General features: G+C 49.8%; 6 protein-coding genes across 10 annotated transcripts; 3 read left to right on the plus strand and 3 right to left on the minus strand.

Moving 5' to 3' along the window:
• Positions 1 to 455: 455 nt before the first annotated feature.
• On the plus strand, positions 456 to 33563 carry PLA2G4E (phospholipase A2 group IVE). The gene is made up of 20 exons (XM_054565116.1): positions 456 to 551; positions 5799 to 5871; positions 11396 to 11532; positions 13274 to 13405; positions 14396 to 14433; positions 16177 to 16219; positions 17002 to 17065; positions 17997 to 18157; positions 18257 to 18343; positions 18749 to 18786; positions 20639 to 20774; positions 21932 to 22068; positions 24325 to 24547; positions 26987 to 27101; positions 27631 to 27768; positions 28941 to 29048; positions 29632 to 29835; positions 30697 to 30863; positions 32093 to 32279; positions 33180 to 33563. The coding sequence occupies exons 1-20, from the start codon at positions 456 to 458 to the stop codon at positions 33539 to 33541; spliced, it is 2646 nt and encodes an 881-aa protein (XP_054421091.1). The 3' UTR covers positions 33542 to 33563.
• Positions 33564 to 41843: 8280 nt separating this feature from the next.
• On the plus strand, positions 41844 to 110726 carry EHD4 (EH domain containing 4). The gene is made up of 6 exons (XM_054565553.1): positions 41844 to 42137; positions 58238 to 58414; positions 66556 to 66653; positions 92875 to 93287; positions 102512 to 102676; positions 109736 to 110726. The coding sequence occupies exons 1-6, from the start codon at positions 41902 to 41904 to the stop codon at positions 110270 to 110272; spliced, it is 1626 nt and encodes a 541-aa protein (XP_054421528.1). The 5' UTR covers positions 41844 to 41901; the 3' UTR covers positions 110273 to 110726.
• A 6191-nt stretch (positions 110727 to 116917) lies between these two features.
• On the plus strand, positions 116918 to 163712 carry SPTBN5 (spectrin beta, non-erythrocytic 5). The gene is given in 68 exon segments (XM_054565117.1): positions 116918 to 117133; positions 117355 to 117522; positions 120109 to 120225; positions 121172 to 121329; positions 121872 to 122100; positions 122940 to 123571; positions 124828 to 124966; positions 125074 to 125306; positions 125558 to 125711; positions 125799 to 125999; positions 126079 to 126285; positions 128193 to 128384; positions 129091 to 129243; positions 131968 to 132098; positions 132337 to 132576; positions 132885 to 133160; positions 134226 to 134466; positions 134567 to 134706; positions 134887 to 134986; positions 135717 to 135887; positions 136389 to 136553; positions 137012 to 137226; positions 137631 to 137817; positions 138048 to 138248; positions 138471 to 138587; positions 139617 to 139774; positions 140182 to 140317; positions 140577 to 140722; positions 141443 to 141557; positions 141659 to 141769; positions 141967 to 142146; positions 143270 to 143473; positions 143649 to 143798; positions 144020 to 144124; positions 144524 to 144691; positions 145211 to 145360; positions 145504 to 145695; positions 145870 to 145965; positions 147468 to 147583; positions 147667 to 147781; positions 148483 to 148596; positions 148799 to 148920; positions 149152 to 149314; positions 149528 to 149716; positions 149978 to 150055; positions 150716 to 150888; positions 152679 to 152769; positions 152916 to 153062; positions 153659 to 153796; positions 153875 to 154131; positions 154303 to 154489; positions 154713 to 154925; positions 155340 to 155536; positions 155643 to 155847; positions 156098 to 156292; positions 157491 to 157646; positions 157876 to 158093; positions 158276 to 158465; positions 158709 to 158885; positions 159053 to 159157; positions 159468 to 159513; positions 159516 to 159622; positions 159625 to 159750; positions 160307 to 160398; positions 160550 to 160635; positions 161843 to 161936; positions 162189 to 162347; positions 163158 to 163712. Coding segments are annotated over 68 exon segments (11217 nt in total). The 3' UTR covers positions 163225 to 163712.
• A 514-nt stretch (positions 163713 to 164226) lies between these two features.
• PLA2G4B (phospholipase A2 group IVB) lies at positions 164227 to 173608 on the minus strand. Its single transcript, XM_054565118.1, has 20 exons — positions 173600 to 173608; positions 172352 to 172424; positions 171906 to 172042; positions 171647 to 171778; positions 171227 to 171267; positions 170993 to 171035; positions 170661 to 170715; positions 170213 to 170346; positions 169881 to 169964; positions 169568 to 169605; positions 168566 to 168701; positions 167664 to 167800; positions 167215 to 167437; positions 166951 to 167068; positions 166514 to 166651; positions 166238 to 166342; positions 165888 to 166067; positions 165375 to 165541; positions 164607 to 164793; positions 164227 to 164447 (listed from the first exon to the last, which is right to left on the minus strand). Exons 1-20 carry the CDS (start codon positions 173606 to 173608, stop codon positions 164227 to 164229), a joined length of 2358 nt encoding a protein of 785 aa, XP_054421093.1.
• A 1152-nt stretch (positions 173609 to 174760) lies between these two features.
• On the minus strand, positions 174761 to 182379 carry JMJD7 (jumonji domain containing 7). Its single transcript, XM_054565119.1, has 8 exons — positions 182309 to 182379; positions 177317 to 177470; positions 176989 to 177242; positions 176625 to 176681; positions 176061 to 176156; positions 175748 to 175824; positions 175364 to 175523; positions 174761 to 175249 (listed from the first exon to the last, which is right to left on the minus strand). Exons 1-8 carry the CDS (start codon positions 182370 to 182372, stop codon positions 175161 to 175163), a joined length of 951 nt encoding a protein of 316 aa, XP_054421094.1. The 5' UTR covers positions 182373 to 182379; the 3' UTR covers positions 174761 to 175160.
• Positions 182380 to 182603: 224 nt separating this feature from the next.
• On the minus strand, positions 182604 to 237838 carry MAPKBP1 (mitogen-activated protein kinase binding protein 1). 5 transcript variants are annotated; one of them, XM_054565556.1, is made up of 32 exons: positions 237759 to 237838; positions 237062 to 237282; positions 210876 to 210967; positions 199351 to 199413; positions 199063 to 199120; positions 198135 to 198305; positions 197598 to 197735; positions 197188 to 197370; positions 196937 to 196954; positions 196451 to 196611; positions 195495 to 195684; positions 194798 to 194944; positions 194400 to 194575; positions 193504 to 193595; positions 193127 to 193252; positions 192683 to 192753; positions 192398 to 192519; positions 192034 to 192109; positions 191811 to 191922; positions 191567 to 191630; positions 191184 to 191318; positions 190841 to 190977; positions 190580 to 190635; positions 189097 to 189333; positions 188498 to 188664; positions 188113 to 188258; positions 187794 to 187991; positions 187558 to 187642; positions 186976 to 187259; positions 186156 to 186752; positions 185639 to 185724; positions 182604 to 185012 (listed from the first exon to the last, which is right to left on the minus strand). In XM_054565556.1, the coding sequence occupies exons 2-32, from the start codon at positions 237176 to 237178 to the stop codon at positions 184785 to 184787; spliced, it is 4533 nt and encodes a 1510-aa protein (XP_054421531.1). In that variant the 5' UTR covers positions 237179 to 237282; positions 237759 to 237838; the 3' UTR covers positions 182604 to 184784. The 5 variants fall into 5 exon arrangements, with proteins under 5 accessions (XP_054421531.1, XP_054421529.1, XP_054421532.1 ...); XM_054565554.1 differs by having other exon boundaries at positions 188074 to 188258; XM_054565557.1 differs by lacking the exon at positions 196937 to 196954.
• Between the last annotated feature and the right edge of the window lie 4945 nt (positions 237839 to 242783).

Below are 242783 nucleotides of genomic sequence, written 5' to 3' on the forward strand. Positions count from 1 at the left end.
TGGTCCCTGCCTCCCATGAGGTCATGCCCACAGCTCCTCTGGCTCTAAGCCATGGGACTAAGTGGAGTTAAAAAAGCAGGCACCACCCCACCCCCCAGAGTGGCGTGTCTGAGCCAGGACCTCAGTAAGCTGAAGAGATGGGGTTTATTCTGACAGCGTGAGGGTCAGCACCCTCGTCTTGCCACCCTCTGTTCCCACAGCTGATTATTCTGAGCTTCGGGGGGCAGCAGACTGCTGACCTGAAGGTCATAGCCCCTGCTGGCTCCTGCATTTCTAGGATCCGAGGACCTGAGGATCCCTTGATAGTAAGAGACCTAGGCGTGGACTCCGTATCTGCTTACCTACCTTAGTCCCTCCCAGCACAATCCCAGCCAATGCCAGGTGTCATTCAGGGAAGCAGAGCTCTGAGTCAGTATAAATCCCCAGTCTCACCACCCAGCTGGAGAGCCACAGCAATGCTCCAGAAGCAGGTACCCGCCTGGAACTCCCACTATATACCAGACCCATACCAAGCAGAAGATGGCAGACCCTTGGGTACCTGCGCCTTGGAGGTGAGGAAGCTATGCTGGGTGGGTGGGGCCAGGGGCTGAGGGCAGGAGGCAGACACAGGGAGGCTGGGGGCACTGTGGACTCCAGAGACACGGAGCGCCTCTGCTGGGGCAGCCCCCACCTAGCACCTGGGGACGTGGTCTGGCCCAGTTGGCACTGCAGCTCTGGGGTGGATGGCCCAGCTGTGGGTACCCAGGAGCTTGACAAGATGCCATGGAGTGGCTCAGGGCCATGCTGGGGTCAGGCCAGCAGCCAGCTGGACAGTGCTCAGCACTGCCAAGAGTGGGCCCACGTTTGGCCTATCCTAACAGCGAGCAGGTATTTACCCTGGGGACATCTGAAACTGCTATGCTGTGTGAGTGTGTGGTGTGATGTCCGGTGGGGATCAGTGACACTGCCCACCTGTCACCGTTGGCCAAGAAGCCTCCCACCTGCGTCTGTGGTCAAGGCTCCTGGGTCTCTGCAGCTCCTCTCAGCCTGGCAGGAAGACCCCAGGTTCGTGGTCAGGTTGCCAGGGCTCTGGACCAGCTCTGCCTTGGCTTTCCTATCTTATCTCACTCTTCTAATTTGCTGTAGGCACGCCATGCCAAGGATTATCAGCAGCAACTTATTTCTCATTACCTTCCCCAGCCCACACTAAGTCTCTGAATGAGATGAGTGATGCCTTCGGTAGTGTCTTGTTCTTTTGGGGTGGGAGATGGAGACCCTGTTCAGTCTCCATGGAGCCCAGGAGGGGAGCTCTGTGCTGCATGGAGCCGGGGCCCCACTGCCCTGGCCAGAACAGACATGGCCTTCAGGGGGTACCCACATTCCCCACAGCCCTCAGGGAAACTTCGGTTAGCCGCTAAGTAGCCCTAACAAGCTCAGAGGTGCAAATATCCTGGTAACAGGGATATCCTAGAAGGATCAGTAGAAAGCCTTCACATTTGTGAACATCTGTGGTTTACAGAGCTAATAACTGGCTTGAGAGCACAGAGGATGAAAAGTGGATGTCAGCTGGGAAGGGAAAGTGTGAGTCCGAGAAGGCTTCGTGGAGGAGGTGGTCAGTACTTGCTCCTCCTTCTCCAGTCTTACCAAGTCTCCAAGAGCCTGGGCTGGGCTGTGGAATCCCTCCACAGAAGGAGCAGAGCTTACCTCAAAGTGGGGAGTGAAGCAACTGAGGACTGTGCCTGCCCTCTCAAGTCCTGGAAGGCCCGTGACTCAGAGCTGGGACTTTTTGCCCTGCCCCCTCACCTAACCTGGGCAGTAAAAAGGCCAGAGAGGCTCCTTGCAGGTGACCCCTGATTTGGGCTGTTGCTCAGACTACTTAAGGAATGTTCTGGAGTCCCACAGAGTTCCCACCCCAATGGCCTTCTATTAGGACAGGCCTGTGCATCCTGGAAGTTATCACCAGGCTGGTCTGACCTCTGACACAGGTGTCGAAAGGGACTGTTGGATCCACCCAGCTCTCTGGAAAGGAGATGGCATCACTAGCCAGGCCTGCCCTGAGAAGCCCTGGGGAGGGCAGTTCCCACAGGCTCCAGGGGAGCTATCTTCCCCCCATTAGTGCCCCAGCGCTTGTGGGCTGGTTTGGTTAGGGTACGCCTGACCTGAGGGTGGGCATCAGACCCACCACTTCTGAAACACAGTTGTCAGGCCCTATTCCCCACCCCCACCCTTACCTGGGAGCCTGACCCCGAGTGACTCTCTGTAACTAAATTTTGACTAATTTGTAGTGGTAGCTAGATTCTTGGGGTATAAGGAGAGTCCAAAATTGGGAGCTGAGGGTTTTACTCCTGCCTCTGCTATGAATTAGTCTAGGGCATGACCTGGAGCAAGATTTTAGCTGGTTTGGTTCATTCATAGTGAGGGCCAGTGTCCAGGTGCCTAGAAACACACTACACCTGAGTCCTGTCACTGGTCTGTGTGATCCTGTGTGAGATGCATTTTCTCTAAACTCAGTCTTCTCTGCAAAGCAGGCATAATAGTACCTTCTTCAGAGCATGGTTGGAGGGCTAGGTGAGAACAGATGCAATGCACCCAGTGTGGCATCAGGACCTGGCGCCCCAGGGGAGGGGAATGAATTTTGTCCTCCATCCTCTCTGCCGGAAGGTCTATCTATACAGCAATGGGATGGGAGTGGGTAATATTGGATTGTGAAACAGCCACTCCTGAGAATCAAGGGGCTACATCTTTTTCATACGAGCTAGCAAATGCCCCCTGTCCTAGGCGGTCTGGAGGGAAATGAAGGCCTGGCAAGATCAGCCCCGGGGACCAAGGCCGGGGAGGAAGATAGAAGGAATGTGTCGGCGGCCTGAGGAATGGTGTCCCAGAAAACTGCTCTCTACCCATCCTCCCCACACAGCTGCACTGTTAATATGTCTAAACGAGTTTTTGTACTGTTTGCGAGATAGTCCCTGCTTGGAGCTCGAGTGCCGTGAGTGCTCCCTCATCCTCACCCTAGGACCCTTCGACGCCGAATGCACCGCAGGATTCATGCCTGTCCCTGCTCCAGGGCGGCAGCCCAGCTGGCACGGGGCCTGACCATGCCCGTTGTTAGATATTTCAACCAGGGCATCCTGTTCTAGGGATGGGCTTGTCCAAGTCCCTGAAGTCCTTACTCTTAGCACACCGTAAGCGCCCATAAACTTGGGTTTCTTAATCTCGCTGGTTTCTGGTTCCCATCTGCAGAGTCACAGACACTCTGCTTTGTTCTTTTGCATTTCTCTGCTGTGTATCAATTACCTCTGGGGCTTATTTCTCCCCCCACTCTAATTGAGCGTATTATATCAGGAAAAGAATACTTATTTGAAGCCAGGGAGGTAATTTTTTTACAGTCCTGGCTCCTGAAATCACCTGGGCCCAGGCTCAAGTCCCACGTTCGCTCTGCCTCCCTCCCGGTGGGGCCCTCTGCACTCTGTCTCTCTGCTGGGAGACATAAGAGGTAGGGGGCTTTGAAATTGAGTCTCTCCCGCAAGTGCCTTGGCTAGAAGGTGTGATTGGAAGCTCAAGGTGGACTCTGGCTGTTTAAAAGAGAGACATCAGGGCCTCAGTAGAGCACGGCAAGTGGGGAAATGGCCAGCGTGTGGGGGTATTTGGAGACTTTGGGGAAATTCAAGGTAAAAAGAATCTGTCAGAAAAACAGATTCTAAGAATAGGTTCTAAGCACTAAAGGAAGAGGAGATGAGGGTCAGCAGCACCTGTCTGCGTGTGTGCCGAGGGCAGCTTTCAAGCGAGATGGCGGTATAGCCGTGGATTTGAACATACACTTACAAATTAGAACTGGATTCAGACTTGGGTTCCTCTGGTTCGAGCTGAGTACCTGAGGTCAAAGGACTTAGGCTCACATTCCCCATCTGTAAAGTGAGGCTAATAATAGCTGCTCCATGGGGTGTTGTAAGGTTTGAGCAAGACAAAATGCAGAGGTTATATACACAACACTTAGCAAAGGGCAGGCACTCAGCAGGTGGTAGCTGATGTGGTTATTGCAGCTGAGTCAGAGTAGAAAGAAATGGTCAGCGGTCATTGGGAGTTATCAGGGTAGATGACAACAGAGAGTTTTTCCTAGAAGGTAGGGAGACTGCAGGTGAGGGCCTGCAGGAAACTTCCGAGGCTCTCTCACTTCCAGAGAAGATACAAGAGAGCCGGGCAGGGTCAAGGACAGCCCATCCCGGAGGCAGGAGAAGGGTAGTGGTGGCCAAGAGCACCAGGGATGTGGGTTTGGAGCCCTTCGACACTATGAAATGCCCCCGAGAACTGACCCCTGCCTGGCTGAAGCCTTGGGCAGCTTCCACTTGGAGCCCTCTAGTTGCTGTCTGAGAAAGTGGGTCAGTGGGAGCAGGCTTTGCCGGAGTTCTTCGCCTGTATGAAAGCTGACTCCTCCTTCCTCACCAGATCAGGCCCTGACACCACTTTGCCCAGGAAGGGAGTGAGAAGTAGGGACCCCAATGTGCCCAGAGGGGGTCTGGCCCAAGGCCACAGACATGTCTCTAGAACCAGAGGAGAAATGGTTTATATGGCCTCTGGCCCAAGTTCAAAGCTCAAAACAATCCTGTCAGAGCAAGTCGTTGACCATGAAGATATTCAATATTTTGGAGTTCATCTCACAAAAGCAATCCTTAAACTATATATGACTGTTAGATTGGCTTTTATTCTGATTTTGAGACAAGTGTTGGGAAGAGAAGAGGAAAAGACCCTAAAATTGACTTATATAACTATCTCAGGGACTGAGTAATAGTCATCATTCTACCGCTATTGGTTAGAATTAAGCCCCAGAAGAGGGTGGAAGGACAGACATCAAAATGATAGCAGCTTTCGTACCAAGTAAAAAAAAAAAAATTTAACCATATGTGATGATGGATGTTAACTAATCTTATTGTGGTGATCATATCATAACATATATAGATATATATCTACATCTCAAATCAGTATGTTGTACACCTAAAACTATTTCAGTGTTATATGTCAGTTATGTCTCAATTAAAAGAAAAGATATCAACACCTCTATTATAAAGGTCTTATGAGGATTAGAAACTAAAAGAAGTGTCTGACAAATAGTAAGTGTTCAACAGATGCTAACTATTACAAATATTATTTTCTCTGATACTGGCCAAGGCAAATGAGCTATCTGTGGACAGTCTGAGCTGAAAATGAAAATAATAATAACATTAAAAAAATTTAATGATGATAATGATCATTTTTGAGTGGTAATATTAGAGGGATTCTTTTTTTCTTCATGCTTTTGTTTTTCCCGAATTCCAATATTATTTTAAATAGAGAAGAATTGCACCCTCTTAAAAAGGTATAAAGTGATTTTAGCAACAGAGTGTACTATGTGGGGTATCAACATTCTAGTTCAGAGACCTCCACAAATACAGTCACTTGGTGAGTTGGGGGTTCCAGTGGCATCTGCCGTGGGCATGGGCTGGGAGTGGATGATAAAAAAGACTTACCTAAGCCTGACTAAAGCTTTCAAAGAAAGGGCTTCAGATCCCAAGATTCAAACAGAAAAACATGAACAGAACAAAGATGAAGCTGTCCTTCTTCCAGGGTGTGCTGGCTCAGAGTGGGGAAAGGGAAAAAACCCTCACTTCGGTGCCTGGGGTCCCCTGGGGACCAGAGAGTCCCCCAGGGCCCAGAAATGTGGATTGACTGCGGGGAGCCTTCTTGAGTCTTGGCAGTGCGAGCCTGTGGCCAGCTTGAGCTGCTCTCTGTCAAGGCCACCTGCCATCGTTGCCTGAACATGAGTCTACTGTCTTCTCACTCCACAGGAGGGGAGGTCTACATGCTACCTGCTAACAGTGAGGGTCATCCGGATGAAAAATGTCCGACAGGCTGACAGGGGTGAGTACTTCCCTCTCACTTCCCTCCTTCTCTGCCTATGTGGCCTGGCTGGAGACATGGTCAGGTGCGTCTGTGTGTGCCCATGTGTGTGTATGCCTGCCTGTGTGCATGTGTTCTACATTCAGGCTGTATTTCAGACTTCGGGTTTATATCAATGGTCCGGCCGCTCCTACTAGCTGTAACCGTGGCGCTGTCAGCCCCTGCATCTGCCTGCACCCAAGAGCGCTGTCCACCTCACTCCCTCCTCCCTGTGCCCCCTCCCTAGTGTCCGTTTCCAGGAGCACCAGCTTCTCCCACGCCAGGCACTCCTTGCTTCTGCATGAGTTTAGGGGCTGTTTGGGGTGAAAGGGAAGGAGAGACCCTCAGGCACCAGGGGGCCAGCTGGCAGCCTATTCCCAGTGTTCCTTCTCAGGACCTGGATCCCATACTAGGTTCTAGGGTCTCTCAGAATCCCCATGGCACCCCGTTCTGCAGTTCAGCCCCCTGATGTGGTTTGACTCACCAGGGCTGTTCATACGATATTTTCTTGAAGCCTTAACTTTACCATCCTACCAGCCCCCTGCAGCATTCCTAGGTCATCGGGGCCCAGGGAGGTCTCTGGCTTCAGGAAGAAATGGCAGCGTCTGGGTGGAAAGGGTGCTCCCCCCATAACTGTCTTTGGGGTGGCATTTCAAGAGGTGAGGAGAACCAATAGCCCCTCCCTATGCTTCCTTCATCTCCCCCCGACACCATCCGAGAGAAAGCTTGGACCTCAAGGAGGAGAAAACTCAGTGTCAAGGCCCCACCACTGAGGGGGTGTCCCCCTACTCACTGCTGAACACAGAAGATTGATCCAACAGCCACCAGGGCTTGCCAGAGCTTTGTTAAACTCGCACTGCTCTGAGGTCCAACTCAGAGGGGCAGGGAATACACAGAGCCGTGACACCAGTACACTTTTTAACAAGGGGCGCCATATCTGCTGAAAGTGGTTATAGAAGAGCCATAGAGTATGGCTTTCTAATCTTGTCACTACAGAACTTAAGACCCAGAGGAGAACACTGAAAACTGCAAAGAGCTAAGACAGGCTGCACAGGGGCCCTAGGTCTGAGAGGGGCAGGGTGTGAGCATCCAGAGGCCCAGTCTGGGGGCAGGGAGCATCCTGAAGGAGAGAGGGGACTGTATCCCTAGAGCACCCGCTGGGGGCCAGCCTCGGGCCAGCCTCGGGCCGTGTGTCCAAACACCATTCAATCCTGAGGGTACACCAACAACCTGAGGGTAGCTCTGTGAGGCCCATTTTGCACAGGAGGGTTAAGGAAAGTGTTTGATTCCAGGTCTGGAGAGCTGGAGAGTAGAAGGGAGAAGGCAGGAGAAGGAGGCTGGGGCCAGTGGTAGAGGGTGAGGAAGCCAGGCAGCGGAAAGATCAGGCTCTAAATGATGGGCACCTGAGCCCTCGAGGAAGGGGTTGCATGACTTCCCCAGGCTCCTACACAGATTGTGCTGGAGCACAGGTGGGAAGAGGCTGAGAAACTTGCAGTGCAGGAATGAGTGTGGAGGCTGGCAGAGGGAGGGCCCTGGAGCCCCAGATAAAGCAAAGGGATCAGGCAGGATTCAGACCAAGTTCCCCGGATGGTGAGTGTCCAGAGCCCATTCCAGCAGCAGCACTTCTAGCCAGTGTCCAGCTCGGGCCTAGCACTGCCAAAGGGGCCAGCAGAGGGCAGGAATTGATCCTCAGGCTTCTCAAGGCCCTCCAGCCCACCAGTGAGTATCGGAGGACTGTGGAAGTGTCCCACGGGCCTGGGGCCTGGCCACCTCATTTACCTTTATTGCCCATGCTACACTTCCCCTCATACCCCTCAGGGACAGCTCTCACACCCGCAGCTGCATGCACCTGCCTCCACTCCTCTCCAGGCACGTTTGCCCCTGCCCTGCAAGCCACCCAGTATGCATATACCTGCATGCACATGATCAGAGATCGGGGGCTGGGGAAGCAGACAGCCAGAAAAACGGGCTGAGGTCTGGCTCTACCACCCCTTTCCCCCCTTCCTCACAAGTGCCTTGGCACACGGGCTGCCTTTTGAGGGTACCTGGTCCCCTCTGAGCACCCTTAGCTGTGTTTTCTTCATTTCCCTTAAGAAACAGTGTTGGGGGCATGCGTGATGTCTGGGGGAGCCAGCCCAGTCATGTTGCGTCTGGACCTCACAGTCGTCACCAGCCTGGCTCTGTTATTGCCTTACCTGGTAAGGTTGGAGACTACCTTGATATCTTCCAGGTTCTGGGCTACCCTCACCCCAAATTGTTCCCCTCTGGCTTGTATCAAAAGCATGTTCCTTTCTGGTTCAGCCTCTAATGCCTGTCTGAGTTTCCAAGAGTCCAAGGAGCCTGAAAAAGAAGAGATTGAGGGATGAGATTCAGGAACAACCTCCCTCACCAGAAGGCGTGCCACACAGATGTGGGCCAGCACTGGGAGGAAGTCAGCCCAGAAACCTCCCAGCTGTCAAATGTTTTTATTCCTTTTGGGAAAATAAATTAAAATGCAAACCAGCCCCCAAAGGGGGTGAGGCAGGTGTCTCTGGAGGTATTAAGGAGACAGTGTTCTCAACATCTATAGAGATTATTGAGTCATTTTGGCCACCCTCGTTCCAGGAAAGGATATATGTCATTCAGATGACCAAGCCCTCTGTCATTCCAAAAGGAACAAGGATTAGAACCTATCTATACCTAGGAAATCCCCTGTACCCTGAAATTCCCAGAACTGGGTCACTGTTGCTTAACCATTCTTCATTGCAAACACGATGGTCACTGTCCTTGCAGTCAGCTAATGACACCTGTGCCTTATTGCCATCCGGATTTCCTCCATCATCCCACCCTCCCCCAGATTACCTCTTCTTTGGGCTGTATTCTCCTTCTTCCCAACTTATGAGGAGAGGTGGGAATAGCTCTCTGCAAAAGGACTGAAAAACAAATTAACACTTGAAGTGAGGGTACCTGATCAGCTCTGGCCTTTCAGGGCAAAAATATTGAGATTTATTTAATGCATTTAATGGGATAATTTTAGGCATGGACTGATGATAGGAAAGGGATTTTAGAGGGAAAATGACCTTTATAGGGTCATATATACCACGCTAAACAAATGGGTGTAGAGTGTAGAGTTGCTGCCTGCAGGCTTCTAGCGTACAGGAGGCAGACTCAAGAAGAGTGTTACAGGCCCAGAAAGAAGGGTAAGTGTCCAAAAAGAGACACAAGAGACATCCAGGATGACTGAGCAGGCCTCTCAGTCTCCCTAAGGGCAGAGAGGTTAGTCATGCCAATTTGCTTACCTGTATCTGCAGTGACTCAGCCAGAATTTCTGGGGCTACTGATACAGCCCAATAACAGGAAGTCTGGCTTTTACATTCATTCATCCATTCACTCAACAATTACCTACTAAGCGCTGACACATGGTCTTTTGGGCCTGCCAATGTTCAGGGTCCCCTGTTAGCCAGTGCTCTGCCAGGAGAAGAGGAGAGCGCTCTGGGCTAAGAGGAGCACTTGGCTCAGACTTGGGGGCTCAGGGAAGGTTTCCAGAGGAAGTTTCTCCTGAAACCTAAACGGCTAGCCAAGGGAAAAGTTAGGTGAAAGCAGGAGAAGGGTATTCTAGGCAGAAGGAATGACAAAATGGCATGGCACCTTCTGAGACCTATAAGTAATTGGGTTTGGCTGGAGTCTTGAGCGCAAGTGTAAGCACGGTGTGCCTGCATGTGTGCATACATATGTGTGTGTTTGGGGGCAGGGCAGGGGCTGGGGAGCAGGGAGGGTGGAAAGATATGGCTGAGGCTGGGGAAGCTGGGTAGGGCAGCCGTGTCAAGTGGGTGGGACTCCTTCCTGAGAGCAGATGGGAGCCCCTAAAGAATCTTCAACTGGGGAGTGACATGGTCAGATCTAAAAAGATCCCTCTGGTTTCTCTTGAGAGATAAGATTAGAGTGGGGCCCATCAGAAGACAAGGTACCCAGTGGGAAAGAGGCAGCAGAGATGAAGGAGGCTGCACCAAGGCAGTGCCAGTGCCAGTAAGGTGTGAGTGGCCTGGAGAGATCAAAGGAGCTAAGTCAACTCAGTGGAGGAGTCAAGGACAATACTTTGTGTCTGGTCCGGACACCTGCGTTGACAATGAAGAAGTAGCAGATTGGGCATGGAGCGGATGATGGGGACAATGAGGTCATTTTTCTTCATTCTGTTGGGTGTTGGTCATTCTTTGTGTCTGGATTAAATGATGATTATGACATGTAAAGGACAGTGTCATCTCAACTTTATTTAGTGGGAAGAGGGCTGTGAATGCCAATTCCCTGAATGGTAACCCCTCAAAGATTAACCAGACATTGGGGAAAAATCAGAAGCTAGGGATACTTCTTATGCAGTCCATGGTTATTAACTCTGATAAAGTTTTCAGTGTAGTGACAATGTAGGAACAAGTCAGTCCAGGGATACACATCTGGTTTCACTCTCATAGGACATTATTAATAGCAACTGTGAACTAGTTTGGATCAGTTCTACCAGTACAGAACTCTCATGGCCACAACAGCTTTACCATCCAGAGAACTCTCTGACACTGGAAACTATTGCCTTTTTTCATTTTCTGTGTATGTGGTATGAACCCTGGGAATTAGACCAGCAGATTGCCAGGGGAGTGACAAGGCACCCCTTCTTCCCAGGTAGAATGGAAGGAGGGAGCCAGGCTGGGTTGCCATTTTTCACCCAATGACTCCTGGTGCTCCAACCAAAAGACCTCGGAGGCCTTCTTCCACTTTGGGAAGACCTACTGGGGTCGAAGCTTCTGTTCCTTCTCCAGAGCACAGCCGGCATCAGCACACTTGGGTTATCTATTGCAAATGGAAGAAAAAAAAAGCCTGTGGCTTCCCATGTGATGGTTTCTTAAGCCATACATCTCATGCTGCAAGATCAGTGTAGGAATGAAGAACGCAGCCGTGCAGCTGAGATATTTAGTCTTATATAGATGGTGATTTATTTTCCTAGACCCGCCGAATAACTTCTTCCCAAATACTTTCCCACTGGGGCCCTCTGGGCTGATCACAGTAAACTGAGTCCCTTCTCATCCTTGCTTCTCCTTAGCCCAGAGGAAGAGCTGAGCCCTACTTTTGTTTCCTTGGTACCTTGGATTAACGCAAGAGGTAAACTGGACCCTTTGGGGCTGGTCCTCCAGAACTTTCCCTGGCAGAGAGATAACTATGCACCATACCCTTGTCCCAAACCAGAGAGCCAGGGTGCCTCTGATAAGACCCAGAGGCCATATGTGTCCATGAGAACAGTCAGTGAGACCTGGGTCCCCCTCTGTGAAACCTCTAGCCTACAATCTATGACCTTCTCTGGGCTCTGGGACAAAAGTCTCTGGAGAGTCAGACTTATGAGTCAGGAGGGGACCTGAAACTGAGACAAGGCCTTCTTGCTCTGGAAGTGACTTGCCTGAAGTTCCCTTCTGACTCCATACACTATCCAATCCGGATCTGGACTGACAACTTGCTCTTTCCTCCCATGCTTGTCTCCATTGGATAGTGAGCCAGACAGATTGCTATGTGAGCCTCTGGCTGCCCACCGCCTCTCATGAGAAGCTGAAGACTAGGACCATCTCCAACTGCCCAAACCCAGAATGGGATGAAAGCTTCAACTTCCAGATCCAGGGCCAAGTGAAGGTGAGATGTGGAAGACTGCACCTGTCTGCCCTGCCTGCATTTCTATTCCCCTCCTTGCAAGCTTGTCCTTCTCTTTGTTCATATGTCCTTCTTATGCCCATTTGTCTTTCTTTCTACCTACTTCTTGTCCTCCTATTGACCTATCATCTCTCTCACCCACTCCTTTCAGCTTGTCTCATATTTGCCCCTCTCTGAGACTGCTTATCCTTCTACCTTCTTTCTTGCCTCTCTTGTCCTTCTACCTAATGGTTTCTGGAACTAGGTTTCTCCTACACCCAAATAGAGTGTATTTCCGGCACCTTCCAGAACATATTCCAAGCAGGAGAATGCACTGAACAGAAGAGCCATTCTATTCACTAGGTCCAAAGCCGGTCTAATTCCATCCAGAGAGCTTTCTCTACCTTAAATTCTTTTTAGATTGTTTTATTATTTCTAATTCCTTGGGTGTGTGTTCTTTCATTTGTTAATCTATTTCATGGTGTTGGTCTTACTCAGATATATGGTGACTCTAAGTCAAGTTCGCATCTCCTTGCAGGAGAATTCTCCCTTGAGCATGCTGAGTTGTGACCGCCTCAGCAGAGTGCTCCTGATGAGAGACCTGGCCTCAGCATGTGGCCACTCTCTGACACTGGAAACTATTGCCTTTTTTTCATTTTCTGTATATGTGGTTCGAACCCTGGGAATGAGGCCTGGGAACCTGGCCTCAGCATGGAGGCATCAACCAGTCTTGGGACCCTTGAGACCTGGGAGCTATCCAGCTTGCTGGTTTCGTATTTTAGACATGCTTCTCCATTTCTGTTTCATGACAAGTACTTTTTATATTTAATGCATTAAAAATACCTATCATATATATGGTTCCTGTGAAAGAAGGGGACTTTGATGTGGGCTCAATCAGCCATCTTGAAATCAGAATTGGGGCTTCCTTTATCTAAAAACCTAGGGGGCTACTGGGTTGGTTCTAGGACATACCTGGGTTTCCAGTAATTATAAGGTCAATAGATCTCATTCAGTTGTGAAAGCTGAGAACCACCTCATGTGTACCAAATAAGGACCAAAGAGGCCAACTCAGTTCTAACCACATCTCCCAGGATCCTTAAAACAAGAGGCCTCAGAGGTTAACCCATGTCACCTGATACCATTGACCTCAGAGTTCAGTCAGATGACAGAGTAGGTGCTCAACTTTGACATCCTGCCTTGGGCCCATCCATGAGTCCTCATTAGGAGTTGATGAGCCAAAGGATGGAGTTCCAACACCTGACCCAACCCCATGAAGTATCAGAATGTCTATAATCTTTGGCACGTCACTCCCCTGGAGCATTAGATGTCGGCTCTCCTGATCTGGGTTTTCTAACACCACAGGAGCTGTCTTCAGCTCCTGAGTCCCCAGTGCTGAACACATTCCGTATCCTGGCAGGAGTCTTGCTTGCTCTGCCCTTCCATCCTTCCCCCAGGTAAAATGAAATGTCATGCTTCACAGGCCCCTGCCAAGCTTGCAGAATTCTCTAACAGGGGAGTCAGGGCAGAGGGGCAGGAAGGCTTCAGAGAGTTAGAAAGAGTGGAGTAGACCCCTTCCTCTCTAAATTCATTTCCCTACATATACCTCTCACACCTGAGCAGGGCCTTTTGTGCTGGTTTCTGTTCCTCAGACCCACCTCCGTGATAGGACTGAGGTCAATGGGAACAAGTCAATGGGTCCATGCAAACATTTTAACCAGACTTGTGCCCCTGTCTTCTCTCCTAGAATGTGCTAGAGCTGAGCGTCTGTGATGAAGACACAGCGACACCAGATGACCATCTCTTGACAGTGTTCTATGACCTCACCAAGCTCTGCTTCAGGAAGAAAACCCATGTGAAGTTCCCTCTCAGCCCAGAGGTGGGTGCTGCTGCCAAGCCCATCCACCTCCTGCCTCATGAAGAGCTGCTGGTTGTTCTCATGACGACTTTCCAAGGGGTCCTCTCTGTGTAACAACCAAGTCAGGGGAAGATAACAGCTGATCCAAATCCCAGTGCTATTGCTTACCAGCTTTATGACCTTCTGGAAATTATTTAATTCCTATGAGTCCTTCTTCCTCCTCATTACAATGGTGATATTAGTACTTACCACAGAGAGACATTGTGAGACTTAAGTGGGAAACTGTGACTGAGGCACCTAGCTCTGTTCACAGTATAAAGTGGACATGGAGTAAGTGTTGATTCCTTTTCCTCCTTTCCTTTCCTCAGCATCCTGTTGCTGGGATAGCCCCAGGGGACAGGGGACAGATGACAGTGAAGGAGGGCAAATATGCAAATCAGAGAAAGTCAGAACTGGAAAGGACCCGGATGTTAAATAATAGATTCAATCATTCAACAAATACTTGAATGCCCACTACAGAGCAGGCACTGCTGGAGGCACTGGGAACGTCAAGTTCCGAGCATCCCTGCCCTTTCCTGGATTACATTTAAGTGGGGGAAATTAAGGTCCAGTGAGTAACAACTTGCCTGAAGTTACACAGTAGGAGGTATAAAGGAACAGGCAAGGAAGAGGCCCCTACACTTCAGTGTTGAACTTTCTGGGGCAATATCGCAGCTCTCCCTGGCACCCTGCACAGCCCTTCGGGAAGGCAGGAGAGCAATGTGAAGTAGAGAAATGGAGGTAAAAGGTAGAAAGGAAAAGATTCTGGAACAGAAGAGTTTGAATGCTGGGGCTGGGGGTCATCTCTGTACCCTGACCCTCCCCTTAGTTGTCAGTGATGTTCTTGATGTCAAAGAACAGCTGTCCCCACTCCATACTGGCAGGACAGTTTCATGGGAAGGATGGGCAGGTTCGCAGAGGCTCCTGGGGCAGCGCACAGCTCACAGATGCCCTCCCTTCCTCTTCCTACAGGGTGAGGAGCTGGAGGTGGAGTTCCTGCTGGATAAGAGGTGAGTAAGCCCCAGCCCCTAAGTGCTCCCCAAGGGTCCTGATCCTTCAAGTTGCATTTCAGCCTGGCCTGGATTTTTGCTGTGTTTCCCTCTTCCATTCCCTCTGGCACTCACCTCAGACCCTTTGCTGTGTATTAGAATCACTGGGAGCTTTTAGATACTGCAGGTGGTGGGCCCCATCCCTGCTCATCCTGTTCTACTGACATCAGTATTGCTTTAAAGATCTACTCTGGCCAAGCCCCTGCCTTAGCTCCCCTGCATTCCTGAGAGTGGCCTCTGGGAAGAATTCCTGCCACCACAGTGATCGGGGCTTGTTGAGGCCAGGCTGAGAAAGAGGTCACGACCAAGAGGTCTCCTCCTTGACCCAGAACTGTTAGAACAAACTCCCCCAGATCTTGGCCCAAAGCAGAGGCTGGCCCCTGTGCTTCTCTGCAGCCAACCCTGGGACCCAGTCAGGGGGAGGCGCTGACCCAACACGTGAAGTTATTTCCCATCATGTTCAATTAGAAGAATGACCCAGGGTCCTGGAAGTGTGACTGTACTGGGGACTCAAGTGGAATTCGGTCAAGAGCTGGAGGATGAGAAGGACAAGGGGACAGAGAGGGAAGGTAGAGAAGGGGTGGTGCAGGAGGGCAGCAGGTCCCCTGCCCAGGGAGACAAGTCTGCCCCCAGGACAGCTGGCTGTGCCCCTCTTCATAGCCCTGGCAGAGCTGAGCCCCCTGGATTTCTGATCAGGCAGGGGAAGCGGATGAGAGGAATGAGCTAGAACAAGAGGACACATTCCACTAAGAGAGGCCTCTGCCTAAGGCTCTTGGAACTACAGTAGGTCTTCAGAGAATGTCTCAACGTCATTTGTCATTTCATTATCATGATGAGATGATATAGAAAACTAACTCTTGTTTATTTCAATTAGCTTATGTTAAAACTGGTGTTGTTACATGTCATTTCACCACAATTCCAAGAACCTAAAGAGGACATTAAGTGAGGAATTACTTATTTGAGGTGCCTCACTTCCCATCAACCGCTGATTAATAACTTAAAAATCAACTTTGTTTCAAGTTAAAGAAAATCTGGGCTCTCTTTTCCAGATCTGAATTTGACAGGAATTTTAGGGCAGGGGGGCATCCTTGGCTGAATTAGAAAGAGGCTTGTAGAATGAAATATGTCAAAATTGGTACTGAGTTGATCAAGAGACAGAGTCAACCTGCGCTTAAGTGTACTGCTGAGTGTGAGCTTGGAGACTTACATGCGGGGCCTGTCACACGAGGACGGTTCTTGCTCACCGGGTCCCTTTCTGCCTGGGTCAGAACTGTTTGTTAAGCATGTAGATTAAACAAAGTACAGAATGGAGAATGGGTTAGTTTCTCTACCAGAACTATTTACATCTGCTCTAGGTGGTGGTCTGGCCTTTTCTTGCTGCCTGTTTATTCTCATAGCTCTGTGTTTTATCTGGTTGGACATAAGAAGAGTTATTCTTTAAGGGAAATGAAGGGGGTAATCTTTTTCTACTCCTTCTAACCTATAAATCTCTTTTTTTTTTTTTCCTGGAAATTCTATTGTAAATGTATGCCAGGTTTTTCCTTGACAACCTACAAACCTAAGGTTTCTTAAGCCAGTATTTTTCATGAGGACCAGCAAGGCTCTACTATCTCATTATTGACCCTATTTAGACTTTGTGTCACTTTTGTGAGAGATCAGTCAAGAACGACATAACTGACCAGGAGTTCTCGCTTTGTTTTGCAGGCCCTCTCCCCCTGAGGCCCTCATCACCAATGGCGTGCTGGTGGTAATTGTCTTCCCAGGTTCCTATGATTCCAGGGGTCAAATGTGGCTGTTGCTCTCAGGAGAACAGACTGTGGGAGAGAACCCTGGGCCCAGCTTGGGCCCTGTCCCAGAATCCACTAGGAGTGAAACTAAGTGAAGCCAGCCCAGAGGGGCAAGGGCCGAGGGGGAGCCGCAGCTGGGCTCCTACCTCTGAGGAGGGGGTAGTTGGGCCCAGCATCCGGCATCCCACGCCACAACACCTCCTTCCTGGGAACTTCCCCAATAAAAACACCCGCTAGGAGGCAGCTTTCTCCCAGAATCTCAGTCCCATGTTCCCCAGCCCCACTCTCTCCGTAAGCACAAATTCAGTTCTAAAAAGATTTTCACAATTCAGCTGTTCATACAGCCATTTTAATTAGATGTATCTAATACCCCAGGATTCAACATCTCTCCCCAAAAATCAGCCTTTGGGAGTTTGTGGTGAAGGAATTTGGCCTACCTATGCTTCTTGAGAAGACTATTTCACTGGAGTTACTCACTTTCAAAGCTCAAAGTGGAAGTTCCCTTAGGTTCCACCCCAAAACTGCCACTGAGAATGTGACCCCTGGCAAATGGTGACCACACACCCTAGATTTTTCAGTAGAGTTTCATTTTCAAATATTCGATCTCTGAATAAGAAGGTGACAGGACTTGATTGGGTTCAGAAAGTGCAGTCTGCCCACTCAGGCTCCTTCCCGGGTCAGGTCCCTCAGAGCAGGGGATGGCTGGTGTGTGCTTGGAATGACCCTCGCTTCTTTGTTGCAGGCTCGACAGGTGTCCTGCCTGGAGGTTCATGCGGAATCCAGAAGGCAGAGGAAGAACAGGAAAAGTGGGTCCCTTGGCTGCCTCTGCCTGCTGCGGAGCAGGGAGAGGGCTGCTTCCCGACCATGACCGCCCCAGGCCTGCCTGCTCCAGGGCTGCCCGGGGCTCAGCCGGGGAACTAAGAACCTGGCAGGAAATGCTTCAGGATCACATCACCCGCACGGGCTGTGAACTGCCGTCTCCCCATCCCCTGTCCCTCTGCAAGGGGCGTGCTCTTCCAGGCATCTAGAGGACCCTCAGAGCTGCCCAGGCCCGATGAGCACCGTGGGTCAGGGGTCGATGGGACAGTGCTGTCCACACTGGTCTGCACCGTGTCCCGGACACACCAGGGGTTTGCTTGGGCTGGGTCAACGGTCAGCAGCAAGGTGGGTGGGCACTGGCAACACTCAGGGCCTCTCTAGCGGTGCCCCTTCCTCAGCCAGATGATAAGTCACAGAGAGTCTTAGCATCTGGTACCTGGCAGGGACCTAAGAGAGCCACAAACACGAGACTCCCCTGTCCACTACTCCACCCCAAGCCACCCATGCAAGGACTTCCAGGCCTGTCCCAAGAGAGGGCAGCAGCATAGCCCCACAGGCATGGGTGGGGAAGGCAGGAAGAGGCCACTCCCCCCAACTGGTGATGTGCAGAGCGCCGCTTTTAGTGCAGTAGGAGGTGATTTGAGGATCCTCCTGGACAAACAGAGCCTAAGGGGACTCAGCATCTCTGAGGGCCTTTTGTCAGCATCACATGCAAGCCTTATTAAAATGCAGATTCCTGCGGTGGCTCTGTCCTTCAGAATGAGACTCTCTGGGGCATTTTAATCAGTGCCCCAGGTAACTCAAAACGCCTGTCCTGGGCACCTCCAGCTATGCTTTTTATGGGACCAAGTTGGGATGGGGGAAGTGAGAGGCTTTGGGGGGCATGGGGAGTCTCAGCCCTCTTGTCCCTTCTTCCAGGGAAGGACCTCCTGGTAACAGTGACAGAGTCCTTCGAGCAAACTCAGCGCATCTCGCAATGCCTGGAACCCTGCTGCCCAAACCCTGCCTCCTTCCACTACCCCAAGTATTTCCAGTCCCAGTTGCACGCGGACATGCCCCGAAAACAATGGAGCTGCGGGGTACGAGGCGGCATCTGGGGGTGGCATGGGGGACTGGGGCAGGCGGGCTGCCAGAGGAGCCCCTCACCCCCACTTACAAAACCACCCCTTCCCTTCCAGCTTTGCTGCTGTGGCGCACACAAGAATGGCCCTATCAGTCAGCCCCTGGATTGCCTCACTGATGGCCAGGCGATGACCATTCCTGTGGTGAGGACTTGGGCCTGGGAAGGGGCCCGCTGAGCAGCTTGGCCTGGAGCTCCTGTGGCAAGGGGATGGGGAGACCCTGGGGGGCACATGGGAGGAGGTGACTCATGGGTCTCTCGGGCAGGAAAGAGGAGCCATGTGGGGTAAGAGATGCTGAGCTGCAGTGTGGAGCCAAAGAGAATGTGTGGAAGCCAAGTTAAGGATGATGGGGAGGGTAATATCCAGAAGAGGGAGTGGGGATGGAGCATGTGTGTGCACGCCTGTGTGCATGTGAGCATACATGTGTGCACATGTGTGTGCTGAATCAGGTCAGGGAGTCAGCAGTGTGATGAGTCTACATATCTTTGGTTGGGATCACTTGGCTCTGAATTGTCATCCCTGACAAGCTTTTCATCTTTCGCATCCCAGGGAGAGAACTGTGAATTACATATGAAGTCAACACCATGGTAAAGTACCTCTTTCTGTCTGTCTCTCTGATTTGTTCATCTTAGGGGGTGTGAGGTGGTATCTTGGTGTCATTTTGATGTGCATTAGCCTGATGGCTAATGATGTTGAACATCTTTTTGTGGGCTTATTGGCCATTTGTGTATGTCCTTTGGAGACATGTTTATCCAAATTCTTTGCCCATTTTTAAAGCAGGTTATTTGCCTTCTATTTTAAGGTGTAAGAATTCTTTGAATATCCTTATTGCAAATACCTTGTCACATATATGATTTGTAAATATTTTCTTTGATTTTGCTGGTTATCTTTTTACCTTCTTGATGGTATCCTTTGAAGCACAGAGATTTTAATTTTTGGTGAATTCCAGTTTATATTTTTTCTTGCATTTCTTATTCTTTTTGGCATCATATTGAAGAAATTATTATCTATCCAAAGTCATAAAAATTTACTCTCATGTTTTCTTCCAAAAGTTTTATGGTTTCTCTCATATTTAGATCTATGATTGATTCTGAGGTAATTTTTATATACAGTGTGACATAGGGACTCAACTTCATTCTTTGCATGTGGATATCCAGTTGTCGCACATTTTTTGTTGTTACTGAAAAGCTTGTTCTTTCTTCTTTGAATTGTTTTGGTGCCCTTGTCAAAAATCAAGTGATCATAATTTTCATTTCCAATTTGATTAGCTCTCTGCCTATAGACAAGTTATCTAACCTCTCTGCATCTCAGTTTTTCTCATCTATAAATTGAAGCAATACCAAGAATACTGACCATTGTTGGTTGCTTTGAGGATCCAGTGAGCTGTTATAGATAACACGTATCAAGAATTCACTGATCTGTTTGACAAGTGGGACACTCAGCAAATATCAACTGATGTTATTATTATCATTGTTATATTACCCATTCCTTGCTGGGGTCAAGGAAAGAGTTACTTCCTCACAGCTGTGTCTACAGGTCTATGGTGGGCATGCAAAAATATGATGGAAGAGCTCCCAGGCCCTGCCATCAAGGAGGTGTGACCTTGTTCGTGACTCAGGTCATTAACTAAGACTCAGGTTGAAAACTGTCAAGGTCCATTCACCTGGAGTCACTAAGGGACTGGGCCTTGGAGGATGCAAGGGATGTAGGAGGTCAGGGAGAGGAAGCTTCCAGAGAAGGCAAGGACCTGTGCAAAGGCTCAGAACCAAAAGTGCTTCTGAGCTTTGAGAGCTGGGGAGCCCTTCCAGGAAGTAGCTGGATCACGTAGGGTCTTGGATGCCAGGCTGGGAGCCTGGACTTGTTCAGGGCAGGGATGTGATACAAAACAGGCAAGTGCTGGCCGTGCTGCAGCAGCTCCTGCCCTACCTGCCTTGCAGACCTGGCAGATGACACGGTGAGATCAGGGAGGTGACGGGTTTTTGTCAACTGCACAAACACACAGGATGATGATTATTCCTGGAGCAGGGAGAGCTTAAGGAAGAACGTGAGCTCCATAAGAACAGGGCCGTGTTTATCCATCTCAGAAAAGCCCTTACTATAGAGCCTTGTCCTGAGAGAATGCCAGAAGGATCTCAGTGCCCCTTGTCAGCCATATCTGCCCTCAGTCGACAAAAGGTGACTTCCTGGATTTTGCAGATCTCGCTGAGGAGGCAGATGGTTCAATGAGCCCCTAATTTTGTTGAGGACCTGCTTACAGTGCACCAGCTAAGGTTTTGGGGACTTTACATTTGTTATCTCATTAAGTCCTAAAGACAGTGCTGGAAGCTAAGCATGATTAGACCCCTTTTACAGATGAGAAAGCAGAGACCCTAAAGCCACATATTCTCCATAGAAGTGGAGTCTATAGGCCTGCTCAGCCAAGGTCCTCTGTCCCCACAGCCCCCAGACGCTAGACGTGCGGTTGGGCTACAGTTTGTGCCCGGAAGAGCTAGAGTTCCTGCAGAAGCGGAAGGTGGTGGTGGCCGAGGCGCTGAAGCGGGTGTTGCAGCTGGAGGAGGACTTGCAGATGGACGAGGTGGGTGCACAGAGGTCGGCCGGCCCGATCTCAGGGTCTGCTCGGAACTTGTCCTGCCAACACTACACCCTGACGTCTGCCCCAGCCCTTCCCTGCCCAGGCCAGCCTCAGCGCTGCCTTTCCTGGTTGCTCTTAGTGCTAAGGTTTCAGGTAAGGGCTGTGTTGGGTATGATTCCACCGTGTTCCCCAGGGGAGGGGAGAGCAGAGTAGAGAGAGAAAGGAAGGAGCACTAAGAGATCCTGAGGTGACAAAACGGCCTCCTCTGCCAGCCAGGAAAACGTGTGAATCTCTAGCTCCTCTCATACTGCATACCTCCACCCAGAGGACCCTGGGCCCTTCATCCTTCAACTTTCCCTTCCCCCAATGTATGCACACATATAAACACACCCAGAAAGAACAGCAGGCGGCAGCTGAAGAAAAGCAGCTTCCACTTGCATGGCCAGCTTCTTCCCATGGAGCAGACAGTGGTGTCTTTGTTAGAGCCTCTGTCACCTCCCAGTGTTTACTGAGCCCACATTCCCCTGCAGTAGGTCAGCCCTCAAAGCAGCCTGCGGCCAAGGCTGACCATAGGTGTGGATGGACGCCTCATGCCTGAGGAGGGCTTGTGCCAGAGTGTTAGCCAAATGAAAACAGAGTGAGTCTTGGCAAAGAGCCCCCTCCTCCCTAACAAACCAAGGGAACACATAGTAAACCCATGTCAAGTCAGAGGTGACAACCCTGCCTCTTCCCCCTTCGGGAATTCACTTCTCCCTGCTCTTACACATAGGGTGTTCACTGGGTGCAGACCATGCACCATGCCTGGTGCCCTGACATCAAATCCCTTTCTAGACAATAATCAGCTTGCAGCCTTTAAGGAACTGTATGTAAGCTGGGTTATTAAGCAAGACACCCAGCCCCTTGCACCTCCGTTTCATCATGCGTTAACTGAGGGCTAGACTAACAGTGCTAAGAACTTTCCCAGCCACGAGTTCCTGATTTACCAAGCCGGTCAGTGTAAGGCTTCAGAGCCCTTTACTGACACTAGCTATTGGGCTTGGAGCGAAGGTCACTCGGTGCCCCACTCTCTGCTCTGCGTAGCCAGCTCTCCCTCCTCCTTCTCAGCTCCCATCTGTCTCCCCAAGGCTTCTCCACACAGCATTGCCTCTCTGTACTCCCAGGTACCGCTCATAGCCATCATGGCCACCGGGGGTGGAACAAGATCCATGACCGCCATGTATGGCCACCTGCTGGGGCTGCAGAAGCTGAACCTCCTGAACTGTGCCAGCTACATTACAGGCCTGTCAGGGGCCACCTGGTAAGGGACAGGGGGCCACTCTCTGGTGGAGCCCAGAGCAAATGGCAAAAGGATGGGCCTGGAGTCTCTGGTAAAGTTCCCTTCACCCCTTGTTAGAATGACTCATGAATCCTGGGCAGCCCCACCACTTACAGCTGTGAGAGCTTGGGCATGCGGCTCAACTTCTCTGAGCCTCGATAACGGGGGTAATAATAGTACTGATCTCATGAGGCTGATGGAGAGGCTCTCCCTGTGCTGGATACATGAGAAATGCTGTACACATCATACATATTGGTCATTACTGACATTACTGTTTCCCTGGGGCTGCGCAGGGACTCGGGAGCATGGTGGCCAACTATGAGTGCACTCCTGGTCCCACCGGTCCCATCCTGCTGGGGAGACGCAGTCTCTCCTAGCGTGGGGAGGTGCCAAGTCTCCTAGGATAGGTGGAGCTGGCCCAGAGGCCCTGGCTGCCCACAGTCCAGCTCACCACCCATGCCCGCCCACCCCCTCTGCCCTGCAGTCTCCCACCTCCTCAGTCTGCTGATGAGCAAGGAGAGTGAGAACTTGGCTCCCTGAGGTGAGACCAGCATGAGCTCAGCGGCTCCACAGGAGCCGCAGTGCCTAGGTCCCACGGTCCTTGTAGGACCCCCCAGAAATGTTTTCTTTTCAGATCAGAAGGAAAAAAAAATGAACTTTTAGGTTGAAGAAAATATTTTAGTAAAGAGTAGTGCTGTATTTGTCATTATACAACAGGAATAAAAGAAAATTGCTAATGTTTTTATGGTGAAAGGGGCCCCCAAAGTTATACTGCAGGGCTGGTCCAGGGTGGCCGGGGCCCTCTGACCACCTGAAGCCTCTCTCTCAGCCAGACCTGTGTCTCGTTCTGTCTGGGGCTGGTGGGCCTCTGTGCCCTCCAGGTCCCAAGCCGCGCCCCCATCCTGGAGGCACTCAGGGTGTCTTTCATTTGGGTGAGCGGATGCAAAGCACCCGAGGAAGATTAAGGGCTCCGGGGGCGTCAGGGGCCCTGAGTCTCCGCCCAGGTGGGACATAGAAGGCATAGCTGGCAATTAGCAGTGTTGCCTCTGTACCAAGCACTTGGGTGAATGTTTCTGATGGACCATTTCATTTATTTTTCATAAGAAAACTATGAGGGAGATGGTCAGTTTGCTCATTTTATAGCTGGAGAAACAAAGGGATTGCCCAGGGCCACTCAGCTAGTGAGTGGTATCGCTGGTATTTGAACCCAGGCTGTGAGAATCCAAGGCCCAGGTTTTTCAGCTCCCTGTCAAATGGCTGCCCATGAGTAGTAAGTAAAGAAGATAACCTCCTTCTATGGCAGAGGATACCGGGCCTAGGAAAGAACTGGGAAGGATTCTTTTCAAACCAATTGTTTGTAATAGTTTTGAAAATTTTTTTAAAGTATAAAAGTAACCAAGTGAAACTTATGGAGATCAAGGTGCTTTTTGTTGAAGAAATCTCCTGACCAACCACCACCTTCCCTGACCAGAAACAAGCCCTATAAAGGAAGAGGCTACTGTGCAGACAGCTGTAGAGCTGCAGGCAGGGCCCACTGTGGGTGGGGTCCCACGTGCTGTCCTGACAGACAGAAAGCTGGGTCCAGGCCCAGAAGAGTCATATAGGGACAGAGACCCAGGGCCAAGGGGATGCCATTCTTTGGTGTCCTCCTCCCCACTGCCCACATGTAAGTGAAGAAGGGGAAACAAACATTTAGCCAGCATGATAACCACGGGAATTGCTGTGGCAGAGTGGAAACAGTCCAGGATGTAGAATCGGCCAAGCCTGGGTCCAAACGATGGCTCCACCACTCCTCAGCCCAGCAGCTACTTTGTGCCAGGTAGTACTCTAACCATGCTGCATTGCATTAACTGATGTCATCTTCACAATAACTCTGTGAGATAAAAGGTACAATTATCGTAACTCTCCCCTTTCCACAGATGGGGAAACTGAAGTGAAGAGTGGTTAAGTAACTTGCCCCAGATGACGTAGCTAGTGAGTGGTAGAATCTGGATTTGAACACAGGAAGATCTGGATCCAGAATCCTCACTCTTAAGCAACATGCTATAATACCTGGCACGCAACAGGCAATCAAGTGGTAGCAATTGTGACTATGAGTAATAACATTCACCCCCTTTCCTCCAGGCTCCTCTCCCGGCAGGCTAGGGTTTTCCATGAGCTGCCCACTTTCTCTCCTGCTGAGATCTGGGGTTGACCAGAGCGGACTCAGCTCTACCCGCCATGCTTGTCTTTCTCTAGGACCATGGCTACCTTGTACAGTGACCCTGACTGGTCTTCCAAAAACCTGGAGGCTGCCATCCTCGAGGCCCGGAGGCATGTGGTCAAGGACAAGATGCCCGCCCTGTTCCCAGACCAGCTCCTCAGATACCGGGAGGAGCTCCAGCAGCGCAGCAAGGACGGCTATAAGGTCACCTTTACAGACTTCTGGGGCCTGCTGATCGAGGCCTGTCTGGGGGATGAGGTAGGTACCCGGCTGCCCCTGGACCACACCCTGACCTGCCTGCTGTCCACCCCTTCCTCATGCGGGTGTCAGGACTTAGATCGCAGCAGGAGGGAGTAGGTCAGATCTGCAGGTGGGTCCTTGCACTGTAGAAGGTGTGAGGTGCCCGAATGTGTGAAGGAGAAAGGTCGTGGGACTGTCTTCCCACATCCCTTTAGAGTATGACTGAGGCCCACTTGCTGGGGGTGGCTTAGGTGCAACCCTGCAGAAAGCTAGCCTGTCCTCTGAGAGCCATATCAAGACACCTAAGAGAAGAAATGGGGTGGCGGGGAGCTGGAAAAGGCTGGGAGTCCTCAGACTGTGATGCAAGTCTGACCCCTAGTGGAGGAGAGGGGGGGAGAAAGGCTGGGTGGAAGCATCTTAAACTTCTGTGTGTGGTCTGGAAGGTTCAGCAAGGCCTTTGAGAGTCCTCCAGCCCAGTTGGCCATCAGGGAAGCACCCGACACCCCAGGATGGGCCTGCCCCACTCAGTCATGGGCTAGGAGCCGCCCATGGGAAGTGTGGCCTCAGCACAAACAGCATGGACTTCAGAGCTTGGCAGCTGGGACCCTCACTCAATAACACTCTCGGTAGTTAGAGGTCATCAGGGCTCCTTCTCAAAGTCATCACACAGAGAGGATGGGCCCAACGAGGTTCCTTCCTGCTCTGAGATTCAATGACCTGAGCAATATGGGCCACGCTGTGTTGAGACCCAGCTGTTGTGAGTGCCATTTGGGACATGCTGGAGGAGTAGGACCCCGTGGGATGCTGTGGCCCTGGATATCCAGGGGAGCCCAGCTAACGCCTGGATCCTTCAGGCTTCACGGGCTCCAGGGATGACCAACTTTGGTTGCTATTTGGCCCCAAAGCAGAACTTCTGTTCAGGCCTGTGGCTCTCTGCCCCATTCCCAAAGGTGTCTAAGCAGTTCTGATTTCAAATTAGAATTTTCCAGAAAAAGGAGGGACAGCAAACTATTTTCTAGTAGGTCTTCTCTTCCAGAAAACCCAGACAATTTGAGCAACCAAGGATGGCCCAAACCACATCTTCAACATGCATTCATTCCTTCATTCAATCTTTCAACAAATTAAGTACCTCCTGCATTCCAGGAATGATGCTAGATCATGCAGATTCAGACATGAGGCACTCACAGCTTTTAATGGATCCCACCCCAATCTGCCCCCTTTGATAACCCACCGTCTAACCTGTCCTCATGATGAAGCAGGGCAGGCGGAGACTGAAGGTTCTGGCTTTGGATTCGGGCAGGATGGGGTTTAAATTCTGATCTTGTCCTGTACTATTCCTTAAATGGGAATTACATCAGCAAGTGCTACTTGGTATTTCTAATAAGAGTTAGTGTCCCATGTGATGAGGAGAAAAGCACCAGGGCTTCCACATCAGAAGTCTGAGCATTGCCTCTGGGGTCCGGTGTGGGGAGGGGCCAGGGTTACCAGGAAAGTAAGTCTAGGATTAACATTAGGAGTCCTCTGCTCTTCCACTCTGGCCAAAAGTCAGAGCTCCTTTCCCTTGGGTCCCCTTGACAATGAGTGTGGACTGGCTCTGCCATGAGTCTGCAACTTCCTATGCTTCCAGGACAGGCATCCTGTTTGTCTTTCAAGGGAGCCCCAAGAGTTGTTTGGCCCACATGTGTTTACCATCCCACACAGGTTATGTGGCCTTCACATGCTTGGGTAATCATGGACAGTCGCCCGGTAGGCAGCTGCTTGGCCTGGGATCAGCACCTGGCCTCTAAGACCTCGATTGGCCTTTGTACACTGGCTGGTTCACTTTGGAGGGTGGCCTGTGACCACAGCTGACCTGCAGGGCTCCCACTCTGAGTACACAGCCCAGTTCTCTGGGAACTTAAAGGGAACTTGGCTGCTATCTGGGGCCCAAGTTTGTAAGCCTTTTGCTAAAAGAAAGAAAAAGGAAGGAAAGGAGGGAGGGCGGAAGGGAGGGAGGGGATGGGAGGGAGGGAAAAAGGAGAGAAGAAGCTTTCCCCCTCCCAAATACATTTTCTGCAACATGCAAAGCAGATAAGAGAAACAGAGCTGCTCCAGTTTGAGTGGGTGGAAGACGATGGAGATGAAGAGGGGCAGCGGTTGCCTCTCCCACCCCTGCCTCTTCATTCTCTGATTCCCAAGACATGGGGAGAACCCCCTGGGACTTTGAGGGACAGCCCTAAACCACAGATCCGGCCCACTCCCTGCCCCCCTCCCCTCCCCATCCTCATGTCGGGGGTGGTGAATAGTCCAAGGATGAGTGTACCTTCTACCAGTTCATTTTAAGAGCAGGTTTAACAGCCATCAGCCGGGCACTACACAGCAGCCTGGCGGGCTCAGGAGGTCTAGCCTGCCCTTATTCAGCACTGCCCTGGGGCTGCCTGTCTGCTTGTTTTCCTTAACCATTTTGTTTCCCCACAGAGAAATGAATGCAAACTGTCAGAGCAGCGCGCTGCTTTGAGCCAGGGCCAGAACCCCCTGCCCATCTACCTCACCATCAATGTGAAGGATGATGTAAGCAACCAGGATTTCAGAGGTAACACTGACGACTAGCAATTCACAAGAGAGTCCTTTTTCAGCAGGCAAAGACAATCTGCACCCAGCACACCCAGGGCCCCACACCTTTGCCACATCAAAAGGTGCTCCTGACAGCTGAAGAAATCGACTTTGCTGCCCTGGGTCATGGATAGTGGGGGAGTGGGAACAGAAGCAGGGTTGCCTGGCTTCTCAGGGTGGCCGTTTGATGGGAAAGGGGGAAATAAAGGCCATGAGGGAAAGGATCCTAGATATTTCTTAAGCTGCCCAGAGGGAGTGACTCTAGAGACCTACTTTGCTCTACTTTGGGGGGCAGTTTTTGTCCCTATTTATCTGGTTTTAAGGAGTAAATGAGCCATGCAGGTTGTCTTGCCCTCAGAAGCTAGACATGGCGCCCCCATGTGTCCTGCGGGGGAACTGCGGCCTCACTGGGTCTTCCCAAAGCGGGGCTCAGTTTCCGACCGCCAGGAGGGAGGGTGTGGCTGTACTACCTGAGACTGACTCTACACCCTGTCCTGCTGCTTGTGCAGAGTGGTGCGAGTTTTCCCCGTACGAGGTGGGCCTGCAGAAGTATGGGGCCTTCGTCCCCACCGAGCTCTTCGGCTCTGAGTTCTTCATGGGACGGCTGATGCGGAGGATCCCAGAGTCTCGGATGTGCTACATGCTAGGTGACTCCTGGCTGGGAGAGTTCCCTGGGAACCCTGCACCATGTTGGGCAGGCCCCTGCCTTTGAGTTAGAGAATGACAGGGAGGCTAAATCTACTGCCCCAGGAATTGTCCCATGTGAGGCTGGGAATGGCAGGCTAAGATGCAAGCTTCTTGGAACTCCTACCCTTTTCTGCTCTGGCTCTGGGCAGTAACCTGCCTGCTTCCAGGGGCCAGACTATCTCCTCCAAGACGCCAGAGGGGACCACAGGGTGAAGACAGAGTCACTGAGAAGCCTGGCCCAGCTCCCAACCCTGTGCCCCCTGGTCCTCCAGAGCCAGGAGCACGGTGTGCGGGGGCCTGTCTGCAATGTCCTCTCATTTAGTTCTCCCCTTCAGAGTCTGAACTTCACCTACCAAAGGGCAACCTCAGAAAACAGACCCACTTTTACACCCTCACCACAGTTATGCTCTTATTTAAACTATTTGTCTCCAGACCCCTCTTTTCCATTTATCCCAATCCACCTGGGCCCAGAAGTCCAAATCAAGCCCCGTATCTTTTGTGAAGCCTGCCCAGAAGCCCCCAGCCCATGGTGGCCTCTCCTTCCTCTAAGCACCTATGCTATTGAGCACATGGTTCAGAGATCTGCATTTAAGAGAAGTGACTTTGGCTTGAACTCTCTGAGCCTCATTTTTCTCATTTGTAAATTGAACTTCAGAGTAAAACCTATCTTATGAGGATCCGAAAGGGTCAACATACATGAAAGTTTTCATGGGTATTATTATTAATGTGTTGCATTTTAAAGTCATGATAATAAGAGATAGCATTACACTTATCAAGTGCTCGTCATGTGCCAGGCACTGTCCTAAACTATTGTATTCACTGATACAAGAGTGGGCATTTGGACTTGAACTTGAAGCCTGCTCCTGTCAGAATTAGGTCTCTGCTGGGGCTGTGCTTTATGTGCCTTCACATCCTCTCCCAGCTCTGAGAAGAGGGTGGAGAAGAGCTAAGAGCTGGGATTATCAGTCATCTGGGTTGAGCTACACCCGTGGGAAGAGGGATATCAAAGTCTACCCTACCCTCTGAGCAGCCTGATGTGGAGAGGGAGGCAAGGCCAAAGCAGAACCAGTCAGTGTTTGGGTGGGTCTGGGGGCTCTTGGACAGAGATGCTCAGAGCTCACCCTGTCCCTAGGTTTATGGAGCAGCATCTTCTCTGTGAACCTGCTTGATGTCTGGAATTTTGTCCGATCCTCAGAAGAGTTTTTCCACAGGTGGACAAGGGAGAAAGTGCAAGACATCGGTGGGTGACACTCTGGCTTTCCCTCCTGGCCGGGTGACAGCGGGGGGCGGGAATGGAGAGTGGCGGATCACACACCGAGGACTAGTCCACCTGCCGTGGGTTTTAGTACCATCTCTGTGGCCCACAAACATGGAAGGCAGCTAGCGCTAGAGGGTCTTCCCTGCCTGGGGGACAGGCTGATTGTAGGTGAAGACACATGTGCGAGGCCCAGCCACAAGCCCCCAGGGGCCAGCTCTAGGTGGTCTGGGGAGTGGATCCACTGTGTAGTAAGCTTGGAAGAGCTGTGCAGTGCCCAGGAGAGCGGAAGAGTTGTAGGGATCTATGAGCACAGTTAAAGGCTGCTCATCTAGACCATCCTCTCTGGGATCTGTCCTTACTTGTCACCTCCCTGCCCCCACTAGGCCCTGTTCTATGTCTCTCTCATGGGTGCTCCAGCTCCAATGCCAGGGCATTGAGAGCTAGGCTAGGAAGATGTGGATGACAAATCTCACCCCTGGGTGCTGGGCTACCGTACAGGGCTCCCCCTGAGCGGTCTGGGACCCCAACTCTTGTGACCTGCTCTCCACCCCCGTCTTCCCCGCAGAAGATGAACCGCTCCTTCCTGAAATCCCCAAATGTGATGCCAATGCCCTGGACACCTCTGTGGTGACCCCAGCGTCGTGGCTGTCCAATACATTCCGCAACGTCCTCACCTATCGATCCTTTGCGTCTGAGTTCCACAACTTCCTGTTGGGGCTGCAGCTGCACACCGACTACCTCCAGAATGGCCAGTTCTCCAAGTGGAAAGGTACCCCTACCTGGCTGCTACTTGAGGCCTGCCTCTGTTTGGAGGAAGAAAAAGTAGATATCGAGGCTGCAATGGAAATAGTGTGGCAGACTCCCCCCATGGTATATTCCTGGGTGAAGCCTGGAACAGTGGGCAGAGCAGTATACATATTTAATTCATCAAATCTGTACAACAACTCTATTCAAAATCTGTACAAAAATCTTGACAGGTAGAAGTTGGCCCATTTTACAGATGAGGAAATATGGGCCCTAACTTTCTGCAGTTGTGCCCTGGGGGCACCTTTTCGTGTGAATGGTGCCACCTTGAGTTGGGGAGGGATGGCCCAGCTCAAGATCGCCCAAGTGGGAAGTAGCAGAGCCAAGCCTTAGACTTTGGTCTTGCAGCTTCCACTCAGCGCCCCCTCCCCACCATGTTAAGGCTCTGAGGTTGATTTTGTACTACCTTTGGTATTTTATCTGGCCACAGCCTGCAAATGGCTGCTTGGGCCTGGCCTAATAACTCTTGTCCTCACTGTCTGGGCGGCAAGGGCAACTGGCTCTGGGTCCCAAGTTTGTACAAGTTTATAGGATAATCTTACGTCCCTTTTTTTACCCCACAAGTCCTGTGGCTGAGTCGAAGTGGGTTTTCTGAGCATATTCCTTAAAAGCCTTGTTAAAACCCCAAGACAGTACGCTTCTTTATCAGCCCACCCAGAAGGGGCACTGACTCACGTGGGTATCCTGGACAGAAGTTGGGGGCTGGAGGTCCAGGGTGAGGTGAGTGAGCTCTGGGCAGGGCGCTCCATCCTTGCCAGGTACCTCTGACCACCTGCTGAGATCAGGGCGCCAGGGTATGATGGTAACTGCAAGCCTTGGATTTCAGACACTGTGCTTGACAGCTTCCCGAACCAGCTGACACAGTCCATGAACCACTTGTGTCTGCTGGACACCGCATTCTTCATCAACTCCAGCTACCCACCCCTCCTCAGGGAGGAGAGAAAAGCCGACCTCATCATTCACCTCAATTATAGTGCCGGGTCCCAGACAAAGGCAAGTGTGGTAGTAAAAGGCTCTCCTCTTCTGAGACAGGCCACTGAATGAGTACCATAAACTGGGAAATGGGAGCACATGCGCCCCCTACAGGCTCCAATATTTAGCATCAGAGAAACTCAAGCAACAATGCATGCCAGGAGGAGGGGAGCCATCCAAACCTCAGGGGGCAGCCAGCTGGTCTTCACATGCCGTGGGGCCTGGGGGGTTGGGAAGACTTGCTGAGCTAATTCCAATTCTTGATTCTGAATGTTTACCATATTTGGCAATTCTTCAGCTGCAAAAAATGGGTCTTTAAAAAAAGAAATAATAACCCTAATAGAGCCCAGTCAATTCTAAAGTTTCATATCACTCCAAGAGCTTGTAATGTCCAATTCCAAAATAGTCAGACTGTCCCCCTCTCCCAAGGAATAAGACCCTTCATGTAATTATACTAAAGAACAGAACCAGGACCAAAGGTTTTTTTTAATTTACTTTTGAAATGTTTTGGCCTTTTAAGGAAAAGAAGCTGATTTCTGGTCTACTTTAATACAATCCAATCCTGAAGCCAGTAAAAGTGTAGACAGATGATAGGATGACAGCGATAATGACCTACGTTTGTAAATGAGTGGGTGACAGCGTCCTTTGGTACACGTGATCTCATGGATCCTTATAGCAGCCAGCTCTTTGAGGTAGATGGCACAACTGCAGTTATTCCCATGTTGTAGCTGAGGAGACTGGGGCACAGAGAGGGTAAACGGCTTGCTTAAGGTCACACAGCTAGAGAGCATGAAGCAGGGAGCAGACTAAGGGGATTTGGACCCTCTAAGTCCACCGCTCCTTCTGTTACATTATGTTTATAAAGATACCCTCTCAGAGTCCTTTGCAGCCCTGTGACACTTTGTCACTTCCCAAGCCCAGGCAGGTACCCCAGGAGCCTGCCAGCCCCAGCTGTCCGTGGCTCAGCTCCTGTCACTCTCAGCTCCCCACATCTCCCCAGGTCCGGGTTTGGGTGAAGCTTCATCAAAAGGGCTTCTGTCCATTTTGCATGGAGAAGGAACTTGCAGTTGGACACACACCAGTCCTACTGCCTCAGGCCCTTAGTCCTGACCTGACTTTGTTCTAAAAATAGCACAAATAGGCCAAGCAGTTGCTAACTGTGGAAATTAGGAAGCTGGATCTCAGATCTGTGTTTCTTATACACCCCCACCCCTGCTAATACTCAAACATGTCCTCCTATGATATTCTAGCCAATGAAACAAACCTGTGAGTACTGCTCAGTGCAGAATATCCCCTTCCCCGAATATAACTTGCAAGAGGAGGGGAATAATCATCTCAAGGAATGCTGCCTGATGGAGAACTCCCAGGAACCTGATGCCCCTATTGTGCTTTTCTTCCCACTCATCAATGACACCTTCCAAAAGTACAAGGCGCCAGGTAAGCCGCCTCTGAGCTCTGTTCCCACTGCCCACTAACTAGCCTTGGACTGAGAGCTCCAATCTTTATTTTTTTGCGGGGGGGGGGGGGGTAGAGTGAACTTTATTGATGGTGCATCAATCAAGGCAGTGCTCCCTAATCCCCTCCCCTCTTCAGGGGGTCTAGGATGGAAACAAGATCAAGAGATTCTCAGTGTGTTGGGGGATCGATTTGGGGCAAGGACTCCTCAGCAGCTGAGGGTCTCTCTTCCTGTCGCTGGGGCTGGTGGTTCAGGGGGCTCTTACTCTTTGGAGACCATATGAACCACAAGGTCAACTACCCTGTTGCTGTAGCCAAATTCATTGTCATACCAGGAAATGAGCTTGACAAAGTGGTCATTGAGGGCAATGCCAGCCCCAGCATCGAAGGTGGAGGAGTGGGTGTCACTGTTAAAGTCGCAGGAGACAACCTGGTCTTCAGTGTAGCCCAGGATGCCCTTGAGGGAGAGCTCCAATCTTTAAACTTGCGCTGTCTTCTCATATCATGAATCGGAAGCCTGGCTTAGCTCCAGTCTGAGTCAGCCTTGATTTGGCAAGAAAGAAAAGACCCCCACACCTTCATGTGCTGGGAGTGTCAAACTTTACTCTCAAACTCAGTCATTCAACATTTATTGGTGTGCAGCTATGCTCCTGACACTGTGCTGGTGCTAGGGCAATCCTGAGATGGGCAAGCTGCGTCCCTGCCCTAGCAGCTTGGAGAGGTGTATGTGTGTGTGCGTGTGCGAGTGTGCGTGCATGTGCACATTTTCATGCAAGCGTGTACACCTGTGCATGCAGAGGCAGGCAGGGGAGAGGTAGGGCACAAGTCAAAGGACAACCTAACATAATAAGAGTCTATAGAGAGTCATTCTGCTTCCTCCAGGTGTGGAGCGAAGCCCTGAGGAGCTGGAAAAGGGCCAGGTTAATATTTATGGCCCCAAAACTCCCTATGCCACCAAGGAGCTGACATACACAGAGGAAGACTTTGACAAGTTGGTGAAGCTCTGTGAGTACAACATCCTGAATAACAAGGACAAGCTCCTTCAGGCCTTGCGGATGGCGGTGGAGAAGAAAAAACTACTGAAGAACCAGTGTCCATTAGTCCCGGGGAGCTTCACCGATCCTGTGTCTGCTTCTACCATCCCAGACGCGGAACCCAGCTACGCTGACCAGCCTGCACAGCCGGCTCTGCTCTCTGGCAATAGGTGCAGGCAGGCTGGCCTGGGCTCTCTATCAAAAAAATAAAAAGTAAAAAAAGTTGAGGGAGACACACAGAGAGAGAAAGAGACCATAGGAAAATAACAAGGCATGCACTGGGGTTTTATACACACTGCAATTTAAAAAGTTCTTTCCCTGTAGGGAAAGGAGTCCAATAGCCACAGGCTCCCACACATGCCGACAGAACAGAGAATAAAAGCGACGCCTGAGGAGGAGGCTGGTTCCCCAGAAACCTCAGACTCAGAGCCAGAGCTCAGAGCCCTCCCCTTTCTGCTCCTCTCAGCCTCCTAGCATGGAGGACCTTGGGGAATTGTACTCTGGGTTCTCTGGGAAAACACTTTTTAAATTTTAAGGCAATTATATTCTTGTGAATTTTATAGGCAATTATATTTTATTTTTGTGAATCAGGATATTAATAACATGATACTAGAAAATCTAGATGGAGCACTGGAGACATCTGGTCTCTTCAACAACAAAGCCAAACAGGTGGCAGGGTTTCAACAGCTCCTCTTTAGCCACTCAGAGCGCCAGGTCTGGTGACTCCCATGATCCGGAGCAGGCAGCCCCATCTGAGCATTCAGCTCCAACGAAATGTCAGACAAAGCCCAAGTGTGCAACTCAGATTCATGGAACAAGAAACTGTGATGCAGCTCAGGGGTGTCTAGGCAGATAAGCGGATCCAGGCATCAGGTGGGCGATGCTGCCCAGGGCTGTCCACTCCGAGAAGCGGGCGCAGGCTGACCGACCTGCTCCAGGAGCACTTCTCATCTTTCTTTGCACCCTCCCCTCTGTTTTCCAGATGGGATTATTTATTTCTAAATGGGATTCGTCTTATTTATCACGTAAACACCATGGCCAGCACATCCCAGCTCTTGGCAAGTCACCCCGAGAGAATGAAACTAGGAAGGAGCTACCCAGGAAGGACTAGGTTAACCCTGAAGAAAAAGGCATCCTCAGAGATGGTTTCCAGATGAATTGCTGGGAAAGCCCTGGGACACAGAAGCCAAATCAAAGTACCCAGGTCCCTCATCAGGCTGAAACTTAAAAATGTGTAACCTGAGCCACTGAGATGCCCATGCCATGGACGGTGTGACCAGAAAGGCATGTAGTCTGCATGAAGCTCACGAAACCTGGAAGACATGTTGCTCTTTCTGGGCCACAATGCTCCTAAGCAGTCCTTTGGTTGTTTAGGAGACAAGTGGTGACAGGTTCCAATTTACATCTGTGCTACTTCAAGTGTGGTGGGGAACTGGTTAGGAATTTGGAATCTCAGACCCCAATCCCTGCCATACTGAATCAATCTACCTTTTAAGGAGATTTCCACCTCCTCTCTGATGCCCAGATGCCCATGCCCCAGGTGATGCCTGCGCATTTTAAAGTTTGAAAGGTATGGACTTATGCCATACTTTCCCATAAGCCTAAAAAGCATAAACAATTGACTCCCCTGAGCCATTGACAAACTAGGAAACTGGTCCCCATCTAGATATTGCTCTCCTGGGAGGCCACCCTTTCCCCTCACCAGAGCTGCCTCCACTTTGACACCTTTTCCTTCCGTTTGCAACAAATGGGATCTCCTTAAATTATCAAAGTGAGCCACACAGCAAGATCTGTTTGTTGTAAGGTCAAAGCAACCCTGCCTTGGATTCAACGAAGTATGTAGAGTGAGATTTCTAAAACCATTGTATTATTTGAGCACAAAATAAAATGGCCATGTGGGTAAATGCTGACTTGTCTGCTTTTATATCTTATGCTGTAAAATGTGCATTCTCCTGCTCCCGTTCCTGCCTGGCCACTGCCAGAGGTATCAGGAGGACATCTCGGTCCCATCCCTCCTCTCCCAGACAGCTTTCTTTTCTCCTCCACGAGTCCCTGCCTTCTTGTGGTGGGGTGCTCCTCTTTTTATGAAGCCTTGTCAGCAACCAGTAGGGCACCCATTCTTGCTGACCCATGCTGTTTGAAACTCCAATGGTTTTCAGGAAGTGCTGGTGGGGAGGAAGGAAGGGCAGCCAGCACCAGCTAAGCAATTACTTAGTGCCCAGTGATCAAGTCAGTAACAGCCTCTGCCTTCCAGGAACTTAGAGTTGGGTTGAGGGGGAAAAAAAACATGGAAAGATTTTTATATGGATGTGAGAAGTTTAACAGTGACTAAGCTTCTAAAACAATGCCAGTGATGTTACAGAGCAGGAAAATGAGTAAGGGCTGCACAAGGGATAAGGACAAAGTGTCATCAGTCCTGAGAGGGGCAAGGGCACAGTGTCTTGGAGAAGACAGGGGGACTCCTTTCCCAGGTTCCTTGCTCTCTGCCTGTAACAGGATTAAATAGAAAAATTAAATAAAATTCCTCTCTCCCCCAGTATGCCTGCTCCTTGTCTCCTTTTTCCTTCCCAGGAGGGCGGCCAGCATACCATACTGCCATGCAACCCAGTCACCCTGGCCCATAGCAGATGTGTTCTGCTTCTGTGTCCCCATGAGATAACTTTATCCTGCGGTCACCAATGTTCTTCCAATTTCCAGATACCCTGCATCAAATGGCACTGGCCCTTTACAGGCCTTATCTTACTTGATGTCAGCAGTTCACACTGCTGACCACTCCCTCCTTCCTGCAACCCTCCCTTCCCATGATTTCCTGCCAACAGCAGTGCAATTCAGTTCTGCTTGCAAATTTTTATTGCCTTCCCACGTGCCAGTCACCGTTGTAGGTACTAGGACAAAAAAAAAAAAGGATTAACAATTGACCCCACACTTCAAAGAGCTTCCTTCTGGTCCCATATAGGCGGTCCACATGGAAACAGAGCCTTACAATACAAAGGAAAAGTTCCACATTAGCTGTGTATGCAGGGGGCATCATTAGGGGCTGCTGACCCAGCCCTAGAAGGAAGGGTCTAGGTTTGCTGGACACCGTCTGTCCTGGATTTCTTCCCACTTTCAAGCCCTTTCCCTGGTTCCACCTCCCTTGTTCTCCTTTAAATGCTGGTATTCCTTGAGATTTTCTCCTTAGCTCTCCTCTCTTGTCACTCTATACTCTCCCAAAGCAATCTCATATACACCCAGGACTTCAACTACTGCTTTTGTTTTAAACACTCTGAAACCTTTAGCTCTAGCCAAACTGATTTCCTAAGTTCTTGATGCATGTATTCCAATTCTATATTAGTTAGCATTACTTCCACTACACAACACAGATGATCTAAAATTATAAGACAGTAGTTTATTTCTTATCGGAGACCCCGGCTCCTTTCAGCTCTTGTTTCTGCCATCCTCAAGTTTGTCAGAATTCTGGTTCATTATGGCTGCTGGAGCTCTATCCATCATGCCCACATTCCAGGCAGCAGGGAGAATAAAGGGGTCCAAACTTTTACTGACGTTGAAGACACCAAAGTAGTCCTGGTCTGCCTAGCTCTGGACTTCTGTTCTGTGGAAGAAAACTAAACTTTTATCCTAGTAAGGTAATAAAAATTACCAGCTGTTCCAGTTATCTATGGCTGAGTGACAAAACCCCCAAAAGTATAATGGCAAGAACAAAAAAACTGCCATTTGATTATGCCTGCAGTTTCTGTGGGTCAGAAATTTCAAAAAGGTACAGCAAGGACAACTCTTATCTGCTCCATGTGCGGGGCCTCAGCTCAAATGACTTGACCTGCTGGGCAGGACTCAGATGGTTAAGGTCTGGAATATCTTCAGGATGAGGCTGAAGGATCGACTTCTGGGATGGCTACTTCATTCACATATCTGGTGCCTGGGCAGGAAAGCCTGGGGAGGATGAAGGACAGGAGGGACTTGATTGGCTGTCTGTCACAGTACCTTCATGTGGTCTCCCCAGCATGGTGGTCTCGGAATTGTCAGTCTTCTTAAACGGCAGCTCAGGGCTCCAAGAGAGGATGTTACAGTGGCCGCCGCATGGAGTGTTATGACCCAGCCTTAGAAGTCCCACAGCATCACTTCCACTGTACTCTGTCGGCAGAAGGATTCACAAGCCAGCCTAGATTTAAAGGTAGGGGACGAAGATCCCATTTCTTGATAGGAGTGTGTCAACAAAATGTATAGTCGAGTTTTAAATCCCAAATATTGCAGTTATTATACTGCAATAATTGAATCCTTAAAATTGACCTTGCTCCTCTTCCACTAAGTGAATGTCACATTTTGGGTTCTATTACTGCAAATTCCATTTCCAGTAACAAATTCCATGTTAGTTAGGAGTTACTTTAATCTTGAGCAGAATATGTTCCTTGACTTTCCCCTCTAATCAGAGAGGGAAGAGGAAAGTCAAGGAACATATAGCAAGGACTCATGGACAAAACCAAAGGGGAAGGATTGAGGGACAGAGAGGGGGAGGGGGCAAGGGAAAGTGGTGGGGGGAAGGCAGAGACAAATGCATTTGAAAAAATAAATAAATTTAATATAAAAATAAATAAATCCTGAGATAATTAACAAGAAAAAAAAGGAGAGAAATAAACTATTAGTATAAAAAAAAGTCTTGAGCAGAGACCTGACAAATAGTGACTTAAATACATTCATGAAAAAGAAGCCCATGGGGACGCAGTCCAAAGCTGGTGTGGCACTTCATTGATTCGTCAGGCCCCTCCAGCTCTCTGATTTACCATCCCTTGTGTAGTCCTTGCCCTTGTGGTCCAGGATGAGCCCCGGAGTTCCAACAATTATATCCATATCCCAGACTACAAGAAGGAAGATTGAACTCCTTTCTCTCTAAAGGTGACTTCCTGCAAGTCCCACACTTTCTTCAGGTAACATATCAGCAACTAGGACTTGGTCTCATGATGACATTTAAGAGCAGGGAGACTAGAAAATTTTGTTTTTACCTCGTTTGCAATGTGCCCAACTAAAAATGAGACTTTATTATTGAAGAAGGACAATTTATACAAAATCGGCAGTCTTGCTGCAAGTACTTACTAGACATCTCCATCTGCATGTCCTAAAAGGTACATCTCCAAGTGGCAGCAGTAATCTGGATAAACAGCCACAGAAAAAGGAGAAGCGTGTCTGAGAGTGAAGGGGGCTCTTTCCAGGCAAAAGTACCTCCTCTAATCTCCTTATTACCTGTCTCTCAGGTCTTTAGCCACTCTGGAATTTAAAGTTATCAGAGTAAGATGCTAGACATGATCTACAGCAAAACTGTGACCATCAAATTACCAAGAAGAAGGAGGAAAAAATACTTCCACAAATATTACAATTATAATTTTCATATAGCAAAGAAAGTTGTAAGTCTTATTATCAAGTTACTTATTTTAAGAATTATTCAATACAACACATTTTCAGGCAGCAATATCACTCCCTACAGAACTGTCTTTAACAAGATTTAACCTGAAAAACAATTGAATTCAGATTTTAAAAGTGACTGAGATCAATTGCCCTAGCAGGTGTGGCTCAGTGGATTGAGTGCCAGCCTGTGAACCAAAGGGTAGGTGGTTCGGTTCCCAGTGTAGGACCCATGCCTGGGTTGCTGGCCAGGTACCCAGCAGGAGGTGCGTGAAATGCAACCACACATTGATGTTTCTCTTCCTCTCTTTCTCCCCCTCTTCCCCTCTCTAAAAATAAATAAATAAAATGTTTTTTTAAAAAAGTGACTGAGATTGACATTGTTTAGTCTGAAGAAAGAAGACTAAAAGACTATCACAACTTGCAAATGGATGCAAGATTACTGTCCTGGGGAGCATCAATAGCTCCCCCACTCCACAGAGGACAGACAATAACAAGAAAGCTGACACACTGTGGCTGTAAGAAGACAGAAAAGAAAAAAAAAGACATAATGGTGTGTCTTCCTTCTTTTTTAGGATTTAAGGTCAATACAATTTTCTCTTAAATATTTTTTTCTGATTATAAATCAAGAACATGATTATTGTGTAAATTTCAAAAATTCAAAAGCACATAAAAAAGGAAACTAAAATCATTTATCATTCCAACTCAGAGATCATTACTAATGAGGGTGTTTCTCCTTCTAATCTTTTCATTGGATACTTTAAATTATTTTTTACAAAAGCACAAAAATTCTATACATTCGCTTTTTTAAAAATTTTGTTAAAAATACTTAACAAAATATACCATCTTAATCATTTTTAAGTGTACAGTCCAGTATTGTTAATTATATTCACATTGTGCAACAGATTTCCAGAATTTTTTCATTCTGCAAAATTGAAACTCTATACCTACCCATTAAACCCAAGTTCCCATTTCACACTCCTCCCAGCCCCTAGCAACAACCATTTTATTTTCTGTTTTTATAAATTTGACTACTTTAGGTACTTCAAGTAAGTGGAATCACACACTATTTGTCTTTTTGTGACTGGCTTATTTCATTTAATGTTCTCAAGGTTTTAGATTGTAGCATGTGATGGGATTTCCTTATTTTTTAAAGCTGAATAATATTTCATAGTAGGATACCACATTTTGTTTTTCCATTCACACATCAATGGACACTTGGGCTTCTTTTACCCCTTGACTATTGTGAATAGTGCTGCTATGAATGTGGGTGTACAATACCTCTTAGAGACCTTCCTTTCAATTCTTTTGGATATATACCCAAAAGTGGGATTGCTAGATTATATGGTAGTTTTAATTTTTTGAGGAATCACCATATGCTATGTTTTCCATAGCAATTGTATCTATTCACTTTTAAACTTATTTGGTTAAGAACAAAATACACAATTTCTGGATCATATGGTAAGAGTATTTTTATATGGGTTTGTTTTTTATGTATGTTTTAAAATGCATTAAATATTTTTCATTTTTGTTGACAAATCTACCAACCTTTTCTTTCATAATTTATTTGGCTTTGTTTAGAAAGGCTTTTGTCTCCTAAAATTTTATAAATCTACACTGTATCTTCTTCTAGTAGGTTTCATTTTATTTTTACATTTCAATCTTTATATTAACATGAGGCCAACATCTAGTAGTATTTTTTTCTTGGCTTTCTTCCATTCTTCTTTTTTTTCTTCCATTCTAAGCTTCCTCTAAGTATTTCATCCACACAACTCTACAGGAGCTTCCATTTTACAAAGAAGGAAACTAAGGCAGAGTGGTAATATTGCATTTAAGGTCACATAGCCATTAACTTATATAATCAGGATTCGACCCCAGGTTTTGATGCGAAGTCCTGTTGTATTTTCACCACAGCCTTGGTTCTCAAACTATGGTTCATGGACAAGCAGCACTGGCAATACCTGGAAGCTGGTTAGAAATGGGGAGTTTGGGGTCCCACCCCATAACCACTGAATCAGAATCTGCATTTCTATCAAGTTTGAGAAGTACTGTTGTGCATCATATTTCCCCAAATGTAGGATATATCAGAATCACCTGGCGCCTTTGTTGAGCTCCATTCCTACTCAATATTTTAAGTCAGCAAATCTTGTGTGAGGACCACAAATCCACATTTTAACAAGCATCCCAGGTTATTCTTATGCAGGTGGCTCCGTGGGTCACAGTTGAGAAATGCTCTAAAACAACTAAGAAATTTTTTTTTTAATTGTAACCTATGACCCCACAGTGATGGCTGATTATTTCTTCCAATCTCAATTTAGGTAAGTGGGGTTTTTTTTTACCTGAAAAAAAGACAGCTGGGAGGTAACATTAACTCTTTTACATGTCAAATGTGGAAATGGGTAATCAGTGAGGATGACTAAATCTTCAACTTTACAGAAAGTCAAATAAAGACAGCTAAGGGTACATGGCCTTCAATCGATCCAGGGTTTAGTGGAGGCAGCTTGTTGAAAAGGAACTTGTACCTATGTAGATTGAAGTCTACTTCCCCTACTTCAAATTTTGTCTATTATGTCCGTGAGTCAAAGTCTTCACCAATAAAATGAAGGTAACAATAACCTGCCAGCGGGTAGAAGAAACCTGCCTGTCAACTTCGTGAACTTTTGTCTCTAGTATCGACGTCTACGGGGCGGGGAAGAGGGAGCGTTCCAGGAGACTAAGCAGCCTCCAGAGGTTCCTTCCCCACCCTCCACCCTCCGCCCCGAGCTCAGATTTGCCCGGAAGACGATCCCACCTGGCCAGAAGCGGAGACCCGGGTACTAGAGAGACCCCTCGTCTATTGGGTGTGCGTCACCCAGCCTGAGAGACACCCTCTCCCCTCCACAGTTCTCCAGACTGACTCCGTCATCAATAATTCATTAAGAACCTCCTCTCCATTGGCTGACACCTCCACACGCGCTGGCAGCGGCCCAATGAGGAAGGGCTTGAGAGAGCTCGTTTGAATAGTGCGAGAGCTCGTGACGTAGCGATTGGAGATTGGTTGCAACGACGTGAGGCGGGGCCAGCTCGAGTGGCGGAGAGCACAGCTGGGACAGCTCAGTGCTAGCTAGGGAGGGTCGAACGAGGAGTTGGGTGGGAGCGCGAGGCTCGGACGGGTAGACGCGCGGACCGACGGCAGGATGTTCAGCTGGATGGGGAAGCAGGCGGGTGGGCGCGAGCGCGCGGGCGGCGCGGACGCCGTGCAAACGGTGACGGGCGGCCTGCGTTCGCTCTACCTGCGCAAGGTGCTACCACTGGAGGAGGCGTACCGCTTTCACGAGTTCCACTCGCCCGCGTTGGAAGACGCCGACTTCGAGAACAAGCCTATGATCCTTCTGGTGGGCCAGTACAGCACGGGCAAGACCACTTTCATCAGGTAACCCGCCCCGCCCCTCCTCATTCCTGCCCGGACCCTTGCTCCTCACCACCGAGGTGGAAGCGGTCTTCTGCACGTGTACGAGTGTAATCTCTAGCCTCCCGCCACCATCAGGCTTCCTACAGCGACCACTTCCTCTTTCACAGAACTCCCCTCGCCTCCAGCGTCGAAGTGACCTCAGGTTCCCCGTCCGAGCGTGGTGAGCCCAGCCCCACCCCGGGGCGCGGCCGCCCGAGTAGGGGCTCGCTCTCCTCGCGCGGGCAAGAGGGTCCCCGGAACCCCTTCTCTGCGTTCTTCGAGCCCGCCTTCCTTGCTCTTGAAAAGGCACTGGTCTGACCGGCTTTTTATCCTGTCACCCTGGCCTGGGAACCCGGGAGAGAGAGGCTATAATAAGCATGTTCTTGATGAGTGAGTGAGGCCTAGGGCTGGAAATGGGGACAGCGGTGTGGGGTATCAGAATGGGCTGGTGAGTCATAGTTGGAGAGTTAAGTCTGTAGCACAGTGCCCGGCGCACAACTTTTGAATGAATGAATGAATGAATGAATGGCAACAATAGAGAGTATTGCCAGTGCCCCCTGCCCTTGAGGTGGCAGGCCACCCCACCGCAGTGGTGGGGGTAGGGGTCGAGAGGCCACCTTCATTCAACTCTTGCACAGCCTCACCTTTATCCTACCATAGGAAGTAAGCTGTGTGTAGCAAACCACACCCAATGGAACCAAGGGGGAGTGTCATATTACTTCTTAGTTTCCATTTCTTAGATGGGTCATACCCTCCTGGCTCACCCTTGACAACTGAAAATATTTGTCATGCCCGCTGTGCCTCCAAAAGCAAACAAATCCTGTGCATGCCCTAAGTTTCAAATAATATAGCTTCCTCGGAAGTGACTTTTGATGGGGAATAATTGACATTGAGACAGGTTTTTGAAGAGGCCATTTTACTTCTAAAGCTGCTGGCATATTAAGACTTACCATTTGTTGGTTAGAAAATTTGTTTTCCTGGGTTAAACCCTGTGTCAATTAAAACAAAGAGACTGGTCATTTAAAGGTTTGGTCCAGGGTTTTGGAAATTATAACAATCTCTTCATCATTGATGTTCAACAGGTGTTCAGAAAACTGTATCTATATTTGGATACATGCCATTTCTATTAAGTAGTGGCCTCTTTTTCTCCACTCCAGTGACCTAAATAGTTCCTACAAATAGAGTAGTTGTCACTACAGGAAATATGTTCAGTCCAGGCCTTCAGATACTCTATGAATGAATTTAGCAGAGCAAATATACTATATTGAAATACATTTACAGACCAGAGATTTTCAGTCGGTGTGCTGTGGCACCCTGGTGTGCCACAAGAATTTTTAAAACATGCAGTACCTATGTAGTCAGGGGCACTGACCTCTTTTCCCTTAGATTGTCCAATTACAAAATTACAACAGCCAACCCAACAATAGCTGTCTGGTGTGAATGAATCAAAATTATACCTATTTTTTGTCAGACTGGCCAAAAAAGATTATGTTTTCTGCTGTGCCACAGAATTTTAGTAATTAGTTTATGTATGCCATGAGATGGAAAAGATTGAAAATCACTGCTCTAGACAGTAACTTAAATGTGAAGGAAAACTGAAGAAAATAATTTTAAAATTGCTTTTTTTGGTGCCTATTAATATGTTGAAAATAATAGTAAATATGTTACCTCAAACACTCAAAGTGAATCATAGAAATATTATGGTAACTGATACCTTGAAAGATGACAGAATACACTTAAGGCCTCAGTAATAAGTTTTTAAGTATATGGGATAATGAAGCATTATGACCAATTCATACAAGAGTAGGAGGTAGACCTTTTGAAATATACAGATAAAAAATGAGGAGGTAGCATTGTTATAATTATAGTAATCTCAGACATTAGTCGTGGCATGCTCATAGCACCCCGGGCAGTTCCCCCTGTCTGTCTTTGCCACGGGGGCTTTATTAGGCCTGTGTGATTAGGGAGCGCTTGCTGGCACTGTACGAACCTGGATGTGATGTGGCTCATGCTCTGCTCCCATAGCCTGGACAATAAGCAAGCCTGAGACAGGAGAACACAATTTACAGGAACTGAATTGACCTCTCTCTCTCTCTCTCTCTTTTTTTTTTTTTCAGTTTACTGATTCATTATACTATTTCTCACTCTTCTCTGCTTCATTATTTGGCAGGAATTTTGTAGTATAGCTAAGCATAGTTTTAAGAATTTTGAGATCTGATTCATGGAGACTTCATCCAAGTGGACCACTTCTCAGTAGGCACTGAGCCATGTGCAACCCAAGGGTAAGGGAGGAGTTATCATATCAGAAACTCACTTGCTCGTGAGACCTCCCCTGGCCTAAGTGACTTTGACATTGGGTAGCAGGCACAGAGTGGACCTGTGAACTTAGAAGGAAATCGGGGCAGACAGGAAGCTTGGTGAGGCACCAGGGACCTGAATTTCGTTTCAGACTGGTGCTAGGAGGAAGAGATTTGGTTCCTGGGAGGAAAGTCCCAATCAAAGGGCAGCTACATGCCCTGGCTGGTGTGGCTCAGTTGGTTGGAGTGTTACCAAAGGGTCTTGGGTTCGATTCCCACTTGGGGCGCATACCTAAGTGACAAGTACAGTCCCTGGTCGGGGCGCATGCAAGAGGCAACCAAATGATGTTTCTCACTCTCTCCCTCTTCATCTCTCTCTGGAATCAATAAATATATTTAAAAACAAAAGGGCAGCTACACTCTAGAGATCTATACTGTAACTGGGGAGCAGAAGGATTGGCCTAGGGTGCTGACCATCCTGGATCGTGCCTGAGGCTGGTCAGTGTCTCTTGTATGTTTGTAGCCATTGATCACTAGAAGCTCATAATTGGCTGTGGGGGTGTGTACATTATTATAGATTCTATCCATTTGGCTTTCTGCACATCCCAAGAAGTCACTGGTAACAGCCTGCACTGATACTGAGGGATACTTACCTCATTGTAAAGCCACTCAGCAAGGCCTTGGGTGTGCATTCCACACCATTTTTAATGGAACTTTACCCTTCCTTCTTTTTTTTCCCATAACTGGGAAAAACTAGGAGCCCCACTAAAACATGGTGAGCCAGGACCTTCATCAGGAGTAAGGAAATTAAGTGTGTGGCTTGTTATAACTCCTGGATTGGGGTGGATAAAGAGCCAAAGTGTCAATAAAATATGCTCACTTCCACATGGGAGACCTCTGTGAGAGACCCAAGTGCAAGGAAGAGGACAGTTGGAAGGAGAGGCTTGGTGGACTCTCCTCACATGGATCACAAAACTGGCCCAGAAAAGGACTTCATATGTGATGAAGATATTTGTCAAAGTCTCTTCGGGATAGAAGCAGAACAGCTGATAAACCTATTGTCTCACTGATGGTTTTATTTACTGTAAGCCAGAGAACATAATGAGAGGAACTGTTGGTGTTCTACCTCTGACCAGCAAGAAAGAATTGGCCAGAGAAGATAAAGAAATGAGCACAGGGAAAATGGCCATCACATCTTAGGCTCTGTAACAGGCAGGGAAGGGTAGATGTTGGGCTCAGCCAGGCTTGTGTCTAAAACCCAAGGAAAACAGATTCCAGAGATTTTCCCCAGAAAATCCCTGGGCTCAGGTGCTATGAAGGAAGACATTTCCACTGAGAGGATATGAGATTCACTGAAAATCAATTCAAACCACACAGTCACCACTTCTGATTTTTAAAAGCCCCATTTTCTCTCTTCCTTCTACACCCTGTCTATTTCTCCCAGAAAACTTTCTAAGGGAAAAAGAGGCAAGTCACTCAAGAAACTGGATAGGTTTTAAAAGGTCAGGGACCAAGGCAATTAGGCAAGAAAAAGAAATAGAAGTCATATAGATTGGAAGGAAGTAAAATTATCTGTATTCACAGAGGACATCATCTTAGAAAATCATGAAAATTTAGGAAAATCCTAAAAAAATCTTTTAAAACTCATAAATGAGTTCAGCGAAGTGTCAGGACACAAAATCACTATAGAAAATTCTCTGTATTTCTATACACTAGCAATGAACAATTTGAAAATGAAATTAAGGATACAATTCCATTTATAATAGCACCTAAAATAATAAAATACTTAGGAATAAATTTAACAAAAGTAGTGTAAAACTTACACATTTAAAACTATAAACCTTTGTTGAAAGAAATTAAAGAAAATCTTTAAAAAATTGAAAGATATCCTATGTTGATGGTTTGGAAGACTTAATATTTTTAGAATGGCAATACTACTCAAAGTGATCTATAGATTCAATACAGTCCTGATCAAAATTCCAACTTTTTTCTTTACAGAAATTGACAAGCTGATCCTAAAATTCACTTGGAAATGTGTGAGATCCAGAATAGCCAAAACAATCTTGACAAAGAGTAAAGCAGAGTTCTCATATGTACTGATTTCAAATTTATTTTAAAACTACAGTAAACAAGGGTGTGGTGCTGGCATAATGATAGACATATATATCAATTGAGTAGAAGTGAGAGTCTAAAAATAAACTCATACGTCTATGGTAAATTTGTTTTTATAAGAATTCCAAGACAATTCAATGGGGGAAAGAATATTCTTTTCAACAAATGATGATGGGACAATTAGATATCAACATTGCAAAAGGAATAGAGAATAATTGCTAATGGAGACTGGGTTTACTTTCGGGGTGATGAAAATGTAATGAAATTAGATAGTGGTATTAGTTGTATAACTTTGTGAATATACTAAAAATCACATAATTATACCCTTGGAAAGGGTGAATATTATGGTATATGAATTTTATCTCAATAAAAATATGAAACAATTCAATCTTCCAATACTAAGCATTCTATAATTTATTTAACTTTCCTAATTCTGCATTTTGTGCCAGTCAAGAAATTTCTGCAAAAAAAAAAAAAAAAAAAATCTAAAAAGGAAAGAAAAGAAATTTCTGCACCTCTGGGCAATAATTTAAAATAAAAATAAATGCCAGAAAGAAAACAAAACAAAAAAAGAAGTGGAGGCCCTGTTGGGTAGCTCAGTTGGTTAGAGCATCGTCTGATTTCCAGTCAGGGCACATCCGAGAAGCAACCAATGAATGCGTAAATAAGTGGAACAACAAACCAATGTCTCTCTCTTCCCCCTTTCTCTCTTTCTCTAAAAATCAACTTAAAAGAAAAAGTAATGGAAATAGCTCAAAAAATAGAAGAATAAAAGGAACTAAGGAGCAGACATGAGAAAAAAGAGTCACAACCACACAATCCCTATATGGCTTTTTCCCTATACATTTTTATCAATGTATAAACATTCATTCTTCACAACATTCAAGTTACTAAAATCAAGATACGATGTTTTCCTATAAAATGCTTGATAAAGTAATTAATTCTATTTTAAGACTTTAAGTATTATTTAAATGTAATGTTAATAGGGAAGAGGGGGGCCCGGGTTCTATATGCAAGGATGGAAACAAAATTTATGGATAGTATGAAGCATTAAGAAGCTGTAGTGAGTGGGCTGAGAAGGCAGAAATGCCTCTCACAACTAAAAATGCCTTTTTAGGCATGTTTAGAACAAGAAAAAGAATCAGGAAGTGATAGACCCACTGCTCAGGATTCTTGGTGTAACATGAACAGAAAGCAGAACTACTCAGCTGTTGTTTTACTTCCTCCTTTTCCCTCAAAGCAAATGATCTAGAGATGGTAGAGGGAGCCCTGCCATGTCTGAGAGGGAGTCCCACCCAAGGATGGGGCACTTTCAGGGGCCTGCACTGGCAAGGCCCAGTAAATACCTGGATAGATAGATGAGAGGGTGATATAGGGAAAACTTATAGTTGTGATCAAAGAATTGTGGCTGGTGGGCTTTTTTTTTTTTTTTTAAGAAATTAGGAAGAAATGAAAAAGTATCAGAAAATTGGAAGCAGTCAAGTGTCCCAGTTTTCAAAAAAAAAAAAAGGGGGGGGGAGAAATAGACTGTGTTTAAGAACAAAGCTCTACTTCATTTCTTTTGACTCCATTATTAAAGAGAAGTGAAGACACTCACAGGAGGCAGCCTGATTCACCCATAAAAAAGATCCCACCAGAGAAGCACTGGCTCCGTTTGGTGGGTCTTGCCCTCATTCAGGCACCAGAGCCCTTGAAAATCAGTCTCCTGTGACAAATATCATGCCTTTTGCCAACCTGAGACATTGAACTATTTAATTTTTATAGAAGAATAGACTGTATTTACAATATATAAGATCATACCTATATACCCCGTGTTCATTTATTCAAATAACATTGATTTCAGGAGTGGGCCTGGCTATCACAGAACTTAGAGTTTCATGGAGAATATGGAAAAGAATCCACAAGCCATTAGGGTTCCGGGTGACGACACTAGAAGCACAGGGTGGGATAGGGGCATAGGAAGGACCCTTCATTCAGGTTTGAAGGTTGGAAAAGTCCTCCCTGAGGATACAACCTAAAAGCTGAGCGCTGAAAAATGAGCCAGAATTAGCTGCCCAAAGGTAGACCAGGAGGTGAGGCTGAGAAAGTGTCAGTGAGAGGCCCAGGGTTCTGGGATAACCAGGAGTTATCCACCAAGATGGGACCTGAGAGGAGGAAGAGTGGAGGCATAATTGTGAGTTTAGGTTTAAACCTATATTTAAGTGATATAGAGTCCATGATGGATCAGACATATGGGTCTGGATTGGGAGGAAGAGGGGCTTGTGGAGACACTTGGGAAAAAGTCACCAGGGAGGTAGAGTCATGTCAGGGAAGGAGTGTGGCTCTGAACCATCTTAGGGATCTTATGGTTGCAAGTGACAGAAATTTAACTATGAAAAGCTTAAGTAAGAGTGGAATGTACCACTAACCAAGGAATGCAGAGGGTCTCTAGATGCTAGCAAAGCACCTTCAGATACACTTGCTATGTATGGTGAATTTCCAGGTGTATGCATTCTACCTCCTGACGATGAAAACAAGAAAAACTCAGTTCTCCAGCCTGCTTTGCAGGTAGGGAACATGGTAAAAGAGCAAATCCACCCTTTCTGGGATCACCTTATCTTCCAGTGTATTTGATTTACTCCTTTACTTTGTTTGAAATATATCCAATCACTTTCTGGAAAACACTAATGAAAGAATGCTGAAGCAGCAGCAAATGTTTCTCTTGTTGACTTCCACAGAAGTTATGTTTTGTGGTGCGACTCAAGTGAAAAGGTACACATTTTCTCATGAAATTGGTAAGACCAGGTGTGTTGGCCTCAGGCCTGGCCTGGGACCCCAAGTGGCATGGTCAGCTGAGGACTCTGTGTCTCAGCTCTGCTGCCTCCCTCATGTTGGCCGCCTCCTCAGTCAGCTGCCCCTCGTGGAGTGGGCAGGCGGCTATCTCCAATCCCAGAACCGCGCACTCTCATTCTGTCAGCTCCGTGGGAAGTAACCCCCGTAGGAAGAACAAGAATCTCTTCCCCCAACAGCTTCAGCAAAAATCTCAGGTTTAAGTCTCAGTCGTTCAACTTTGGCTCTATGCCCATCCCTGAGCCAATCCCTAGAGTCAAGAGGAATATAATCAATGCCTGGAGGGGAGTAGTCAACCCCCAAACTGTGTGGATTCATTGGGGAGAGGTGGCTCCTCAGGGTGCTGTTTTCAAAAAGAGGGATCGACTCTGGTCAGGTGAAAAAGCAGACCGCCCCCCCCGCGCCCCCCCCCCCCACAAAAGCCAGAAAAGGAGAGAAGGGGGCGTGTCAGCAACGTCAGCTGCTTCTGGGGAAAGGATTAAAATGGAACCAGTGGATTAGCCATCAGGAGCCAGGGTGACCTTGGCAAGGGCCGAGTCAGTAAGTGGTGGTGATGGAACCCAGGTGGGGGTGGGCTGAGGAATGAGTGGGAGGTGGAGCACCAAATATAGAAAACTCAGCAGCTGGGCACTGAAGGGGAGGAGTGGTGCCCTGGTCACGGACATTCCGGAGGCTTGGTTCAAGATGAGCATGAGTTAAGTGTTAGGGGAAGGGGCCACAGAGGGGCAGCAGCTGGTGCTTCAGAAACCTAAGAAGAGGCAGAACTAGGAGCAAAGATTCTGAGGAGGGCTGTGGGGGCTCCATGCAGTTTGGTGTGGCATCGGTGGCAGCAGTCAGTTCAGTGAGACAGGGCAGATTGGCCTCTTGTCCACTCATTACACCGTCTGCCTGACAAAGGGCAGCGGTGCCGAAGGATTGGGAGAAATGGGGGGGAGGGTTTTTTTTTTTAATAACAGAATTCTCTTCTATAATTCACATCTAGAAGCTTACTTCTAAAAGACATTCAATATACTTTTCAAAACCTTAGAAAATTATGACCGAGAAAGCTCTGGTTCCTGGACCTGGCCGTGGGGCAGAATCACCAGGAAGTCATCTGAACAGATTCCACGGCCTCCCAGTTGCGAATATCACTGCAAGTGAGGCTCAGAAATCCGTTTTTGTTTTTGTTTTTGTTTTTTAAAAGCACCTCTCAAAGTGATTCTTAATTAGCCTCCTCCAGGAAACATTTGGAAACCATTGAGAGATGAAGGTTCACTTGAAATCATGACAATTGAGTTATCAAGCCTGAAAAGGGTCAGCCTCAAAGGCTCACTTTGGTGGACCTTCCATGGAGTGGTCCAAGCACCATCTGTTCACATTTTTACCTAGATAAAGACATAAAAACCATGCTTACAAAACTGGGTTATGCGATAAATGCAATTTAATAAACAGCCTTTTTCGCTTACTACAATATGACAAACTTTCTTGTGTCATTGAGTAATCTTCAAAAACAACTTCAATGAGTGCATCATTCTATTGTACAGCTTGGCACATTGTTTCTATTATATGCTTTTATGTACATTCTTGGCTATAAATCTTTGTATTTCCAAGTTTTTTTAGAATAGCAGTCTGGGCATGAATTTCTACATCAAAAGGTATAAGTATTTTTCAAGAAAAAAAATATATATATATACCCCCTCACCCAAGGATATATTTATTGATTTTAGAGAGAAAAGAAATTGGAGAGGGAGAGAGAGAGAAAAGAGAAACAACAATGTGAGAGAAAAACATTGATTGGTTGCCTCTGCATGCACCTGGAATTGGGGATCAAACCTGCAACTTTTTGGTGTACTGGACAATGCTCCAACTAACTGAGCCACCCAGCCAGGACAAAATCAATGTATTTCTGATTTTATAATACATATGTATACATATTTCTTTTCAGAAAAATTATTCCAAATTAGCCTCCCACTAGGGGAACCTAGTAAAACTAAGTTATTACTATTAAAAAACAAATATGATAGGAAAAAAATTCTTCTAATTTGATTTTTTTGCTCGTAAAGTTGTAAACTGTATGGTCACCATCTGTATTTATTTGTGAATAGTCTGTGAACTTTGCCCAGTTTTCATTTGAGTATTCTTTATCTTGCAGATGTTTAAATATTTTGCTCAATCATGGCTATCAACCCATTGTCATAATTATTATGTTTTTAGTTTGACTTTGCCTTTTTAATGTTTTATGATAATTTTGACATGCAAATATACTTAACATTTGTGGTCAAGTCTAACACATTTTTGCTCTTGTTTTTACTTTTCTATTGAATTTATGGGGTGACACTGGTTAATAAAATTGTAGAGGTTTCAGGTGTACAACTCTATAATACATCATCTGTATATTGTATTTTGTGTTCACCACCTCAAGTCAAGTCTCCTTCCACTTTCTTCCTCTTTTATGAAGTTTTTTATCGCTCTTCTGCATAGAAAATCCTTGATTACCCTATAGGCTTTTAAAAATATTTAACTCTTTAATCCTCTTGGAAGTAAAATCTGTTTCAAAGGTATTCATTTTTTTGGTTTTTAATTAAATATTTAACAATATTTATTGAATAATCCTACCTTTTCCCAAGTCACATGAGTTCTCTTCCAATGCTAACTTATTAAATATTGGAATCTTTGGGGACCTTTCTCTTGCATCTTACTGTTCTGTTGGTAGATTCTTATAACCACCCTGTACTGTCTTAAGTCACTTTCAATGTTTTAAATAACTTTATTATCATTCTAAAACATTATTTAGTAAATGGCAGCACAGACTCTTTTGATCTTATTTCTCTTTGTTTTCCAAATACTATCAATCATCATTTCCTGTTATTCCTTCAGAGGAACTTTAAAATTACTTCATTAGATTCTTCCCAGAAATTCCCATCGGGATCTGTTTGTATTGGAACTGCATTACATCTTGCCACTTGCTCTTCCCAAGCAGGAACTCAGCAATGCTTTTACTCAGACCTTCTTTTATATCTCAGAGGAGTGGTTGATTTACTCGTACAAGTTGTAAATCCTCATATCAATGTTGTTCTTAGGTATTTTGTATTCTGTTGCTTTGTGAATCAGGTTTTTTCCTTTATATTTTTCTAGATGGGTATCGCTCGAATGTTAAGATAGCTACTGATCTTTTTGCATTTTCATTTTGTATATGTTCATTTAATTCAAGTTATTTTGACAGCTATTCATTAAATTCTCTTGGGTTTTCTAGATAGGCAGGTATATCAGTTACCTTCGTGATTGTTTCCTCTCCTGTTTCATATTTTATTTTATTGGGAAGTGAGTGTTCATATCAAGCTTCTAATTTTAATAACAATGCCTTGGTTATTTCATTTTAAGATACGATGTTTGCTATTGGTTTAATGTTTTACAAATTAATCACATTAAGAAATTATTTTTCCATTGCTAATTTTAAAATAATCTTATTTGAAAAAATTAGGATAGATGTTGAGTTTTATTAAATGCCTCTTTACTTTCCCCTTTAACCTGTGTTCTGTGGAATGCAGTCCTGGGAGATTGTAAACAGGTGTTCAAAGGTGTTCTCTAGTCAAGTAACTTTGGGAAATGCTGTGTTCTATAGCCTCCTCATGAAGCTTACAGTACTCCCAGATCAACCTAAAGTCTATTATAAGATTCATAAATTACAAATCATAACATAGAAAACACTTAATAGATTTTGATTATATGAGCAAAGGAATGGATGACAGGAAAAATAAACAAGGTTGTAAGAAATTGGAAAGCATGTTGCCTTTGAGTCCAGTAAACTTCCTTTTCTATTCTTGTTTTTCCTTTCCCATTCTTCCACCCTCCTTCCAGAACAGCATGGAAGGCGGAGGAGAGCAGCTACAGGGAACATCAGAGTTTAGACATCTTCAAGCACATCTCAGCCCCGTGTGGTTTACATTCCATTCATAGCGGGAGAAATAGAGATGCGAAAGGCTTTACCCAGCAAATTTCCAGTTTTTTGGTCCAAACAGGTTAATAATGTTCCCTTAGTAGGGCAGCAGTTTCAAATGTAATATATTCTAAATAAACATTCCTGGTAATAATATGTCAATGTTTCAACTAAGGGAAAAACAAAAATAAAAGGTTTCACATTTAAAGAAGACCTACTTTTAAAATGGAAGTAAAGCTCATTCTGACTTACTGTTTCAATAACTCAAAGAATATTAAAATTTTAAAGTAGATGAAATATTTGTTCAAGAATATTTATCTCAGCTTTGTTTATAATGGTAAGAAATGGGAAGCTATTAAATGCCCAACAGTTAGGAAATGGTGAACTAAATTGATACATATTCACTTTAGAACAGTATGCAGCCATTAAAAAATTGTTTACAAAGAATTTTTAATGGTATAGGGAAAAACTAAGGATGAAAATATAGATACAAAATTATTTAAGCACTTTGATCCCTATTCATTAAAAAATATATTTGCAGAAAAATGGATAGAAATATTTGAAAATGTTAAAAGTGGTCATTATCTTGTACTAATGTGGTCTTGTGCAAGCTACTTCCCATAAGCAAAGTTATCTCTAAGCTGAGGATACGAATACCTGCTCCAACAACAGTGAGGGTGAAGTGATAAAATGTGTGAAAGGCCTTATAAACTGTACAACATGGTTTCTTAATAATCTGTTGTTTGGTGGTGTCTAGAAGTAGAGTTGTTGGTTGCACTAACTTACATATTCTGGATCATTTTATAAGACGTTTGTGATAGTAAACGTTTGGTTCTCCTCCTATTTCCATTTCTTGGTATTAAACATGAGGATAAACAAAGGGAACTGCTTTAAAAACATCATTTCCAGCCCTGGCTGGGTGGTTCAGTTGGTTAAGTGTCCTCCCATACGCCAAAAGGTTGCAGGTTCCATCCCTGGTCAGGGTGCATATGGGAGACAACCAATTGATGTTTCTCTCTCTCTCATTCCCCCCTCCCTCTCTCCCTCTTTGCCTTCCTCTCTCTCTAAAATCAATAAATATATCCTTGGGTGAGGATTGAAAGAAACAAAACAAAATATCATTTCCAGGTTTCCGAAAAATTGGAGTCGAAGGACTAACCCGTTCTATTCATTCTCTCTCCTAGTGAAACAGGGGGTCAAGTATTAGCAATAAACACATGTAACACTCTCTAACACATATTACAAACTGAAGTTATTTAAACTTATAGCCACGTGTTTAAAAATAAGAAAATAAAACTGCTTCACCACTGAACTCAAAAGTACTGTATTTCTTTCACATCTATATGGTTTAAAACCTTGTTTATACCCAAAGGAATAAAATGATTATTGGGGTTAGTTTAATGCACTTAAAAAAAAATATTCCAGGCCATATCAATGAATTGAACCTGCAAAGCCTAAGCACAGATGCCAGTGTCTGCACAACCTTTTTTTAAAATTTTCATTTATCATTACACAAGCTATTTCTCTGGATTGTGGCTTGAGAATTTTAAATTAATGCTCATAGTACACCCCAAATATATGTGCCATGTTACTTTTTAGAGTGCTTGCTTAATTACTGAATACTAGTAACCAGCCTTATATTTGTATATTTGTTGTGATTCATAGAATGTGTTCTGTAAGCCCTCCTATTGCAGACTGACTGAGCCTCTCAAGCTCTGATTTAGGGTAGGGGTAGTGTTCTCAAAGGACTAGTAAGAAATCTTATGTTCTAATTCACAAGTCCCCAACCTTTTTGGCACCAGGAACCGATTTCATGGAAGACAGTTTTCCCACGGATTAGGGTGGAGTTGGGGGAGACAGGAGGCAGAGCTCAGGTGATAATGTGAGTGGTGTCCACAGACAGAAGGGAGGGAGGTTGGGAACCCCTGTTATAATTAACCACTTAATCTATTTGAGACATAGTTTTCTCATCTTAAAATGGGGATAAAAATAGTACTTACCCCATAAGGTACTTGGGATGGAATAAGTTGAAGAATGCATACTCAGGGGAGACAAAATTTGCAGCTGGAATTTTGGAATAATGTGCCTCTTATAGTTTGATTATTCATTTGTATTTTAGTCATTCTAAAGCCCATCTTTGAGAAAATGGTGCCTGGGTATGTTGAGGGACTTTTCATCTCTTGAAGATTTTTTCTTGTCACAATCACATTTTTTTTTCTATGAAGTTAAAAAATAATTCTAGCCTAAGCAGTGGAAGAAAAAAGACACTGTCCACATATACCCTTGCATGAAAGCAGTTCCTTGGGCCTCAGCTGAACCTGGCAGCCAGTGTGCCCAGGAGCTGTTTGGATGAGGCTGAACCATGGCCTTCAGCAGACAGGCAAAGAGTTGCCGGGTCTCCTGTTCCCCCACCACCTCCTCCTCCCAGCTGCTTGGAATCCAAATGTCTGTCCCTTTTTACATTGATGGTTTGGCTCGAGTTCTGGGAGCAATCACCGCTGGAATTGGCAGTCTCTTTGAGAACACAGGAAAAGGAGAACAAGGTGGAGCCAGGGACAAAACCCAGTCTAACGCACAGGATGCCTGTGTAGGGGGCCAGCAGCTCTGAACCGTGGTGGGCTCTTTTCCGTAGGCTTCCTGTGGCCTCTTGTTCCTTTGAATTCTTGTTATCACAGATAACACCTCAAAGTCCTTAGAACTCATGGCTCTGAGAAAGCTTCTGAGGTGTCAAAAAAATAACACAGTTGATTAGCTCGTGTGTGGGCTGTGTGGGTAATGGTTTTTGTACATCACACGTCAGGATCTGCTCAGACTCTTTCTTTCAAGGTTGCTGCTTTTGAACCTCATTTTACCTCATTCTCACTTGGCTCGTGTCAGATCCTCTGTCTCACTGCATGTGACATGCGCATGCTTGCCCAGCAGTGTGATATAAGAGTATCTGAGTTTCACTGTCACCCATTGTGAAAACTCTTCTGGGCAATCAGCTGAGCATGTCATATATTAACTCATGTATCTGACAGGGACCAGATAGATACTACTGAGGGGACCAGAAGCTGGGGATGTGTGGGACCCCAAGGCTGTGGGGCTGAGCCTAGAGCCAAAGCCTCGACGTGGGAGGGAAGAGCTCCAGGCTCCAGTCCTGCAGGGCCAGAGGCAGGTTTGACCAGCAACAAGTCACGTTCCTGCCCTCATCCCCAGTCTCTTCACATGTACAGACATGGGGTTGAACCAAATGATTCCAAACAGGCTTCGAGGCTTTAAAGTTCTGAGTGTGGAATGTGCCCTGCAGGAAATGACAGCCTATCAGAAGAGAGGAAATAGGCCCACCAATAACACCAATACTAAGTATTTTATGAAGATTTCACAAGAGAAGCTGAGGCAGGGGGTGTCCAAAAAAGGAAAAAAAGGAAGAAAGAAAGGTCCCTGATGGAGGCAAGGTAGTAGAAATCGTGAGACATGATTCCCCACCAGACAGGGGAAATGAAGTGAGGGAAGATGGAGGTAGGATTTTCGGGCCTAGAAGAGGCTGATCAAAATGGGAAGAGCCCTGGCAGGGTGGTTCAGTTGTCCTGTAACCAAAAGGTTGAGGGTTCGATTCCTGGTCAGGGGACATACCTCCTCCCTCTCTGAAATCAGGAAACATATCCTCAGGTGAGAATTTTAAAAAAGAAAAGAAAAAGGGAAGGAAAGGAAAGGTCCATTGTAGGGGAGGAACAAGAGCCCAGACTGCAAGGGGTGGTTTGTGAGGGTCCCTGAAAGAAAGTTATCTGGGAAGGACTGAGCCATTAGAGTGGTACTTGGGAGGAAGAATCTGATCTTCAAGGACAAATAGGGGAAAGGGAGGCTAGGAGGCCACTGGAAAGTATGGAGTGACCAGGACATAGCCAGTCCTATGCCCTGTATCGCATCATTCGGTCTCCTCAGCCCACTTAATGAGAATCCTGAAGGACATTTGCTAGGGCCACTGTGTACAATTGTGCAGGTTAAACTACATGAGGACCCCTGGGCAAAGGGGCATGTGGGGGGTAAAATCCAGCTGGAGTCCTCCTTGCTAAGCTGTGAATCCTGGCACAAGGTGTCCTGCCTAGCAAAAGGACACCCTTTTCCACTTTGCACAAAGGGCTAGTGATGGCCCTGGTGATATCTAGCCTGGGCCCCACTCCTTCACCTCCATCTTCCATGGCAGCCTCTGTTGCTACTGAATTATTTGTAAATTGTCTTCCGTGGCTACAGCCTCCAGCAGCCCAAGGGAGCTATAAAGGCACAGGGAGGATGTGCCAGCTTCATAGACTGTGAGTGACAAGGAAGGAGATTGTTCATTATTTCATTCACGACATTAAGTGCCCTCAGCGGGCAGGCACAGTGGTGGGTGCTGGGTGCTGGGGAGATGCATCTGCCACAGACATGGGCCCACCTCCAAGGAACAACAAGCAAAAAAGCATCTTATCCATGGTGGGCACCAGGGTCGTCACAGGCACAGAGGGTCCGGGGCCCACAGAGGAGGTGTCCCCAACATGCTTGAGGGACAGGGACACTTTCCTAAAGGAAGTGGGCCTGAGCGGGGTCTTCCAGGATACATAGGAGCCGACTGGGTACACTTCTCTGGGGCGGTGTCTGTTGCACCCATGGAACTGTGAATGAGAATTTCTGTGCTGAGCAAAGACCACTTTTAGAAGGAGACCCAGCCAGTCTGCAAGACGTCTGACCTTATTCACTAGGCTTCTTACACTGGGGGGAAAAACAGGTCGGTAGATGTTAAGCTTTGAAAAATTACTATTAGCAAAAGAGTAAATCATTCTCCTTTTATTGGGGGGAGGAGTATATTTCTAGATTTTTAAATGATTTTGTTAAAGATTGGTAAACCCAGGAAGCATTCTGACCTTTTGCGTTGTGACAACATGTTGTTTCTTTTCGTCCCTGCTGCCCAGGTACTTACTGGAGCAAGATTTTCCTGGCATGAGGATTGGTCCAGAGCCCACCACTGATTCCTTCATCGCTGTGATGTATGGGGAGACCGAGGGCAGCACCCCAGGGAATGCTTTGGTCGTGGACCCCAAAAAGCCGTTTCGAAAACTTAGTCGCTTTGGAAATGCTTTCCTAAATCGGTAAGGACTAGCAAACTGCCATCTTTGGTCAGGTTATTTAAAACTTTTCTTTGAATTCTTGCCGATTACATGTAAAGGTTCAGAAACAGAACAGAGCATGTCTGTTCTAGAAGAGAGCCGTTATACAGAACATGCTTGTGGTATTCAAATATTTGAAAGATTTTCATAGGAAATGATCATTTACATCTATTCTGGGTGGCTTCAGAAGGTAGAGCTAAGGCCCTGGATTGGACATTGTAAGGCCACACAGTATAAGGAATACATTTCTAGTGGTTTGAGCTGCACAGAAATGGTTTATGTTGCATTGTGAAGTGCGAGCTCCCCATCGCTGGCAGTGTTAAGTTGTGGCTGGATGCTACCGCTCAGGCATAGTGTGCCAGGGCCTCCTGTGCACAGCTTAGCTCAAAGGACCCCTGAGGTACACCTGACCCCCAGATTTAGTCTGTTGGTTTTTGCAGGACAGGTCACCTCACCTCCCTGGCTGTCCCTTAGGCTTCTCGCCCCCATGCTTTGAGCTGCCTCTTTTTTATTAGAGCAGAGCAGGGTAAACAGAGCCAAAGCAACACACAAAAAAGTTAGTGTTCGTACATGGGCATTATTTTATGGATGTGAAGTTGTAAGGTAGCTGAAGTCATGTCTTCATTGGAGATTCATTTCATTTGTGCTACCCCGTAACCTTTCACCATTGAAGCGGGAGTGGGGGGCTGGGGAGGGGGTGGTGAGGGCAGAGAGAAAACCAGGAAGTTCTCCCAGATGCAGCTCCGCCCTTTCACATATGATCTGGTCTTTCTTCCCTCCCCCTCCCCTTCTTTCCCACTCCTAGCCTTTTATTTAAAATACACTTCTTTTTCTTGTCCTGTTGTTCCCTTCTCCCCTCATCCCCTCTCTTATGAGTTTATTGGTTTAGACTGGCTGGTGTAAGGGCATGGGCTGTGGGAGGTTCAGGGACAGGTTGGGGTCATCTAAATCCCTGTAGGGAGAGATGGGACTAGAGCTGAAAAGAGACTTGAACTCCCATTTCTCCTTTTTAGATTTTTTTTTTTTAAATAAGAGTGTATCCTCCCAGCTAACTGCTGTCCTCCCAGAGGCTAAGGCATCTCATTGCGCAATTCCAGGGGGCACCGTTTACAAGGACTGTGGAATGAACGATGTGCCCGGGTGCTGTGTGGTGGCTCTGCTCACAGGGGCCCAGCCAACCTCCACAGGCGCCTTCTGTGAAACCCTGAGCTCTCTTGGGATCCATATTCTCTTGTTAGGGCATTTTTAGGCTCCCATTGCAGATCACAGAAAGCATGCCAGTGGCAAGGAGGGAGCATGGCAGTGGGATAAATGGAAAGGTGCTGATGATACAGATGGAGCCACAGAGAAATTTCATTTTGTTGCTGACAGCGATTTGCAGTTTCTTCCTCAACTCCTGAGCACTGTTGGTTGGCAGCAGAGCATCTCCTTGTGGGAGAAATAAGGGTGTTCCCCTGGTAGAGGAACAACAGAGTCTCAGGAAGGAGTGGGAAAGAGTGACCCACACTGGAGGGGAAGTAGGACCAGAAGCTCCGCCATCGGGGCCTCCCAGGAAGCTATGGTCACGGGGCAAGCAGTAGCCAGGCTTCCTGTCCCAAGACTGGCCCTGAAAGGAAGTGCAGGGCACAGCACCCTTCTCCGTGGAAGGCTGCCTGGAGTCCTGTGGTTTTGTTCGCACTGCCCTTAGACTTACTCTCTTTTTGCCTGACAAAGCCTTAAAAAAGAAATGAGCTATAACTTTCTTCAAGTTCCCATTTTGTGAAGTCCATATTCACATGGGACAAACCAGAAGAGTGGCTTTTAGTTTGTTTAATTTTGACAGGTGATTTACTTTCCCAAGAGGATATTTTTTTTTTTCAGATCCCAAACATTTAGCAGATGAGGATGAAAACAAAGCATTTAGGAAAGATTTTGAATGGCAAAGTTCATTATCTCAGGATTGAAAACTTTCTGAAAACCCATGCATTATATAATCAAGTGTTGTTAATTGAATTCAGAATACATAGAAAAAATAATAGCAAGTAATTATATGGCATTTACTGTATCAGATATTCTTCTAACTGTATATTAGCTCTAAATCCTCACAAAAACCCTGTGACTAGGTGCTGATATTATCCGCAGCACAGGAGGAATTGCTGCATAGAGAGGTTGATTTAACTTCCACAGGGTCACCCAACTGGGTGGCAGCGCTAGGATTGGAACCCAGGCCATCTGGCTCAGAGTCCTGCTGGTGACCGCTGTACTGAGCTGCCCAACAATATAATGTTTAGACTAAGAATCATTGCCTTCTTCCCCCCATCTGACTTGTAAGGCCGTCTTTAATATAGCCCACCGACAATGACAAAAACACTGCTGTTTCACCCCAGCACTTATATAGAGTCAGTTAGTGTCGGGCGCGCAAATGTGTGGATGTAATTTTAGCATCCCTGTGGGAATATCAGCAGGTTCCCTCTAAAGGCAGGCAAACTTCTTCTTTACATATCATACTTTCTGGGAACGAGGTCAAAATACAATACTTAATAGAAAGAGGATTGTCTGCCTGCTGAGGGGAACTCCCCTTTCCCCACTGAGCAACCACCAGTCACCCATGGGATAGGTTCCATTATCCTGGCCCCTCATTATAGGGCGTTGGCTTGGGTGTCTACCTGCAGCAGCATCTTTAAAAGAGTATAGTACTTTCCAAGGTGGCACCCGATGACATCTGGGGGGTGACACCAGCCTCAAAGCATTGAGCAAACCAGTGGATCCTGAGTTTCAATCCTAAGAAAGTAACAGGGAGTCTACAGTGCATTTTTTAAAAATATTTATGTTATTCTTATTTGAGAGAGAAAGAGAGAAATATCAGTCGGCTGCCTCCTGAATGCACCCCCACTGAGGATCAAACCGCAATTCAGGAATGTGCTCTGGCCAGGAATTGAACCCATGATCCCTCAGTCACAGGATGATGCTCTAACCAACTGAGCCACACTGGCCAGGGCTACAGTGCATTTTTAAGAAATGTAGACAAATTCCCAGAAAGGCAGCTTCAAATTGTAGAAATTCCATACTTGAACAAAAAAGCAGGAGTTGTGTCTAGAACAAAATGTTTCTGTGGAAATGACTTTAATGTGACATTCTACAACTTCACCGTGCTGCTTTACTTCCATGCGGAATTCCACAGGTGGGCCAGTCTTGGAGTTGTTACATGGGAATGTGGTTATTGAGGTTACAAAGTCTGTCATCAGGAGAGCGTTCCATGTCACAGGGGAAGAAATGGACGCACCAACAGCACCCTGGGGCCATGAGCCCTGGGAGACAGATACCAGTGTGTTTCGGTCGGTTCAACAAGGGTCAGGAATTGGCTTCTGACATTTCTCCCTCCAGCCTGCTTTTGAATTGGATATTATGCTTTTCCCTTAATCTACTTTTTCAAAAACGTTAGTCTTCTTTTTTTCAAATTCAGATAACTACAGACATTGTTTTTAGTTTAGCATAAAATATAATGTTAAATTGTAGTCTTCCAGAAATTCTTAATCTCATTTACTTCTTTATTGCCTCAATTTCTTTAAAAAATAACTTTAATCATTGGCCTTAGGGATTAAATTTGAAAACTTCCTTTTAAACTGAAGGAATCTGAACAGTACTTTTAGTGCGCCTGTCATTTTCGCCAGGCCTGATGATGGTGATGATTAAAAAAAAAATACTGTCTTATCTTGGTATAATAATTTAGCAATAATAGAATACATATGTGTATTTTTGGACTTACATTCTATTTGTTACCTCTGTGTTTGTAATTAAATGAGGCTTTATGAAATAGACTTTTTTTTAGATTATAAGTATTACATAGTCACTTAGTATCATTGGGAATTTTTTAAAAACTGACTTAATACAAGTACACAACATCAGTCCAGACACATGCTGTCTCCATCAGCAAATTCTTGATTCACCAGCAGACTTTTTAATCTGGATCATTAATTGGTGTGTGCGTGTGCGCTGTGCTTACCATAATAAACTCCCTGAAGCTCTCCCCATCAGTCTTTCACCTCGGGATCGTGTCAGCCCCAGGCCGTGGCCCGCTGTCCTTTGTGGGCAGCTGCCTGTGCAGTGCTGGACCTGGCCTCCTGCCAGCGCGGGCAGACCTCCTGCGCTGGCACTGGCTGGTATACGCTGCACCTGGCCTCCTCCTTCCCCCAGGACAGCGAGGCTTCATTTACAAAGGTACATATCGAGGTGGAACCACATGAAATTGCCAATATTCACCCATCTTTTACTTGTGAAAGTGGTAATTCCATAAGATCTAGGGGTAACCTTGAGCTTTTTATAGTGTAGATTTAAAATAAATTCCCCCTGGGCAGTGGAAGGTTAGATCTGCCATATGTAGTAGGACCATTAAAATTATTACAAGTCTTTGTATATTATATGCTATTTACTGTGTAAATAGGAAGTCGTGTAATCTTTCTGGTCTAATACACCAATAAAGTGAGCAGGTAAAGAAGATGCTTTTAAGTAGCTCCATACGCTCTCCAGTGAAGCTTAGGTTTATTTGAACCTAATGACAACCTGGGAGTCCTCAGAATTGCTCAGAGACCTACAGGAGGTCACAAGGTGGGTGAGCAAGGAAGATGACCAGAGCCTGGATCTTCCGCTTCCTGTTTCCTGCTCTGCTCTTCACCATCCGGTTGAGAACAAGTCACATACAGGCCTCTTTGGTGGGGAGTTCAGGACTATGGTATGCCACTCTTGTTTTAGGATGTTGCCTTCTGTGTGATAAAGGTACACAGCTGTGGTTCAAATGCATGAAATGGTAGGAGCAGCCTAGTCGTTGAGAACCTGGACTTTGGGGTCGGAACTGTTAGCTTAGCATCCCAGCAGCTCGTCACTTACCAGCCATGTGATGTGGCAAGTAGTGATCTGTGACTCCTCTGCGGCGCAGTCTCTGTAAAATAACACAGAGCTCTTTCTTCTGAGGTTGTGGTGAGGACTGAGTGAGTTAACTACTAGATATCACTCCTTGTTTGGAAATCAAAAGCAGTGTTAAGGTACTGCCTGGTTCTTTCAAAATGCTGATCCATGAACTGGGATGTCGGTGTTTGGAGGCAGTTTTAAGAACCCTAATCCCCTCACACCATGTTATACTGTTCTGCTGGGCTCCAGCTGCTGGCCTAGGACCTTACAACCCAGACCATTCCTTTACCTACTCACCCCCTGCTGCCCCTGAGCCTGCCTTTGTTGTGGGGGTGACAGGTAATAGGGGTCCAGAGTAGGGCTTGGCCCCTCCTGCCCTCCTTTTATCAGAAAATAAAAGGTATCTGGTCAGCCTTGGGTGAGGGAGACACTTTATAAAAGCTTGTGTGAGGCACCAGGGCTTAACTAGCACAGTCTGCATATTTCATATGAAATATAGAAAACAAGGCATGGATATTCTTCATGTTAGTCACTCCAGGAAGGAGAAGGAAATCCATCCTGGAGGAGGGAGTAGGAAATCCATCCCAGACAGCAAATCTGTGCTTGGAAACATTTCAGCAGACACACCTAAGTAGGGAAGGCCTGACCCATGGCTGACTGTGACCTACCCAGCAAATAACCTTGCTTTTTATCTTCTGTTCTTATAGCCTTAAAAGTAAGACAGGACAGGTTTGCTTTAAGAGCAGTGCATTCAGAGCTTTTTCTGATTACAGTTATTTAAGAAGATGTGTGTGGTTCTAACTCCAAGGGGTCTGTAAGCTGACTTGTGCTCTGTGCCCCTTCCATATGCGCTTTCTTCTTTGCACACAATCCCAGCCACTCCCTCCCTGGGTGTCCGTGGAGAGCTCCCTTTTCTTCCCCACCCCGCTCTACCCCTTCTTCCTTCTCTTCCCCTTCCTCCTTGAATTAGAGTGTTAGAGCCTTCTCAGCTGTCCCTGTCTCCCCTCCCTCTCCCCCTCTTTCTCCTCCTCTTTTCCTGCAGTTACCCCTCCTGGCCCCGCAGTCTGCTCCCTTGTTTGTTGTGTGGTAACTTCACTACATCTGACTGCATCTTGTTTCTTGGCTCCTACGTTTTGTTCTGCTGATGTGTCAGGAGCCAGGGGAGTTGTAAAACGTTGTCACTTTGCACAAGAAGGAGTGGGCAGTTTATATATTTTTTAATCTCATTGTTAACTTTACAATAGAATCCAGGGGTTTTATGTTTTGAAAATGTTGATATTAAGTGGTTTTGGAAAAAGGTCACCCTGTCCCAGGAATGCTTTTCCATATATGTGCAATTTTTTTCAGATTGCCAAATGTCTCTAGCTATCTGATAGAAAGGACAGAACTGTGATAAGAGACTGAGTCATTACTAACAAGAATCGCCATCCATCACAAACTTGCTCAGAACTCCATTCCTACCCCAATTCTAGAGTATTGAACGTGGTGTTTTTTAATTCTGTGAACTTTCAAAGAATGCTTGGCAAGCCCTGTGCACTTTACTCTCACAGATCTCTCTGAGTAGTGAACAGTGGGATAAATGTAAATGTGGCAGGTGCAGGAGGGGCAGGAAAAATCAGAAATGAGAGACTTCTCAAATTAACTTGACCCTTTATTTTTCACATTATGAGGTTTTTAACTTTAGCGGTTGAGTTCTACTCAGCTGACATCAGAACTATTAGGCCGCATTCTCAGGCCAGCCATGCGTTACTGGCATGACCTCGAGATGTCATAACTGCTTTGTGCTTCAACTTTCCTAGCTACAAAATGGTCATAATATCTTTCCTGCATCATCCTGAGCTGACTTGAAAATCTAGGGAAAAATATATGAGCACTTGTCCTGAGCACCTTCAAAGAAAGCTGTCTTGAAAGGTCAGTAGTTACAGCAAAAGCTCAGGACTGCCCCACCCCAGTCTCCAGCCTGCCTGCTGTGCTGTTCCCGGTGCACCACGAAGGCGGGGCAGGCCTCGCTGTCCTGCATTCCCAGCATATTTACTTTCTGAGTAATCCCACCAGTTCCACTGAATGGAAGAATTGAGCCTTCACCAAGAGTTTTCGAGCTTTCTGCCCACACAGATAGAGAAGTTAGCATTGATGTATACAGTTTCTACTTTAAAACATACACAGTGCCTAAAAAAGATCGGGCTCTGTTGCCTGGGGTGGAGAACAAAGCCTTTCCCTCTGTTCCTCTCGAGTTAGATAATATTAAAGCTAAAAAGACTCACCGGCTCCTGGCCCAGGTGTCTTCATTTACACATAAGGAAAGTGAGACCCAGAGGAGCGCAGTCCTTGTCCAGGGTCCCACAGCAATTTCTTGGCAAAGGCTGAACTGAACCTGAGCCCAGGCTGCTGATCCCCAGGCCGCAGTTTTCTTGCTTCTCCCCTCTACCTCTGTGAGGCCTAGGAGGGAGAGCAGAAGGAGAGAGAAGAGAAGTGATGGACAAGGAAGGAGGCTTGGGGAAGCTTGGCCAGGTCCCTCCCCCACTCTGCCCATTTGTCCACTTGTAGGGCACTCCTAGGACTCAGAAGCACCTGGAGGATTTGGGGGGTTGCCCACAGGTTCCTGCTGCACCCTGAGCCTGAAGCCACAGAAAGCACCAGGCTGGGTGATGAATTCTTATGGCATTAGACAGTGAAAACAGGCCCCAGTACCTCCAAGGTCACTTTAGGGATCAGGCAGGGGAGCTCGAGATGCTCCAGACCAATGGGGCAGTGACCCCGAAGGAGGCATGGGGTTCCCCGTGAGGAGAAGTCCGGGACACTTGGCCAAGGAGCGGCATGGAGGAGGTGCAGGTGAGGCCGCCAGGCTCTGGAGTCAGGCTCTCAGAGCTCAGGCTGAAGGCCCAGCTCTGAGCGACTCCGAGCAAGTTACTTAACCTCTCTGAGGTTAACAGTAATTTCTTCCTCTTGAGGTTAATACGAGGAACAAATGAGATGATGCTGTGAAATATTTAAGTGTCCAATAAGTGTTAGCAAAAATCACAGTGAGCAATAAGGGATCTGGTGGCACTTAGCAGCAGGTGCCAGAGCCCCTCCCATACCTGCCCCATGGACAGTAGCACCAGTGGAGGTCCCATCAACCCCCTGCAAGCCCCCACTTTACAGCAGATGACATCAGTAGCCTGGAAAGACCAAGGAGCTTCGTTGTTAAAACACTCTACAACGCAGTTTTTAATCCCACTTGGATCCCTTTCTTCCAGATTCATGTGCTCCCAGCTGCCCAATCAGGTCCTGAAGAGCATCAGCATCATCGACAGCCCTGGCATCCTGTCTGGGGAGAAGCAGCGCATCAGCCGAGGTCAGTGCCCACCCTGCCTCACTCCCGACCCCGGTGCTGGCCGAGGCGCTGTCTGCTGTTGGCAGCAGATTTCTGTCCCTATCTTATTCTCTCCATGCTCCTGGACACCCCCAGGATCCCCAGGCAGCCCCAGGGTCCAGAGCTGAAAAGGCCCCAAGAAATAGCCAAGAAGGCTGGCTAACCATTCACTTGGACACATATGACAAAAAAATAAAGGAGGCAAACTAATGACAACAAGGGAGAGGGACTTCCCAGCTGCTCTTCCTCCCTCCCCCGATGGCACATAACCCACCCATTTGCCTCCTCAGCATCCTTCCATCAAGGAAGCGGTTACTGGCGTGTCCTTGGCACCACCACATGTGCACTGAGGGTGCTGCAAAAACGAGTGCAGTTTCTGCCCTTGCGGAGCTTCTGTTCTATTAGGAAAGATAGATGTTAATCAAGTTTTCACGGAAATAAATGGAGAACGCAAGTTGGGATAAGCACTTTGAGATGGCGACTGTATCTAAGATACAAGGGGCCCTGGCCTGGCCATGGGGTGCTGGGAAGTCTCCCCAGAAGATGTGCATTTGAGCCAGAAACTGGAGGGTGACCAGGAATTACCTAAGGGCAGCTTGGGCAGGAAAAGAGATTGACTATAAGGTATGCAGAGGGGAGTGACGAAGAATATAAAATGATTGTGAAGAACAGTGACGCCTGGATGTCTTTAGCCTTCAGAAAACAGGGCTGAGGCAGTAACTGTTTCCAGACGCTTGCATTGTGGTTAAACAGATGGGCCTGTTCTCTCTCCCACCCTCTTGGAGAAATGGGACATCTGGGGCAGACCAGAGGACACAGTTTACTTAGAGAAAGGAAATTCATGACTGGGAGGGCACCGTGATGGATTGCTGTGGTCACCGACACAGGTCAAATTCCCTTCATCCGGGCCCTTGAAACAAAGGAGAGTTCCCCCAGGCTTTGCAGGGAGGGGGAGGATAGAGCAGAGGAATTGCTGCTGTCACTTTCCACTGGCAACTCCTCATCACCCCTTGAACGCTGGAACTGTGTTGCGAGTGCTGGCTTGCCAAGGTTGAGCAGTGAGCTGTCTGGGGTCACGGCCATAGGTTATGGTCATGCAGTAAGCTCCCTCAGTGCTTCTGAAGCAGAAGTGTAGTTACAGAGGCCGCAAAGAGCTAGACAGCAAGGGTCCCCTGACAAGGAAAACAAAGCGCTTCCTTGGTCTGCATGCCCTCCTTTCTCATGGCTGGCTGGCTGGCTGCAGCCTCTGTGGACTCGCCAAGCTCGAGCTCGGCCCTGCCTTGCTGCACCTTCAGCCATTCGGGCAGGGACCCCGCGGCCATTAGGCTGCCCTGAGGCCACGGAGAACATTGCACTTACCACAAAAGTCAAGTTAATGCTGTTCTTTTCTCATAAATATCTTTGTAGGCTTTATTTTCTGTTATAAAAGTAATATTTATTGTAAAGGATTCAAACAATGAGTAGGTTGTACAAAAGTCTACCTCTGTCACAAATAACAATCATTAATGGTTTTCTCTGGCTCATTAGGGACTTTTTTATATGCATATATATCACGTTTAACAGAAGTGGGATTACTATGCACGTTTTCTACAACTTGATTTTTGCCTAACAGTCTATCACGGACATCACTTCATGCCAGTTTATTTAAATTACTTTACTCCATTGAACAGCTGCTTAGGCTCCATCAAAGGGACTTGACATAGTTTATTTAACTAATTTGTGAATATTGCGATGTTTAATATTTTTTCTATAAATAGTGCTATACATAGGCATCTTTTTCATAGCTTTACACATCAGTGCCAATAGATTTTTTTTTTTTTTGAAGAGCCAATTTAAGACCATTAACTTGGCCCCATGAAAACTTCTCTGCAGATAAAATGTTTTGTTTTAAAAGGAAAATAAGCAAGCCCATGTTCCATGGCTTTTCCAAGCTGCCCACATTTCACCACTTCTACCTGTATGGCCAAAGTATGCTAGAGAAATATGTGGTCCTGGTAATAAATCTTTCTTTTTACCTCTAAGTTTTAAGACCTCTAGATTGTAACGTCAACCTTAACCATTTCTTTTCATTGGTTGCCTTTGGCCAATTCCAATCGCCCCTATTCTTCAGGAATTCTCCTTTGCTTAGTAATTATAAGTGTCTTTCAAACTGTAGCCCCTTTCCAGGGTGTAGCACGCATGATGCTTTCAGGATGCCTTGGAGATCAGTTCCTTTCAACACTTTATAATAATCTGACTCATGTCCTGGTCTGGCTTACTGTGATGTGTACTTACTCACATCCTATGCACAGAAATAGCATCCATGGTTCCAGTCAGTCGCCTGGTCCCCACCACCCTGACAGACGTAGCAGCTGCTAAGGAAGGACCGAGAGCTACAAACAGTGACAGCGCCACGCATGGGGCCAGGGTTCCCAGCTTAAGCCCAGTACCGTGTTTGGGCACAGTTGGTGGTTGGAGTTGCTCAGCTGACAGTTCCAACACGCTAACCCCAAGAACATATACTGTTTTAAAGTTGGTCCCCCTTAAACTATTTCAGTGTACATTTTCACACATGCTCATATCTCGTTGCATCCCTCCAGCTTCCTAAATCACAGCGCCACCTTTGTCAGCATTTACGTCAACATGGGATGAGGTAGGAGGTACATAACGTTTGAAACATCTGCGTTGACTTATTCAGCAAAACTGCGCCTCCCTTACGGGTGTTTTCTCTGTGAAAGAGGAAAGGTGGCAGCTGCTGTGCCCTTGTGCCCCTTCGTGCAGCCGGCCTGCTAACCCTCCGCAGGCAGTCTCATCAAGTAGGCCCCCCTTACACATTTAAGGCCCCTCCCTGGAGTGCGTATCCATGAGAGTGGTATGAGAACGGCCACCGTGTATTAAGCCTTTCTGTGTGCCTACCCTGTGCTCATCATTTAGGATTTGTATCTAAGTTACACATAATTATGCACAGACAGAAGCTGAGCCCTGGCCAAGGCAACCCTCCTCGTCCTCACTCCCCCTGGAAAGCAGAGCCTTCCAAGGATGGTGAGAATTCTTTCCCCTGCGGCTGGGCAGATGGGTGGCAGAGCTTGACATCTGGGGAGTGGACATCTGTTGACAAGGTGCCACTGTCGGAGAATAGGCTCAGAGGGCGAGTGCTTCAGGCAGTTGCTGAAAGGGGAGGCTGCCGTGTGGACCCAGTGCACCCTCCACCCTCCAGCCTCCAGAGCTGTGCAGCTGGGGCTGAGCACATGCTGGACGTGTGGTGCCGCGGCAGGAGGAGGTGGTGAGTGTGTGGTGACTGATGCGCATTCCCCAGGTGGACCTACTGACTGCTCCACACCCAGAGTTCTCCCCATTGGCGTGGGACAAGACAGGGGGCAGGTGGAGTGGTAGAGCATTGTGCTGCTCTGCTGGGGGTCGGGTGGGGAAGGAGGGACCTGAACTGGGAGCTGGTGTTCCGTCATCACCGGCAGCCCTCGGGAACCTCCAGGGCATTGCCCAGGCGCCCCAGAGCTCTGGAGACCAGATGGCCTGGTGAGGGCGTATCTCTAGGAAGGAGTGCTGATGCCTTAGTAGTGAAAGCAAAGATGGAGACCCTGAGCCCGGGCTCAGTCATGTGCCTCGCCTCACCTGCGGCTCATTCTTCCCTGTTCAGGCTTCTGTCTTATGACACGCTAAGGCTGGTTCCTTTGTATCCTGGGCTGAGTAGAGGAGGCGAGTGTGATTACAAAGAGGACATGGCCTCTCACAGACATTGCTCTTCTGTAGGCCAAAGTTTTAAGTGATGAAAAGAAACACCTGACATTTCTACATGATAGTTAATATTACGCAATATTAGCTTTGGGGTGAAACGCGGTAAACCAACTCTCGCATCAGATGTGACCTTTACCAGTAGAATGTGTCCTAGCACTGTCTTCTCATTAGCAGAATCTTAACAGTGACCCTAAACATCAGGTCACTGCACCCCTTGCTTCCCGAGTCTGTGCTCCAGAAAAGTCAGAATGCAGAGCCAGCATTTGGCGGGGAGTAAGTCTCCTGTTTGGGAGGTCTATAAATAAAACCCACTAGGGTAATTGATTTTGGAAAAATTTTTAGTATTCTACTCCATATAAAAACCCATTACCCTTCAGATGTTTCTTCATTTAATTACAGTTGGCATAAAATCTTCAGGAACAAAAGATTGAGCTTAGTTATCAAACTGTAGCTTTCTTGGCCAACGTAAAGAATTCCCATTAAGCAGGGATTAAAATGTTCTGATATAATAATAATTTTATTCTAATCAAGTAATAGCTACCTATAAGTCCTACAAACTTTTCTGGATTCTCTTCTTGTAGCCAATAAAAGAATATCTGGATTCTTAAGATTCTTTAGGTAATTTTCTCAAAAGTGGGTGTGTGAAATCTGATTGGCTCACTCTTGAGAAACGTGTTTTGCCTCTGAAGACAGCATCCAGATTTTTGACTCTTATGTAATAAGAAAAGAGCACATGTATTCACACCTCCTTGTTTTCATTCTCATTCTCCTTTTTTCCTGGCTCCTGGACTGTTTGGGTCCTGAAATACTGTTTATTTCGTGCTGAATGTAAACATCATCTAGGATTTATTTCTGGACCTGGCATGAACCCAAGTGTGTTCCCAGCTACTAGGTACAAACCTCTGGGCTCTGGCTCCATCATAGAGGCCTCGTCTGGCAAGGAGAACACGGTGAAAACCTCCGCTGTGGCACCTGGGGGGCTTCTCCGTGTATTTAGCACATTAGCATTTGGAAGCTGCTGTTTGAACAGCAAATAATTATTCTTGTGATTTCCTGGATATGAGGTTCTGTGTATTCTTCAACAGACTGGACTTCATAATAAAAATAGTGCAGCTTTTCCCTTTTAAAAACTCAACTCTAGAAGAAAAAAAACTCTTGATCTGAATTTTCTAACAGATGTGCCTGTTCTCCCAGGACCAACAGCTTGTCACATAAAAGGTAGAGGGTGTCTTCAGTGTTTAAGCTCTTCTCTCTGTAAGCCCTTTTCATTATAAGTCAATGAATAAAACAAAGATAGTGAAAAATAAAAGGGCAAAACATATATGGCTAGTAAAAACAATAAGTAATAGTCATACATGAAACAGAAAGGACCTCACTGCACTTCAAATAACATAACACACTATAACATCAATATCAAAACCATTGATTAATGTTTTAACATTTCCATACAGACAGCCTTAGGTCCTCCTGATTTTGGCAGCATTAAGTGTAGTCCTCAAAAATTAAAAAGACATCTGAATACTGATAGGTAAACACAAACAGGCAGTTTCAAAGGTCTGTCAGCACAGCTGAGGTGCCCAAACATAGTATCACCAACAAATTGGCAGACTTGGGAAATAGGGCATGGAAAAGCCAAGCTATAATTAATAATGGTGCAGCAATAATAGAGAAGGCAAAAACAAACCATAATCAGGGAAGTACAAACATACATGCATGGCATGTTTTTTTGAACTGGAAAGACAAAAGACTGGATTTTTAAGGCTGCCTGAGAAAGGTGAGAGAACATTTAGAGATGTCTAGAGAGGAGTGATTTTCCTCACCGGCTTTGGGAATAAGAAGGACTAGAGAAGAAAACAAAACAAACATCTTTTCTCCTAGAAGAATGAGAAGGCTTGGAGCAAGCTGTTAGCCAGGTTCAACAGCAGCCAAGACCCTTCTAAGAAGCAGTGGATTATAGAGACTTGAGAGGCCAACAGCTCCAAGGGCAGGGCAGCGGTGGCAGGTGGAGCCTGTCCTTGAGGTGGACCTCACGGCCAGGCTGTAGGTATAAGCGCTGAACTTGGAACAGTTCCTGAGAGAGGGCTGCGATGCCTGCCGGGTACCCCCGGAAAAAGGAAGGTCAGGCCTCACTTGGGAAGTATGATAAATAAGAGAAGAAATCATTGAACGGCAGGGCCTGTTGTGCGGTAGCGCTATCCCCTCCCTCATCCCGGTCACCATGCGGTTACAGATGCAGCTCAGGATAGTCCCAGCTTTTCAGCAGCACCACAGAGCTTTTCTCTAATCTACACTTATCAGTCTGTAAACCCAGAATCAAACAAATTGCTTTCCTCGGTCCAGTCAAGGGACTAAAGTCCCTGAAGGCTGTCCTACGTAGTGTGGGGAGGGCATGGACAATGGTTTGAACTTCCTGGGTTCCAGCCACTTACCATATGGTCTTGAAAAAGTTGCTAATCTTCTCTATAAAATGAAGGTAATAGTACTTATCACATAATATTGTAACTGAGTTAATACATAGGACACAGAAAATAATGCCCGGCCTAGTACATAGTAAGTGCTCAGTGAACATGAGCTATTATTATCTTCATTATCTCATTGTATGGTAGTGTTATGGTTGATGGCCAAAGAGTTTTCAAAGGCTGAATTTAATTAACCTTCATATTGGTTTATATTGGTTTCTGGTCTCATAAAATCTCTGTCTCACAGAGTAGGGGAAATTTTTGTCAAGTTATTTGAAATGTGAAGTTTGTTGTTCAGAGAATGAAAATGCTATTCTTGGATGTGTTTCTACTTTTTTTCCACATTATCTCGGTCATTTTATTGATGATTTGCTTTTCAATTTTGAAATCATATGTCTCACTGAAAGTAGAAAATAGATAACACTAATTGATTATTCAGTTTAAAAAATATTTCATGGAAAAAGAATTTAAGATAGCAATGTGATGTCTGCGAGCATTTGTTTGTGGTCTTTTTGGCACTTCTTTATTTTAGAAGTGATGGTATAAAAAAGCAATGGGTAATATTAGGGGCATGCTAGAAGCTATTCATTCAACACACATACATGTTGATAATCTACCAAGTGCCAAGCACTGTCCTGGATGCCAGGATTCAAACTGAGTGAGACACCGGCCCTGCCAGTGCTCACACGCTGTTGGTGTGGCTGGACCTGCAAACAAACCCTCTGACCCTGTACATTAATAAAGGTTCTGATCAAGAAACTCAGTGAACAAAGGGACCTCACCAGCCTCCCGCTGTGGGGGGCGGGCAGGTGGGAGGTGGGCAGAGTCAGCAAAGCTACTAAGAGAAAGGGCTGTTCTTTCCCTATTTTTTTTATTTGCATTTTCTCTTTCTCTCCCTCTCTCTCTTTAGAAAAAATTCAGTGACTTTTTTTTTTTTTGGATATTTAGACTTCTGCAGCCATTAGCACAATTTTAGAACATTTTCCTCACTCCAAAAAGAAAGATTGTATTCATTAGCAATCACCACCTATTCTCCTTCACCCCCCAGACCCTGGCAACCACTGTTGTACTTTCTATCTCTATGGATTTGACTATTCTGGACATTTCATATAAATGGAACCATACAATATGTGGTTTTTGTGTCTGGCTTCTTCCACTTACGACAATGCTTTCAAGGTTCACCCATGTAATAGCATGTATCAGTACTTCATTCCATTTTATGGTTGAATAGCATTCCCTTGTATGGCTCTACCACCTTTTACTTTTTCATTAGTTGATGGACATTTGGTTTGTTTCCACCCCTTGGGCTGTTATGAATAATGCTGCTGTAATCATTCATGTACAAATTTTTGTAAAAGCTTATGGTTTTAATTCTCTTGGATATACACCTAGGAGCAGAATTGCTAGATCATGTGGTAAGTCAATATTTAATATTTTGAGCAACTGCCAGATTGTTTTCCAAAATGACTCCATTGTTGTATATTTCCACCAAAAGTGCATTAGGGATTGGTTTCTCCCCCTCCTCATCAACACTGTTGTTTTGATTAAAGCTGTTTTTAGTAGGTATGAAGTGGTATTTTTTTTTTACGGTTTACATTTGCTTTTCGCTGATGACTGATGATGAACATCTTCTCCTGGACTTTGTTGGCCACATGTGCATCTTCTTTAGAAAAATGTGTTTGCAGATCCTTTTCCCAATTTTTATTGGATTATTTGTCTTTTTATTGTTGAATTTTAAGATTCTTTATACTATTTACTAGTCCAATATATGATTTGCAAATAATTTGCCTTATTTTCTAGGTTGTCTATCACTTTCTTCATAGTACTGTCTGAAACACAAAAGGTTTTAATTTTAATGACATATAATTTATCTATTTTAATTTTTGTCACTTGTGCCTAACCCAGCTCATGAAAATTTACTCCTATATTTTTTCTAAGAGGTTTATAGTTTGAGCACTTACATTTAGGTCATTGATTCATTTTAAGTTAATTTTTCTAGATGGTATGAAGTTAGAGTCTCACTTGATTCTTTTCATGTATATTCAGTTGTCCCAGCAGCATTCGTTGAAAAGACAACCCAGCTGACCCTTGAATAACATGGGAGTTAGGGGCACTGACTCCGTGGGCAGTCGAAAATCTGCATGAACTTTTGACTTTTCAAAAACTTAACTAGCAATAATAGCCTCCTATGGATCGGAAGCCTTACCAATAACATCACAGTCAATTCGCACATATTCTGTATACTATATGTCTTACATACTGTATTTTTACAATAAAGTAACTAGAGAAAAGAAAATCATAAAGACAAAAACATTTACAGTGCCGTATGTATTTATTGACAACAATCTGCATATAGCTGGATTCACATAGTTCAAACCCATGTCGTTTAAGCGTCACTTCAACTTTCACCATTGAATTTTCTTGGCCCATTTGCTAAAAATCAGTTGGTTATAAATGTGAAGGATTATTTCTAGACTCTCAGTTGTATTTCATTGATCTACATGTCTGACCCGATGAAGTGGGTCTTCTTGATCAGAGCCTCCAGGTAAATGTGAGCATTCAGACAGAGCAAGATGATAAAGCAACTCTCACTGCAGCACCAGTAGTCAGGGAAAGATGGCTGCGGCTGCCCTTGCTGTTGTTATTCTCTCCCAGAGGGCAGAAAGAGTGTGTACAAGAACCAGGGAAAATGTGTGAGCTCAGGGCCCTTTGGAGGAGTGTGAGTCGTGCTCAAGGGTGGAACTTGGGTACGTGGCGGGTGAGCACACATGTCAGGAGACTAGCTTTTGTCTTAAAGGCTGCATGGAATATTGAGGGGTACCAGGTAGTAGATGGCATGGTAGAGAATTCTGTAGAACAGATCATATGTCCACAGGCTTGGATGGATTATGAAGCCATTTTTATATTTAGAGCTTGAGCTGAATGACTTGTCTCTGAGCTTTGTTTGAATTTGGCAGCAACAGAAAAGTGCCCATCCGCAGGGGCTGGGGCTGACCGCTGATGATTTGTTGTCAGATCCTGTTTTCTGGCCAGTGCTAAGGCCAGTCTGAAGTTGGGTTGTGAGGTCCTGGACATCACTCGTTTCCTTGGCCTCCAGCAGGAAATCCTGGTTTCTTTTTGTTTGGGGGGAAGTTTGCTGACAAACACATTCAGGCTCCTTTTCCGCCAGTGCCCAGGAAATTCCACACACAAGTGCTGCTGCTTCTGCCCCTCATGTGAGTGCGTCATTACCGTGACTCAGATGGCATTTGCCAAGCCCCTGCAGCTATTTCTCATTACTGTTAATATTTTTAAATGTGTACTTGATCATGAGAAATGAATGACCTCTTCGACCCAAACTCTAAACCTACCTAGACTCTTAAATGAAAAACAAAATTTGGGGGAAGCTGAGAGAAGAGCAATTCTCTTACTTTCCATATAGAGCAGCTCATGATCATAAAACACTTCACAGACATTGGGAGACAGTGAAAAATCAGAGAAAATGTTTGCCCCTTACTCTTTTGAGTAATAATAGCTAATTAGTGCTTTCCGTATATTATTAACTCATTTGCTCTTCACCAAAGCTTTATGGAGTAGGAACTGTTATCCCATTTTATAGGAGAGAAGACTGAGACACAAAGAGGTTAAGTAATGTGCCCCCAGTCCTATAGCCAGTATGGTAGCTAGTCTCCAAACCTGCCTGCTGCTCCCACCATACCCACCCCCATGAACCACACCTCCCATTATTCATGCCCTGGTTAGTCTTCTCCCCTTGAATCTAGGATGGCCTCCTGACTTATTTTTTGGTCAGTAGAGCAGTAGAATTCAGCAGAAGTGATTCTTTATGACTCCCCAAGTTTAAATCATAAGAGGCCCTAAAGGTTCTACCTGGGTTTCTGGAGAAGCTAACTACCATCTAAAAAGTCCAATCACCCTGAGCCCACCAGACTGCGAGGGAAGCCCAAGCTAGTCTCACCGAGAGGCAGGAGGCTCAGGCGGCCTCCACCTGTTCCAGCCAACCCAGCTGAGATGTGAGGGAAGACGTCATGATGGATCACCACCTCAGTGGAGCCTTCAGCGGTCTCCAGCCTCAACCACCATCTGACTGACAGACCCTAGTCAAGAACCACCCAACAAGCCCGGTCAATCCCCAGACCACAGAAAACAGTAAATTGCTTAAGCCACGAAGTTTTAAGGTGACCGATAACCAAAGCAACTAGTAAGTGGCTGAGTGGGATTCAAACCAGACATCCTGGTTCCAGAGCATGTGCTGTTAACCACAAGAGACAAAGACACAAACCAGTGGTACCTGTCCCCCGCCAGCTCTCTATACCTCCCCGCCAAACACACACACAAAAGGCAGCACTGGGGAAAGCTACCGTGTGGGGCAAGTTTCCATGTAATTGATGCTTTGCCCCTACAAATACCAAAACTTCTGAGGGTTGTTTGTTAGCAGGTTTTTATGGCAATCTTTCGGAAAGACAGTACACACTGTCCTGCATTCTCATTGAAAGGATGGTGGGAAGGGGGAGAGTTTTGCTTACATTGAATGTCTGCCATACACCACACTCTGCTAGGCGCCCCCGGTCCATTCTTAAGCACATACTATTTCTCAGGTACCAGGCGCTTTCATTTTAACAGCAGGAAAATAGGCCCTGTCTCTGCCTTCCTCGAGTGTACACCAGAGGCCAATGGATGGGCCCAAATGCAAGTTGAAACAAAGACTTGAAGGAAATAATAGTTGAGTTCCACATCAGAGGCATGCCTGATTTATTATTATTTTTTTAACCCTTACCTGGGGATGTTTACGGATTTTAGAGAGGATGGGCGAGAGAGAGAGAGAGAGAGAGAGAGAGAGAGAGAGAGAGAGAGAGAGAGAGAGAGAGGCGCATTAGTGTGAGAAACATCGATTGGTTGCTTTCCATACACACCCCTGCTGGGGATGAAACCCGCAACCTAGGCATGTGCCCTAACCAGGATCTAAACCCACAGCCTTTTGATATAATAGACAGCATTCCAACCAACTGAGCCATCCAGTCAGGGCAGGGCATTCCTACTTTAGATGCATAGTGAGAAGAGGTCTCTGAGGAGGTGACATTTAGACTCAGACCCAAAGAATGAAGGGACGAGTCTGGCAGGGAGTTGGGGGAAGGGCATTGCCGGCAAAGGCCGGGGGTAGGTAAGACCCGGCAGATTCAGGGAAGGTTGGAGACACGACAGGCAGTGGGGTCGGGCAGGCCTGCTGATGTGAGCTGTTGACCCTAGGGAAGCATGTCAGTTTGATTCTGAGAGGAACAGGAAGCCATTAAACAATTATCTCATAACCTTTACTCGAATACCCAGAACTATCACTATGAACATCCAGGTATTCTTGTACTGAGCAAGGATAAAGCAAGCCCTGGGCCTGCTCCCTTTTTTTTTTCTGTGGGTTCATTTGGTTGGTTGATTTTGTCTCCCCTTGACACCAGGCTGTCACTGTCATTTCTTGTGTCATACACATTCTCAGGTCACCCTCTCCCTCAGCTCCCTTTCTGCCCTGGAGTCCATGAGGCTATGAATGATGAGTTATTCTAGGGAACAGCACACCACTTCCTGGCCTCAAGGATAAACAATTAGCACAGATTATTCCAGGGGACTCTGGGGTGGGCCCAGAAAGCTGACTGTCCAGAGTTCTGATCCAGGAGGCCCCCACTTTGAGGAATAGTGCTGGGATAGCGCTGAGCCTGCCCCTCCTGTGCACTCCGCTGCCTTCTAACCAAGTGAAAGAAAACATGATCACAAACTTGGAAAACACCAAAATGGACTCGAGTGATGGCCCTTGTCTCCATTTCACCAGTATGAATGCTCCCTCAGAAGACAGGATGGTGAGGCAAGTGAAAGAGGGGTGACTCTGGGCGGGGTGAGAGGCGGCCCAGCACAGGGCTGTGCCCTGTGGCTCACCCGCGGCCTCCCAGGTGAGGGCTTTGAAAGGGAGCACAGGTAACTACCTCACGGGGGACCAGGTGACTGCTATTTGCTTTAGCCTGGTAGGCGGGCAACCAAGAGTCCCAGCCTGATGCTGCTATCTTCTCTTGAGGCAAAGCACCCCAAACCACTCTAGACCTCTTTGGAAGCTAAGATATTTAGGAACTCATAAAGAAAAATAAAGAAGGAATTTTTAAAAGATTTGTCATTTGTATTTTCAAATGTTTAATAACGTCACTGTTATAATGGAGACATTGTTACACATCCTCTGTCCCAATTGTTATGTGGCAAAGCCCGCTCCCCCTTGATCATTGTGCGCCAGTAAAGGCTTCTGGGCAGGAGAGGCGCAGGATCGTGCTGAGAAACACTGGCCTGAGACGTTTTTCCATTTCCTTGGCTCCTCCACTTACCTACCAGCTGGAAGACCTGGCCAGGTTACTCCACCCATGAGCCTCAGTTTTCTCTATAAAACAGGAAGAGTACTTCCCTCCCAGGGTTGGATCTTGTGAGGATCTGAAAAATCTGTGTAAATGCCTGAGCACTCCACAGACGTGAGCTGTGAAGCGCGTGAAGAGCAAGGGGACCCGCAGTGTGGGCACAAGTCCGGTCTCAGGCACCAGTGCCGGGCAGGCAGGCATCCCCAGCAGGTGGATGCTGACACGCTGCATCCGGGTTTTCCATGGAAGCAGGGGAGGAGGTGGAGAGGGGCAGGCAAGCTGACGGTGGTCCCCGGAGGAAGCTGAGCTAAGCTCAAGTCCTGGCAACCCCCTTCACTATGGGACCCTCAATTTATACTTTTGCGAAGTAAGGGAACTCTCCCTCCCAGTGTTGTTAGAAGAGAAACAACGTGTATTAGTAACTGAGCACAAGAGTCCTGTTGAATAAGTGGCGGGGATGGTAGTCTTTGTTCATGTGGTGGATCGGGGGTGGTCCTGGCATAGCCTGACCAGCATCAACCAAGTGTTTCAGAGTTTTCCCGGGGAGGCAGATGGAGGCCGCGTCCTGAGATGCAGACAGACAAGGATTTGGCTCTTCCAGGGACCCAAAAAAGGAGGGCGAGGTAAAGGGGAAATCTGGACTTGACAGCAGAGCTGCAGACAGGAGGCCAGGGGAACACGGGCGAGGGCTGGAGCTGGGGGACGCCGCTGAAGAGAATGGCCCAGGGGTGCTCTCCGACGGCCCAGGGCCCCAGCTCCTGTCACCTTTCCGATTCTCTTTGCCAACATCTTCCCTCTCTTTTCTGGGGATACTTCTTACATGTGCCACCTTAGCAGTTTCCTCAAGAAACCTCCAATTCACCTGGATTCTTTTAGTCTCTCTCTCAAAACCACCTCCTGTCTGAATCCAAATCACAATGCAGAGCCCAAGTTGATTGAGCATTTCACCTTTCTCAGGTGTTCTTCAGGAGCACCGCTGCTTTGTGCAAATGTGTGTACAGGATTGGGACCAAAAATTCAAATTGCAGAATGTTAGATAGTGAAGACCATCTGTCCCACCCACACCCTCCTTTCCTGTCCCGGAGCAAACCCTGCCAGCAGTCTCTCGGGCTTCCTCCCAGAGTGGGATAGTCCTCTGCACGCGGCTCTGCACCCAGATGTTCCCGCTTAACAGAGAATCTTGGGGCACATCCATGTCAGACTTTAGAGCTTCCCCCTTCTTACTCCATCATAAAGATGTGCCAACATTTATAGCTGGTGTCCTTTAGGTGGATGATATTCTGGCTGTTTCTACTCTTTTGCTGTCACAAGCAGTGCTACAGTGCATGTAGACAGCTTCGCACAGTAATATGCAAATGTCGCTCTATGATACCCTCCTCGTAGTGGAATTGCTGAATCAAAAGGAACTGTGATCTTTGACTGTGTAGCCTATGCCAAAGTGCCCTCTGTAAAAGATGGATCTATTTACAATCCCACCAACGATGCCAAAGTGCCTGTTGCCACACATCCTTCCTCACTCGGCATTACCAATTTTTTTCCCCTTTATCGTTGCTCTATGTTTACTTTATTTCATGGGTGAATGGCATCTCATTATAATTGTAATTTTCATTTCTCATTATTAGTGTGGTTGAGCATCTTTTGATATTGACAAATCTTTCCCAAGTATTTCCTTTTTGGAGTTATTTGACCATTTTGGAACACTGTTGGTAACTACATGAACTCTTATTTAGTAAAATAAGTGAGTCATTTCTTTTTAATAAGGAACCCAGTGTGGACTCCCATGGTCCCCACTGACTCGCTGTGTCTTTCCATCTATGACATGAACCCAGAAATAACTAGCTCTGAGTAATAGTTTGGCTTTAGGAGCAAGTGAGCTGATCATTTAGTTGCTGGAGCTGGACTTCAGGACTGGCTGTGGTCCAGATGTTCACAGAACACTCACGCAACTCTGGGAATGTTTAAAAGGAGGAACAGGGCAGGGCAGGGTGTTCAAGGTCAGGGTCACTTACAAGCCCTTTGTTGATCCCAAAGTTGTCATCCTCTTGGTTTAACACTTCTCTTTAGAAAACTGTGGCTTGAAGAAGCATTGTCTTTTTGCCCTTCTGAACCACAGAATGACAAGATGCACTGAGGTCTTGTTTGTAAGCATTTGGCCTCATCGCACTTGGGCAGAGCCTGTGTACCATTGGCATTTTGCCTCAAGAAAATCCAGTGCAAGTACAAACTGGCTGATTTATAGACATATTGTCTGAGACTTTCTTGCCTGTGGTATACAAAGCCACTTGAAAATGAGGAATGGGAAATTTCCACATGCATGACACTCAATTCCTGGATTCTGTTAATTATACTAGAAGGTTGGCTCTAATGACCTCTTAAGCATCCTTGAAAGTCTGAAATTCTGACTTTTCTTCTGGTCATTTCTTTCAGTGGAGTTGTTTAGAATTTGATGTCAAGTGAATTAAACTTCAGGGCAACTAACTATCCCTATGGAAACATGAAGTACCTTCAGACCAGCCCAAAATATCATAGCACATGAGTCCAGTGGAATGAACGTAATAAAATGAAACTTGCTACTTGATAATTTTATCATTTAGATTTAATCATTGAGTATTCCTGTACCACTTAAACATTTTTACTTTCTTATGCTGGTACTGTAACTAGTTGATGTCTACTACACAGACATGAAATTGAGTTTCCTGAAAATATGAGGTTCCTTTTTTATTTTAGAAAAGCTTAATGTTCAGAACCACCATATATAACTTTAATTTAAGATCTGGAAAGCATCCTTACTGATCATTTGACCCATCAGATAGATGTCAAAACTAAGGTCCAGCAAAGTAAAATGGCTTACTGAGCCAGGACTTGCAGGTTTCTCTTGGTAGATTTTCACCAACTTCTGTCTCCAACAAAGAGCCTAAAATGCCTTGTAATGTTGCTGTTTGTTTCTAGGGTCCAGTTGTCTTTACGTGGACCTGCCTCTTAACCTTATTTTTAATCTGAGATGCAAAATGAGACATGAAACCCAATTTCCCCTTTTACTTAGTCACGTGAGCAGAGGCAGCAGCATTTATTGGGCTAAATATTCAAGCAGAGCCTTTCTCTGTTCCCCATCCACGGTGCGGGGTGAAGCTGTGATGCGTGGGGCCTTCAGGGTCACGTGCACACCACCTGCCTCATCGTTATCTTTACAACATCCTTCCAGAGGACGGAGAGCCAGGCTCTGGGCCAGCTTGTTAATTTTAAGAGAAAACAGGCACGGAAAAATTAATTCTCGGACTAAATTCCAAAGGTAGAAGGAGTAGGGAGAGGAGATAGAGGATAAACCCCAAGCCCCTCCTAGATTTCGTTTAAATCGTGTTGTATTCCGCAGCCAAATCGCCTGCAGGCCAGGCACGGTGAGGCAGGGAGCTCTGTAACGGCAAGGATTATTTGCTAATTACATTCTCCAAGTGAACACCTTTACCAACCGAACACCTTGGGTGAACGGACACTGAACCTCCACAAAAAGAAACAACATCAGGACACCTGTGCAGATGTGGAGGCCACAGTATTTGTCCTCTCTGGGCAGCCTTGTTGATCTGGGTGGGTGAGTATAGGATCAGCCCCGTCCCACCCTGCTCAGCTGTGTCTGGTCAGCTGGAAGGAAGGGGGAGGCAGCCGGAGAAGCCAGGGGAGGCAGCCGGGGTCCGCAGGAGCTAAGTGTCTGTGACTCGTTTGCACACAGCTTGTTCCCATTGCTCTGACAAGCACAGCTGATTGGGGCTGCCTCTTCATGTAGACACTACACCTCCCTCAGGGTGGCCATAGGCTGGAAAGCACTAGAAACCCAACCCCTACCACTGTAAACACCCCCTCAATATTGTTAGCCTAGTCGCATATGGACCGATAATTTTTGCAATATGCTTATTTTTTTCTTATTACAGGAATAGTATATATTCACTTAGAAAAACTATTTTTTAAAAAAAGATAAAAAATGAAAGTGATCTCTAATCCCACTATTCTGGTGTACATACGGTACAGTGCAGTGAATAAAGGCACAGGCTCCGGAGGAGCGTCCCTGGGCTTGAATACTGGCTCCCCGGGAGAAAGCTGTGTGACCTTGGGTAAGATAAATATTTAACCTCTCTGAGTCTCTGTATCCTTGCCTGAAAAATGGGGATAATAATAGTACCTGCCTCACAGGGTTATTGTGAGGATTATAGGAGATTCTGTTGATAGAAAGCCTTCAGAGCAGTGTAGGAATGTTGACAGAGCTCTGTAAATATTTGCTGCAAGCATTTATTTTTAGCTACTATTCTACACCAACCCCAGTAACATTTTCAGAAACAGCCTTTTCCATTTGCAAAGTAGACTCAGCCTGGAAACAATACAAGGACTCCTTGCACATGTTTAACCGAAGCAGCTGTTATTCTTAACTGAAGTGACTGTTTTTGAAAATATGTATTTAATACCTGAGTGATCCCAGTTATTTGATGTTTATTTTGAGCCAATTTGTACTCCCTATATTTATTAACAGCCTATTTTTGAAAAGAAACTTACTGTACTATTCACACAACTAAACCCTCTAACTTACTAAAAAAAAAAAAATCAGTTACACTTCTTATTCGAGTCAGTTCACTTCATTAAACCAAATTCTATTTTATTTTTAATTTGATTTTATTTTATTCACTTAACATGCAAATCTACCTTCTTAATTTTTTTAGTGTGCAATAGAGTATTGTTAACTATAGATACAATGTTGTACAACAGGTCTCTTGCTTAACGGAAACTTTGTGCCTGTTAGATAGTAATTCCCGATTTTCCAGGCCACTGCTCCCTGCATCCGCCGCTCCACTCTGTGAGTCTGAGTTGGACTATTGTAGATTCCTCACATAGAGGGAAGCATGCAGTATCTCTCCTTCTGTGACTGGCTTATTTCACTTAACATCATGTCTTCCAGCTTCATCCATGTTGTGGTATATCACAGAACTTTCCATTTTTTAAGGTTGAGTACTATTCCGTTGTATGTGTACACCCCATTTTCTTTATTCATTCATCTGCCAATGAATGTTTAGGTTCTTCCACACCTTGGCTATTGCGAATAGTACTGCAATGAACATGAGAATGCTAATATCTCTTCAAGATCCTGATTTAAATTCTTTGGGATAAATACCCAAATATGGATTGCTGGATCCCATGGTAGTTCTATTTTTAATTTCTCAGGGAATAAACAAAATTTACTGAAAGGCTACTATGTTCAGTAGCAGATACTAGGTGTACAGTGGTGAACAAAATGAGAAGCAGAATGTCTGCCTTCATAAAATTTCTGTCTTGTAATCACCAAATAAATACATCATTATAGCATGTAAGTGTTACAAAGGAAAAATTATGGATGCCATAATAATATGTAGGAGGGATATAAGGGGACAAATGGTAATGGGAAAAATACAATAAAAATAAATTTTGAAAAATATATATATATGTTGGAGATAGAAAAGAGGGGAGGACAATCCAGGCGGAAGGAAAGGTCTGGGCAAAGGTGCGGAGGCAGGGAAGTGCAGGATGCTTTGGGGAACGGCAAAGAGCATGGTGTAGCGTGGGTTTAGTAAGAGATTGAGAAAAGTCTGGAGAGGTAAGGTGGGGGCAAGTGGTGGAGAATTTGTTCTGTAAACATTTGTTCTAGACGTAATCAGGACACTCAGAGTTCTGGAGATTCCGAGTCCGAAGAAGGGGTGGGGGTCATCTGAGGGCTGGAGGGCGGGGACAGAGCCAGGGGTGAGAAAGGCAGCCGAGCGGCACTGCCAGCACTCACTCTCCTCTCGGTGCCTGTCTGAACAGGGCAGGCTGTGCTGGACAGTTGACTGGGTGCTGCAGGGACACAGAGATAGTCATGACACTTCGGGGACCTTAGGGAGAGAGGCAGTGTTACACAACAAATCTACACAGTAAGTGCCGGGGCAGAGGTATGAATGCCCCGGTATCAAACGTTCGCTGTAGCTCGGGAGGGGCAGGCCAGGGCCCCACCAAAGAGGAGCAGTCTGAGCAGAGTCTGGGGCCGAGCCCAGCTAGGCAAGTGGCCTGCCACCCCAAGAACGCGGCTAGGGGAGAGGCTGCGGAGAACCTGGCCTTGGCTTTGGCTGTCTTCATTATCTTGCATCCTTTTATGGACACACATCTTGTTTAAAACTCATGTAATTAGAAACTTGGCCTTGGGAATAAATCAAAGCAATTTTTTTCTGTTCTATTTAAAATATTCTGCCAATTTTGCTTCTTCTGGGCCCCCGCCCTGTATTTACCTGAGCCAGGCAGCCACTGTTCTAACCTCAGATGCCATTTCCTAGTGGGTCCCTTTGGCTGGGATGGAGACCAATTTCCATGGGGGCTGTGACGGGAAGCCCCTGATTGGGTGGAAGGGGCCCCCTTTCCTTCCTGCCCCCTCCCTTTTGTTCCCAGAACGTGGAGCCAAGAATGCCAAGCTGGGATCTTCCATGGAACAAATTCTCTTTCCCAGCTCCCAAAGCTATGTAGCTTTTGGTTCCTTTTGCAAAGATAGAAATTATATTTTTAAGCATTGGACTGATTATATCTCAATTTTGTTCCAGGCCCATAAAAGTTCCATTGGAAGGTCTTATAGAACTTAAATGTCTATAATTGAGTGAATAAATTTTTAAACTATATTGAACACCACGGGAACAGGTCTGTTACTATGTCAATTCCTGCACCCCCCCGCCCCCACAAACACACTGATACTCACCTACATACAAGATCTCTCTGGGAAAAGGCCAACCATTGTTAATATAATGAGAACAGTTTGTGCGACATCTATGTAACCTGGCAGCCAAGGAGAGTGGACTGGAATGTGCATGTGTGAACAATGTTGACTTCACTGTACTAGTCAGTGGGGACAGTAGACGTCATTGAGTGATCATGTGTACTGTGTGGCCATCGCATTCAAAATGACTGAGCGAGGAGAGCAATGAATCTGCATTAAATTTTGTGTTAAGCTTATACATGCCTCTGTGGAAATTATTCAGATGATTGAGAAGGCCACAGCTATGGGCAACTGATTACTGGCACCTTCATCACAACAATGCACCTACTCACACATCAAGTCTCCTACAGTGTTTTTTGGTGAAATATCAAATCACCCAGGTGACTCAGCCCCCCTACAGCCCAGATTTGGTGCCTTTCACTTTGTGGGACAATGCCCAACCCACTAGGCCAAACCAGTTAGAGCCAGAGATGTATATCTTTAAACAAGTTTAGCAGCTTTGGGTTCATTCTTTCTTTCCTCCCCTTTTTTGTTTTTCTTTCTTTTCTTAGTTATTTCTCTCTCTCTTTTTTTACCTGTTTAAGTCAATTTTATTGAAGTGTAGCATATAATAATACCCTCATTTTAATTGTATTCAAGTTTTGACAAATTTGCACACTCGTGTAATCAACATCATCAAGAAATAGAAACTTTCTGTCACTCTGAGAAGTTCCTTCTTTGTTCATGCCCTTTGGCAGTCAGTCTCAGCCCCACTCTAAACCACAGGCAACTGCTGATCTGTTCTCTGTCACTGGAGCTTAGCGTCACCTGTCCTAAAATTTAGATTAAATGGGGTCACACAGTATTTACTCTGTAGCGTCTGGCTTCTCTCACTCAGCATGATGTTTCTGAGATTCACCCTAGTTGCTGCATGTGCCGCTCATTTCGTTCATCGCTGAGTGGTATTCCCCTGTGCAGATGTACCACTATTTAGGGACATTTGGATTGTTTCCAGTTGGGGCCATTATGGGTAAAGCTAGCAGCCTCAGTTTTATAGATGTATGTCTCTCAGCAATAGTTTCAAGCACATCCTAGGCACTTAGTAATTATTAAGCAATCCATTTTTTTACTTTTGAATTTAGCATGTCTTGTTAAATCCCAAGATATTTAGCGTACTTCTATTTTCCAGAGAGACATGTTCCAAAAAATCATTTAAAGCCAGTTCTGAGAATTTTTAATACATTTCCACAGAAAACATTCTGTCCTTCAGGAAGCATTTGCTGAGATCTGCCCCTTGGTGAGCACTCTCCTGATGCTGGAGGGAACAGGGGGAGACGGGGTCTGCCCTCAGATATGCACGGCCCAGCTGGGGAGATGCCTGTGAGTTAACACAGCACAGTTCTCTGGGGGGCTATGAGACCCCTATAGAAGCCCAGGAGAGCCAGGGCGGCTCCTCAGGGGGCACAGTTTGTCTCTAAGACTGTGGTGTTCACTCAGAAGAGGGCATCAGCTAAACAGGGCATATCTGCACCAAAGACAGTCACCTCAAAATGCGAAGACACTGTGTGGGCCAAGCAAAGGAGCAGCCAGGGGCCATGTTCAATCTGAGGACCTCTGGTTTTCAACCTTGTTTCAGGCTGTAGTTCTGCCACAGACCTACCTCATGTTAACTGGACCCTGACCACCTTCTGTAACAGAATCTTTGGGAAAATTCACTGCTTTCCTCCTCCTGAGTACAGCGTATGCCCTGAGTTTTCCCAGCCAGCATGGGTATACACTGGATTTTCTTAAGCCAGGAAGCGTCCGTGATGGAATCATAGATTTATTTTAGGTGCAACCTGGGGTCTTTAAGACCAATTGGTAGAAGTCTGTCTGTTTCACAAGCAAGAAAAGAAGGGCCACTGGGTCTTTGTGAGTCCACTAGCTCTATTTATAAAATATGAGTGGTTCCCTGCTCAGTGGGTATCTTCTATTAGCTATATTCTGAGCACTGGTCCACTCAGTTGGCTCATGCATCGTTGCATTGTCACCTTTACACTAATTAATTTTGTTTCTTTCCATGGCTGCTGACTATACTTTGCCCAGCCAGGCATCCTTCAACAAATATTTATTGCACCTTGCACCCTGCACTGGGCACTGGATACAAAAATTTCAAAAATAACTAGTAGATAACATTTTGGTGAGCTTTCCAGGTGCCAAGATGATTCTAAATGCTTCACATATATTAACTCTGGGGCCCCATGAGGTATGTGGATACTATTATTAACTCTGTTTTCCAGATAAGGAAAGGAGGCATAGAGTAGGTTAAATAACTTGTCCCAGTCACAAAACTAGTAAGTCATGAAGCCAGGATTTGATCCCAGGCAGCCTGAGCCCAAAGCCCACACTGATAACCACTGTCTCGTGCAACCATGAGGAAGACGTGATGGTCCTTGCAGTTAAAGAATTTATGGTCTAATGAGAGAGCCCCGTACATGCATCTGATGGTAACACACTGTGTAATGTGGTGTGATGGGGCATGAGCAGAGGGCTCTGGGAGCTCAGGAGAGGGAACATTTAAGTCTACCTACAGCAGAGGAGAGAGCAGAAATAATAACACAGCTTAGGCTGATTGAAAGTTTACTAAGTCTCAAGACTATATTGAGCATGTTAAAAGCATTTTCTTATGAAATCACTCAATAACCTTATTTTACAGATGAGAAAATTGGGGCTTAAAGAAGTTAAGTAGTATGTAAGGGTTCAGTAGTATGTAAGTGGTATCAAGGGTTACCCACATGTTTTGAAGAATGAGGAGGATTCGGGCTGGACTTCCTGGTCCTAAACCAGAGAGGAACGACTTGCCAGGGCCAAGGCCCAGCATGAGCAACGATAGGGGAGCTTTCATGAATTTTAAAGTCCATCTTCAAATTAGCAGATTCATATTCCATTTTTTCTTCAATTCTATGATGTACCATCTAACCATCTATTGATAACTTTTTTATAATAAAAATAAACTACTTTAAATGTGTTTTGTTTTGCCAACTAACAGTAATATAGACATATCTGCCATCCATGCCTTAGTATTCACCCTAAGGCAGTGGTTCTCAAGCTCTACCAGGCAGCAGAATCGGCTGGGGAGCTTATAAAATGCAGCTCACCAAGCCCAACCCCAGAGATTTAGATTCTGGGGTTCTAGGGAGGGACTGGGTGTCTAAGTTTTAAGCAAGCCTCTTACTGGATTCTGATAAGACCACACTTTGAGAATCAGTGGTCACTAACTCCTTCCGAATCATTGTTTTCTTTCTGCCTTTATTCAAGCAGACTAAATATCATAAGTTAAATCATTTTGTAAAAATCAGTCAGAACCTCTTGGTAGATAGGTATTTGGTGCCCATCTTATATCATGAAGATGGAATAATTGAGCAGAACTATTCGGCCTTAAAAGAAGGAAATTCTGACACATGCTACAACATGGATGCGCCTTGAAGACATTATGTTGAAGTGAAGTTAAGCCAGTCACAGAAAAACAAATCCTGTACAGGGCTCCAGTTTGGGAAGATGAAAAGGGATCTGGGGGTGGTGATGATGGTTTCACAACCATGTGAATAAACTTAATGCCAATGAATAATAATAAAAACTGTGGTGGGGGCGGGGGACCTGAGTAAACCAGCCTTTCCCAGCTTTGATAATTCTCTGCTGTATTCTGGGACACAGGTGATTTCTTCACCTTTGATTGCATTGCCTGATGTCTGACAAGTGGTTCTTTTACACTTGCCCGTGACAAACACTGTTCTACTTACCTGTACTACTTAAATCTTATTAAGCTCTCATTCTTATTTTATTTTTTTTAACGATTTATTTATTTACTTTTAGAAAGAAGGGATGGGAAGAAGAGAGGGAGAGAAATAGCAATGTGTGGTTACCTCTTGTGTGCCCCCTACTGGCGACCTGGCCCACAACCCACGCATGTGCCCTGACTGGCAGTTGAACCAGTGACCTTTTGGTTGGTAGGCAGGCTCTCAATCCACTGAGCCACACCAGTCAGGGCTCATTGTTATTTTAAAACAAGAGAATATGCATGTGCAGCCGTTTCTCCAGAGAGGAGCAATGGATTCACTTATAGTAAACTTACATCTGGCAGCTCAGTGCCCAGTAGCTTTTCTGCTGCACCAAAGCATTGGAATGAAGTATTTTTAAAAGACTTTTAAAATATAAAACTATTAGGAACCCAAATTTAAGTTAAAGCTTACACACTTGTGGTTCTATCAAGACCAGCCCCTCAACCCAGGCAGCCCTCAGAGGAAGAGATGCGTGTCTGCATGGCTGGGTTTGCAGGTGCACCAGTGGCAGCAGTTGCTGGCGTGGCAAGTTTCCTTTGACACTGATTGTAAGAAGCATCCAGAATCCAGAAATATTTAAATATGAGAAAAGTTATTTACCAATCAGGGCTCTTGGTAGCAAACCAAAGAAGCTGATTCTGGCTGACTTAAGCGGAAAAAGAATATTCCAGAAGATAAGGTCATTCATAGAATTAATGAGAACGTTGGAGAACTGGGTTGAAAAACTAGGTCAGGAAGCCACCACCACTATGAATAAAGTCTCTTTCTCTCTGTGTCTGCACCACTCCCTCAGGAGTCTACAGCCTACTCTGGCGGAAGGTGACAATTGTCTGATTCTAGACCACCTGTATGTACCCCAACCTGCCAATGTGTGAGGTGAGGGACTGTCTGCCACGCCTGCAGCTTCTTTGGCCCATAAGGAACCCCCTACCCCAACAGGAAGGGTGTTCACCAAACCACAATTCGTGTCTATTTCGGTGTAAAACCGACACAGATTTTCTTTAACCTGTTTCTGAACCTTCAGCTACCTGATTTTTGTCACAAACGAGACTGAGTGAGAGGATGTTTGGGTCAGAGAGAGAAGTCAATCCTCACTATAGGAAAAGCAAGGACAGGCAGGTTCTTCTGGAGGGTGGTTCTAAGGTGTCTTCCTAGGGAACCCTCCTTCATCTGCTGGGGATCTACGACTGGGATCTGGGGATCTGGCCCACAAGTTGGTCTTGGATGACAGAACCACTCACTGTTACCTTGGGAGACAGCTTGTTCTGGCCTCACAGGGACAGAGCTCCGAGTGAAATCTTGACTCTGAATCTTCATGCCACCGTGTGACCCTTTCAATAGGCCTTTGCTTTTTCTCTGTTCTCAACCAGCTGCTGACAGCAATGAAAGTGACCTGGGGCCCCCTTTCCGAGAACTGCCTTTGTCCTGCTCACCCCTAGGGAATCAGGGAGTGGGGCAGAATAGAGAAGTGAACCACGTGCCCTGAGAGTACACCGACAGGCGTGGTGATGATAAATAATGCATTTGGGCGATAACTACTACTTTTGGGCGGTGGTTTTGTGGGCGAGGGTTGAGTAAAAGGCTCGGGGACTGGTGCACAGGGGGCTTCAGCATTGCTGAACATTTGCATTTCTTAACTAAAATGTGTCTGTGTCCAGTTTGCTTGTTCCACTCCTCCCCTTACACCTGCTCTTCAAATTTCATGGAAGCTTGAGTGCACGGACCCCCTTTATTTCTGTCTAGTGGACCACTGTCCTCTAGATGTGCTCTCATCCATCTTAGCTCCCTAGCTCCCAATATCCCTAGATGGGTGTTAATGTCTTTGTATTTGTGCTGCAGGATGTACCCACAGGCTCTTGTGTATTGCTTTGTTTTTTAGCATTTTACCTGAATGTTACCACACTGCCCGTATCCTTTTAAAATTGATTTTTTCACTCACGAGTTTTTCAGAGATTGGCCTATTTTGACAAGTGAAAATCTAGTTCGTCTGTTATATATAAATAAACTAGACTTAAATTTTTTAAAGAATCCGAAGCGAACAAGGCCAAGTGTCATAATTTATTAAAGTTACCTGGTGAGTATATCAACATTCATGTTATGATTATCTGGACTTTAGGTGTTTGGAAGTTTTCAAAATATAAAATAAGGGACACAAGGACTAAAGCAGGAGTCGAGGAAGGTGCCATCCAAGCTCTGATTCCACAGCTACCGGTAATCAGGCTGAGATTAAAAATAAACCTTGTCCAACTGGCCTCCCCTTGTTTGCTTTTCACGGGACTCTGCTCCCTGGGGAAATGCCTGAAGTCTTGACCGCAGGCTGAGCGGAGTGTTGACTTAACTGCATGATTTGAAGCATATTGGTATGTGGCCAAAACAAACTAAACAGAATTGGTGGTGAGCCTAGCCATTTTAAAGAAGAAATTGGCAAGAGATCATTTCATAGAATGGCTGTGAGACAAAATTTTTAAAAATATTTACAACATCCTTAAGATATAAATAGTCCAAATGATAAATATCGGTCACATTTGCAGCCAGCCTAACCTTTGACCTCCTTAACACTCTTAAAAACTTGGGTTTAGAGGAGACAGTTCTTCTTTTGCTGTGCTCACTGGGTGCCCAGTGGTGCTCCAAGTGGCTTCCAGGTTTTCTTCCTTCTCCATCTCTGATACTTTCAGAAAAGTGAGACTCTGATAGAAGTAAGAATGGCCTGTGGTTTTATAGAGCCACCGATTATCTTTTCCATTGATCCAAAGGACAGTGGTAGGTGAAATAAGAGACTTGTGAGGACTAAATGAAATTATAGATACAGAAGCAAACAATGCCCAAACTGACCGTGAGCCCCTTTCTATTCCCTGTTTCTTCCCACAGAGGGACTCCTAGGAACCCCAACATTAACTAGATCCATCCAATCCAGGGGACCCCGTTTGAAGTGATTTTCAGGTCACAAGGACCCCACAGCCTCCAGCTTGGAGACAGGCTCTCTCCCTGGCCACTGCTGGAAACCAGTGATTCCCAGGCCCTCTCGTTAAACCTGCCTCCCACACGCAGCAGTGGCTGTACTGACATGCTCCTCTCTCTACCTAGGGTACGACTTCTGCCAGGTCCTGCAGTGGTTCGCTGAGCGGGTTGACAGGATCATCCTGCTCTTTGATGCTCACAAACTGGACATCTCAGACGAGTTCTCAGAGGCCATCAAGGCCTTCCGAGGCCAGGATGACAAGATCCGCGTGGTGCTGAACAAGGCCGACCAAGTGGACACGCAGCAGCTGATGCGTGTCTATGGGGCCCTCATGTGGTCCCTGGGCAAGGTCATCAACACGCCCGAGGTGCTGCGCGTCTATATCGGCTCCTTCTGGGCACAGCCCCTGCAGAACACTGACAACCGCAGGCTCTTTGAGGCTGAGGCCCAGGACCTCTTCAGAGATATACAGAGCCTCCCCCAGAAGGCAGCAGTGCGCAAACTCAACGACCTCATCAAGCGAGCCAGACTGGCCAAGGTAAGCCAGCACATGCCCCGGGGCGGCGGACTCAGGCAGGGGACACGTCCCACACTCTCCTCTCTAAGAGAAAGCAGGTGGGACACGCCCCATGCCAGGAGACATAGGAAACAGAAACTGTCATAGGTTAGAAGAGAGCCTGTGTCCTTGAGATCAGTGTCCAGGTTTAGATTCTGGCTCCTAGCTCCCTGACCTTGGGCAAATGGCTTAACTTTCCAAACCCTGTTTTCTGATCTGTAAAATGAAGATAGGAAGAGCACGCCACATGGTGCTTGTGAGGATTCAGGGTAACAGGGCTTGCAAAGCACTTGGTACAGCACCTGGCACACGGCGAGGGAAGGGATCAGTGCACTTTCTACCTGGAAGCTACTGTTAAGTTAGGACAGAGATTTTCAACCTTTTTCACCTCATGGTGCATGTAAACTAATTACTAAAATTCTGTGGCACACCAAAAACTATATTTTTTGCCAATCAGACAAAAAAAAAATCAGTGTAATTTTGATTCATTCACACTGGATGGCTATTGTCGTGTTGGCTGTTGTTATATTTTTATTTGACAATCTAAGGGGAAAAAGGTAAGTACTCCTGAGTAAATAGTCAGGTGTTGCATGTTTTAAAAATTCTTGCAGCACATCGGTTGGAAAACACTGTTAGGACAATGGAAACATAACCAGCAGAACTGGGGAGAGGTGGTGTAGATGGGACTAGTGCCGTACTGAGAGGCCACCGCTAGTCACCCTGTGCCTGTGACATAGAACCTGAAGTCACTGCCTGGACCCAGAGGAACCCTAGAAGGAAGGTCGGCTCAGTCTAACCTAGCCAGCTTCCGGGTCATACCCTCCCTGTCCCCATTCTTGGCTGTGCCTGTGAGCGTGTGTACAGCGGCCCTGGCTCCCCCACCTGTCGCTGAGCCTCTGAGCAGCCCCAGGAGGGTGTGCCTGACGGGCTGAGTGGTAGCCTGACTGCCTGCAAGTAAGTAAAGTCAATTCTGTCACATCTCTGAGGAGAGAAAAGCATGAAGCCCCTCTAAGAAAAAGTATAGGAGAAATTCTTTTAAATATGTGTGCATTTCATAAAATCTTTGTCCTTAGTGCTGAAAATGCCTCCAGGGTTTTAGTCCCAGAGACCATCAGAAGCACCCAGGAGCATTAACCAATGTAAATTCCCAGACCCTACGCCAGAGCTTCTGATTCAGGGCAGGGAGGTGGAGGGAGGGCTGCACGCACGTGTGCGTGCATGTGTGTGTGTGTGTGTGTGTGTGTAAAGCTCCCTAGGTGATGAGCAACTGGGTTTCTGAACCAGACGTCTTTCCTGATTCCCCAATCTCCCTAATTTTACAAGGGCAAGGCACAGTAAGTGGTTTCTCCAGGGTCCCTAACCCATTAGTGACAACGCCAGGACCAACAGACAGCCCCCCTGTTCCTTATTCTAGCCTTCTGCTTTGGCCTCATCACTTCAGTCAACAGTCCACAGGCCTGCCTCTCCCGCGCCACTGGTACCCTGGTCCAGAGGCAAGGTCAGCTCATTCCCCTTGTCTTCTAGAGGCAAAGAACCTGTCCCCTCCCACATCCTCTGGCTGCACACAGGGTGGCTTCTGGTGTGGCTTTGGGGTATGCATACCTCCACTCCTTTGCCTCATTCAGCCGACAGTTGCTCAGAGCCGCCGGGCCAGGGCTGGAGAGCCGAGTCAGGTGGGGGAGGGTGGCAGCCAACCCGTTACAGAATAGCGAGCTGTGTGCTGCGGGGGTGAGGACACTGTCCTCTGAGGAGGGCCCTGGCCAGGGAAGGCAGGAGGGTTCACTGAGGGCGACCAGCCTTCTGACACCGCCTCATCTGATCGCTCCTCAGCAGCCTCTCTTCACGGCGGTGTGCTCGCACAGCAGCATCTCTCCTGGGTCAATGAAGGGCGTCCCTGGCTGCCGCGCCCCACGTACAGCAGTACCCCTGTCAGCTCCTGTCCTCTCCCCAGCTCCGTCCCTGTGCAGGCTCATGCCCTCCTCCCCTCTCGCTCAGCTAGTCTGTGGTCACTGGTTCTCCTGTGAGTCACTGCTATGGAGTCTTTCTTCCTGCTACAAGCGGCTTCCTTTCTGGAACTACAGCCACTTTTATTCCAGTTCTGCAAACCCAGTTTGTCAGTCCATGTACTTGCAGCTCCCCTGAAATGATTTGTCTCTCCTGCTTGCTCTGGGCCTAATGCTTAGTGGCAGGAAGCCTGATTCTGTCCATTTGGTGACCCGTTGGCATGTGGTATTTCTTTTCTGCAGCTGATACAGCTGAACTTAACCTTCAGGGCCCACATTGCCCAACATTGTCTTATAACCAAGGCTGGTAAATCATGTCATAGCCTTTGCAGATTTCAGAATCTTTTGGAATTACTCTTAAATGCACATGGACATATTTAATTCACTTATTGTTGAGATCCTAGTGACTGCAAACGCAGCTGTATTCAGTCATACAAAGGAAAAAAGAGCCGAGGGCTCACTCACTGGGAGTGCCATGGGCGTGGGACTTTCTGCCGTCCTTGAGCCTTGGGCCCTCCGAGTGGGCCAGCTCGGCCTGGGTCTGGAGAGGCCCAGCGTATGGCCCCGGACAGACACAGGAACAATGAAGGCCCTGTGTGGACAGGGGCAGGGGGCGGTCAACTTGCTGAGCTTACTTCTAGGAAAAAAGCTTGTCATTTTTGTTTTCTCCCTGAGAATTGTTCCTTTTCATTAAAAAATATGCTTGAAGTACAGAAGTTCCAGCCTGAGCTTCTCAGTGCCTGCGTGCTCCCAGGACAGCACCATGCTGTGCGGGGGCCAGGAGACAGCCTCGGGCGGGCAAGGGTAAGAAGGAGAACTCAGCACAGTGCCCTTCGATGCCATCACTTTACCATCTGCAGTGTCATGGCCATTTGTGAACTAGTTGTTGCTTAAATGGATAAGGAGCCTCCTGCATTTTTCTCTTTGCTGTATTTATTTCTTAAAAATGTTCTTTGATTTTGGTATATTAATCTTTATTTCTCTTGGCCCAGTTTTCCTTTTGCAAGTCAACCCTTTCTAAGGGCCTGCAGCATTCCAGAAGCATTATGGTTTGCATTACTGTGTTATTTTGTCTGATCCAGTCAATAACTGCACAGAGTTGGGCACTGTCTTCATTTCTCTCACAAGGGAACTGAAGCTCAGAAAGGTGGCACAAGGCTTCCCAGCCTGTAAGTCACAAAATTTAGAATCATACCTCAGTCGGTTTAACTGCTGGGCCTGGAAAGCGTTCGCCCGAAATCCAGGGTGGACGGCATCTATTGCTCCTTCCTATGTGTATCTTTGCTTTCCGCTTTAATCTGCCATTCTTTTTTTTCCATAAAATTCTCTATCCACAGAAACCATACAAAAGTTCAGAGGTTTATCGAGCTGACACTTCGAAAACCTGCAAAGGATGTGTTTTCAGATGTCGCCTAGGAGGTGTCAGATCTGAGTTGGGGTATGGAGTGTGTCTATTTATAGAACACCACAGTCAGGCAGATTCATGACCCATCCAGAAATAAAACAAGTGGGGTAACGTCCTGCCGGTGCTACATTAATCAAACTCTTGGTGTCATAAAGATGATACTTTAATAATATGACAAATGCCACTCTTACCAAAGAGCTCTTTAAATGTAATGATTTTCTGATTTTTTCTATTTATATATTTTTTCACAGCTCTCTATTTTAAATGACAGGAAACCTTTGGAGTGGGTTTTTAGTTAGCCTCAAAGAATGAATCTTCGGATGTCAGTAGACCTCACTCTTTGAAGAGTATTCACAGTCTAAGATGCCAGTCAGGGTTTGTTTCATGATTCTTTAAAGTAAACTATTTGGGGAAAGATCCAATAAGTAGTTTAGAAAATATAATTTAGTTGAATTCAGCTATAAATAAAATAACCAAATTAAAGAAATGGTAGTGTTTTATGGGATAAATACACAAAAGTAAAAATTGAGGCCAGTTCTCTCTCAGAGCTCACCCTTTTTAAACACATTGTCCAAGAATAGGAAAGGTTCCCTCCTATTTGGAGATCTTTGCTCAACAAAAAATGAGCCAACATTTTGAGGAAGAAACAACTAAAAATGAGAAGGAAAGGGAGAGGTCAGTGATTTTCAGGGTTCACTGTAGTTTTGTGGCATTTAATTTCATCTTCAAAACATGTTCCCTTCTTGGTCACGTGTACCGTGCGGAGCCCAGCTTTCTGGTGTCTGCACTGTCACTTCCTTCTGTGGAGAAATGAGGTTAAGGTGTGCACGGGTCTTTCCACAGTAGCTGATGAGGACGAGTCCGCCATGAGGCTTCTAAAAATAACTCAGTCGGCAGTCCTGAGCTGCTGTGGATGTGTGTGTCTGTGCTTGAGCCTGTGTAGGGAAGCCTGTTTATTTGAAGGTTGACCTCAGATGACTGAGTGGGTCCCCTCCAGTCCCCGTTAAGCTGTTCAGAATCCAGTGGCTGTCAGTGCCAGCTGTGACTTCAACAGACCAGCAAAACCTCACTCAAGTAGAAGCCTATCAGCTGCTTTTCTCTGCCTTGCACAGTCTCACACTCTGCTTCTCTTGGGTCTTTATGAACTGAATTTCTATATCATCATAAATCCACTTTAAAAATGCACTGATCCCCTGATGTTAAGTGCTCTTTGCAAGATTCCAGCTGGGCCTACAAAGATGCAGGTCTCCAACAGGCTGTTAGGCTTGCAGAGTGTAGAATCATATTTTCCCAGACTGACCCCCCCACCCCGAGCTGCTCCCCAGTATTCAGATTCCATGAGCATTTCCACTTCTACTCACCATGAGCACTGGATGCTTCTAGTACTCACAGCCAGGGTTGCCCTCCGAGTCTAGAGTGGACATGTCCAGTATCACTCTGAGTACATCCTTCCCAGTCCTAGGTATATAGAAACACTTGTCACAGGACACAATTGATGCAGTTGTGACAGAGTCGATATGTGAACTATCTGTCAATTCATGTTCATTTAAAGGGAGGACATCTCTTTCTGCTCATTGAGTTATTAGCCCAGAGAAAAAATTGACATTCCGGGCTTTTTCAGTTTAATACAACGGAATGGGCAAATTGGACAAGATAAGAATGTTTAAAAAGCGCCCAAGGTGCAAAGTCCTTCACTTGTGAATGAAGCACTTGGGACTTAAATTCATATGTTACTATTCAAATATGGAGAGGTTATTAATTAGTCAGTAAGGACTAAATAGCCATGAGTCTTCTGGCATTATCCTTCCAGCTACTGGTCTTTGACCATTAGTCAATAAAATGTGACATTTTTACTCCTCTGTCTAGTGGACATAGTGCATTCAAATCCATATCCTCTTGATTTTAACCCTCCCTGTGAGGTAAGGGTTGTAATTTCCAAATTGCAAATGAGCAAGCTGAGGCTGGGGATTAGACAACCCTCCTCAAGTTGCTCAGTGAGTGGGCAGAGGCGACAGGGCCTGACCCTCGCCTTCCAATTCCAGGTCTTGTCCTGCCTCCCCCTCTTCTCCCTCTGCTCCCTCTTCTCTTTCCCATTTCTCTTCTTCTCAATGAGTTTTCTCTCATTATGAAGAATAAAAGGTGTTAGACTGTTTCCACCTCCTTCCACAGGACCGTCGCCTCATCTGGCTCTCTATCCAGCATTTATTTGGAGAGACACCTTTGACGCATAAGGACTTTTGTTGACGTTGACATTGGGGATTTCAGGCATGCCAGCTGTGCTCTCTGTTTACCAGGAGTCCTTAGAAAATGACAAGGTGCCATCCTGCCAGAAGATTGCAGTCTTTACCCACATCGTGTTCACAGTGTTGTGTGTCATAGTGTATTCGTTCCTTGTGTGTGTAAGGGTAGAGTATGTGACCTTCCAAAGCTTCCCTAGCAGTTAGGAACAATCAGAAGCCAACCTCAAAGTTTTCCACAGTTTTCTATAGGATGCAGTTCATTTTGAATTTCAGATTTCCAGCAGCTTCAGTAAGGTTTTAATTTATTCTCACAGACAGCAATTCTGTAAGGACAGGGCTGAGGCAGTTGAATGGTAGTGTCTACACCCTCTAACTAGCTGTATGACCTTGAGTAAGTCATATGAATTTCCTGGAATCTGCTGTTCACCTAGACACAGGGGCTCCTTACCAGATTTAATATGCCATGATTCTAAGGATTATAATTTACCTTGTAACTTGATCAGCTTTTTTTTTTTTAAGATTTTATTTTATTATTTTTAGAGAGAAAGGAAGGGAAGGAGAAAGAGATGGGGAGAAATACCAGTGTGTGGTTGCCTCTCAAGTGCCCCCTACTGGGGACCTGGCCCTCAACCCAGGCATGTGCCCTGACTGGGAACTGAACCGATGACCCTTCAGTTTGCAGGCCGGCACTCAATCCACTGAGCAACACCAGCCAGGGCTGATAAGCTTCTTCGATGCGGAGCCCATTCTTGGAATATGACCCTGCATTATTGCCTCAGGATGCCCAGGGAAGGGCAGGAGAGGGGTGGCCATGCAGAGATGGCACAATTGGAAACTTCCACAAAACAGGCCAGTGGAGCTTCCTGGAAGTGGAGGCTGAGGTTGAGAGCATGAGTAGGTCACCTGAGGGTCATGACTCAGGCAGCAGCACGCAGGTGGGAGGAAGAGGAGGGAGTCAGGGATTGACACAAAAACTGCCCCAGTTATGACAGAACCCTGGAGGCCTGGTGTCCAAAGGTGTCTCGTTATTCAGCAGCTTCAGTCATCAGCCACTGAACACCATGAGGGCTGAGGTCAGGGAGCAGGTGCCAGGCGGTGGGTAGAGAGCTGTGGTAGGTGCACATCACCTGCAGTTCAGCCCAGGTACAGCAGACCCCTGGGTACCAGGAAGTGCTCAGGAACAGGGTACCAACCCTAGAAGGCCAGGGGCTGGGTAGGGAGTCAGCGTTCCCTGAGCGGGGGCCTGGAAACTCTGCGATGCACAACAGTAGATGGTGAGGAGGTCTTAGGGAACCCTGCAGGGGCCTGGCAGCTGCCCCAGGCCTGAGCTCGTCAGGGGTAGGGGCGGGGGAGGTGTTGGTGAGAAGCTGTTGTAGATGGGAGACTGAGCAGCCATGGAACTTCCTACTTGCGCTGGGGCTGGCTCCAGAGCGGGTCAGGTCTGGGCGTGGAAGGGAGCTGTATCCACAGGTTCAGTCCAGAGGCTCCAGGAGGGCTGAGGCCGAGGAAATGAGGCAAGGACCCCCGGTGAGCAGCTGGTTCTCCCTGATTAAATATGGCAGCCCCTCCAAGTCCTTCAGGGCCACCCAGAGCCCTCCCCAGCCACATCCATACGAAGTCAGGCCTCTCTCTCCAAGGCAAGGAAATGACTAGTCTTACCACTTATTCATCATATCCTCAGGAGTGTAGTTAAAGCCCATTACTCTAAATAAAGGATTCCCAAACTTTTGGTTTCTCTATCTCAAAGAATCATGTAAATGTTATAAATTGTTTTAATTTGAAAAATAAGTAGAGAGACAAGTTTACTAGTGACAGAAAGTTTAGAATCAACTCTCCCAAACTATATGTATAGCAAGAGCCAGGCAGCACAATGTGTGCTTATGTAAAAATGACCTTTATGGGAATGGAAAAGCTGGCACTGTCTGGTCCGAGCAAGCCAGTGTTTGCCCTCTGCACTTATTTTTGTGTTCAAGTCCTAGCAGAACGGCGTGGCTGTGCCCAGTGTGTATCTATGCACAGAGGCCCTCAGCTGAACTGTGGGATGTATCTGCGTAACCCCTTTATTTAATTTCCACTCTTCCACAAGATTATAGTACAAGTCTGTTTTCTTTAATAGGATTTTCCTTAGTTACATAGTCATTTTTGTTCTGTAATCACTGCTCTGTTTTTCATCCTTTCTTGTTTTAGTTATTCTCTTGACTTCTAAATCACCCTGTAGAATTCTCGATACACAAAGAGAACTTCTGTAACGAACACTTCTTAAGGTCCTAAAGTTGGAAAATCTGGAAGTGTGCGATGTTAAGGAAGGTGGTGACATAGGCCAAGCAGGACTTGCCGCCCCCTGGGTTCTAGTTGGGCCTGCTGCCCGCTTGTGATCAGGGTTTCTGGGGGTCCCTCCCCCTGAGAGAGCTTCTGCTGTCCATCCGGGGCCCAGGCAGCTCATCCCGTGCAAAAGTGACCTCAGTGCCACTGGTGGAGATCTCGGGCTTTCCACTGTTCACAGGAAGGTTACGGGAATTCTCATGTGACTGCTCACTGGGCACACGTTTCCGTGCAACCAGCCGCTGACATCAGCTCCAGTTTCATTTCCTGCTGTTCCTGGGCACTGGCCCCGGTGGAACTCCCTTTAGGTCTTCTGGTTAATCACCAGAACTAAGATCTTTCCCACCCCCACCCCGCCCATCCTGCTGACTCCCCACAGACACAGAAGAGGCACCACTGACCTGTCGCCACAGGACGACTCCAAGTCAGCCGCCCTTCCTCGGGGATGCGGCTTAGGACAGGGCTCCAGGGGAAATCTGTGCAACCCGGCCTTGCCACCACCCCTTACCCAGCCAGGCCTCATCAGCCTGCCTGGAAAGCCGGGAGCTGAAGGCATTATTCCTGCCTCTCTGCTCGGCCAGAATCATTATTAGCACAGTACTAGGGTAGCGGTGTCGTTCCACAGCCTCCATCAGCTCCTAGCTCCCCAAGCAGAGCCTTCCCCCACCCAAGCCTGCGCTGCTGCCTCGTACTCGGCACTGCCCAGGTGTGGCCCAGCGTGGTACCTCCACACCGCCATCCACGCGTGGCCCTCCCCTCCCCCACACATCCTACCTGTTCTTTAGGGCCCAACTCCAACATCGCCTCTTCCCTGGATCTGCCCTCCCACAGCCCTTATCTGCCACAGTCCACATCCCGAGGTCTTTTCCCAACTCTTTCCCCTCCCGACCCTTAATGGGAGGGGTTTTCTCTGCTCACTTTTCCCGAGTGCTCTCATCTACTCCTGTGGCCCTGGCACCACCCCTACTCCAGCCCTCTCCCAAGCTCTGGCCCTCCCTTCCAGCCACCCTGAGCCCGCTCCCCCTCTGTACCTCATAGACTTCGCATTCCCCATGTCCAGAGCCAGACCGATGATTCCCCCCATCCGCTCCCCCAGGCCTTGCCCTCCTCCTGTCCCGAGGGCCATGGCTCCGCAGGGGCGCCTGCTGTGTGTTTCCATGCATGTAAGATGCCACCTTGTTTATCCTTCTGGTGCACTTGTAAATGCCACATCCTCACTGACACATACCCCTACAGGTACACGCCTATATCATCAGCCACCTGAAGAAGGAGATGCCGAGTGTTTTTGGGAAGGAAAACAAGAAAAGAGAGCTCATCAGCCGGTTGCCAGAAATCTACATTCAGCTGCAGCGAGAATACCAGATTTCTGCAGGGGACTTCCCAGAGGTCAAGGCAATGCAGGTACAGAGCCCGTCACAGTGGCATGGACAGGGCGGACGGGCACCGCCACCTTGCCGGCTGGTCGCTGGGCAAGCATGGTTTCATGGTTTAGGACGGGGGAGGATGCAATGAAGTCATCTTCCTGATGGTGACCCGTGACAGCGGGCTGCAGTGAATAGGGCGGAAGTTGCCTGCCTCCTGGAACACTGAAACAAGAAGGGACACATTTCATGAAGTTAATTAAGCTCATGTGAAAAAAATTATATGAGCCATCCTCTCAGGCTCTGTTCCAGATCATTTTGATGTTGGGGTGATGCCTGCTTTTTGGAATCCCAGAACCTTAAGGGAATTAGAGCTGGGAGTGACCCTGGAGGCCCCCAGGCTGCCCCCGCAGGCCGGCCCTGCGCTGTGGGATTATGTGCTCAGGCAGCATCGGTGCTGCAGGCTCAGATCAGTCGGAGGCCGTGGACACGGCTAGACAACACTGGGACACAGTGCCCACTGAGGGCTTTGCCTAAATGTCCATGTAGGGCAGCCTTAGGCCAGATTTCAGGGTCTCCCTGAGTTATGTGTGGGCAGCCCCAGATGAGCCCAAGTGGGAGCTGCGTTCCGCCGCCCTGGCCTGACCAGTGTGCCCACCACCCCGCAGTGGTGTTGGATGAACACATCAATGCTGAGCACACCCTTCCGAGCGAGGCAGACAGGTCCTCGCGTTGGACAAGAAAATCATCCTCACACAGCCAGACTGACCACCTTCTTGCCCAGGGCAGGACCTGCCTACACTGGGGCCACAGGCCTCTGGGGGGCGAGCGATGCCCCCACAGGGCTGCAGCCGGTGACGTGAGCCGGGGAGGCCGGCCGGGCGGACAGGACCTGTGCCGCCCGCTCTGGCTACCTCTTATTTCCTCATGTTTGATAGAGAGGTGGGTTCCTAGAAGTGTGTCTCTATGAGGAAGAAATCAATTGTACAAGCAAAGTGAGAACTTGTGGGGGGCCATGGTGGGGGCAGACTGGAGGTTCGAGCCTCCCCCCCCCCCCCCAGGAAGGCCCTGTTCTGCCTGGTGGTCGCTGCCCTGCTGGAGTGCAGGCCTGGAAACCTCTAAAGTCCCCTGGTTTTCACATTTTGGCTCAACCTTTCAAAGAATACTACATAGGCCAAACAGGGCACGCCACACGCTGGCGGCGCCCGGAGCCGCAGGGGAAGACAGCACTGACGTGAGAGTGCAGTTTAAAGCACGCAGCCGGCCGGCTGGGCCCGTGAGCTGCCTGCCTGCCTCGGAAGGGGAGAGACAGACAGGGGGCAGGTACCAACAGGCAGCTGGAGGGGACATGTCCATTAATGTAAACTTCATATAAGTACCCCCTCTAAGAGGAGTGGGTTGTACTTACTGTTACAATGGCAGGGCCCAGGGCGAGTGTCTCTGGTATACGTGACCTGGTCAAAATGGCTTAGCCGGCTTCAGGATAAGTACAGAAACACCTGTGTTCTCTCATAAACGAGTGTTCCTGTGCTTAGGAGATGAATTGCTTTTCTTTTTTTTTTCCTAGTCACAAGTTGGCTAATTTGAGGAGCCTCTTGGAGCATCTTCCTGAGCAGATTCCACTTTAATGCCCTTGGTTTATGCCCTGCATTCCATGACCAAACTGGGGACACCTGTTTCCCGGCGTCCTTTAGAGATTTTCAAAGGGGAATTGGTTTCTCGAAGGAACTGAAAACCATGCCCAGCATGGCCTAGTGGGGCTCCGGTGGCTCATTAACCTGCTGAGGCTGCCACCGTGCCCTGCCCACAGGTCAGTGCTGTCCCCCAGACCTGAGGCACCACCGCGCCCACGCGGGGCTGCTACACGCCTTCCCCCAGGGCCTTCCCCCGCTTCCCCAGCGAGCTCCCCTGACATAGGGAGCACACTGTGACCAGAGCCACTGGTGACCACGTTAGCCTGGGCCTGGCCGGGTCAGAGGACACCAAAGGTGGGGCGGAAGGACAGCCCCTGGAGAAGAAAACAAGGGAGCCGTGTGCCCCCTCACTGTGGGCTCAGGAGCAGGCACAACCCTGTTTGCTGGATGACACTGGAAGCCCGGTGTCATCCACTGGAAACCCGGTGGGTCAGTCCCCACACCAGGTTCCTTAGCACATTCAGTGGACACCTGAGTGCCCTAGGACTGGGACCGAGGAGTTCCACCTGACAGATGCCCCGTTCGCCTGTGTTCACTCATTCACGCACCCCAGAAAGACTAATTAGGCCTACCGTGGTCTGGCAGTAGTCCAGGCCCCAGAATAAATCAATGAACAAAAAGAAACTAATGGCAAAAATCTCTGCCCCAATGGGGTATATGTTGTGGATTATGGTCTTTGCCACTATGACTGTGGTTGGCAATGAAGCTTTGGGCAGCAAAGCTTGTTGTTGGGACACGTGCTCCTTGGTACCGCAGAGCACTGCTGTGCTTCAGTCTCATTAATTAACGTACTCATTGCCTGTGACTTCGGGACTCCCTTCCTCATAAAGCTGAGCCTCCGCGGGGCAGCGGCCCTGTCCTCTTCCCTGCCGTATCCCCAGCACCTCAATGAATATGTTTTGAATGAGTTTGTTCTTAAGTTAGTATATATTTCTGTCAATGAAAGAAAGTCCAAGCCTATAGGAAAAAAAATTTTGAGAGTTTATTTGAGAAAAAAAAACTGAGGACCAGCCAGAAGCAAAATCTCAACAGATTGAGAAAATGCGCCAAAGAATGGCAGTTTTACAATTCTTTTTATACACTTAGAATCAAAGGAGAAAATGTAAGGAAGGTTCTATGAAATCCATTCTGGTAGACTAAGGAGACAGGAGAAAGCAAAGCGGGGCAATCTCTAGGACTGGATAAAAAGGAAAGTAGACACATATTTGTTTTCCATTAGTAGGTACAGGACACTGAACGTCCCAGTACATAGGGAAGGTCAGGGACAACGAGGTAACCATAGGAGTTGCTGGCAGCCCCCGCCTGGTGCAGGTGGCTGTGCCTCCTCCGAGGGGCGTACGAAGACAGTTACTGACGTTCTAAAGGCATATTATCCCAGCGCACAAAACGATGGACAGGGCTCCCGTAAGGCACAAAATTAACCTTTTCTTAAGGAATCTGCAGGCCCGGATTGTGACTACGCACTAGATGTCCTGTGAGTTCCTCTTGGCCACTGAGCTTGTCGGGTTTGCTACAGAGCCCCTCTCTTCCGTTCACATGCACATCCCAGCAGGCTCCAGGGCAGTGACTCCCTCAGACCCTGGTCCAGCCCTGATTCTGACTCTCACGGGCCTTAGAGACCAGCAGTTTCCAGAGCAAACCCCTGGGAACCAGAAGAGGCTTCTCCCTTGGGAAACTAGCAGGGCCCTGATCACACCGCTCCCGTCCCTTCAGGGGCTCCCCGGAGAACAAGACAGGCCCGGAGCCTGTAAGGTGTGCTCACAATCACCTGGTACTCCAGGCTGGTTTATTGTCACCCAGGAAGCGGGTGGGGGTGGGAGTCGGGGTCACGGTGTAGGTCAGGGCCTCTGTCATCCCTGAGTCTGTTGATCATCTGACTTCCTCTAAACACAGGCATTTGACCTCACTTCACCTGCATCTGGGATCGGGTCGGGTTAAACTTGGCAACGATTCATCATGATCTTTGCACCTCTCAGGGTCACTCGGAGAGCTCACCGGGGCCAGCTGTAAGTCTCTGTTCTCCCTGTGCTCTCACAGACCACACTGGCCTGGCTGACTCTTAGCCATAACGAGTTGAGTGTACTTTAAAGGCTTTTGCCTCGTGCCGGGAGATACCTGTGACCTGCTGGTAAAACTCCCTGTGTCCACCCTGTCCTTTTGGGATGGAGCCTGATTTGCCACACTGATGTGTCCATACTGGAAAACAAGGAGAACACTAGCAAGGCTCCCTTTAGTGCTGACTCGGTAGTCCTCCAAGGAGAATTTGGCCCCCATAGCTGAGGATTTGGCAGCATTTCAGCAGCAGAGGGCAGCAGAGCCACCCCCCAGCTGCCCAGACCCTCCCTGGATTTGAAAACTGCTTCTGGTGAATCTTTGGAGTCAGCAAGAGACAGCCCTTGGAGACTGGGCCCGTAATTGACCTTTGAGTTTTGGGATCCCGGGTTGGTGGCTTTTACAGATGCAATTGTTGATGAGTAAATCTTTAAATTCTCAGGGTATATTCATCCCATTGAAAAGATTTCTGTTTTGGAGCCGCCCTGGTGGAGGACAGGGAGGGCAGTGGTTTACTTTGTGCCCCGCACTCCCTGGTCAGGCCTGGGGCGTCGGGGAGCGCAGGAATGGGCATGCGGAGTGTATTTCCTCTGTGCCCTCCAGGGCGGAAATGACTGCAGCTGCTGCTTCCTGTCCACTCCTCCAAATATGTGGCCATTTCCCCTTGCCAGCTTTCCAGAGGTTGGCGGTCTGGACCCACGTCCCCTAGAGGAGAGTGGAAAGTTTGGGCGGACACCACAAGGGCCCTGTGTGTGCTCAGAGCCCAGGCTCGTTCATGAGGAAATCGGGTGCTTGTGCACCCAGGGGAAGCCAGCCTTGTTTACCCGGCAGCACTCGGATTTTTGTGTAGGCTGCCTGCTTTCCTCCTCCCACGCTTTCCCGTCTCAGTCCCCTTGGATGACTCAGCTGTTGGCAGCTGATGTTTGGTGCTGATGTTGGGGTGACATGCAGGTGTCCACAGTCTGTCCGTAAGGATGAAGGAATGCGTTCTAGAAACCCGGCCTGTACCGCCCGCTGCTCTAGGCCGAGGGCAGGCCACACACTGACGTCAGCCCAGCCCAGTGAGACTTGACAGCTGCCGAGTTTGTGGCTAACAAAGTATTGAAGGTGCCTCTCTGGACATGATGTCAGGCAGTTTAGCTTTCAGTTCTGTCCCCTCTGCCACCTAAAGCTAAAGGCTCTACTTCTAAATGAACAGCATAGAATGTCTGCCCTGCTGGTATGCCCTAGAGACCGCAATTTTGGTTCTCCATTGGAAACAACCTAAACATCATAAATGACAGTGGCTTATCTATAAATTTGGTATTATGTAACTATTAAGAATAAGGTTATGTATCAGGCCAATTCCTAGGTTCAGTGCAAGCCTGGCTAAGCATAGAAGGACTGCCCCAGAACAGAGCAATTCTGCAAAGACAGAGAGGTGGGATATTTTTTTGTTGGTTTTGGTTGGCTGGCTGGTTGGTTGGTTGGTCTTGGGGTTTTGTTTTTGTTTTTTTTTGTTTTAGCTCCTGACATTCAAGGAAATGACTGTCAAAACTCTAGCTGAACACAGACTGAGGAACAGATTTCAGTGAATACAGTCTTTGCAAAAAATAGTTTAGGAACATTACTAAAAAAGAATAAGTTTGTGTAAAAATTAATATGATGGAAAGATATAATACATTATTTCTTTTAAATGCAGGTTGTTAAACACTGTGGTCTTATTTCAGTTAAAATGTGTGTGTCTGTGTATGTTTTTATAAAAATGGCTATACCTCAAATATATTAGCAGGTTCTCCCTGGGTGACGGGATTGAAGTGATTTTTTATTTTTGTATACTGGTTTTTCCCCCCAAAATTTTAAAAATAAAAGTGTGATATTTATGATAACACAAAGCTTGCTTGCTTTCTAACTACCTACTATATCACTTGTACCCCAACAGTCAGGTCTAAAGGGGATGCAAAACCTCTCGAGGAGTCTCCCTGCCTCTTCCCCCGATAACTACACACCAGGCCCTCCAGAGTTGTCCCAGCTGCCATGCCTGGAATTTTTTTTTACAAAACTCTGTTGAAGACATTTTCCACTATATCTTTGAGGCCCCTCATAAAAAGACCTCAATATCTCTCACACTTCAGGACAAGAGAATGTTCGAGATGAACAGGTGGTTTCTCCCTTCAGACAAGGAGGGGGCGCGATCCTCCTCCCGCCGATCCCAGCCAGGGCAGCTGAGAAACAGCAGCTTTTCTTGTCTGATGTGCTCATTCCTGTCCTCTCCCTTTTAATTACTTGGCTTTTCCTTTTCTAATGACATCTATTTCGTGTTAACATTTTCACTATAAGCTAAGCCAACCCTTTTTGAAAGCAGACAAGAACAAAATACTTGTGTCCTTCCTCTACTAAAGCATAGGCTCCCTGAGAGACAGGCTCTGGCTGTGCATGTTTATATCTCTGGCCCCTAATACATGCCAGATGGGTGGATGGATGGATGGGTGGGTGGGTGGATAAGTGAGTAACCAAGGAGACCTGAGGTGGGAGGAACATTTCTACCCAGCCATTCTCAGAGCCTCTGTGGCATTGATGGTTGGCTCTAGTCCTGGCCGGACAATTGCCTTGTCTCTCTGGAACCTGTGCTCCCGCTGCTCTGCCTACTGATAGGCCAGTTCTCCTGGGAGGCGGGGCTGCAACCTGACCTGGCTTGACTGGTATCCTCAGCTTTGGCTGCATTCACACGCACCTTCCCCATCCCCGCTCTGCTCCCTCTTACCAGTTTCAACTTTTACCTGTTTATAACTTAAGTAACATTTGTAACATTTTCAAAGGTTGATTCAAAAACAACATCCTTAATTGTTTCACCTAAATAAGTCCCTCTGCCACAGCTTCATGTCATAGCACAAGGAACACTAGCCGAGGGGCAGGAGGCCTAGGCTCTTGTCTTGACTCCACCAGGACGCCCCAGGCGCTCCCTGTGAAGAACGGCTATTAATCTCATCCTTCTTTATTCCCAGCTCTGTTAAGATCGACTGAGGTATGTCGTAACAGAGAAAACAGTGACTCTCTAGAGGACTAAAAAAAGAAAAAGGCAGGGCGAGGGCATGTTGTCGTCTTAAAGCCCTAAGCGGTTGCTGCCAGTCATACAGCCACCAGCAGAGATGAGCTCCTGGAGCAAAAGGTGCATCCCATGCATCTATTTCTTGTTCCAAAAGCCACTCCTGTGTCTGGCAAGTGCTGGAAGAGAGAACTCTGGAACAGCCCCGAGTACAGAGTGGAGTGTCTGCTTCAAGGGGAAGTTCCTGTCCCTCAGCTACCCCCCCCCCCCCCCGTTATCCCCCTGAAGAGAGGGCATGTAACCAAGTCTGTGGTTTCTCCTTCTGCAGGAACAGCTCGAGAGCTATGACTTCACCAAATTCCACTCGCTGAAGCCCAAGCTGATCGAGGCTGTGGACAACATGCTGACCAACAAGATCTCGTCCCTGATGAGCCTCATCAGCCAGGAGGAGCTGAACATGCCCACACAGCTTGTGCAGGGCGGCGCCTTCGATGGCACCGCCGAGGGCCCCTTCAACCAGGGCTACGGGGAGGGCGCCAAGGAGGGCGCCGATGAGGAGGAATGGGTTGTGGCCAAAGACAAGCCCGTCTACGACGAGCTCTTCTATACACTGTCCCCTGTCAATGGCAAGATATCGGGCGTCAACGCCAAAAAGGAAATGGTGACCTCCAAGCTGCCCAACAGCGTCCTGGGCAAGATCTGGAAGCTGGCCGACTGTGACTGCGATGGCATGCTGGACGAGGAGGAGTTCGCGCTGGCCAAGCACCTCATCAAGATCAAGCTGGACGGCTACGAGCTGCCCAACAGCCTGCCCCCCCATCTGGTGCCCCCCTCTCACAGGAAGTCCTTTCAGAAGGCTGACTGAGGGGCAGGCCACCCACAGGGCAGGTGGTGTGGGGTGCGAATCCTGGGACTTGGGCCTGAGGCCCTTGCTGTCACTGACTCACTGAGTGACCCTGGGCAAGGCACCACCCTCTCTGTGCCTCAGTTTCCCCACCTGTAGAATGGACACCAGATGAGGTCCTTCCACCTCCCAAATTCCCTGAGTTTTTATTAAAATATTGGGGGTGGGGAGCAGATAAGGAGATTGTAGGGTGGAGAAGAAAGAGAAATTGACCAAAGAGTACTCAGAAGCCTGGAGAGACGCGAGTGTGGAGGCGGGCCGGCGGGAGCCCCCGGAGCTCGGGGTGGGAGCCGGGGGGTGGGTGCCGCTGCAGCAGGAGTCTGCCGGGCTCCCCTGGACCGCACATCACCGCGGGCCTGTTTGTCCCTCAGGGCAACCTGAGGGAGCAGAAAGGATGTTATTTATTTTGTTTCCTGCTATAGAATGCTATAGAATATATATATATATATATATATATATATATATATATACATATATATATATATAGCAGATAGGGTTTCTGTTCTCTCCAAACTCTTTACCAAAGAGAAGGTGATTGCTGCCCCAGGTTTGAAAGAGGGCAGCACGGAGTCTGCACGCGCCCCATGCCTCCCTCAGGCCCAAGCGGAGGGGCAGCCAGGCCGCAGAGAGCGTCCGTCCCAGCTCCCTGCTCACCGCCCCACCGCCCCGGGGTCTTCCCAGCAAAGTGGTATTTCATGAAGAATTGGGAATTAATAATTTATTAGTCCTGCCAAGATTTCTAGTATTCATTTCAAGTCATGTTGAAATCTGAAGATTAGCTTTTCTCACTGGTCTGTCCAATAATTTGTAGCGAAGTCTCTTTATTGTGCTTAAACTATAGTAAGGGAAAGAGGTAGTTCTCCCCAGTTGTCACTTACACTTGTTACCTGTCCCCAAGGCTCTTGGTCAATGGCAGGATTTAAACTCAGCAAAAGCATGTCCTGGTGAATGCAGCGTCCTGGGCCTGTGGACAGAGGGGAATGAGGATCCAGCCTGCCCTGAGCTGTCACGTAGAAGTCAGTCCACTAGCATTGGGCACTTTTTATTTTTTAAAAAAGGCATTTTAATGATGTCCAGTTTTGGTGCGGTTTTTTTCTTAAAGCATAAAAAACTTTATCTAGAAATACGATGGAATCTTTCGTATAAAACATTTTCTTCAAAAAAGCTGTGTGGTTCATATCACGAATGCCCCTCTACACTGGTTCCTGAGGGCTCTCTCCCAAGTCCCGGGTGTAGGCCCCTCAGAACCGTTCACTCCGATGCCTGCGTCAGAGGGGGTGGTCCGTGCTCACTCCCGCCCCATGGGCTCCAGCACTTTACCCGTGCGGTAAAGGAGAGGCGCACGACATAATGATGGCCGCCCGGCGTGGGGCCCTGCCGGCGCCAGAAATGAGTGAAATCAGAGCAGTCCCACCTGAGCCTTCCAAAAACCACTTTTTTTTTTTTTATGTTACCTGTGACATCAAGGTCAGAATTGTGGGCTCCAAAGAAATTTTTTACTTTAGAAAAGCGTGTATCCAGATGCCAGCCCTCACCCTCCCCTCTCTTGCTTTCTAAATACTTTTAAGGGAAATCAATGCATAGCATGGTTTTTATCCTTACTGAGCACTTTTAAATTAATTAGATATGGAGAAAGGAGACATTTACAACTCAGTCCTGGAACACGAGCAGGCGGTTCTGTGACGGCGGGAGGACTGCCCAAGTGTGTGAGCACAGTGGCGCCCACCGAAGGGCAAAACTGAGAGGCAAGGAGAGAGTTCATTTGTCCATAGGTTTAGCGATGCCAAACTTAGCTGATTTCCCATTCAGAATTATCTTGCTTCTTTAACTCTATTGAATTGTCATATATAAAGATAAATATATGCACATATATGTCACATGAATATGTATTTTTGACACTTGTCAACATGTACATATGTAGATATGGCCAAGTGTTGTCTATGTAGAGACATATAAGAAAACTGTTTTCAGGAGCCAATGACTGAGGTTTCTGGTTTCTCTGTGGAAGGAAACATGGTATTGGGATCCAACCCCTCGCCCCATGCCCTCAGCTGGTAGAACATCTGGCAGCCGAATCCTTTCCCTGCTGAGGAAAAAGGAAAAAAATCGGATGTTCACGTTTCTTAGTAAATTCTCTTACAACATGAAGTCATTGGAATTGATTGCAAAGAAAAACACTGGAAAACATAAGGGATGGCACCCAAGTGAGGACCCATGTCCTCCCAAGACTCCCACACAGTTCCTTTAGTCTGTGTCCAAAACACCCATTATCCCCACCCCAGCGTAGCAGGGCAGGGGGCAGCAAGATCTACCCTCCCACACCTACCCGACTGTCAAAGTACCCCCTCCCCACAGTGTTAACATGGTTGGGAGGGTGGAAGCAGGTAAACTCTAGCTCTAAAAATCTACCTTTCTGCTCTCCATGATTCCACAGAAGAAAATGTAGTTTCTACAAAGCACATGCTTGTCACATTACACAATCCTCTGGAGTTGAGGGGGAAAAATGAAAACTTGAGCTACCCATCCCGAAGCTGAGTTCCCAAATGTAAGCCTGCGAGTGAGGCTGAACCCCTCTGTAAAAACAGGCACTAAGACCCACCCAAACGCCCCAGCTCCACAGCGAAGGGCAGACGTCCAGCCTGCTTCAGCCTTCCCCAGCCCAGCATTGAAAATTGGTCCCTTTCTCCCCGTGCACTTGGTTAGGCCAAGGCAGGGTCCCTCCCCGTGGGGATAATCATTCAGTCGGTTGGCCTTCGCTTCTCCAGGGCTAGACTGGGTTCTCCTTGGAACACTTGCCAATATGCAGCAACGGCTTCTTTGGACTTGAGGCTATGGTTCCTCCCGCAGGATGGCGGGCCTTGAAGAGTTGAATTCTTATTCTATTATCATGGGACAAGGTGTCCAGGTGGGTCAGAGAGCATGAGAAGGGAAGCAAAATGCTCCTGTTCTCCCCGCAACCCCCGCCCCTGCACCACCTCACAGCAGGGGCTTTGGCAGAGCTCAGCCCGACCGCCTGGACCTCAGTCCTTCCCAGTGGCCTGCCGGCCCTCCCACGGAGCTGCCTCCCCGCCACACTGGGGAGGTCTTGTACCAGTCGTGCCTGGCATCCAGTACCCCGGACAAGTCGCCTTGACGATAAGGAGAGCATTTAACAGGCACTGTTCATTTCTGCCATGGAATGGGGCAGAAGAATAACATTTTTAGGGACAGATAACCACTGAGTATTCAGGTAAACATGGGCCTAATTTAAGAGTATGTCAGGTTATGTGTCAATCAGCCAATGCAGTTAATACACAACGCTTCTTTTTTTAATCTTTTTTTTTTTTTTTGTAATCTTGTTTAGAAGTGTCAACCAAAGAAGTCAGTCTACTGATTAATAAACTTCTGAAAAAAAAAATCACTACCTTTCCCTCCACTGGCTCTGGTTGCCCAGGGACTGCGTGCAGCCGTCTCTGAGGTAAAGCGGGGATCCCTGTCATCCATTCTGACGCCAGGCAGAGGAGTTAGGGGGTGGGGCGCCCTCTCTGCACACCATCCCTGTGACCCCCGACTTCCTGTGTCCTCTCTGGGTGGGAGACTCCCAAAATGGGGCTTCTTTATAAAGAAAGCAGCTCCATCCACTCGGGGCCAAGGCCGGGTGTGGGAGCAGGCCCCCAGGGGAAGCTACAGCCCCAACCGAGAGTGACCGAAGTCACAACTTAGAGGGGGCCTTGGAGGTGAGCCCTCCCGGGGATGGACCAGGGAGTCACTGAGCACTCTCAAAGGAGCAGTCCTGCCACGAGTCCCTCTCCCCATACAAAAAAGAAGGCGTAGTAGTGCTGGGGGGACCTGGCTGGCTGGGACTGCTCCTTCCTCTCGACGAACCTCACAGGTGTGGACCGCCCATAGCAGACTTCTGGGTATCCCCCCTGGCACTCTTCTACGTTTTGGTTTCCAGACCTAGAATCTCCTTTGCGGAGCACCCCCTATGTCCCCCCACCGCAGTCTGAGCCATGAGGTAGACCCCTACCCTCTCTTTCCAGGGTGGGCCCTGGTTGGCTTGAGCCACTTAGAGTATTTCATCCTGCTGGTCACAGAACTTGGCTCAGGAATGCACATGTAGTTCAATTCAAGTTGGTGAAAGCCGGGCCCCTCAGATTTCTGTTTCAACTCTTAGGAGACACGTTCTCTTCTCCAAACCATGCAAGGTAAAGGAGGAGCCTATTGGTACAACAATATGAGTGGCGTTGAAAGGGCACCCAGCACTGCTAGGGGCAGGGGGGTGAGGTGCAGAGGGAATCCAGACCTGGGGTGGCATCATTTGAGCTGCTGGATCAAATGTCCCCTAGAGTCCTCCTGCCACACTCTTCAGTTATGTGGGCCAATACATTTTCTTTATATTGTTTAAACCCATTTGACTTGAGCTTTCATTTACTTGCAAAGCAAATAACCCAAAACCAATAGGCATTCTCATGTCAGCAGGGGCTGCAATGTCACAGCTTGGTCCTCATATGCGGTGGCTTTACTGCAGCTGAGCTAAGGGGGGAGGAGAGTAGTTCCCCAGCCCCACTCAGCCACCTCCAGCACCGCAGCCTCTGCTGAGATCGGTGTGCAAAGCGTCACACAGCTGCCTCCCGCCCTCCAGCGGCCACACCACATCAGGCGCCCTCGACCAAGGGTCTTATTAGGAGGAGAAACAAGCTGAGGGTGGGGGGTACTTCCTAGAAGGAGCAGGATTTTAATGGGGGTGGATAGGAGAGGAGAAGGGACTTTCTAAGCTGAGAGCACAGCAGAAGCCCAGGTATGGGCAGGAAAGCTCTGTTTCTATACAGGCAAGAGGGCATCTTCACAGGTGTGAAGAGAGTTATGCTCTGGATGGTAATCAGGGGGCCACGAGCAGGCGGATGTGCCGGCAGGATGGTGGGTTGGGGACCCATGGGGAGCCCCTGCAGGGGCAGTGAGGGTAGACAGGGCAGGGTGCAGAGCAGGGGTGGACCATGGAGTACAGGGGGCACGCAGCAGCCACCGGTGACTGGCTGGATGGGGGCTGCAATGAAGAAGCAGCTGGGGCTCATCCCAAGTACCAGGAAGCCAGCCAGTGGCAAGAGGAACCTCGCGAGAAAGGACAACAGGGAAGGAAGCTCCTCCCATATGTAGGGAAGTTGCCCCACCCCCAGAGCCCCGACCGACCGAGTTCAGGCGTGAGTCATCCTCCCCAGCTCTCCTCAGGAGCAGGCCATGGCCACAGGCCTCTCGCTGGCCTTGCCTGCCAGGGACACCTCCCTGAGGAGCACCGTCTCTCCTTCCAGAGTCTCCGGGGGCTGCTGGGTGGATGAGCCACAGACACACACCCCAGCTCAGAGGCCGTACCCCGAGCTTAGCCAGACTGTCCTGGGAACCACCCAAGTTAGAAGTCACCCTCCCTCTGGCCCGCTGCCCACAGTGGCTCAGAGAGGGTGAGAGGAGCCGCCTGCTCGCTGGGCAGCCCCTGCCTCGGAGCCCCGCCCGGCCAACTCCATGGGCACTCAGGTGCTGGGGCCCCGCCCTGGAGCCCAGACAGTGAACACCCTGGCCCTGGAGGGGCCGCTGTTGTCTCCACGGCCTTTGCGGGTCCAAGTTACCCCTTCCAGGGGAGCCCTTTTCTGAAAGCAGCCCAAGCGTGAGGGAGCACTGCAGTCAGCCCTGGGCTAGGCTGAGTGCACCCCTGTCAGGGCTGTAAAGCGGAGCCCAGGGTCTGATGATTCCCCAGGAGAAGCCGGGAGGGGGCTCTGGCCAGCGCGTTCCCTCTCATCCCTCCCCTGTGGGTGCTCCCAAAGAGGCCCTGTGGGGTGCAGACAAGCAGCCCCCGACTGGGAAGTGGGTGCAGAAGCTTCTGACCAGAGGCCCTGCCCCCCAGTTCCTCTGCCCAGGCTACAGCGCCTCCACGGGGCTCCCAACCCAGGCCGACTGGAGGCCGCCCCATGCGTCTCCGTGTCTTGGGAGCCAGGACCCCCACCTGACATTGGGGGCATGATAAAGGAAGGGATCTCGGACCAATGGTCTGGAGCATTCTTGAGCCACCCCCTCCAGTCGGAGCCACGCCCAGGAGCAGGTGGGAGGATAATGCTGGCTGTGTGCTGTCCCCACTGTCCTGCTGGTTCAAGAGGAGGGCCATGGCGTCGCCCCAGCTCCAGCCTCAGCCTCTCCTGATAGCTCTCTCCCACCCTACACAGTTTCTGCTATTTTCTGTCTCCAGCCAGCCAGCCAGGTCTCCTCCACAGGCCCAGACATCGCCTAGGTGAGCAGTTTCCTGTTTTCCTTCCACCACCTTATTTATCCCTGTGGCCCAGGAGAGACGTCTGGTATCAGGGCTCTGAGAAGAATCTGGAAAGTGGGGTGGGCAAAAGGGGCCCTGGGCCATTCAAGTGCAGGACGCCAGCTAGGAGCCCCAGGGCCTCACCTGGCTACGCTCCAAGCTGCCCCCACCCCCATCAAATGCAGGGCAGTCTGGCAGGGAGGGCCCCCTTACCCCTGGCAGAGGCAAGCCTGCCCCACGGAGGAGCCATCGTACCCACACCCTTCCCCCAGCCTCCATGCCCCCAACATCTCCAGCTTAGGGCTCCTTGTTCCCAAAGGGCTCCGGGCCTGATGGCTCACCAGTCCCACAATCCCCAGCAGCGCCTTGCAGCCACAGGATACCTGAAGCAGGCCAGCCACAGGAACCCCGGGCGGCTCTCCCAGCCCAGGGCCGCCATGGACTCTGCCTATGAGATGGGCCACATTCGCAAGCTGCAGGCGCAGCACCTGCGGATGCAGGAAAAGACTTTCACCAACTGGATCAACAACATCTTCCAGCGTGGTCGGGTCAGTGCAGTTGGGGTGCCTGCAGTCCACCTCTACCATGCCTCCGGGGGGCTGGTGAGGAGGCCACTTGGCTGAGGCGTCTCCTGCCCCCACAGCCCCCCCCCCCAGCAGCACAGCTGAGACAAATCAATGCCCCTTCCTCCAGGCCGCTGCTCTGGGTCCTGGGGTGGGGCAGTCAGGTGAGGCTGAGCTGACCCCCGCCTTCCCCCGTTCCCTCCCAGGTGGCCCTCAAGATCCAGAACCTGTACACAGAGCTGGCCGACGGCACCCACCTACTACGGCTGCTAGAGCTCATCTCGGGTGAGGCCTTGCCACCCCCTAGCCGGGGCCACATGCGCGTGCACTTCCTAGAGAACAGCAGCCGGGCTCTGGCCTTCCTCAGGGCCAAGGTGGGTACTGAGGAGGGGGCTTCTGGGCGTGATGCTGGGTGAGCAGTAGGGACAGGCTGGATTCCTAGACCATCTCTCCTGGGCTGGCCACAGGAGCCTGAATCCAGAAGGCGTAGCTGGTGTGCAGAGGGCCAGCAAGCAAAGCCCTTCCTGGCACAGCATTTGCAGCGAAGAGAGTACCCAACCAGCTGGAACGAGAGCAGCCAGCACCCCTAGTGGGAGGGACTGAAACATGCCGCTGACTGTAACAAGAGAATCACAGGATTCTAAGCTGAGAGATTCAGTGCGCTCTCAACCTTCTCTTCTGATACACGAGGGAACTGTTCACCGGGCAAGACACATGGCCAGCTGGCCGGCAGAGCCCGTATGTAGGGCCGTGGGAGGCAGGCTGAGGGTCCCGGACACTGAGCTTCATAGTGGAGCAGGGAGGTTCGGGGTCTGCTTCGGAGAAGATGCACTGGATGGCAGAGAGGGGTCTCCGCAAACAGGATGGACCCTGAAAGAAATAAAGGTCAAAAAAAAAAGTCACAAAAGGGAGGCCGGTGCTCCAGGGACACAGCAGGACTCTCACAGCCAGTGTCACAGGGGGCTGTGCAGGGGTCATTTATACTGAGAAGCAGGAATTAGGGGGCCTCTGGCCTCAGATACTGAAGCTGAGAAGAGACTGTCAGAGAGGCTGTGAAGTCACTGAACAGAAAGCGGCTGGGCTGAGCCTGAGTGTGTCTGCCTGTCGCTTATGTCCTGGGCTGGAGGTTACAGTCAGCCCCCGGGAGCCTGGTGTGCTGGGAGGAGGCCAGGGAGGTAGAAACCAAAGCAAGCGGCAGGGGCACTGTGGTCCCCGCGCACGTGGAAGAGCAGAAAGCTGCCAACCCGGACCACCAGGCCCTCCTTGGCTCCAAGGACAATGGCCTGTGAGCAGCCACCTCCCCTTGGGGAGCCTGGGAGGGTGCGAGCCCCGCATCAGGCCCTGCAGCTCCCCTCAAGCTCAGATACACATCACGTCACTGACATGCAGCCTGTGCAGGCGACAGCCCCGTCTCCACTGTACGTTCCGAGAAGCCGTGGTCAAGCAAGAACAAGGGAGTTGCCCCAGATCGTGGTTAATAAGTAGCAGAATGTGCGATGCACTCATTTCTAAAGAATTCGATGTGCCGGGCGCCTCATGCCAGGTTTTGGGGACAAGACCTGACCACAGGGGCCTATGTCAGGGAAGACAGTTAGTTAAACCCCAAATCAGTGACGTGCTGGTAAATGTTTAACAACCAGCTCCCTGGAGGGAGTTTAAGACCCTGGTTTGTAGCATTTGTTGATTCTGAGGCATTGACACCCCCACCACGGCTGATTTCAAGCTAGCAGCATGACATTATAAAACACAAAGGGAGATCAGCCCTCCAAAGCTGGCCTGAGCAGACCAACACCCCAAAAATCAGACGCTCTTACTCTAAGCTGAGGGGAATGTAGAAGGGTTCAGATGTGCCAGGGAAGACAGCAGAGCATGGGGTGCACCCTTTAGACACCGGGACGCTATTACAAAGTGTGCCCACTGGGAGTACCCGGGATGCGACCCCTCCCACAGTGCCCACCTATCGACTACCCACTGTATGCCAGACACTCTACCGGGTGCTCAGGGCGACATCAGGGAACAAAACCAAGATCTCCTCCCAAGCAGAGTGAAGGGGTCAAGCATGTGTGTTTGGGCAGGAGGAGGAGTCCTAGGGTTTTTATTTTAAATAAGGTGGCCAGGGTAGGCCTCACGGAGAAAGTGGCATTTGAGTAAAGGAAGAAAGAGAGGTGACCATGTGGCTATCTGGGGGACTCACATTTTCAGACAGCAGGGAAAGCCAGTACAAAGGCCCTAAGCTCTGTGCTTACAATCTCGAGGAAATGCAAGAATCCCAGGAGCCTTGGCCTTGTGATCCAGGAGACAGCATGGAGCCAAAGGGTGAAGGGGTCCAGGTCATGTGTGGCTTTGATGTTTATTCTGTTCCTTTCTCCCCTTGATTCACTCCTCCACCTTGCCCAAGTGACAAGATCTAGGGCAGCAGGTTCCCAGCTTTAACGAGAAGTAGCTGAGGTGTTTGTCCAAATGCAAATTCCTGGGCCCTGGCCCAAGACAGTATGTCTGGTAGAGGTTGGGAATCTGAATTTCCAACAGGGATTGGAACAATGTCTGAGATTCATGTGTGAGCCAGGGGCCTGAGCTCTCCCTGGAGACTCCAAGAGGCCACCGAAGATGGAGGCAGACAGCTGTTGAGCCCATACATTGACTGTTATGACCCCTCATTTCCAACCCCCATAGCTGAACCAATGACCTTGACCCAGGCGTACCTATAGCCCTCGTATTGGGAGCACGCCCCTCCAGTGGTCCAGTGGTCCAGTTCACGAGATTGGGGCCAAAGCCCCAACCAATTAGAACACCTCTGCTTGCCTGGCCTTGTACCCTGCCTGCTTCTCCCTTGGAGACCCTGTGGGGCAGGACAGATCCCAGGCCCCTCCCCCTGGGTGGCCGGCTCCCTGGACAGGCAGTTACTGGAATCTTCCCTGGTGCACAGGCTTCACACTGAGCCCAGCCAACTGTGCCCACAGGTGCCAGTCCCCCTCATCGGGCCAGAGAACATCGTGGATGGAGACCAGACATTCATCCTGGGACTCATCTGGGTTATCATCCTGCGTTTCCAGATTTCCCACATCTCCCTGGACAGGGTATGTTTCGGCCCCGAGTGTCCAGTTACGCCGCCCAGCCCTGGCTTCACCTCTGGCACCTCAGGCCCGTCCACTGAGCAACTCCACTCAATTGTTACCCCCACAGCAGATCCTTGGCATCCACACAATTTATATTTACTCTTCAACCACAGGCAAAGCACTCGGAATGTCAGAGAGACTGTAAAATGCTGAAGTGAGAGCTAGATTCATGGGCTTCAGGCCTGATCCAGGACAAGTCTTTTCACTAGTGAGCAGCAAAATAAAGGAAATTATCAATAGGTGGAACATGCAGGGTGGGAGGGGACTAAAACCAGATATAGCTGGCCATTTCCCAGCTGGAAAAAGCAGCACCCAATCTGCCCTCAGGAAGCCGCATGAGGCATTGAGGTGGGAGACAGGTAGGCTCACACATCCTAGCTCGGATCCCTGGCAATGTTCCTGGGTCAAGTGAAACCCTCCCACCTGCCGAGGGACCCTGGGCAACTCCCTAATATCTCTTACTGCACCTTCTTGTGACATCCTTAGAATGTAAACACTGATAGTGCCTACCTCACAGGGCTGTGAGGGGCGGAGAGCTATGTACATGGCCCGAAGCCTGGCAGGCAGCCCACAGCGACCGGGAGTGGCGCTAATGAAGCCGGCTGGGGTTCCATGAGCCTTAGGGCCAGTTAGCAAAAAGCCAGGCCCATTAAGAGCGCTGGAGAAACGGGAACAACTGCTGTGGTCGTCACCAGGTACAACTCAAAAACAGCTGCTCAGAGGTGACAGCTTTCAGACACCCTGATTCTTCGGACACACAGTCAGCCCTCATGGGGAAGGGAGGAAGCAGAATCACAGCCACGCCAGCCTGCTGCCCGCTCCCCGCTCCCCCCACCCCACAGCTCCAGGCTCTGCTGCCTCCCTGTCTGTCACTACATGGTGACGACCTGCTGCCCTCTCCCTCCAGGAGGAGCTTGGTGCCAGTGCAGCCCTGTTGTCTGCCAAGGAAGCTCTGCTGGTCTGGTGCCAGCGGAAGACGGCCTGCTACGCCAACGTCAACATCACCGACTTCTCTCGTAGCTGGAGCGACGGGCTGGGCTTCAATGCCCTCATCCACGCCCACAGGTGTGCGTGAGGGAGAGGGACCCCAGCGCATTCCCAGCTCTGACCTGGCCTGGGGCAGGCCTCGGCCTTCTTCCCAGAGGCCTCCACCCACCGAGCCAACTGCCCCGGGGCTCAGGTCCTCAGCAAGCCCATTCTCCCATGCCCGTCTGGCCCCAGCACCCTGGGCACAGGTAGAGGACTGCTAGCCAAGGCCCTGGTCTGGGATTACCCCTTCCTCCTCTCCTAGGAATTCTGTGGAACTGGCCATGTTTGCTTTTGACCCCTTCCTGTCTCCATTTTGTGTCCCTGTCCCTGATTCTATTCTCAGTCCTCTCCCTGGGACAGACCTACCCTTCTGGAACTCCACGCCCCCCCGCCCCGAGGAGCCTGGACACTGCGCCAGATTAACCCTCCCTGTCTGTCAGAGCCCGAGAGCTTCAGCCAGGCTCTCAGGTGACCATCAGGGTCATGACCCATAGGAACTCATTTGCCTTTTTAACAAGTCCCCTTAAACCAAAGGAGTAAATGGCTCAGGTGAAGAGCCCTGTCTGCTCCCTGACCAGGCCAGACCTGCTTGACTACGGCTCCCTGCGTCCTGACCGCCCACTGCACAACCTCGACCTTGCTTTCCGCGTGGCTGAGCAGGAGCTGGGCATTGCTCAGCTGCTGGACCCCGAGGACGTGGCGGCCCTGCAGCCCGATGAGCGCTGCATCATGACCTACGTCTCCCTCTACTACCACCACTTCTCCCGCCTGCACCAGGGGCAGACTGTGCAGAGGAGGCTCGCCAAGGTTGGTGACAAAGGGAAGCTGGCATTGAGGAGAGGTGAGGGCCAGCTGGGGCTCTGGAGTCAGACGCACCTGAGTCTGAAGTTTGCTTCTGCAGCCTCCTACTTGTGTGGCCTTAGCCACGTCACCTAACTTTACTGTACTCCATCTGTAAAGTGGGGGCAACAATGCCTGGGTGACAGAAGGCTGCTGTCGAGGTTCAAGGGAGCATGAGCAAAGTGCCCACGTGGTGCCTGGCACTCAGGGAAAGCCTGGTGAGCAAGCTCCTGCCTATTCCCCCCCACCCCCACTCCCCCTCTTAGGCTGCTAAACCCCCAATGGGATTAAAAGGCTCAGAGGAATTCCCAGACTCTGCAAGGACAGGCACAGAAGCAGCTCTGCTGGGCCGAGTCCGTGTATTTGGGGGGCTCTCTTACTCTCTGGCCACGATGGCAGAGGCTGAGGCCTGGGAGGGCTGTTCTCGGGGTTGGTGCCTCGGCTGGGCATGGGCGACATGGTCCAGGCCACAGGCGCTGAACTGCTTTAGGGGTAGGAGGGCCTCAGGGGAGGGACTAAAGGCTCAGAAAAAAAACAGAACCCCCAGAGGTAAGGCCAAATGGGGTCCAATAAGATGGACGAAAGTAGGCCAGGGGTCCCACACTCCCAGCTCCGAGGTGCCATGTGGGCAGGCCCACTTCTCTAGAGATTGGGACGACCCCACTTCAGTGCTTCGTCAGCTGAGGAAAGGAGCTACCACCCACCCGGACAATCCTGGCTGGCACTTGGTGTCAAAAATGGGAGTGCCTGCATTCCAGGGCCTGTCCCAAAGTGTCATCCTGACTCCATCCCATGCCTCCCACCAGGTCCTGCTTCAGCTCCAGGAGACAGACAGACTGCAGACCCAGTACGAGCAGCAGGTGGCTGACCTGCTATGCTGGATTGCAGAGAAGCAGATGCAGCTAAAGGCACGGGATTTCCCAGACTCCCTACCTGCCATGCGCCAGCTACTGATGGCCTTTGCCTCCTTCCGCACCCAGGAGAAGCCACCTCGGCTGCAGCAGCAAGGGGCCACAGAGGCCCTGCTCTTCCGCCTGCAGACAGCACTCCGAGCCCAGAAACGCAGACCCTTCCTGCCTCGCGAGGGCCTGGGCCCTGCGGAGCTGTCCCAGCGCTGGGCGAGCCTGGAGCAGGCAGAGGCCTTGCAGAGCCAGGCCCTGCAGCAGAGACTCCTGCAACTAAACCGGCTAGAAACCCTGGCCCGGCGCTTCCAGCACAAGGCAGCCCTCCGGGAGAGCTTTCTGACAGACACGGAGCAGGTGATAGACCAGGCTGCAGCCCCACCCGCCAGCCCGGCCGCAATGGAGGTGGCCGTCCAGAGGCTGGGCATGCTGGAGGCCAGCATCCTGTCCCAGGAAGGGCGCTTCCAGGCATTGGCCGAGATCGCCGACATTCTCCAGCAGGAGCAGTACCACAGCTGGGCAGATGTGGCCGGCAGGTGAGACCCAGGCATATAAACCATCCTCAAAACAGTCTAAGGTCTTCCTACCTGTCACACTTCCATCATTACACATACCCATTCCCAGCCACAGAGGAGTGGCTTATGGATTCAGGGTTCCCTTTAAAAAGACCGAGCTCCCACTGATGCCCGAAGTTCCACTACTTATAATTCATCCCTCTTGGTAAAGCACCGTCCTCTCTATAGAGCACCTTATTTAATCCATTCACTAAACAAGCACTTACTGAATGTCTACTATTCCCAAGCACTGTTCTAGTTCCTGGAAATTTAGCAATGAAAGGGCATACAAAAATTCCTCCCCTCATGGAGCTAACACACTATTAAGGCATATAGGCAAATAAGAAAAATGTATAGTATGTGAGAAGATAAAAAAAATGAAGCAAGAGATGTGAGGTGCCAAGGGTTGGGGGGAGTTAGATTGGGTGGCCAGAGGAGGTTCACTTTTGAGCAAAGGCCAGAAAGAAGTGAGGGGCCAGCCATATTAGGAGAGAGGCTATACTGAGCAGAGGAGGTGGTGCAGTGTGTGCCTGGCATGTTTGAAAAACAGTATAGAGGCCAGTGTTGGCCGAAGTGAACAAGTAGGGGTTGAGGTCAGGGAGGTACAGGGTCAAGGGGTGGGGCAGAGACTGTGCTGGGCTCGGCAGGGCAGGCTGAGGACTTGGATTTTCCCTCTGAGAAAGATGGGAAATCATGGGAGGGCTTGAGCAGAGGAGGGACACATTGCAACTTCTGTTTCACAGGGATCACTCTGGATGCTTGTGACATCCAGACAGAAAGGGCAAAGGCAGAAGCAGGGAGCAGTTAGGAAGCGATGGAAATAATCCAGTCCAAGAAAGAGTGGAGGTGATGAGCAACGGCAGGATTCTGGGTATACTTTCAATCCCAGAGGATCTGAAGACAGGTCGGATGTGGGGTGTGAGAAAGTGAGTTATCAAGGTCTTAGCCCAGCATCTGGAAGGATGGAGTTGCTATCACCTGAGATGGAGACTGGAAAGAAGGCTTGCGGGGGAAGGGAGGCATGAAGGCCTGAACCTCCCAGGCACCTCCTGGCTTCTCTGTCTGTATCTCAGAGGCAGGGAAGCACTGCCCCTACCGCCCCAGGTAGGATGCTCTCAGCTCTCATCCATGGAGCGCAGGCTCCTCCTGGGCAGCCAAGCCCCCAACTAGCTGTGCACCCCAAGGAAGCTTTCCTGCCCCAGCCCCGTGAAGCCCACCCTTATTCTCATGTCCTTCAGGCAGTTGGAGATCACTCGGCGCTGGGAGAGGCTCCTTCAGCATCTCCAAGGGCAGAGGAAGCGGATGGCAGGCGTGCAGGCTGGGCTGAGCCTGCTGCAGGAGGTGGAGACTGCCTCCGGCCAGCTCCGGGAGCTGCAGGTGGGCCCTGGACCAGTAGGCCCCTAGGGAGCACAGCAGGTGTGCCAGCGCTGGCACTCCTGGGGACCCGGCAGTCAGGACTGCAATGCCCTCCTGTCCCTGGCCAGGTGCTGGCCAGCTCCACAGCCTGTGGGGAACGGCTTGCAGAGGTGGTGGAGCTGCTGCAGAGGCACGACCTGCTGGAGGCCCAGGTCTCGGCCCATGGAGCCCATGTGAGCCATCTGGCCCACCAGACCACAGAGCTGCACTCCCCTTCGGTCACTAGTGTGGAGGTACTTCAGGTCAAAGCCCAGGAGCTGACCCAGCTCTACCAGAACCTGGTGTCTCTTGTCAGAAACCGGTAAGAGCTTGCCCCGACTCCTCTACCTTTTCAGAACTTTTCTGTAACCCAAGTTAGCTCCTGCCCAGGTTAAAATACTGCTGGCCCGGCAACTTTTCCTACACTGACCGTCACCCCCAAGGCCTCTGTCTCCCCTGTTGAGTCACCCAGAAAAAACAAAACTGTCTTCCTAAGGGGGAGTGTCTGGGCCTAGTATGGAACCCCCTCCCAAGCCCACTCCCAGCCCCTCTGCGATCTTTGCTGTCCCTCAGTCGGGCCTTGCTGGAGCAGACCCTGCGCAGAGCGGAGTTCCTGCGAGACTGTGAGGAGGAGGAAGCCTGGTTGACGGAGTGCAGACGGCTGGTGGAAGATGTGGCCCTGGGCCAGAGACTCAGCCAGATCGTAACCTCTCTGCAGAAACACAAGGTGCCCGCTACCCTGGGTCCTGCTTGTCCCACCTCCCTGCCACCCCTCCCTTACCCTCGCCCAGCTACCTGCTCTATGTTCCTCCAGGCCCTGGAAGCCGAGATCCGCCACCACCAAGCTGTGTGCGCTGACCTCCAGTGGAGGGGACGGGACCTGAGCGCTCGCTGGCCTCCAGCGCGGCCGGATCCCCAGGAGCAGGCTGAGACAGTGCAGGACGCGTGGCAACAGCTCCGTGCCCTGGCGGCGCGGCGGGGCGCACAGCTGCAGGCAGCCCTGCTCATCCAACAGGTAGCAGAACCTTGGGCTGCAGGCGGCCGGGTGGGCTGTGCAGGGTGGTCCAGAGCTCAGCCCGCCCTCCTCCCCGCAGTACTTCGCAGACGCGGAGGCGGCGGCGTCGTGGCTGCAGGAGCAGCGATCCGCGCTGCAGGACGCATCCTGTGGGCTGGACCCAGCGAGCGCCCAGGCCCTGCTGCCGCGCCACCTTCGGCTGGAGCGTGCGCTGCGCGCCTTCGGGGCAGAGCTGCAGCAGCTGGACCAGCAGGCGCGGGCTGCTGCAGCCCGCGCATCGCTCACGGTGCGCACCTCCCCGCTGCCCCAGCCCAGAGTTACTGAAATCCTGTCCGCCCCAACTACAGTTTGGCTCTGCTCACTTTGCCCACCAGTTTCCAGGCAATAATCAGGTTCCTCCAGGAATGGCTCCAGGAATCTACTTTCCTAGCCACGCCTCAGGTGACCCTTCATCCTTACACCCTGTTGGGATCTCTCTCTCCTGCCTTGGACTTTGTAAGTTTGGAATGGCCTAATCACTATGCCAGGATGCTTTCTGAAAAACCCTCCCTCAGTTCCTGAGCCCCCAGTTTTTAAAACACACATGCCTGGCAGGACGGCAGGCCCAGGACCATCACGGTTTACAGCCCTGTTTCAAAAAGCTGTGTGTGTAGCTCCAGATGTGCAGATAGATCCTGGGCTCTCGGGCCCTGCACTCATGTTCGGCCCCTCCCTCTACCCTAATTCCTAAGGAAATTCTATGTGCTGGACCCCCTCTCTCTGCCCAGCCATGTCCCGTGCACCCTCCGAGCTGCAGCTCAGGTTCCTCGATGCCCGAGGTGGCCCGGCCGAGTAGTCAGCAGCTGACCGCAGTTTCGGTCCAGCCTGCACTGATCATTTATGCGGCACCTGACTTCCAGGTCTCAGGGCCTGTGCTTCTAACTTGGCTGGGGCTGGTCGCTCCCTTTTCCTTGCCATTTATTCGCTGGGTCACATAGCTAACATTTTTGAAAATAGATCCACAGTATGTGAGCAGTTGTCTGGTTAAGCCCCCTCACTTTACAGAGGAGGTAACCAAGGCTCAGAGATGCCAAATTAGTGCCCAAGGACATGTGGTTATCCCAGCAGGAGAGGCCTTCAACTTGCAGTCCAAGGTTGTTTCTACCCCGTCCCTCACCGTGTATTGATGTTGTTGCATTCTAGCACTTGCATCATACTAGCACATGCTGTTTTTCCACGTGGCCTAATTCTCCAGCCTGAGTTAATTGTTCGAATGAATCAATGGGTGGTGCCCCATCTTCTTTTGTGTCCTCTACTACTAGCCAGTGCTAGCATCAGTGAGGGGCTTAGGCCTGGTCTCTGGCATTTTGATACCCTTGCTTTGCTCCATAATGCCCGGGGGGTATGGAGGTAACCCCCTCTGCTGGGGGTGGGGAACCACTTCAGCAGCTCAGCACAGCCTTCCCTCTTCCACGCAGAGGGAGCCCCCAGACGACTGGAGCAGGGTTGATGGCAATGCAACTAGGAAACCCCAGGATGGGACCCAACTCTTAGCACCACCAGGCAGCGAGCACCCACGCCCCTCGATCCAGATGCATTTCATCTATGGAGGTACAAGGCCAAGACCCCACATGGGAGCCTTACCAAACCATCATAAATTTATTCTGTGTAGCTCTCTGGAGCACCCAACTACTGAAGGGAGGAAGTTAAGAGGAGGCTGCTTGGGGTTCAACTGAAAGAGGTGCATGAAGCTGCCCCAAATTCTGAGTCTTCCTTCTCTGGTTTCCTACTTCTCTTTGTTTTCTCCCCCTTTCCACTCTTTCTCTGTGCCTGTTCCTTTTCTTCAGCCTCCTCAACCCAGCCCTGAACAGCCAGCCTGGCTTCTGCTGCCCCATCTGACCCTTGCCCAGGGCTATAGGTGCAGAGGAACCAGATGCTCACCCACCCCCATGGGGAGGGCCGCAACCCCCAGAACTTTGCTTCCCCAGGGGCGCGCTTCACCTGGCTCCCGGGGGAGGCCCTGCGGCCAATGCACCCGACAGGCCCTGACACCTGGGAGCTAAAGGACTGGGGTGGCTGCCAGGCCCAGGTGCCCATCAGCCACGTCATGGAGCAGGAACCCCAGGTACAACCGCTGGCCCCGCCCCACCCAGCCTTCTGCTGCCTGCGAGGGAGCCCCATCTGGACACACTGCCCTCTGTCCTGTCGGCACAGGGGGCATCTGCCCTGAGCTCCCCAAAGGAAGGCCCAAGGAGCCCGGGGGCCTGGCGTGAGGTTTCTTGCCCCTCCGGCACCCAGAAGGTGGTCCTCCCAGCTGAGCCCAACCCTGTCCTTAACCCCAACGCCATACTCCAGACACAGGACCGCTTGAGCCAGGACTACGAGAGCCTGCGGGTCCTGGCAGAGGTAATGCTCCTTGTTCAAGAAATGTCCATGAAGCACCACCTCCTCTGTGCTAGACCCTGAGCCATGAGCGCAGAGACAGAGCAGTAGCTGGACATGCTCCCTGCTCTCAAGGGGTTGACATCATGGCAGAGAAGGTGTGAAACAAGTCATTAGATGGATGTCATAGGAGTATAAGAGACCGGAGCCCAGTTCGGGTGGAGGAGTCAGGGAAGGCGTCTCAGAAGGAAGGACTTTCAGGCTGAGACTTGAATGAAAGCTGAGGGCAGGTAACGCCAGGGGTTGGGCAGCAGAGAGCAGGGAGACAGTGTTCTAGGCAGGACCTATGCAAAGGCCGGAGAAAGGCCCAATGGAGGAGTAAGTCCAGGGTGCCTGGAGCCCAGAGGGGAGGCGGAATGGCAGGTTTCTAGAGGAGAGCCTTGGCGGGGGGGGCGGGTGCTGCCAGCCCCATGGGAGAAGTGTGGACTGTACCTATGAGCTAAAGGGCTTGAGTAGGACAAGATCAAAGGAGCACACTCTGCCAGCGCCCTTTACCTGCTAAGCTGCTGCCAGCTGCCTCCCCGGACCTATGACAGAGGGCGCTGAGCTGGGCAGCGGGGCAGGAACCCTCCGTGGTGCTGGCCTGGGATCTGCTGGGGGTGGGGGGACCCCCACCCCACTCTGAGTGCCCAGTGAGGGGCATTGACCCTCTGGACCTGCCTCTCCTCAGCGCCACAGGGCCCGGCTAGAGGAGGCAGTGGCTCTGTTTGGTTTCTACGGCTCCTGTGAGGGGCTCCAGTCCTGGCTGGAGAACCAGACAGCCCAGCTCCTCATGCTGCAGCCCCGGGCTGACAACTTGGAGATCATGCAGCTCAAGTTTGAGGTACAGTCCCCTCGGAGCCAAAAGGGAATTTCAGCTGCTTGGCCCTGGCCCCTCTCCTCACTGCTGTCCTCCCCCCTCGCCTTGTCCCTGCCTCCTCACTACTTGTTCCTGTGCCTCAGTTCTCCATGTTAACTATAGTCCTGCTTGGGAGGAGAGAGCTGGCTTTGAATTTTTTAAAGTGAGGTATAATTCACATACAACATTATATTAGTTTCAAGTGTACAACATAATGATTCAATATTTGTATATATTACAAAATGAAATGATCATCGCAATAAGTTTAATTAACATCTGCCACCATACATAAATATTTTTTCTTCTGATGAGAAATTTTAAGATTTACTCTCTTAGCTACTTTCAAATATGCAATACAGTGTTACTAACTGCAGTCACCACGCTATACATTCCATCTGCGTGACTTCTTTGTAACTGGAAGTTTGTGCCTTTTAACTCACTCAGCTTGCCCACCACTGCCCGCTGCCTCTGGCAACCACCGATCTGTTCTCTGTCTATGAGCTTGGTTTTTTTTATATTCCACATACAAATGAGATCGTATGGTATTTGTCTTTCTCTGTCGGACTTTTTCCACTTAGCATAACACCCTCAAGGACCATCCATGTTGTTGCAAATAGCAAGGTTCCCTAGTTTTTTTTATGGCTACTATTGCATTGTATATATACACCACATCTTCTTTATCTGTTCACCCATCGACGGACATCTAGATTGTTTCCATATCTTGTCTGTTCTAAGTGTTGCTACAGTGGACGTGGGGGTGCACATATCTTTTCCAGTTAGTGTTTTTATTTTCTTCACATAAATACCCAGAAGTAGAATTGCTGGATCATTTCATAGTTGTGTTTTTAATTTTTTCATACTGTTTTTCATAATGACTGCACCAATTTTTATTTCCACCAACAGCGCACAAGGGTTTCCTTTTCTCCACAACTTCTCCAGCACTTATTTCTTGTCTTTTTGATAATAGCTATTCTAACAAGTGTAAGGTGATAGCTTATTGTGGTTTTGATTTGCATTTCCCTGGTGATTAATGATGTTGAGCACCTTTTCAGGTACCTGTTTGCAATCTGTATGTCTTCTTTAAAAAAAAAAGTCTATTCAGATCCTATGCCCACTTTTTAATCAGGTTGTTTAGGGGTTCTTTTGTTTGTCTGGCTTTGTTTTTGCTATTGTGTTATATGAGTTCACGATATATTCTGGATATACCCTTATCAGATATATGATTTGCAAATATTTTTCTCCCATTCATTAGTTTGTCTTTTCCTTTTGTTGATGGTTCCCTTTGCTGTGTGGAAGCCTTTTAGTTTGATGTAGTCCTGCTTGTTTATTTTTTCTTTTGTTGCATTTGCTTTCAGTGTGAAATTTAAAAAAAAAAATCATTGCAGAAACCAGGGTCAAGAAGCTTACCACCTATGTTTTCTGCTAGGAGTTTTACAGTTTCAGGCCTTACCTTCAAGTCTTTAATCCATTTTGAGTTAAGTTTCAAGTATGGTGTAAGATAGCGGTCTGTTTTCATCCTTTTGCGTGTAGCTAGTCAGTTTTCCCAACACCATTTATTGTCCTTTCCTAATTGTATGTTCTTGCTTCCTTTGTTATATGTTAATTGATGACATAGGGTAGGTTTACTTCAGGGCTATTTTATTCTAATGATCTATGTGTCTGTTTTTATGTTAATACCATAGTATTTTGATTAGTATAGTTTTGTAATATGCTTTAGTTTGAAGTCAGAAAGCATGATGCCACCAGCTTTGCTCTTTGTCAAGATTGCTTTGGTTATTTAGGGTCTTTTGTGGTTCCATACAAATTATAGGATTGTTTGTTCTATTTCTGTGAAAATGGTGTTGGAAGTTTGATAAGGATTGCATTGAGTCTAGGGTGTTTTGGGTAGTATAGACATTTTACTATTAAATCTTTCAATCCATGAGCATTGAATGGATTGCCATTTATTTGTGTCTTCTCCAATTTCCTTCATCAGTGTCTTATAGTTTTCTTTTTTTTTTTTAAAGATTTATTTATTTTTAGAGAGGAGGAGGGAGAGAGAGAAACATCAATGTGTGGTTGCCTCTTGTGTGCCCCCTACTGGGGACCTGGTCCACAACCTAGGCATCAAATGATTGGGAATCAATCATTTAACTGGGATCAAATGATCCCAATTCCCAATTTGATTCCCAATTTCCCTGGGAATCAAATCTGCAACACTTTGGCTCACAGGCCAGCACTCAGTCCACTGAGCCACACCAGCCAGGGCATAGTTTTCAGTGCCTCTGCTTAAATTTATTCCTAGGTATTTTATTCTTTTTGATGCAATCATAAATGGAATTTTTCCTTTAATTTCTCTTTTGCTATTAGTGTATAGAAATGCAACAGATTTTCATGTATTAATTTTGTATCCTACAATTTCACTGAATTCATTGATTGGTTCTAACAATTGTGTGTGTGTGTGTGTGTGTGTGTGTAGTCTTCAGAGTTCTCTACATATCATGTAATCTACAAGCAGTGATAGTTTTAGTTCTTCCTTTCCAATTTGGATGCTTGTTCTTGAATTTTCAAAGGACCCTCCCAGCCCTTTAAGGACATAGATCCCTGTTCCTCCAGAGGGATGCAACTTGAACCCATCTGTGACAGAGCGTGTCTGAGGTCATTCATAGTCTTGAGGGGAGCATGGGAAGAGAATAAGCCCCCACAAGGCCTGGGTGATCCTTTCCCTAGAACTTCCTCGCTGCCCTGACTGTGGGAAGAGGTCACTGGGCTGAGGTCAGCAGCTCTGCTGAGAAACTGAAGCAGAGATATCCTGGAGACTCCCCCAAAATCCAGCAACAACAGGAGGAACTGAGCCAGAGGTGAGAATGAAGAGGGAGGGAGGGGTGGGGGGGCAGGCAGAAGGCAGCGCCCGGGCCTAGGTGCCTGCTCACCCGCTCCCCGAGATGCCGGAGGACAGACTGGATGTGTGAGAGCCAGGGAGGAGAGGGTGCAGGGACGGCCGGCCCGGCAGCTTCTATCATGTGAGCCTCTGGCCAAGACCCCGGAATGGACAGGGAGGTACCCCTGCGATGGAGACATCCTGCTCCCTCTGTCCAGGTGGGGGCAGCTGGAGGCCCTGAAGAAAGAGAAGGAAATGCAGCTGGCGCTCACCGCGGATGTGTGCAGTTTCCTGCAGGAGTGTGGACCTACACAGGCCCAGATACAAGACGTGATACTCCAGCTGGAAGCCCTGGAGCCAGGGCAGTCAGAGGACAGCCGCCGCACCCTGCAGCTGGCCCAGCAGAAGATGCCAGTGCTGGAGAGGACCGTCCATTCCTTGCAAACAATGGCCATAAAGTACAGCCTGGGTTTGGCACGGTGATGATGCTGTGGGAGGGAGGGAAGAACTGAGCCGGGTTATGGAACATGGAAGGAGACAGAAATTGGGGTGGGCGAGGATAGATGTACTCTCTGAAGGACAGGGGCAAAGGTGGGGGACCAGCGTGAGAAAACGCTCGTGGGGTCAGGAGAGCCACATGTGCTTGCTGCCCATAAGTCAAGAGTGAGGTGGGGGCTCAGAGTTGCCACCACCTTCCCTAGAGAAAACAGGCCTGGTTACCCAGCCCAGGGCAAGGCACTGACTGAGTGATGGGCCTGTCTCCCAGACTCAAGGAGCCGGGCCCCGCAGAGAGCCAGGCCCTGCGCGACCAGGTGGAGATGCTGCAGGGGCTACTGGAGCGGATGCAGCAGCAAGTGGCCCAGCAGGCCCAGGCCCAGGCCAGGGAGAGCTTCCTGCAGGAGAGCCGGCGCCTGCTGCAGTGGGCGGAGGACATCCAGGCTCAGCTGCGCAGTGAGGAGGAGGCAGTGGATGTGGCCTCAGCCCAGCGGCTGCTGGCGGAGCACTGCGACCTGTTGGAGGACATCCATCTGCAGCAAGAGAGGTCAGGAGAGAAGCGCAGACAGGGAGTGTTTCAGACTGGCCGAGGCCTGTGGGGATGGGCCACCAGAAGGGAGAGAGAGGAGATTGTGTGTCAGCCAGGGGACCGACCCAGGCTGATGTCCACCATGGTGCTTGAGGGAGGTCTTCAAGGAGGGAAGATGTAACCAAGAACCAGTCAGGCATCCTGCATACTCAGGGAAGGACCCAGGGCACAGTCCAAGCTGCCAGAAGATTCTATCCAGTCCAGGCTTGGCCATACGCCATCCTGGCAAGCACGATGGATTGATTTCAGACAGGGTGACCTAGCCTCTCAGCCGTTCTGGGTAACGCTGACCCCACTGTCCCCTGGAGGCACATGGCTCAGGAACCCCCGGGACTACAACACTCACCTCCTCGGTGTGGTGATGCCTCTCCTCCTGCAGAGACGACGGTTTGGGCCTGTCAGGACAGCGTTACTAAGTACAATCTGCAGGCTGTGCCTACTGAGGGCACCTGACACGTGGCCAGCCAGGCACTGAATCCATCCCATCCTCTGCTTGCCAGCCTCTACTACCCAGTCCAGGGCTGCATCAGCTCAGAGGAGTGGAGCCTTTTCCTAATTCATGCAAAGGTGTTACCTGTTCCCCAGGGGTGCACCTGTGGAAAAAAGGCACACCCAGCTGAGAGGGACACCTTTTCGCATTTCTTTGGACTCCACGTGGGCTTACCGTGGCCCTGCAATCAGGCGTGTGTGCAGTTGAGCAATTTTTTGTGCGATGCTGCCCCAGCCCATGTCCTTGCCTGGGCATCAGCCATCAGCGTGGCCAGACGGAGCCAGCATGTGACATGGCAGGGAGATGGGAGCTACTGGGTCCTAAGCACCATGCTGGGGCTCTCGCACTCAGCGTCAGTGGTGGGCCTGGGCACAGCTGCCCCACCGGCCAAGGGAACCACAGAGCTAACGGCCTCAGGCCCCCCGCAGCTACCCTCACATCAGAGCTCTGAAATGAATGGCCGGGGGTCGGAAGGGAAGGAGGGTCGGTGAGAGGAGGGGCAGGTTTGACCCTCTGCCTGTCGTGCTGGCCAGGATGCAGCAGCTGGAGTCTCAGGGCCAGCCCGTGGCAGCCTTGGACGCCCCAGACTCCCCAGAGGTGACCAGTGCTCTGAGGCTCCTGGGCCAGCAGAGCCAGGGCCTGCAGGCTGCCTGGGAGCAGAGACAGCAGTGGCTGCAGGAGGGGCTGGAGCTGCAGAAGTTCGGCCGAGAAGTGGATGGTTTCTCTGCCAGCTGTGCCAACTCCGAGGCCTTCCTGCAGCTGGGCAGTCTTGGGGTATGGAGCCGGGGACACGGGAGGCCCCTGGGCCAGCAGCGAGGGAGATGGGGCTGGCCCCCACCCTCCCGGGCATGACCCCAGGTCTCTGCACCCACAGGAAGATGTAAGGGAGGCCCAGCGCCTGCTGCAGCAGCACCAGGAGTTTGGGCAGCTCCTGGGCATCCTGGGCCCTCGGGCAGAGGCTCTGTGGTCGCGTGGCAAGAAGCTGGCGCAGAGCAAACACCCTGCTGCACACACGTGAGCATAGACCTATCTGGAAGCACATTTGTTGTCTCTGTCTACACAGCCTATTGCCCTGAGGCTGAGAGAGTGGGTGGAGAGAAGCAGCCTGGGCTGTGGGGGGCTGACCTTTGGTGTGGGCCTCAGGCATCGTGGAGTGCCCCCTACAGCTTCCCCCACCCCCCACATGCCCTCCAGAGTCAGAGAGCAGCTCCAGAGTGTGCAGGCCCAGTGGACCAGGGTCCAGGAGAAGAGTGATCAGAGGAGGAGGCAGCTGCTGGCTTCCCTCCAGCTCCAGGTGAGGGGGCACCCAGGCCCGGAGGCCTCCCCTAGAGCAATGCCTGCGTCCACTGCTGCACTAACAGCTGTGCGCCATGCAGAGCGCTTTCCAGTTTACAAGGCACTTGCCCACATGCTATGCCATTGACTTCCATAGCACCCCAGTGAGACAGGTATTATGATTGATTATTCCAGATGAGGGAAAACTGAGGCTGAGGACACACTGCTCAGAGGTGGGACTGGGTTCAAAGTCCTGAATAACTCCCTCACCCTTCCTCACCAGTTACTCCCCTTCCCCATCACTTCTGACCACACTCTAAGCTTTTGCATGGGATGTGGGCACCAGCTACAGACTGGCTCGGATAGATACCAGCTCCACCGCCCACAGGGGCTCAGAGCTGAGCCAGTCCACAGGCCTCCTGGAGCTTCAGGCTGTTTGGAGAGAGACGGACATGTGGGATCTCATGTGCCCTGGAGTAGTGGGCTCTCCTCCTCTCGGGGCAGCGGGCACTGTGGGGCACAGGTCCTGAATCCCCTGGCCTCTTCCTATTGTTTTCCCTGAGACATTTCTCCCCCAATCTCGGTTTTCCTGTCCCGACTTGGGAGCAGTAACCCCAGGCCCCACTTCCCCTGCACCCTAGGCTTGGCTTTGGGTCCCACGGAGGCCCCCCAGACCTCTATCATAGAGGGCCACGCACCAGCCCGCACCCTCTGTCTGGGAGACCCATGCTCTCTCGGTTCTTGGGCAGGAATGGAAGCAGAATGTGGCTGAACTGATGCTGTGGATGGAGGAGAAGGGGCCGATGGTGAGGGATGAGCCCTCCCTGGAGCCCAGCAACATCCTGCAGAAATTCAAGTGGCACGAAAAGGCTGAGCGCGAGCTGCTGGCCACCCGTGGGCACGTGGAGGGCCTGCAGCAGGTGGGGGCCTGGACGGAGGGTGCACGGCCTGCTTCTCTCTCTACTCCCTGCCCAGCTGTATGGCATGTTTTCATGGAACACGCTCACTGAAGAAAGAACCAACTTCAGTTAGCACGCAATAAGGATTGCACAGCTTCCTCTTTCACTTAGCTGGGCAACTCCTGGTCTGTGCCCCCAAACCAGCCCCAAAAGCTTCCGCCGTTCCTTCCCCCAGCTCCCTGGAGCAGCCTGGGGCCTGCCTCCTCCACCTGAACAAAGACCTCCCCTGCCACTGGCTGGACGCCTGCTCGCCTTGTGTGGCTTGTGGGCACCGGGGGAAGGCTCTCCCACCTCTGCCTGCAGATTTGGGGCCACACAAACTGCTCAAGCCCTGGCAGCCTGTGGAGTGGAGCTTGTAGCCAACCCCCCTCCCCCTACCTCTGCCATCTGGGTCCAGCCTGCGGTGGCTGATCATGGTACTGACAGCTCAGCAAGGCTCCCTGGGCCCTTGTGTCCATGCAGGTTGGGAGAAAGCTATTGAGCAGTGAGCCCTGGGCCCAGGAGGACGTGCAGGCCAGGCTTCGGGGCCTGAGTAGCAAATGGGAAGAGCTGAACCACAAAATGGCAGAGCATGGGGAGCAGCTCCGGCAGGCTAGGCAGCAGGACCAGCTCCGGGGGCTACTACAGGTCGGCTAAAGAGAGGGGCAGGGCGCAGGGGGAGGGAGGCGGATGCTGGGCGGGGCCGGGCACCGGCAGGACAGGGTGTGAAGAGGAGTCTGGGTGTTACGTTAACTCCGGGGCAGCCCTGGGACGTCCTGCACCCCTTGGTCACCTCTGCCCTATGGCAAGTTGAGCCTGGCTTGTCCCACCAGGAAGCCAATTCAGGATTGTCTCCTGTGTGTCCGGTGCATGGTTATTATAGTCTGAGTCCCACAAGGAGGAAGCAGCATGAAGGGACAGGGTGTTCACGAGGTTCTGGGGGATTGTTGGGCACTGCCGGTGAGGGATGGAACTGTCAGGCACAGAGGGCCCCGTAGGTCCTTGGTGAATATGGTGTACCCCAGCACTCAGTCTTAGAGCCCAAGAAGGGCCATTTGCTAGCCTGTATGCGGAGAGCCAAATGCGGCACCATAATCCCTCCCCAGGACGCCAAGGAGAAGGTAGAGCAGCTGGAGGGCACTCTGCCGGGTGCAGAGATGGGGCAGGGCCTGGGCTCCAGCAGGAGGCTGCAGAAACGGCACCGCCAGCTGGAGGGTGAGGGCCAGGCACTGGCCTGCCGGGTGGCTGCCCTCGTCTCCCAGGGCCACCAGATGGCCAATGCACAGCCCATCGTGGAGGAGGCCCAAAAGTGCCTCCAGAGGTACTCACCTGCTTGTTCCGCCTTCGCCCCACTGTGTGTCACCCTCCCACAAGGACATGAGGGCGGGTTTGCCCTGCGAGCCCAACAGGGTGGCCCCAGAGGGCCTGAAGGTTGTCCAAATCCCCGTCCCTTATGAGTGGAGTCCTTGCTGGGGTAGGAGGGTCAGAGACCCCAACTAGGCATGCCAAGCACCCCACAATCTCTAAAGTCAGGTGGGTCACCTGGGTGGGAGGTTGCGCCCCAGACCCTCTCCAGCTGCCTCCACTGCCCCCGCCATCAGAGAGGCTTCCCCACCCCCCCATACCTGCCTTGTTCTTCATGGGTCCCTGGCTGAGCCAAGGGAAGGATTGAAGGTTTGTCCTCACGCATTCCCAGCCTCTTTCTTCTCTTCTGCCTCCGCCCAGGTTAAAGTCCCTGCAAGGACATCTGGCTACCAGGCGCCTGCAGCTACAGGCCTCAGTTGAGTTTTACCAGTTCTACCACCTGACCACCGCGGAGCTCACGTGGATAGCTGAGCACATGCCCAGTGTAAGCTCTGCTGGCTCCACCAAGTGCTTGGGTGATGCCTGGAGCCTTTGCCACAAGCACAAGGTAACAGCCCCCTCGTTCCCCCAGGACCCACGATGTCCTGCCCCCGGGCCTCAGAAGCTCTGCTGCTACGCAGGCTGCCCTGATTTCCAAGTCTCTGTCCCTAGCTATTCTCTGCCTGGGAGTTTTGCCACAAATGGGACCTGGAGCCATGTCTAAGGCTCTGTTCTGGGCACCCTGCAGTTAAGGGGATCTGGAGACAACAGCCCCTTCCCTGTGCTATTCCATGGCAGAATCTCCAAGCGGAGGTGAAAGCCCACCAGGGCTGGGTGCTGCAGGTGTTGGCTTCCGGCCGAAGCCTAGCAGCCTCAGGGCACCCCCAGGCTCAGCACATTGGGGAGCAGTGCCGGGAGCTGGAAGGCCGCTGGGCGGAGCTGGAGCAGGCGTGCAAGGCACAAGCCCAGTGCCTGCAGCAGGCTGTCTCTCTCCAGCAGGTAGGACGCTGAGAGCACAGGGTCAGGGCAAGTGGCAAAGTCAGGCAGGCTCTGTGGCGAGTGCTGCTGGACCTGGGACTCTCTGGGAGAGGGGTCAGTGGTGAGAACCCTGAGCCAGGGGCTGGCTTGTCCCTGTATGGGCACAGACGCCTCCTTGTGCTGGCTGCTGGAGATGATAAAGAGTCCTAAGATCATCAAGGTGAGTTAGACTCTTCTTGGCAGTATTTTCTAGATGTGTCAGAGCTTGAGGACAGGGTGGCGGAGAAGTGGCCGCTGGTGAGCAGTCAGGACTACGGTGGAGATGAGGCGGCCACGAGCAGGCTCATCGAGAAGCACCAGGTACCATGTTCTGAGCATCCTCCGTGCAGTCTGGCCTCAGGTGATGGCAGGCCATGAAGAAAGGGTCTGTCACATGCCCAAGGGGCACTTCTACTTCTTGGAGGCACAGAGCCTTGCCCTTTCTTCCCGAGGACACTGCCAGTCCCCTCCCGACCACCCAGTCCTGCAAGGCCCCTGCAGTGCTCCCCTCTTGCAGCGGCAGCCTCTTTGAAGGACGCTTCCCCTCTTCAGTCTCTGTACCAGTCTATGCCCATGACCTCAGGGCTTCCCTGCCTTCTCTTCTCGCTTCCTCTCCTCCCCCGACACCTTTCTCCACTCTTGGGGTCACTTGTTCAAGCCCTCTCCTCATCTTCCACAGTGTTCTTCCTCCCACATGTTGAATATCCTCCTCTGAGTTAACCAAATGTGCTTCCTGAAACCTCCCTCCCTGCCACACCTGCTTCCCCCCGATGGAAGGGAGGGGTCCTGGACACCCGCTCCTTCTGGGGCTCTAAGGACCACAGAAGCCCCGAAGCCTGGACTGAAGTGATTCTGGTTGCTGTTGCCATTGAATTTTCCCCGTGTCAGTTCTTCCACATAGCTCTATGGTCAGTGTTTCAGTGTCCTGCGTGTGACCGAGGACTTTCTGTGAGCCATTCCTGGGGACGTGCCTATAGCCGTGCCTCAAGGAGACTCAGAGTCCCAGGCCTCCTGGGCACCTGGCTCATCACTCTCCATCTCTTACGCTGTGAGGTTGGGACCTAGCACAGTGCTTTCTATGCCCTCCCCGCCCTGGCCCAGGTTACCCAGCATTCACCCCTCCCTGCTAGATAGTGAGCCCTTTGAGGGCCCAGACCATGCCTTCACTGTTATGGAACAGTAAGGACTCCATCGTTATTGGGTAGGTGAGCGATGGGTGCCTGGGTGGGTAAGTGGATGCGAGGAGGAGGATGGGTGTGTCGTCAGTGGGTGACTGGATGGGGGTGGGTGCGTGTGTAGATGAGTAAGTCTCCCAATCTGAGCCTGGCACGGACCCTTGTGTGCCCACAGGCCCTGCAACAGGAACTAGCGCTTTGCTGGAGCACCATGGAGAAGCTTGACCAGACGGCCCAGATCCTCAGTGACCCTGAGGCCCCTGAGCAGCTGGGCGTGGTGCAGGAGAGGGTCTGGGAGCGGCTTCGGGCGCTGCAGGAGTTGGCAGCCACACGGTGAGGGGCACTATGCACCTTCTGAGTACAAGAGGCTTAGCCACGGTTGACTGTTCCTGTACCACAACCTTGAGCTGAAGGAACCCATGACCCCTTGCCCGTAGAGATGTGTCAAATAAGTCCTTGCTATGTGTTGCTTACGTCTTTCCATAAATTCCTCAGCGATGGCCCACTGGGAAGCAACGTGTACCCCCAGCTCCCAGCTCCCCCACACACCCGTGTCTCTTCCCCACAGCCACACGCTTGCCTGCCCTACACCAGTTTATGTTTACTTGTCCCTGAATCCAGAGCCACAGGCTTGAGCAGAGACCATACATAACCTCCTTCAGGTCACCCCTCTGGCTGGGCTAGCTGTCCCCAGGGGGATGGGCAGCCAACTTCTGAGGAACCACAAACTATCCCTACAGGGACCGGGAGCTAGAGGGGACCCTGAAGCTACATGAGTTCATGAGGGAAGCCGAGGAGCTGCAGAGCTGGCTGGCCAGCCAGACGCAGGAGGCCAGGGAAGGAGAGCACCTCGGAGAGGACCACGAGCATGTCCTGGTGAGAAGAGGGCTGGGGCAAGGAGGCGCCCGAGGCACAGCGCTGGGCGTGGGGGGCCGGCCTGGCTGGGCTGTGTGGGGAAGGGGGCCACGGGAGTTATGAGCCCTGGCTGAGGACAGGCCTCTGAGTAGAGTGGGCAGGTGCTGTGGCCACCCCACCCCCCATCGCTCAGACATCATGGAGATGCCTCTGTCCCAGGTGCTCGCTGCCTTGCCAGCTGCTGGGAGCCACTGTCTCTCAATCCCTTCCTTCTCCTTAGCGCCTCTGCATCAAGTTTGCAAAGTTTCGGCATCAAATGGAGATGGGCCACCAGCGGGTGGCAACCTGCCAGCAACTGGTGGCGATCCTGCTGGAATGTGGCCACAGCGCTGCCCCCAAGGCCCAGCAGACACAGCAGGATCTGCAGTGAGTGCCCAGCAGGCCAGGCCAGGGGCAGGCTGCTCCTGGAGAGTTAAGAGAGGGGGTAGCATGCTCTGAAGGCCACACAGCTCTGTCTGCCCACAAGGAGTCTACAGAGGGATTGGTTCCCAGGAAGCTGACCCTGCCACGGGTGAGGCTGGACATGTAGGTCCTGGAGCCCTGCCCAGACCTCGAGGCTCATGTTCCAAAACACCAGCTCCCACAACCTGGAGGAGTTGAGGGAGGGCTGCCTACATGCCACCCATTGGGTTCGGACCCGCCCCCAGCCTGTGTGTCATGAGGCAAGGTCATAGCCCTTAGCACAGAGTCCCGCCTGGCAGAGACCTGGGGGGCTCCCTGAGAGTTTGCAGAGTAAGTGAGGAATGGAGAGAAGAGGTTGCCCATGCCCTGGAGAGATTATAACCTGATTGACATATTGAGACTGGGACACGCAAGATGGAAGGGGTACTACAAAGCAGAGAAACCAATTAAGTGCTGAATGTGATAGCAGCAAAAGGCTGAATTCAGAGTAAAGCTGGAAAGACAGGCTCCAGGGAGGCAGGTTTGCAGACAGAGCCAGAGGCAGGAGGAGTGTTAAGAAGGGGAGCTTTGGGACAGTCCTGGATGTGCCCAGAGAGGAGGAGGGCCGGCTTGGGTAAGGCCGAGCAGATTGCAGGCTGGGTCACTGCCTGATGTGTTGCTTGGTCTCCCACGTGCCGGGGGCAGGGCTGCCTGGTTGGAGCTGCTGGAGCTGACCCGGGCCCGAGGCCAGCTGCTCCAAGATGCCGAGGTCACTCTCAAAGTTCACAGAGATTTGTTGGAAACCCTCACCCAGGTCCAGGTGTGAGCCCGGGGGAGGAAGGGGATTCTTTCTGGAAATGATCCACCCCAGGCTCAGTGTGCTACCCTCCATTCCTTATCTCCTTGGCCATCTCCTCTCAGGAGAAAACCACAAGCCTCCCCAGTGACGTGGCCCAGGACCTGCGTGGGCTGGAGGCCCAGCTGAAGAGACACGAGGGGCTAGAGTGTGAACTTGCAGGCACTGAGTGGCAGGTGAGCCCAGGTCTGGCTGCCTCTCCCACTCAGGCCTTCCCAGCTGTTCCTCTAGATTTCCCACACTCCCCCGGGGCCTCCAGCGGGCCCACTGTGCTTGGCAGAGCATGGCCCAAGGGTGGGTCTGTGTGATGAGCAGGCCTTCAGCCTCTAGGAGGACATGGCCCTTTCCTCCATATGTCCTACCCCGGCCCCAGCTGCAGGAACTGCTGGAGGCTGCAGGCATGGTGCAGAAGCTGGGTCCAGGGCCTCAGGCCCGGGCAGTGCAGCAGAGGCAGCAGGCTCTGGTGCAGGCCTGGGAGGCCCTGAAGCTATGCATGGAGCAGCGCAGGGCCCAGCTGGAGCAGGCATGCCTCCTGGCCCATTTCCACGCAGAGGTGAGGGCTCCTTCCTCTTGGGCGGTGTGTGTATACGTGGGCATGTGTGTGTTGTATGTGTTGTACCGTACATGTGTGTGCACTTCTGAGACCCTCCAGCTCCAGAGAGAAAAAGAATGTGGACACTTCTAGATGTCTCTTTGGCTGTTCAGAGAGCTGAGCACATGGGGCGTGGCGTGACTCCATAGGTGTGAGTCAACACCAGCCCAGGCGAGTGACAGGGCTGTGACAGGGGTCAAGGGTCCCAGCCAGAGTTGGGGAGTAAAAATGGTCCAGGGAAGTCCACAACTGGAGACCCAGATGTTCTAGACAATGACCTCTCGATCAACCAGCATCTATTTAACACCTGTGTATAGCTGGGAGCTGTGGGTGGAGAGAGACGGGTGATACAGAAGCTACTATGTAAGAGAGTCCCTGCCCGCATAGAGCCTGTCTAGCTGATATGAGCCTGATACCCAAGAGAGTCAGGTTGGGACAGTGGGCCCCAGCATGGGACACCCCAGGAGTCCCCATGGCCCAGTGCCTAGTAGACCAGAAAGCCCAAACCAAGACACTGCAAAAAAGCTTGGATTTAGGGATCCAATTCAACCACCTTCAAGAGGTTAACCCTTAACCCCAGGTTGTTAGCCTGTTTGCGTGTGCCTAGAGTTTACAGAACCCTTTCGCGCACCTCGTGCCATTTACCCTTCTTCACCTGTGCAATGAATCATTTGGACAAGGATCCAAGGCCCCTCCAGGCTCTAACACTGTGTTTGTGCATGACTCGGCAAATCATGGTTTGTGGTACGCTGGCAATCCAGGAGACAGGTGAGCAGCGAGCTGTCAAGGTGCCAGCGTGGGGATGAGCCCTGGTGAGGGTGACGAGGAGGCTGGGCTGGCATATAGGGAAGCCAAGGGGATCTGGGATCGGGGAGGGTTGGGATGGATGACAACAGAGGAACCAGGTGGCAAAGGGCCCCCGAGCCTCACCGGAGGCCGTGCCCCAGGACAGCTCAGGCTGCTGCGATGTGTGAGTGGATCCAGCCGGGCTGTAGTCAGGCTGCAGCCGTGCCTCAGAGCCCGGTTCTCTGCCACCTAGCCCAGCGCTTATCCAGCTCTCTCCCTCCATCTCCCTGGGATTCAGGTGCAAAACTACACATCCTGGGCGGACAGTGTGTGGCAGGAGCTGCAGGTAGAGGAGAGCTCCCAGGAGGCCAACAGTGGCCCCGTAAAGCTCAACGCCCACCAACAGCTTCGGGCAGAGCTAGAGGCCCAGGAGGAGCTACACCAGCGGGCTGCCCAGCTGGGCCAACAGGCACTTCAGGCTACAGGGACACCCACCAAGGAGGTGGGCTCCCTCTTCCAACTGTCCCCAGCGTACCCTGCCCTCACCTGAGCCTGACCCCCTTGTGCCCTGCCCTGCTATGCCCCACTGGCCTCCCCTCTGAGGCTTCCCTCAGGAACTGCTTCCCTCTCATCCGTACGGCTGCCCCCAGAGCAGACACCCGCGTGCCTGTCTCCAGGTCCAGGAAGGGCTGCGAGCCCTGCAGGACAAGCGGGAGCAGGTATTCCAGGCCTGGGAGCAGAAGCGAGCGAAGCTGCAGGCCATGCACCAGGAGCAGCTCTTCCTCAGAAAGTGTGACCACCTGGACAGGATCCTCACCGCCCAGGAGGCAGGCGCCCTCGGCCCCCAGCACACACCCTTGTGCCCCTCTCCTCGCGGTTCCCCCTCTCCCCGACTCACTTCCTTGCTTCCCGGGGGCTCTGGCTTTTTCCCTGATGTGGAGCACAGGGGCTGTGCCCCGCCTCCCCACCAACCGCTGCAAGCAGGGTGACGGGGCTCCGTCTGGACATTCCGTGATGGCCTCTCTTTCCATTCCATGGGCTGGTCCAGCTGACCCTGAAAACCAGTGTCCTGGGGAGCTCGGTGGAAGAGGTGGGGCAGTTGATCCGCAAACATGAGACCTTCCAGAAGGTGCTGACTGCCCAGGATGAGAAGGTGATGGGCTAGGGGAGTTCATCAGAGTCAGTGGGGGAAGGGGGAGTTAGGGAACTTTGGGATCCTAACTAGGGGGCACCGGGTGCTTGGTGAGCAACCAGAGGCGATGCTGATGTACAAGGTGGCCTGCGGGGCTAGGGGCACATGGTTGGGGCTGGCTGAACAGAGTTGACTGGCTGGCTCAAGAAGGGGGGCTTGGATGGGGTGAGCCACACTGCGGGGACAGGGAGTCCACTTGGCCCCATAGCACGTTGTCCCTGGCTTCTGGCTTGCTGGGGGGATCACAGCCCTAGGTCAGCCCTAAGCCACGCGGGTCTGAGGGGAGGGCCTCCCTGCAGGCCAGCTCCTGCTCCAGCCTCACCGGCATGGGAAACAGCAGTCTGTGTCCCCCGCATGCAGGAGGCAGCTCTGTGTGAGTGGGCAGAGACCCTCTGGGGCCCCAGAGTGCAGGACCGGCTCCACGCAGTGCTGGAGCGTCGGGCTCAAGTGAAGGAGCTGGCCAAGACCCGGAGACAGGCCCTGCACGCCTCCCTCCTGATGGCTGGCTTCACCGGGGTCATGACCCAGGTCAGAGGGCCAGCCCCAGCCCCGTGCCTTCCCTTTGGGCCATGTTTTACAGTTTACAGATGATCTTTACCTGGGCTCATTCAGCCTTCACCACAATCCTGAACAAGGACACTGAGGTTTGGAGAGATCAGTGGCTTTCCCAGAGGCCAGCCTAGAGCCTGGGATATTTGATTCTAAGACCCTCTCTGTGAACCCCACTGCATCCTCAGCTCTCGCAGGCCCAGGACAAAGAGAGGCGGGGAAGGGAGCAGAGCGGTCCAGGGCCTGGGAGCAGGCAAACCTCGTCTCCAACAGAAAGTCCTACCCAAGCCCCCTTTCTGTGGCTGAGGGGCCCAAGGGCCTGGGGCATGTCTTATTGGGCCAGAACTATTGGTTCTCACTTATCAGGCTCTGCCCAGTCCTGCCGCCCTTGGCGCCTGTGGTCAGCTACCTGGGCCCAGCTGAGGGTAGGCGGGTGGGACGTCTCTGTGGACAGAGGCAGTATCAACATCATGGGATTCATGTTGCCACCGCCACCAGGCCGAGGACTGGATCCAGGAGCGGGTCCAGCAGCTGGGAGAGCCACTGCCTCCTGGGGATCTAAAAGATAAGCTGAGGCACCTCCAGAGGCACCAGGCCTTCCAGGCTGAGGTCCAGGCCCATGAGGAGGTCATCATTTCTGTCGTCAAGGTAACAGCCAGCCCTGCCCCAAAGCTGGACTCCGGGGCGGCCAACAGGAGAGGCCTTAGGAAGGGGGGACAGGGGACTGCGATGGTGGGAAAGCAGGAAGAAGGGTGACAGGCAAGATCTTCTTGTGTCCCCTCCTTCCCCAGGAGGGCGAGACTCTCTTAGCCCAGAGCCACCCTCAGGCAGGAGAGGTCTCCCAGAGGCTGCGGGAGCTGCAGCAGCGCTGGGAGAGACTGAGGCAGGCGGTGGCCCTCCAGGGCCAGGCCCTGGAGGACATGCAGAGCTTCCTGGAGTTCATGCAGAGAGTGGACCTTTGCGAGGCCTGGATCCAGGACGTGGTGAGGCCCAGCTGGGTGGGGCTCGGGGGGACCCTGAGACTGAGAGATGGGGGAGCCCTGGCCTGTAGCCCCCGGTTCCCTGACAGGGGGAGCCCCCGCAGCTACGTGCCAGGGGGCTGGGCGCGCCAAGGCTGGTGCTCAGAGAACTACGCTCCCAATCCCCGGCCTCTGCAGGAGGTGATGGTGAACATCGGTGACCTGGGACAGGACCGTGAGCACTGCCTGCAGCTCCTCAAACGGCTCCGGGAGTTCCGAGGAGTCTGGGCAGGGGTGAGGGCCCTGCGGGGGGAGGTCAGCCAACACACCCCACCCCACCCCCCGGCTTTGGGAAATACAGCTCAGGGTGCTGACCGTGGGTGGGCTCTGGAGCCAGGTACGTGCTCAAGTGACAGCACCGCGCTTACTCTCTTTATGTGCTTCAGCAGGCTCCCGAGCCTTCGTCTCTTCACCTTTGAAATGGGTGTAACACCTCCCTCATAGGCAAGGGAGCATGTGCGTGGGGGAGCTTACATAAATCTGTACATGTAACAAAACTACACAGCCCTAAACCTCCCCCAACACACACACACACACACACACACACACACACGCAGGTGAGCTCATGTACAAACAGGTGAACTCTGAATGAAATCTGTAGTCTGGTTAACAGACCAATGACAGTTTCCTGGAGTTCATACCATACTATAGATATGTAATGACCAATCAGGGGAGGCCGGGGGAAGAGTACATGGGGCTCTTTTCGGCTATTGCACTTTTGCTATTTTCCATGCACCTATAATTACTTCAAAGTTGAAAATAAAGGAATGCAAGAATGCACCTGTGCCTAGATGAAGTAGATAATCAATAACCATCCGTCAGCATCTCAGCCTCTCCTCCTCACCTCCCCCTACACACACCTCCAAACATCTTTCTTTCATGTGATATAGAGGAAAGAAATTGGACAGATATATTCACAACCAAATATGCTAACCTCATCCCCCTGATGTAAGTATAGGTGATTTTTTTAAAGGGCTGCAGAGCCTTAAGCTAAGCTATCCTTTGCTAACAGTGGAGGTTCACAGCCACTGTACCAGATGCTGTAGTAGAAAGAGCACTAGACTCAGGAAGATGCTGGGCTTCAATCGCGACTGCCAGGAATTGACCCCATTAGCCTCGGAACTCTGCTCTGGCATCTGTAAGAGGAGGGAAATCCCTCCACTGCCCACCTCATCTGAGATACTTCACAGGGAAGTGCGTTGGCAATTTAACAGCCTCTGCAAAGACAAGGAGCTTTAACGAGGGGCAGGAAGCATGCGACCACATCTACCATCAGGGACCCTTCCCCATGCGCCCGTAAGCCCCACCCGGGTCTCCTCTACAGCAGCCTCAGTCCAGCGACTCCTCGGGGTGGGGACACCCTACCCCCGGAGGCCCAGACTCGCCATTTCATTTCACCCTTACTTTGCTTTTCTTATCCCAAAAAGCTGCATTTTAACTGTAAAAGCTCCTGTTAGTCAGTGCGTATGCACCCGCCCCCTCCCATCTGGTCCTGACTTGGGGAGCACAGTTTTTCTAGCCTTAACAATGGCTCTGAGGCCAGCAGGCTCCTAGTGCCTTTTGCTCATTGTGCCTGGGATGGGGAGGCCACCGCAGGGGAAGCCTCTGCCTTCACTCCCCAGATAAGCTGCCCCTTATGCTCTCTCGGGCCCAAGCGGACCCTCTAAGTGACAACTGCAGGGCAAAGAAGGGGCTCAGAGTGGGCAGTGCCAATGCCTCACCCTGCACCCCCACAGGACACAGTGGATGACACCCACATCCGGAGCATCAATGACTTGTCACTGCATCTCAAGACCCGGGACCCTGAGCAAGTCAGGACCATCTGCCAGAGGCGTCACCAGCTCAACAACAGGCCAGTCCCAAGATCAGGAAGCAGTGGGCCAGGAGCGGGGCCAGAGGACCACCTCAGACTCAGCCTCACATCCTGTCTTCCAGGTGGCACAGTTTCCGTGGCAACCTGCTCCAGTACCGGCGGCAGCTTGAAGGTGCCCTGGAGATACACACGTTGTCCTGTGAGCTGGATACTGTCACTGAGCGGATCAGGGAGAAGGTAAGTGGAAAAGAGCAAATGCCGCCCAGGGGTGATCGCTGCCCCTTTGCCACCTCTTCGCTTCAGCTGGGACACTGGGAGGTCCCACCCGAGGTCTGTCAGGGGGTCTGCCAGGGGCTTTCAGGACCATCCCTGGACGGCAGAAGTCCCCACTGCAGTCTTGGAGGCGCGCCCCCCTGGAGCCGGCCCCAGAGGCACCAGTGAGTGCGGAGACCAGATCCCCCCACCCTAGTGTTTCCTCTGTTGTCCCTGAGCAAACTCAGGCCCCATAGGATATGTGCACCAGGACTCTGTGAGCCACTGTGGAGAAACTTGGGCCAAACGCTGGCAGACGCAGAGGTGAAAGAGCCTGGGAAGCCCCGTGTGAAAGAGGCCGTTCCCACTTCTCCTGATTCCCACCTCAGCCAGGCCGAGCTATCCACGCTCAGTTCCCCCAAAGGAACGACGGTCACACAAGACCGTGCACATGGAAGCACCTCATAGACGGCAGCCCCTGCCTCAGAGGGAACTCCCGCCCCACATCCCTCCTCAGAACTTTTCCTCCTTTGCAAAAGGAAGGCGGCACGAGCCCCACTGAGGGCACTGGGAAGGGAGTCACACCGGGTGCTGGCTTTCTGCGTAGATTCCTGTTGCCAGCGCCCCCTCGGCAGTAGGGGAGCCGCTGGAGAAAGGCCAAGCCAATGTCTCCCCATTCCTCCCAGGCCGCCCAGGCCGAGGCCCTGGACTGCGGAAAGGATCTGGAGAGCGTGCAGAGGCTGCTGTGGAAGCACGAGAAGTTGGAGCAGGAAGTGGGCCTCATCCAGGCCCGGGTGGAGGTATGCAGCTGGGTGTGGGGTAGACCCAGGGCTCCTCCTCTGAGGACCCCCGGGAAGGCATGCAAAGGCCAAGGGGACTTCGGGACCCTGAGAGCCAACCGGTCCCACTCAGCTGCTACGCCTGCAGGGACATCCTGCAGCCAGCACTCCCCTGAGTGAAACCTGCCTCCCCGGCCGGCCCCTGACCCTGCTTGTCCCACAGTCCCTAGACAGTGAGGTGGGCCACCTCTGCCAGAGAAGTCCCCGGGCAGCCCACAGCCTCAGCTGCAAGCAGCAGGAGATGATGGACAGCTGGTGGCAGCTCCGGAGCAGGGCCCAGAAGTGGTATGAACCCTCGCTGCCCTTGCTGACCCACCCCTCTGTCCCCGTACTTCCCTTTGGCCCCAGTTTTCCCCTGAGAATCTTCCTCCATCCTTCAAATAACCGGCCAGTTGTCACCCCATAATCCCCAGCCCCTGGGCCCTTCTTTGGCTGAGGGGACTCAGGGACAGAAGGTCCTGGTGGGCACGGGGAAAAGAGGAGCTCAGAGGACTAGCTGCCAAACCCTGTGGGCAGGAGGGAGTCCCTGGATGCCTCACACCAAGCTCAGAAGCTGCAGGCAATGCTGCAGGACCTGCTGGTCTGGGCCCGGAGGTTGCGGGCTGAGATGGGCGCCCGAAGTGCCCCCCGCAGCCCCGCAGAGGCCCGGCGCCTGTTGGAGGAGCACCAGGAGCGAAGGGTGTGTGGCTGAGACCCTGGGCCTCTCCTGGGATCGCCCCTCCTATCTGCCCTCTCCCTTGCTGTGATCCCAACTTTCTCTCTGGTCCTTTCTCTGTCACCTGCCTCTTCCATCCCATCCCTCAGCTGTCTCCCACCCCTCCTTCCCCGACACGGGGCGTCCTCCAGCCTCAAAGGCCTCAGCCTCTGGGACCTGAGTCTAGTCCTGTTGCAGGCTGAGCTGGACTCCCGAACGGACAGTGTAAGCCTGGCCCTGAGCACAGGGCAGCGGCTGCTTCTAGCTGGGCACCTGTCCAACCCTGACCTCCGCCAGGCCCTGGCTGGCTTAGACCAGGAGCTGAACAGCCTGGAAGGGACCTGGCAGGAGCGCCAGCTTCAGCTGCAGCAGGCTTTGGAGCTACAGGTTGGCACCTCCATCCTGCCCCTACCCTCGGGGACCTGCACTAACCCCACCACCTCTGGTCAAAGCCAAAGCCAGAGAGGCTGCCTTGCCAGGGCCCCTTCCCACCACTCACCACCCAGCTTCCTGACAAGTCGTGCCTGCTGTGGACCCGTTTGGTTGAGCCAGGCCCCGGGGCCCTGGTGTCTCCACCAGGCCACCAACAGGTTCACGCCACCTGCAGTTACTCTGCTCACTTCCTCTTGCCGTTTCCTTTCCTCACAGTTGTTTCTGAGCTCTGTGGAGCAGATGGAAAGTTGGCTCTGCGGCCAGGAAGCGTGCTCCGCCAGCGAGGGTCTGGGGGTAGGTGCCTGGCAGGCGTGAGGGAGGGTTTACTCAAGCAGCGTTAAGAACCAAACCAGCCAGAGCCACCTGAGCTCCCCAGGCCAAGGGGCTCGCCCCACGTCAGCCACGTCAGTCAGTCACCGAGAAGTCACTTGCCCACCCGTGCGAGCCACTCGAGCACCTCGGGTGCCCTGGAGGTGGGCCCCACCGGGAATGTGGTGGGGGCTTAGCGGGTGTGTGGCCCCGACCCATTCTTGCCTCCTTCCCTCCACCTCCTCACTCCCTCACACCCAGAGGTTTGCTTTTACAACCACTGTCCCAAGCCCGCGTGGCCAGGGAGCACAGCCTGCGGGGAACCTCAGGGCCCCGGTGGCCATCCAGCCTGTGCCAGGGGAGCCTCCCTGGGAGTGCAGAGTGGGGGAGGCGCTCCTGCTCCGTGAAAAGTTGTGCCTGCGCTGGAAATTCTGGCACTTAGACCTCATCCTCCAGTGCCTTCCCTGGCTGGGGATCACGGTCCTAGAGCCAAATCCGGCCTTGCGGGGTTAGAGGACTGTGTTTGGGCAGAGCACTCAGCGTGAGGGCAAGTGTTTGGTAGGATGGATCCACGTAGGAAAGCAGGGAGCTTGGGGCCGGGTGCGGGCAGCCCATGGACAGTGTCGGCTTCCCTGCTCCCACCAGGACCCCTCGGCCAATGTGGAGACTCTCCTGTGGAAGCACGAGGTGCTGGAGCGGGGCCTGGAGGCACAGGCAGAAAAGATCAGCGCGCTAGAAGCCACAGCCCGCAGCCTGTGCCACAGTGGGTGCCCCGAGGCCCAGAGCACCCTAGGCCGGTGCCGGGCCATGCTCCTCAGGTACCTCCGGCACTGGGGTGGGGCGAAGTCACGGGTGGCCTGGTGTGGGCACGGGGCCTCCTGCCCTTCCGCTCCCGGCCCAGGGTCGTCGGGCTTTCCCAGGGGCTGCAGCCAGGTGCCAGGGCCCCCCCTCCCAGCCGTGCAGTGAGCCGGCCCACTACGGCGGTCAAGCAGCATGCGGTCACGTGGCTGAGATCAGGGGGAGTTTTACAAAGAAACACATGCTCAGAAACTAAGAGAAACGACCCAATGGACCGGCAGTATCGGCGCACCGTGTTAAGCATCAGGCCTCCAGAGCCCGACAGTGCTGCGTTCCCTGCCGCCCACTCATGGGGGGCCCTGGGGCGGATTCCTCACAGAGCCTGGGCCTGCAAGGGGGTAGCGATACCTGCCTTTTGGGGCTGTGTGAGGGTTGAAAAGATAGCCTTGATGTCCTAGCATGGTGCCGGTTGCTCAACTCGGACAGGGTGACAGACTGTTTTTTAATGTCCATTTAAGTGAAACCGACACAGTGTATTTCTAAGACACCAGGTTCCACCTATTTTCCTCATTAAAGCCCATCTGGTTCAGCTGCCTCATCCAGCGCCTCTTTGAGACTTTGAGATCAAGGCAGATCTGGGCCAAAACCTGGACCCCGGACTGGCAGAGCCCATGCTGCTTGTGACGGAGGCCCTGTGCTGGCGGGGGCAGGGGGAGCTCCTTGCGGGTGGACCGCTACCTGGGAACCCTGGCGCCTTTCACCGACAGAGGGCAAACGCTGGTTTGCTGGTCTCTGTCAGCACGCCCTCTGCCCAGTCACCTTAGATGGCTCCTGGCAGGCCCGGCTGCCCCCAGGACAGCGCCACCCTGACCCCTGCCCTCCCAGGCGTCCGCATTCTCTCGGCGCTTGTGTTCAGTCGAGCCCCCCCATCTACTCTGGAAACCCCAGCAGGGGGGCCAATGGGGGGCTCTGCTGATGGGAGGCGTGGGTGGACCCCGGGATGACGGGGGAGATTAGAACTTCTTTTCCTATTTTTTATTGATCTAATTTCTATTTTTGTGCATACGGCTATGTGCTTAATATATTGGTACAGAGGTACATATGTATATAAATCAATATGTGTCTAGATACATGTACACACACGAATACATATCTATTTGGGAAGCGGCTGCTCAAAAAATTCTTACTAATATCAGCTCATGACCAAAGGCTGTTTAGACACTGTACTAGTCTGCTCAGGCTGCTTGTAACAAAATACCCCAGACTGGGTGGCTTAAACAACAAAAATTTATTTCCTTACATTTCTGGAGGCTGGAAGTCCCAAACAAAGACATTGGCCAGGTTGGTTTCTCCTAAGGTCTCTGTCGCCGGCTTGCAGAGGCTGCCGCAGTCATCGCCGTACGTGTTTCTGTGTCTTACTCGTGTCATATTGGGACCCGCCCTAATGACCTCATTTTAATTTAACTCCCTCTTTAAAGGGCCTGCCTTCAAATAAAGTCACATTCTGAGGGACTGGGAGTTAGGACTTTAACATAAGAACCTGGGGAACAGAGCGGGTGGCGGGCACGGAGACACAGTTCAGCCCATAAGAGACACTAAGAAAGAGAGGAGATAGAACGTGTCTCAATTTCAAAGGAAGCCTGAGATTCAGGGTATATATTGATACCCAAGAAAGGGTATCAATGTCCTAGACTGGCAGGGCACCCAAATGCATACGCGTGTGCATGTGCATGCACCCTCTCCTCCCACCATGGCAGCTCCAGGTCCTGGTGGGCAGACCTGCGGGCACATGAGACCCTCCTTCTGGCAGGAAAGAGGCCCTCCTGCAGCGAGCCCGGACCCGTCGTCACCAGCTGCAGGAGCTCGGGCAGCTGCAGCCTTTCCTGCAGGACTCCTACGAGGTTTCCCCCCGGTTGGGGTGGGGAGGGGTTGCGGAGCGGGGAAGGAGTCACCCCACAGAGAGGCCGCCCTTCCTCAGGGCAGCCCAGAGGTTAGGGGAAAGGGGAGAGCCCTAGGCAGCAGTGCCTGGTCCTCCATGTGCATCTAGATGGCCACCTGGCTCAGAGAGAAGAACCTGGTGGCCCTGGAAGAGGGCTGGCGGGACCCCGCCACCCTGCAGGCACAGCTGCGGAAGCAAGAAGCTCTCCAGGCCGAGCTGCACGCAAGCGTGCGCCAGCAACAAAGGCTGCGGATGGTGAGCCCCGGGGGTCCAGCTGGGGACCATGGGACAGTCTGGTGGGCCAGAGCATGAGGTGACGCCACAGAGCCCTGGCAGTGGCTCTGCATCATAGCAATGGAAAGCCGATGTTCATTGAGTGCTTTCTGGGTGCAGGCATCGTGCTGAGCAGCAAAGGGCAAATGAGACACCACAGCTTCCCTGGGCATCCTCTCCACAAATGGTGCCTTTTCAGCAATTTTAAAGGTAGCATTTTGACAGGACAGTTTTTAAAACTGTTGGAAGTATATTAGAAGACACAGAGCACAGCCAGCAGTCCTGGAATCAAAGTGTAGCACCTTTTAAACTTACCCTCTCCTACCTGCAAAGTGCAGGCTCTGACCCCAGGCTGGCTCCCTCCGATATAAAGTGCCCTGCTAAGTATTGTAAGTGCTTGAGGTCATTTACACGAAATAACCATTATTATCTCAGTGACACGGATAAGGCTACTGAGTTCAGAGAGGTTAAGGAACTTGCCCAAGATCACACAGCCAGCACACAGAGATAGCAGCCATGGGATGGGTGGGGGCGTCAATGCAAGTGCCCCGGCCCCAGCGGTCCATGTGTGGCTGTAGGAGGGCCAGAGGCTGCGGCAGGGGGGCCACCCGGCTTCGGAGACCATCCAGGAGCGCTTGCAGGAGCTGGGGGACCTCTGGGACAAGCTACAGGCCAACTGCCAGAGGAAGGCAGCCAAGCTACAGGAGGCCTGTGAGGTGAGGCCGCGCTGCTACAGAGCAGGCTGCATGGGGCACCAGGCCGCTCCCCCTCACGCCCCTTCCGTTCTGCCCCAGGCCCTGTGCCTACGGAGGAGGGTGGAGGAACTAGAGAGCTGGCTGGAGCCTGTGGAAGTGGAGCTGAGGGCTCCCATCAGGGACCAGGACCAGCCTGGCCTGGAGGAGCTCCTGGGGGCTCAGGGAGAGCTGGAGGAAGCGGTGGGCCGGCAGGCCAGGCAGGCCCAGGCCCTGCTGGGCCAGGCCCGGGCCTTTACACAGAAAGGCTGCTGCCTCTCCCGAGATGTGGAGGAGCGGGCCCAGCGGCTGCTTCAGAGGTAGATCTGCCCTACCCACCTTCCTTGCCCTCCTTCATGCCCCCAGCTTGTCTTCTCAGGGCCTCCCCTGCCTTTGGTGAGCGGCACAGAGTGAGAGAGCACTGTCACTGTCTGCCCTAATACTGATGACCATGGTGCCTCCCGCCCCGGCCTCACCCTCTACTGCTGCAGGTTTGAGAGCCTGCGGGAGCCACTGCAGGAGCGCAGGGCCGCCCTGGAGGCCCAGAGCCTGCTCTGGCAGTTCTCCAGGGCTGCTGAGGAGGAGATGGCCTGGGTGCAGGAGAAGCTGCCCCTGGTAGACGCCCCGGACGATGGCCAGAGCCTGAGCACCCTGTGGCGCCTGCAGGAGAAGCACCAGGTGTGGGCCCACCCCGCCAACCCGCTAAGGAAATGGCACCAGAGCCCAACGGGGACTCAGGCCTCTGGGGGCTTCTGGGGTACCCTGGATCCTGTGTTAGTCACAAGGACAGGGGACTCCTTGGGGGCAAGTCTGTGGAATCCCAGGAGGCTTCAGGCACAACTCTGGGGTCTCCAGCAGAGTGCCCAGTGGCAGCCCAGTCCTGCTTCCCTCTACCCCACAGAACCTGGAGATTGAGATGAGCAGCCACGAGGCTCTGATCCAGGCAGTGGCAGGCACAGGGCACAAGCTGGTGCAGGCTGGGCACTTTGCTGCCCATGAGGCGGCTGCCCAGGTACAGCAGCTGCAGAATGCCATGGGCCGCCTGCGGGCAGGGGCCGCGCGGAGGCGGCAGCGGCTGCAGCAGGCTCAGGAAGCCCAGCAGTTCCTGACGGAGGTGAGGGCAGAGGTGCAGTGCGGAGGGCTGGGGTGGGCACGAGGACACCCATGGGGGGCTCCCGGCCCTGTGCGCCTCCTAGGTGGTCTCCAGTCCTCAAGGGCTCCCTTCTGCATGTTTCTAGGAAAACACCAGTGAGTTTGGTTTGGTTTGGTTTGGTTTTGCTATTTCTTCTAAATCAGCGGTTCTCAATCAATGCTTCACCTGGAATCTTTAGGAAATGCCGATACCCAGGCTCCATTCCAGTCCAAATCAGTCTTTTCAGGGTGAGAGCCAGGCAGAGGGTGTTTTTAAAGCTCTCAGGTGATTCTATTGTGCAACCAGACTGAGAGCCGCTCTCAGTCCGTGACCCTTAAGTGGGGAGCCCTGGAGGGCATCACCCCGGGAAAACTGCCCTCCTCTGTGTCGCCCCAGCTCCTGGAGGCAGAATCCTGGCTGGCGGAACAGGGCTGTGTCCTGGACATCGAGGACATGGGCCAGAGTGCCGAGGCCACACAGGCCTTTCTGCGGCGGCTGGAGGCCACCAGGAGAGACCTGGAGGGGTTCAGCGGGCGCATCCAGAGACATCAGCAGACAGCAGACCTCCTGGAGAGCAGACAGAACCCAGAAAGGTAGGCGGGAGGAGGGAAGAGCAGCGAGGGACACTGCGGACAGAGGCTCACAGGCTGGTCCCGCCTTTGAGGAAGGGCTCCAGCCGGGTTGTCCCTCGTGCCACAGCCCCAAGGTGCTGGCCCGGATGCAGGCCCTGAAGGAGGCGCACGCAGGGCTGCTGCAGAGAGCGGAGGACAGGGGGCAACGCCTGCGGGAGCAGCTGCAGCTCCACCAGCTGGAGCGAGAGGCCCTGCTCCTGGATGCCTGGCTGGCCAGCAAGGTGGCCACTGCTGAGTCTCAGGACTGCGGACAGGACCTGGAGGCCATCAAGGTGAGTCAGTCCTGAGCGAACTTGGCGGAGAGTGAATTGAGGCTGAGCAAGGTAAAGGAGGTGTGCGTCTGGGAGAGGCGAGGGGGTGAGCAGCAGGAAAATGGGGATCTCTGGGCTCGGGGAGACCTGTCAGCTCTAGAGCCTGGGCCCAGCACGTCAGGACCCTCAGATAGTGCGAAGCCCTTTGTGAGCTTCCGGAGCCGTGGGACAGCACATCCAGAGTGACCTGCCCAGCCCTACGCCCTTGCAGGTGCTGGAAGAGAAGTTCGATGCTTTCAGAGAGGAAGTCCAGAGACTGGGGCAGGCCAAGGTGCAGGCCCTGAGGGAGCTGGCAGGCAACCTGGAACGGGCAGCGCCCAGGTGCTGTCCCCAGATTCAAGCCCAGAGGAGTCGCATAGAGGCCGCTTGGGAGAGACTGGACAGGGCAATAAAAGCCCGCACAGAGGTAGGTGCCACAGGCCAGGGAGGGCCAAGAAGCGGGGCCATCTGTGCCGTTAGGGTGGGCCAGGAAGAGCAGGCTCACTAGGTGTGTGTGCAGGCGTGCGTGTGTGTGAGCATGCGGGCGAGTGTGCAGGCATGCGTGTGTGTGAGCATGCAGGCGAGTGTGTAGGCATGCATGTGTGTGTGTGTGTGTGTGTGCGCAGGCATACGTGTGTGAGCGTGCAGGGAGGTGGCTGCCTCTAACTCCCAGCGCCAAGCAGATCAGCAGACTCAAAGTCTTCCGCCTCCTGCCCTCTCCTTTGTTCCCCCTAGTGCAGTTCATAGCTCCAAGGAGAAACAGACAGCATGTCTGGCCAGCTTCTAAGCCCCACCATGCCCCCACCCCTGAACACAGGCTTCAGGGGTTTTTTTAATTAAATCATTTTTTATTGTAATTCTACTACAATTGTCCCAATTTTTCCCCTTTGCCCTCCCCTGCCCATCCCATTCCCCGCTCACACCATCAATTCCCACACCGTTGTCCATGTCCATGGGTCATTCACACATGTTCTTAGACCCTTCCCTTTAGGACACATGTCTTGTTGGTCCCTTCTCCTTGACCACACTCACTTCACTGGGCACGATCTCGCTGTCATGTGGCAGATGCCCCTTCACTCCACTCATTCACTCTTCTCACCTAAGTGTTCTGAGTGGATCTGGACGCCAAGGAAGTCTTCAGTGTCCCCCCACAGCCTAGCCCTGAGGCACAGCTGCTGGTTTCTACAAAAACAGCCCGGCTCCTTGCGCCCTGACAGGCCCCACAGCCCAGAGGTGCCACCTCCGAGGGCCTACGCCAGAGCAGCCCCCTGAGCCGGCCCTCTCCTCCCAGCCCGATGGATGCCCCCACACCAACCTCGTCCCTCGCATGGACTCATGCCCACCTGCTTCAGAGCCTCCATCTCTGCCTTCCTCAGGAGTTGGGCCCTGGAGGCCCCCCGCCCCACAGAATGCCCCTGAGGCCCTACCCACAACATCGGTAACATCACACGTTCATCGAGCAGCTGCTGTGTCTGGGATATTTTTTGTGCCTGGTGGTCATGAATGAGTCACCAAGCCCCATGGCCCTCCTTGTTTGCAGTGAGGTAGCCCAGGAGGCCATGGAGCCAGGGAGCAAGGACCTTGGGAATAAGCTCAACCACAGCAGGCCTTCCCTCCTCTTCCAGAGCCTGGCTGTGGCCCGGGAGGCCTGTGGCTTTGAGCAGGCGGTGGCTGAGCTCCGGGGCCAGATGCAGGAGAAGACCAACCTGATGTCAAGAGACACCTGTGACCACAGCCTGTCATCGGTACAGACCCTGCAGCAACAGCACAGGCGCCTGGAGGTGAGGGCCAACGCCCTGCGGACTTCCCGTCAGAGCCACTCCCTGAAGGTGGCGGGTAAGGGGACCGCAGAGGTGAGAGGTAGGACCCTCCCAGCCCAGGGACTGCTGTCCCAGGTTGCGGAGCAGAACAGAGGTGGCCTGGGAGAGTATGGGAAGCAGAGCAGGACTCCTCAGAGAGGTCCGCACAGGTGGCCAGGGAGTGAGGTCTGATCCTGTGTTCTGGTGGCAGAGGGAATTGGCAGCTATGGAGGAGCAGGTGGCACAGGTGCGGATGGAGGCCTGCCAGCTGGGCCTGCTACAACCTTCGGCTCAGGAAAGCCTGGCCCAGCAACTGGCCGAGGTGCAGGAGGCCTGGGCCACACTGGCTGCGAAGGCCTGGGAGCGGGGCCGGCAGCTGGCGCAGGCTGCCCAGGGCCACGCCTTCCTCGGACGCTGCCGGGAACTGCTGTAGGTGGCAACCTGCCCAGCTGCTGGCTCAGTGCTGCCCTGTTGGGGGGTGGGGGGTGGTCACCCTAGCTCTTCTGGGAACTGGACCCCACCTCCCCCTGCATGGCTCCTACCCTGCCCTCCACGCCGCCCCCAGGCTGCCCTCCCGGCCCTGACAGCAGCCTCCTCCGCCCGCCCCACAGAGCGTGGGCTCAGGAAACGCAGGCGCTCTTGTCCTCAGCGGAGCTGGCCGTGGACCTGGCAGGGGCCGAGCGGCTCCTGGAGCAGCAGGAGGAGCTGGGGCGAGAAATCAAGGAGCGCTGCCTTCAAGCCCAGAATGTGCAGCAGGAGGGGCGGCAGCTGGTAGACAGTGGCCACTTCATGTTCCTGGAGGTACAAGCACAGAGGCGGGCCTGGCACTGAGCTGGGCACAGAACCTGACGACCCAAGGCCGCGGAACCCCGAGCAGGAGTGAAGCCAGCGGGCGAGGAAGGCCAGACCGGGGCGGAGAGAGAGGGCCAGAAGGGGAGGGTCCAGCCCCTCAGCCTTCCCTCAACACTCCGGCTGGGCACAGCCGCCCACCCCTACCTGGGTGCCCTGCCCAACATCTCACACGAAGCACCCCCAACCCTCCAGGTGACAGAGTGTCTGCAGGAGCTGGAAAGGCGGCTGCGGGCCCTGGAGGAGGCCTGGGCCCTGCGCCGGGGACGCTGCGAGGAGAGCCGGGGCCTGCAGACACTGCAGCAGGGGCTGGAGCAGGCTGAGGCCTGGCTGGCCTCCCGGGAGGGCCTCCTGCTGGACCCCGACTGCGGGGTGAGCCGAGGCCCTGCCCTCTCGCCCGCTACACCAGCCAGAGGCTCCGGCCAAGGGCAGCCCCGCTGCTCCTGCTCTCACTGGCCCCCGGGCCGGCTGCGGAGGGTGAGGGGAAGGCTCTCGGCGCGGCCGGGAGCTGGGCCTCACCCCGGCTGGCTTCCCCCCAGCACTCCGTGTCGGAGGTGGAGCTGCTGCTCCACAGACACCAGGACTTAGAAAAGCTGCTGGCGGCCCAGGAGGAGAAGCTTGTCCAGCTGCAGTGGAAGACGGGGGTGAGCGAGGCTGGGGTGAGGGAACCCCAGCAGGCTGGCGGCGGGAGCCGTCCCAGCCTCAGCCTGAGAGTCAGGGTCTCCCCAGGGCACTGAGCCTCCATCTGACCCTTCAGCAAAACCCCATTCTTTCCCTTGACGGCTTCAGTATGCTGTCACCCCCATATCCTGGTAGGCAGGGGCGCCGTTGAGGGCAGGGGTGAGAGGGGAGTCTCCTGAGTTGGAGGGAAAGGGGCTCTGTCTGGGAGGGAAGGAGAGGCTGGGCCTGGAACCCCTGGTGCCCTGGCCTGGCTCACGTTGCTCCCCTCCCCAGATGGAACAGACGCTAGTGTAGCAGGTAAAGGGGCTAAAACCCGGAAGAGGGGCCGTGGGCTAACCTCCCCCCGGCACAGGTCCCTTGGAAGCTGGTGGCCAGGCGCACAGCTGGCTGACACAGGGGACCTAGGGCCAGGCGTCCCGGTCGGGCAGTGCACGCACCCTTAGCCACCACTGTCTCCCTGGGGCAGCAGCCAGGCAGGCAGCAGCGGCCCCCGTCGGTCGGCCACGGGGGTGAGGGCCACACCCTGGAGCCAGCGCTGAGGGCGGGGCCAGGGGCTGTGGACAGTAAGGTCGGAGAAAGGATCCCTACCCACCTGTGCACAGGGGACCTTGAACCCTGTGCTGGTCCTGATGCTTCCTGGGCCCCATTTTACACTTTCAGGACGTGAGGGGTAGGCAGTTGGGTGCCAGGACACCCCTCTGGAACCCGTCCACAGAACCACTCAAGGAGCTCAGAGGCGCTACGGGGGCCTGGCCCCTTGGCCTTGTGGACTCTGGGGGGCACTGCCCTGCCCCCCCCCCCGCATTCTTAGGGTAGTTTCTCCTCGGCGCCAACCCAGGTAGAGGGTAGGACTCCTCTTCTGGTCTCCCTGGTTTCCTCCTCCACCCGAGGAACCTCAGTCCTGGTGCTGCAGGTGCGACCTCACTGCAGCCCAGCTGGAGCCCCTGGGGCGGCTATAGGGGGGCCTCAGAGGGCAGCTGCCCGAGCCTGTGGCCGCAGGGGCGGATGGCGGTGGCGACGCTAGGAAGTGGAGGGGCGGGGAGCACAGAGGACAAAGGCCCACCGGGAAAAGCGGACAGTTGTGGTGACCCCCGCCTGTCATCTCTCCTCAGAACGTGGCTTCCACAGCCACCCTTGACCTCATGGGAGCCCCGTTTGAGAGGCCAAGGGACCGCCATGGCAGGAAACATACTTTCCCCTTAAGGTGAGGATGGCGTGGGGAGAGGGACACTGGCCCACTGGCCCCGAGATGCGCTGACTCAGCGGGCAGGGCCTCCCAAGAGCAGCCAAGGAGCCAGAGCCAGGGGTCCCCCCGCGGGAGGCAGGGAGCTTGACCCATGGCTGTCCGGGTGCAGGCTGAGCAGCGGGGAGGAGGTCCTGTTGGCAGCACCCTCTAAAGAGCAGGCTGAGAGCTGGCATGGAGCCCCCAGCGGCGCGGCAGGTAGGCTCCAGGGGAACGCTGGGCGTGGGGGGTCCGGGTGGGGGAACATTGGCTCCCTGGGCCTCAAGCTGGTGGTGTTTTAGTCATCCTCAGAAATTTCACATCTAGTACCCATATAGCCTTCAAGGTAAATGGGACTTACTGTCTTTTTGCAAAGAATTTAAGGCTCAGAGAAGGTACGCAGCTTGCCAAAAATCACACAGCTCATTAGTAGCAGAGGTGGGGCCAGGCTTGATTCTCAGGTGCCTCCTGGTCTCGTCCGCCTCCTTTGGAGTCTGCCGCCCTGACTCCCCTGAGCCCTTCCTGGATCTTTGTGGGCTCTTCCAGGCTCTGTTCTGTCTGATCCTGGGGCCTTCTCCATCCTTCAAGTCCTCACATGCCCTGAATGCACCTCCCTTGGCAGGAGGGGCGGGGCTGATGGGGACAGTGGCCAAGCCCAGCTCTACTAACCTGAGGGATGCCTAGAAAGCTCCCCCTCAGACCCTGCGCACGGAGGGAGTGCACTCAGGGCGCATCCTGAGGCTGCTGGGGCTCTACCAGGAGCCCCTCCCTGCTCCTCTCAGTCTCAGTTCCCGGCTCCGTTCCTCACTGTCTCAGTTCCCCTGGGGTCTCCCTGAGACTGTCCTTCGAGAATCCTCAAGGGATTCTGAGTTTCTTAGCCACCAACATTCAGCCTTCTAGGAGGTGGGACGCGCTGGGGGGTCCTGCCCCAGGGGGGCTGCGCAGCACCCCCACACGGACAATGCTTGGTGCTCAGGGAGCCTCCAGAAGCAGGAGCATCTTAGTCGGTCTGGGCTGCTGTAACAGAAATACCACAGACTGCGTAGGTTATAACCAAGACGTTTATTTCTCACAGTTCTGGCAGCTGGGAAGTCCAAGATCAAGGGACCGACAGACTGGGCTGGTGAGGGCTGGCCTCTGGTTGCAGGTGGTACCGTCCTACTGTGTCCTCACATGGTGGAAGGGGCCAGGGTGCTCTCTGGGGTCTTTATTTATAAGGGCTCCACCTCATGACCTAATCACCTCCCAAAAGCTCTTACTCCTCCTACTAGTATCACCTTGGGATTAAGACTTCAATATACCAATTTGGTGGGGAGGGGGAGATACATTCAGACTACAGCCGGGGGAGGGGGCGTGTGGTTACTCTGCCTGCAGCTGGCCGGGCATCCAGTGGGGTGCCGCCCGGTGTTCTTCCCTCGATCTGCAGCCCACAGTCTAAGCCCAGAGCTCAGAGCCAGACCTCTGGACGTCCTGGCTGAGTGCGCTGGTGAGGAGGTGCCCAGCACGGCCACTGCACTCAGGTAGGGCCCCGAGGTGTGCGGGCGGGCGGGCGGGCGGGCGGGCAGGCGGCCTGAGCCTCCACGGCCAGCACAGACGCTGCCCTCTTAGGCCTGAGGTCCTGAGACTCAGACCTACCCTGCTGGTGGATGGAGTGACCCCTGCGTCTGAGACCCGGGAAAGAGAAGGCCCCAGCGCCCACCCCACCTGGTGGAACCCCTGCTCACTCTCAGCAGTGACAGAGTTGGGGAGACAAGGCCCCCTTTCCCCCACAGTTTCCATGGCTGTCCCTCCCCCTCCCCGCTGAGGGAGACGCACGCGTGTGCTGGCGGCCACCCACAGCCCCCAGAGCTCCCGCAGGCAGCTGGCCCCGCAGAGGAAGCTGTGCCAGGCTCCCACCGCCTCTCCTGCTCAGGCCAGAGCCAAGGTGAGGGGCACCCAGGTTCCCTTCGCCCCTGCAAGCGAGCTCGCCTGGGCCACCTGGGCCACACACTGCTCATTCCTCGTTCCCCGCCTCCCCAGGACAGGGCAGTGCTGTGGGGCTGCCAGACCCCTGCTGCGCCCTAGCTCCTGTCCCTGCCCTCTGCCTCCTTCCCCTCCTGCTTTCACCAGTCCAGGGACCCCAGTCCTGCTCCAAGGAGAAAGAGCGGCCTTACTGTCCTAGAGGCCGGCAGTCAGGATGCCACCCAGACACGCACCCACAGACCCCAAGCCCCACACCCAGGTTCACACGCAAACGCAGTGTTGCACAGGCCCCTGAACATGGAGATGTACACACACGCAGAAACAAGGAGACCCACAGACACACAAAGAAATACATACACAGCCCTGCGGCAGGGGAGCCCTCACAGCCTGACGGGGGCGGCAGCCACACTTGTGGTCTCCGGCAAAGTGTGCGCTCACACTCCTGTGCGGCCCACGGGCTCCAGCTTATGATCCAGGTGATGTGTTGCTGAGTGAATGGCCTTGTCCTCCTGGACACGGTGGCTTCCCAGGCTACAGAGGCAGCCATTTCTTCTGCTCTGTGACTCCAGCCACGTGCCCAGGACAGGGACTGAGAGCTGCTGGGCCAGGGCACACAGATGCGGTAAGAACCAATCGCCTCCCACCTGCTTCACACGCCATGGTCGCTCCTCGTGTCCACTCCCCCCTGGGCGTTAGGCGGAGGCAGGCTGTTCCCAGGGAAGTCGGCAGCCTGGGGCCCCGGGCCCTAAATTCACTCTGCCTCCCTGCTCTCTCCACAGGCCCGAGCCCTGAAGCAAGCTCCGAGGGACCGCCAACCTCAGGGCTACAAGTGAGGACACCCTCTAGGGGACCAGGACAAGACTCAGCTACCCGGGCCCCACTGACTTCAGGAACAGGCAGTTCCTTGTGAAGAAACAGACGTCCCCACCCCCCACCAAGGTCAGAGCTTGGTGAATCTGCGCCACTAGTCTCTTCCTTTGGCTCACCTGGTCCCAGCTCTGGCCACCCCTCCTGTGGGACAGGAAGCAGCCCTTTGATTGAGACCCTGGCCACACCCCGAAGGTCCCTGACCAGGTGAGGACAGGGGTGCTAGCTACCACTACCTGCAAGCCGGCTCACCTGGGCAGGGCCGGGACTGCAACAGCGGACACCCCCGGCCGCCCCCCGTCCAGGCCTCACTGGCCTCCTGTCTACTTTGCTGGGAGCAGAGGACCCACATTTCAGGGGAAGCCCATGCTGACTCGTTAGCTCCGAGGGGCGGCTGGGGGGACATTTTGTTTCTTAAACCATTCCTTGCCCTTTGTACCCAAGAGCCTGGAATAAAATGTCCCTTCTTAGCAGCAATGACAGGCTCTCAAATAATGCCTCCCGTTTGTATGGGCCTCTGTGATGTATAAAGTGCTCTATTTTCTCCGTACAACTACTCAAGGCAGCAAGGAAGGGGGAGCAGACACAGGTCCCAGGGCTGAGCCCTCACACAAATATGGTGAGCGCTGCTCTGGGTGTCCCCCAGCTCTGCCCCTGGCGGGCACAGTCTCCGAACCTTCTCCTTGCTCAAATGGAGGCCATCTCTGGCCCCCATCGTGGGGCCCAGGCTCTAGGCCCTGTTTAGAAGGCTCATGTCCGTGACAGGTTGGCTGGTGGCTTCAGTGCCACATCTGGGTGGTGCTAGGCACACACCGTAGGGTAGCCCCCGACGGGGCCATCTGCACCCCCAGAGGCCTTGGAATACCTGGTGATGACGCTCTCTGCTCCAATATAACCAGAGAGGCCAGAAAGACTGGGGGTGAGCCTGCCAAAGACTCCAGGGCGGTGGGCCCCGCGGGAGCCGCAGGCCAGGTGCCGCCGTCACTGGGGACAGTGCTGCTTGCGCTGCCTCCGCCGCTGCACAGCCTCCCGCAAGGCCTCCAGGAGCCGCTCCCGGTTGTTGCAGATGTTGTAATGTGTCAGATGGAGCAGCTTGTCCACGTCCTCCTGGCTGTAGGTCACCTTCGAGTAGTGGTAGGGGGAGTTGGAGGAAGACAGGTTCACCTCCCCGGCCTTCTTCTCCTCAGCTGTCCGGGGGACGCCTAGTGGGGAGAGACAGCAGCCTGGGCACACGGGGAAGCGCCCTGGGGGTACAGGGGGTGGGGTCACCTTCAGAGAGGCATGCAGGATGGTGGCGGCAGGACGAGGGACAGGCCCAGGGCACCAGGAGGGTGAGGTGGGGGGCTGGGATGGCGACTCACCAGGGGCCGAGTGCTCCTGGAAGGAGTCGTTGACCAGGGGGAAGTGCAGGACAGCAGGGGCTTCAGGACAGTCAGGGTCCAGGAACAGGTGGCACTCCCGAGGCTGGCGCTGTTCCTCGGGGCTGGGAGAGATGGGCGGGAACGGGATCCCCTGCTCCTGGCAGAACCGGCCCAGGAGCTGCAGTTGCTGCAGGGCAGGAAGAAGTGGCATCAGAGGGATGGGCTCACGGGGCTCCCCAGTGTCCCCAACACCAGGCGGACCAAACGTGCAGGTCCACGCGCACACACGAGACTTAGTGCCCAAAGGCCAAATCAGAGAAGTGCACCCAGCAGGGCCAGGCCAGCCTTGCAAAGCTGCTCAAACCCGACAGCCCTCCGGCTGCAGCTCCACTGGGCTCAGCCGAGCGGGGCTGCTAACAATGCCCAGGTTCTGCAACTGGGAGGCTGAGTCCTTCACTGGACCTGCCCGGAAACCCAAGGCAGGGGCCCCAGAGGTCCAGGACCGAGGGGGTGTGTGGGTACAGCTGAATATAAAATACACTTAAACACATTGCCAGTTCGCCCATCACTCATCTCCTGAGCAGAACGAGTTCCCCTGGTTGTAGATTCTATGAATTCAGTTCCCCATTCACACAGTGTCACTGTCACAGCCCCAAGGGAAGGTGGAACGGATACTGGACTCCAAAGCAGATTGCCCTAGAGCATAAGCCAAAATGTCAGGCCAGGCTGGGGGTTCGCCACTGCTTCCCAAGCCTGCCCACAGCCCACCTGAAAGGCCCCATGGAGGTTGTAATCCAGCGACAGGATGAGGTCCACATCCCGCATGGGCCGTAGGAGGGGCGGGCAGCTGGTATTGATAAGGTAGCCGACATCCAGCAGGCAAAGGTGGGGCTCTGCAGGTGTCAGCTGGTTGGGGAGCCCGTCCAGTTTGGTGGCTGGAAAGGTTGGGGGGACAGGGTAGAGAAGCAGCTGTCACAGGTGCTCAGGGCACCAGCCCCTCAGGCCTAACGCAGCTCTGTGCTGCTGGTGGAAGGGGACTCTGCCCTCTAGCCCTGCCCTCACCCAAGCAGCACCCCCACTTCCTGAGGCCCTGAAGGTGGGCCCTGATCCCCCACATAAGGAGAGAAAGAGGGGCTCTTGCTCCAAGCAGCCCAGGGAACTGGGCTCAGAGGTCTTGGGGACAAGGGGTTACAGAATATGCGTGCCTGGACCAGGGACGCAAGGCCCAGGCAGCTGCGGGAAGACTTTGGAGATCTGAAACTGGAGGAGAAAAGTAGATACCTTTCCAGGTGGAGAAGTGAGGATGCTGGAAATAGTCCTTGTGGAAATGGAGGCCACGTAGAAAATTGTGGGTGGCCTGGGCGAGTGGCCGCCATGTCAGAAGATCAGTGAAAAATCCAGCTATCCTGTCGGTCACCGTGGGAGGCTCTTCTGTCTTCAGAAGGGGAACCTGCTCCTTGTCTGCACAGACATGAGGGAAAGAAGTGGGGCGTCTTTCAGGAAGTGGGTACCCCTGGGCCTTTATCCCAGCCTCTGTGGACTCTCAAAGGCCGCAGAGCCACCCCACCTGCCCCCGAAAACAGCCCCACCGGCTGCCCCGCTGCATCCTTATGAGGAGTCCAGCCACCTACCCAGGCTGGCCTGATGCTGCGCCCAGCGGTCCCAGAACTGGCCGGGTTCGGAGGCCCAATATAAGCTGTCCTGGAGATTGGCTGCATACAGGTTGCTCCATATACCTAAGGGGGCAGTCAGGCAACAGAGTCCCCCACCCTGTCACCACCTGATCCTTCCCCCAGGCCCATCCTGGACCGGAAAACATTTCAGTGACTGAACTGGGAGGCCCACCGCCTCTCCCAGGCCCACTCTCCCTCCTGCCCCAGCTTCTGCAGCCTTCCCAGCCCCCTCACCTTCAAGGAAGCAGATGCGAGACTCAGGAAGCCGCTTCATCAGGCGCCCCATGAAGAAGTCAGAGCCAAAGAGCTCGGAGGGGATGAAGGCACCATACTTGGGAAAGCCAACCTCGTAGGGGGAAAATTCGCACCACTCTGTGAGGAAGTCACACAGCCTTACCATGGCGCCCAGAGCCTGAGGACCCTCCGCACCAATACAGCCACCACGGGCTTCAGGTCAGGGCAGCCTAATGACCAGGGGCTCAGCTCTATTGCTGGCACTCTGGGCTTGAGACCTAAGGCCATTGCTCTCATCCCAAAGCCTGAATGACAGTCTCTGGAAAGCGTGGGGCCTCTCCCAGAAGACCTGGGTGTAACCTCCTCCTGCACGCCAGCCCGGCTCCCCCTCACCCTGCCAACCATGACAGCATGGATCTCAGACCCAGGCTGCTCACCTCCAAATTCAAAGGTGGTCAGGTTCTTCTCCTTGGTGTTGAGGGCACAGTAGATGGGCAGAGGATTCTGACCGCGACTCAGAGCTTCCCGCTGGTCCGAGAGTTTGTGGTCATGGGGCTGGGGACAGGGAGATGATTGGAACCTAAAGCCTTGGCTTCCTGGTGCCTGAGGCCCTTCTCACCGCTGCTGCCCAGGGCTGCTCCCATCACCAGACCCTGGCTTTGGCCGCCCCCTCTGCTCCCCAGGCTGCACCATCCCCATACCTCGTCATGCAGCAGGGCCTCGTTGATGAGGGCCCACAGGTTGGTGAAGCAAGTCGGGTGGCCCTGCTGGGCCCGCTCAGCCAGCTCCTGCCGGTACCGCTGCAGCTGGCTGGGGGCCAGCACGCCCAGCTTGTTCTTGGTCACCTGGGTCTTCAGCCGCTTGGTGGGGCCTGCCAGGTCCTTCTGAGACCACTCAGGGTCCTCATAGAGGTTGGCCAAAGCCCTGGGAAAAGCGAAAGCCAGTGGGACTGTCACTCAAGGACCCTATGGCATGCCTTGGGTTCTAAGGGTCCCCCTGCACATTTCTCCCTGGCACGTGCCAGGGTTCTCTCAGCCCTTCTGATTTGGTCAGAGAGGCCAATGCGGCCTAAGAGCCTTACCACCCGCATCCCCTGCACAACCCAACCAACCACTCCCTGGCTCATAAACGCAACCTGCCGCCAGCTCACCAGGTGGATCCCGAGGCCCCTGTGATATAGGACACGCAATCCAAGAGGCCCAGCTCCTTCAGGGCGGCCAGCTGCCCATACAGGGAAGTCATCGCTCTGATCCCACCACCGGTGGCCATAATAGCTACCACTGGGATCTGAAAGAGAGGACAGCCAGGTCACAGAAAGGCCTTAGGGAGGTGGAAGGCGAGCCCCAGGAAGGAGAGGTAGTAAGCCAAGGGCCCGCTCCGCTCACCCATAGCTAAGGCTGCTCAAAATCTAACCAGGTCACTTGAGATCAGTTCTAGTCAAGCCTGCAGAGGAGGGTCTAGTCAAAATCAGCCCCTTGAGGGTCAGGTTTGTCTTGTCTGGCTTTAATAACTCCAGGGAAAGTGGACCAGATAAGTTCTAGGCCTCGTCTCCTCACCTTCCTCTAGCACCTAAGTAGTCTGGTGACCGCCTTCTAGGAGCCACAGGCCCACCTCAAAAATCTCCCATGTAGGTACCCCACACCCTCTTGCAAGGAGAGGTCATCTCCCTAAAAGTTGCCCAAGCTGATCTGCACCTCCAGAGATAGCCCCAGGCCAGCAGGCAGCGCCCACGATGTATGTCCCACTGACCGGTCAGACCAGGCCATCTCTCAACCTGGACCAGGCCAAGGATCAATAAACAATGAGCGGAAAGCTAGCCCAGCAGGGCAGCGTGCAAGCTCCAAGAGTCTCAAGCAATGCTCAGAAGTTGGTGGGATCAGTGTCCTGATAACATCAAGAGAGGCAGCAGGGGCAGGTAAAGAGGAGGCGGGCCCAAGCCCAGCTTGGCACCAGCTCGGTTTGGTTAGGGAACATCCAGTTACAGCATTCAGCTCGGGGCTAGGGGCCCGAGCAAGCCCGAGGATGCCTGCCCCATCCAGCCCAGCCCCAGACCTCGTCCTCCTGCAGGTCTCCATCGAGCTGCAGGGCCTGCTTCAGCGCCTTGGCCACCACCTGCTTCCTCCTGCCCAGGAAGGCGCGCTCCTCCACACAGGGCCCGCAGCCCAGCCGCACGGCCAGCTCCCTCGGTCTGAGTGGAAAGAAGGGCCCATGAGGCAGCTCCCAGGTCTCGTCAGAAACAGAGAAGCTGTGTCTGCCTCCCTGAAAAGCCCAGTGCCATCTCTTCCCTCCTCTCCTCTCCCCGACCCTCACCCTCCTCCTGCGTCCTAGCAGAAGTGTGACGCATGGATGACATGGGGAAAGGGTGAACCCAGACCCAGGTGGGGACGCAGGTGGGGAACACAGCAAAGCGATTCACAGAACCAGGAACACTGGTGACTAAAGAGGCGCCTCCAGGGTCCAGGTATAGACAGGGACCCAACACCACAGATCCACTGCCACCTCTCAGTCCTCTCCCTCACCCACCCAAAAGGGACTGCTAGAGGGGACGGGAAGCAGTGATCCCACCTTGTCGTGGTGAGCAGCGAGACTCCCGGGCACGCGGAGGGCCCGGGCCGCAACTCCTCGTCCCATGAAGGTTAGCTAAGGTCCACCCACAACAGCTGCCAACCAAAGTGACACGATTGCTCTCCTCTCTTGGTTTCCTTGTCCTCTCTGTGCCTCAGAACACTCTCCTCACCTCCTACCTATTTCTCCAGCCAAATGTTTATCAAGGGCCTCCCAAGTGCCAGGCGCTGGTCTAGGCACACACCCACTCTGACTAAAGCAGAAACGCAAGTAAATTGTTAAAGAGCCTTTACCTGCTAAGCTTCCCTACACATCGTGCTACACCCTGGGCGCAGACCCTTGAGCACCTAAGAGAAGCCTGCAGGCGGTTGTGCTGTGAAGCCACCCCATCTCTCCCCTTCGCTCCTCCAGGCCGGGCGCCTGAGCCTCGGCCACCATCTCTGGCTGCTTTCCCCATGGCCTCTCTCAGTGCCCGGCCCGGCCTCTCACCCTTCTTCTTTTTTCAGCTCCACCCTCATCAGGGGCTCCTGAAAATCATGAATGTGCCAGTCACAAAGTGAATGTGGGCCACCAGCTCCTCTCATCCCAGCCCGAGCCACATCCCAGGGTGTCCCCGTGCTCCCTTGGGCCCCAGCCATCTCCACAGGGGCCAGGCCTGACGCCTGAAGGCAGGATGCTCAGAGCCTGCCCGGGCGCTGAGCCAGGGCATGGCCCGAAGACAGAAGCTGTTACTGAAGCAGGCCGGCCTCCAAGGCCTGGTGGCCGCCTGTGCGTCTGGCTTTCTTCCTCCTGTGACCAGTACCTGGGACGTGGGGAAGACGAGTCTCACTGTTTGGCCATAGGGCAGAGCTCTCAAGGGTACCTTCAGTTGCTCCTGGGAGGCATCCTGCAAGGGGGACAAAAGAAGAACTAAGACTCTCTACCTTTCCTTTCCATCAGGGACTTTGTCAGTTGCCCCTGGGAGTGACAGAGAAGCGGCAGGCAGGGGGACACGCGACCAGCGTCAGCCCCACACTCCTACCAGGGTGCGTGACTGTGCCAGGGAGTGAAGGGAGCAGAGGGACAGGCTGGGGGAGAGCTGAGGGGAGGGGGGGAGGCTCTGTGGGCCCCTCACGGGAGCACAAGGCACGCTACCTGCAGATGAACACTCAGCTCCTGTTCCCAACAGGCCGGGTAGTGGAAGCAGGAAGAGGCGGCAGTGCCCACTGAGGCCTCCTGTGGACCTTCATAGGACCCGGGAACCACAAGCTGAACTCTGCTCTCTGACTCTGGAAAAAGCAACCAGAGCAGAGAGTCTGGGCATAGGATCTAGGCCCACAGAGGCCGTTGCCTTGCCCGAGGGGCCTGGGAGCACTTCCCTCCCCGCACTGAGATGGGCGTCTGGCCCAGGATGAGGCTGGAGATGGACTGTCCCCTCTACAGCCCCTCTGAGGACTGAGGGGAAAAGCCCCAGCATGGATTTGCCCCCCAACCCCTCCTTCTGCCCGAGAGCTGAGGGCTTCTAGTGCAAGGTCCCCACCAGGTTCCCCTCAAAAAGGGGAAGACAAGAGTTGAGGGCTATCCCAGGGGGTCAGGGACTCACCCTTCTGGTCCCCAGTCTCTTCCAGTCGAACATGCAAGCAGGAGAGCTCCCGGGCCTGAGTCATTAAGAGAGGCCCTCAGGCGTGAACCCCTCCCCGTTAGAGGCCCCCACCCGCCCTGCATCCTGGTGCTTGTTCCTCTGCATTTTGTGACCTTGACCTGAGTCACCAAACACTTGCTTGAGGTTGTATCCTCTTGAGGAACTGAAATCCCAGGGTCCCCCAGCCCCGACTCAGCTTTGTCCCCGACCCCCATGGTGGGCCTGAAGCTCCGGGGGCGGGGGCGGGGGGAGAACGACAGACAGATGCCTTGAGGGAGGGGTTCTTAACTCACCACCAGGATGCCATTGCTGACGAGCTGCTCAGCACAGTCTGCCCTGAAAAGAGCCCCCAGTGACCCTAAGTGGGAGTCCAGGTCCCCCGGCGCTGACCCCGAGGAGGCCTGGGCACCCCTCCTCCTCCGCTGGATGTCTGCCAGGGCAGGGTGTCGGCTCTGGCTGCCCTGGGCCCTGCCCTCCTAAGAAGGAAGCACTCCCACCCGGGAATTGTCCCGTGGCCCCCAACTCACAGACTCTGCAGCCGAAATTCAACTTCCAGCTGCTCCTTGCCCTGGAAAGAGAAAGGAGCAAGTTAGAAATAGTGAGGGGGGAGAGAGAGAGAGAGAGAGAGAGGTGGGGAAAGGGAGAGAGGGAGGGGTGGGGAAGAGAGAGGGAGAGGGTAGATTCCAACGCAGACGCCAGCTGGGGCTGCCGGGCCCCTGGGGGTGGGAAGGCCACTGCCCACCCCCAGGCTGCACTGTCCGCCTTCGCCGGGCTGCCTCAAGAAAGCTGCCCTTGGCTTAGGCGTCAAACAGGAGGGTTGGGTATGGGGTTGCTTCTCAAGGGACTGCAGCTACTGGTTGACAGAGGCCTCTGAGATGCCAGGGAAGCAGTGTAAGCATCTCCCCTCCCCAGGGCGGGGCCCTCCCCTGCCCTGGATGCAGCCTTGCCTGAGGGTTCCGGGGGAAGATTTCGCGGCGGAATTCTCCAGCCCGCAAAGTCCCCACGTCAAATAGCACCGACAACACAGGGTCATCGCTGGTCAAAAAGTCCTGGTCGAAGACTTGGAGTTGTACAACGTTCTGGAAGGGGAATAGAGTAAGGGAGCTGTGGGGTGGCAGGGTGGAGTAGGAAGGTGACTGGGGCAGGGAACAAAGGGCTGGGAGGGGACGGGGGCAGTGAGAAGGTCCAGGCTGATTCCAGGCCCACCTTGAGCTGGCTGTGAATTCGGAAGCGAAAGCTCTGATTCCAGATGGGGCTTCTGCTGTTCTTAACGGTGCGTGTCTGCAGCCTGTGGCTGCAGGCCGTGGGCAGCCACAGAGTCACATAGCAGTCAGAGGGGGTCACTGTGGGAAGGAGGAAGGGGCACCTGGTGGTGGACAGCCAAGAGCCCTTCCCAGCCCAGCCACCCAAAGTCCATGTCCTTCCATTGCAGGACGCCAGGAAGACCTAGAGACCCAAGGAATGGGGCTGGGTCAGGCAGCAGGGAGAGCAGAGGCAGAGCCTCCGCCCTGACCCTCTGCCCAGCGCCTCCTCCCGGCACCCTCTCCTGGAGCTCCCCGCACACCCAGCCCTACTTGCATCTCTTCCGTCCGCCCCTGCCCTGCCTGCACTGCCCCTGAGTTTTTGTTGGCCGCCCTGGGCCCAGCACTCACCCAGGTCCTTGGAGGGCAGGCCACGGGCCTGCAGGACACGAATGGTGAGCAGGCAGGTCCCCGGTACCTTTGCCTGCAGGGGAGAGAGAAAGGGACAGGCATACTGCAGGCAGAGAGACCCAAAGGAGACAAGGGCCTAAGGGGAGGCAAGGGAGACCCCTTGAGACCTCATCCTGAACCACAAGGCCCAGCCCGGCCCAGCCACCATCCTGAAGGGAAGAGGCTGTGACGCCTGCTGATGACCGGCGATGCCTGCCAACACTTTCGCACCGCTCTGGGCCAGCTCCGGAACAAGTTCTTTTTGTTCATTAACTCATTTAATCACACAAACGCCCTATGTGTGGGGACCACTTATGACCAACCCCACAAGGAAACTGAGGCAGGAAGACTAAGTAGCCATTGGCTCAAGGTTCAGGGCCAGAACTGGACCAGGCTCTAGCTCCAGACTTGCACTCTCAGTCCCCATATTTACCTGCTTCCATTTGCTGGTATAGTCTTTCACCTGCATCCCTAGCACACCCTTAATAAGCAGTCCCGAGGCTGGCCTTGGGCGGTAGGGGCCAGGGAAGAGGTATGGCAGGGCCCAGCCTAGCCTTGGGCCTCCTGGTTGAGCTGCTCCCCACCTCTACACTCTCCACCCTGGCCAGGGAACAATTCTGGATAGAGGCTGTCTGCTATGGTAGAGACAGCAGTCACCGGGCCATACCGCCCACAAACTGTCAAGTCCTTCAGCTCCTACAAGGTCAGGCTAGCAATGGTCCTCAGGCGGCTCCATCCAAAACCATAACCCTGGATCTGAGGATGTGAACACTGGCAGGTGGCCAAGACAGGGAGAATCTGTGCCCACCAATCCTTCCTTTTGGCCTCCAGCCCCACCTCAGGAAGGGCCCTGGCAGAGTCCAGAGAGGAGCCAGGGGAGCTCATCTATCAGTGTCAGCCCTGGGTACCCCCCCGCCCCCAGCAACTGTGTCAGAAGGAGCACTGGAGCAGCCACTGCCTCCTGGGGCCCCAGGACAGCGGCTGGGAGCCTGAGTTACCAGGGCCCAGGTCCACAGTGCCAGGCAGCTCTGCTTGGAGCCTATCCGTAGGGGAGGAACCCAGGATGGTCCCTCATCCCAAGACCCTGCCTCTTCCCTGGCTGCTGCATACCACCCTGGTCCAAGAAACCCACACCTCTGCTAAGGAAGAGCATTAACCAGGCCCTGGGAAGGCCAGGGGTTAGAGTGGGGGCCCAGTTCTCTGTCTTACCAGAGCCATGAGGCTGAGAGTCCTCTGGAGCCAAGAATGACAGGCAGTGGCTGGAAAACTGAGGACTGTCAGCTGTGTAATCCAGGGCCAGGGATATCCCAGCTGGCTCCAAGCTCCTCCCTGGTCCCTCCCAACCGCCTCCGCTCTACCCAAGCCCCATACTTATTCCTGGACCAGTCACCTGTCCAGGAAATGAGGCATCTTAAACCTTTATGAAGCCACTGACCTCCCTGTGGTGGTGGCTTAACACCCCCATGCCCATTCTCTCCAGCCGTCACCATCTGTGCCCATCTGGCCCAACTGCTGCTTTCCCTCCTCACCCAGAGGAGGGGCCAGGAGAGCTCACGGTCAGAGGCTGAGCAGGGAGAAACTGAAGGTGGGGCCTGGAGGAAGCACTTAGGTCTGGGAAGCAGTGGGTGGGCCCAGAGCCACAGGCAAAGGAAGAGGAAGAGCCAGGTCCCTCACGGCAGGGCTTTTCCCAACCTCCCCACGCCCGGTAGGACAGGAATACCCAGTCTTGACTGAAATGGTTGGACAATCTGAGCGGAGTGCCCCAGGCCCCACAATGACCTGGCAGGGGTGTGGTTTGTTCTATGAAACAGCCCTTCAAAGGCAGCTGCCTCCATCCTCGGAGCCAGGTGCTGGGCGACCGTGAACGCGGCCTGTGGTTTGGCACTCGGGAAAGGGGGCTCTTGCATCTCCAGGGCTGGGTTGGCGGGAGGAGGGAGTCTGAGTGCGGAGACCCACTCCTTCCACGCAGGAACAGTCTCAGGAGGGGCAGGGGCTTCTGTTCCCTCCTACCTGTGCTTGCTGTGGGAGGAACAGGCGTGACCCTAAAGGCACCAGACCCCACCAGCTGCCCTAGAGCTGGAGGGAAGGAGAAAGAGCTAGGGAGAGCTTTTCGGGCCCCAAATCAATGAGGCCTGTGCCAAAGAATTACGAGGAGACAGGTCAGCCTGCTTGCTAAGAGGTGCTAAAAGAGCTGTCATGAACAGAGAAGTCTTGGCAGCAGAGAGCTCCTCAGGCCCAGGCCTGGGCCCAGCCCTCACCCCCAGTCAATGTCACCCTCAAAATTTTACCTGAACCTTCCAGCCCTCACCAGACCACATAAGGCAATTTCGAAAGGAAATACCAGCACACATGAATCACAGCTATCATTTATTGAACAATTCCTCCGGGCCAACCTCACGCTGTGCTTACAGATAGCATCTCCAAGTCCAGTGAGGTAGGAACAATCGTTGTCTGTTGTACAGACAGGACACCAATGCTCCGAGGCACTAACACACCCCAGGTCACGGAGGTGAAAGGCAGCGTGCACCTGGAGCCCGGCCGCTCCTGCAGCACAGAACGCTGCCTCGCCTGCGTGGGCCCACGCCCACACCCGTCCAGGGCCTCCTGTCCTCCAGGGCGCCTCCAGAGATCTGGCAAAGCTGGTCGCAAGCTGACCTGGGTGAGGAGCCAGCACACTCTGACTCCATGTTGCCTCCAGAATTCACCTAGCCCAGGAGGGATGCAACATCTTCCACGAATTGTCCTTGGCAATGATATTCACCAGGCTCCATCAGTCAAGGCCTGAGGCCTTAGTGAGGGAGTCAAGCAGCTGGAAGTAACTGTACCTGAGGTCATACTCCATGTCATACCAGAAATTCACTGCAGGGAGAATGAGACCTGAGCATGAGGGTCCCCCTTCTAACCCACAGCCTCCCTCACCCATCTGCCAGATGCCCTGCTGGTCCTTCCACCGGCGGATGGGCAGCTCCTTACCAGCAATGCAGGCATGGGACTGCTGGACATGGTGGAACCACAGAGCCGGCAGGTAGAGCATCTCGCCAGCCCGAACGGTGCAGCAAAGGGCCTGGGCCTGACTGTAACTGGGGTACCGAGCCAGATCTGGAGCCAATGGGTCCAGCGGGATCCAGGGCACCTGAGACACAGTGGATGCCAGGGGACAGGCCCGAAGCCCCAGGCCCTCCAAATCCGTCTCTTCCAAAGGTAAATCTCTCGGGCTTTGCCCTGCTCAGCACTGGGAGGCCCCAGACTTAAGGATTTTTCAGGGCACAGTGCCACCACCCCAGCTCTTGTACCAGCTCCTGAGAGCCCGGGTTCCTAAGCTTCCCTCTCTCTGGGGCCCAGGAACAAGACAGGCACCTTCTCCATGGCCTCCTCATCTATCATCTTAAAGGAGCCGTCTTCAGTTAGCTGGTAGGTTGCTGGTGTGTACATCTCTGAAACCAGGGGGAGAAAGGTGTGGGGACCCTCAAATGGCCTGCAGCTTGCCAGCCACCCCCACTTACTTGTTCCCTGGGTAGAGGGGCAAGAAGGTCAGGAGCCGTAGAGCAATGGAAACACGGTGTCCACAACTCAGGCCTAGGGCACCAGCCTGTCCAGGACCCTCGCTGCCCTCCCTCCACCTTGGGCTGCCTGCTCCCCAGAACCGCCCCCTGCAGGCCAAGTCCTCTACCATAAGGGATGAAGGGCCGGTCACTGGGTGGATGTAGCAGGAAGTGTTTCTCTCCAGAGACCACACAGTAGAGGTTCTCGTAGTGGTCCTTATGCACTGCCAACACAAAGAAGTCCCCACAGGCAGGGCACAGGAAGGGCCAACAGTCATGCTGGGGACCTGTGCCCCGAGACAGACTATAGTGTCAGAGGAGAGCGCACAGTGTCAGAGCAGATCTGAGAGGAAGCCTGGCAAGTTTCAGGCATCTCCCATCTCTGCCCTCCAGGGACTTGGCACTTGCCAGGTCCTGGGCTCATGTCCACCAAGAGGGAAATTCTAGCAAACAGGGCTCCCCTCAGTTCACCCCCTGACCAAACTGGCCTTTGGGAAGCTTTCTAGGGACCTAGAAGAAACAGTGCCCTCCACCCCCAGTACCACGGTTACCTTCCCCAACCTGAGCTGTCAGGGGAGGCCCTCTCTTGTGTCCAAGCCCAGAATCCCAGAAGGAATCCTAGGGGAAAGTCAGCCTAACTTTTGTCTGGGCCCAACCTTCCATTCTTGGTCTCCTCCCCACCTGATACCTACAAGATGTCACAGCAGCCGCCTCCCCCAGCCAGAAGTTCACAGCATCGGGCATCTTTCCTGTAGGTCAGAGGAAAGGTGTTAGGAGAGGGTGTCCCAAAGGCCAGGCTGGGAATAACCACCTTACAGTGATGCTGGGCCAGAACCTGGGTGGGGAGCAGAGGGGTCGCAGTAGGAGAGAAGGGAGAAAGGGCAGAGGTGGACCACTGGCGAGGGACGGCAATCTTTAGTAGTTCATTGACATAAAGTCGAGGCCTGGGAACTTGAGCACTTAGTACATAACACCTAAGCCTGTGAGGCCAAGAGTATGGGCAAGTCACCACTGAAGGGAGAGAAGTAAGCAAGGCCCCCAGCTCCACTCACTCACCAAGCGCCTCGGAGGCCCAGGGCACGTGGGGCTCCAGATCAGGCAGCAGCTGGGGCAGCTCCGTGGGCAGGTTGGAGCATTGCTTCTGCACATAGAGGACTCCTGGGTGCTGGGCTCGGCCCTCCAGCACATCCAGCACATCGCTCAGGGGCAGGCGGCGCTCGGCAGGCATCACAAAGCGGTCCCCTCGCACGGCATCCGCATAGCCATCTGGGGTCACAGCCACACTCACCTCTGTGGAGCCCACTGTGGCTCTGGAAGAATGGACATTCGGCTTCTGCCCAGATGCCACAAAGCACCGCCCACATCCCACTGGGGCAGCCCCAACCTGAGGTAGGGGAGCGACCACTTCTGGAGGGCCGGCCAGTGCTGCAGGGCGCTGCGGATGATGCAGGGCCTGTTGGGGCAGACCCAGTCCCGGTAGAAGTGAAGTGGAGTTGGGGGCTTGTCCAGGTAGGGCACAGCAAGAGGCACGCTGAGCTCTGAGAGAAAGATGGGAATGGGGGGCGAGGGAGAGCTGAAGCCAACAGCACCCAGTGGCTGCCCGTCTTCATAAGAGACGCCCTCCGTGGGCAGGCCACACTGTGTCCCTAGATGATGCTCATCGGTGACCATGGGATCACCAATGACAATCCCAGACAATCAGGAATTGAAGAACAAGGAGGGAAGTTTAAGAGAGAAAGCCCAGGACCCACAGGCACACTACTATGGGCCACAGAAGTCAACAGGGCCAGGGGCTGCTGCTCAGTCCATAACCCAAACCCCCCCATGGGACTATGTCTGGCCTGTACCATGGACTCCTCAGTTTTCCCACTCTGGAGTGGCTAACCTCCTGGCATCCATTAGGAACGGAAGCCACTGAATGACACTGGGAACTCCAGAATGAGTAGAGCTGAGGCCCCAAGGTTATGGGCTGGTGTGGGAGGGCTGAGGCCCTGGGAAGCACTCTCTAACAGTGACATTGACTGAGCACCTAGAATGTGCTCAGTACTTGGCTTGGTCAATATGGACGTATGGAAGGATGATCCAGTCATCCTCTCAGGAAGCCTACAACCAAACTGGGGAGCCAGACCACCTCACAAAACCATAGGAGGAAAAGTAGGGCTACAGCATCACCATCCTCAGACCCCCAGGCTGCCATGAGCACCCGCGCAGGGTGTGCAGTGTGCCGCCTGTGCAGGTGTCTACAGTGGCCCTGTGCCACCTTAATAAAAATCTTTTTCTGACTCTTCCTTCTCCCTCACTCCTATCATCCTATTCATTTTCTCCAAGTCCTATTGATTCTACCTCCTTTTTCTCTCAGGCTACCCCTCCTTTTTTTGTCTACTGGTATCCACGTTCACCTACCTCCTTTAGATCCTCAAATGTCACTTCAGTAAGTCTCCCCCTAACCCGCTCACCCACCCAGCCTCCCTTTTAAAAACTATAACCTCCCAAAAACCCTTATACCACTCCCTCTACTTTTCTCTCTCCCTATCATTTACCACCGTCTAACACACTATAGGCACTCAGTAAGTATTTGCTTAATGGTTGAATTCCAGTCTCCAGCATCTCTTGGTTGGACGGTTGCTGCAGTGAACTAACTGGTTTCCTTGGCTTAATTCCACTCCCTCTCAAAGCACCCCTCACACTGGCCCCCATCATCTTCCTAAAAGACAATGTCATCTTGTCACACCCCCAGTAGAAAAATCCTTTGATGACTTACCACTACTTGTTACGACATTCTGTCTGCCTTGGCATGCACTCAGGCCCAACCCACTTTTCCAGTCTGGTTTCCTCCTGTCTGGTGCCTACACCTTACCACACACTGCTGGGGCAGTACGAAACTTCCTACTGTTCACTCGGACTGGAATGCCTTTCTCCTGGCTTTTATAAAGGGTACAGGGCTTGGCTTTGTTATTTTCATCCTTGACATCTAGCCTGAATGTCTTAACCCCCAATGAGAGGTTACTGCGTCCTTCTCCAAGTGGCCACTGCATTCTTTCCACCTCCAAGGTCATGGTCCATCTCTCACAACCACGTCTCACCGGTAGTTTCTGCCTTGCAATCAGACAGAAAGTGAATGTCATTAGATCAAAGATTGGAACTGAGTGGGAAGGCAGACCCTGGTGGGCCCAGGAAAACTGAAAAGAGCTAGCATGCGTACAAGCCATTCTTCACTGGCACGAGGGTAAGATGGAACCTGCCAAGCAGGTGAGGGATTGGGGGGAAGAAATTGGCAGAAGGCCTTCTCAGTCACACCAGCCCATCAAAGCAGTCACATTGTGGGGGACGGGGATGTGGGGCTCAGTAAATCTCCCTATTATCCTCACTAGGACTTTTAAAGTACACCAAAACTGGTGGTTTTGTTTGTTTGTTTGTTTAACACTCTGTACTTTCTGCCGCTACTTCAGTTTTACTTTCTCACCATTTAACAGTTTTCCTTTAGAGAATGGCTACTGTTTTCTCCTGGAGCTTCAAAGTGAGGGAATTTCAAAAGGAATCCAAACAATTCCTTTGGCCCAACAATCCTTCTGCTAGAAATTTAGCCAACAAAAATACCCGCACTGTGCACGAAGACTCTGCTCCAGGCACACCGACCCCCTCGCTGCTCCTTGGACACACCAGGCAGGCGCCCACCTAAGGACGCGTGCCGTCCATGCCCGTTTCCCCGGTGCTCTTCTCTCATGGGTCTGCACAGCGCACTCTCCCCACCTCCCAGCCTGTGCTCAAATGTCTCCTTGTCAAGGAGGCCTACGCTGACCATATTATTTAAAATTGTAACCTAATTTTTTATCCATGTTTTGTTTGTAGAATTTTTTCCCTAAAAAAACCCAAAAACCATTAACCTTTTTTTAGATGTGTTGCAAATACTTTCCTATTCTATTACTTGTCCTTTAACTTTTTTTTATATGTATATTACTGTACAGTCTTAAATGTTTAATGTAGTCATATTGTCAATATTTTACTTCACGGTAAGAAAAATATTAGTTTATATTTCCTCCTAAAATTCCTTGGATTCTACATATTGGTTTTTAACTCACCTGAGTATTTCTTGTATAATGTGTGAAATAGGGCTCTATATTTGTTTTATTTCAAGTAATACTGGTCCATGCACCTTATTTGTTAAATAAGCCTTATTTTACCCATTGATTCAAAATATCAACTTAATCATACATTACATTGTTAGACAGATATATATGTTTGTCTCTAGAATGCTCATTATATTTCATTGATCTACTTGATTATTTCTGTGCTGGTGTCATGTTGGTTTAATTGCTGAGACTTTATAATGGTCTTAATTTTTTAATATTTTATAATTAACTGTGACATTTAAAAAAATAAATAAAGTCAATCTGCATTGAAGGAAGGAAGGAAGGGAGGGAAGGAAAGAGGGATGGAACTCCTACCTTTTGCGACAACATGGGTGGAACTGGAGAATATTAAGCTAAGTGCAATAAGGCAGCTGATGAAAGACAAATACCAAATGATCTCACCTATAAGTGGACTCTATTCAACAAAATAAACAAACAAACAAAATAAGGCACAGGCATGGAAACATGGAGCAGACTGAAAGTGACCAGAGGGGATGGAGAAAGAGGACAACGGTGGAAAGAAGAAGGGACTGGACAAAGAACACGTATGAATGACCCATGGACATGGACAACAGAGTGGGAATTGACTGTGGGAGCAGGAGGTGGGGCGGGATGGGTGGAGGGGGGTAAAGAGGGAAAAATTGAGACAACTCTAATAGAATAAACATGATTTATAAATTATAAAAAATAAAATAAATGAATAAAGTGTGAAAAGAAATAAAAATAAAATTGTAACCTAAAGGACTCATGGTCATGGAAAACACTGCTGATTGCTGGGGGGAGGGAGGTATAAGAGGACTAAACGGTAATGGGAAAAAAATGCAATAAAGATTAAATTAAAAAAAAACTGTAACCTGTCCTCCACCTGAAGGCATCCTGAGATCAATCATTCTGGTTTGTTTTTCTCCCCCATAGCACTTACCTTGTAACCCATTCCTTCTACTATATAATTTTCTTATTTAGTGTGTCTATGGTTCATTGTTTGTCTCCTCACTTACAATTGCAAGGTCTGCGAGGGCAGAGATTGGTATTGTTCCGTGATGTATCCTAACACACTGAACACAGCCTAGCACACTGAAGGGCTCAAGAATAGTCATAGGCTACATAAAAATGTTTTGGTCAATGACAGACCACAAATACAACAGTGGTCCTTTAAGTTTTCTGGTGATGCTGGCAGTCAAATATAAGTACATAAAGCACAGACAATTATAGTAGTAAGCTATACTATCTAGGTTTGTGTAAACATCATTCTATGATGCTTGCACAACGAAATTACCTCGCTTCACATGTGTCACATGGCTGTATTTGTTAAATGAATACCCAAAGTATTCGTTACAGCACTATTGAAAACAATAGATTGGGAATGACCTCAATGCCTAACAGCAGTGGGCTGATTATGTAAATTACAGCACTAGTACCCAGGTGTGAAAAAGGTTGCAGTACAGGGATATGGAATGATCTCCAAGATACATAACGCAGAAAAGTGTGTTTGGCAGGCTATCATTTGTATAAAAAGGGAGGTATGTGTGTGAATATAAACAGTATTTTTGGAAGAATGCAAACTGCGATATCGAATGGGAAGAAAGCTTACTGACGTTATAAAGCCATTGCTTTTTAAACCATGTGCCCATGTTCTATTTACTGGTGAGAAATCACGGAAAAATAGAGAGAAGGCAGGGAGGAATGAAGGAAAAGAGGAAGGAGGAAAATAAAAACTAAGCAGCGGGGAGCCTGGGATCACTTGTACAGCTGCCCCCAATTCTCCCCAAGCTCTGCATGGCTCCCCAGCTTGCAGAAGTCTGTTCTTAAATAGAGTTCCAGCAGGAGTTCAAAGAGGGAGAATACAACCATCTGAAACACTTCACGACAGGAAAAGGGTGGGAAGGGTAACAACAGGCTCCCAATTATTCAGCGCGGGGCTGGATGTGGGAAATAGGACAGCACCCAAATAGTCACCCCAGGAAGCCAGAAGGGCATGAATACACGCGAGGAGGGCTGTTGAGGACCCCCACCCGCGGGCTTGGAGGCGGAGGGTAGACATAAGAGTGGTCGGAGAGGAGGCATCAACCAGTCACGTGCACCAGAATGTGTGCTCCTCGTGGGTACGGCCTGGTGTCTGCGTTAAGGAGGCACCAGTGCCACACAATTCCGGAACCCGGCCACCGGCAAGCCCACAGCTCCTCCCGCGTCCTGAGACTGATCTGGAGCCAACGCCAGGACGCCACACCCTGAGCGTACCCACTCACCTCTTACGGCCGCCGGGAATTCTCGTAACTCCCTCCGCACGGCGTCCAAAGCCGCCTCCGCCATAACGCCAACACCGCCCCAAGGTCCCGCCCACCGTCCCGAGGTCCCGCCCGCCGCCCCGAGGTCCCGCCCGTCCCCGCTACTTGCGTCGCACTCGGGCAACCCGCACCACCCGAGGCTTTGTCCTGCCCCAACCTCTTAAAGTCCGCAACCTGGATTCAGCACCCCCACCACTTCTCCCCGCCGCCAGTGCCCCGCGGGATTCAGCCATCCACACGACAAGCGAGGAACGCCTTCTGTTGCCTGCCCCACTTGCTGTTGTCCCAGAGTTAACAAACGACTGTTTATTGACCAGTTCATACATCAGTACAAAGACATGTTAAAAACAGCCCCTCCCCCGTGAGACCTGGGGAGGAGTAAAGTGTCAGGGCCGGGACAAAATATAAAAAGTTATAAATAAGGGGTTTTCAAAACTGGGTCAGGGCAAATCTGGACAGGGCCAGCAGTTGCCGTTGGCCTCAGACATGCAGAAGGGAATGGGCGCTAGCCTGGCCACAAGACAAACCCCCTCGCTGGGTTCAGGGTAGGGAAAGGGCGGCCACCTTCTCACAAACTAGCTGGAGTTTGCTCCCTGCTTGTGAAGTGCTGGCTGGCTAAGATCACCAAGAACCCCACTCAGAGGGGTCGGCCTGAGCCCTATTCAGAGTGGGCATAGCTGGTGTGCTGGTTGGGGATGGGGGACCACCCTCAGCTGTCAGAGTTCTTGGGCCCAGAATTTTCCTGCAGATTGGCCATACAGGTGGTGATAGAGTGGCGGTGAAATAGGGTTCATCTGTTTAGGTGCACTCAGGCTGATCCAGAGCTAGGCACCCTTCAGTATCGAATTTCTTTCTAAGCCTCTGCCTATAAAACCAGCAGGGCCCAGAGGCCTGTCCTCAGAATGGGCTTTTGGGGCCTGGAGCTATATATATTAAAAGCTGCCCTGCCTTATCAGAGGCAGAGGGAAGCAGTAGGGCCCAAAGACACGTTCTTCACTCCAACTCTTCAAGAACTGCTTCACTACTTGGTCCTAGTCTACCTGCCCACTGTGACCTATCTCCTTCCCCTCACACTAAGTTTAGTGCCCTTCTAATTCTAATCTATCCCCTCACCTCCACTACTTACCTGTCCCTCCTACCTGTGTCTCTTGGCCCCTGCTGCAGTCCCATATGCCTCCCTCCCCTCAACCTCCAATATCCAGAGCAGCCAGGTGTCCATCACTGCCTTTGAGCACTACCCAAAATGGGTATACCTTATGGGCCATCTCGTATCACCTAGACTGTGGGCACTAAGAATCCAGAATTGGGGTTTAGTGTGTCCCATCTCTTTTCGTGCTTCTTGAGGGGCATTCCACATGAGCCAGGGTGGTGAAGCTGGGGCAGGACATGAGAGGAAACCAGGCACACATCGGTCAGCCAAGTACTCTAGCAATGAACACGCAACTGGGGTGTGTGTGTGTGTGTGCGCGTGTGTGTGGGTATGGGCTAAGCTCTTTAGAAGGTGAGCCAGCGCCCTGTAAACCATGAGGGAAACTCCAATACAGGCTTCTGACTGAGCATCACTCAGGATGCAGGGAGAAGATGGCCTCTAGGCTCCAACAGCCTACTGGGGACCAGGGTTGGAGGATAGGGAAGACCAAAGGGCTGAGGAAAGGAGCCAGGGCTTGATGTTTGCCTAGCAGAGGGCTTTACTGTCCCGCAGCAACATCCCACAGCTGGCTTTACAAGTTCTGCCAAAGACATAAAGGGGGCACAGGGAGAAAGACAATGCTAGGGCCCTCTTGGAGGGGGAATGGGAGTGGAATGTGGGGGCTTAGGCCTTGATACAAACTCAAGACTCCTGAAGGCTGGGAATGCCCTGGAGGGCCAGAGGGCTCGCCTTTCTGAACTGCCAGGAATTGGAGAAAATGGGTAACTCCTGCTCTGGCAGCCAGGGAAGTGCAGCTGGTGTGGGAGGGGAAGTGGAGGTAGAGGAGAGACTCTGCTCCGCTGTTGGCTGATGGGCACTGAATATCACATTATCGCTCACCTCTACCCACTAAATACCCTGTTTGTGTGCTCCACCGCAGGGAGCTGATCCCTGCAGTAATTTCAAATGGCTTCTAAGAAGACAGAGGGCCAGCCCTTCCTGATCTCCCCCAGAGGGGGCAGGCCGCCCTCCTACTCTTCACAGCACCAAGATGACAAAGACCCAGACCTAACCCCTGCATGAGCCACTGGAGGGGCTGTGGAGGCAGGAGTTCCAGGTAAGTGAGGCAACAGTCAGGGAAATAAATTAATAAATACAGGGGCCCCGTGAGGAACAGCTGGGAAAGCTGCTTCCCCTCTGAGCACTGATCGCTGTTATCCACTCCAAGCATCCCCACAGGTTTTAGTGAGTGGAGGAGGGGCTGGTTTGGAATAGGGGAAGCATTCACTTGAAACAGGTTTCTGGAATTCAGAGTCTGCGTTCCATACGCCGCTCCACAGCTCGAAGCAGCAGCTCTGAGTATTGCTCTAGTAGGGCCTGTGTTTGCTCAGCTCCCACGGCCCCAGGGCTCCCACCCGGGCTGGACAGCACTGTCCCAGCCAGGGCCTCTAGCTCCTGCCGCACTGAAGAGAAGGTATTTCTGAGGAGCTGGGTGATGCGACTTTGCTCCACTGAGGGTGTCTTGCAGCTAGCCACCTGCAACAGGAGCCAGAAAGTGGGTTGGAGAACAGTGAAGGGACCTGTCAACAAACCTATAAAAAGGAGGGGCCCCACCTAGGTAGCCTGCCCCCCGAAGAAGGGACTGCATGCCCAGCGGGGTATGGCTGGGAGTTCCACACTCCAAGATCAGCAAGTATGACCAAAGGCTATGGGATGGAGGCAGACTCTGGGGTGACCCAAAAGGAAGAGCCCTTCAGATTATGGCACCATCTGCATTTTGTTAGTAACGCCTCTTTCGAGGTGTGGCCCTGCTGAACTGCCCCCATGTCCAAAGTGGCCAAATGGTTTTTGAACATGAAAAGGGGTACTATTAGTAATTACAGTGGGACAAATGGCACAAACTGAGGTGGTCCTAAGCAAATTAGGACATGTGGGTGCTAGCTCTTGTCTAAGGAAGTCTCTAGCTCTTAGCCAGAAATAACTAATAGGCGCTTGGTTCAAATGGCCCAGCCTGGCCTCTAACTCCCTCACCTCCTCTGCCCAGGATGTTCTTGATTGCTCCACCCACCCATCAGTGGGAGAATCTTATCTTTATGTTCTGGATACTCAGGTAGCACTCCTGACATGCTCTGTCTCCCCACCTGTGGGTGCCCAATACGTACCAAATGGTAGAGCTGCACAGCTTGGTGCACATTGCCCTGGAGCTCTGCCACAAGCTGTTCGCACTGCTCCAAGCTTACTGCTGGTTCTGGGAGAGACAGATACAGCTCAGGCACAGCACAGCTGCCCTTTCAGGCCGCCCCACCCATGGCCACTCCAAGCAGGACAGGCCTACCCTCCAGCATCATACCACCCCCACCACCACTTGTCCTCAGTCCCTTCCTCTTGCCTCTTCCTTCCCAACGCCCTCCCGACACCACACAGAAAATAAGGTCCAGAGAAAAAGGGACAGCCCCAGAGGCCAGAAGGTACTGAGGGACAAGGGGGTCACAGGGAGATCATGAGGTTAGCAGGAGTGTCTCACCATCAGGGGTGTGACTTATGGACCGAGACGGGAGCAGACAGGACGAAAAACGCCAGAGGCTGGACGCACAGAAATGGGATGGAGCCAGAGAGCGGCCAACAGAGACGGGAGAGAGAGGATGGGGCAGGAGATGAAAGCTGGGGGGCTGTGCACACCTGCGGCCTGGCTTAGGGCTGCCCCTGGCCTGATGCACTCCATGGGGCTGGGAGTCTTCTCAGGGGGTGGGGGCTGCAAGTTCTCAGGGTCGTGGAGGTGGCTGCCGACTGACAGGTGCTGGGCACAAGGGCTGCTGGGCCCAGGCTGGACCTGGCACTCTGTCCTAGGTCTGGGAGAGGTACCCTCCCCTAAACAGGTTCGCCTTTCAGATGTACTGTGAGCCTTTCCTAGGCCCACTGGGGAGCCAGGCTGTTCTGCCTCACCAGGGGCCCTGCCCTTGGTAACAGGTGAGAATGTGGCCAGGGTGGGACGATCAGGTAGTGGCTTTGGAATGTCCAGGACCAGGTGAGCCCGGCTGGGCAGGGCCAGCTGCCTGAGAGGTGAGACCCGGATGGGGACAGGAGCTTGAGGTTCGGCTGCCAGGCCCAGGTTCTCCCCAACAGAGATGCTGCGGGATATCTTGGCCATCGAACTGGTGGTAGGGTTCTGGTAGGAGTGGGGCCGAGACAGACGACCATTAGCCTGGGGCAGGGAACGTTGGCCCTCCTGGGCTTCCATCTCCCGTAAGAGTAATGTGACTGGTGGAAATGCCCCACCTATTGAGGAGACAGAGATGATGCAGGTCAGGTAGTAAGGAAGGTATCCCAGGTGCCAAGGCTCAATTCCTGAAGAGCTGCTGTGCCCTGCACACACCCACTAAAGGACACCCAGTGGCAAGCACACTCACACACTAGGGCTACACTAGGCCCTCTTTCCCCCAGCACGCTCATGTGCTCCACACTCCCCACACCCTGGGGCTGAGCCCAGCAGGCTCCTCACCCTGTGATGGCAGACTCTGGACGGACTGGGCTTTCTGGAGTCCACCTAAGGGGTTGGCGGTGCCCACTCTCTTGGGGGTCCAACTGCTGTCCACATTGACCCGGCGTCGTGGCAACAGCACAGGAGCTGCCTGCTGGGGGCCAGAGTTCCCAGGGGTGGGCTCCACCTCTGGCGGTGCTCCTGGAGGGTTAGCACCACTGCCGCTCAGCTGCTCACCGGAAACCTGTGGCACCTGGACTGGTCTCGGTGTCAGTGCCAGGCTTGAGGAAGATGGGGATGGTTCCCTACAGCGAGAAAATGTGGAGGAAGGCCCAGAAGGGTTTCAGGGTTCTTTCTTGCCAAGATGGGGAGAAGCTCTTGCAGTACTAGGGAGGCATTAGGCCTCAAAAGGGCAAGTGCAAAACCAGCCAGGCTAGTGGTCCCCAGAACTTGGGGGTGCAAAATACTGTTGGGCGTGGGAAGCCTTGGAGAGAGGAGAGCCACATGCTGCCCCAGAGGCTGGACTGGCCCTGTCGGGAGCACTGGAAGGTCGGGGGAGCTGGAGCTCCCATGACAGAGCGAGGGCTTCTGTGGGGAGAGTACCTGAGTGGGGGCGTCAGCACTTGCAGAAGAAATCGTGAAGAGATGCTCTGAGACTCTGCCCTCTCCGGTACCCGGACTGGGCCCCCTGCCAGGGTGACAGAGATCAAGAAATGAAGCAACCTCTTGTTCTGGATTCGACCCTCTGGAGAAGGGAACCCCTGGGAATGGCCTCTCAGCCAGGCAAGGAGGGGAGCAGGGCAGACTGCAGTGACCACGTGCTGGCCCTCTGACCACACCTGGAGCAGCCCCATTGGCCAGAGTCTCAAAGTGCTGTTTTAGAAACTGCTCCTGGTCCGGGGTACGGGGGCTGCCTTCCTGTGGCTCATAGGGGCCAGTGCCTCCCTCCTCTTCCTCCTCTTCCTCATCACCCTCAGCTGGCTCTTCAAGGTCTGAGGAAATGCCATCCACACTCAGGGGCTCCGTGCTCTCAGAGTCTGGATGTGGAGGAGGGGGAGAGAAGCATCATGCTGCACCCGCCTGTCACCAGAGCCTCCACCCCTCCCTCAGCCCACTGACCTGTGCGATTCTGGCCCTCCCGCAGGGCTGCAGCCTCACCTTCGTTGGGGTGCTCAGGGCTGGAGAGGCGGCTGCTGCTATAATCCACAGAGCAGGCACTGTCAGGGCTGTGCTTCTCCGAGCCCCTGCTGCCTGGGTACACTCTTCCCAGGGCGCCTCGAGCTGGTGCCTGCACCTGGAACTCACTGCCAGGAAGGCCAGCAGCGGAAAAAAGAGGCTGTGAGCAGGGGCAAGCGGTAGCCCCACTGGACTCCTGCCTTCCTTCTCCCCCACCTGTGAGCAGGACCGGGGATGAGACAGCGGTGATAAGGCGGGCAAGCCCTGAGTACCCTGGGGCCAGCCCTCCGCTCACTGAAGAACACTCATGGGGAAGGGAAGACAGGGCTGCATGGCCCCAGGGGTCTGGTGGCGGCAGGACCCTTGCCTGGTATCCAAGGTGGGGCTGTCACTTGGCTCCGGGTAGACAATACCATCTTCGATGGGTGTAGGCTCCAGATCTTGGGGAAAGACCCCTTCCTCTTGGGACAACAGTCCGATAATGTGGGGGCAGGAACAGGGTTGGGAAGCCTGAGGCTGAGGGGGCTTTTCATTCTAGAAACACACATAGGGGCATTACTGGGGTTGCTGATGTGACAGAGGGTCTGGGAAAAGAGAAGAGGGTGGTCAAGGATTTGGTGCGCACCAACTCTGGGAAAAGACGAATATTCCATCTCTGAGGGCAGACGCCAGGAAGCCAGGCTGGGCCCCAACTAGCATTCCTGAGCATCTAGAAGAATTCTGTTAGCACTCTGGCTGCCAACCTCCAGCCACCACTTAATATCATCAGCTCTCCAAGGAACCCAGCCCAAGACAATCACTATACCACACAGCCTGGCTAGTCCCACCCTGAATCTGCAGTTCAGGCTACCCATGGACTGGGGCAGAGAAAGCGTAGCTGGACCAGTGCTCAGGCTGCAGCTACTGGCACAAGGCCGACTAAAGCTGCTTAGAGATCTCCAGGGAACTAGGAGAAAGCTGGCTCACCTGGATAGCATGTAAGGTCTCAGAGGCCTGCTGACCATGCTTCCCTGAACCAGATGGGATCATGGCCAGAGAGTCCCTGCTAGGGCCCTTAGGGCTTGGAGCCAGTGTCTCTAGCTGCCGCAGGTCCAGCATGGAGCGAACACTCAGCTCCACATCTGACTGAGCCCAGCGCCCCCTTCTTCTGGGTCCTTGGCTGGCTGCAGGAGCTGGGTCCAGGAATTCCACTGTCTCTTGTGCCTGGTGTGGGACAGGAGTGGGAGAGGAGTAAGAGTAACACTCACACAAGTACGTACTAATATCACCCCCGTATTTACAGATGGAAAAACTGAAGCACAGCGGGCTAAAGTAACTTGTCCAAGTCCCAAGGACAGTAAGTTACCTGCCTGTAGGTTATAGCTCAGGTAGTCTAGCTCCAGAGTTCACACTCTGAGCTTCACTCTATGTCCTGTCTTAGATGACCTTCTGATATTAGTCTTCACATGGTGTCATGGACACCTCAAAGCTTGGAGACTCAGCAAGTCCCCTACTCTGGAAACAGTCCCAACAAGGACCTCATGTCCATTCATAGTATCAAGAACCGACCAACAGCCCAGTCTTGAGACGCCTGACCTGGTCGGAAAGCACCAGAGACACCACACTATCATCCCATGTAACTGCCACTAACAGTGAAGGGTGCTGGCACTTGAAATCCTGACATGGGCCCTGGCTGGTGTGGCTCAGTGGATCGAGCGCCAGCCTGCGAACCAAAGGATCACTGGTTTGATTCCCAGTGCAGGGCACATGCCTGGGTGGCAGCCAGGTCCCCAGTAGGGGGTGCATGAGATGCACCCACACATTGATGTTTCTCTCCCTCCCTTACCTTCTCTAAAAATAAACAAACAAAATCTTTAAAAAAAAAAGAAAAGAAATCCTAACATGGGACAAGTCAGGACCGGGCTGCCTTGGGGCTTGCTCTGAAAGCCTTTATCCTTCTCCTGGCTATTGGGGTAGCCACTCAATTATTGGTCCTCTTAGGGCCTTTTCCCTCTAACTAACTGGAAGTTCTGAGCTTACCTCCTAACCTGGCATCATTAGAACTACAGTTTCTCCTTACTTCTGTTCTTTGGACCTTTGATTTTCTTGAACTTTACTTCTAACCATTTGGCTCAGACACCCTCTTTCTACCCCCCACCTCATCCTGCTCTTTGTTCACATTTACTCCCAGGCCCTAGGCAGCTGAACAAGTGGTGGACTTCCCCAAGTGTCACTAATCCTTGCAGGCCCCTCACCTGGCACACAGGAAAGAAACACCTGGGCATCATCATCCCTAACCTGGGACCAGCTCAGCTGCCTGAACTCCCCCCACAAGGCCCTTCCTTGGAAATGAAGGGGGGAGCATGTGGGCAGACCCCATGCCCAAATGCCTCGCCCCGCTCAGACGGCCCTGCTTTCACCTTCCTTCCCTTCTGTAACCTTGGAAGGGCATTTTAATGAGGTGACTCACCCGACTCATCTCCCAGTGGGACAGGCTTCGGGGCAGGGCTGGGTTGGGCACCGAGGCTAGACAGAGACCAGCAGTCAGAGAAAGTGTCTCCTGCCCACCAACCCCAGAGCCCTGGCCCCACACCAGCCCATACCCTACGTGGCCACAGTGACTCTCCAGTTTCCTCACCTCAACATTGCTCTTACCCCTGCAGTCCCAGAAAGCATATCTAGCCACTATACCGACTGTGACTATCTAGCCCCATGCCAGACTTCCACAGACCTGGCTGTTTCTTGGTACCCTTGGCAAGGATGGGCAGAGCTGGAAGTTCTTCTTCTTCAGTGCCCTCGTCTTCTCCCTCCTTGTCACTGTCTGATGAGAGAGCTGGTCCAGAAGAGAGCATTGATGGGGCCTCATGCCTGAGTCCAAGACAAGGAAGGACAGAGGGAGAAGAGACTCAGCGGGGGAAGAGGACATCATGGGTCTTCATGAGAGCAACAGATGTTAGGGGATACAGAGTTGCTAAGTGGCTGGTCCAGAGCAAGGTGGAGGAGCAGTAAGATGAAAACTAGCAATGTGGACTCCCACCCACTGCTTGCCCGTATCCCATACTCTATGTTCTTACCGATGGGGTCCAGCAGCTCTTTGGGGAGAGGACGGTCCTTGCTGCTTGGCCCCTCGCTGACGCTGGCGCAGCTCAGCCAGACGCTGCCTCATGCTGATGGTCATCTCAGAGCTCAGGCGCCACACAAATATGCAGCTGGGTAGAGCCACAGAGTTGTGAGAGAGGGGTAAGGTAAAGTGGGGGTGCCAACACCACTAGTTCCTCTTCTCTGTGGGCTGGCAAGGACATGAGAGCTACCCTCTAGGGACAAGTCAGGTCCAGCCAAAATATATCCCTGTTCAGCCCTACTTCCCAGAGACATCACTGAGGTGAAAAGAGGGGAGGGGGCTGGGTATGTGTGGCACTGAAAAAAATGTGTCTCAGGGAAGCTAGTTTCTGCTCACCTGTCCCCTGACACAGAGATGAGATGCTTGCAGTCATTACTAAATTTCATGCCAGTGACAATCTCTGTGAAGAAGAAAGAATATGGCCTATAAGCCTACCCTGAAATCCCAGCCAAGCTTCTGTTCCAATAGTGGTTGTCGGGGTTTGGTTGGAAAGGAGGGGCAGGCAGCTGTGATGGGTCCCAAAAAAACTAAAGGAAGAAAGAGTAAAGTTCCAGAGGTAGAGTATTGGGGCTACACTCACCTGAGTGGCCAAACATGGTGGCCACGCACTCGCCTGAGGAGAAGTCAAAAATGGAGAGGTTCTTATCAGAACAGCTGGTGGCAATGTAGATCCCTGAGGGGTCTGTCTGCACCTGAGGAGTGGGACACACAGCTGGAAGAAGATGGGAAGCGCCAGTTCCTCTCCACCTAGTGCCCTCATCCTCTTGTAGTCTGGCCCCGAGCCCATCCTGCTGGGCCCTTACCTTAATCAGAGTGCCATCCTCACCCTGTGACCCTTTAAACAGCTTCTTCTGTTTCCCACTGCTGATGTTAAAGATCCTGTAGAGAAACACACTCTCATTCAGATGAGGAGGAAGTCACAATCAAGCATATCCAGGTGGCAGAAATGCCAGAATTCACTCCCAGCCCCATTCTCTATGGGAACCACTCCCCAACACCAATGGGTCTACCACCTCTTGGGTGAGGCCGAGTACTCATTCTGTAGGCCGAAGGGGTCACAAAGTCCTGGACAAAAGGACTTGGGGACTGGGGTGTTTAGATCTGACCCCTCCCCAACTCCCAGGCATAAAGGAATGAGGTCAGATGGTCTGAAAAAGCAATGCCCACCGAATATTTCGGTCCTGGCAGCCAATAGCCGTGTACTTCCAGCTGGGCTCCACATCCATGTCATACAGGGTCGTCTTCCGTACCACGTGGTGTGTCCGCGTAAACTGTACTCCATCTCCAGACTGCAGGGGTAGAGCATGTGGGCAGACCCCAAGCCTAAATGTCTCACAAGGCCGAGAGAGCCCTGCTTTCTCCTCTCTTCACCTCTTGTAACCTCAGGTACAGGAATGGCAGAGAACCCCACCACCACCCGCTACTCCATTCGGGGAAACCCAGTCCCCTCACCTTTTGTGCAGTGCGGAAGTAGATGCTCTTGTCTGCTCCACAGCTGATCATGCGGACTTGCCCATCACTGGCTATGAAGAAGAGGGGCCTAGCTGTTCCCACTGCTCTCAGCCACACAGGGCCAGCCTTTCCTCTGCCATCCCTCCAGAGTTCCCCTCTATCAAGCATGCTACATGACTGGGACAACCAATTAAATCAGGATGCTTACCTCCAAACTTAGGTTTCCTTTATCCCTATCCTCAGCCAACCTGGTTGGCTCATGGTCCCCTGGACTGAGAGCCTACATTCCACTTGTCTTCCCATCTAGCCCTAGGCTTCCCAGCAGCTGTCCAACACTCCCCCAGGACAGGCAGAGAGGCGGGAGGCGGGTGGCTGTGGGGGGCGGGGGTAAGGGTGATATTGGTGGTAGGTGGCAGAAATGTGTCTCAATCGCCCTCTTCCCACCTGCAAACTTGACAGCAGTGATGGAGGACGAGTGCTCATCCAAGGTCTGCTGTAGGCTATACTCCCGTCCAGCATCCAGCACGTGGATCAGTCTGTCCCGGCTGGCTGATGCTAGCAGCTTCAGACCTGTGGTGAAAAGAACTCATCAGCCCACAAGTGCCCAGAACAGGCCCCTGTCTGAGCCTGGCAAAGAGGCCTGCAGTAACCGAGTCCCATGGTGCAGGGATAGAGCTGTCCTCCTTTAAATCTGCAAGGACACCAAATGATTCAAACAACTTTCAGTCCCTTACCCAAGAGCTAGTACAGAGGTGAGTGGCACCAGCAGGACTGGAGAAGCCCTGTGCCATTCTGGGCTAGGGACCAGGTATCCTCCTTACCTGTGTCTGGCTTAGAGTACTCCAAGCACAGAATTTCCGAATCATGGGCCTCCACCTTCAGCATCTCACTTAGGGACTGCAACTCGTGCACCCTGCAAAAATGAGGGGTGGGGGTAGAGGTCATTGCCAGGCTGCAGGAGGAAAGACTCACCCTGCTTTCTCTGCTACAACCTCTCCCCCAACCTTTTCCAAAATTCATTCTTATTTTTGAACTTTTAGACTTAGAGAAAAGTTGCAATGAGTACAGAAGACCTTCCCTATTTCCTTTGCCCAGCTTTCCCTAATGTTAACATGTTACATAACAACAGTTCAATTAAAAGAACCAGGAAATTTACACTTGTACAATACTATTAATAAAAGGCTTTATTTTAATTTCATCAGTTTTCCCACAATGTCCTTTCTCTGGATCCAGTATCCTATCCAATTTGCATTTAGTTGTTATTTCTCTTTAACCTCCTTCAGTCTTGAATAATTCTTCAGTCTTTTCTTACGTTTCATGACCTTGACACTTTTTGAAGAGTACTGATCAGTACAGGTACTCTGTGGTATGTACCTCAATTTGAGTTTCTCTGATGTTTTCTCTTGATTGGACTGAGTTTATGCATTGTTGGCAAGAATACCAAGATACAATACTATGTCCTTATTAGCATATCACATTATGGGCTTCATGATGTTGCTATGAAAACATTAAGCGGGATCACTTGGTTGAGATGGTTTCTGAGGGGTTTCTTCATTTCTTCAACAAGGGAAAGGTTAAGTTACCTTTCCCTTGTATATATAAGTATCTCCCCCAATCTTTTTGAGTCAAATTTTTCTAAAGCTCTGTCCTCAGGGATCTAACTTCCCCAGCCTGCACCATGAGAAGCAGTCAGTACCCACCCCAGGCCTATCATTACCTGAGTGTGCCCATACGGTCCCCCGAAGCTAGATGCTGTCCATTGGGGCTGATACACAGAGAACGGATGCCCACCCGGGGATCCATCAGGGACCCATCAGCTTTGTCTCCTCCGGGCAGTTCAGTGTCCAGTAGGGCCTGAGTGTTCCCATCCACATAGATGATCTTAATGAGGTCCTAGTAAAACAGGTACAGAGAATAAGTGGATAAGGCAGGCCTGACCCAGTATACCTGCAAGGGGAGAGGACTGCTGGACAAGATAAACCCTTAGCTTGCAGAGCCCAGTCAAATAAAAGCTGGAATATCAAAGTCTGGGGACCCAGTTCCTGAGAAGGTGTGAAGGCTGAGGGGATGGGGATACTAAGTATGGCATGGTGGCCCTAAGGCCTCAGGGCTCACATTGCTAAGGATATTGCGGTGCAGGGTGGAGCCGTGCACCCCGGAGCTCTCTGTGTTCCACAGGCGGATGGTGTTGTCTGAGGAACAAGTGATGAAGGAACTGGGGGGAAGGCAGGCTTGATTACTATCCTTCACTTCTGGGTAGACCTGAAGGGGTAGAGGGAACAAAGTCAGATCTCTAGTTAGGGAGCAGTCCTTTGTCTGCCCAGGAAGAGGCGAATGAGATTAAAGGGATAATGCTGGCCAAGACTTAGCCCAGTGTCTGCCCCATAGTAAGCAGGCCATAACTACTAGATATTCTTCATAATCACTAAGGGAAAGTCCCTGTACCTGGGACTCTTCTATGTCTCCCACTTAACATTATTTCACTTAATTCTTAGAACAATTAGATGAATCAGGTACATCACTTCACAGTTGAGGAAACTGAAGCTCAGTCAAGTTCATTAACTCATCCAAGATCACCCAGCCTAGGACAAGGCAAAGCTAAGAATGGACAGGGGCACATTGGAAGAAGCCTAAGATACATAAGCACTAAAGTTCAAGCTCAATCCTCAGGGCCTGAGGATAGGTGGATACACAGTGATGGTGTTAGAGAAACAAGAAGGCAGCAGGCACATAATGTCATATCCCCACTTTCCATCTTCACAATGGTATCCCAGCAAACCTGGCCAGTCTCAGGCCGTCCCAGCCCACCTACCTCCACACTCCAGACGCAGGAGGAATGATACAGAGCTGAGTACACCTTGCCCACTTTCTTGGGGTCCCTCACATCCCAAACATAAATGCTGTGATCATTGTATACACACGACAGCCACTGATTAGTGGGATCAAAGGTCAAGGCAATGGTGTCTGGATACCTGGCATTGGCCACTCCAGAGAAGAGGCGACTGTGGGAAAGAGGACAAACAAACTGGTGAGGGACGAGGTGATAAAATGAGGGATTGAAAAAAAATGAAAACAGATGGCAACCCACAAAGAAAGGAGCAGAGCGGGGGGAGCCTTGTCCAGACCCGAATGTTTGAAAGCAGCTGCTTAAGAAAGACAGAAGCAGCCCCTGACAGCCATCAGCTGGGGCCGACCTGGCACTAGCTGCTGGGCCATGGTGTTCTCCTGATGAACACAAACAATGCCACAGAACACCAACGTCAAACAAGGTAACTCTACGGCCATGACAGAGCAAAACAAATACAAGACTACTCTGTCATTGTGTCTGAGCAGAGATAAAAACAAGATCAACATGTAAACCACAAAAGTGACCAAATATCACCCTTTCCCATTTATCAGGATTGATTGCTGCTTCTTAACCAATTACAGCTGTAGTCCCACCTTTTAAATAAAATTATTAGGCTATCTAATTATAGAATTGCCCCTACTTCCTGACAGCATCCAACCAGGGCAAAATTTCAATCTCTTGAACCATTTCTAAAATCACCTCACGCAACACCCCAAATCTTACAATACTCCCCACTTAACATAGTCCCCACTTACTGAGATACTCCCCAGTTCTCCTTGGTTGCAAGAGCACCAATAAACCCAAATTTGTTTGTCCTCAGAGGTATTCATGGTTATCTTTGAGACACCCTTCACCTTGTTCAATGAAGGCTGGACAGAGCTTGATGCTCTGAATGGAGGCAGGGGGCCCACCTAGCTCACCTGGCCTCAGTGACACTGGCAATGTCTGTCCCCAAGGCATGGGGTCGGGGCAGGGTGCTGAGAAAGTGCAGGTTGGAGGGGTTGAAGAGGCGCACGGTGCCATCAGCACAGCCACAGAAGATGTAGTCTGGGCTCACAGAGATGCAGTAGGCCACGGTGGTCTGCAGGCAGAGGGGCTCAGGTCAGCATGGGCCACCTACCCAACCCCTCCTCAACAGTCACCTGCGAGGAGGAGAGACTAGCCAAGGCAGGGGCGAGGGAAAAGCAGTCCAGCTGCTCTGGCCTGAGCCCCTCAGCTGTTATCTAGATGCCCCTCCCTCCAGAAGCAGGTGGCCACAGGGCCCACAGCCATATGCAGTTTGGGGGATGGGAGTCAGGGACCCTCCTAAGGTATCAGAGGTTTTGGCAAAGAAAACAAAATAGGAAAATCCCAGCAAAGAGAAAGAAACAGCATGAGAAAGACAGGAGAGTCAAGGCATCACTTACTGTGAAGCTGTCTGTATTCTGAGCAGAAGAGGAAAGCAGGGGAAAGACAGACAGAAAGAGAGCAGAGAGGAGGCAGTTACACAGATCTCCATGGAGGGGAACTGGGCCAAGCTCTGGCTCCCTCAAGCCTCTTCTCCTGGGGCTCCCTCCTACATGCATGAGGGCCCAGCCCTGGGATGGAGCCATGGGCATCAGTTTTCCCCTGAGCCAAGACATGCACAGCACCAACCAACTGGGCCAAAGGTACTTACTCTCAGCTCCACCCACTTATCCAAAAGCCGCCGATCACTGAACTCGCACAGGAGCCCTGAGGATGTGATGCAGAAGGTGCTGTCCGCCTTCTTCCCTCGGCCACAGGCCACATCGGTGAACAAGTTGTTCCGCAGCTCCCCCAGCAGCCCTGAGCGGCCCAGCAGGGGCACAGTGGCATTCACCTGTGGAGACATACCACTGTTGCCCACCCATCTACCCCAGAGTCTGCCCCTGGAAACTAGGCCCCCTAGCTTTTGAGACTACTCCTCAGCCCAGAGAGCATCTGACTCATCCAGATCTTCTGTATGGCTGGGGAGCAAGCAGAGAAGGGCCCAAGTGGAGCGGGATCTCCTGGGATGGGGTGAGCAGGCCCTGGCCCTGGTGGCTACTTCCAGCCTCAGCGTCTCACCTTTGAGGTCTTACTGTCATCAAGGTACCAGAATTTGATATGCCGGTTGCCTGCAGTGACGAAGTAGCTGCAGTCTTCAGAGAAGGACACCGCTGTCACCCGACTGGACACCTTATTGGAGGCCACTACAATGTTTTTCTGGGAAAAAAGCCAAAGGAAGAATAAAGGTTCTGCTTCTTTGAGCTAAGAAGAAAGGCAGAGAGGAGAGGAGGGTTAGATCCTATTTGCACTTGGAAAAAAAAGTTTCTTTCCGGGATATACTGGCCAGAAAAAAAGAGGAGTGAGGAGAATCCCTTTCCAGAGGAGTTGAAAAGATTCATTTCCTCCAGAGTTCCTCAAAGGCATGAAACTAGTTCCTTTCTACCAATACATTTGGCTACATAGTTGCTCTTTCCTCCTATCATTTTCTAGAATGAGACTGAGATTAGTAGAATAGAATGAAGGGGGCCCAGTCAGTATCTTCCTGGCTCCCCAAACGGCTCTGAAAACCTCAGGAGACTGCCAGGCCAGCCCATGCAGCCCACCCATCCCACTCACCTTCCAGGCCCAGACGTTGACAATCATGTCATGCTGGTAGCCCACGGAGACGATGTACTTGGCGCTAGGGGAGAAGGCCACGCAAGCCACACCATACTTATGCTCCTGCAGCTCTGCCACCTGGCTACGCTCAGCCACGTCCCAAACCCGCACTGCTGGCATGTGCCCACTCTGCAGGAGGCAAGAACTGGAAGTGACGGCCAGAAGCATACAGACCCCACTAGCCTTTCAGAGTGGGGGCCCTCACCTCCCCAGCTCCTGAATACAACCTCTCTAATGACCTTTGGCCAAGAGTCAAGAGCAGAGTGCTACACAGGGCAACGGTAGAGAGGAAGCAATATATATCTCAGGACAACAATGATTATCAGGGAGAAAATGGCCCCATATTTTGTTCATTATCTCTGGGTGAGGGTCTGCACCTCCGTATTTGTTCAAAGCTCCTTGAGTGATCCTGATGGGGAGCCAGGGTTGAGAACCACTACCATTCCTGCCTATTTCTGCCCCAACTGCCTCCCTGTAAGACTGAAAAGCTAAGAGGTATTCCTCATACGCCCAGCAGGGGGCCTCCGGGGATAAGAAGTATTTTAAGGCAGTGGTTTTCAAAGTGTGCTTCCCAAACTAAGCCGAAGCAGCTTGAAGTATGAACTTGCTGGAAATGCAAATTGTGGAGCCCCACCCCAGACCTACAGAATCAAAAACTCTGGGGTTAGGCCCAGCACTGTGCACTTTAACAAGCCCTCCACGTAATTCTGATACACACTGAAGCTTAAGGACGACTGTTTTAAAGGTGTTAGCAAACACCAGGATTTGGCTTCTGTTTAGGAAGCCAAAGTGGCAGCAGCCCTAACTAGGCCTACAATTGTAGCTCTCTGCTGAGGACATACCGCCCACCCTCTTCAGAGAACTGCAGCCCCCTTTCCTCACTTACCTCTCCAGTGACCAAGTACTTGCCATCAGTGGAGAAGGCGAGGGCAGTGATGGTTTTTCTGCAAGAGATGAGGCTGGCTCAGAGGGACACTGGCAGCCTGGCCTAAGCCCGGCTCCCTCACAGTTCCCTCAAAAGGCAAGACCAGCAGACACAAGCAACACATGTGGCCCTTCTCTCTCTGGCCCAGGGGCCCAAAAAGGTGTCATTCCCAGGAATCAGACACCCCAGACTGTGCCATTGTCTCAGGCCCCAGAAGGAGGTACTCCCTGAGGATCCAGGCCCATTTACCTGGAACTGTTGAGGATGTGGTGTTGTTTATGTTTCCGGGGATTGAACAGCACGACCACACACCTAGAGGGATGAGTCAGACAAAAGACTTAGCACCAAACTACAGCTCCCCCAGGAGCTCCCAGGCCACCTGGGAATTCCAGTCACCCAACAGAAAGGCTCCACTTGCCACCGAGGGCAAGTGACTGCTTTCTCCTGCAAGCTGTTTTAGCTTCCTTTCCTTGCCCACAAGGGCCTATCTCTGCAGCCCCTTGAGGGTAAAAGCGGTCCTTGGAAACCTATCCCACCAGTCCCTAAACACCACCCCATCTCTGGTCATACCCACAAAGAGCAGCAGGGACACAGGCCTTCCCACCACCCACACAAACAGCCAACGGAGGGGTGCAGGAGGGAAGGGCACACGTGATTAGGCAATGCAGGCCAAGGGTGCACAGACCGTTTACAGGCTTGGATCCACATACGTCGAGCATTTATACTCCAACGGGAGGTAAGGCCTCTCACATGTGTACCCACGTGTGTACTTGGCAGAAGCTGGCCTTTCACACCCTCTACATGTCAGATGAGGAAGGGGTGGGAGGCAGAGGGCCAAAATTGCAAAATTGCAGAAAGACTAAGAGGAGGGGCAGAGAGAGCCTGAGAGGGCCTGAGGAAGCCTATTCAGTGTCTCAGAGTTCCCAGGCCCAGCCCTGAAAATCCATGGCCCCAAGGAGCCTTAGAAGACCCCTCCAGATTGCCAGAAAGCAATCAGACTCCACCTGCAGTCTCAGAGAAGGACGGCAGTACCCTCTCTATCTGGTGGCAAGACTGGATGGGATCTGGTTGAGTGACTTTCCAGGGGCAGTTCCAGAGAGGAGCCTAGATGGTAGGTGTCAGGGTAAAGGAGCCGGAAGCCGTAGCTAGGCAGCATACTCCTTTATAGAGTCCTTGGCTGTCAGCAGGCCTACGCCAGTAGATCCTGCCTCCATGTCATCAGCACTGTAACTAGCTGACAGGGGCGAGCGTGGGGCCTGCTGCACCAGGTAAGGGACAGGGAATGAATAGAAGGCTACTTCCCCCAGACTCAGGCTTATTTATTAGGAACCCCTTTGTGACCCCCATATCTGAACCTCACACTTGGTAGAAACTTGAAGCAAAGGTGGATAAAAAATGTCAGTGCTTAGTATCTTAGGCTCAATAAACCACTTCAATATGCAAATTCCACAGGCAATCTCTGGGGACACTGGGATCTCTGAGGTACACCAGATACACCCAGAACTGCAAGGCTGATCAACATCCTTGGAATTCCTGAGTCATATCCTTTTCTCCTCTAACCCGAGTGTTTTCTTTCTCCTTCTCTCCCCATCTCCTAATCTTTTTCTTGTTCCCCTTTCCTCATTCTTTTTGCCCTTTTCTTTTAACAGCAACGTGCAGTCTCCTGCTTCCCAACCAGTATGCCATATCAGAAGAGTTTAATTTTTTATTTTTTGAGGAAAAAAAAAATCACATCTTTATTTTTAATTAACCTTTAACAAACATTTAGCATTTCCTTCTATTTTTTTCAATTACAGTTGACAAACATTATATTAGTTTCAGTTGTACACCTCAGTGATTACTCACTGAGTGATTATTCCGCTCAGTGATTAAGCGGATTGATATTTCTCTCACACATTATATAACTTACTAAGTGATCATCCCAATAAATCTTGTACCCATCTGGCACCATATGTAATTATTAGAACATTATTGATTTTATTCCCTATGCTGTACTTTACATCCCCATGGGTATTCTGTAACTAGCAATTTGTAATTCTTAATCTCTTCACCTTTTTCACCCATTTTCCCCAACCCCCGTCCCCTCTGGCAACCATCAAAACATTCTCTGTATCTATGAGCCTGTTTCTGTTTTGCTTGTTCATTTTTTTTTTATTCAAGTGTTGATAGATACATATTTATTGCCATTTTACTGTTCATATTTTTATCTTTTTCTTCTTCCTACTTCCTTCTCCTTCTTCTTTTAAAGGAAGATGGATCAGGGTTTAGGGTTGGCCCAATCTGTTCACATGGGTCTTCTACTGTCTTTTTTTTTTTTTTTAAGGTTTTACTTATCTATTTTTAGAGAGAGGGGAAGGGAGAGAGAAAGAGAGGGAGAGAAACATCAATGTGTGGTTGCCTCTCGCATGCTCCCTACTGGGGACCCAGCCAACAACCCAGGCATGTTCCCTGACTGGGAATTGAACCAGTGACCCTTTGGTTTGCAGGCCACTGCTCAATCCACTGAGCCACACCAGCCAGGGCTTCTTCTTAAAGAAGACCCTTTAACATCTCATATAATACTGGTTTGGTGGTGATGAACTCCTTTAGCTTCTTCTTGTCTGGGAAGCTCTTTATCTGTTCTTTTAATCTAAATGATAGTTTTGCCAGGTAGAGTAATCTTGGTTGTAGGTCCTTGCTTTTCATTACTTTGAATATTTTTTTGCAAGTCCCTTCTGTCCTGCAGTTTCTGTTGAAAAGTCAGCTGTCAATGTTATGGGAGCTCCCTTGTAGGTAACTAATTGCTTTTCTTTTGCTGCTTTTAGGATTCTCTCTTTGGTCCTGACTGGTATGGTTCAGTGGGTTGGGCATCACCCCCTGGACCAAAAGATTGCCAGTTCAATTCCCAGTCAGGGCACACGCCTGGGTTGCAGGCCAGGTCCCCAGTTGGGGGCGTGCAAGAGGAAGCGGATTGATATTTCTCTCACACATCAGTGTTTCTCTCCCTTTCTTTCTCCTTCCCTTCCCCTCTCTCTAAAAAGAAAGAAAAGAAAATTTTTAAGATTCTCTCTTTGTCTTTAACCTTTTGCATTTTAATTATGATGTGTCTTGGTGTGGGATTCTTTGGGCTCATCTTGTTTGGGACTCTCTGTGCTTTCTGGACTTTTATGTCTATTTCCTCCACCAAGTTAGGGGAGTTTCCTGTCATTATTTTTTCACACTGGTTTTCAATTTCTTGCTCTTTCTTCTCCCACATTTTTTCACTCCCATAAATTTGCTATGCCTCCCCTACTACAGGGCCTTTAAAGAAGCCACTTCCCTTGTCTAGAACATTCTTCTCCCTCTTTTCCAACTAGTTAACACTTAGTCTTCTTTCAAATCTCAGGTTATATGGCTTTATATACGCTGTCATGGCACAGTGTATCAACCTTTTGTGACATTTACCACAGCTGCAGTTTTACATTTACTTTTGATAATCGCTTCCATTAGACTATGAGGATGGGAACTAGATCTGGTTCTGCTCACTGCTTTGTCTCCTGGGCTTAGCACAGTATGGTCCATTGCAGTTATTCAAGAGTTATTTATTGCAAAGGATGCATTCACTATTTATTGAAGGGAGGCAAAGTAGGCCTCCCTTCACCTACTACTAGTTTGGTCCCGTGGGTGATCAGTTCTCTTCCCTACTCCATGACTCACCTATCTTCTATGGAAGGAGGGACCGCAGACCTCTGGGGCCTCAGAGGCAGTGTGGGGCAATGGAGACATTGTGGGTTTGGAGTCAGAGACCAAGGTTTGAATCCTTGTTCTGCCATGTACACCTAGTGACCCTGGTTAAGTCACAAGCCTGTTTCCTTATCTATAAAAAAGCAGACATTTGAATTTAGCTCATAGGACCTCTGTGAAGATTAAATGATTTTTTTTTTCTTTTGACACACAGTAGGAGCCAAACAAATGGCATCTTACTATTACTACTGCTAGAACATGAAAATGAAGCTGAAAGGGGGCTCTTGGCTATGGGGAAAAAGGTGCTAAGGGGTTGTGTCAGGTTTTCCCTTTGGAGCAATGGATGTGAGTCCTGTTAGGAGCTGAGTAATGGTAAAAAAAACTTTTTTAAAAATATTTTTTAAATTTATTTTTAGAGAGAGGGGAAGGGAGGGAGAATGGGAGGGAGAAAAACATCGATGTGCAAGAAGATACATCAGTCAGTTGCCTCTTGCATGCCCCAACTAGGGGCCTGGCCCACGACCCAGGCATGTGCCCTGACTGGGAATCAAACCGGCAACCTTTTGGTTCACAAGCCAGCACTCAATCCACTCACTGAGCAACACCAACCAGGACAAGTAATGGTAAAAACTTTAAAGGAGGCTTTATTTCTTGTTCTGGGAAGGCAGCCAAGAAAGAAGAGTTGGGTTAAGGCTGGGGATAGAAAATATCTGCATCTCTGTTGACTTAGGAGATGATAAGTTTGGAAAGTAGCAAGGAAGGGATGGGGAAATATTGAGGGGAAAAACTACCTTAATTATGTAGGACAGCAGTACAGAAACATGGAAAAATAATGGAAGTGACACCTCCTAGCTAAGTTAAAAAGCATCACACAAGAGTTTCAATGAACTCTACATGTGAAGGCATCCACTTCTTAAGTAACTGATCTTCTGCTCTTTACACAGCCCAGTAAGAATTGCCACATTACCAGGCACTTTCTATGTAGCAGGCATTCTGCTAAGCAACTAGGATGTCTGGTCTTAGCCAATCCTTAGAACAACGTTGGGGCACTGGTACAGTTATCCCCACTTTAGAGTTGGAGAAACGAGTTCAGAGCAGTGAGGTAATTTCCTCAAGGCCATTCAACTAAATCGAAAGAGTCAGAATACTCTGGTAAGCAGTGCTCTAAGAAAAGCAGAGTGGAATAAGTGGGCGAAAGAAGGGAAAACTGAAGTTGCCCTGACTGGGTAGTTCAGTTAAGAGCATCATCCCAATACAACAAGGTTGTGGGTTTGATCCCCAGTCAGGACACATACAAGAATCAACCAATGAGTGCATATATAAGTGGAACAACAAAAATTGATATAGCTCTCTGTCTCTCTCTCCAAAATCAATAAATTTAAAAAAGAAGAAACACAGGGAGCACACTGCCCTAATGTTCAGGGTGCGGTGGGCAAAAGCCTCTGAGAAGAGAGAAAGAAGGCTAGGGCACTTTGAGGGAAAAAGATTTTAGGTGAAAAAGGTCCGCGGTTCGATTCCCAGTCAGGGCACGTGCCTGGATTGTGGGCCAGGTCCCCAGCAGGGGGTGCGGAGAGGCAACCGCACATTGATATTTCTCTCCCTTTCTCCTACCCTTCCCCTCGCTTTAAAAATAGTAAAATCTTTTTTTAAAAAAGGATTTAGGTGACAGAATTTTTAGATATCAGAACCAGGCACAATGAAAATTATAGCAATTACAGTTCAAAGTTCATAGATTTAAATATTTAGATTTTATACTTTGTTCAATGTGTGAAAAATGATATGATACCCACCCCCCCGCCTGCCGACCTGCCACCATCAAGAAGAGCCCAGCAAGTTTTCAGGTTAACTGACGTTAGCTGAACTTTCTTGCTATCTGTGCTGACCTGTTGGGGAGGCCCTCTGCCAGCTCCTCTCTCTAGCAATGGCTTCTAGTCTAAGTTGTTACAGGTTACCTAGTTTTCTGATCAGCTACAGATAAACCACAGCAGAAGGCTTCAGCTGAGAGCTGATCTGACTTGAACTGAGTCAATGCATATTCCAGCTAGTAACATTCCAAAATCCAGAACATGTAAGTGATGAGGACTCTATGGTAAGCTTTTGAGTTTTTCTTTAAACTTATCACCCCAAAGCAGCATCGTAACTTTCAAAGGCAATGCATCATACTGCTAAAAAAACCTTTCCAAGTAAGTGCACACAAATTCTGAGTTTTGTTGGACCACAACATTTTCTGTTTCTTCCTTCTCTAAAGTTAAACTCCATGGTGGAAGGAGAAGGCGGAGGGGGGGCGGGGGGTGTGAGTGTGTGAAAACACAAAGTAGAAAGAAAGATGACAGGCTATGAGGCAGTCCTTCTCTTCCCTAACATCCATCCCGGTCCCACCCACAGTGTAACCTGAAAAATTCTCAGCTGTGGCATGAAAGAGTTAAACAGAAGAGGGAAGCACACAGAAGTAGGCCCTTAAGCTGAAATTTTTACTTCTAATTATTCAAATTTGGAAATCTTCCAACACAAAGAGGAAGAAAGACACCAATCCATGGCCACAGTTGTAGGGACAATAATGCAGATGATGAAGTGAGGACAGAACTTGACAAAGACATCCAAGGTTCCCCTGCTGCCCAGCTTGTTGAGGTCCTCTCAAGAGAGCAGATCAAAACACTGCTGTGGGAGGCCCCTCAGTCTTCTTTGAGCAAGCTCCTTAGTCCGCTAGGGAGAGAAGGTGGGGCTCAGTTTGCATCAATATTTGGCGCCTGGCCTCCAAGTCCTTTGACCCAGCCCAGCACAGCACAGCAGGCAGTCATGTTCACGTGGCCCTTGCAGCAGTGCTGGCTGCAAATCTCAACACGACAAGGGCTGGGCTCCCGTAATTCAGAACCCCAGGGTGCAGGTGCAGGGAGACTGCTCACTCTCACAGGAAGACAGTGAGGCCTCAGGCCTCAGACGGGGAGTCACGTGGAGCACCAATACCAGGTACTGGGCCCACTGCCCAGGAACTTCTCTGAATCAGGAAAGGCCAGCCCTCAACCACCCCCTCCCCTGGACAGGTCCAGGCCTGCTACCATCACGAAGAGCCCAGTGTTCCCATGTCATCTGCCTCCTATCACTCTCCATCCTCTGGAAGGCAGAAACAAATGAACTCTGAGACAAGCAATGAATTCAGCAGCACGTACAGGGAGCAAGACACAGAAGGTTCGAGCAGAGACCCTGTACTTTACAATTTCTTCTTTCAGACCAGGTAAAATCAGGTGACTCACCGAAGCACACCAAAGGTCCCCTCAAGACTTGCTGAAATGTCACACTCTAGCCCTATTTAACATTACAACTTCATACCCCCCACATTCCCTATTGCCTTTCACTGCTCATTGTTTGTACTTTTTCATAGCACACATCAAGTTGTCATACTGTAGTTTACTTTCTTGTGGGGAAGGGATCTACCTTCACCTGTAGATTGCCAGCTCTGTGAAAATGGTATTTTCATCTGTTTTGTTTACTGCTATTTCCCCAGGGCCGAGAAGTAGGCACTCAATAAATATTTCCGAATGTGTGAATAAATCTTTATGTCTCTGGCTAGCAGATCTCAAAGTCCCGATTGCCAAGGAATCGCCTAAGTAGCAAACCTGTGAACTAGAGACCTAGGGCTGGTCCATGATTCTCCCCATCTCAGGCTTTTAGGATGCACTGATACTCAAGGGCAGAGCGATGATGAAAACAAGAAAACATGGGTTAGAAAGATCTGTCTGCTAACACACTGTGATCTTGGGCATATTCCTTAACTTCTCTAAAAGCCCGTTTCCTCATCTGTAAAACAGGAATAATAATGTCTACCTCAAAGAATTGTTAAGACTGAAGATCATGTGCAAAGTAAGCAGCGTGGTTCTCCTAGACATCTCCTGAAGGGTATTCTAGTACACCAAGAACAAGGACAGAGCTACCCAGGAGGTCAGCAGTTGCAGCAGGGCACCCCAACGACAGCATCCCTTGTAGGATTTGCTGGAAACCAGGGACTCATTAGGGTCCTTATCCAGGTGTGCAATTATAAAATGTCCCTCCAGATTCACTCCCAAAGGCAAAATATTATAGTTTTAATTATTCTAAGAGATAATGAGTCTAGGATGCTTCCGAGGGCATCCTTGGCGGTGGTTCTCTTTAGATACCTGGACTCCAAAGCCTTCCAAATAAGTAAGCCTCTTAGGCCAGGCCGAGACACACTGGCATCTCTGTTTCTGGGACACTTTATGACACACACCTCCCCCCGCCCGCCGCCCACAAGGCATGACAAAAGACTTGGTAATAACCCAGTGAATAACATAGCCACTGGTGTAGAGCTATCAGTACACTTCTTTCTGTGCGCTCTAAACATTTTTTTTCCCCAGGGCAAGAGGTGAGCTGCAAAACTTACAAGCCAGGTCAAAGTGGTACTGTCTGAGCTTCCTTACTCTCAAGTCATGTGTTCTAGCCACCATGACTACTCTTTAGTTTCTCAGGCAAGTGAATGAATCTCCCTCCTTTCCTTTGCACTTGAGGGTTCCGCCACCTGGAACACTTTGGTGTCGATCTTCACATGTTGATTCTTCCATCACCCAGATTTATTTTCTTCAAGCACTTACGACTTTCTGATAGTCTCTTGCCCATCTGTTTGTCTACATGCCCTTATTGTCTGCTTGCCCTTTTTGAACCTAAACCCCACAAAAGTAGTGACCCTGTCTGTCTTTTTCACATCCTTCACGGTACAAAGTCAAGCATCCTCTTCTCTCAGGTTCACCCAGTGTCTCCACAGCCTCTCACGTAGGGCTTGCCACAGAGAACATTCAGAGGGGTGGTTCTATGCTCCTTCAGCTCAGATGTCAACAGAACACAGTTCAGGAGGAGATTCTGTGGCTTCATGCCCAGTCCAGTGCTTTGAAACTGGGGACCTCAGCATAAATTCCTACACCAACTGAGTAAGTGAAGGGCCTTTTCAGGAGAGCTGAGTTTCCCCTCCTCCTCCCTAGTTAAAGCCACCAAGAGGTCTCCTCTTGGCTGCCAGATAGGACCAGTGACTTTTGCAGGAGACCTCCCATTCCAGAAGCTCCTCTGCCCATAACATTCACCCAGGCCAGGCCCTGACACTGGGGGTCAAGAGAAACCCTTTCTCAGAACTGACTAGCTCCGCAGTAGCAATAAAGGCAGTGCAGGGCTCTCAAGCCCCTGAATCCCCTACCAAGCCAGCCAGGAAAGGGGCCCAAGCCAGTTACAGGAGTTCAGCTAAACTGAGTCCTTCAAAGAGGCTACCTGGGGACCAGCCTGGCCTCCAAGGGCAGTGGGGCTTAAAGTATGACAGGCTTCCTGTGGGGAAAACAGCAAAAGGAGAACTTGGGAGAAGAGACACTGGAGCCACTAAAACTGAGGGGGGTCTCTACCCAGAGACTTCAGCCCACCTCTGCCTGACACACGTGTCCCTCCACCCTACCCTCCTAGAGCTGTTTCATTTCCTTTCAGAAAACTTTGTTTTGGTTTGATATTTGTCTCTTGGCCTCTGGGAAAATTTTCTGAGCTTTGTTTCTCTTCTTGTTTCTAGGATACCTGAGCTGCTACTAGAGCAACAAACTCTCAGTAGGAACAAGAGAGTGGGGGTGAGAGGGTGAGGGTGTTAAGATCACCAAATAGGAAGAGAAGGAAGAGAGGGAGGGAGGGAAAGAGCCTGCTTGTCTGACACAAACTTTGGTGGCCCCCAGATACCCCAGAGGCACACCAGGGAGCTTTAGCACAGAGCAAAACTAAACAACCAGAAAGGAGCCACTTGCAAAGAAAGAACTTAAAGTTCTAGAAAATCAAAGGGTCAGGGGCTAGACTGGGGATTGGGGCACTGCCCAGGACTGGCCCAAGACAAGCACACTGATGAAATCTACCAGAGGTTATAGCAGGGAATCTTCCATATGACACCTGGAAGGATAATGTCTGGCATGCACAAGAGCCAGGCTGGGACCTGCCCTTAAACAGAAGCACACACCCTTAAAGGTGCCAGGCCTGGGGCCCGGGAGTATGCCGGGAAAAGAGAGGCAGCAGGGCTCCACAATTCCAAGAGCAGGGACACAGGGCTCAGCACGCACTGAGCAGAAGCCCAGGCCTTTCCTAGCCAGCCCCACCTCCAACAAGAAGGAACCTAGCTTTCCCAGGCAGAGGCAGGCACGAGTGGAATTCCCCTGAGGCGGCTGCACAGGGTATCCAGCAACAGAAGTCATTCATCAACTTGCTTCTGGAGGGGGAGAAGGAGGCCAGTTCAGGCTCTGCAGGGTAAAGTCAGTGCAGCTCCCACAGCATCCCCAACGCCCCTCCCCCACCACTGATATCAAACGGCAGGGGGCCACTCAGGAGAGACACTGACCCCAGAACCCAGGGGCAGGAATCTCCCTGACACAGAGGTAGAAGCCCATAAATTGGGCATTTTCATTCAAATGGTAAGTAGACAGCTTAGGAGATAAGCAGCTTTTAAAAATTAGCAGAAGGTCTGGTCTTGCCCCATTTTAAAAGAGCTGTGCAGGCAGACTACTTGAGTTGGAATCCCAATACAGATACCAGCTGTGTGACCTTGAGCAAACTGCTTAAGCTCTTTGAATCCTGGCTTCTAAAATATAGAAAGATAACAGCTCCAACTTCACAGGACTGCTCTTGAGTATTAAATAAAACAATTCCTGTAAAATGCTTAACAAATTGCCTGGCACAGAAAAGTTCTTGATAAGGTAGCTTTTTTGATGGAATGGTAAAACATAGAAAATCATGTATCTGGTACAAAATCTACACGAACTGCTGTGCAGGTCACAGTGGAGAACTCAGCCTTCCCAAGTTGAGAGCGGGGCAAGGGATGGAGAGCAGTGGCTTTCCCAGTTTCGTGGTCCTGTGCCCAGCAGCAAGGAACAGAAGCTGACAGAACCAGAGTCAAGAGGGGGCCCAAACCTCCGAAAAAACACTCCTGCAAAACCCTAAAGAAATGATGGTTAAGGGCTTCCCATCTACAGGAGCGGAGGAGTGAAAAGGAAGCAAGGGAAAAAAAGAACACCAGCCCAGAACTCTGCTTTCCTCCATGGCACTGACATCTCTCCTGGTGACCAGAGCAGACAAATGTTTAGAGCAGCATTTGTCCTTAGCAGCCAAAATGCTCATCAACTAACTGATGAAGAGATAAAATGTGGTATTTTCTCTTTAATGAAAGGTTATTTGACCATAAAGAGAAATGAAGTGCTGATACCTGCTACAACATATATGAACCATGAAAAATTATGCTAAATGAAAAAAGCCAGTCACAAAAAGCCAAATATTATATGATTCCATTTCTATGAAATATCCAGAATAGGCAAATCTACATACACAGAACATAGATTAGTTGTTGCCCAAGGCTAGAGATACATCTTAGAGGAAAATGGAGAGCGACCACTAATGGGTATGGGGTTTCTTTTTAGGGTAATGAAACTGTTCTAGAATTGATTGTGATGATGGCTGCACAACTCTATGTATTTACTAAAAACCACTGAATTGTGCATTTTATTGTATTTTTTAAAGATTTTATTTATTTTTAGAGAGAGGGGAAGGAAGGGAAAAAGAGGGGGAGAGAAACATCAACATGCAAGAGAAACATTGACTGGTTGCCTCCTTGCACATGTCCCACTTAGGGACTGAACCTGCAACCCAGGCACGTGTCCTGACCAGGAATTGGACTGACGAACTTTTACCTTACAGGACAACACCCGACCAACTGGGCCACACTGGTCAGGGCTGAATTGTGCATTTTAAATGGCCAATTATGTGGTATATGAATTACATCTCAATAAAGCTGTTTTTAAAAATCACTACAGGGTAGATGTTAAAAATGGTATTGGGAGCTGTGTATAACATAAAATGTCAATCTATATGTGCGGGTGGGTACGGATGGTCAAAAAGCCAGAGCCTCTACCTGGCCCTGTATCTTCTTTACAAAAATGTCACCAAAACATGAACCTGGATGTGTCTCCCAGAATATAACAGAAAGCCCCTGCCCACCCTAACTGGTTTAGCATGGCTATTAAACTCTCATACAAGAAGACCTCTTCCAAGATACTCACCCAGCTGGGTAGGCAACTAAACCAGATCGGGGGTCACAGGCAAGTCCTCTGCCTCCAGACACTGTTATTCCAAGCACCTTCTCCAAGGTCACCTGTTAGAGCAAGACACAGAAGTGACATGTTATAGACAGAATGGGGTTGGAAAGGAGGTACCGAAGGTACTCAGGACCACCCTATAGTACTATTTTACTGATGCGTGTCTTCAGGAGAATGGGCTATTGACTTTTCCAGGTTCTGTTCTGGCCACAGGTCCCTTGATCACATGGGGAAAAGCCAGTGTACATCACTGGCTTTTAATAGGGCTCAATCTGCTGGCACCATGGGAATGAAAATGAAGGGGTTAAAGCTCTGCTCATAGCCACAGAGGATAAAGCACTCCCCCAATCCAGAAAGGCTCTGGTTACAAGATAAAACCTTGTGTCCCCAGACTGCCTACTTGGGTAGATGAGACTCAGGGGAGGTCACTGACCTTCGTGCCTTGACAGGCATGAAAGAAAGTCCACTCTGATCTACCAAGAGCCAAAAATATGTTAGGTATCAATTAGGTGACTATTAATATCCCTGATCTTTGCATTCTATCACGTTCCTCCCCTCCATCAGAGGACTCTACCCCACCCAAATGTCTGCCAATTCATACAGACTAAAGCCTAGGAGGCAGAAACATGGCTTAATGCTGTGTTTTGCAAAGCACAGATGCTCAGAGTATTCTAATTATCATTATTAAGCCACGACTCCCACAGAGATGAAAGGGAAGCATGTGTAAAGTGCTGAGAGATTCTGAGAGAACATGGCCACATAATATATTCACCATCACTCTCATCATCACTATTGTAACCCCACATGTCTTCAGTCCCCAGGGCATATGTTGGACTAACCTCAAATTAGTTTACTGGTCTTTCTGCCAGATGATGCCACATGAGATTCAGACTGCCCTGTAACCTCTTGCTAGACACTGAACCTTACCCTCGCTGTAGAACATCTTGCTTGTCAGTCCAGGTCCAGTCTTCTCTAGTGCTGTCTGGACTCCCTGCACTGGGCCTCCTCAGGGATTCCTTGGTCTTTGTTGGCTCATAGAAAGGGGTTTCTGGATTTGAATGACCAAGTAAATAGGCTGGACTGTACTTTGCCAAGAGAGTCTTGGAGGCTCTAGGAGGATGGTGTGAACCAGAAACACTTCATGGGTATTCATATCTGTGGCAAGGTGATCTACTCCTAGTCCAGGACAGTTTCTAGAGAGTGGAAGCCTAAAATAACTAAGGGTAGTTTAAGAGTCACTCCCCTCTTACTGTCCCAAGTGGAGAATCTGAAGTGCTCCTAGAGGGCCTGTTTAAGTTTTTATCTCCAAGGATCACTTTAGTTTAAATTAGGCTGGAAAGAAATGCTCAGTGGCTACCAAAGATAAAAATAAGTCTCTGGGGACATTGTAGTTAAAACTTATTTCCCAGAAGGGTCCCCAAGAGTCTTCTGTGCTTCTTGGGTAGATGGACTGAATTCTCAAGTCTCCTCATGGAGAGGCAGTTTAGTTCTAGGGCATCATACCACCTGCAAGCATCAAATTTGCCAGTTACTCTTGAGCCTATCTGAGGCACTAAACCTGATGTGGGATAAACTAACTTTAGCCTACTCACACATTTTTTAATTTGTTAATTGCTTATTTATCAAGAAAAACTATTCCTTAGCCCAAAAATTCATGTTTCATAGTTCAGGAACACAGATTAATAATGAACTCCCATTGGACTCAACCCAAAGAAACTCTTTACATTTGGAAATCACTTTACACTCTGAAAGACACAAGCTTTGCTCATTTCCTCAAAACCTTTCATGAATTTATAATTTCTGTAGACATCTCCATGTATGTTTTTTCTTGGTTCAACTACAGCAAACTTCTACATTGACCACTCCAACAGTATGAAATCACTGACACTTGGCCATAAGGCCATACATCTGAGGTTCCACCAAAGCACTGGAAGACATGATAGTTATAGTCTCCTTAACATCAAAATCCTTCCTAATGAAGAAACAGACCCTCAGTACATTCTCTTTCTCTCTTTTCTTTTTTCACCTAAAGACATGCTTATTGATCTTAGAGAAAGGCGAAGGGAGAGAGAGAGAGGAAGAGAGAAACATTGATGTGAAAGAGAAACATCAATCGGTTACCCTTCTACCCACCCCAGCCAAAACCTGAACCAGCATCCAGGCATGTACCCCGACTGGGAATCAAACATGAGATCCTTTAGGTTTATGGTACGATGCTCCAACCAACTGAGCCAGGGTAGGGCAATACATCCTTTAAAACGTTTTTTAAAAGATTTTATTTATTTATTTATAGAGAGAGGGTAAAGGAGGGAGAAATGGAGAGAAACATCAATGTGTGAGAGTAATATCAATCAGTTACCTTTTGTATCTGCCCCAACCAGGGAGCGGGTCACAACTCAGGCCTGTGCCCTGACCAGGAATTGAACTGGCGACCTTTTGTTCTGTGGGACAGATGCCCAACCAACTGAGCCACACCAGTCAGAGCATGGCCATACATCCTTAATGACCACCTGGCCTGAGCACTGGGCACTGGCAGGAGAGCACAAAATAACCCTGAGGAAATGTGGGCGACACTAAGTTCAGAGCACCACTCCCTATCCTGGCACTGTGCCTCTGGCTATTCCAGAGGGAGGGGTGCTCAGGAACATTTCTGCTGCACCAACTGCCTACTGCAGAGAGGAGAGAGAGAAGGCCAAGACCACAATACCCACATAAATGGGAAAGGTCATAAAATCAAGTGCAGTAAGCTAAAAGGCTGCTCAAGTCCTAGTTTCTTCAATAGAACTTCAGATTTCAGACAAATCTTTTGGATTCACATTTGCATCAGTCCTTCCCTTTGCTTCAGCTTGGTCCCAAGAATCAGACCAGTCTGCTGGTTCTCAGCTTCCCTCCCCTCTGACAGGAATTTGGTGGGTGGGTGTTTTGTGGGTAGATGATCCAGCTCCATAGAGAATTGATTCTGAAACTAGCTTGGACCTTTCACCAGCACTCTAAATGAAGCAGGAAGGAGAAATGAGTTGCTCAGATCCTAAAGACCAGCATTTATCAAAGGTTTTTGACCATGATGACTCAGTATATACCACACATATGTGTGTACATGTGCACAAAACTGAAATAAAAGTTTCACAAAGCGACACTTACTCTTACTGCATGTAGTACTGCGTGTAATTAGTACTGTAGTTTTCTATTTTCTATTGTATTCTATTTCATTAAAACTAATTCTGGTCAGAGCCCACTTTATTGATTTCATAACCTACAAAATGGCTGGAAGCTACAGTTTGAGAAACCCTGCTACAGACCATCTTTTTCCACCAGGCCTAGGATTCAGGCTCTTCTCTCTGGCACCTTTTTCGTTGCGCAGTCACTTCCCTGGTAGGATTCTCGGCAGTGTGCAGACATCTACGCCAGGAAACCCCATGAGCAGGAGTTTGCCTAGGCTCAAAACTTGGCTTACTTTCAAAGGATTTGTGGTATTTGGCTTTTTCTGGCTTTCTGAGCAACTAGCTATCCAAGGAGGGGAAGGCAGTTTCCTTTGGTGTTGTGGAGAGGGGAAGAGGAGGGGAAAAACATTCAGGGGCATCAGCTGGTTTTTATTTTATGTTCTAACTCAAACCAGCTTCCTGTTCACAGGGAGGTTTTGGGCTGAGCTCCACTTTCAAAGGATCTGAGAGTTCAGAGCTCCTGCAGGACCTCCAACATCTAGGCTTATTTTGCAAGGCTCCAGCACAATGGACTTTGTAAACTGACTCTCTCCCTCTCAGAACCTTCTCCATATCCTTTCTTTCCAAAAACAGTACAGTTTCCATCTACCCTAGAAAACGAAGACAAACCTGGACCCTCCCTGTAAACACACCGCAGGCTAAAGGCACGGAAATTTCGGAAGTAGTGTGCTGGAATCAGCTTGCACTGGCTCATGAGAGCTGATCGTGCACATCTTTTCCCTCCTCCACATTCAATGAGAGCACATTGCTGGCTTAAAATCACCGTGGCGGTAATACTTACACCATGGAAATCAGCAAACACTGCATATCAGCGTCCTTTTCTTCCCCTCAGAGCCTGTAAACATTTACCAACACACCACTGAGTTCAAGCAACTATTCTCTCTCACTTGGTCTACGCCTCTAACTCCCATGTGTTCTCTCTGCTTCAGGCTCTGCCCTGCTCCCCACAGCCTTTTCCAACATGGCAGGCCACAGTGATGCTTTTAAAGTATACAAGAGATCATATGATCACTGTGTTCAAAATCTTCCAATTGCTTCCCATCCTTAAGTTCAACTACAAATGCTGGTACTTTACTCAGGTTTCCAAGGCCCTAAATCATCTGGCCTCTGGCTACCTCTCTGGCCTCATTTCCTACACTCTCCTTCTCACCTATTCTACCTCAACCACAGTGGCTGCCTTAAGCACCTACAGCAGATTCTAGCCTCAGGTCTTTTGCATGTGCCATTCTTTGGACTAAAATGCTTTTATCTCAAATATTCACAGAACTAATTCACTCAGGTCTTTGCTCAAGGTCTCCTCAGAGGAGGCTTTCCAGACTAGTTTTCTGCTATCATTCTATACCCAATTTACCCTGCTTTATTTTTATTTCATAGCATAAGAATCAGGCAGTGACCTGACATTGACTATATCTCTGTCAACATACTTTTTGTCCCTCTTCTCCATCAGAATACAAGTTCCTTGAGGGCAAGGAGCTATTTCTCACTGGTATGTCCCTAGCACATAATTTATACAGTTCTGGGCACTTGATAAATATTTGATGAGTAAATGAATGCATGGCAGAGGCTTCAGAAACAGTGAAAGGCCAGACATGAGAAGACCAGCAAAACTGTGGTACTTAAGGACAGCAGAGTTGCTCTCCACAAAGTATCTAAAACTGGTTGTGACAGAAAGACCACGTCCAGATGAGGACAAACACATAGGGAGTTTAAGTAACACATTTTGTTTCTTAAGCTGATAGTGGTCACACAACTGTTCACTCTAATATTCCATATGCCTTTATCATATGTATTAAATATTGCAAAGTAAATGTTAAAAAGAGAGAAAAGATATGGACCAGGATGGGGTATGGAGCTCAGTACCTCATGAGCAACATACTTTGATAATTCACATCCCTGACTTCTCTCTAAATCCTCAAGCCCTTTCACTGACATTCAATGACCCAGCAATGTGGGAGGGCAACGATACAAAGGCTCAAAAATATGTTTTTATTTAATTTAGGTTTCTCACTTAGGTGCTTACAAGGCTGCACATTTTTATGATACTCCGACATGACACAAGCTTGGAAGCTTTCAAGAATCACTGTGTGTACCCCTTCTTCTGACTGCTAACCACGGCAGCCGGTGATGAGATGGGGCTCCCTCAGCCTGGGCCCTGGAGTAACGCAGATGAACAGAGCCCCTGTGATGGCACCCACGAAATCTAATCACGAGCAAGAAATAACTGTCTGTTAAGTCAGGGAGATTTGGCGGTAATTTGTTACCACAGCAGACCTAGCCCAGCAATTTTCACACATTTTGGTCTCTTACACTCTGGTTTCTTCTCTTAGAACACTTGTACAGAAATTATCAAGGGCCCCAAAGAGCTTTTGTTTATATACAAGTTATTTCTATCAATATTTACTATATTAGAAATTACAATGTAAATATTTAAATATATGTGTTAACTCATTAAAAATAACAATAAATCCATTATATGCTAACATAACACTTTTATACTTTTATTAAAAATAACTGTTTTCCAAACAAAAAAATTTAGTGAGAAGAGTGGTACTGTTTAATAGTTTTGCAAATCTTTTTAATGTCTGGCACAGCAGAAAACAGCTGGATTTTTGTATCTGCATCTACATTCAACCTGTTGTGATAAGTTATCCTAGTTGAATATAAAGAAAATCTGGCCTCATTTGCATATGTACTTGGAAAAAGGGGATCTCACAGATCCCTTAAAAGGGTTTGAGGAATACCAGGGGTCCTCAGACCACACTTTGAGAACCAATGACCTAGCTCCTCCTGAATACTATATCATTAAGCCCACTAGTGTGAGATTCTGGCCTCAATCATCATTTGAAACTGAAGGAGGGAACAGGCCCTATGGGAAGAAAGCTGAATTCACAGTCAAGATGGCAGTATAAGTAAATGGGGTACTCACCTCTGCCCACAACCACATCAAAAACACAACTAGCCCTGGGTGGGTAGCTCACATGGTTAGAGCATCATCCAGATACACCAAGGGTGTGGGTTTGGTCCCTGGTTAGGGCACGTATAAGAATCAACTAATGAATGCGTAAATAAGTGGAACAACAAATCGATATCATTTTCTCCCTCCCTCTCCTTCTCTAGAAATCAATAAATAATAAAAAAAGAATTTTTAAACAACAACTGTACCACAGAATAACCACTATTCAGAACCACCTGGAATCTAGCTGAGTAAAAGTCCTACAACTAAGGATATAAAGAAGCCACATTGAGACTGGCAGGAGGGGCAGAGTTGTGGAGCAGGCTGGTCCCAAACTCACATGTAGCAGATAAAAATTGGGAGGGATGTCTGGGCTGCGGAGGTCCCCCATGAGGAACGAGGGGTCCCAGCCCCATACCAGGCCCCCCAGCCCAGGGTTCCAGTGTCAGGAAGAGATGTCTACAAAACTTCTGGCTGTAAAAACCAGTGGGGATTATGGCTGAGTGAGACCCAGGCAGTTCCTCTTAAAGGACCCATGAACAGACTTACTCAGACTTACTCCCTCTGAGCTCCAGCGCTGGGGCAGTAGCTCAAACAGCACCAGGAATATACAGGGAGGAACTGAACTGTCTGTCATCAGGAGGCCACTTTCTCCCAGACAGAAGTGCTGGCAGAGGTCATTGTTCCTCTTCCGAGCCCATCCTCCACAAAGCCAGCAGACAGGTACTGTATCTGAGTATCTATCAACCTGGCTCACACAGGCACCCTGCCCTGATGATTCCTTGAGACCCCACCCCAACCCACCAACTTGTGGACCCACAAAAGTGGTTTCCAGTGGCTTTTCCATACAAATGGACTGTCTTGGCTCATTCTTCAGACTTTCCTAAAATCTCTCAAACAAGCAGCATCCAGCCTCAGCATGACTTGTACCTCACTAAGTGGCCCCAGGCCTGGCACTACTAGCTTTGGTTCACAGCCTGGCTTCATCTGGGCACCTGTAAGGCCAGCATAAGTAGCAGCCACCTGCAGATTTCTTTGTAGCTCATGTCAATGGCCCCTGAAAGAATACAGGCAGTGGCTGACCTTTACCTGTACCTCTCAGGAGGCCCCAGGGCCAGCCCAGGCAGAGGACAGCTTCAGACCACATTGAAATACCACCCAATCACCTCAACAAGCAACACACTCAAGGGGCCGACTCAGTGGGCACCAGAGCCCCACTGAAGTAAGTCCTGCTCTGTAGGGTGGGCTGCTGCACAGCTCATCCTCCACAGTGGGATGGTGGTTGCAGCCAGTCCTTGAAGCTGATCATCCTGAAGGTTAATCCCTCCCACTGACATGCCAAAAGGAATCAAGGCTCAACTATAACAGGAGGGTGTACACAGACCACATGGGGAAGGGGGCAAGGAGGAGGCGCAACTGGAGTGCCCAGCTCAGGTGAACAGGAAGGTCTGTGCCACTGGGCCCTACAGAACACTTTCTATATCAGGCCACTCTACTAAGTCTGGGGGACATAACAGCTCTACCTAATACATAGAAACAAACATAGGGAGGCTGACAATATAAAGAGACAAAGAAACATGTCCCAAATGAAAAAACAGCACTAAACTCCAGAAAAAGAACTAAACAAAATGGAGACAAGCAATACACTAGATACAGAATTCAAAACACTGGTTATAAGGATGCACAATGAACTTAGGGAAAGAGTAGATTAATTTAGAGAGAACTTCAACAACATAAAAACGGACATGGAAACCGTAAAAAAGAACCAGTCAGAAATGAGACACATTAAATAAAATGAAGAATAATTTACAGGGAATCAACAGTAGAGAAGATGAAGCCAAGAATCAAAAAGTGATTTGGAATATAAGAAGCAAAAAATGACCATTCAGAACGGCAAGAAGAAAAATGAATTAAAAACAAAACAAAACACGAGGGTAGTGTAAGGAGCCTCTGGTATGACTTCAAGCGTAGCAACATTTGAATCATGGGAGTGCCAGAAGGAGAAGAGAGAGAGCGAGAAATTGAAAACCTGCTCTGACTGGTGTGGCTCAGTGGACTGAGTGCCAGCCTGAGAACCAAGAGGTCACCAGTTCGATTCCCAGTCAGGACACATGCCAGCGTTGCAGGCCATGTCCTTCAGTTGTGGGCATGTGAGAGGCACAGTGATGTTTCTCTCCCTGTTTCTTCATCCCTTCCCCTCTCTCTAAAAGTAAATAAATGAAATTTTTTTTGAAAAGAAATTGAAAACCTACTGAAAAATAATGACAGAAAACTTCCTTAACCTGGTAAAGGAAACAGACCTACAAGTCCAGGAAACACAGAGGGTCCCAAACAAGATAAACCCAAAAAGGCCCATACCAAGAGACAGCATAATTAAAATGCAAAAGGTTAAAGACAAAGAGAGAATCTTAAAAGCAGCAAGAGAAAAACAGTCACCTAAAAGGAAACTCCCGTAAGACTGTCAGTTGATTTCTCAACAGTACCTTTCCAGACCAGAAGGCATTGGCAAGAAATACTCAAAGTAATGAAAAGTGACCTACAAACAAGATTACTCCACCCAGAAAAGCTACCATTTAGATTTGAAGGACAGAAAAAGAGCTTCCCAGACAAGAAAAAGCTAAAGGAATTCATCACCACCAAACCAGTATTATATGAAATATTAAAGAAAGTTAAAGGGAAGGGGGCAAGGAGGAGGCCCCCTTCTCTTTAAGAAGAAAGGGAAAAAAAGATAAAAAATATGAACAATAAAATGGCAATAAATACATATTTATTAACTATTGAATCTAAGTAACAAAATAAATGAACAAGCAGAACACAAACAGACTCACAGATACAGAGAACATTTACATGGTTGCCAAATGGGAGGGGGCTTGGGGGAATGGGTGAAAAAGGTAAAGGAATTAAGAAGTACAAATTGGTAGTTACGGAATAGTCATGGGGATGTGAAGTGTGCTTCACATTGGGAATATAGTCAATAATATTCTAATAACTATGTAAGGTGCCAGATGGGTGCAATATTTATTGGGATTATACTTAGTATAAGTTATATAATGTCTAATCACTGGGGTGTACACTTTAATATAATACTATATGTCAACTGTAAATGAAAAATAAAAAAATGATTCAGAAAGTAAGTAAATAAAATTCCATTGTCACTGAAAAAGAAAACAGCTGAATTCAAAGTTTAGGATGAGGCCCAAAGTCCTGACAGGAACTTCAACTACAAACCCTTATTACGCAAAAACCAATGAAACATAGCCCAAAAGACACAATAGAGTCCAGTTAACTAATTATGGCCAGTGACTTAGGACACAACTGCTACGGGCAGCTATCACCCCAATATATTCACAGTTCTGGGAACATCACTTCACCTAAATATGAAAACTCACAGTTAAGAAGAGAGTACCCACTTTGTACTCTACAGTGAGCTCCTCCACATTTGAAACACAACCTAAAAGCAGGAAGAATAATCAAATTGTGACCAAGCCTTTGCTTTGGCAGGTGGAGAGTGCTAAGTAGAGGAAAGCCTATACCAGCCTGAAAGAAGGTGTCATCTTACCCTGGAAGCAAGGTTGCAGGACAGAATTACTACAGGTATACTGTGAAGGAGGGCTTGAATACCAGCCACTCTCAGCATACATTAGGCAGGGCAGTACTGTACCCTCTGGAGAGAAAAAAAGGAAAAGCAAAATCACCCCTCACTATAATGAGATAAAGGGATAACCTCATAATAGCCTATTCCCAAGAGAGAAAAAAAAAGAATAAAGGTAACTGTTTAAGTGCTTTTCTGGCTCTCATTAAAGGTGATGGAAAAAACAGGTGGCTCAGAGGTGACAGATAGGACTACTCATTCATACTAGAGAGAATAGTATTTTCCAACATGCAGATTGCAGCCTATTAATAGAACTTGAAGTCAATTTAGTGGGTAATGAATAAATAAAATAAAAATAAATCTCATAGCATATTGTAAGCATAAGTACTGATCATGAAGCTTTTGCTTGGGGGGGTGTGTATACTGGGTCATTTCTTAATGTGGGCTGTTTTACAAAAAGTGAAAGCCACTGGGAGGCTATGGGGGATCCTAAGGTAAAGAATACACATACTATACCCTCTATACTCAAAAATCCATCAAGGAAGATGAGTAATATACTATAAAGCAATCCAGTATGTGACAAGTTCATGAGAAAGATATAGACTGCTCAGAGAAGGGGAAGAAAAATGATTTCTGAACAGGATCAGGAAAGGGAAACAACGAAGTTTTCTTGGAAGATGAGATGGTATTTGGCCTCAGCCTTGCAGTGAGGACAGGATTTTGACAGGTGGACAAAGAGAATTCTCAGTAGAAGATGCATGACTGAAAGTTTAGCAGAAGAAAATAATAGAGCAGGTGAGCAAAAATGAAAACAAAGACTGTGTTGGAGAATAAGTCAGAAGAGGTAGACTACAACCAGACCAGGAAGACCTTGAATGTCAAACTAAGTGGGCCATCTGTAGTTCTGGGAAGCCACTGAAGGGTTTCACACCAGGGACACAATCAAAGCTACATTTTGGTGATGATGTATATGAGACATACAACACAAGCAGGGAGCCCAATTAGGAGGCTGTTACAATAGCTCAGGTGAGAAGTAATGAGACTCTAGATTGGCATAAAGATAATGGGAGTAGAAAAGCAATGATGGGTTCAAAAGTGACAGAGCAAACAGAACTGGCAAGACTGGCACTGTATAAGTCTGAGAAGAAAAGACAGGCAACTCACATCTTGAACCTCAGAGATTGGGAATGAGGTGTTGCCATGAAAAGAAACGCTGCCATGATCAAAAAGAGGACTTGGGTCGGGATACCAAAGGAAGGAGGATGGGAGCCAATGATGTCTATTTTAGACATGTTGACTCTAAGGTGCTTCAAAGATATTTAGTAGGAACCACAGAATATTCAGCTTAGCAACATAAACAAGAATTAATGCTTGGGAGAGGGGTCATGACTAGGAATAGATATTTGATTATTATTCACACGGTGGTGAAAACCACCATTGAAAGTACAATGAAACAGGAGAAAACAGAGGAAAGGGAGAGAGAGGCTAAGGACAGAACCATGGGGAATACCTATTTTTAGAGTAAAAGATGAGGTGCCAGGCAGTTAGAAAAGGAGAAGAACCAGGAAGCCAGTGAAGGGGAGAATTCCCAGAAGGGACGGGTGATTGATTTCAGTGCCAAAAAGAAGTAAAGGAGGCAAGAAAGGGATTCTCCAGAGTCTAGAGCCATCTGCAGCACAGCTCAGGGTCCCCAGCAGTCCCAGATCCCTAACACAGAATCAAAGGTACAGGACTTCTTAAGTTTTTCTGTCCCCCACCCTCCACTTTTTCCCCACCCCTTCACCCAAGAACTGAGCAATTCACAAGCTAGAGAAGAGGCACCACCAATGAGATCCAGTTTGTGAAGCCAAGACAACAACACTGCTAGAGAAGGGCTTTTGGCTTGCGCCTGGGGCATAAGTGGTTGCCCTTCCTTTTTTAGTGTGAGGGGCCACTACTGGGAGTCTGCAATGGTGGAACTAAAACGCCAGAGCCACAGAAGGCCAGGGTCATCTAAGATTTAGCTGACCTCAAACTAGTAAAGGAAACCCCAGCAACTTGGAGGAAGACTATCTCTGTTTTTGTTGCCACCAGTTTCTTTCTTTTCTCTTCTTTCTCCCTTTCTCCACTTCTCAATCCCACTCAATACGAGTTATAAAAACCTGAGTCATTCCAGGCAAACCAGGGACTTGCTATTTTTATAAACAAGCCAGCCACAGACCTGTCGGAGGTGCAGCACTCTGTCTTTCCCACTCTTCCCGCAGGTTAAGAATAACTATGCTTGTCTTTTGTCCACACACTACACTCTAATCTCACAAAGCAGATTCTCCACCAGATTCTGAGAATTGCTGCTTATGCAAAAGCCACAGAGGAAGTCCAAGGCCAGCAGGCTTTGTGCAGAGATTCAGCTTGCTGGGCAGAGACCCAGGGACTGGCCTGGGTAGGGGAAAGGGGGAGACAGATATCATGCCCAAGCTCACTCATTCTTACTCCTTCAGAATCCAAAGTGCCATCTGGTCAGAGGCAGGAAGGGTCACTTTGGCCACCCCGAGACTATGGGACAGACCTTGCCTCTCTACTCTGCTTCTGGTTTTTATACCATCTGGCAGATTTATAGTACTGTCTATAACATAAAGGCTCCCAAAAACAAGTAACTTCCAATATGACAGAAAAAAAACATGCTCCCTCACTGCATTCAGAATCAGTTGGAGCTGAGCCAATTCTCTGGTGCTGAGATTAAAATAGCCTCAGCTTCTAAGGAAGGTAAATCTGCCACTGCCTAGGAGGTAGTGACTTTAGAGATCCTCTAGTCATAAATCCCTGGAGACTAGAAAACAAAGGTTCCCAATCCTGGCCTATTAATTGAATTACTCAGGGGGCTTAACAAATTGTTTTCGGATAGCAGTCCCATCCTCGCTCCATCTCCTGTCCTGAAAGATTCTTAATCAATAGACAAGGACTGGAGTTCAATAATCTGCATATTAAAGCTCTCCAGGTGGTCTGATTAACTGGGTAGGGACCTATTAAATTAATGCATTTTCCTTTTTCTTTCCCAATTTCAGCCACACCTGGGACTAGGAGATAATAATGTTCCCAGTATTCTTACAAGAACATCCAGATCCATGGGGTACAAAGGGTCTTGTGCAAAGAGGACTTAAGAGTTACAATAGCTACGACTTACTGAATGTGGATGTACTCTGTGTCAAGAACTGTGCCAGGCACTTTACAAGATCATCTCATTTAATACTACTCTTGAGAAGTTTATACAGGACAAGCATTATCTCCATTTCATATATGAAGGAGTCAAGTAAGTAGTGAGTCAAACAATCAGGATTTAGACCCAGGTTTGTCTGGTTCCAGAAACCATGGTGACCCAAAGAGGGAGTTCAGGTTCTCTAAAACCACGAGCAGGTTGCAGTTTTTGAAAGAGCACATGAGGAAGTCACTGTGCCTTTGGGGAACCAAGAGGGACAGGTCTGAAAACCAAGGTAGAAGGCAGAAGGCACAAGATGAAGTACAGGGCCAACAGGGTCCTCTCCTGCTAGCCTTAATGTTAAAAAAAAAAAAAAAAAAAAAAGGTAGGCCTTACCCATAGCTGAAATGGTCTTAAAAAAAAGGTTCTGACCTCTCCTCACTGAGATGATTACAGAGAAGGAGAAATAGAGGGTCTTCTAATGCCAGAGTATCCCACGTGGCCAGAGCTTGCCCATGTCCAGCTGGCACTGTCAACGTGGACAGCTGACACCCATTTCCAAGGCAACTGACATTACAGTGTCAGAAGAAGGAGAATCTGATTTCATGAGCAGATGGAGAAAGAGGTTAGAAGGACATCAGACCTCAGACTAGAAGGGAGGGAATAAAGGGCCTTTAGCTAAAGGACTCAATTATAATACAACCATCAGCACACGCTCAAGTCCAAAGAACAACTTTAACAAGACAGCACCTGGTACAGAGCAGACGCTCTACCTCCCTTTCTTGTCCCATTATCAGAAAGGCAAGGACAGAAAACATCTCAATTTAAGCAACCAGACTAAGGTAAAAAAAAATTTTGCCGTCTAGAACAAGACCAGAACCACAAACAAAGATTTATGAGCTAAAGGTCTGATCATCAAGAAGGATCTAATTTGTCCTAATTCCCCAACTCTACATGCCTGAATTTTTCTTTCTCTTTTAAAAAAATAAATATTTTATTTGTTTATTTTCAGAGAGAAGGGAAGGGAGGGAGAACCAGAGGGAAAGAAACATCAATGTGTGGTCGCCTCTCATGCATAGCCCACCGGGTACCTGGCCTGCAACCCAGGCATGTGCCCTGACTGGGAATCCAACCAGTGACCCTTTGGTTCACAAGCTGGCACTCAATCCACTGAGTCATACCAGCCAGAGCTATATGCCTGAATTTTCTAAATCTCTTGGTTTCCAAACTTTGTAACCAGGGAAAACACTAACTGTTCCTTATCTGAATGAAATGTGCAAAGAGAATGTGTGTTGTGAGACAAGACGGGGAGCAGAGAGGACTCTTGATGCCCCTGCAATCACGCCAGCTTGCTCCATGAGACTCTCCTGGGAAAAGGGAGGTTTCTTTAACATGTTATTCTCTGTAAAATGCTCACTTCCTTTCCATTCCTAATGCTTACACCTTGGTTTAGTCCTTCGGCTCCACATTCTTGAATATATCAATGGCTTTCTAATCAATCTCTTTACTGTAGACCCTGTCCTCCCCCACCCCATAACCTGTCAGAATAATCTTTCTATGACATAGCTTTGATCATGTGCCTCCCCTGCTCAAAAACTTTCAATGGCTCCTTACTGCCAACTAAATAAATTATAAATGTCTTAGCATAGCATACAAAATTCTTTCTCAATGCACCCTAACTTTCTTCTTCTTCTATTTCCTACTACTCACCTATATGAATTGTATGTTTTTGCCAATCTGGACTATTCATCATTCTGGAAAGGAGCTTTGGGGCTTTAGTTTATATTCTAATTGGGATGCCCTTCCCTTCCACCACCCTGTACTAAAATTCTATCCCTCCTTGAAGGAGCAGTTCAAATATCACATCCCTATGATTCTTTTGTGATCACTCTGGACAGAAGTGATTCCTCCCTCCTTGATATTCTTATAGCAGCACTCAATTTGTCTCATTCTCATGGCATATGCTACTTAGTACCTTTTACAGAAGTTCTTTATGGATCTGTCTTATCTTTCCTGGTCTATAACCTCCTGGAAGACGGAGGCCATGTCTCATACAACTCAGTGCTTATAAGTACAGGACAGTGTTTAATATATATTTGTTGAATCCACTTTTAATACATCAAAAATATTTGTGAATATTCTTTGGTTCATCTTAATTAGTAAGTTCTTTAGCCCCCTAGAGAATTCTCCATCTTCATAGCCAGTACAAGAAGTTGGAGCAGGAAGCAGGATTTTGAGGCCTCTCCGGAAAGAATGGGGAAGGCCTGAGAGGAATAATCCATGTGCCTTAAAAGATTACAAACAAACAGTTTTACTCCTGACTTCAGTAAACACATGCATGGCATGGCTCTACACACATCTTACTTAAATTATAATTAAGGAATAAGTTCAAAATGTTAGAGATCATTTTTTTATTAAAGTGACAATACTATTGTCTAAAAAGAGCTTTACTTGTCCTTTATAATCAGAAATGAATAAAGTTATGAGTAGTTATTCTGAATGTTAGAATTGAGTGACTTGTTTTATGTTTTTCTGTATTAATTATGTAAAAAAAACTTTTTAGAAAGCACATGTACTTCAGAAAACACCAAAAAATATTTTATTTACCAAAGCTAACCAAGGAATTATTTTTTGAAGACAGCAGAAACAATTATGTTAAATTTGACAAGTTAATGATGAATTTGTGAGAAAATATTTTATGATGCATTATTATCAAAAAGCGTATTATTCCAGATATATTTTTCAATAACATTTGTGCATTACTGCTTTAATGAGTATATAGACTTCAAATTTAAATATTTTAGACTTAAATATTAAATGGAAGTTCAAATTGGACTTTTACCTTTATTATTTTTTCTATTTACAAAAATAATACAGACTCATTATAAAAAATTCCAACATTACAGAAATATAGAAATGTAGGTAATGAATATTCACTCATAATCTACAATCCCTCCCTGAGGTAACCGATATTAGCAAATCTTGGTATTTCTAGTCTCACTTTTTTCTATGCATATACTAACATGTATGCTTTAATAAAAATATAATCATTAAGATAAAAACTGTTGTACAGTTTGCTTTTTGTCACTTAATATATATTGTAAATGCTTTAATATCAGTATAGATTGACCTCATTATTTTTAGCAAGCACAAGGTACTTCATTTTATGAATGTACACCAAATTCCCTACTGAAAACCACTTGAATTATTCCAAAGATTTCACTACTGTGACAACACTAGAAAAAAAAAATCAGTTATATACACTTTTGTGTGGTGTGAATGTTTGTAGAGAATAAGACCCCAGAATTATAACTGGTAGATCAAAAGATATAAATATATAAATTTTTCTTCTAATGAATACTACCAAATTGTCCCCTAAGAAGGTTACATCAATGTATGCTTTCACCAGTAATGCAAAGGTATGGGTCCACTTGTTTCTCCAAATCTTCATGTGTATTTTCTTTAAGCAAAAATTATTTAAATAGAATATTTCACTCTTGTCACAATGTTAGAAACTGAAAACAATGGGTTATAAAAAGTAATGTGCTTTCACCCTGCCTTTAAATTCTTGGTCTGAAAGGAAGTTCTAGGACTAATTCACTTTCCAAATTATTTCTCAATAGAAATAAATTAGCCCCAAAGGAAGAAAAAAGATACCTATTTCTAGAGGAGCTATTGCTGTTAAAAAGCATGCTCATCACTCCAGTGATTTCAATAATTAGTAGCAAAAAGAATATTTACTAAGCCTTCCTCTGGGTCAGTAGTTAAAGTATTGTTGATACAAGCCTAGAATATTGGCAAGAAAAACGTAACTGAAGATAGGTCACAATAAAAAGTTCCACGGGGAAGATGATTAAATGTTGGAACAGAAGAGGCTGAACCTGCAAAGGAGACTTTTCACTAATTGAAACTTGAAGGAATAAACTCTTGTCAGCAAACTAGAAGAAAATTACTGGATATTCGCGAAATCTGTGAACCCTGATAACATTAGTAGCCCCCTAACAGTTGTACACTTTAGACCTTACAATGTGTTTTCACATTCATTAAATCTCATGTAATCCTCACAAAAGCTCTGGGAAAAAGCCATAATTATTCTAATTTTACAAATGAGAGAGAAGCCAGCTCCCTCAGAAGTGAAGCGTGTGTGTGTACACACACACACACACACACACACACACACCCATCCCCCACCCCCCGACTATTCACAAAGTATGGTCCAAAGAACAGCATGGGCATCGTTTGAGATATTGGTAGAAATGCAGAGTCCCAGGGTGGACCTGAATCTGAATCTCCAAGACCACTGCCTCTCCCTTCCACTCATTAATCTGTCTCCACATCAACTCTTAGAAGCCCTGTTGACTAGCCATTTCTGGGTTTGCTATGAGGAAAGTCTGCAACAGCTGCTGTGGGGGCCACATAAGAGAGACCAAAGCAGCTTGGGGAAGGAAAGCCATCATAAGAAGAAAGGACATGTTTAGAGAAGTGAGTAGCAGGTTATAATGTCATATGAAAACAATCATGGTGTGCAAAGATACTGCGCTTTCCCAAACAGAAGCTCGCCAATGAGCGTCAGGGTAGTGGGGGCAGGCCTGTAGGCTGCCTGTGGCATGTTTAGTCTTGATAAGCCGCTGCTTGCTTTTCAAGGCAGTAGCTGAGAGGTGACAAGATTTGGGGTTTCTGAGCATGCTCTAAGCTCCTCTTAATAATCACTAACTGTCCTCGGGTTGTCCTCTACCAAGTCCACCTGGCTTGGGGCTTCCTCTCCTCAGGACTAACAGGCAGCTGCAGGAAAGTATGCCTTAAAATCCCATGCTTTTGCACCCATAGTGTTATCATTGTTGCCTATTTGAAAAAAGAAATCAACATAAAGGTATCCCCCACTTGTCAAAAGTTCATGTTATGCCACTTTACTTTTACACTAGTATCTGTTTTTGCTAACTGAAAGAAATCCTAAGAGGATTTTTACTTTTACAAAAAAAAGGCAAATATAGCATTCAGTGTTTGTTTTGCAGTGAGCTATTACAAAGGCAGTGTGCACCCTGAGTAGTGAGAGTGGCACCGCTTTCACTATGTGTTAATATTATTTCGGGTTTTGTATGATATTTGGTATGCCTTGGTAGGGTATTTCTGCGGTCTGAGAACACTCAAAAAATTTTCCATGTAAACTAATAGTGAAGCTTCTTTGCGCCATTTCAGCTTACAAAAAGTTTCATAGGAATGCTCTATTTTCAGATAGTGGGGGGAGCCCATAATACAAATTTGAGATCAGGTGAGGAGGCAAGTTACTTGGTTCAAAGAACTTAGCAACGCTGGAGCCCACCCAGCCAAACAGAGTCAGCTGGGTAAATGACCTCATTTTTGTTCATATTCATGTTCACTGAACCCCCAAATGTCATCATCCAGGACAACCCTGGCACAGAGCATTTTAAATACAGTTTTTCCACCAAAAATAGGCATTTTAGCTCAGCAACTCTCCACAGCTACAAAGACAAGGTCTGTTGTGGGTAGGGACAAGCTACAGAGATAACAAAAAGGTAACGCATACAGGTAAAAAGGGAGAGGTTTGGGGTAGTAGCCCTGGCAAGCAGTCAGGAGTGTGACCTACACAATCAACAACCAACTAAGAACAAAACAGTTTAAAGTCCCATGATATTCACACACAAAAACAACCAAGGCTTCTGTTGGTCTCCACTTCACTTCCCAACTCACTCCAGCCCCCAGAGGGAAGCACCAACTGCTTGTGGCTTATAGTCATTTTTAACCATGTGGCTGCACCCTATCAATCTGACATTCACAAACCCACAGAATCACAAGTTGTACAGTTCCTAACAGTACCACAAGAAGAGAAGCGGGGATACCAGTTCAGAAATTCTGGAGTTGGGGGCAGGGGGAAGAGAAGCAAAGACATAGAGGAACATGGGTTACTGAATGACGACTAAAATAACAGTTGACGAAATTCATTAAATTAACTCTTACAGGGACTGTTGGGAGAAAAGTATACTGTTTAAGGTACTCCCATTTTCCAAGCTGATTGCAGGATGAGACTCTTGGCTATAACAATACTGGGCATACTTCTATGCTCAATGTTATGTTTTGCACATGAAAACTCCCTGGAAAGAGAACAGAATAAAGATTAAGTGTAGGCTTTGGAGTTAAGACAGCTGAGGTGTGAATCCCAGTTCAGCCACCTACTGGCTATGTAACCACCAGCTACTCACCTAACCTCTCTTAGCATCCGTTTCCTGACCTACAGAAGTGGAATAGTAATATTTATAGTGGGGTGGTATAAAATTTGAGTGATAAAATATATGTAAAACACTTAGCCCAGTACATAGCAAAAGCTCAATAAATGTTAGTATTAGCAAAACAAATATTATTATTTCTGGTGTTGTCACTGGGAAAGTAAGATAAGGACAGAAAGCACTAACAACAAAAGGTTGGAAAGCGGTGGCTCCAGTAGGCATACTTCCTACGAATGTTTAATGGTACAAATCTATAACGGATGGGAAAAGGAGAAACTTAAAAAGTACAGGAACACACAGCAAAGGAAACCACCAAGACAAAAAGACAACCTACTGAATGGAAGAAGGTATTCCCCAATGGTTCATCAATGATACCCCAAAATTTATAAAAAACTCATACAACTAAACACCAAAAAACCAACAATCCAATTTAAGAAGGGCAGAAGACCTGAATAGACACATTTCAAAAGAGGACATACAGATGGCCAATGGACATATGAAAACATGCTCAACATCACTAATAATCAGAGAAATGCAAATTAAAACCACAATGAGATATCACCTCACATATGTCAGATGGCTATCATCAGTAAGTCAACAAACAAGTGTTGTTGAGGATGTGGAGAAAAGAGAACCCTGTGCAATGTTGGCAGGAATGCAAATTGGTGCAGCCACTGTGGAAAACAGTATGGAGTTATCTCAAAAAAATAAAAAATGGAACTGTCTTATGACTTAGTGATTCCACTTCTGTATATATCTAAGAAACATAAAACACTGACTCAAAAGATATATGCACCCCTATGCTCACTGCAGCATTATTTACAATAGCCAAGATATGGAAGCAACCAAGTGCCCATCCATAGACGAGGAGATAAAAAAGCTGTGGTACATAAATACAATGAAATATTACTCAGCCATAAAGAAGAATGAAAACTTACCATTTGCAGCAGCATGGATGGACCTAGAGGAAGACTTTGTAAAGTATATAAGTGTCTAACCACTATGCTGTACACCTGAAACTATACAAAATACTACTGAATGTAAACTGTAATTGAAAAATAAAATGTAAAGAAAGAAAAGTATGAGAACAAATAGGATCAAGCCTTTGGGTATTTTAATCTTTAAAAATAAACTCACATTAATTACACATGACAAAAACCTCATCTCTATCCTCACCCACCTTGACAACACCATTAGCATCACATCCTTCAGAAACTACCAAAGCCCTGGTAGTGTTCTATTTCTTGATTTGGGTGGTAGTTACATAGGCAATCATTTTATAATTGTTCACAATATATTATATTTTATTATTATTATTATTATTATTATTATTAGGTTTTTAAGTGCCAATACCTTTAATGGGGCCAACTAAACTTCAGGGAAAATGACCAGAGGTGTCACTATAGGAACCCAGATTTCAAAAGCTAATAAAAAGTATGAAGAGAAGTTAGAAATTGTAGTGAGCTCAGCATGAATGAGAATATTCAAACCAGAAGAACCTAAGAAACTCCCTCCCAGGATTTCTCCAAAAGAGAATTTGGCAAAGTACAAGAGAATCAGCCATGGAGTTTCACAAAGTGTCATTCCAAGATCTTCAAGTAAATTTAAATCTCAACTATGAATGAAGAGGCAGGAAAGAAAAAACATCTTTAACTGCATTCTAGTTTTAGATGAAGAGATAGGGTGTATGAATAAACTTACAAATCTAGTCTCTTTGCTTAATGGTTTTTAATTTTTCAATTACAGTTGACATACAATAAATAGTATATTAGTTTCAGGTATACAACCCAGTGATTAGACATTTATGTAACTTATGAAGTGATTAACCTGATAAGTCGAGTACCCATCTGACACCATACAGAGTTATTATAATAATATTGACTATATTCCCTATGGTACCCTATACTTCCCTGTGACTATTTTGTAATTGTCAATCTTTGCTTCTTAATCCATTCCCCTTTTCCACCCAGCCTCCCAAACCCACCCCCGCTCCGCCTTTATGGCAACCATCAAAATGTTCTCTGGTCTGTGATTCTGTTTCTGTTTTGCTTGTTCATTTATTTTGTTCTTTAGATTCCACACCTAAGTGAAATCATATGATATTTGTCTTTCTCTCTCTGACTTATTTCATTCAGCACAAGATGCCCTAGGTGCATCCATGTGGTCACAAATGTTAAGATTTCATTCTTTTTTATGGCTGAGTAATAGTCCATGGTGTATATGTACAACATCTTGTTTGTTCTTTCATTTACTGGTGGGTACTTAGGTCGCTTCCATATTTTGGATATTATAAATAATGTTGCAATGAACATATGGATGCATTTGTCTTTTGAATTAGTGTTTTGGGTTTCTTCAGATAAATACCCAACGGGGGGAAAAGATTGTTTTGCGGTGTTCTTTTAAATCAATTAATGTATTTATTAATTTTAGACACAAAGAGAGAAAAACTTCAATTTATTGTTCCACTTACTGATGCATTCACTGGTTGCTTCTTGCATGTACCCTGACCAGAGATCGAACCTGCAACTTTGACCTATTGGGATGATGTTCTAACTAACTGAGCTACCTGGCCAGTCCCTGTTTTGATTTTTATATAAAATAATACGTTTTTGGTACCTCCATGCATACCAGCACTATTTACAATAGCCAAGATTTAGAATCAGCCTAAGTACCCCTTCATAGATGACTGGATTAAAAAAACTGGTACAATTACACAATGGAATATTATGCAGCAGAAAGGAAGAAGGAATTCCTACTTTTGCAACAGCATGGATGGAACTGGTGACTAGTATGCTACGTGAAATAACCCAGTCCGTGAAAGACAAAAACCATATGATCTCACTTACAAGAGGAATCTAATGAACAAAATAAACTAAGGAGCAAAACAGAACCAGAGGCAATAGAATCATGGAACAGACAGACAGTTGTAAGAGGGGAGAGGGTAGATGGGGACTGACTGAAAGAAGGTGAAGGGAATAGTCAAAAAACATATATGAAGGACCCATGGACATGGACAACAGTGAGGGGACTGCCTATGGAAGTGGGAGCAAGCTGGGTGGAGGTGGGAGTGAAGGAGGAAAAGTGGAACAACTGTAATAGCATAAACAATAAAATATAAAAGTAAATTAAAAATTTTTTTAAAAATGTTTCCCCACTACCAAATAGGTGGAGTAAAGGGTCTCAACACTAATACCTGAGCTCAAACACTGATCAAAAATTAAAATTAGATTTATTGCCAGTTTTTTCCCCTCTATGAAACATACCTACATAAACTCTTTCCTAGAGCCACGTGTTAAAAGGCTCAAAGTACCACAATACAATCAGGAAGGTGAAAATTTTGGAGAAAAAATGGGAGAGAGAGAGAGAGAGAAAGGTTGGGGGGTTGATATGAGAATTAGACTCCTACTCATAAATACTGAGAACTAGAAGCAAGCTGCAAGTAGTCTTGCCCATTGTTTCCAGAAGGGATAATATATAACTCAGACTGGATTAATGGCAATTAAGGAGGAGGAAGATTTCTAAACCTTCTTCACTTACTTTCTCAAAATCTAATAACCCTCCTGCACAGGCGATGCTTTTGTATCCCTAACTTAAATCTTGCCTGCTCGGCTTGAGTCCACTTCTGGCCTTGTTAAAAGAGAAAAACTCAGCTCCCTCCACATAAAAATCTTTCAGAAACTTTCAGAAAAGGTGGGGAGAGTTAGCTTACCAAAAGCACACACATTTGCTTCTTCAGAAAAACATGGCCTCAAATGAGATGAGAAGTAGGACTGACAATTAATTGCACAGGATTCAAAGTTGAAGGGTATTTACAATTGATAACTTTGAGTTATACTTCATCAGGGCTCAGCAGATATGGCATGAAACCTCAAATTACTTCCAATTCTATTACACTGCAGAGACCTCCCTTGCTTAGTAAAGGAAGTTTTTAAAAATCTCATGTATTCTCTTGCTAATAATTTAAATCCCCATCTCTACCAGCTCTCACTTCAGCTTTTAGCTATATATTAACCATAGTTTTAACTAAGTCTGTCCTTAACTAAAAACCTTTAATGGGCACTACTTTCTGCATATACAAAGTGATGTACAATAATACCCCCTTTTTATTACAAGATCTTTTATTACAAAGTCATAAGCATGTAATTCTGTAACCTAACAATATCACACTCAAGTACCCCATATGACATTTTAGGTGAAATGTTCAAATTAAAACTAAAAATTATTACACCCATATTATAACCCTACCAACCACACTCAAGCAGACATTTCTTCTGCCAGACCCTGCATGTACTTCCATGTCTTTCTTATGTTCTTCACACCTAACAAGGCTGTACCTCCAATATTTTATCATTCTTAATTTTTATTTCTCTTCTAAAGAGGTCACAAACTCCTCTGATCATTTCCTATTCTTCTAGAATTCCAAATTTACCCCTATATTTGACACCTTTAAATTGTTTTCTTTCATTTACTTAGTATTTACTGAGCTCCATACACTGTACTAAACAGTGCGATGTAAAGGAAGTAAAGAACATGACACCTGACCTTTGGAAATGAAGACATATATAAAAGAACAATTAATTCTAAGGTAGTCAGGGCCTAGTCAGGGAAGGCCCTGTGGCTCCAGTGAATATAGAGTTGGATCCAAAAATAAGTGTAGAATTTAGTGTAAAGGCTACTTTAGTTAGAAGGAAAAACATGATTCAAAACAGCAGGTCATCTGAAGTAAGAGCTACATCAAGGCACTTTGTCACTTCCCTCTTTGACCCTGCCCACCCCCCAAGAAATATGTCTTTTGGCCTTCAAATTTTATTTCAGGATTTGTTGTTCATGAATCACAAGCTCTCTGTTACCATGACTACCCAGAGCCACCACACATTAGAGCAGCTGACAAAGCTTTATACACCAAGTCCTATGTGGGTTACCACAAGACAGGCTTTAAGAATCATCTTAGGTCTTAAATAAGGAGTGTGGGGAGTCAGGCACCTGTACGGCCCTAGGCACACAAAGACAGCTATTACTTTTGGGTGCTAAAGATATGCACCAGGACTCTTGCTCTGTCAGGCTATTGAAGGGTCTTTCAACTTCAGCAAAGTATTTCCTTCATTTGTAGCGTTATAACAATCAAAGCCATTTAAAGAGTCTGAAGCACGGAATTCCTATTTGAAACAGGGATATTTAATGGTGATGCCACAGATGTCCTTTTTCACTGATTTCCTGGAGAGCTTCTTTTCTTCTCCTCTTGCCTCAGGACTCACAGTTCAAGCAGCCCTTCCTCTGTGAAGTCTTTCACAATTCCCCTAAGCTGACTTAGGTTCCCTCCCCTGTGCTGACATTAACACCTTTGTATATTTCTAGGACATCACTTACCACACCATGTTGTAATTATTTGACTACAAGTCTGATGAGCCACAAGCTCTTTGATGGCAAAGATAATGTTTTACTCATCACTGATTCCACACATAACAGGCACCCAATAAACACTTGCTGAATGCATTAATGATGAATGACATGAGAAGTTTTAAAGAATGGTGACCGTACCTTCTGGATCCCAGACCAAAATTACAAAAAGTATTAACAATGAAGACTAAATTCCCATCATACATTTATACTCCCTATACACTTCTTGATCAGAAAAAAAGAGGCCAAAGATATGAGAAGATTGCTCTAATAGTACTGGTCATTGCCAAGTTATCAATCAAGGTGTTTGCAGCACTGGGAATGACTCAACACACACACACACACACACGAGTGAACAGTCAAATTTGGGAAAGTTTCTAAGTTTTGGGTTCATTCTCCTGCATCTGGAGAATATGAACAATGATTAATAAAAAGAGTCCTTGGAAAAGTCACTATCTCCAATGCCAAGGAACCTGTGGCCAATTTCAATTTAATATGGCCTCTGAGAGTACGCAGGAAAGCTGTTCACCTTCTGACCAAACTCAAGTAAGGTTCTGTTAAGGGATAGGAATCTGAACTAAGTCCTCCCAGAACCCTGCCATACTGTACATTAGCACTCAAAATTTCCTCACTGGCTTTGTTCATCTCTGAAAAAATACAGACAAGGCACTAAAATGCTGTCTCAAATGCCTCTCCCTGCAGCAATCCTATACCACACAAGACTACCACTGTGTTTACAGGTTGCTAATAAGATGATACAAAGGTCTAATCTGATCCTGTGGGAACAGAGCCCTAGAGTCTCTCAAGAGTTAAATAAATTTAGTTGACTTTTATATACCAAAGCTGTGGGGCTCAACAAAGTTGAAGAAAACATAAAGACCAACACCCAGACAATTGAGGGGATGGAAAAGGACTTGTCTTGGCCTCTGAACAACTTGTGCAGCAGGATGGGATGTGGCTCTTGGCATATAGTAAATGACATAAGCCATGTTCAAGGGCAAACCAGGAGAACAGTTTTGCTGGTATCCTTCCTAAGAAGCCAGGAAGTTCCAATTAAATTAATTTTGGTCTCTTGAAGAGATAAATATATTTTGACTCCAGGCAAGAGCTTTTGCCAAGCCAACGCCTCTGACTAGGTGTTTTAGCATATTTCTTTATGCTACTACGGTCTTACATAACCCAGCCTATGACACTAACACTGGCAGCTTTATTAGTCACAGCTTGCCCTTCACAAGATACGTGATCCCACTACTCTCTTCCAAGAAGGGAAACTGAGTCATAGCATATCAACTGGCTTCCCCAAGCACAGACTTAGTTTGTAGTGTAACGAATCCAGGTTGCCTTCCTCCTAGTTCTCTTTCCATGAATGAATTTCGGCATGCCCACCCTTGCTGCTCTTTTTCTTTTAACCTAAAACTAAATCATTGCTTTTTTGAGAGGGATCACTTGATCCCTTAGAGCCAGCAGGAGCTTCTAGTCCTCCTCTTTCCCAAAAAGAGAGTAACATGGAAAAGGATCAAGGAGCACAGCGGGGTAGAGTTGGAAAAGTGTGGCTCCCAATACTAGGACTCACCTTGGAGCTGAGGTCCTCTCGCCGATTTCCTGCCTTACTCCTGCGTAATTTGATGGATGGGGATCGCAGCAGGTTCTTGAGCCGGCTGGTAATGGTTGATCCCTCCACGGCCATCATGATGAGGAGCCCCGGGACAGTTCCTGAGACAATCTTGGGATTCGTCTCAACAGCAGCGCTGCCTTTCCACTCCACAGGATCTTCCAGTATACCCTCTCACTGGCCTGAGATGGCAGAAGCCACCTTACCGTCTGCCCTGCAGTGTCTGCCGCTTTTATCTCTAAGTATTGCCCTTTTCCCCTCTTTTCATTCCCGCCTTCAACCCCTGCGCGGTTTCAAACGACGTCTGAAGGACAGGCCCATGCCTGCCAGAGGCGTTTAAACTGCAGGGATGGATGGGCCCTACCTAGGTAGGGCCAATAGCTGGTAGCTGGTCTGGTCCCCGTTAATTCCCAACTGTTCCCATGGCCGAGGCCACCAAGGACTGCCTCAAAGGGCCTGGGTACCTGCGCTTGCGAGCGTACTCGGCGCGGTAGTGCTAGCTGTGGCCCGGCACCCCGTTCTGCACGGGAGCCTCCCACCCCCACCCCAACCCTCTGGCGTTCGCTCTCGGCCCTCTACAGCGGCCCGGGACCTTCTCTTTCACTTCCCTAAGAAGCCCCTGCTACTCGCCGGCGCCCCCGCTCGGAACCAGCCTTACCAGCCCCGGGGCCCGGGGACCGCAACGTTCACAGAACCCTCAGGCATCGCGCTCCGCGGTTTCAGCTCCGCGGCCGCTGCGGCGGCAGCAGCTATGGTGGCACAAGCGGCTCAAAACGCGAAGTACCGCCTGGGTAGGCGGAGCCGAAGCGAAAGGGTGTGGTCTGTACCCAGGAGGGCGTTTCAAGAGCGAACGAATAAGGTTTGTGGGGGCGTAGCCAACGGGAGGGACTAGAAGCAGAGGACTTGGGACCTAAGAACTTCTGATTCCGCACAACCGAGTCGCGGATATCACTCCTAGAGGAAAGTCGACAGAATTTGGCTTCAGAATTTTAATGGTATTATGAGTACGTGGGGGGGGGGGGGGGGGGGGGGCTTGTTCCCCCACGGAAGTGCAGTCCCCAGAGCCCCAACAAGAGGGTAACTACGCCCCCAGGGTGCCAAGGTTGGCGAAAGGCCCGAGGGACAGGAGCTGAAACTAATTCCTAGCTCAGAATTTTCAAGATTGAGAGAGCGTGAAGGTTCTTCTCCCCATCAACCCCAAGCGCTGGGGCCCAAAGCGGTTAGAAGATAGTTGCTCGCCGTTTCTCTGGCGCATTGACCTACGTAGAAATGACTCTCCATCGTAACTTTCGATTGCTACGAACTGTAAACCACCTGATTGGCCGTGCTGGAAGAAAGGGGAAGGTAGTGATTGACTGGATAGGGATTTAGGTGAATGGGTGAGGAAAAAGGCAGTATGTTTCTGGTATAACCTCCAAGTCCCACCGCGCTCTTAACCCGAGTTCACCAGGGTTCCGTGGCTCCAGATCTTTTTCTTGTTCCTATCAAAATTCACTCGTGGAACATTTTCCCTAGTACTACTACCTTAGGGAGTTCGTTGTCAAGCTTGCTGACACACTAGATTTAGTGGTAGTTTCAGCTCTAGGTCATGGCGGTTGTGGGCGCGCACAGAAATACCTTTTCAGTATTATTTCACCGGTCCATTAGCGAGATTTCCTAAGGGCCTTTTTGTCCGGTTACAGCTTCATGAAACTGCCTTATGAAAAAGTTAGCCTAAGCCAAAAATTCTTAAGCCAGAGTAGCGGTACATCTGTCTGAACCTATCTAGATTCTTGTAACACCTGGTTGGGCGCGTTAGCAAGAGGGAAGGACTCCTGAACTCATTGCTGTGAGTGGGTCTTGTAATAGCCAAGAGGTAAAACAGGTATGTGCTTCTGTTACTCTTCTACATTACGAAAACGACTCCTAGGAATGTGGCTGCGTGTATTCTAACAACGTATTAAAAAATGAGCTCTCTAAAGCTCACAGATCAAGAAGTTAGTTACCTCCTGGACCAACTAGCAATTATGTCAGAGGCATGAAACTTTTCCTTCCCTTCAACCATGCACTGCAGATGCAATGAAATTCTAAAATGGAATTTTTGCCTTTATTCCCCAAATCTGGAGGAAGCAAGCAATAGTGATTAATCACAACAGTATGAAAAGAGGGGTTGGTTTTTTCAACCCTTTGCTAGTCTTGTCTTTTTAGCTCTATGGTGGTAGGATCCAATATAACCCTAATAAATGGTGCCACCTGGTGTCCTTAATTGTGTGCTACACTCACAGCAAGTGCCATCTCCATCCTTTAAAGTTGTCCCTCTCTCCAGATAACTTTTGTGTATACTAGTTTTCTCATTCACAGCCCATGTAAAATGGGTTTACAGAATGTCATTGGTCACTTCCTGTCCAGCGCTACATTGCTTTGTCCTCTTAGAGAAAATGTTCCCCAAATTACTCATCTAAAGCTCAAGTTGCAGAAGCAAATTCAAGCTCTGCTTTTCAATGTCTGAGATTATCTAGGTGACAAGCAACTGAACAGTGTAAGTCTGGATACTTCCAGTCTAGGGCCAAAACCACATTTTTAATTCTTCAGTTTAGCACCACCTTTATTGTCTAGGTACCAGGCAGCTTTTGAAGTGCCAGTATGGGAATAAACTAGGCTGTTACCAAGTTTCATGAATTAATCCCTCAAGACAATGACAGTTCCAGATCTGGTGTGAACAGGAACCTTATTTCATTCGTTTTTCTCCAAATTAAGTACTTGTCATCCCACCCTCCAAAATGCAGTTGACCATCCACTCTATTTCACACTTTATTCTGCGTGTGTGTGTTCTAAATATGTATACATAGCTGTCACTCTAAAATAGATGTCTAGGAAAAGATGTATGCCCTTTGTTTTGCACTATGCTCATTAGACCAGATTTTAAAAATTCACCCTAGGTTTAACATGCCAATAGGTGCAATTTTAAGATCCTGGAAAAAGGGTTAAACATTTGCTCATCAATTCACATTATTTATTGAGCACCTTTACATGCAAGGCACTGTAGGGACAGCTGAGAGCAATGCCTGCAGTTGGAAACAGGATGGATCTCAAAACAATGCTTCCAAGACTGCGTTCCTATTTAACACACACTCTTCTAACAGCAGAGTTAACAATAGAACTTAGTGAAGCTTCGATTTGTCTCGAAATTCGCAACTTATCCCATGGTTTTAGCCATCTCACATTCCACACACACCTCCATCACTATTACTCAACACATATCTCTGTAGAGAAGTTCGTTTAATATACAATTATATCTCAATTCAAATTGGTCCCTCTTTTCCTGAGGATTATTCGCTCACTTGCCTGTTCCTTGGCTGACTCTCATGTGTTAAATTTCTAATTTCAAAAATGCATTTGACTGATCTCTTTCTCTCCAAATGGCAGTGGGTCTGTATACCTCATCTTTAATTTTCTCTGCATCTAGCCATTCATATCCATGTAAAATTTCATTAAATGTAATACATGAAGTACTGCTGCTCATACAAGTATTTTCTTCAAAATCAACAATTTTGTGCAAGAAATGTAGTGTTGATTCTTGGTTATCAATCATTCTCTATAAAAAGTACCTGGAAATGTGCCTACTCTGTGCAGTTTGTTTGTTTTCTTAATCTTCTGGAAGTAAGAAACAAAGGTTATCACCATTTTTTAGACCAGTCTTTTAAGTGCATTTAACTGTCAATTCACCTGATACTACTGAATATCTCAGCCAGTACAATAAGGAGAAAAAAATTTATACTACTAAACTCTGCCCAAATAATATATGGATCTCTTCTTTATTCAAAAACGTTTTCAAATTTATTATTAGGCCTACTGTCATCCAGAATTTGGGAGAGGGGGAGAACCTGCATTTACTATAAAATTCTCTAAGTTGTATGAAATGTATATACCTGGAACTGATCTGTGTCCTGTAGTTCAATCTAAAGGACTCCTTTAATAAGTTTTTTGAAAATCCTAGTATTAGTTAACATACATCTTGCTTAAGATCATCTCTTGTCCTTACCTGCTAAGACTATATTTATGTCCTGTTATTCCTGAGGCTAACAGGTATATTACCTTGCACACATTAGTACAATGAGACTAGTCTTTCTTCATTGTAGAACGATTTCTTGAGTCCTACATTTGCTGTCAAGTTGTACCAAATTTTGAAGTCTCCATGTAAAACATGCTTCAAGGTTTAGAACACCAAAACCTCCCCCAAATGGCATGTCAGAATTTTGAAAACAGTAAGGAATTCCTATGATAAAACTACTTCAGTGGCATCTCTTTCAAATATGACTCAGGGCATTAGGATTCTCCACTCCAACTCAGCACAAACCTCCGAACACCAAGTCCTTCTTTAATTATTATAACTGATTTATTTATTTCAAGTTCACACAGTTTGCCTTCCACTCCCCAAACTTCTTCTGTTCTTGGGTTTCTAAAAAAAATAGTCATTTTTCAAAAGCAGAAAAGGAAAAAGATATATATTTAATATATAAAAGAAAAGGCTAAATCTGACATAATTATATTCTTAAAAACATTCCATTTATTTACAGATGTATAAAAAGGCGAATTATTGGTCTACTGAGATCATGCTTCTTAGACAGTTAGGGTGAGAGCTCACTATTCTCCAGATTCCTCACTATTCTCCAGATTCAACTTCTCTCACTCAACTCCATCTTTCATAATCACACATGTGATCTTCATAATGTTTCTCCTGGGGTAAGGTTAAAGGGAAGTGTTTTTGGAGATTTTAAGTTTCTGGCAAACTGCAGGATTGTTCTGAAGACTGAGCCCTCCTCTCAAAATAGCTTGCTAATTCCTAGTTCTAAGAGGTCTTGAAAACACCATGATCTTGGGGGTTAGCAGTGACATTTGCAGTCTTCCTTGAACACCAGGAATCATCTCTCATTTCCATCTGTGTACATCTCTCATAAACAGTCAAATATCTTTCCATCAAGAACTGATACTACCTGTTTGTTTATAAAAAAGGGAACAGTGTTCAGAAGCAGAATGGTCCTTCTTTTCCTGAGGATTATTCGCTCACTTGCCTGTTCCTTGGCTGACTCTCAAAAGCCATGACAAGAGCTTTGGGAAGTCAGGAGGAAATGGGGAGGACAAGACGAGCAAGGAAATAATGGGAAACTGCTATACCTGGATTAAAGTACTAGCATCTCAAAGGACATTTTTTAGCAGGGAAGACAGATGCTGGACTCCTTGGCTAAGGCATGAATGAAATCTGCTGGGTAAAGAGGAGTGGGAAGGATAATGAGAAGCTAAGAGGCACTCCTTACGTACTTCAAGCTTCTTCAGTAACCTTATAGGAGGGAAGGTTAAATGCTGAATGAACAAGGTCTAGAAAGGCAAGTAGCACAAGACGAAGAATTTGCTCCCACTGTGATTTACAGGGGAAATTTTCCCACCCTTTTCAATCTGTTTATTACCAGAGTTACTAGAAAGGGAACCAACCATGGAAATAATAATTCACTAGCTAGAACCATTCCAAAGTTGGTCTCACAACCTAGGTCTAAAGATATGCTGAGTGGGATTTGGGATAGATAAAGAAGGCAGGGGATATAGAAGAAAAAGCACTACCTAGGCACAGCCCAGGCACTGGAAGCTCTTGTGTTAGTGTTTAACAACACAAGCAAATCCTGTCAGTGAAGACAGAACATGGGTTACA

The sequence above is a fragment of the Pteronotus mesoamericanus genome, unplaced genomic scaffold, assembly GCF_021234165.1.
Source record: "Pteronotus mesoamericanus isolate MK-2021 breed Mesoamerican mustached bat unplaced genomic scaffold, CSHL_Meso_final contig_164, whole genome shotgun sequence".
Classification (NCBI taxonomy): Eukaryota; Metazoa; Chordata; class Mammalia; order Chiroptera; family Mormoopidae; genus Pteronotus; species Pteronotus mesoamericanus.

What these genes read in the sequence shown, in the direction of transcription:
- PLA2G4E (XM_054565116.1), top strand. Translation starts at nt 456, where the DNA reads ATGCTCCAGAAGCAGGTACCCGCCTGGAACTCCCACTATATACCAGAC. An exon ending in GAGTTCCTGCTGGATAAGAG is followed by an intron (nt 14,434 to 16,176) that starts GTGAGTAAGCCC and finishes TTTGTTTTGCAG; the next exon opens with GCCCTCTCCCCCTGAGGCCC. An exon ending in CCAAAAGTACAAGGCGCCAG is followed by an intron (nt 32,280 to 33,179) that starts GTAAGCCGCCTC and finishes TGCTTCCTCCAG; the next exon opens with GTGTGGAGCGAAGCCCTGAG.
- EHD4 (XM_054565553.1), top strand. Translation starts at nt 41,902, where the DNA reads ATGTTCAGCTGGATGGGGAAGCAGGCGGGTGGGCGCGAGCGCGCGGGC. An exon ending in GGAAATGCTTTCCTAAATCG is followed by an intron (nt 58,415 to 66,555) that starts GTAAGGACTAGC and finishes CCTTTCTTCCAG; the next exon opens with ATTCATGTGCTCCCAGCTGC. An exon ending in CAGAGGTCAAGGCAATGCAG is followed by an intron (nt 102,677 to 109,735) that starts GTACAGAGCCCG and finishes CTCCTTCTGCAG; the next exon opens with GAACAGCTCGAGAGCTATGA.
- PLA2G4B (XM_054565118.1), bottom strand. An exon ending in GAATTCACAGCCAGCTCAAG is followed by an intron (nt 171,779 to 171,905) that starts GTGGGCCTGGAA and finishes TTCCCCTTCCAG; the next exon opens with AACGTTGTACAACTCCAAGT. An exon ending in TCTTCCCCCGGAACCCTCAG is followed by an intron (nt 171,268 to 171,646) that starts GCAAGGCTGCAT and finishes TTCTCTTTCCAG; the next exon opens with GGCAAGGAGCAGCTGGAAGT.
- JMJD7 (XM_054565119.1), bottom strand. Translation starts at nt 182,372, where the DNA reads ATGGCGGAGGCGGCTTTGGACGCCGTGCGGAGGGAGTTACGAGAATTC. An exon ending in GGCGGCTGCTGTGACATCTT is followed by an intron (nt 176,157 to 176,624) that starts GTAGGTATCAGG and finishes TTGTGTTGGCAG; the next exon opens with TGCATAAGGACCACTACGAG. An exon ending in ATGAGGAGGCCATGGAGAAG is followed by an intron (nt 175,524 to 175,747) that starts GTGCCTGTCTTG and finishes ACTGTGTCTCAG; the next exon opens with GTGCCCTGGATCCCGCTGGA.
- MAPKBP1 (XM_054565554.1), bottom strand. Translation starts at nt 237,178, where the DNA reads ATGATGGCCGTGGAGGGATCAACCATTACCAGCCGGCTCAAGAACCTG. An exon ending in GGAGGGCCAGAATCGCACAG is followed by an intron (nt 187,992 to 188,073) that starts GTCAGTGGGCTG and finishes CTCCACATCCAG; the next exon opens with ACTCTGAGAGCACGGAGCCC. An exon ending in GTGCTGACGCCCCCACTCAG is followed by an intron (nt 187,260 to 187,557) that starts GTACTCTCCCCA and finishes TTCTCGCTGTAG; the next exon opens with GGAACCATCCCCATCTTCCT.